At 43.1% G+C, this 288,358-nt stretch overlaps 1 protein-coding gene and 1 long non-coding RNA gene across 7 annotated transcripts in view; one reads left to right on the forward strand and one right to left on the reverse strand.

The window, feature by feature from the left end:
• Positions 1–16,241: 16,241 nt before the first annotated feature.
• FYN (FYN proto-oncogene, Src family tyrosine kinase) lies at positions 16,242–215,721 on the reverse strand. Of its 6 annotated transcripts, XM_072965749.1 has the most exons (15): positions 213,836–215,713; positions 187,835–187,874; positions 163,970–164,155; positions 125,391–125,460; positions 69,263–69,520; positions 65,688–65,784; positions 59,107–59,205; positions 56,322–56,425; positions 55,231–55,380; positions 52,452–52,616; positions 48,889–49,068; positions 47,278–47,354; positions 47,034–47,187; positions 28,798–28,929; positions 16,242–16,908 (listed from the first exon to the last, which is right to left on the reverse strand). In XM_072965749.1, the coding sequence occupies exons 5-15, from the start codon at positions 69,507–69,509 to the stop codon at positions 16,700–16,702; spliced, it is 1,614 nt and encodes a 537-aa protein (XP_072821850.1). In that variant the 5' UTR covers positions 69,510–69,520; positions 125,391–125,460; positions 163,970–164,155; positions 187,835–187,874; positions 213,836–215,713; the 3' UTR covers positions 16,242–16,699. The 6 variants fall into 6 exon arrangements, with proteins under 6 accessions (XP_072821850.1, XP_072821852.1, XP_072821849.1 ...); XM_072965751.1 differs by lacking the exons at positions 52,452–52,616; positions 163,970–164,155 and adding an exon at positions 51,918–52,073 and having other exon boundaries at positions 213,836–215,721; XM_072965748.1 differs by lacking the exon at positions 163,970–164,155.
• Positions 215,722–274,652: 58,931 nt separating this feature from the next.
• Positions 274,653–288,358, forward strand: part of LOC116281554 (uncharacterized) — a 17,027-nt gene continuing 3,321 nt past the window's right edge. Inside the window, exon 1 of the long non-coding RNA XR_004191024.2 lies at positions 274,653–274,838. This is a non-coding gene — a long non-coding RNA (uncharacterized lncRNA). The remainder of the gene's footprint in view (positions 274,839–288,358) is intronic.

Below are 288,358 nucleotides of genomic sequence, written 5' to 3' on the forward strand. Positions count from 1 at the left end.
GCTAAGGGGCTTGGGGTTTCTTTCGGGGTAATGAAAATGTTCTAAAATTGAATGTGGTGAGGGTTGCACAACTCTGAAAAAAGCGATTAAATTGTATGAATCATATGGTATGTGAATTATATAAATGAGTAAATCATATGGCATATAAATTATATCTCAATAAAACTGTTTAACATTTTTTTAAAGTTATACTGTCCATAATCTAACATCGGCTGAATTGTGTCCCTCCAGAATTCATATGTTGAAGCCCTTACCCTCAGCGCCATTCTGATGTGGTTGTTTGGAGATAAGGCCTTTAAGAGGTGATTAAGTTAAAATGAGGCCATTAAGGTGGGACCTAATCCATCGACTGTTGTCCTTATAAGAAGAGGAGGTAAGGGCACGCAGAGACATGAGGGATCATGCACACAGAGGAAAGGCCATGTGAAGACACAGTGAGAAGGTGGCCATCTGCATGCCAAAGAGAAAGGCCCTGAAGAAGAAATCAAACCTGCAGACACCTTGATCTTGATTGGACTTGTAGCCTTCAGAACAGTGAGAAATAGATTTCTAGTGTTTAAGCCACCCAGGCCGTGACATTTTGTTATAGCAACCTTAGCACACTCACACATCTATATTGATGTTTATATTCTTCAGTGACCAATTTAGTCTAAAATGTATCAGCATGTAAACTTCCCAAGTCTAAAGCAAAGTCAAACTGTACCATGTTTTCCACATCTGTAGAGCTTCTTGTGTGTGAAAACATTTTGATTGTAAGCAGTACTTAGAAATTCCTGAGTTTTTTTTCATTTTTAAAATTTTAGACAATTGAGACTAAATTTGGGGGGAGAAGATAATTATTGAGAAATAGAATTTTGAAATACTGTGTGTATTAATGCTTTGTAGTTCAATAAAAAGTTCAAAAATAACATGGACATAGATTAAATTATTGGAAAAACACACTTAATTTTGGGGGGTTGTTCATTTTTTAAATTTAAATTTTTTGAGGAGTTTACTTTTTCCTTTGAAAAAAAAAAACAAATTGAGAAATAAGTTACTATCTCGAAACCCCACCTGAATGAACACAGAGGAAGCTGTGATAGCACAGGAACAGGAGGGTACAAGTGAGCAAGGACTCTAAAGTAATGTGTGTTTCACGGGGAAACTGAACAATCAAGCCACTGCAAAAGCAGTTTTGAAACCTAATTAAAAAATTAAATATTAAAAGCAGACATTTGTCTAAAGCAAATATTAAAGTTGACCAAAACATGTTTTTGGTGAGGATCATCTCAAGGCAACAATGGGGGAGTAGCAACCCTATACAGTTGACCCTTGAACAGCAGAAGTTTGAACTGCCTGGGTCCACTCATACACGGATTTCTATCAATAACTGTGTGTTACAGAACTACATGATCCCAGGTTGAATCTGTGAATGTGGAACAGTGGATACTTAGGGTTGACTGTAAAGTTAAAAGTGAATTTTTTACTATGCAGGGGTGGGTGCCACGAACCTCTGAGTTGTCAAGAGTCAACTGTATTTGGTAATTTCCTCAAGGTCACACAGACAGGGATTCAAAACCAGGTGGTTCTGGAGCCAAAGCCTGTGCCCTTAACAACTAGGGTAGATTGGAGTGAAAGAACTGGTCCTGACTCTTCACTTTCTGTGCTGTAACTTTGTAGATCTAGCCCCCAGGACAGGTGCACTCTGCTGCCCCACTGATGTGCGTTTGACCACGTGACTTGTGGTTGGTGATCACAATGCAAGCAGAGGTCTTAAAAGAGTATGAGTATGGTCTTAGATATACAGTCAGCCCTCTTTATCCACAGGCTCCACATCCAAGGATTTAACTAACCAAGAATGGAAAACACTACAAATTTTTTTTGAAAAAGTCCAGAAAGTTCTAAAAAGCAAAACTTTGATCTGTGTGAGCTGGCTACTATTTACATAGTATTTACATGGTATTTACCACTATTTACATAGTGTTTGCCTTGTATTAGGTATTATAAGAAATCTAGAGGTGATTTAAAATGTACAGGAGGAAGTGTGTAGGTTGCATGCAAATACCATTCCATTTTATATAAAGAACTTGAACATCCGTGGACTTTGGTGTCTGTAGAGGGGGTCCTAGAAACCAATACCCCCTGCTTGCCAAGAAACCACTGTACTTAAGTGGGTAGGTGAGGTTTGCCTTGGCTGGGGTGTAATAGCTGCGAGATAAGAATTTCCCAGGAAACCACTGACCCCTTCAACCTAGGTCCCAGCACAAACACTTGTGGAACAGACCTGAACTTGACCTGAAGCCTGGAGGCAAGTCCTGCAGTGGACAACTTGGATATCTGAGCCTGGAGTCCAGCCAAGCCTAGCAGGGTTGTAGTCCAACTGTGGATCACACGGAGAAAAAAACAAACAAACAAATTAACAAACAACACAAACTTCTTATTTTAAGTCACTAGGTTTGGAAATAACTTCTGTAAATGTAGGGTTACTGCAACCAGTGCAGCCACTATGTTCTCTAAGTATGGTCCTTAGACACCTGCATCCAGATCACCTCAGTGCTTCTTAAAACAGTGAAGATTCCAGGAAAACGACCATTTATGTACACTGATGAAGTGGTTTGATGGGACAGTTCAGCAGTAAATGTTAAACTTAGGAATATATTAAAATTAATAGCGGAGCAATTCCACCTCCAGATATTTCTCCAAGAGAAGTCCTTGCTGATGTCCACCAAAAACGTGTAAGGGTGATGGCTGTGACACTGAAAATCTGGAAATAACTATCCACCCACAAAAAAACAGGCAGATGAATGATGTTATTTTCATTCTGTAGAATCCTATTAAATACTATTTGTTAAAAAGAAGAAAGTAAATCTAAATGGAGAGTTCTCTCAGACGGAATGAATACTCAGTGAAAAGTCAAGGTGCCAAATGGTCTGTGCAGACTGATTTCATTCATGCAAAGAAAAGGCCCCGTCTGTGTAAACGTGCTCCAGGAGGATTATAGGGATACAAACCAAGATGGCAAGTGATGACCTGTAGGAAGGTATGGTGTTGGGAAGAGGTGGGGGGCTTTGCTTTACGTGAATGTTTATTGTTTTTATGCTGAGAGAAGAAGGTACACATGTATTACTTGTGTCATCAAAAAGAAAACTTTTATGTATTTTAAAAAATGTACATTTCTGGGTCTTGCCTCCAGATCAGAAGAGTCTAGGAATCTGCATTTAATTGAATCTTGTTCTCTCTGCTGCCCGAGTCAGCAGCGAGCTCGCAAGGAAGCAGCCAGCCAGGGTCAGAGCTGCTAACCTGACTCAGCAGAGCCAAAGACAGACTGTTAGCTGAGGTGGAGGACAATCTTACCTGAGGGATTCTCAGTTTTAAGAGAGCCAAATGCAGCACAAAGCTCTAGAATCATTCAGCTTCTGGAGAAGGTCCCGGTTAGTTGCTAGAATCCCCTCTGCTCATCATTCTCCATCCCACCTGGTCCCAGCCCACCTCTGGAGGAGCCTATTTGAATCTCTGAAGAGTACGGGAAGATGCTTAAGACAGTTACATTTATCAAAAGAGGGCCTAAGGAGTGAGGCAGGGCATCCTTCACAGCCCAGGGACAGGACCCTGTAGGCCATCCTACTTGGAGACACTCTCGTTATGGAAAGGACAAGGCTGGGGCAGGGTAAAGCCCATAGGAGTTTTCAGTTTTTTTTTTTTTTTTCCAGTTTCATCTATAAAATCAGGGGTTCGCTCAGAGAAACAGTCCCTCGTGCCTTGTAAGTCTGTGATCATCTGAGACTCTCTGCTGGAAATCAGGTTCATCAAATCCAATAAGGATGGGTCCTCCTTGAAGAGCTGGTGTTGAGGTCCAGGCTGAGGCTCTGCTCTGCGGCCGCAGATCACTGGGAGAAGAGGTGTAAGCCGGGCATCTCACCTGATGTGACAGGAGTCAGGCTATCCTCCCCAAATCCCAGTCCAACTTACAGCTGCCCCCACAGGTCACTGTCCCTGTCGTAGCAGGACCTCCTTTCTCAGGGGCCGAGTCGGCCAAGCCCGCCTGGCCTGGTTGGCTTCTCCAAAAGCAGGAGGCCCGTGGCTGAGACCTCCCTGCAGCCCTGCTGGGAGTGGCACCCTCCACTGTGCCTTGGGGGCTCTGGTCACCAGCCCCTTTGGGGCTCTCTTTGCCAGCAGGGGCAGACTGTGACACAGTCACCAGGGCTGCCCAGACCAGAGTTGAGGGAGGGAGCCTCCCCTGGTTGAGCCTGTGGGGCTGAGGCAAGTGGGACTTAAGCAACCCAAAGCAGTGTGTCCTGCGATTGTTCTGTGGCCCCATGTTCCTAGTGGGAGGAAAGTGAGAGAGAAAAGGGTTCACGTGCTCCACGACACATTTCTGGGCCTCCTGCCCAAGAAAGCCTGATTCAGCAGGTCTCAGGAGAGGGGCCCAGAAACCTGTGTTTTAAGATTCTCTTAGGCCAAGTTCAGGCAGATTTGGGAACTGTGGTCTTAGGCGACCCTGGTTGAGGTTTGTTCAGAATGTTTGGGAAGGATCAGAGGTTGGTGTGAGAAACTGGATTTTGATTCAGGTATTGGGAGCCTCCCTACCTCCCTGGACTCAGAGGCTAGGGCTTGGCTTGTCCTGTGACCTTAGAACCCCAAACCCCACCCCTGGTCTAGACAGAGCTGGGCAGCAGGGCTTCAAGTGTGGTGGGGAGAGCAAGGCCCAGGCCGAGCCCCAGGCTGAGGGCCCTGGAGGAGCTGCCAGGCCCACAGCTGCAGGCAAGAGTCTGGTGGGGAAATTCTCACATGTTTGCAAAACGCAGCCATGGTTTCAAGTGCTGTCTGCACGAGTAGCTGCTTTCTATTCTTGATCTGGGTCTGTAGGATCTTGAACCTGAGCAGACACGTGTCTGCATGCAACACAGACACACCTCTCCTGAGACACAGGAAGCTGGGTGTGCCTGTAACTCCAGCTCAGGGCAGGGCTCTGCAGGTTTCCCATCAACAATGGAAGCTTCTTCTAAGTTGGGCCTTCTGGATTTACCAGTCAGTTTCAGCAAGAGACGTGAGCACTAACAAAAACAGCCACTTACGGTAAAGAGGCGACAGACTTTCCACCAGGCTAAAAGTTTCAGAAAGTTTTATATTCCAGCACCAAATGCAGTGTTATGGTTCTAATCAGTTCAGGAAATAAAATGTCAACAATTTATTTGGGTCTGTGAGACTCAGAACTCCTGGCCAAAAATGTGCCCTTTGATCTGAAGCATTCTCTAAACGCATTTCCACTTTAACGAACAATGCTTTATACTGGCATAATACTCTTCACTGAAGAAACTCGGATCGTATTTTAGGTTTCGCAACCCTTGGAGTAAGTTCAGTGTAGTATCCGAGTCCCTAACGTGTGCCAAGTTCCTACTGGCAGTGAGCACAGAGGCGAGGAGAAGTCAGGGAGAAGGGTGCAGGGTGCCCTGGGGAGACCAGAGCTGAGTGCGGGGAGTCCTTAGGAGGAGCTATCCCATGTGACTGAGGGATCAGAGAGGGCTTCGGGAGGGAGGAGAGGTTGGAGTAGGGCCTCAAAGGATGGATAGGCTGTTAAGTAGAGCAGAGAGGGCAAGAGAACATGCCAGGCAAAGGGGAAAGACTGGAGAAGCACAGAGCGTGCTGGAGGCACTGGGGGCAGTTCACTGTAGCCAGGACCCCAGGTGGGGGTGATGGTAGAGGGGACAGGAGAGATAAGGCTGGCAAAACAGTGGAGCTAGACCGCATGGTGTCCTGCCAAGTTTTGAGGAATCTCACAGAAATGGTGCTCATGAGGCAGAGCTGGACCTGCAGATACAGGAGCTGGTCAGCAGCACTTCCCAGTCACTGTCTGGTGGCTCATCGTCTCCAGCCACTGCTTCTCTCTGCAGACTGCATCCTCCGCTACCCCGGGGGCTGTCTCTGGTCCTGACTCAACCTAACCTGTAGGCCAAATGTCCATCACTACCGCCTCTTGATTCTTGGTCCCAACTCAAGGGAGACAATTCCATGAGCTAGAGGCCAGGCCAGTCAGTGGACTGGTTCCTCCCCGACCCCCCTCACCCCCAGGCATCTATCCCTGCTATCACCAACTGTTCTGGTGCAGGGGTATAGTGCGTAGGGGTGGGGTGGAGTCTTAAAAAAGGGGTGTGGGCTGGGCAGCCTCTCCAAACGTGTCTTCTTCCACTGGTGGGGGTCAGCGGGAGCCGTCACATTGCTCAAGGAGGAGGACACAGAGTCATAGCTGAGATGCTAGGTTACTCTCCACCACGTGGAGGGCAGACTGGAGTTGAAAGGGAGGTTGACCACACCGATCAGACGTCTTCCACGTACCAAGCCCTGTGCTAGCTGCCGCACGCGTGTTCTGTTATTTCATTTTCTCAAGAGCCCATTTCACTTCTGAGAACACGAGAGCTAAGGGGCTTGGAGATGTGAAATAACCTGCCCAAAGCCACACAACTACTAATGGAAGAACTGTGACTTGAATGCAAAATTGGTTCTGACTTGACTTCTATGCTTTTCTGCCACATAAAGCGGGAATCAGTTAGGACGGCCTCTCACCGATGCCTCACCTGCCTGAGTCCGCACTCAATCCGTCACTCTTACTGACTTTCTCTTCCTCCTCCTGGGTCTTTCGTCTCTGTTGATGCCATCACCATCTACAGCCCAAATCTATCTAAATCTCAGTTTCCTTCTCTGTGGGACAGAGATGATAACTGTATGTTTCAAAGGCTGTCAGGAACACTAAATGAGGTGGTTCTCATGGAGCACTTGGGGCTGTGCTTGGAGCCTGGCACATGTGTGTGCAGAACTGATAGAGCAACTGATTGGCTGTGGGACAGTAGGAGCCTGACTTGGAATTTTATTTGTCTAAATGTAGGACTTGGCAAACTTTTCTGTGAAAGGCCAGGTAGTAAATATTTTCAGCTCAGGGTGGTAAATATTTACAGTCTCTGTTTCAACTGCTCAGCTTTGCTGTTGTAGGGAAACACCAGCCACAGCCACGGCATAAGTGAACGGGCTGTGTCCCAAGAAAACGTTTTTACAAAATTTCTGTATCCCAAGAAAATGTTTGTACAAAAACGAGCAGGGGGCTGATTTGGACTGAGGATTGTAGTTTGCCGTCTTCTGATCTTTGTCTTGGCTCCTTCCATGAAGGTGGAGCCATGTCTGTTTAGTTCATAGATTCTTCTCCAAGGTCCAGCACAGTGCCTGCCATGTGGTATACAGTCCAGAAACGTTTGTCAACGGAGCAAGCAAGAACAACAGTGGCTGAGATAGGGCAGCACTTTGAGGATCCTCTGGGTATCAGTTGCAGGGTTCAGTGTAGGAAATAGGAACCACCAGAGTTTTTAAGCAAAAGGGGGAATTACAAACTTGCTGGAAGGGCTGCAAGAGAAGGCTCCATCCTGGGTCTTCAGGGATGACTCCCAGAATGTGACAGAACTGATCTGTCAGGAGAGCTGTCACCTCTGCCACATTTGGGAAGGAGGAGACTCAGGAAGCTGCCACTGGAAGCATTGACCTCAAGAACACTGTAGCCACACCACAGTGGTCAGAATGTGGTCAGAAAGCTGGGAACATCGGCCTGCAGGTGGGGATGTGGCACTTAGCCATGGCCACCTCCACAATAGACTCTTGTCACCCCTGAAGCTGGAGATTGGACATGAGGGGCTCCATAATCTTGCTTTCCAGCTGAATACGGACAAAAGGCACAGAAAATTGGCTTCTGCCTCACTTCTGCCTCCCAAACTTCGTGCTAATACGTCTAACTGGTATAGCCAGATTGACATTCATGAGCCTTGTGGTAAGGGAGTCTGGGAAATGTGGTTTTCTTAGCTTCCTTGATTCTGAAGCACAGGAGGCATCCCAGAAAGATGTGGGAATGGATTCGCACTATGTGTAGCCCAACCTATACATTCTGGTGAACTATTGCTGCAAAACAAACCATCCCAAACCATAGTGGCTTAAAACCAGTCATTTATTTTGCTCCGAAATTTAACATTTGGGCAGGACTTGGTGGGGGCAGCTTGTCTCTGCTCCATGAGGAGTCAGCTGGAGCGGTTCAACTGGTGGCTTAGCATGGTCTCCACGGTGTGAATGAGCCCCCACAGCCACCTGGGAGACCAGGTGGAGAAGAACCAAAGCCGTTGGCAAGAGGCCCAGCCGAGCTCCTGGCAGCAGCCAGCATCAGCTCACCAGCCATTGGGAAGACGGGTCCCCCAGCCATGTGGGGCTGCCCCAGCTGATGTCGTGTGAAGCAGAGATGTTCCTGCGGAGCTCTGCCCAAATCGCAGACTTGTGAGCAAAATAAACAACTGTTTCTATTTCTGCCACTAAGTTTTGGGATAGTTTGTTCTGCGGTAAAAGATCACCAGGATGGGCACGTTGTGCTGAATGTGAAGGAGGAAGGGAAACAGATGGGGTGATCAAACAGAAATGAAGCAGCCAGTGCCAGGGAGGGGTAATGGTTGATCCAAATATAAGCCAAGTTCACCTCCCTCCTGCACCCCCAGCAGTGAGACTTACCAGCTTTCTAACTCTGATTCATCCTGAAAATCAGCCCAGTGTGGTTTGGGCTGTATCAGCTCAGCCTAAATGTTGGGCTGAATCAAAAGCCCTTTATTCTTACAACTGCTGCTGCTTGGGGGCTTTGTCTCTTCCAAAAACTGCCTGTTAGCAATTTGTGATCAGGGCTGAAAGATTTAGATTTAGAAACTGCCAACTGTCATAAAAAGGCAAGACTGACTTGCTGTGTTCTGATTTTTACAACTGGCTTCCAGGATAGCTCAGGTGATTTCCAAGTACAGGGGAGTCACTTACAGTTGTTCCAGTTGTATACTGCACAATTCTGGGAGGGGAGAGGGGAACCATTTCCATTCTAGTCATCACCTCTTGGCATGTTTATTGTGAGAGTTTTCTGGTAGATGGCAGCAAAGTGTCTTGTGCTACAGTAGCTTCTTCTAGTTTGCAAAAAGGCAATTTGAAGCTAGTGGCAAGAGGTATAGGGACAAAACTAGTGTCTAATAAATCTTGGGTCAGTGGCAGGGCTTAGGAGGAGAAAAGGAAGGAGTAGGGAGGAGTATTAGGATCAGGGGAGGTCCCTTTACTCAACCTAAAAGGGCACCCAAGAGATAAGAAGTGTTGAGATTTGTGGGTTTCAAGAATCAACCTCTTGAGGCCAGCAGGGTTTTAGAGGAGGCAGGATTAGACCAACAAAAGAACAGTACTCAGGAGAAGTAGAGAGAACTGGCCACACATTTGCCTTGAAAAGTCGAGATCTAAGGGCTGACTTTAGTAAGCAAATAATGACCCTTTGTGGAGAGATGGGGATGAAGAGAATGAATGACTATCTAAATAAAAATTCTATGGTTCTGGTGGAGGTGGGGGTGGGCTGAGGGTGGGTGGAGAAAAATGGACAGTGATTGCCATGGGAACACACTGTTGAAGTGGAAGGTCCCTGGGGCACGGCTGGAATTCTGCCTCACCTCTGACCACTCTGGTTCTGGAAACCGACATCAGTCAGGAACCAGCACCATAACTCAGCAATAGTGCTGCTTCTGAATGTCGAGGTGGATTACATGATGCTTTTCCATTTCAGACGTTGTAGATTGCAAAATCTTTACAGTTGGAACAAGGTTCTCCATTTTGCACTTGATTCTGAAAGAGAATCCCAGCCAAGCACAGCTTTTTGTTTTATCTATGTATCTTCCAAGGTCTCCTTTGGCTGTGCACGTTGCTTTTGTTCTCGGCTGGCTGTTTTAAGTACAGCTTTGCTGCATTTCCATTTTCCCTCGTTCTCAAAAACAAGTACTTATTTGAATTAGAGCAGAAAAATACTGAATAGAATGAAGCATTGCTTTCTTCCTCTCAAACATGTTGAGGTCACGGTTTAGTGACAGCAGTGACAATGATGAATGCCACGCACTTTCACTTAGAAACCTTCAGCAACCTATAAACAAATATTTCCTGAAACTCACAGGTGAGGGGGGAGGTGACGTGGCTCACACAGGATTGCACTGATTACAGTCTGATTCCTCTTTCCATTCCCAATTATCTCACAAATTACGCTTTGGTGAATAGTACTGGAGCTGTTCATATTTTAAATCAAACTAAAGTCCACTGAAGTAGGAAAATTATGCATTTTACGGAAACGATGTGGGCAAATTATTATTCAGTTTTTAACAGGGTTTTTCCATCACTTTGCTGTGCACAATGTAATATGGTTAATTTACCAGAAAGCATTGTTATTCAGTCCCTAATTCTCTAGGCAGCTGCTGCCATTTGCTTACCATTTCCTCGTTGCTCTCGGGGAATTGACAGACCTTCCGGCTCCATTTAGGGTGGTTTGGGTTCCAGGGCAATCTCTAGGGGCCCCGCTTCCCTCTCGGTATCTTCCAGCATGCATCCCCTGGGAGGAGTCTAAACATGAAAGGATTCACATACCTGGATTTAGTTTCTGAGTGGCTTTAAATGAATCCTTTTGTAAACACACACACACACACACACACACACACACACACGATACAATATCTTGCTATTTAGTAAGATTTCCCCACAGTATTACACACGTTATGCTTTTCATTAAAAACACCGTCTGAATAATACCCATTTCATTCTCTCTTACTTCCAATTAGCTACTCATTGATTATTACCTAGCAAGCCCTTGATAACTAACCAAAGGGAAAAAATTCCAAAACAAACCTATACCTGCTTTCATGAGTTCACAAACTGCCTGATGAGTCAAGCAAAAGAGCCTCATAAATGGAAGGAGAAGAAAGAATGACCATGGAGTCACTGAAGGGAGAAAACCCCCTCCTAACTGTAATTAAGAGAGGAAGTGCAATTCTTTTCCCTGCAATTCTTTTCTCCTCATACTCGATAAATATAGTTCAAACTGCATTCCAGCTGGGATGTCGGAGCCAAAACCTGCCTGAAACCTTGCTCTCTGTCCTTTTACGGTATTATCTCCCATCCCTCCAGTTAGCAGCGCACTAATCAGAATAAATGATGTACCTACATAGCTTTTAATGTCTGTGTGTGGGGAGAGAAGGGAGGGAGAAAAAGAGATTTAGATTTTTCTTTGCTTGGTTTTGGTTTCTCTCCATTTAGACGCATTTGCTGAGCACCTTCTATATTTAAAGCATGAGCTGGCCCCTAATGGGGGTTGGGGATCAGAAGGAAACCTAACCAAAGGTGAAAAAAAAAAAGACCCCACTGAATCTACCATTAAGCAGTACATAATCAGTCTCTACTTGTCCTCTAGGCATCACCTCCTCCAGGAAGCCTCCCTTGAACTCCCCATTCTGGGCCATCTGGCACTCTTTGCTGCCACCTGTGTTTCTACCCAGGAGAGATCTTATTACATTTATCTTTTATGGGTCTCCAACCTCACTGGACTGCAAATACTACTTGTCTCTTGATTTTCTAGTGCTAAGCACAGAGTCTAACCCATAACAAGTACTCAACAAATGTTTGCAGAAGTAAATGGGTAATTCCTTACACATATCCAAAGGCATCTCTGTCATCATCCCATGGCCTTGAACAGCCTTGGCGAAGGACTCTTTTCATCCCAGTTCTGATTTCCTCCTCCTTGTCCAATGTCTCTGTCCTGTCTGCCCCTATTCGCTGTCATCTGGGACCCACAAGCTGGCCCGACCAGACCTTCACTTCTAGGCAGTTCTGGAGTGTTTTCCTCTTTCCATCATCAAACCCTCCCATTTCCATCCCATTCTCAGTCAGGGGACTGTTCTCCGCTGGGTGAAAAGGGGAATCAAATAAAGAGAGTCTGCATTAATGGGGGTTTATATGACCCTTCCCAACTGCAGCATTTTCACGTCAGCAGTAATACTTTGTGGACAACATCTTCATGCTGTGGTTCTCATGCAGGGCACAGGGACTCCCTGGGTCACGCAGAGATTTGCCATGGTACAACAAGACCATGGGCTGCTTAACAATGCACGACCCAAAGGATGGGAAAATAATCTCAAATGAAGGCAAAAAATGGCATCTTACAAAAACTATCACGTTTTCATAAAATGACAAAGTTAGAATGAGACTTTGGAGGCCCCAGATTCCAGGGGGTACAGGTTTATTCCCATTGGTGCTGGGACAAGTTCTGGGGAAAGTTCAGGAAGTACTCATAGTGTTCACTTCAGGCTACAGACTGGGCCTTCAATGTATGGACACCGGTGATACACCAGCGAGTGTGAGCACACACTCACGAGAGCCGGGGCTCGTGCCTCCAGCTGCTCACAGCCATCCCAGTGTGCTCAGCAGGGTCTAAGGTAGTGTGTTATTCTCAGGTCTACCTCTCACCCCGCTGCACGGCATCAGCCATCCAGCCATCCACCCAGTCACCCAACGTCTACCATCAGCTCATCACTGCTTTTGGTGCAGAACAGTGGTGAACAAGTTAGGCAGTTTCTGTTCTCAAGGAGCTCATAATCTGGCAGGGAAAATGCATTAAGAGAAGAGCCATGTTATTAAACACATTAGAAGAGTAGTAAGTATTCTGAAAAGGAGCATAATGTTATGGCTGCTGATGGTGGGGCAGTCATTTGTCACTGATCACCTTAGAATAGTCCCTGTCACATTGGAAAACCACTTATTTTTATTTCCAGTCCTCAGAATTAATTTAAAAATTAATGTATATCTCTACCCACCCTCCATGGGATTCTGAATATTTTGCATGTTCAAAAAGAATGAGGTAGGATTTAGGAATTTATTATGAAAAATTTCTGAGTATGAAGATATACATAAATTATGAAGTTTCATTTGGTATTGCAAAGATATTAAAGACACTGATTTTTTTCTTGTTTTCTTCTCTAGTTATAATCCGTTTTTGAGAAATAAAATAAACATATTACTGGTACCTGCCTTAGTAAATCTGTACCCCACAATATCATTTTTAAAGTAAGAATTTGTTTGAGTTTCCTTTCTCCCCACCGAATTATTTCTTCCCTCCTTCCCTCCCTTCCTTCCGTCCTCCCCTCTTCTTCCCTCCCAGCAAGGATTTTGGACAACCTAACTGAATTCTAACAATACAATATAGAGCGGTAAGAAAGCCAACAAAACTTACCCAAACCTATTAAAATATCTTTCAGCAACAAATTGATCAAAGACCATTTTATCTCAATATAACTTGCTAGGAAATGCCTATTCTGTCAAGTGTGGCTCTCTGGTCCAGATCCAGGACTCAAGGACCGATGATATCCCTCATGTAGGGGGCCTAGGGGCCACTCTCCTCTGCATACTGCCGAAAACCTTACCTTCTTCCGGGACTCATGAAAGCACCATTCCAATTAATATGATATACATTCCTAAGGTCCCTTTGGAAAATTCAGATACAATTTTGCAGTTCCAGTGCTACTGGAAAAATCCTCTGGTGCAAAGGTTTAGTCACAGAAGGATTCCTGTCTCTCTCCTGGCGCTTGTCAGGAAATCTTTGGCTATGTGGCTGTATTTGAGGGATTATGATCCCCTTACCCTTAACTTATCTCATGTAAATGGCTGGTTCCTCATACCCCTTTCTTTGCCATGACTGAGGCAGAGCCAAATGCATCACGGGCTTCAGCCTGCACTGCGATGCCCTGACATGTGGGATACCCTGCATCTTCTGCAGCTCTCTGGTCCTCCCGGCCCATCAGTGTGCCTTGAACGAACTGGACTCAGAGGAGAGTAAGTGAGGTGAACAGAAACATTGTGTCACATTTACAATGTCTGGGCTTTGTCAAGTTGTTTTCTCCAGTGGGTTTATTATTTGATTTTAAGAAAGAAAAAAGATGCAGCCCAGCAATGTCAGATGCCAGCTCTCCTCAGCAAACAGAGCAAGTACTTACTCACCGTCAGGTTACGAAAGACAAAAATTAACATTTCACCATCTCTTGCTGCTAAGGTACCTTTCAAGACACAAGAGAACTTTTCGGTCAGTACATTCCTTTTCCTCACCCCGAACTTATTAAACCTGCGAGGAAGAGAGGCTTCCTGGGAGGTACTGGGACTCCCTGGAGGTAATGTTTCATTGCCTGAACTGGTTGGTCTGCCTCGGCAGTGTCTTTTGACAGCACGTAAGTTTCTTGAAAAGGAAAAACCTGGAATGTCTCTGATACCGTCTTTTACCTTTCTTCTGCACCCCTACTCTGTTTCAGAGCAGTCCCAGTAAGCTGCATTTCATTAGAGGGTCCTCGAGTTAATACGGGTCTTGAGTTTTATTTCATGTGAGAGAATCCACAAGGACCTCAAAGATGAATTCAAGGCTGTATTTTGAAGAGACCGTATTTTTTCTTTAAAAAATCTGTTTAAAACAGATTTGTTATAGCTTTTTCAGATCTTTTGGAAAGACCGAGTCAAAAACAGTCACAAAAATCCCCCGAGACTACTTGAAAGTTATCCATCCTAGTGGGATGTGAAGATGAAAAACAAAGTACTATCTTTAAAAACATCTGGCATCTAGAACGTGTTAATAAATTGCCCAGAATTGTGATAATAATTGTATGTAATAAGATCTTTGAAGTTTTATCAGTTTAGCAATTGTATTAATACCAAAACCAATACCATAAAAACTTGGTTAGCCAGAAAAATCCCTGCTTCACTTAAAACATGTTGGAAACTTTCTAAATATAAAGGCTATTTCAGCAAGAAAACCACCCTCCTTGTATGCTTTCACATGACATCAGTTATCTCTGAATCCCAGGATCTTAGACGTAGGAAACTATAGCCAATCTCATCCAACCCCCTCATTTACACAGACAGGACCTGGAAGTGAGAGATTCCAGGTGGCTGTCAAGGACCAGCAGCTGAATGAGCGCAGAGTCAGGCCTGGCCTGTTAGCCCGCAGACCCACTGCCCCGTCTACCACAACAGGGTGTTCCCCTGCTTAGTAACTTCATTACAGAGATGCAGGGACACTGGGAAATGTATATATTAACTCCACGACAAGAAAGATTCTTCTTGTAATTGTCTCTTTCTCATATAAGTGGGACAGAAAATTCCAGTTAGAGAAAATGCCTGATAAATTTAAATGTTAAGGTATGCCTCATCCTACTTTAACAATCCTCTGAATTAGCTAGACAACAGCTCAGCCTCTCTGGTGGTGGTGGTGGTGGTGGTGGTGGTGGTGGTGGTGGTGGTGGTGGTGGTGGTGGTGGTAGGGGGGGTTGGGAGGGGGACCCTACTCCAGGTGTTCTAAATGTTCCTGTCATTTGGAAATCAACTGCAAAATGGTTAAATTCTCCAGGTGACTCCTTACCACCTGGAGTGGGACAGATATATCCCTCAGAGAGTATCTTCCATGATTTAAACAAATGAACAAAAAAAAAATTCAAATGTAAAATGCTCTCTTTTTAATTACTAAATTAAGAAAGTTAAACAATTTAAAAATGTAAACTCACAAAGGAATCATAACAAAAAAGGAATTCAGACTTCAGAGTTGCTACTCAGTATTAAAAACTCAATAGAAATAGGCTTTTTGATTTGTTGTTGTCAAACATATGTAAGGTTGGTACAAACAGCAAACTAAAAATGTAATACTTTTTTTTTTGTGCATCCCCATGAAATGCAACGTAGTGCATAGTTATTTCACTGGAGAACTCTCGGACATAGAGAAAGTCATTTCATTAGCAGTTCAGGACATTAAAACACTTATTTTACAATGAAAAATGTACAACCCCTACCCATACCTTCCTGTAAGTTTTAATTGCAAGAGAAAGTTTAGCAGGTTGCCATGACTACAATGCTATGGGTTTTAGACCATTTAAATGTGGTTACAAGGTTTATTAAATAAAAAAAGTTGGGAACATTTCAGCATTCATGGTTTTATACGGGAAGTTTGTGTGGTATCCATCTTCTAGTTGCCCTGGTAGAATTGGCCGCTTGCTTGCTTAAACAGGCTCACTTCTAAGTTTCAAGAACAAACTGTGGTAGTAAGTCGAAGCAAATACTGGAAACGGAACTGGTGGATGGAGCTGCTGGAAGAGTCTAAGTATCAGCCACCTACAGGTACAATCACGAACCAAAACAGTGCAATCCCGATCAAAAAAGAAAAAATGCAGAATCATGCTTTGCAAAAGCCGAAAATAAGTTTTCAGAATAACACCAGCGCTTTTATGTCGATTTTGTAGTCAAATCCTCACTCTGGGTCCTGAAGCTTTGCGGCCCGTGGTCTCCACGTTAGCACCCACATGGTGTATGTACATGGATGTATATATTATATATATATTCATATTTATAAAAAAAGAAAAAAACAAACACCTGTCCTGATCAGTTTTTGTTAAAACATGAAAAAAAATTTTATTGTTTTAGACAAAGAGGCCACTTTTGGAAAATAATACTTTTTTTTTTAGTTGAATCAGGTGAAGACAGAGTTAAAATCACATAGGATTTGCATTTTAAAAAAAGGAAAGCACTAGGACCGTTGGCACTGGAGTAACTATTTACACTGAACAGAGGTTTGGCCTTTTACATTAACATCGATACAATGCATTTTCCAAAGTCTGAGAAATAACAAGGTTCTGTCTCGTATGCTTCACAGAGGAGGTTCGGATCTGGGGACAGGTGTCATTAATGAGGGCCATGGAAGTTCGTCAGCTTCAGAGTCACATGCAATCTGATCCCGGACGGTTCTGGCTGCCCTGCTCGGAGCAGCAGGCTACGGAATTGAAAGCTAATGGGGAGGGGGCGGGGAAGCCTCTGGGACAGGCCTCTCTCTGCAGACCAGGTCTTACAGGTTTTCACCAGGCTGATACTGGGGCTCTGTCGCGGTGAAGTAGTCTTCCAGGAAGCCCTGCAGGTACTCGAAAGTGGGCCGCTCTTCGGGGTCCTTTTTCCAGCAGTGGATCATGAGCTCGTGGAGAGAGATGGGGCAGTCCTGCGGGCAGGGCATCCTGTAGCCGCGCTCCACCTGCTCCAGCACCTCCCGGTTGTTCATGCCTGCAAAGACAAGCGCGGTGAGAGCAGGCAGCCCGCGCCCTGGCCACTGCCCCTCAGTCACCTCTCTCTTCTGCTTGGAGCCTACGCGTGGTTACAGCATGTTGAGGGCCCCCACCTCACCCAGAGTCAAACCCTGTCTTCAATGGGATATCACGCCACTCAGACATAAAAAAGGACCCCACCACTGACACACACAAAACCCTGGAGGATGAATCTCAAAGGCATTATAAGTGAAAGAAGCCAGACACAAAAGGCAATGTGCTGTATGATTTCATTTATATGAAATTCTAGAAAAGGCGAAACTACAGTGATAGAAAGCAGATCAGTGGTTGCCAGGGGTGAGGGGGAGGGGAACCCTGCAAAAGGGCCGCAGGGAACACTGAGGGGTCATGGAAACGTTCTGCATCAGCAAACCATCCCTGTAAAGGCCAGACAGTAAAGATTTTAGGTTTTGTGGGTTGCATATGATGTCTGTCACATATTCTTCATTTTATTTATTTTTACAACTCTAAAAATGTACAAAACAAAAACAGGGTGGGAGCCAGATTTGGCCTGCGGGCTGCCAACCTGTGTCCTACATCCTGGATGTGGTGGTGTGACTGTTCGTGTTTGTCGGAACTCACTGAATTCTTAAAATTGTTGGATTCTATTGAATGTAAGTTACACTTCAATTAGGCTGACAAAAAATATGAATGAAGTAGATACAAACAAATGGATAGAATGAAAAATAAAGTGTCCTTTGTTTATGCGACTCCTAAGCTCCGTTATGAACTTCATACATTAGCTGTCCTCGTGCCTGGGCAGGCTCTTGGTGCCCCAGGGTCCGAGATCTGACTTCACGCCACCACGCCGGGTACCGTCCAGACCAGAGACCCCCAGGTGCCCTAAGGTTTGATGACTTTGCGGGGGAGACGGCATCTGTGTTTACTAATGACCTAGGACAGGCCATCTATCACCCGAGACCTCTGTGACCCTCTGGGGGAGCTGCCCAATGTTGAATCATCAGGTTGCATGGAACTAATAGGAGTTGCTCTGGGCGTCTGCTACCCCTTTAGAGAATGCAGTCTTCCTGCGTGTTGGCCATCTAGACAGAACAGGAAACACCACACTTGGGATGAGGCAAATGCCCAGACCCCTTTGCCAATGACTGCCAGGCTGCTCTCTTCTCTAGTTTTCCTTCTCTTTTTTGTCATATCATGTTCTGCCATTGCCTGCCAAGCCCTTGTATGTTTTGGCTGCTCCTTGGCCCTGAGCTTATAGTCTGGAGTCCTCTCCAACTTCCGACCTCGTTAATTTATAAAAGCAAGAACCTGATTTCCAGCCATTCAGAAGCCCAGGCTTCCCCCTAGCTCTCAGGGAGATAGCCAGCAGGCACAGCATGTCCATGGAACGGCTCCCCTTAATTCTGGAGAAGGTGGCAACCCGCTGGCTAGAAGCCCGTAAACCTGGCCAGAGCAGCTGGGCCCAGATCACAACCCTGCCCCCTGGGGAGGGGACGCTCAGACTTTGGGATTTGTTGCCAATTCTCTTCGTTTTGCTGTTGCTTTTGGGGCGGGGTCTGTCCCGGCTCCTGCGGCTGTCAGCCATAGCCCTGTCAGTCACATGCTTACCCGGACCCTCTCAGGATGCTTTCTTATTCCCTGCCACTATAGTTCCTTGAGGTGATAAAATCCATGTATTATTCCCGCTGTGCTGAAGCAAGCCTTCAATTTAATTATTCTAACATCACCTCAGGGGTGACCCTTATTCCAGTGAGAGCAGTTTGGTGCACGAGTCTTCGTTCCCCGCCTCCACGCCACGCCAGACTTTACAGGTGTCCTCTTCAGGAGGATGTTCGGTCAGCTCTGTGGCTAAATACCTTAAATCCTCCTCCAACTACTGAAAACTCATTCTGACAACTCAGGATGGGGTGGGGGTGTTGGAAGGGAGGGCAGAGGCTCGGGTTTCCAGGAGAGTGTCCTGCAGGCTCTGGACAAACAGGGCAAGAGACAGGGACCAACATTTCCTTATTTACAATTCCCAGATTCAACAAGCTCTGCAACCCAAAAGCTCTGGTAACGCACTTGGCAATGCGGCTGGTCTGAACTCACCTCATGGGCTATAAAATGACTTGGTGTGAGGCTGCTGAGTGTTTTTACTTTTCATAGGCATTGCTGCAGAGGTAGGAAGGTGTCTGAATACAGAGTGCAGCCCCAGACTCTCCTAGGGTGTTATATAAATGATGTTCTAAGCACTGTGTGGACTTTCTCAAAAAAAAAAAAAAAAAAAAGAGAGTCTGACTCTGAAGCACATCCAGTCCCAAGAGTTTTGGCTGGGAAGCCCTGCCTGGCACAAGTGACAGCCGCCACCACATTCCAGCCAGCCCGGAAAGGTGAACAGAAAGTGTAAGCACGAATCAGGACTGGCATCCTCCGAAACGTCTGCTCTGTATGTCAGTACAGTCCTTGGTTTCATAACATCTCAGAAACCACATGGCCCAAACCTGCAGAAATCCCTTGTCCCTGGCCCTGCCAGAGGCCTGTGGGAACTAGAGGAGAGACAGGCAGAAGGTCTGAACCTCAGAGCAGGTCCTTCTGGAGGTGGTTACAACCCCACCCCTGAATGCCTCCTAATGCTTTATTCTGAGACCATCCGAAACAACGCTGCAGAGCTGAGTTAATCATCCTCCTATTGCTCTGCGGCACATATGTAAGTACACGTTTCATGTTATTGAAAAACAGACTATGCATGGAAAGATTTCAAGTATTTTTTTTTTAAACTCTTGCTTCAATCTCCACCAATGGATAGTTTAATTGGCCACTTGGGTCAAGCCTGTTTCTCTGGTGCTCTGTCTGAGCCTTGACACAGCGGACGCAGCAACTTGACCCACGGCATAGAGCATCTCCCGAGGCCGCCTGCATCCTGGGCACTTGTGACCGGGGTGGAGCTGTACGTCGGCCCACGTGGCACTGGATGCCAGCAGGCCTCCCTGTCAGCTCTTCCTCGCCCCTCCTCTCTCTCCTCTTATGCCTCTTTTGCTCCCTAGGCCTCTTCAACGTGGGGCGCACACAACTGATTGCTTGTACCGGGCCAAACAGAAACAGCAATGTCAGCTTTGCCAGAAAAGCAGGATATAAGACAACGCACTTGGCTGACAATGATAATCCGAATGGGACGAGCTCTCTTCCAACCATCCGTACACCAGAGGCGGACCCGGCACCCTCAGGCTGGGCCTCTGCAGGGGTAATTGCACAACCAAGAGATCGCCGCTGCTCAGCAAGGCTGGGGGCAGTTTTCACTTGACAAACAATAGCCAGAGTAATCGATTTGTGTTCATATCTTTCTAAAAAAATAGTATTTTCAGCTATAAGAGCTTTGAAAAATTGTATTTTGTTTCAAGAATTTCCTTTTAGCAAAAATGGATTTTACTCTTTGCGCTACCTACCGTTTCATGTTTTCTTTTTAGATGGCTTCATATTTTTGTTACAAGGACTGTTACTCCTCCTCTTTTAGCCACTTTTCCTCAAGACACTGGTTTTATCTAACACCTGGGAGGTGAGGGCCGGGACCGGGAAGGGAAAACCCAGCAGCTTGAGTGTCTGGCGGTCAGCAGAGAGTCTCAAAGGGCATGGGGACACTAGGAGAGAGGCGTCTTTGTATCTTACTTCCAGCTGAGGAAGCGGACGGGGAGGGAGGAGGGTGCCCGGGGATGTTTTTCCTTTTTTGGTGGAGAGATTGTTAGGAGAGAAACAGAAAAGATAGAAACTTTAAAATATGGTGTATGGACATGTTTTAGGGAAATGCTCTCACCAACAGTTCGGGCCTCCAGTTTCTTGGTGGGAGGCTAAGAAACTGACGGTTTTTCAACAGGAGGGTGGGCTCCACCAGTCAGTGGTGTCTGACCCTGCGAAGCATTGTTCATCATCACAAAGCTTCCCAGGGCACGTTGCCTGGCTCCCTACCTCCACATCACAGAAGGGGCACAGGGCTTGGTGGCCAGTGAGCAGGCACACTCGCCATTTTCACTCTAGCCCTGTCCTCCCCTGGCCCCACCGCAGTGGCTTGGGACCCTCCTGCTCTCTTGCTGGAGTCAGGAAAATGGGCCAGTTCCATGGGTCCCTCTCACAGGCCCAACCCAGTGGTACTCAGCTCACAGAAGACCTGTGTAGACTGCTGTGCTGGGATGTGCTTTCAGACTCCTCTGCCCTGATCTTCCACGGGGGCCTCCTGTCACCCTGTGTTTCAGGCTTTCACACATGCTCACTGGTAGCATCATTTCCAGTTGGTCTGCCCTACTCCACAGCGGAGATTCTTTGGTCGAGTGGACTGTATTCACTTCCTGGCATTACGACCATATTATCTGTTAGAAATCATGTGGCTGGCTTCCTCTTGGTTTCCAAATTAAGGTCAAGTTTCCAACTCTCACTTCCCAACCCTTACTACAGATGGTTGCCAACAGAGTCTACTCCCATGTGTGTTGTGTTTTCTCTCCTTTCTCTCCTTTTTCCCTCACTCCTCTTCTTTTAAATGTTCCTATTTCTCTTCTATGAGCTGTACATTAACTCTGAGAGCCTCCCTGCTTTTCTTTTTGATTCTTTAGGGAAGAAAACAATTCATCTGCATTGGCAGAACCACATCACCACTTCCGACTCCATGTCTCTCAGCAGGTGACTTGAATTTCTCCAGCCTCAGTTTCTCTGTCTGTCAGCAAAGTAACTACCTCGATATTCACTGTGCTTTCAGCTGTTCGAAAAGGAATGACTTCTATGAACAGAGAGTGTTTGGCTCTCCAATTGTGCAGCTTCCTAGTGTGGATCTCCGAGGGGCCCCCACTGCACAATCAGGGATTTTCACTGCTGCCTGTTCAGGTTTGCCTCTGGATTGGACTCAGGGTTGCGAGAACCCGGATTTTTGTGCCATGTGAATAATTAAGCACTTCAAGAATGGGAATGATGCTCAGGTTCTCAGATATCCAGCTTCCTCTTGCAAACCAAGCTTTCTGTTGAAAGGAAATTATACTCTATTGTGCATAAAGCTTTCCGTCAGAGGCTCCCCCTGGCTTCTCTGCATAAACCCTGTAAAAAGCCTTTCTGTTTACTTGTCTGCGGAGCAGTGTGGTGCGTGCCGGGAGGAAGGAAGGAAGGAGGGCGAAGTTAATGGCGCTTGCTCAGCATGAGTGTGTGCTATCAGACCATCGTGTGCTCTAGGTATCTAACCGGGCAACAACTGGGACGCTTCAAGTCAGGTTTCGGTTATGAGACCAAAGTACAGATTTCGGGCATATAGATGCTGTTCAAAGAGCAGAGTTGAAAACAAAGGAGTGACCTTGAGAAGGCACAACAATGACTAGTTTTGTTTCTTTTTCCCCATCTTAACCACAGAACCTCAGAACAGCTGTTTTTATTAAGCCCACTGTATTAATAAACACAGAGATGACGGCGACTCGGGTACCGTAACACACAAAGGTTATTTCAAGTTGATAATACACTCCCGTGAAGAGCTCCTTTGTCCCAGAAAAGGTGGCAGAATGAGAGAAAGGGGGAGGCTGCCCATGGAAGGCCATGGACATGCACAGCGAGAAGGAAGAGCAGCAGGAGGCAGGACTCAGGAGCGGCTGCCCTCTTCACCTGCGTCCTCCTCCCGCCGCCCGCTCCCCTCCTCTCACCAGCCACACCGGCCAAGAGAAACCTTGCAGGGGGAGGTGACAACATGACTCCTGAGCATTCCAGGCAGAATTCCCTCTGGAGGGAACACCATGAGCCAAAAGGAAAAGCCTGCAGACTGTGGATGGGGGCAGAGAGGGCAGAGGACAAAGCACCCTTGTCTGAGATGAGAGGCTTCATCCCACTTCCCGTTCTCCTGGCTGGAGAGTCCTAACCTCCTCCTACCCCAAGAAAACCCCGCTCCTGTTGGCATGTCGGGCACAGCAGGGACAGGAGTGCAGGCAACAATGACGGGTTGCTGGACAAAGAGGAATTTATGTCTCTGGTTCAGGCTCTGTCTGAGTGGGGCGGGGAGAGGACAAAAGTGGAGACTCAAATTCTTTAAGGAAAGCGCTATAGATTCACTACTTTACCTTCCTCTTCAAGTCCATATCAAGCCACAAGATGCTTTCACAAAAGTCAGGCAGCTGTCACTGGTTAAAAGATTTGAAAGTGCTTCAAATGCACGAATAAATGTGCTTAAGGGAACGTTCCTGCTTTGTCAGATCCTGCCAAATTCCCAAAGCAGGTGCTCAGCTGAGAGCCAGGGCGTGGAACAGCCAGGACATTCTGCCCAGAACGGAGCTGGGACATGGTGTTTGAATTGACCACTGGGTCAGTTTCCCAGAACAACTTTGAGGACAGAGGCTATTTTGTGGCTGGGAAAAACATGCTATTTTTATGTGTGGAGATGAAGAAACAGAGCTGAAAGGCTTTGCAGGCTATGGGCAAAGTCCTGTTTAAAAAGCCTCATAGGCATAATCTTTTCCTCCCCCTGCCAAACCAGTAATCCATCCACCCATCCATCCACTTAGACTTATTGAAAGTCTACTACTGGGCAGATACTGTGCTGGGCATGGGGAACACATAAAAAGAGCTCCTTTCTCCTTAGAGTTCAGAGCTACTGGGAAATAGAGACACATAGACAAAGGCTTCAACAGAGATGTGCCCAGTGCTGTGGGAACAAGCAGAAGGGCCAACCCAAGAAGAGATGTGGAGAAGGCTACACAAAGGAAGAGATGTTCGAGTTGGGCTTTGAAGGATTCTGAGGCAGAGAGTGGAGCTGAGAAGATAAACTTGATGTCTGAGAGAGACCTCTTGGTGTGAAGGGTCGGGAAGTTGCAAGAGAGAAATCATGTCAGGTCATGTCACCTGCTCAAAGCCCCTCAGTGACTCCTCGTCTCACTGAGAGTAAGAGCGAAAGTCCTGAGTCTATTTCTGCTTTATAAATAAGTTCATTGTATCATTTTTAAAGATTCCATCTATGTGATATCATATGGTATTTGTCTGTCTTTGTCTGACTTATTTCACTTAGAATGATAATCTCTAGGTCCATCCATGTTGCTGCAAATCGCAATATTTCATTCTTTTTAATGGCTGAATAATATTCCTGTGTGTGTGTGTGTGTGTGTGTGTGTGTGTGTGTGTGTACACACCATATCTTCTTCATAGACGTGGAAAGCAAACTTGTTACCAGAAGGAGGCGGGGGAGGGATAGATTAGGAGTTTGGCATTAACATACACACTGCTATATATAAAACAGATAAACAACAAGGACCTACTGTATAACACAGGGAACTATATTCAATATCTTGTAATAACCTATAATGGGAGAGAATCTGAAAAATATATATATATATATAAAATGTGTGTATGTGTATATGTATATGTATGTGTGTGTGTGTGTGTGTGTGTGTGTGTGTGTGTATAAACTCAATCAGTTTGCTGTAAACCTGAAACTAACACAGCATTGTAAATCAACTATATTAAAAAAAAAAAAAGAAAAAGCAAGAGACCTAACCATGGCCTAGGAAGGCCCTACTGATCTGCCTGGGGCCCTGTGGACCTCCTGCTCCCTCTGCTCCGGCCACACCAGAGTCTTGCTGTGGTTCTCAGGGCCCTCGTGCTCTGTTCCCTCTGAGGGGGTTTCTCCCTCTGGAATCAACCCTGAGCCTTGCTTCTTTCAGGCCCTTCCCCAGATGTCACCTTCCCAGTGAGGTTCTCCCTGGCCATCCTCCATCCCCTTCCCATGTTATTTTTCTCCATACCCATTACCGCCCGCCATCACTGACTGTATTCTGCTTATTTATTTTCACTTATTGTCTGTCTCCTCTAAGAATGAAAAGTTCAGGAGGGTGGGAGTCTTTGCTGGCTCACTGCTACACCCCTGGTGCCCACCCAGCACCTGGCCTAGAGTCAGTACTCAGTAAATATTTATGGAATGACTGAAGGAAAGAGTTACAAAGGACTACACCAAACTAAGGCTACTGGAGTTGATCTGGAAGGAAGGGGAAGCTGTGGACATTTTAACCAGTAGAGTCAGATAACGAATCTGTGTGTTCTAGGATAGTCCTGGTGGTGACAATGACAGGATGGTGGTGGTGGGGGCCGTGGGGAGAGACTGGAAGCAGGGAGACCCATGACGGGGTCACTGCACGAGAGGGTGACAGCCTGCCATGGAGCAGCAGCAGTGGAGGCAAAGAGGAAACAACGGATTTGAAGGTGAAATGACAGGTTAAAATGCATAACTCTTGAGTTTATGCATCAATCCTCAACCCTAGAAAACTGCTTTAAGTGTTTTCATTTCTCATCTATAACAATGCACCAGTACAAAATCAGCTCTAACCTCGAGGCAAACAATGGCTCTGAACCTTGATGGTAAAGCAAGCTGGACAGCTGTGCTGAGGATGCACTCAGGCCAGGCTGAGCTGGGAACCTGGAAAACGAAGCTGCTCTTTGGAACTGCATCCGTCTTTGTCACACACCTTGGGGGCAACCTTCTTTGTCTGGCAGGGTGATGGGACTCCTCTCCACCACCTCCCTGTAATCTCAGTGTCACCTTTCAGTATTTTTAAGTTGGCTTCAAGGCTCTCGCTCAATTTAAGACTGTTCTTCCCTTCTTTCATTCCACTCCTTTCACAAAACTTGCTAACTAACCACTGATCTGATGTTCTATCATCGCCTCATCCCTTTAACCCTTTACTCGGTCCCCTCTTACATACACCATTCAAAGTTTCTTCTCCGATTCTTTTTCTGGACCTTCTTTCACACTGGGCAAAAATGCCTGGAAAGCTTTCATAAAACCCATTTACAAGTCACTTTCCTTTCTCCCTTGACCTCCATCCTCATCTGTCAGCCAAAGTGACTTTCCTGTGCATAAAGGTGCCACAAGACCATTCTCAGGTACAAAAGAGCTCATAAAAATGTACCTCCACCTACTGCTCTTGAAAAAAGAATAACTTGAAAATGCACTCGCACCAACTGAGAAAGACCTGCATCAAGCTGTCAGAACAGAAGTCACAGTGGACAGGGACTGGGAGTCTGTCCTGGGTGCCGCCCGTGGGTACGAGGACTCGGGGAGGAGCAGCAGCCCTCTGCGCACACTGCTGCCGTGGCCACGCTGATGGATGGCGGGGACAGAGGGGCAGGCCTTCCCTTCACGGTGACGTCAGATGTAGTTTCATGAAACCGCCTGTTCCTTAGGAGTTGCTATCCTTCATTGGCTAGTCATTCTATCATTGGAGTCCCTCTTTAAAAGCCTCTCCCTCAAGAAGAGTTTACCTTGAGGTTCAGAAGTCCGATCAAACACTATTATAGTTCTGCTAAAGAACAAAAACAAGAAGCACGCATGGCTAGGATCAGGTGTGGGAACAACTTCCTGTGGCTCCTGTCATTCCCCCGCCGACACAGCTCCCAGGCCACCGCTGCAGACCAGCCAGCCTCCCTCCGGCAGCATCAGGCCCCTCGCCGGGCTCTTACCAGGCTTTCCGGCGGCTCCTCCAGGCGCTCTGCCGCACAGCTTCCTTCTCCCCAGACTCCTCATCCCGCAGCTCCTTGTGCTGGCGCCGTCCTGTCCTCCCAGGCCTTGGTGACTTCCCACGTGCCCGTCCCCATCTGGGACCCTCCTCCCTCTTCCTCAGCCTGAGGGGGACCCTCTGTGCCTTCTTCTGCACGAAGCTTCCCAGACACACCCCTTCTCTCTGCCACCTCACAGGATTCGGGCGGCTCTGCACATGGGCAGCGGTTCCTAGTGTGTGATTACGCATAATAACGTGGACTTAGTTCTCATTTCAAACTCCTTTGCCATCCTCACAGGATGCTGAGTGAAAGGCCCTTCTCAGGACCTGTGGTATGGAGATGCCTGTGCCCAGGTAACCAGGTGCTCCTGACCCTGGGATCAGAATTACGATCCAGGGCCCACAGTGGGTGAATCCAAGTATTCCACCCCTCGAGGATGATCTCCTCTAACAATAAAGATGGAACAAAGAGGCCCATTTCTCCCTGGATTTGTTGCATATTTTGTCTCTCTGACTATGAGCTCCGTGAGTACAGGGACTGAGTTTACCTCTTTGCTCACCGTTCTCTCCCCAGCAACTGCAACAGCACCGTGCTCGAGGACCGTCCTCACCAGTGTTTGCTGAGAGCATGAATGTCTTATTTGTACTTATTTCCCAGACAGAGCAAAATGCCAGGCACAGGCCACACTTACTGATGCTCAGCTGAATGAATGAAACAGCCTAGTTGTAAAACCAGCAGCTTTCTTTATGCTAAAGCCAAATTTGACGAAAGACTCTCCCTCAGAAACACACACCCGCCTTCCTTCTCTGACGCCCCCGCCCCTGCCCCGGCCCCTTTGTCTTGGCTTCTGTGTGTGACCCTGAGAAACGAAAAGCAGCTTTGTCTCCCTGGGAGGAAAGGCTTCACAAAAACGCAAAGTCTGACCTCCCGCACAACCACACTGAACACACCGGGTGACCACAGACCTGTGGGGCTCAGGAAGCACTGCACTCAAAAGTCAGACAATAAAGAAGAGGTGCCTTCACATCCTCAGAATCCTGAGACCTGCAAGCTCCCCGACCTGTAAGAAGCAATTCAAAGATGCCTGTGCTGTGCTCCAGGCCCCTCCAGGGCAGCCCTCTCTTGCGGGCTGGTTGGCTCTTCCCGGAGTGTCTGCCCACGTGTGCATGCAGGGAGCAGCGCCACCTCATTCATGACAGCGACTCCATCCGCATCCCTGAACGCCTAGTGCTGGCGCTTCAGGGACCGGGAATTTGTCAGTTTTGCCTCTGTGCCAACCCGGCTCTCCTAGGAGTCTTGTGGCTACGACCAACCCAGAAAGAGATCTTCTTTACTTCTCTGCATTCTCTGAAGATGACCAGAAGCAGTCACAAAAGAGGAACAAAGGGATTACAAATTGATCTGCCCTCCTTGGCTCTTCCGACTGCAAAGATACGATTACAAACCCAGGATTGGCAAGAGACCCCAATTCCTCATTAATCTCCACTATTGTTTCTATCACTTCTTTTTCCCTTTTTTTCTTTTTAAGCTCCTTTCTTAGGCAGGGAATGACGGGGAGCTATGTTCTCTCTTCAGCAGTAACTGAAAAATATGTCCTTAACATTCAGAAAGCAGATCGTCCCTGCGCTATAACCACTAAGGTGTGGAGGTGAAATGGCATGAGTGTCCTTTACGTCACCATCTGTCTAAATTAATGAGTGTAAGAGTGGATAACCTAAGCTCGTGGTCTCTTTGGGAGAGCATGATTCTGATAATGCAGAAAAAATTCCAGGGCTTAAGAATCTCCAATTTCAGAAACTAACACAACACTGCGAGTCAACTGTACTTCAATTAAAAAGAAAGGACCTCCCATTTCTTTACACGAGACTTGCTTTTGCAGAGCATTCTCTGTTCAGAAACGTGCAGTGAGTGGCTTCTACACTGTTTCCCTTGTGCCTGTGCTCCCCGGGGCCATCTGGAGTGCAGCCTGCAGTGTGGGTCCTGGTGCCTCCCTGCCAGGTTCACCCCAAGGGTCAGCGCTACAGACTGATCAAAACGCAGTGGGGACTCTTCCCCTCTTTTCCAGAAGTGTCTGCAAACTCCCACTGGGCAGAGGTTCTGCCAGCGACATTTCTGCTCTGGGAGCCACACGCACACTCCTACCGAGAGGAGAGAGATTCCATGAATTGAGGTGGCCTGAAGTGTTTACCAGCTGCCAACTGCATCTGTCCTGGCACACAGTTCATGGTGGCTCCCAGCCTATGTACCACGGTGGCTCCCACTCTGCTTTTCTCAAGCTGAGTATCTGTCCACGTTCTCACGTGCGGCAGAAAGCTGAGGATGGGGCTTAAAAGGCAAACAGGTGAGGTTTCCCCAAATGGTCCTGGAAGAACACCCACTCAGGCCCATTTTGGCTGCGTCCTGCCCTTACCTGGGTATGGAACTCTTCCTTTGGTGACCAGCTCTGTGAGTAAGATTCCAAAAGACCACACGTCGGATTTGATTGTGAACCTCCCGTACAGGGCTGCTTCAGGGGCTGTCCACTTAATGGGGAACTTGGCACCTGCAGGAAGAACACCTGGTTACTTGTCAGGCAGAGAGCACTGCACTGGGTGTGGGGCTGGCGAAGGAAGAGCACCTGGAAGTGCTTTCATGTGATCAAATTCAGAGATGATGGGAAGGAGGTGAAACAAGACATGGTCTAGGACTGAGAAGCCATGGGGTCTGGTCCTAGCTCTGCAACCTTAAGCAAGTCCCATAAAAGGGCTGGACTTCAACCCCACTTAAAGTTCTGCCTTCTTGACCCTAAAGCTCAAAACCGATTGAATGTCATAGGCAGGGTCTGGAGGTAGGGATAATGTGAGAGTTAGGAAACTAATTTATGTATTTTTTCTTCTGTTTTCAAATAATGTTATATTTTAATAAATACATACAGTATTAAATCATAATGCTACTCTCAAGAATCCTTTTGTGTATAAGACCACAGTCTGTTCTTAGTGAGGTACATAAAAACCAGATCAAACCACCACACTGCTCCCAGGGTGGAGACAGTTTGCTGCAGCCTGTGTGTTATGCTGAACTGGGCTGTATTTCCCCAATGCCTCCTGCACCCAGAGCAGAGAAATGATTTTGCCTCTGGCTACTCCCCTGACTCCCACGACTCTCTTTCTTCTTTCCACCCTTCCTCCTAACAGTGGCCATCTTTAATTCTGGGATAGCTTTTTCTTCTGCACTGCAGGAACCCTTGCCTACCTCACCTCCTTGCCTTTCTCCTACCAGCCAGAGAGGGTCCCATCTAACGTTTGTTTTTAAAGAGCCGTGTTGTCTCAGTGACTGTCCTATGAGTTTGATTTCTCAAGATCAAGAAGCAAATTTAGTGCCAAGGTCAGTAGAATCTTTTCTTTCAAATTTCTCCAATTAAAAGAATCCTTTCTCCAATCAAAAAGAAAGGGTGGGGTCCACACTGCTCTTTATGGAGCTAGATGTGTGTACAGGGAATTAAAATTGATTCAGCAGGCTGTGCTCTCACACGTTAGGCTCAGCAGTTATAAAGCAATTCCAGATATTTCATTGAACAAACTAAAAGGAAAAACACAAGGAATTTTTATTACTGATGTAAACACAATTATATGTTAAAAGCATGTTAATTTTACTTAGGAACTCCTAAAAAAAATCATACCAAGGCTGACAAAATCAGAAATTTTCATAATATCTTCCGTGAAAAACCATTATGTGTAAAACTGGCAAGTGATTAAAATCTTTAAATTAGCATGGTTTTAATAACCAGAGGTATGATAAATTACAGCAATTAGATTTTTGTTTTAAACACAGTACATGATAACATCTTCAGCAAATCTACCCTGGCATTTTCTGGCAACATAATTTCCCTCTCCATCTCTTCTATGCCCATGTGAAATGAAATAAGAAAAAAAAAAAAACCCTACTATTTCATTCTGTGGCATCTCACATTAACACTGGAGCAGAGAAGTTATTCTATGGTTTTCTTTTCCTTTTATGCATCGAGATATTTTTAATTAGTTCTGTTTCTCCAGCATAATTACTTATATCTTTGCTTAAGTGCTGCAGGATTCCACACAAGGTCTGGTGTTCTCTGAACAGTCATTTTGTTTTTAAAGTTTCTTTCAAAGCATTCTTCTCACACTTCGTATCCTCCAGTATTCTGTTCACGCGGCTTTGGACTCTCAGCCGCCGGGATTAATGTGACAGATTTTCTTCAACGTTGAGAGCTGACTTTGCCCTAGACCAAACCTCAGCTGGAGTTCTCTTATTTCAGAGAATTTAAGGTATATTAAATCCATTCCTATTTAAACCATCTCTCGAGCCAAATGGCTTGGAAATCCATGTCCATCTCTGAAGCAAACAGAACATTTTTCTCCACTGTGCAGACACAAATCCTGTAAATAAAATGACAGGCAAAACAAGCCTCTCTTATCTTCTTGGAATTGTTCCACGTTGCTCAAGATGTGTGTGTTGCTGAACATCAAGTATTTAAAATTGGGATAAAGTCAATTTGGATTTTCCGAGAGAAGATTTCATAATTTCAGATTAAAAAAAGCAAAAGTCAATATATAGGCCAGTTGCACTGGTCTGCTTTTTATCACCTACAACAAGAATTATAATACATAAACCTTCAAAAAATAAGTTGAAACAAAGGCTATAACGGATCTCTGATAAAAAATCATTTGTAGATATGTGCTTTGACATATTAGCAGGAATTTACTTAAATAAATTTATTTGGTACTGGTTTTCTTTCTAAGAGAAGCAGTATTTTTACACCTAATACACTTTGGAGAGGAAAAAGGAAGACTGCCTTTGTCTGATTTCTCCTACTTTGTTTTGGTATTAAAATAGCAGCCTCTGTTGACAAAAGAAGTTTCTCTAAAGATAACTCACATTTTCAAGGAAGACAAAAGACAAAATTAAAGTGGCGATAATTAATGATTAACTGAGGTTTCAACTGAAAAGAACTCATCAATGAGTTCTTACTTCCTCAACTCCGCCACCCCCCCCCCCCGCCCACCGCCTTCCCAGCTGCCCACCTCTGGGGGGCACATCAGGGAGCGTTCACCTGGGTTTGGGCAGGACTCTCTGCAAACCCCAGTCTAGGAGAATGGCGCCCCGAAGCCGCCCAGGACACAACCTATACGGTCCCACAGGTGGCCCTCCGGGAGGTGGGTGGGCTCTCTCCATGGAGAAAGTTAGGAAAGCTCAGAAACCTGGAACGCAGGACCTCCTGGGTGTAAACACTGCCTCTCCCTTGAAGATAAAGTTCTGCTCCCTCCGACTTTTTTTCATAAAGAGCATGGCAGGCACAAAGCCAGGATCAAAGCTGTCTTCTAATTGGTATGGATTTGTAGAAAAAAGGGGACAATGTCAGGAGACCCACACTACAATACACTTGTAGTGCTCTCCTTGAAATTCTCCTGTCTGGGAGCAGGATGCACGTGCTGCCGCAATTTCCATCCCCTGTACTTTATGGGGGACGTAGCAGCCAGTGCAAGTATGATGCTCTGTGTCACTGATACCATGGGCTTTGGAGGACCCGGAAGCCCTCAGAGTACTTGTTCATTTAGATGAACTAAAAAAAAAATGAAGAAATTATCATCACTCTAGTTTTTATTTGTTACTGGATTACTTACTGGATTCTTTTAAACTAATAGACAAAGGCTATACACTATATACATACACACATACACACACACACACACACACACACACACACACATGTATTTATATATAGTCTTGAAAGATCTTTTTCACTGAATGTTTTCCAGGCAGTGTCTGCAGATTTTACCAACTTCCCAAGGCTGACTCACAGCTGAAAGCCTGACTTGGTGCTGTCATTGAGGCCCAGGTCCTGGAACCACCAGACAGGCAGAGTATCTTTGTACTTTGTTCATTTAGCTCTGAGAATAGCACAGAGGACCAGTCAGCTGAATGGCTGAACCATTTCCTGTGGCGAGTAAACACAGCAGTGTTTTACATCATCATTCTCAGCCACATCTCACCCTGGCTTCTCTAACTTCTGTGGAAATGTGAAATGAGTGGGCATGAGCTTCGCGTAACATCAGGGCAATCTTACTTCCATGGCTTCCACAACCGTCCTGACTCCAGTGACGCCTGCGTTTGTGTCAGTCCATGGGACCTCCCTCCTGAGTTCCTGACCCGTATGACCAATTCCCTCCTCAGAGCCTCCCCTGGGAGGCCTCCAAGGACCTCTCAAATACAACACCTAAAATGTCTTCCCACGAGTCTGCTTTTTCAGCGTTTGCCGCCGTGTGAGATGCAGAGTTGACGACACCAGAGTGCAGAGAATCCTCCTGCCCGGGTACCGCGTCTATGGGCTCTTCGCTGTGCTCAGACAGCAGCACGGAGCCTGCCTAGAGAAGCTGCTCCATCCACCTTTGGCCTCTGCTGCTTTCTTGTTGTCCATACTGAGTCCACCTCACACCCTTGAATGTGTCCGTCCCTCTTCATCTTTCTTATCTGCACTCCAGGACTCACTTGCTCCCGGCCACCTGCCTCCCCTCCTGCAATGCCCTTCCAACTGGGCCTACGTGCACAATCCGGCCCCTCCTCCCCCGCTTCCCAAGCCCCCTCCTGTTATCTTGGGCCTCCCCTACTCTGCTCCCCTCAGCTCTTGTCCCACTGACCTTCTCTGACTGTCCTGACCTGCTGCTGGGCCATGGGTCAGGCTGCTGCCTTTGCTGAAAGTCCCACCCGTTCTGTCCCCACGGCTGACTCCTGCTCCTCCTTTGTTCTTGCCCTTGCTTAGGGTCCTGTGAACCCCGGCCTGAGCACAAGGACTGGGCAGGCTCTTCAGCTTCGTGCTGCCAGAGTGTCTGGTTCTTTGCAGCTGCTCCCATTCAAGGGCAACGAATACACGAGTTGTCAGAAGTGTGTTTCTCCCCACCAGTAGACTGTCTCTGGGGGCAGACACACGTCTTTCTGGATGGCTGCCATGTCTCCAGTACCCAGTCCAGTGCCTGTTGCACAGGAGACACTAGGTAAGGATGTGCTGGATGAGTGAGTCACTGGACAACTGATCAGCCCTTCCAGCCTTCCCTCCTGGGCTGGACAACCGTGGTGCCTTATGGTGCTTCTTATCAGGGCCCTGCTCCCTGACGGGGCCTCTCCTTGTCCTCGGTGATCAGGGTCACTGTCTATCACCATCTGGATGCCCTTTTAAGGGTTTAACAACTGTCAACTACAGTAGAAAAGCATCTGTCACACACTAATGAAACTTAGAAACACCTGAAAAACCGTGACTTCAGTGCCAAATGAAGTGTGTTCCGAACTCCTTTGGGTCTGAGTGAACCCATCTGAGGTGGAGGGAATCCTGGACTTGGCTTTGTGAGGGGCCTGGGGCTGCAGCTGGGGTCGGGGTTAGACCTACAGAAAGACAAGTTGGCCGGAGGCCTTGGAGTGTTCACAGCAAAAGAAAGTGGAAAATCCTTTTTTTCAGTAGACTGGAATGGAAGCAGGGGACTGGATATCAATCCTTCATCCTCACTGGTCTGATTCAGAATAAGGTTAATCACCATCCACGCTTTCAGTAAGAGAAAGGAGAGAGCTGTGGGTCTATTCAGTTACCAAAGGCTGTCCACATAACAACAAAGGCCCCACCCGTGCTGGACTGGTTTTGCTCTCTCTCTCTTCCTGCCGGAAGTGTTTCCGGAGTCTCCCCCTGCCTGGCATGGTACTTGGTACTGGGGAAACCACGGTGGACTCAATCTCCTGCTCTTAGGGGGCCCGTAGCCTAGTTTAGGAAAGATCTCAAATAAACAAGTGGCCATTACACGTGTCACACAGCAACAGGCACTCCAGGGAAGAGCTCAGCTGGCTGCAAGGACAGATTCTGTGGGGCTCTGCAGCCACACTAGGGTCTCTGGACCCCACCTGAGGGCGGGGGAAGCCACAGGGGCTTGTGAGCAACGGGGCAATGACACCCCCCCCTCGTGTTTAAGGCACGGAAGTAACGCACCATTACCTTGAGAACCATCGGTGTGTGATAAGGCAGAACATGAAGAGCATTCTGACTTTTCTAAACTCTTGAAGAGCATCATGACATTTCAAGGCCCATGGGTGTCTATTAGCAATTAGCAGTCGGGTAGATTACATGCCTACTGTTGCTCCTGTCATCGTGTTTATTTAACTTGTGGCTCTAGTCACATTGGTGCTATTTTAGCACACTTTTCACATTTGAATAATACGAATCATCTCGGGAACAAAGGAGTAAAACTCAGCATACCCCAGCACTTGTTCAAGCTCAAACATCTCTATGAGAAACGTTTGATCTTTTCTGAGCTGACTCTTCCTGATGCTCGTCCTTTCTTCCCAAGCATGTCCCTCGTCTCTGCTGTAGCCTCTTCCTCACATCCCGCTCTCTACTTACAAGTGTCTTGGAGGCCTCAGTGTTCCTTTCTGCTGCTCCCCTGGGGGAACACGCCCTCCCTCTCTCAGGATTAACCTTGCCCCACATCTCTGCAGGAACTGGGCCAGAAACACTGGACAGACTCCATCTCTCATCTGAAGTCCTGGTTCCTAATTTGCAAATGTCTAAGTAACAAAGCCCCTAGGATGTCCCACCTTTATCACAAATGTGGCAACCATGAGTCTAAATTTATTTTTCATTAAATCAGTTTACCACAAATAAGACAGTTTGTTATACAGGAAATTCTTGTAGGTAGAAAATTTGACTAGATGACTGACCAAGTTTATTCTCACTCTAATATTCTAGGGTGCCAATGGAGTCCCCTTCCCACTACCCCTTTTCTGGGTGTCAGATTCCCACTCTGCCAGGTTTCAAGGTGAGAAACCTGAAAGCTGGCTGGGACTTCTCCTTCCCCTTAAGCCCAGTATCTCATCCATCCCCAAGGCCTCTTGTTTCTCTCTTGGCCCAGCTCTCAGACTCGCCCTTTCCTGTTCAAGTTCTGACTGGGCCCTCATCCTTCTGTTTACTCCTCCAGCCACGGGGCTCTGCCTAAGGCTCATCGTCTTTCCAATTAATCACGTTAAACCTCTGCTTCGTAATATCGACACCTGCCTCCCCGCCAACCACACAGCAGGTTCCTTACTGCATTAAGTCATAATCCCCCACCCAGTTTTCAAGGACCCATGTATCTATCCAACTTTGGTTCCTGCTGCCCTGAACACACAGTTCATCTAGTCTAGCTTGCTTTGCGTAAACTGTACCCCGCACTTGGCATAATCATGCATTTGCCTCTTCTACATGAACGTATTCTAAATATCTTCTCTCCTTCCACCGGCTTAGCGAAAGCCTGCTCAGCTCAGATCCCAACTCCTTCATCAAGCCACCCGTGATGACTCCAGCCTTCATGGGTCTTGCCAGCACTCTTGGAGCCAATGCTGTAAACAACAGTTTGATGCTTGACAACAGAAGCTCTCACAGTAGCTAAACATATACTGGGTGCTTGCTGAGTATCAAGCATTGTGCTAAGTGCTCTACACACGCGAGGCAGCTACCAGTAACAGTCTTGTTGTTCAGGTGAGAGAGGACAGCAGAGCTAAGACAATACGCCAAAGGACACATGTAAATGGTGGAACCAGGAGTTGAACCAAGGAGGTCTGGCTCCAGAGCCCAATCACTTAACCACTACCCCGCCATGGCAATGTCTCCAACATGTCTCTCTACTAGTTCTACAGGGGTTATTTTGCGTTTCCTTAAGTAGAATGCAATCCTTTGAGGTTGGAGATCATGCTTTTTACTCATCTTCCTCCACAGTACCTCGCCCAAGGCTGGTTAAATAGCAACTGCTCAATAAATGCTTTAATTGGCTAAAGGACCAACCTAGCAATGTATCCAACATAATGTCTAAACCTTCCCCAGACATTCTCTTCCTTTACACAGATTTAATCAAACCAAACAAAGAAATGAGTGACAATACAGCACTGTAACAAATCATTATTTTCACTCTTAGAGTTATAGGAATAAAATCCTCCTCTACACCCTAGGACAGTCTGACCGAATGCTCTTGGTTTTTAAATGAAAACAGGATGACCAGCTAAATTCATTAGGTCAGATGGCTCATCCCAACCCTCAGGCCCCAATCCAGTAAATGAAGGTCCTTTATCCCCAGGGGCCAGGCAATCTGCTCTCTTCTGTCTTAAACAGAAACAGTTCTTACTTGATGCACTTACTTACTGTACTTTGTGCATCCTCATGCGTTAAGACAACGGCAGTGGCGTTTCAAAAGCTAATATGAAGACTACAGAGACCTTTACTCCCCAGTCTACCTCCAGCACTAAGCATGGAGAAGTCGGCCAGAAAACAGGGAGCAAATGTTCTTTGTGACAATGCAAAGAGGCCCAACTGTGGGCTAGGATGGGGTGGCCATCTGAGGAGGGCCCCAGGCAGTCATCTAGGAAAGGTGCTTCAGAGTCAGGTGGACTGGCTTTGCTGGGTGAGCATTTAAAAGCTCTCTCAGTCTGTCTCCCTGTCTGTAAACCAGGGGTGATGATAACATCTTACAAGGTTGTGATGAGAACTGTAAATAATGTAAAGGGCTCAGCAGCCTATCTGGCACCTCGTAAGAGCCAAATAAATGCCAGCTATTATTTCATTTGGATCTTAATGTAAAGGCAGTGAGCTGCATCAGGCCAGCCAAAGTCCCCCAAACTTTAAGAGAGGAAAAGAGGAAAACCCAATACACTCAGCAATCAATCACTGAGAACTCACCGAGTGCCCAGCGAGTCCCTAACACAGTGGGAGACACTCTTGAGAAAACCGAGCACCAGTCACCTCCTGCCCTAGGACATTCCAGGAGACAGAGCTCACAGGCAAAGCCAACAGAGAGCTGAATGGTGGTGCTGGCTTTAGGGGGAAAGGCTCGGGGGGAGGGGCAAGAGGAAGTGCACAGGGAAGGGGGGCCTGGGCAGAGGCGGCCACACAAGGATGCTGCTATGTGCCCCACGGTCCTCCCTGGGTGAGTCTCTGGTGGGGGCCAGGACAGGCCCGGCTGGGGCCCAGCTCACATTACCTGGGTTTCAGTGGAGAGCGGGACTGTCGAGGCTTTTTTCCCTTCCTGGTGACCAGGCCAATTCCATAGCCCTGACTCAGAAAATATTCTCTCTGGCTAAAAAACTAGGCCACGGTGGAGAAGGCAAAGCTAGTGGAGAAGAAAAGCAGTCAAGTCCTCCCCACAGAGAACACAAGTGGTTCCCTAACAGCATCAGCAAGAGGAAAGGCATTAGTGTCCACAACAGACACTTTTTCTGAACCAAAGATCCATCCAGAACCCTCTTTAGTTATGAAGCTGCAAACTCTGCAAATTATTACGCCCAACGTTAAATCATGGGCAGTGCTTCAACTTTAAAGTTACTCTGGGGAATGAGAGAAAAGAAATCATGAATTGTGCCAATAACAGGAAGCTGATTACAGGGTCGTGGAGGGAGGGGGAAGGAGGGGACAAGGCAGGGCAGAGGCAGGATATCCTGTGAAGGAGGTAAAATCAAAGCTGACCTGACCTAGAACTTTGTGGTTATTCAAACAAAACAATGATTTCAAACCCAATAAAATCTGGCAAAGCAAAACTTAGAATTTTCACACTAGCCAAAGTAATGACTTTGGAATTTCTTAAAAGTGTCTGGAGTAAGATGACTGTGTGTTTTCCAGTTATTCCTGGTGACACATTCTGTTGAAATCTCTCTCTGCTTTAGGTTCACAAGGCTTTAGCACCATGTTTTAAAAAAAAAACAAATAACAAATGAAAAGTAAATGGCACAACGGATTGAGATGATATTCCATCTGGAATGCATAATGGTGAGTTTGAGCAGGGAGTTTGAGAAGAAAGGAGGTGGGGAGGAGGGGGGAGTGCTGTCCCCTGGGGATGTGGGTGGAGAAGGACCAAGTTGGGCCAAGGAAGACAAGAACCCAGGACCAGAGGCAGGGTCTGAACAGACTGCAGACGTGAGGGTTGATTAGCCAGGCAGGGATCCAAAGTCTAGTGTGGCTGAATCCATGGAAGGAATATTCAGGCTGAGGGGGTGAGCAAAGTTCCAAGGGGAACCCCAAATTGAGGACCAGAGAGGGAGGGGTAGACAGTCCATCAGTGGGTATTAATCAGGACAACTAGAAGTCAGAGGGGACCAAACCCAGCCACAAGAAGACTGCGGGACGGGGCTGGAGTCAAGGCACTGGCCCTGGTGTCTTGCAGTTGAGGAAGGACAGGCAGGCAGGGGACCTGTGGAGGAGCAGGAGAGTCTTACATGGAGGATAACAGAAAGCAGGCTGGGACGTTTCTTCTACAAATCTATGGGGGAACCAGTGAGGGGAGGACACCTGGGTTGCTTGCCTTTCCCATCACCCTCCTCTGGATGGTGACCACTGACAACTTAGGACAGGATAACTCACTGGCATCCTAGAAGTAAGGGGCGAAATTAATTAGCATCTTCTGAAACCCTGGCTGTTTGCTACCTGTGTTCTTGGGAAGGCGATCTAAGATTCAGCAAGAGAACTTTGCCTAAAATGCAGACTGTGTTGGGGTAGGTGGGGCTTGTGTAAGTGGTTCTCGTGGGTGGAACTGAGGAAAGGCGGACCCCTGCTTGCTGTTCGGCAACACCGAAATGCGGAATAATTTCAATGGTCCTTCCGGCTTTCCCAGAGAGCACCACGAGGAAAGCAACAGCAGAATAAAAACTCTGATAAAAAGCCTGAGTACGATGGACACCACACTTGCAGTCTTTTATCCAGAACAGCAGGCAAGAAAGCTGTGTGCAGAGCTCTGGAACCATCTGTATGCTGCTGTTCAGGGTGGTGAGAATTCAGACCTAAGTAAAAACGGATATCTGGGAGGGAACACAGAACTTGTCCCAGGAATCCAGTTGCCCCTGAGGAGGGGCAGTGGGCCTGGGTCCGTCTGACATCATGCCACAAAGTCTGAGAGGCACAGGACAAGCACTGGGGCTGGGGATACCGCTTGGGAACAGCTGGTCATCCAGAGGGTTTGGTTGGGAGTTAGGAAGAAACTGAAGGAAGACAGGATATACAGAAGACAATAACCACTTTCAGTTGCTTTTTCAAACCGCTCCTCCTCCACCTTGCACCTCCTCCTCCCAGCCTTTGGGGAGACCAGCATGATGCTGTGTACCCTCCTTCACGCGCACTGTCTGTCCTTGATTATCCAGATGATGCAAATGCAGGAGTTCCTTCTGCCAGCAAAGCAAGACAAGGAAGCCAAGTGACATTTGTGATGTTTGATGGCAGTCTGCAGTTCCTATTTACACACTCTAAAATCACAGAGGGTGACCATCTGCTTCCTTCCTGATGATTACTAAGAAACGTGGGTGCATAGACCAAGGACTTGCTCTACACCATTCAGAAACAACCGCCAAATTGCTCTGCCCAAGAGAGTACAAAGGAGAGAGACACCCATACGGAATACGAAATGTGACTGCCCAGTGCAGAGAAAGAGGAAAGATATTCAGACAAGCGGGCTCCCGGTGACCAGGGCTTACAGCACGCCCATCTGTCCTCCACCCCTCCGCCCCCAGGGGCAGAGTCAGGGAGCAGCCGGACTATGGGAGCGAAAGGAACAAGTCCACCTCCTCTCTGCAAACAGTTTTAATCTTAAAAGAGTGGGGGAGGCAAGGGTGAGTTAAAGTCCCTTTTTTTCCCCCTTTTAGTCTATGGCTTTCCGCACATCCTTTCTTTGAGGATAACACGGACTGCACCACCCATCTGCTTCTCCCGGACAGCCTGACCCGCTACCCCTGTGCTTAACCCGGCCCCGGGGCTCCGCGGTGGCTCGGCAGATAAACAAAGCATCCCTCTCTGAAAAGCCGGTGGAAGCCGGCCGCGCGGCAGAATACAAATGAAGGCGCTTTCTGCCTGAGACGGAAGTGTACCAAACTCGGGATCTGGGAGGCTTGATTGGAACCAGGCTCGGCTCAGGCATGCAGCCCTCAGCTCAGCAGGAAGGATGGCTGAGACCTGGCCGAGGGCAGGACGTTCTGCGGGGGAGCCCCCAGCTCTCACCAGACTCTCCACCCCGCAACCCCCTCAACCATCAACCCTGGGCACGGGCGGGGAGGTCAGTACAAACAAATCGAGCTTCCTGCTCAGTGCTTAAAACAATGGCTACACTGGAAAGGGTTTGCTTTTCATCAAAGGATGATTTGCTTCCCCAGCACGGGAAGAATTAGATTAAATTCAATAATTAAAAGGGTTTTTTTTTCCCCCTCCTCCCCTGACATTTGCTGTGCAGGTCACAGCACACTGTGTGGGAATTGCAATGCTGTTGTTGACAGAGAACAAGAAACGCATGTGCCGACGGGGGCAGAGGGAGGGCATCTCATGGCGAGATCAGCCTTGATCTGCCACCGGATTACAGGGGCCTCAGAAGAGGCTGATTAATAATTCTGCAGGAGCCCTTGAGCTGGAAAGCTGGCATTCTGAGTCTCATAATCCCCAGTCGTTGCAATACAAAGGAAGGACAGGAATTGAATTCACCGTTCTGAATAGTGAAACTCAAAATTTGAAAGAAACAGGGATCCGCTTCTTCCTGACTGTGTTTGTCAACGTAGCTGCCTGCTTGTTTGTGTTAAATGGCTACTGTGCTTTTTGAATCCAAAATCTGATTATATTTAATTAGTACAGGCATCTGGGATTTCTAATACACAAAGAGTTATTAAAGTAACAAATCTTTCTAAAATATGTTCTCCGTGAAAGAATGTGTTAATTTATGCAGTAACAATTTTTTTTAACATGAAATAATTAACATGAAAACTGCAACAATTAAGAATTCTTTGCAGTCTAATTTATATGTGATTTTCCTCCAGATAATAACCTCTTCAACATAAACCTTCAATACTGGGAGCCTTTGAACAGACACATTTTTCTTCATCTATTTAATACATAAACCTAAACCTACAGCAGGTTTTAGACAAAGTTCTAAACGCCCTGTTTCTACATACATTCCAAAGACTGCCTTGACATTTGCTTTCTCAACAATGATCCTCAGCTTAGAACTTCAAAAAAAAACAAAAAAACCCCAAATAAACCCAAAACACAGAGAAACTCCAAGTTCCTGTCTTTGTGATGATTCAAATCAGGGGAGGAAAGGGTTAAATAGGTGCAAATCTTTCATGTGGGAGATGCTGCTGGAGGGGGTCAGAAAAGACCACAAGGGGTGTGTGTGTGTGTGTGTGTGTGTGTGTAAGAGTGAAAGAGAGAGAGATAGACAGAGCCAGAGCCAGCTGTTGTCACCCCACTGGATCAACAGTAGTGATGTTATTATTGCCACCACTACTAACTAAAATTATACAACTGTCAGCTGAGCATCTGCTTTGTGCTAAGTGCTTTATGTATGTTCTCAGGGAAGCCATACAACAATTTTATGATGTAGATAACTACTATTATCCCTGTTTTCAGAGGACGAAATAAAGACTCAGAGAGGTTAAGTATTTTGTCCAAAGCCTCAGAACTAATTAGCAGTAATGCTAAGGTTCAGATCAAGATAATTTTATTTCATAGGTCATGCTCTTAAACAATCCAGTCCCTGCCATCTTTGGGAGAGGGTGGTATGTTTGCATGCATGTGTCAGTGACACTGCTGAGAATGGCCATCGAATGTTCAGAGTTGACTGGATTAAAAACAATGGAGGTGTGGAGGCAGGGACAGTTCTCAACAGAGAAGGCAAATCTGAGAAAAGAGGAAAATCTGCTGGAGAAGACCATAAGTAGACCACTGGCTCCCAACTGTGTTCAGAGGGCCCTTGGGCATGTAGGTCATATGAAATGGTGACTGCCCAGATCAACAGAAATGGCTGCAAAATAATAATTTATTTTTTTCTCTTACAAGATTGATTTTTCTTTACAGATTACTAATAGTTTTTTCTTAAAATTTTTTTTTTTGGTAAGAAAATAAAGACTCTCTTCATGGAAAATCTACATCAAACACAAAAGGTTCAGGTTCTAAGAATGATTTATATTTCACAAGCCTCAAAGAGCTTTTATAGAGAACCCATTTAATTGTCACACTAATTATATAAAGTAATTATTTTTATTATCTCCATTTGACAGATGCTAAAAATGAGGCACAAGAAGGTTAAATGATTTGCCTGGGGACACACTAGACAGAGATAGTTCAAACTCCTGGCTTCCTGACCGCCAGCCACAGCTTCCTCAGTCTCACCAGGCTGCCTGAGCAGCCGGAGGGAAGCACCACCCTGGGAAGTAACACAGTACCCGTGTGCTCTGCCTATACAGATACGACCACAGAACCTGGTGAGCAGCATCTACAAACGCTAACCATAGCCTTGCCCCCAGGCTGACAAGCCCATTCCCAAGAATATACCTAAGAGATGGGAGGACATGTCCTCCTAGCCACCACCTCAGTGGCTTAATTCATAAAGACCCCAAGTTAGAAATAGCAGTAGAATGGATAAATTGATCTATGTGGACAGTGGAATACTACTCAGCAATGAAAATGGAAGAACTGCCTGTCTTATGCAGCAACCTGGATGACTCTCACCTACGCGATGGGAAGGAAGGCAGACACAGAAGAGCAATACTGTATGATTTGTTTATATGAAGTTTAGTTACAGGAAAAACAAATCTCTGGTGATAGAAGTAAATCAGTGGCCACCTCTGGGAGTGGTTACTGGCTGGAAGGGGATGAGGAGGTCTTTTAGGGGCTGGCAGTGTTTGTATCTTGGCCTGTGGGTGGTTTCAGGGGCATATGCATATGTAAAAATTCAGTGAGATTTATTCATTTTACTGTATGTGAATTATGGCTGAATTAAAAAAGAGTAAGTGTCAGCAAAAGCAAGTCATTCTGATACATAAGCCAGGTCTATCTAAGCTTGTTAAATTTAAATCAACATTAGTCAGCACTGAGCTTCCTGAAAGCTCATGAAGAAAAAAACAAGAGTGTGCTAGGAATTAGCTTTAATCCCTCCCTCTCTCTCTTTCCCAAATGGTGTTTGTGCCTTTCTGCGTGTCTACAGCCCATTCTCGCATTTTTTCATTCCTCTAGAGCTTAGTCTTGTACAGGAACAGGACATGATAACCAGAGTCCTTTTTATTTACCACTTGCTACGTGTCGGCCACTGTGCTGAACACTTTACATGTACCGTTCCACTTAATCTTCGCAAAAATTAAATGACAAAGCAGGTAAAATATATTTCCCACTTTACAGATAAGTAGACTGAGGTGAGAAAAGTTAAGTGCCTTGCCCCAGGCCCCAGAGTTGGCAGGTGGGAGGGTTGGGTTTCAGGTCCGGTTCTCTCTGACTTTCAGTGCTTGCTGGCTGCCCTGTGCAGTCTCAGGCGTCTATCAGTAGCTCCTAGCAAAGCCCTTTCACTTTGCTCATATAATTCACTGAACTCAAATGATTCTTGTTGTCATTACTTAGAGATCCTGATTGGACAGAATGTGACAAAGATTTTATGACTACAGAAGACCTCACTGCTGTCACTGAGGGACGTGCGGAGGGAACAGAGAACGAGCCATACCGAATGATTTCTAGTTGCCTCCAGCGTGCTGCTGGCAGAGGCCCACCCTCCAGCTCGGGGCCTGTCCTGACCTTGTCCCTTCTCCTGCTTATGGTCCAGTGGGGCAGGCGCAGGAGAGGAAAGGGACGCAGGCGGGACTGTTTAACCGAGGCCTGCTTGTGCCCAGGGAAGTGCCAGCTTGTCCACCCAGGGAGGCAGCAGACATTTCAGAGTGCCCTTAGATGGGGGAACTCACAACTGTGATGAGAAACCATTGTCACTCCCAGTCCTAAAATACCTGTGCTTGGCAAACATTTCTGCAGACGGCCCACACTTCCACAATCAGGATGCGGCCTGGCTGTGGCCTGTGGGGAACATAAAACCCCACTTGCAAATCTTATCAGGCACACGGAGCAGCTGTCTGGAGGAGCTGACGAATCCCCCACAGAAACTTCAGCACGGAGCACGCATGCCATCTGCAGAGCACATCGCAGGCACAGGCCCGGCCCTTCCTGCTTCGTAAAGCGGCCGGGGCAGGGCAGACCCTCGGGAGGAGCTCTGTGAACAGCCGGGCTGTCCCAGAGCTGGAAAGTGAAGGTCTTCCAACTCCCTCACACACGCATGTCAGAAGGTACCCCTTAAAAGCTTTTCCATAAAATAAAGGGGAAAAAGAATTTAGGACTAATCTCAATTTTTCTTTTCTGTTCTTTTAATCACTGTCTTGATGAGAGGCAGTCAGCAGAGCTTAAGAGGGTGGATGCCAGCCACACCTGGATTCAAACCCTGCTTCTAACCTTTTACTAGCTGTGTTACTTTGGACACATTAGTGAACCATTCTGAACCCATCTCTGTTTTCCTGCTCAGGCCTGGGCGCTGGGTAGGGATCCTATTAAACAGCCCTGCTCCTTCCTTTACCTCTGTTGCAGCATTTCTTTTATTCTGCCTGCAAATCCTAGGGCCCCAGTCTTTGTTTCTTTTCTCCAGTTCAGTCCTCCAGTTCATTTACTTTTCCTTACTTATCTCCTTGCAGGGTTTGGCACACATCTGAAGATACTCGTAAAAGGGAAGAGAGAAGAAAAAAGAATTTTAAGAGGGAAGGATGGAATATTCTGCTTGGAAATCAAGTTAAGGAAACATGGTACAAAGCTGATCCATTGCGTAATGTCAGGACAGCATCTGGGGAAGCGATGGAGGTGAGGCGGCCACCAGAAAGGCAATCAGAACAGCGCGCTGGGGAGGAAGGCAGGACTGGATGGCCAGGGCTGAGGGGGCTGCTTCACCCTGCTCCACAGCAGAGTGTGCTGTGAGGGGACAGCAGCAAGGGGGTCCCAATACTCTCATCAGCCAGGGCTGCAGCAACGGGTACCTCACTCCATGAACTCAATATCCAGCCCTGTCACTAGCACCCCTGCCAGCATGCTTGGGCTTCTGGTCTTGCAACCTTCTCATTTACTGATGGTTCAAGGTTGTTAACCACAAATTCTATTGCATCCAGAGTCCCAGAGAAGCGGGGAACAAATCCTGAACTGCTCTCTCCAGCACCAGGACTCCACTCACACGTGGAAGGATGCTAATACAACCGACTCCATTCCAAACCCTTCCTAAATCAAATATTCATGTCTTACAACCTTCACCTGCTCTCCTCTCCTCCCGGGTCTGTGAGTGGGGATCTGACAGATTTGCCTCAGGGTAAACTCTCATTCTGGGGCAGGTCGAAGACCCAGGGCGCTTCAGACCCTCTCAGCTCACCTTGACTCAAAATCACGTCCACATTCCTCTCTGGACTGCCAGTGCCAATCAAAGCTGCCTGTGTGCCTTTGATTAGTGATGTGGCACGCCATCTGGCCCGGTACTGGTGTGTGCATGTGTGTGTGTGTGAAATGTACAGGCATACTCGCTGTGTGGACATTTGGCTCCAGGACAAGACCTGCCACGTGTCGGGGAAATTCAAATAGCTCAGCTGTCTGACCAACATGTAATTTAGCATTTGGACAGTATCTGTGCGAGGCTGGGTCTTAGTTTAGCATTTTTCCTCATCACTTGAGACTGCTGAGAAGGATAAGAGGAGGGAAGAATTGGCATGAAATGAAGAATTAAAAAAGAAGGAAAGAAAGAAAGAAGAAGAATCAGAGTTGGCCGTCACAACCTCCAGTAGAAAGCACTGCCCTGTAATCTGTTCCAGGCACTGCTCAGCCTAGCTTGGAATGACCAGCATTGGTTAAAAACAACAACGAAGAAGGTGACCCCCTTCCTTCAGACACGAGTGTATGTTCTCCACGAGGAGCCTACGTTCAATCACAAACTGCACACTTAATTCCATACATTTACCCATTGACCGCTGTGTGAAGTTCCAGGAAGAAAGGAGATAGCTTTGGGAATCCCCTCCTCGGTATCTGGTGCTCCAGAAGCACCTGAAAAGCTGTCGCACTGCTGGTTTGGGATGTATCTTATCTAGAGGCTCATTTCTACAAGCCTTTGGAGGGGGCGGGACGGAGGGCGTGATGAAAGGAGGTGGAGCTTTCTGAGTGGCTCTGCTGTTACCTCCTGTCGTCACTCTAGATCCCCTTACAACTCGTCTTCTCCCTCCTCTGGACCCAGCTGGACCCCTCTGATCACTGGCTCTAGTGGGTTTGGCGGGAGATCTGGAGGAGGGCCGAAGAGCAAGCTTGGGTACGAGTCCCCAGGACCTGCCCGGCTGCCTGTTTCCACCAAAGGTAGCCTCTCTGCGCAGCTGCTGGTGCTTAGCTCCAGTGCTGTTACCAGCTCTGGGGGTGCCGCATCATGCCTTGTTGGTTTTCCTAAACCCTGCCTGAGCCATGGTAAACAACTCCTTTATTAAATTCTCCATGAATGTGCCTTCTGTTTCTGGCTGAGACTTTGATGGAGTGACAAGCTATTACTTTCGGCCTTTCACAACCCTCTTCTCCAAAGGCAAAGTGTCCTGGGCCTGGAAAGTGAGGAGGGCGGCTTGAGCCCGGAGGACCACATCAGTGGACACTCACTCACCAAAAAGCAACGTCTCATCCACCTACTGAGCCCACTACAGTCTCCCACGTGCAGAGCTGTCAGATTCTTGCCAGATTGAGAAGGAAAAACCCAGCCAAAGAATGACATTTCTGGAGGAAGGGAAGGGAAGGAGGGAGGAAGGGCCATGCAGGATGTGGTCAAGAGCCTTCCTCAAGCAAGTGCCCACCTTGTCTGGCTGTGTACTCATTGTCCTCGATCAACCTGGCCAATCCAAAGTCGGCAATCTTGCAAATGAGTCCGTTCCCCACAAGGATGTTTGCCGATCGCAGGTCCCTGTGGATGTAATTCATGCGCTCGATGTACGCCATTCCCGCGGCGACCTGTGGCACCGAGGAAACACACGTTACACATGCTCCACGCACCCCCATGTTGGTGAGTCTGAGGAGGAACTGAGGGACCACGGGGCCCACCTGTGCTGCCATGTCCACAAGGTTTGGTAACTTCAGTGCTCTTCCTTCTCCATCTTTTAAGAAATCGAGTAAACTTCCTGTGAACAAAACACAAAGCCATTTTGATCTCCTTTGACAGATAAAAACTCCCAGTGAAGGGCTATATTTGGTTTTCTTATTAGAAGTAATGAGGTAATTGAATGAAATAATGCTATCAATGGAAAAAAAAAAGGTTTACACACAAAAACAGGCCAGGAAAAAACCATGCATTGAAAGGTAAAATTATTACCTTTCAAAAATGAACAATGGTGACTCCATTTCTAAGGACAACAAAAATGGGATGAAATGAGTCTCAATTCCCTTTGTCATAAGGAAGAACATGTGAAAGGCTGCACCACTTCAGTCTCATTCCCCCATCAGTCCTGCACAAAGAGTGATGTGGGGGAAACAGGGCCCAGCTGAGTGAGTCTCAAAATGTGGTCCTGGGACCAGCAAGAAAGGCACCCGCCCAGGGAACTAGTTAGAAATGCAAACTCTTGGGCCCCACCCTGATTCTACTGAATCAGAAACTCAGGAGATCTGGCTCAGAAATCTGTCTTTTAAGAAGCCCTTTAGGTGATTCTGATACAGAGTAAAGTTTGTGAATCCCTGGCCTAGCTTATTGACAGATCTTAATCAAGAAAAGAATTATCTGAGGAATACAGGGTGGAGCAGGCAGCTCCTCATATTAGATCGTGGCCAATCATGTCTTAAAAGATATCTGAAACAAAACAGCTGGAGCTTCAGAGCCACTGTGGTAACAGCCCAAGGAGCTCAGAATGGACATCGGGGCTGAAACAATCACAGGCAGAAGCTGCATGATCATCGGTGATTTTTTTCATGCTTTAATCACAAAGTTATTTACCAAATAACCCTGGATACAAAGGACAAACAATCCGCCAGAAAACACTTCCAAATAGATTTTAAAAGAAAGTATGTGGAAAGGAAAAATTATACTCGTGTCCTCTGATGTACAAGGCATTGCCTTTTGAGGCTGTTTCTTGTTTGGTTCATCTGTTTTTCCAAAACAAAGCAATCTTTGGCCTTATCCCCAACAATATTGCTTTGATTAGAAAGACAAAGAGAGAGAAAAAGAATGAGAATAAAATGTGCTCTTGAAAAGCATGTTTTTCTACAACTGATGTTTAAGAAGAGAGCTGAAAAGAAAAAAAGATATTGAAAAGATGGAGACTAAACGTAGCTTGGAGATCAGTGTCTGACGTCAATTGTTCAGCCCTACAAAATGGAAATTTAACCCAAGCTCTGGCATCCCAAGTAACAGCAAACTATTATCGCCCTCTGTATCCCCTGAGATTAAAAATGAATTTCTTTAATTACGGAGAGGAGCTGGAACTCCTGACATGTGCACCGCGCAAAAGGTACTGTGTTTCATAAGGATCTGGGGGCACAAACTCAAGGTCACAGTCTGTTCTAAAAACACTTTCATTAGTGAGCGCATAATTTGTGCTTTCTGATAAGAATGCGTAATTTAGGCAGAAAGGAGGAAAAAAGCAAGGAGGCAGTTCTGTTTCCCTCCCAGAAACATCCCTGCATGCCACTGTGAGGGGGGGAGCCTGAGAGGCCACGCCCAACCTTTATTCATGTACTCAGTGACGATGTAGATGGGTTCCTCCGACACCACTGCGTAGAGCTGGACCAGTTTGTCATGCTTCAACTTCTTCATGATCTGTGCCTCCTCCAGGAATGATTCAGGGGACATTGTGCCTGGTTTAAGAGTCTTTATGGCTACTTTTGTGTTTCCATTCCAGGTACCTGCAGACATCCCACAATATTAAGTCAAACTAAAGATCCTCTTTTAATGGGGAAAAAAATTTTTTTTAACTCAATAGCTATTTGTATAAAGTTAGATTTTAAGTTAAAAAAACTTAATATAGTTTTTGTTGAACCAAAAATGTAAGGACTCTATCAAGTACTGTCAACAGGAAAAATGTGTTTACTTATGGCTAGATCATAGTTTATAATTCTTTAAATTTTTTCTTATTTTAATATATTATCACTTTCCTTTTCTGGCTCAGTTGTGTGATGACAAATTTATGCCAAAAGCTCTGGACATTTCTTTTTTTCCTTCCAGTTTTATTGAGATATAATTGACGTACAGTGCTGTGTGAGTTTGAAGTGTAAAGCATAATGATTTGATTTACATACATCATGAAATGTTTATCACAGTAGGTTTAGTGAACATTCATCATCTCATATGGATACAAAATCAGAGAAATAGAAAAAAATGTTTCTTGTGATGAGAACCCTTAGGGTCTGATCTCTTAACAAGTTTCATTATATGATAAGTATAAATAACATACAGCAGTGTTAATTATATTTATCATGTTGTACATTAGACCCCTAGTAATTTCTGGACACTTCTTTATAAAGATCAAGGTCCAGGGGTTAGAATAGGGCTGGGCATCCAATAGCCATCTTGCAGGCAGCAGAGTGAGCATGGAAGAAATTAGATGAAGTTCCTTTTATGGGGTGTGCCATTTAAAAATATATGGCAACACACCGAGGATGTTTGGAAATTACCTCAATACTTTCAGTTGTCAGCAGTGGATGAGCTACTTGACAGAGTCCTTGAAAAGTTGAGCTAAGAGTGCTGAAAAGCATTGGCAAGAAGCTCACAGTCTACTTGCCAATACTTCAACCAGGAAAGGAAAATTCCTCAAGTTTACTGATGGCCAGCCACAAGCACAATGACTGCTACCAGCTAGACTGGAGAGATTCAACAGCAGCTGCAAGGGAGCAGAAATACTTAAACTTAACATGTTTAAAGAGATCTAGGAGGTTCAGAGGCAGGCCTGGTTCATGATCACCATCATTTCCCTCATCTGTAAAATACAGGAACCAGATTATCTTTACAGTCTCTTTCAGCCCCCAAATTAAAAAAAAACAAAAACAAAAAACTAGATTCTATGTGTATCTATTATTAGTCTCATGACTTTGAATTAAAACTATTAATAAGAGAAACAGAAAAATCTGCTAAGTTAGATTATGTTTTCTATTTGGAAAAGTAAGCTGGTTTAAATTAACTTTTATATTTAATATCATTGATTTTAGAACTAAAAAATTCCATAAATTGGAGCAACTCTCGTTACTCTGTTAAAAACGTGGTTCATATCATTGTAACATGCAACCTACAAAAATATAAATCACCAAAGAATAAGTGGCTTAAAAAAGAGTTCATTCAAATCTTATAGAAAACTGACCGCTAAATCTGAATGGGAAATCTGACAATTTGTAAATGGTCTTTTTTGTGAGTGTTTTAGCACCCCTCCCCCCAAATTTAAATAGAGTGAGATCTTTCTCTCTAATAACAACCTGGTTACTTACATAGGCCTTCCATCCTGATCCAGAACCACCACAACATGGTGTTTTATGTTCATTGGGAAACAAAATCTTAATAGCACATGTAATGATTTAACGTTGGTAATTATAAAGTTTGAAAATAAATTTTCACATAGGGTTTAATTTTTCCTGACTTTATTAGTGACTGCATTAAAATCCTTAGGACCCACAATTTCAATTAGAAATTGGGTGGATGAGAAAGAGAAAGGCCATATAAACATACTCTACAATATAAGAGTTAAGGTCCAGATAGAAACTGATACAATAATGTGGACTCTGAAAACAATGACAGTGGAAACACTTATTGTAACAGCTTATGCACACACACATACATGTGCATGTCTGAGTGAGTGTCTTTCTCTCCCTCTTTATCTATGTAGTATTTACTAGTTGCCAGGTTTTGCTCTAAGTGCATTAACTGTATTAAATCTTTTAATGCAGATCACACGTAAACACCTGCACCCACAGAAATCAATTGATACCTATCTACATTGTTTTTCTTTTAAATATCTTTCTGTGGGGGTAAGTAACTAGGTTTATTTATTTTTAGAGAAGGTACTGGGGATTGAACCCAGGACCTCGTGCATGCTAAGCATGCACTCTACCACTTGGGTTATACCCTCCCCTCTACATTGTTTTTAATTGACTCTAAGAAAGGAAGAAGGAGGATTCTATAAGCACCAACATTACTTTACTAACAGATGTTTCGGGGCCTCATAAAAGCAGTGGGGAGAGCTAGTGCACTTGGCCTTAGCAATGACAGGATAACCAAATTAAGAGAAGTGCATGTGTCTACTGAGCACCTACTCTATGCAGGGGACTCTAAACATACTGTCCCATGTAATCCTCAAGACAATCCTATGAATTGGTATTATTTCAGTTTTACAGATGAGGGAACTGAGGTTCAAAGAGATTAAATAAGCCCCTTGCCCATGGTTAATCAGCTAGTAAGGATTCAAGCTCAGGCCACTGAGCGAAAAAGCCCACGGTCTTTCTCTACAGCAGCCCATCTGTAGTATCTTACCTTCCCGTGTCTTAGGAAGAGGAAACACCAGATTCTTATTGTACTAGTTTCCTGTTCTATGGGTGTCTTAATTAACCACGTGAAGTAGGACAGAAGAGTACGATCTGGATGGCCTGTGCCCTTCTAGCTATCCAGGTTAAGTGTTTTGGTCCCATGGGCTGTGTACATGTTTTTGTTCAAAACCATCCTTTGAACTGGCTTTGAGATGCAGCCAAACACAATGTGCCCTCTGCCTTACCAAGCCACACTTCAGCGAAACACCCCTGACCCAGCTTCTTCTCCAGAAACAACGAATCACGTGCAACTTCCCAAGCATCTTTAGCCAATCCAGAAGTTTGTGGGGTACAACTTGATGCAATCACAGTTAAGTTAAAACACAAACCATCAGCTTTCTCTACAGGAAAGGGAATTAATAAGAAAACACAGTCCTTATAATCCATAATCAGGCATGCACTAGGAGAGATGGAAGGTGATGGGCCCTTGAGGGCGACACTGAGTTCATTCTAGAAACATTTGCATTTGGAAATGAAGGTATTTGGCACAGGCTAGAATATTCCTTTGTACCATTGACTGGTTTATGAATCGAGGCTATAGAATAGTATCATTTGAGCCATTTGCCAATTGTGACCAGAATTCTGAAATCAAAATCAAAATTATGAGTAATTCATATTTTCTTCCTGGCCATCAAGTCTTTATCTTCACCTTCCATCTTTGCTGTTTGGGACTTCCCAAACGAGAAAGCTAGTAATAGAGTAAGTGAGTCTCGGCATACCCATCCATACTTCCCCAAACTGCCCATTTCCCAGTCTCTTGATCAACTGCAGGGATTCTCGAGGAATTTCCCAGACATCTTTGGTTTTGACAGACAGATCGGTAAGCCTTGGCATCCCTTTGTGACAGGGAACTACTAGGCGGCAGCAGAGACCTGCGGCTCTCTCTGATGGGGCGGGGACAGCGGCAGGAGAGGAAAAGAAAAGCAGAACACATGAAACAACAACACTCAGAGGTGCACAAACCCAGCCAGCGCACAGCGTTACTCAAAACAGTGCTACGTCAGCAGAGAACTACACATGTCGTGGAAGGTTAGATGCCACACACTGAAACGTGTTCACTGGAGGTAGGACAGAGGACGTTTTAGATTTGGACTACTGCCTACCCCCGGGTCTAATGTAGTCTGTACATATGTACAGATATAGACGGTTTTGGTATCTGTGCTCACTAAATAGGAAAAAGGTTTGCAGCCCAATGTGCTAATAACATCTTCTGAAATGTTGACGATATGTCCACTGATTTCATAAAGTACATTTGGACTACAACAGTCTTTTCCACCTTCTGTCTAATAGCAAAGGGTTTGGAGACTCTTTGCTATGAATATACTTAAAATTGTAACTTCGGTACAGGAGTCTTCTATGAAACATTAGACTGTTATAAACTAGCAAAGCTGGAGATTATATCTGGTAAAGAAAAAAGAGGTCATATTTCTCCAGTGATTTCTCTGGCAATTTTAACTGACTCTATCCTACCAGTCAGATACTCTTGCTTCTTTGATATTTTCCAGTAAAAAATCTTTATAATAGTCTCTGATGTATAATTTTGGAGTCTGGTCTGAAAGGACAAAGAATGGAGACTAAAATGTGCAGAAACTCAAGGATGTGAAAGAACTCTTTCCTAAGAAAAAGAGGAAGGAAAAAGTCCTTATCACTTATAGGTCATTTGGAGTTTTTTCCCTTTTCTTCTCTTTCTTCAAAGAATAAGCCTTCCAGAATCTAGCACTGCTAAGGGGAAATTGTCTAAACGCCAAGTTAAACATCAGTCATGTCAGGAAGGTGACAATGGACAAGGAATCAGGGCAGTGACAAAAGCTGCAGAGCGCCTGGCTGGTGAGGTGGACAGAGCCCCACCAGCCACACCCACTAGAGGCCTCTCAGATGCAGGGAAATAAAATGTAGTGCTGGTGCCTTTTCTCCAGGAACCAGCTGCAAGTTCCTTTCTATTCCTTTCTTTTTGATAGAATCAGGTTCTGAGATGTTTAGGCAGGAAATTATTTATGTGTCAATATTTCAAAGACATTTTATTGTGTGAAGGAGAGAAAGAGGGACGAGGAAAAGCCAACATAAAAACAAATCCAACTTGAGATGGATTTTTTTTGAGATTAAAAAATGTCTATTGCTCTTCATATCCCTTCTCTCCTTCCAGCTTTATGATGTTATTAAGGTGCCCTTTCCAACACAATATTTTCAAATGATCAAAACCCTGGGGACCCCGCTGATGTTTGGCTGTAATGAAATATATTTCGGCATTTGAAAAATCCTTACAACACTCAGGCATTTTGAGTATGTCATTTAAGCTCAGGGAGTTATTCTGCTCCATTTCTCCCAAGTATTGCATTAGAATCCACATAAAGGAAAGTTACCCAATGTCCTTAACAACAAGTACTCCAAGTGGTGTTAATTTTTTCATTTGCTCATAGTGTCCAGGATCAATAGGTACACATTTTTTTACTGCCATTTTCAAAAGACTGCTTTTTCGATGCTAAAAAATTACAGACAGATATTTTTAAATGAATGAGCACAGAGCAATAGTTGAGGCCAAGTCATGTATGATTTTAGGGTCATTTCATTGTCCTGAAGAACAATATAAAAGGTATATATGGGTCACACAAAAAACTACTGGGCTTAATGGGATTTAGATCCCTATCTACACATGTATATCTGTATTTGTCTGTGTGTACATATTATATAGTGGGATATACTTGCTAATCTAGGAAAGAAAGCATTCATTTTAACAATTGCACATACAACTACCATCTTTAATAAAATGTACAAATCACACATCTAAACACCTCATAATTATGTGTTTCTAGGAACAACAGCCTAGTGGTGACATCTTGCTGCTAGGGCAGAGATTGATCTACTATTTAAAAGTTTAATTTAACACAACAGCCATAACAGATCTAAGAGCTGTAGGTCACACACAGCTAAGTCTAGTTAGGAAAACGGAAGTATTGGTGGGGAAGTGAAACATGATAAATGGATTGCAAAAGTCATCTAGGCATGAGAATGAAATGTATGTTCAGCCTTTCCGGCACCAGTGCTGAGGGTAAAGTGAGGGAAGGAACACGGCATCCCCTGCAGAGGCCCCCTGTAAGTGTCCCCCCAGAGACCACACCCTCTTCCTGCCAGGGTTTCTGAATGACGTACCGTACCGCAGGGGAACAGGCAAGGATAACTTGCATTGACTTCCAGATGAGGATGAAAAAACAAACGGCTTTTAAAATTTAACCTATTGCTTTCTACCTGGGGGAGTAGAATGTGGTACCATCTTTTGACAAACATATGGAACTAATAATAACTATGGTGGGGAAAACAGTGATAGAACCTATCTGGCCAAGCCCCACCTGAGGCTAGACTAGCAAAGGAGACTGTTTCCCTAGTGCCTCGGTACATACTGGTTGTACCTCTCTCCCTTTCCCGCTCTGGGCCCACCCACTCCGGGCCCAGCCACTCCCTCCAGTGTCCATATGCTTAGTAGCCAGTTAGAATTTGGGTTACCTGAATAATGTTGAACAAGCTGCTGAAGTGTTTCAAACTGGGCCCGGGTGGTAATATAGTACCCACCGTTGTCAAGTTTGCGAATTTTATAATGTTTGACATGGTCTCCTTTCATATCATCCCAATCGCGGATAGAAAGTGAATAGGCACCTGGAAAATACACAAAGCACGAGCAGCTCCAATCACCGTGCGTACCGGTTTGCCTTTTAGGTCTCAGTTACTGGAGTATTCTGTTTAATAATTATCAAAAGGAGACACACACAGACACACACAGACACTTCCATCCAGTAACACAGGAAGAAAATACCTTTTTCCTGCAAATGTCAGAAGATGAAATGACTTTATCCTTGAGAATGAAATCTCTGTAGATTTCTTCCTGTGATACTCTACTCAGTACACTTGTGCTGGTGAACACAGCATAGCCCCAGCTCCCGCGGGCAGGATGAAGGAGAGCAGAGATGCTCCCGGCTGAGACTGCTGCCCTAGGCCTGGTTACCTATGGAGCATAACGGAGGCAGGAGCACTGCCTACTGAGAAATCTAAGGACTATTTCTCTAGAACTGAGCTTCCAATTTTTGCCCACAAGCCTTTCACACGAGCAGATAACCAGCGCCTGGTAGGTCAAGCTAGAAGGCCACTGCTCTTTTTCCTTGGACTAGCTCCTCTTGTGGGCTCTCATGGGTTGTTAAATAACAACCAGCAGAGGGAATAAGAGATGTCCTCACGTTGTGGAAAAAAACAAAAGAAATGCAAAACAACCTGTGTGATTGGCGCCTGAGGAACTAAGAGTTTCGGAAAATCCTAATTCTAAAGGACTTCTGAGAATTCTATGATCTCGTGTGCCTGGAGCAGAGAAGTGACCCCAGCCCCTGTTTTGGGAGGAAGGTCTTGATTCTGAGCCTCTGTCATCCTTTTGGAACTGTCTGCAGTTCTAGGGCCTGGAGGGAAAACTGAAAATAGGACTCTGCTCACAAGGCGGGGAGGAGATGTGCCATTTAAAAATCCTTGTACATTAGAGATAAGCCTTTCATCCCCTCTGACTAATCCGCAGATTTGAATGACAAGCCAACTTCTTCAACTCGTTATCTTACCTTTGGTGGTTTCACTCTCACGAATAAGAAAGGTACCTCTTGGGTTTCCAAAGGACAAAAGCTGTCGCTCAGCATCTTTTCGGCCGAGTTTTCCAAAGTACCACCTTTAAATGAGATCAAGGGAAGGAAACATTTTACAAAATCATTTACAAAAATGGGACAGCATCGGCTCTTCTGCCTGTGAGTCCTCCTCACCTCTGATTCCATCCTCAGCCTCTCCTTGTATATTTTTTCCTAGCCTCATCTAGTCCCCCTTGCAATCTATGCCTGATTGCAACCCTAATCCATCTCTTTCACTCTTGAAAAACAATCAGATTTGAATTGTGGGTTATTTTTCTTCCTTCCAGAGATGACAGGAGCCGGTGGGTTTGTGTGAAAACTGCCACTTGCACGCACAAAAGAAGAAGCCCAAAACCTTGTTTTGCAATGGCAACTGCAGGAGACCCTTCCCACGTGCCTCTACAAGACCCTGGATTTTTGAGCATAATTACAACCCCTGGGAAATAACAAAACACAGTCTTAGTGTAGATAAAGATCATTAATCAAGCATTTAAAAAAAAGTCCATCAGAATGGATAAAGAACAAAGACACAATGTTTTCAGTAACTTCCTACCTGCAGGAACTCTGAAAAAAAGGTCAGGGCTACCTCTAATTTGAGATGACTGCTGCCCTTGGACACTTGTTTCTGATTTCTTCCTGGTGAGCAGGTGTGAGGACCTGCATAGGCAAAAGGTATTTGCAGGACGTCTGACCTGTGCACATGTGTCCTGGCACAGTTGCAGGGCCACAGTACCATGCACAGTCAACCAGCATGTCCTTAAGAATGACTTTGTGTCATGGGTGTGTTCATATTCTCCCTGCGATGACACTCTTGTGCCACTTAAGGAGGCATGATGTCAAGTCATCTCCCACCTTTGCTATTCGTCTTTCACCTCCCCCTGCACTCTCCAGCCCTAACCGCCTGGCAATTGGTTAACGTTTCCACACTTGGTGCCGAGTCAGCAGCAGGTGCTTCAAGAGCCCCAGGGAGAACTTGGTAGCATTCCACTGGAGTCTGTGCACAGGAACAATTTTTAGAATATGTGACTGCGAAAGGTTCCAGTTTCTAAAATGAAATTTCAATTCATTATACTTGAACATAGCTATTATGTGTTCACTGTCAAATCCTTTTGTGAATGAAACAGCTTCCCTGCAGATAAAAAAAGACACACTGCATGCTGGCTCCTCTGTGACTTTTAAAGGCACAAGACTACAACAATTCTAACCTAGCACTAGACAGTACAAAGAGAACTGCACCGATCATTTGTGAGAAATGACTTTCTGGGTTTGTATCAATAACCCAATTTAAGTGCAGTGTAAACACAAACCATGGTGAAAAGGGAACTGTCAGAACAATGGAGCATACTGAAACAATCGTTATTTCTAAAACGATGGTAATTAATTGCATAGGTAAAATCATGGGTATTATTTTCTAAAGGCTATTTTATTGTTTAAAACCAAAATATTTAAACAATTGACCGTTATAAATATAACAAATACTTTGTGGGTAGGCTCCCAGTTAAGTCAAAGTAATTCTACATTTTGGTGGTACCCTTTATTCTAAAAGAACATTTGTGTTCTTTGGATGTTTGCAAATCTGCCCTAAAATAAAGATCCAGTACAGATGCCTTTGTTCACTGATGGTGAAACGCACTCACTGGGAATAAAAAGGAACTCAGAACCACCGAATCTGTGAGAGCGGGAAACAAAACAGATCTTCTTAGAGGAAATGCAGGAGAATTAAAGAAAAGAGAGTGATCAGCTGGGGATATGGCTGGGATGTGCAGTGCTTCAACAAACCCAGGGCATATTAAACATCAGAGCCAAAGGATGGGCTCGGTGGCTGACTTTTCCCAACTCCCTTTCTGTAAGTCAGGACTGCCTCCACTGAGATGGAGGGGCAGGCCCCCAGGGTGTCAGAGGGTGCTCCTCCCTTTCCCTCACTTCAGAAGTCGGGGCTTCTACACGAGCCATTCTGACAGTTCTCCCCTTAGGCAGTGCCCACCCACCCCACAGGTCAGGAGGAGCCCCAGCTGTCCCTTTGAGAATCCTCTCAGCCTAGTGACCACCTTCTGAAACTGCTGTCAGTGACTTCCATGATTTGCTATCAAAGCAACCACCTGAGGTCCCATATCACAGGAAAGGACCACTTGAAATGCATCACCACAGGATTCCCCGAGTTGCAGGACACACTGCAGCTGAATCACTTCTACCTGGGGCCAGATGGTATGTCTTCTCAGTACCCCTTTAACATTTCCGATTACGTCGAGGAGACAAATCTCAAACTGATCTTTAACAATTATTTACACACCCTCTCTTCTCTCTCTCTCCCACCCTCCTCCCCTCCCCTCTGCTTCAGCAGACTGCAGGCTTAGATCCTTGGGTTTGCAATATATGCTCTAGCTAGAATTTCGTCATATTTTTATGGTTACTTTCTGTCTATGACAAGTAATATTGGGTTTTCATTGAAGGTGCTGATCTAAAGTTTCCTTTCAAAATAAATTGTTTTAAAAAAGCGAGCAGGCTTTAAGGAAAATACGAAGTTAACAGGCATAGAAGTATTATCTAGAAACAGCAAAAATCACGGCATCCAGCCTGGGAAACACCGTATTACCACAGCCTCTCGGCCCTTTGCTGCTCTAGTGAGCTACTACTTCTCCCTCCCGCACAATGTTAATGGCATTTTATTGGGGCAACTAATGTGTAAAAGCAAGCAGTTAAGTGAAAACGACAAAACAAAACATACTCTTCTGCCTGGATGGAGTCAACTGGAGCCACATAATTGCTGGGGATGTAACCCGTCTCTCCAGTCGTCAGGGAGCGTGCTTCCCACCAATCTCCTTCCCTGCAGGGAGAAAAGAGAACACGTGACTTCGAGCGCTTCAGCGTTCTGCAGTTACAGACTCCACGAGGCCAGAGCCTGCGACTACCGCACAGTCACCTGACTCCCGGATTTCCCCAAACTCCAACACAGCCTTCTGTGAGGGTCAGACGGGTATAATCCGAGTCAGCAGTGAGAGGCATCCAGCATTGTGTCTCCTCTCTTGCCTTATTTACGAAGTGAGAGTGTAGGGTTCTGCTGGGGAAGAGGGCATTTTGCTTGGCAAGCATCTCCAACTTGGACAGAGGGCAAGAAACTCAGCCCCAGACTTCTTAAGAAAAACCCAGTAACAACAATGAAGTGGTAATTATGAGCGGTGAGGGATGTGTTACCTAACCTCACTGTAGTAAACATTTCACAATAGATACACGCATCTATTGTGTATGTATCACATACACATCATCACATTGCATACCTTAAAATTACATGTTATATCGCCAACGTATCTCAATAAAGCTGGAAAAAAAATCAAGCATGCACTAATTATGCTAATTTAGCTAACAGTCTCTACTTCATCCCCCATCCTGAGGCAACCAGTTTTCTGGGACTGCTGGAGAGATGCAAGCCGTTGGTTTTAGCATTATTTCATAAGCCATTAAACAATTCATCAGAAAAGAAAGACAAACATTATAGCTGCAGATCATCTGAGAAAGGGAACCTAATAGGAGGCCCAATAAGGGATGAAGGTGCTCTGTTTGCTCTCAAGAAAATGGCTAGAAGAATAAAGCCTATGGTAGGGTAAGCCTTGCTTGGACATTTTTCAACTTGAGGTTATTCCGTTAAATTTTGAGAGCGCACTGTCCTGAATCTGGGAAGGAGGAGGGTGGGTGTTGCTGGGCGTGTGCAAGTGTGGGGAGAACAACAGCTGGCGAAGGGGATGGGAGTCAGTCACACCACTTGGTGTCCCGGTGGCAGCATGGTCTCTTCCGCCGCACTCTCAGTGCTGTGGGCAGAAGGATGTGGAAGGGGGGCTTACAACACCACTCTTAGCTTAGAACAAATGAGTAGATGAAATGGTTGGAGTTCATGTTCGCAAACTCATATAGCTGCATGTGACAGAGAGCAGGGAGGGACTACATGCCCGTCCCTACCACCAGTGGTTAGCGGACGCGTGTGGGCTGCAGCTCTGACACTGACGCTGTCCACAGAGCCCTCCTGTGGCCAGGAGTGCGAGGGGCAGTGGAGGACGCAACCGCCCCTGAGCAGAGGGACACCTCTCAGACTTCTGATCACCAGAGGCCCAGCACCTTCTTTCCTCCCTTTTTTGGTCCTTGGAGGCAGCAAGAGAAATCCCAGGTTGTCATTGTTGTTGGTTTTTTTTGTTTTTAATCACTTTCGCTGGGCTGTGTGCCAAAGCCCTCAGACAGAAAAGAGGAATGTTGGCTTTTGGCCCTAGTCATGATCTTTTCTAGACTGATGCAATTAGGCAGAGGAAATCAGCCTCCATATTAAATGCAAGCCTTACTCCAGTGTTCCATCCTCTAAAGATGGGCTGAATGAGGTAAAGATGAAGATAGGATTTAAAACAGTCACAAATGGTGACAAGCCAACATGTGCCCAGGTACAGCTGTGGGGAAGGGTCTGGTGGCACAAGCCACACAGAATAGCCCACAAGAAAACAGGGTGCTGGCAAAGGTTTAAAAAACTTATGTTTTCACTAGTTTTTCAGTCTTTTGTTTTTCATCCTATTAAACAAATTCAAATAGATAAATCAATAATGGAGGGAGATAATTTTTTTCCCCAGAAAGTCCTTAAATTTAGTTCATGTCCAGATTTTTATTATGAAATAATGTATACATACCAAAGACTATATGTACACATGAGCACCTGTGAGCCCACCGCCCAGCTGAGGAACTAGATAGTCACCAGCTGTGTGGAATCTGCCCAATGCTGCTCTCCTATCTTGTCCACCTGCCTTTTGGGTTCAAATCATGAAATTAAGAATGTTAACATTTTAACCTTAAGTCTGTATTAGTTTCAGTTATATGTCCTCCAAAAGAAACACATGCAGCTGTAAGTATATCATCTAAGAACATATGTGGAAGTTTATTTTTTAATTTAAACATTGCATATGTTTAAGGAAATTGCTTTGGAGCCATTATCTTCATTTTAATATGGTGATGTTTACTGCTCTGAAATTCCACTAGATGGAGACATTTCATCATAAAAAATAACAATACCTATCATCTCCAGCCTTTCTCCTCTCTCTCTCCCTCCACCCCACCCCACATACACTCCCTGCCCCTCTACCCTCATACATACCCCTTCCCACTCAACATCTGGGAAACCTCCAAAACAGTGAGGAAAACATTAAGTGCTTGCAGCAGAGGCTTATTTTTTATTGCCTAACTTTCATCGCGTTAGTTGTTCGAATTGATTCAAAGTAAGAACAAAAACGTCTACTATTAATTTTGGGGTACATGGAACTGTCATCTGGGGCAAGAAGCCAATACATTTTGCTGCGGGTTGGGCAAGTCCAGTCTTATTCAGGTGCTTGATATGAATCAAATTATTTCCATTTCAAACCCAGTATTAACTATCTCATTTTGGTCTCGGCACCTAAATAGTTTAGCACAGATTAGAATCCAACTATCAGATCATTCTAAAGTCATGTATCAGGAATTCATGATTTTTTCTTAAGTGACTCTATTAATCTCACAAGGGGTTTCAGTTACTCATGAGAAAGATATAATCCTTTTCTCTTTTTCCAAGCCATCTAGGGTCACTTTCTCCATCAAAGGAGATAGGAGGTGACAAGGACACATATATTATATAGTAAAACTCACGTGTTGTGCCCAGACAGGCTGAACAGACTCAAGACATCAAAAAAGCCTTTTGAGCAAATGAATAAATCATCTTTTTAATACACCAGGAGCCCAACTCACCTCCAAATAAATAATACACTATACAAATCATTTACCTTGATATAGAAAAATAGGATCTTTCCTATTATGTTAGTTTTCCTTTCTTTGCTTGAGTAATTGTGGGTAATTAGTATTATTAAATCTGCATTTCTTTAAACAGGTCTTATGGTTCAGCTATTTCATTAATTCAGAGTTGGTGAAATTTTCTTTAACTGTTATCTTGCTCTGATTCAAATATATGATTTAAGCCCTGGCTCAGGTTTAGAGTAGCTTTTAAGTTTCCATAATGACGTCCTCTGTTGCTCTAATTTAAAGACTTAATGAAAGAGTCTCTGCCCAAAGTTGCTCAGAGGGTTTGTGGTCCCAAAAGCTGGGAGTAGGGAGCCCCGGAGGATCCAGGAAGTTGTATTTGCAAACAGAAGTCAGCCTTGATCTATGGAGCTGTGAAGCATTATTATTATAAATGCTGGATTCTTTCCAAATTCAGTCACTGTCCATCTTACTCTTAGAGAGCATATCTGTAACAATTTTGTCAAATTCTTAGATGGGCTCTAAACCGGATGCCTTCCTATCACGATGAAAAGAACTGTAAAGGAGTCATTACGCTAGGCAATGAGCACTCTCTTCCACTCTGTGTAAAATGCTCACTGTATTTTAGAGTCGCTGTTTCTAGGTGGTACCTCACCAGTCACGAAATGTTCAAGTAGGGAATAAAATGGATGAATTCAAGTATTTTGCAAAATGGGTCAAGTTTTAATAATGTCCAGATATCCTACTCGGAGCACCTGCAACAGGTCAGTGAAGGCCCCCTCCCACCTCCACGGCAGGAAGCAGTCTCACTGGCTCTGGGCGCAGGCACACACGCGTATCACGTGGTTTCTGCTGCACAGTGAAACACAAAAGCCAGCCCTGTGGCCTCCAGTTTATGCCTCTTGACAGGGAAAGGAGTGGGAGGACACACATACTAGGAGGTGTGGCAGCTGCCCCAGAGAGAACAGAGCTGCATCCTCCCTCTCTTTCAAAGGATGGGAGCCAGGGGCTGGAGAGGCTGGGGGAGGGGAAGGAGCCGCATGCCATCTGGTTCTGTACTATTGCTTTGTTTTTCCTTCATGGTTTTCTCTTCCCTGTTATTACCCTTGACTTCAGGGTATTGTATTTGTTACAAAAACCTTATTCCCTCCATCCCCACCCCATAACCTTGAAAAGGGCATTTAAATGGCACATAGGATGAGAAATTCCATTGGCAAGAAGGAAGAACACTAAAGGGAAAAAAAACCCTTTGTAATGTTTTCTTCTAAGAGAAGAGGTTCAGAGGCTCAAAAGCCTTCTGTACACATTAAAGGCCATGCATGCAAATCATTAAAATGGAGATTGGGATGGACTGGATCATCCTTGAACATTTTTCCAAAATTTCAATTGGAAGCCATTCTAGAGCTTATCCAGATTAACAAAGGAGGAAGTCACGAATTTGACTTCGCCAAGGACTGGCTTTCCAGATGCCCTACAACCTGACACACAGATCCACTTGCAGTGTGGAGAAAATCTACAGAAAAGGAGCTATGTATGGTACTTCCTACTATTCCTTAGTTCTTACCTTTCAGAAGTTACAAATGGTTAGAAAAGTTCTAACCGACCTTGACATTTAGGAAATACTGCATAAAATGGGGAGGGAACGGGAGGGTGAATTTCAGAATTCAAAGGTAGTAGACTCTGACAAGAAGCATTCATCTGAGTATCAAACTAACATAAGGAATCATAAATCAGAAGAGATCAAAGCCAAATTCCCTCCTCCCCCACCTCCCTTCCAAACCTCCATGTGACTCGAACGGTTCAGCCCCCTCTGCTGGGGGGCTTTCCAACACGGAACTGACGCTGCACTTGGGATGCCATCCCCACCCATCACCCTTGACTCTGCCGCCTGCGAGCTCCCTGCACCTTGGCTGCTCCCTAACCAGAGCCTCTGGCTCCTTGTATGTCCAAAGATGACTAGGAGACACACCTAAGACAGTTGCTGTGAAGAACACATGAGAACATTTGCAACTGACCACATGGGGCCTGGCACACAAGGGGCCTTCACTAAATGGCACTAAATGGCAGCTGTTTACTATTAAAAAAAATTCCTATGGCTACAGGAGGAGGGGGCCTCATGGGGAAAAGGTAATGTTCTTCCTGATCTGGGCATGGGTTACACAGGCATCTTTCATTTGTGAGAATTCTGCAAACGGTATACTTTTTAAAAATTGTAGTAAGATATGCATAGCATGAAATTTACCACTTTAACCATCTTTCAGTTGAGGGACATTAATATTGTGCCAGCACCACACCACCACGCACACTTTCGAGCTATACGCTTGTCCACACATATTTAAATAAAAAGTTTATGCCGCCGCCCCCGTTAATGATGACGATAATAATTTAAAAAATAACCCTGTAACTACGGAGACAGTGCCGTCTGATGTCCAGAAGAGTCACTGGTCTCTTATGGGAGGAACTCCATTCTTGCCCTTGAAAGGTTGTCCTGAGAGTTGGGAACATTCCAGAGAAAGGGTGGGTTTTCCAAGAAGACAGTTTTCAGGGCCTGGGGGAGTCCCCTGTTCCAATGACCATGCCTCTTTCCTGGGACGGAAGGGGTGAGAAGGGCTGCTTCTCACCTGCCCTCAGGAGAGCTGGAGAGCCAGGCTTTGGGCCCTCCCATCACCATGAAATCCAGAGCAGAGGGCAGCACAGGAGAGCATCCTGGTGGGCCCTCAGTCCCCAAGTGACATCTCTCCCAGCCATGGGGGAGTGCTCACAGGAAAACCTGAGGTGCAGGGGAGAGGGTCCATCTTGCAGATGTGGGACACCACTGTTTTCTTTGGAGCCTGGATTTTTTGGAGGGTCCCCATCCATGTACACTGCCTTAACTTAATAGACACAATATTCAAAAACTAGGGAAATCTGACCCATACTTACTCTTCCTAAAGGAAGTATTAAATGGAGGATTTGAAAAGTGAGTGATTCTCACCCTCAGCATCTCCCCATTGCCCACTTAACTGCTGTTCCTACTGGCCACACTGCAGTCATTCAGGAGTGGGCAAAAGTGCTTCTCCTTCTGACTTACAAAGATTTCAGTCACTTGCAAATTTTCCTCATGGTGAAATGCCTCCGCAGGCTTCCCCAATGGGAACAGCTAGCAGTTTTGAAAACAGAAAGAACTTGTTGCCAGCCTTATGTGAGACTAGTGCCACATATGAAATTTGAAGAAAATCTCCAGGCAGAGAGAGGGTAACGTGGATTGGCAAGCCCTGTGCTAGTCATCAGAAACTGATTTGCAGAGGCCGAAGCTGGTGCTTTTACAACCTTTAAACCAAAATCATCGACTCTGCTCCTGATATCTTCCCAGAAGCTCCCTGGACATAGAGCCATAGAATACTGCACTGCTTCCTCAACCCTTCTTTTCTCACTAAACTGCTACAAATTAACAAATCGATTAGCAAGTGTTCTCTGAGCATTTCAGAGATCTGAAAAGGCGCAGACTTGTCACACAAGAACTGTTTCCCCATCTGAAAGGCACACACACTTCCTTTCCCTCTCCAAACTTACGAGCTGTTCAATATTTGAAATTTTTCTCCTTTGTGGAAACTCAGGTCATCTTCTGTCCGTGCTTCGTAATCATAAAGGGCCACAAAGAGGGTCACTCCTGACAAAAACAAAATCAAAAGGAGAGAGATTATTATACCAGAGGAAATTAATTCCAAGAAATTAAATCTTCACTAAAACCTCATTCTCAAAATTTACATCTAATCAGCACTGATAACACGATGCAGTGTTGTAATTAGTGTGTGAAACCAGAGTGGCAGGGCTGAACTTATGCCGAGGTCTTTCTAGGGGAAGCATTATTTGATCTGACTAAAACCCGGAGCTGAAGGACTTTTCTGCCTACTTTGAATGAGTCCTCAGGAAGAGACAGATATTAATATTAAGTCTACAAGCAAGGGGCAGCGGCAATGTTCTAACGCAGATTTGCAGAGCTCGGCACCAGTTACACAGTTACAGATGCCCTCTGTCCTACACACACTCTTCTCTGTTCAGGCCATGTGAGGCCCGAGTAAAATGGATCACTCTTCCTCTCGGCGTAACAGGATGTAGAACGGAACAGGAAACTCCTTTTGCAGCCTGGGGACTGAGAAGATCCTCCCCGTGAACGTTCAGCCCCATCAGAGGATGTCCTGCCCTGGGCACCTGCAGCTGCCTTCAGGACTCCCTCTCCCTTGCTCTCCTTCTACAGTGAACTCACCCAACCTCGCACTGACTGTGGTCCTCACTCTTCCTCACACCCACCCTGTGTCTCCTTATCTGGCTGACGCCCCATAGAGGCCTTCCCTGTTTCACAGAAGTATGCCATCAACAGTGAAGGATGCCTAGCATCCCATTTGCCTAGGACTTCCTCCATATAGTAGCAGAGTTCTAAGACAGCCCTCAGTGACTCCCAGCTCCTGGTGTTCACGCCCTTGTGCCATCCCCTGCCCTTGAGTGTGGGCCGAACCCAGTGACTTGCTTCTAACCAATAGAATGTGGCAGAGGTGACGGGATGTCCCATAAGTGATTAGGCGTCAACTTCAAAAGACAGTGGCCTCTGTCTTCCGAGCAGACTCTCTGGATTGCCACTTTGCCCCGATCACTCTGATGAAGCAAACCGCCATGCTGGTGAGGACCACGTGACAAAGAGCTGAGGGTGGCCTCTGGCCAAGAGCCAACTGAGTCCTGCTAACACCCTGTGAACTTGGCAGCAGATCCCTCTCGGTTGGACCATGAGAGGACTGCAGCCTCAGAGAGCTTCGGAAATAGAGGACCCAGCTGAGTCATTCCTGAACTTCTGACCCACAGTAACTATGGATAAAAAAAGGTGCAATCTTTTAAAGCTGCTAAGTTTTGTGGTAATTTGTTACACAGCAATTGACAATGCATACATCCCATTTCTCTGCTCTCTGGCTTCTCATTTTGATCTCTACACACCCCAAAGTGTCCAGTGCAGCCTGAAGAACACACACCATGGGTTCTGCTCTTCACCAAGCTGCCGTTTTGCTGTGTGGGTAGTTTCAAGGGAACAGATGTGCCTGGGGAATATTCAAGAACCAGAGGGGGAGGTGGGGCTTGTCTGTCCACCCATCCCAAGTGGGACTTCCTGCGGGAGGGCTGGCATGCAGAAGGCCTGACCAAGATATCTTTCAAAGATTAGAAAAGGATGGCTTAAAACAGAGTGGGAGTTGCAAGGCCACACCTACCCTCACCTGACACTCTATTAACAGATTCCCTTCAGTTCATAATTTAAGAACAATCCTAAGCTCCATTGTGGGGAAGACAAGGCGGACCAGAACGGACACTTCCACTCGCCACTGTCTCCCTCCATCCACCAGCAAGTTCTCACTGGATGCTTTTATCTTCCAGAGATGGAGGAGAGAGTCAAAGGTCACAGGGACACACAGACACTGTCTCTGGCCTTAAAGCACTGAAAAAGCATTGAGGAAAAATGACATGCATATAAAATAAAGCCAAATAATCCAGGCAGAGAAATGCACCAACATTCGTTTTGACTTTCATATCTTATCAGGGAGCAGATGCCCTTTTATATAACACTGTCCCTGACTGCGATACAGATCCACATGTGCAAGGCAAGGAGCCCTCTCTAGTGACTTTATGAGTGACACCTGCAGGCAGGATTCATATCCAGCATTCATGAGTGAGTACACCAGGTCAGTCTCCATGTCAGCAGAATGCAGAGCCTGGCTGGCAATGCACGTGTCTTCTCGCAGCAGGCACAAGGAGGGCGAGCTGGGTGCCTTTCTGTTTCTTTTCCCCTCCCGTGTCCTCCAGAGACAGATGTCCCTAGACTGCCTGACTGCCTGACTGCCTGTTTCCTTCTGCCCTCCGCTCCAGGTGCCTTCCAGGAAGGCCGGAAGGATGGTACGGGTGTCCAGCCTTCAGTTACCCATCCTAAGCCTGCTTTAAAGTGAAAGTGAGATCCACCACAACACAAGGATGAAGACAAATATTTTTTCTACTGAGCAAGGTGTGAAGTGTTGGCAGAAGAGAAGTGGCTAATTGCCCAAAGCTCTGGGTCAGGTTCCCTTGATGTAACTACACTGCCCTGCTGGGTGGAGAGGGAATAAAACCCCTGTGCCAACTCCCTGGGTAAAGGCATAATGGGTGGTTTTATAGGACATCTGCTCCCAGATGAGCTGAGAGCATAAGGGTTGATGTATATTTTTAAAAACTTTGTAACACACAAAACGATTTTGGAACAAATAACATCAAATATCTAGTTACCATGGTTCACATACTGGGAGAGGATTTGGAAGATGAAGGATGCATGAGATAACTTACAAATATTTCAGAAAACATATGTCTGAGAACGCATGCCAGATATTTTACAAAGTATTAGCTAAGTCAGCAAATGCACATGGCAGTGAAATACAGCCTTGGGAAAGAGAAGAAAACCTAAAAAAAAAAAAAAAAAACGAAGAAGATCCCTTAAGGATACACAAGATTCAATTTTAAATTTAAAATATAAAAGGTACTTGAAAATACTTGAAGGCTGATAAACTCAGTCACACAGAAGATGGTGGGAAGAAAAGAGAGAATCAATGAAGACAAATGGCCAAAAAATAATGGAACCAAATGGCCCCACCAGCTAGGAAGTGCCAGGCAGGATGGAGATTAGGAAGACAGGAAGGAAGGTCCTATCCTGGAGTGCTCTTAACCAGGCGATGCGGGGCAGGAGTGCTTTCTTATCTGGAGAACTCAAAACATCCATCCTCAGATCTAGTACCTGAACCACTGATTCAAAAGACCAGGATGGCGCTCAGGCATCTGTATTTTGAAAAGGCTGCCTAGTTATTCTGGGCCAGCCAGCCAAGGCTGAGAGCCCCAGGCCTCAAGTGACTCGGCAGAAGGTTGGATCTCATAACCCCTGCAGATTCTCACAGAGCAGCAACTTGGGGTCCCCAGCACCACTGTTGCCAGCATCTAGACTTGCACATCAAGCTCTGGCTATTTTAATGGCCCAGTATCTGGTAGAGGATAGGTGGAGAGTGATAAAAAACTTAAATGTTGAATCTGGAGTCAAAGGGGCACCAACGTTCAACTGCCAAAAGATTTAAGAGCAGCTCGATTCTGACCTGTTCCTCCTCTTGTACGCAAGGTCCCAGTATGAGACGAAGAGTTCACTCCCCCAAAGACAGTGAGTCCTTGGCCCCCGGCTGCGTGGAAGTTGTTGTAGTTCGGGATGGAGGTCACGCCGAAGCTGGGGTAGTGCTGAGGAGTGGGGTCCGTGCCATAGCGGTACCCGGAGCTCTGGTTCAGGCTGCCATCCCTCTCCTCCGTCAGTTTTGTTGCTTCTTTGTCCTTACATTGCACACAGCCCATTATCTAAATTCCTGCCAAAAACAAACAAGCAAAAAAGGCATGTGAACTTGGATGCTCTCTAGTGGCTGGGCAGCTTGACTATTAAAGAAGAATCATTTACAAAGCTCGCCATTGGATATTTCAGGTCTAGCGGGGTATGAACAGCTGTGGCCAGAGTTGATGGCTGGAAGCAATCTCAGAGCCCGTAACTTGACAATTGCATTTGTTCTCCATACACTCTGGGTTACAGGATCAACACAGAGTACAATGTTCACCATGTGGCAGCTTCCCTCAGCTTCCCTCTGCACTCCTTACAATTTTGTGATCTCACACACCTGCCTAAAGACAGTCCAATAATACTAACTTCTTATGCTTTTCTCCAGTCATCTCAAAAAAAGAAGTGTGCTCTCAAAAATGAGTCTATGCTTAAACGTAAGACAGGATACCATAAACCTCCTAGAAGAGAACATAGGCAAAACACTCTGACATAAATAGTAGCGATGTTTTCCTAGGTCAGCCTATCCAGGCAACAGAAATAAAAGCAAAAATAAACAAATGGGACCTCATTAAGCTTACAAGCTTTTGCACAGCAAAGGAAACCATCAACAAAATGAAAAGACAACTATGGACTGGGAGAAAATATTTGCAAATAATGTGACCAACAAAGGCTTAACTTCCAGAATATATAAACAGCTCATACAACTCAATAACAAAAAAACAAACAACCCAATCAAAAAATGGGAAAAAGACCTAAACAGACATTTCTCCAATGAAGACATATAGATGGCCAATAGGCACATGAAAGATGCTCAATATTGCTAATTATCAGAGAAATGCAAATCAAAACTACAATGAGGTATCACCTCACACCAGTCAGAATGGCCATCATTAAAAAAAAGTCCACAAGTGATAAATCCTGGAGAGGATGTGGAGAAAAGGGAACCCTCCTACACTGTTGGTGAGAATGTAATTTGGTGCAGCCACTATAGAAAATGGTATGGAGATTCCTTACAAAACTAAAAATAGACTTACCATATGATCCAGCAATCTCACTTCTGGGTATATATCTGGAGAAAACTCCAATTAGAAAAGAAACATGCATCCCAATGTTCATAGCAGCAATATTTACAATAGCCAAGACATGGAAACAAACTAAACGTCCATCAACAGGTGACTGATAACGAAGATATGTATACATACACACACATAGTGGAATACTACTCAGCCATAAAAAAGAATGAAACAATGCCATTTGCAATAACATGGATGGATCTAGAGATTATCATACTAAGTGAAGGAAGTCAGAGAAAGACAAATACTATATGATATCACACATGAGGATTAAAAAAAATGACACAAATGAACTTATTTACAAAACAGAAAGAGACTCACAACCCAATAAACAAACTTATGGTTACCAAAGGGGAAAAAGGAGTAGAGATAAATTGGGAGTTTGGGATTAGCCTATCCTAACTACTATATATAAAAGAGATAAAGGAGAAGGTCATACTGTATAACACAGGGAAATATATTCAATAACTTGTAATATCCTATAATGAAAAAGAATATGAAAAAGAATATATATATATAACTAAATCACTATACTGTACACCAGAAACTAACAGAACATTGTAAATAAACTATACTTCAATTAAAAAAATGAGCCTATGCAGTATTAGAATAAAAACCTCCATCATGGCAAAGGAAATCTAAAGAAAAGGGTACAGGAGTGCCAGAAAAGCCAGATTACATCCTCTCAACACCATACTACTTCATTCATGGGTACCCATTCTTTAGGCACACATTTGGTAGATTTTAAGCAATAAGATGATGATAAGTATCAAAATTAAGAAATAATTGCTGGATGAAAAAAACACGATTGGCAGTTGCTAAGAGGTCTGAGTATATTTGCAGGATGTCATGATAGCCTACAGTAACAAAATCATTTAAACCTGCTAATTAACTTTTCAGATTTCCATTAGCTTTTGACATCTTTCAGAAACATTTAAAAAAATCATTCCCATGTTCTAGAATTAGTGATGAATTAAAACTTGATTCTCTGTCACCCCCGTCCTCCTTCAAACCAAACCTATTTCTTCTGCGCTGATCTCAGTAAACGGCACCACCAACGACCTCCACAATCAAGTCAGAATCCTGAGGTGCATCCTTTCTGGCTCCTCTCTGTTTACTTCTCACTTTTCCTGTCTCACTCTCTACTATCCAAACATGCCAAACATCTCAGTTCCTCAAAGGTTCCATTTTCCCCACTCACCTGTAGTTCTTGGGGCATGGCATTGGACACCTTCCCCCTCCTCTCTGATGTGCAATATATCCTTCATGTCTCAGCCAAGACACCGCTTCCCCTGCTAAGCCACCTCTGATTCCCCTGCCGTCTCCCAGGCTGGGGCGTTGCTCTTTCCAAGTGTTCCCACGGCATCTTAATTTTCCTCATTAAGGCATCTACTGCGCCATATTAAAACATGGCCCATCCTCTTGTCTCACTGCCCAGTGGACTGCAAGTTCCAGGAAAGCAGGGCATTTTTGTCACAGCTATATTGCTGGTGCCTGGCACATAGTAGGTGCAACTGAGTGAGTGAAGAGTCTCTAGCCCACTGTTTCTCTCTCACCCTTTCTTTCTCTCTGCAGCAAAGCCAACCCTTCTTTCAGTGACTCTGATCAGTGCTGTGCCCTGTGTTTGCAAGTCTACTGGTATGTGTGAGAAGTGAAGACGATTCAAAAATAGACGGTAGGCTGGTTAAATGACCCCACTCTGGACTGCAATACCCTGTCAAGCTGATGGGGGGGGAGGTAGAACATGCAATGGATGTTCCGGCCAAAGCTCTCAAATAAACACATGACATCATGTGTAATTACACGTATTCACTGGGGAGGGCACAGCTGGCACAGGACGGGAGGGGACTTGAGGCGGGGAAGGGGAATGAAAGAGCTAGTTTCAACAGTATTTTGGACACCAAAATGGAGGGGCCACATCAGATATGGAGACTCCTGGGGGGCATGGTTCTGAGCACTGCTTTTCTGCGGGCCGGGGTCACGGAAGCAATATCAGACTGTTTAAAGCCCTCTCACATTACATGTTTCAATAAATACCTATTGAATTGAATGTCAGTTCCTGAGAATGGAAGTGTTTGGAAACGAGCCGCCTGCTGCTTGAGCTGAGCTCACCAAATCTGGAACCCATTTATGCATAAATCATTCCAGATTAATTCACAGTGTTTTTGTGTCCAACATGCTCTCTAACTCCAGTAAACGAATACAAGTTTAACAAGTTTCCAACAGGAAATGCAAACTATCTCCAGGCATGACTGACTGAAGGACTTTCATCATTTGCTGGTGGCATTGCTTCAGAGCACTGGTAAATATCCTGCTCACTTCATAGCAACTCCTTCATGGCAGAAAGTTGCCCCTAGCTTCTACAAAGGCCAGCAGACTGCTTGTCCCAGGTGCTTTTCCAGGGACTTCTCTGATCTGCTGTAATTAGAGGATGTGGGACCTGAATTATAGAATCGTATCACTTATGCCAGTGCTCTCAGCTGGGAGTGACTGTGCTGCACCCCCGCCCCCAACCAAAGGACACATTTGGTTGTCACAACTTGAGGGCGAGGAGCACTACTGACACCAAGTGGGAAGAGGTCAGGGATGTGCTACACGTCCTGAGATGAACAGGACCCTCTCTAACAGCGAAGGATGACCTGGGTCCAAATGTGAATGTGTAAAGGCCGAGAAGTTTTGATTTATGGAGAGGAAAGTATTAATATCTATAAGTTGGAACATTATAACAGCTGTTTCCTTCATATGCATGTGATTATCATGCAGTCCAGAATGTCTTCCTTAGGAGAACAGGCAGGCTAGGTAGAAAAAGGCAATTAAAAAATTAACATAAAATGCTGGGTTTTTTTTTTTTTCTGTAGAAGCTTGCTCCTTGTGATAGAGAAAAGAATCTAAAACCAATGAGAACTCTCATTACAAACTGTTCTTCCAACTCCATCAAAATAAAACCTTATATCAGAAACGTACTGAAAACAGGATCCTACATCTAACCAAACTAAGAAAAAGATAACCTTTCAAAATCTACTCAAAAAAGTATTACCACCATAATAAATGCCTAACAGCTTTTATCTAATTCTATGAAATAATGGAAGGAAACAAATAGTAAGCTCTTTGGAGGTAGGGATTATTTTTTGGTTTTTGTTCATTATTGCATCTCCAGTGTCCAGAACGGTGCCTGCCACACAGTGAGAGCTCAATAAATATTTGTTAAATGATTAAATCCAAAACCCCCAAGACTCAATCAGAATCATTTTGGAGAAAACAATTCTCTTTTGTAGACGGGACAGCTCCATTACCACTTCACGTGTTTGCAATTTTGAGTAGGGACTATTTTTGCACAGATATTTCTTACTCTCTTCCCTTCATGGACAAACATGAAGAAAACGAAATTAATCAGTAAATGCAGGCTCAAGTCATTAAAAGTTAACTAATATTTGTATAAGAACTTGTGGTCTTCTTCCTCCCACTTGAGGTGGTCAGACTAATCATTTCCTGATGAAAGAGTCAGAAGGCACTATATGAATTGTACTCAATGTGACTCAAGGTGCCTTGCCATGAGCCTAAGTTCTGAGCATTCAAGTTACAATAAAACCATCCTTTATTACGTACAGTTCTGTGATGTAGTTTCTATGGCCAATGCTAGAGGTCCATTATGAACATATAATGCACTAATATACTTGGCTCAAGATCTGTGGGGCATTGGGAAACACCCAATAATGCCATTTAGTTACTCTGATCAGTAAATCATACATCGAACTCATGATCATCATTCTCTGCACGTTGCTGTGCCCAGAAAAACTGATGGACAACACTTTGACCAACAGGACCCTGTGCCTGTGGTCAGGATGTATGAAGCCCCCTATCCCTATTCTCCAATCCTTCTGCAAACAATGGGGCTGTGTTTCTACTATGTAAGTAAAACCTGATTAACTTAAAATTTCCTGAGTCCTGTGGATTTTCTCTTATGTGCCACAACAGCATTAAGTAACTCCGGCAAGAGTTGCAAAGAGAGACTCCAAGGATTGCCATGACCTGCTCCCATGAGCATGAGAGATGTCATCAATCCATCACAGCACTTTCTGGTACGACACCATGTGGCCTCAGAATCCTTCCTCACAGAGCCCTCCAGTGGTTGACTGAGCTGACATAAAGGATAGAATCCATTTGTCACTCTGGGCATAGGCTACTTTGATCCAGAATGAGTCTGGTTGAACGTACATTCCTCCACTGATGCCACAGACCATGGTTTGGTTTGCTAGATGCATATTAAACACAGATACATGTACATTTTCCTCATATGCCAATATATAAGGCAACACCTGTACACCCAGGTTATAACATTGCAGGACTTGTGAGATCTTAGGTGTGTGCAAGAGCTCAGTACCAGAAAGGGAAAAAGGCCACTGGCAGTCTTCTGTAAAAGCAAATGACTTTCTCTGAGACAGGTAAATGGGATGGCAGGAGGAGAAAGGTGAACCTGACAACAGATAACTTTCATTTCAGCAGCGTAAGCACTTCTGCCTCAGAAACCAACCCAGGTGGGTGTGAAGAAGTGAAGAGCCCTGAGGCTTAAGTGGCATCCTTGCTCCTGACAGCCGGACTCTGGAGAGTGACGGGGAAGCCACACCGGCCTGTGCGCTGATGTGACACGTTTTCCGGGGCTCTCATCCATTGTCCCTTCAGCTAGTCTCTACTTTACCTGGGCAGGTATCATCATGAAAGTAAAAGAATGAGAAAGGGAACTGAACTAAGAACTCGACACCAAGCACCACAAGTAACCGAAATGGGCAAAGTTGAAAAAGTACTGAAAGCTAAACTTAGATCAACTGCACAGTTTCATACATTTCTCTGGGAAAAAAGGGAAAACTGGCAGCTTAATGAGCAAACACCTTTTTTCAGTCAACAGTAACAGCACGAGGCCAAAGGATAAGATGTGGCAGAGAGAAATCCACAGGACAGAAGATTCATGGCAGGGGACTCCTCAACCCTGTAAAACAAAAATCAACCTGAGGTATTTTGCTGTATTCTCAAGGGAGAACACTAATCTCTTGAAAGTCTAGGGAAGGCTTTCCTTAGTTTTCCCCCTGTAACAGTCAGAAGCAGGACATTTAGAGACAGGGGCGCTGCCTTGTTGGTAGCAATGGTATATGGGCCACAGCACCTGTCACTCCAATTTCCCAGCATTTTCAATTCTTTATGATGTGGCTTTCCTCTTTGTGGGACTCTGGGTCCTGACACCCTACAAGGGGGTGCAGGCAGTGCTGTCTTCTGGGGACAGCCTGGGCAGAGAGGCCACAGATGACTGGGGAGGCTGGAGAGAAAGCAGCACCGTGCTGGACCCATTTTGAAGCACAAATTCTCCTCAAGGTTCTGAAGCAGGGAAAAGGTCACAGTAGGGATGGCACTTTGAAGATGTAAACACTTCATGCCTGAGCCACACACAGCATATAAGCTGGGTCCAGCCAGTGGCCCCAGCCCAGCTCTGAAAAAGGAGCACACAGGACTCTGCCAGTGAAGGAAAATCCTCTGTTTGCTGCCAAGTGGAAGGAAGGCGTGAAAATATATGCCTTACTCAAAAGGTGGTGGCAGTAGGCAGGTGTATAAGTCCTGGAACGTGTGCATGTTGGGATCACTGCTCCTGTGAGTAGGTTATTTGGCACAGTTGACTGTAACAAAAGAGGGATTTTCCCAGATGAACCTGATCTCATCAAGTGAGCCCTTGAAAGGGACTGGCTCTTTCTGGAGAAATAGATTCAAAGTGTGAGAGGCATTCCGTGGGAAGAATATTCTCTGCTGCTGGCTTTGAAGACAGAAGGGGCTATGTGGCCCAGAACGTGGGTGGTCTGTAGAACCTGAGGACAGACCCACAGCTGGCAGATCATGAAGAAATTGGGACCTCAGTCCTATAACCGCAAGGAACTGAATTTGGTCAAGAATCTGAAGGAGCCTAGAAGTGAAGTCTTCACTGGTCAAGCTTCCAGATAAGAATACTGTCAGCTAACACTCTGATTGCAGCCTTGGGAGAAGACAGCTCAGTCACACTGTGCCCAGACTTGTGACCCAAAACTGTAAGTTAATAAATGGGTGTTGTGTAAGCTGCTGAGTTTGTCATAATTTGTTTCACAGCAATAGAAAACGAACACACACTTTGGTGGGATGGGGCACCATGGAAATGAGGGCTCCAACCTTGGCAGTGATGACCAATATCAAATGAAGGCTCACTGCAAGCCAGGTGCTGGGCTTTGTGCCGAAACATGCTGCCTCACTAAGTCCTCATGACAATCCTAAAAGGTGGGATTGCTATTTCCCCTCACTTTACAATGGAGCAGCAGAGGGATTTAGGAATTTGTCCACAGCTCAGTGAGGGGTGGAGATGGGATCTGAAGCCAGACAGACTGATTCCACAGCCAGCATGTGGAGCCTCTACACTAGCCACCTCCTGCCTCAGGGGAATCCCGGCTGGTCCCCTCAAGGCTGTGGGCGCCAGGGTGGGAGGAGCAGAGGGAGGGACCTCAGGGGGAGGCCCCCAGTTCCACAGAACCCAACCTCATGTACATGACTAGTGAAGGCCCTGATTTCAGGGATGGGGCCTCACTCCCCCACACTCACACCCACCCGCTGAGATAGTGGGCTCTGCAGGGGTGCTGGGACCACGCCAGGTGCAGTGAGTCACCAGCTGCCTTGATGTGGTTTGGCATCTTAATGAACATTTGAGCCAATGACTTGAAAGCAGCCCTTAGTTTCCTGATATTTCCTAGATGTGACAGGGCATTTATAGACACAATGAAGGAGTCAGTATCAAGTTCCTTGGTGTAAAAGCGAGCTTTCCGATTGTGTTCAAAGCATGATGTACTTTACACCATGTAGACTTTCTGGAGCATACTTACTGCATACACTGAACTATACATATAATGCTTTCTCCAAACACAAAATAACAGATTTCTATTCTTGGTGGAGCCCTGAGAGGGAGAGCCTCCCACCAAACACAAGTGATAAAATACTACACCTCTGGGATGAGAAGACTGATGTAAAAGCAGGAATATTTACAATGCAGACACTGGCCACGTGCAACAATGGGAGAAGAGAGTCTATTTAAAAATCAAATGAAAGCTTTGCTTCAGGAATTAAGAAGAGGAGTTGGACCCATTCGAACCTATGCATAGATTTGCAAAGGCCCCTGGAGGGTGAGGGGGATGGACCCTGCTCCATACCGTACAGCAAGGGAAGCAAACTCATACAAACCACTCCTAAAACGTCACATTTCTTTAAGAAAGAGCCACATTCCTGATACTTGGAATACCTGTTGGCTCCTCCTCTCTGGCCTGTCCAGTTCAAATGACCCCCAGGCTGGGAGGCAGCAGTTCATGGCCCGGCAGCATGGTCTCCTTTCCCTCTGCACAACCTTTTGTTCCCCAATGCCCAGAGAGCCACCAGCACTTAATAAAAAAGAAATGGAAGCATTAGACCCCAGTGGTGAGATTTAACACTGCAGTCAACTGACTGCTGGAGCCAGTCCTGGACCCAAATGGACAAATGAGGTTTTACTAACACACTTTGGAAAAGTTCCAAAAGGAGAGAACATTTTCTTCTTGCATTCACTTCACTTTGGATGTCAGGGTTAAGACAAGAGTGAAATGCTCATAAAAATAAAGATATATTTTAACTGTCTATGCCAAAGGGTTCAGAAAGAATTAGAGCACAGATGGCAAAGTTTTTCCAGCCTCTTCCTTTGGGACCATAGAAAAGTTCCTTGTGGTTAGTACTTTAGAATGTTATCTTGTTTTATTTTTATTGAGATAGAATTCACATACCATAAAATACACATACACCCTCTTAAAGTGTACAGTTTAGTGGTTTTTTAATACATTTGTAAAGGAAACCATTACCACCATCTAATCCCAGAACATGTTCATCACCCCAAAAAGAAACCTGTGCCCATTAAGCAGTTACTTCCCATTCCATTCTCAGCCTAGCCCCTGGCAACCACTAATCTACTTTATGTCTTTACAGATTTGCCTCTTCTGAGTACTTCATATAAAAGGAATCATACACTACACGGTCTTTTTTGACTGGCTTCTTTCACTAACATTTTCAAGGTTCATTCATTTTGTAGTGTGAATTAGTACTTCATTCCTTTTTATGGCTGAAAAATATTCCATTGCATGGCTATCTCACTTACTGTTTACCAGTCTTCAGTTGACAGACATGTGGGTTGTCTCTGCTTTTTGGCTATTATGAGTAAAGCTGCTGTAAACACTCATGTACAAGCTTTCGTGTGGACATACGCTTTCAATTCTCTTGGGTTGATATTTTACTATATAAGGAATTTATATAGATTAAAAAAACCTCTAAGATGAGGTAAATGGGAAAGCATGTGAACTGACAATCCAAAGAGAGTGAAAAACAACTTGTGAAATATATTTCCCTTCAGTGGCAGTCAAAGAAACACAACTTAGATTAGCGAGATACTTTCACTTCTAAACTAACAGAATTTCAAAAAGGACATTTGCCCAATAGTGATGAAGGTCCCTTGAAATGAATATTCTCATATACTGCTGATAGAAGACCAGGAATCAGTGTATAACCTTTCTGTAAACTAATTTGGCAACATAATTTTTAAAAAAAAACCTTAAAAATGGGTCTACTCTTTGACCTATGAACCTGTGCTAAAGGGATAATTAAAAAAATTTTTTTATTACTCTTTTTAGCTTTTTTTTTGTTAATGGAGGTACTGGGGATTGAACCCAAGACCTTGTGCACACTAAGCATGTGCTCTTAACCACTGAGCTATTCCCCCACCCACCTTACAGATACTTTTTAAAAAAATGACATATGAAGAGGTCCTATGAAAGGTTATTTATAGTTTGAAAAATTACAAAATGTGCTATTTAACAAGAAGACAATGGCTAAGTATAAGGCCATAATGCAAAGTTAAACAGAAGTTAAAACTTAAGCTTACATAAAATTATTAGCAATATGGAAAAAATGCTCGTGTTACATTAAGAAGGATCATATGATCACGAGTTTATAACAAACACCTAGAGAACTCTTTGGAAGGAAAAACATCAAGATGCTTGCTGGTGGTGTGTAGGGGATAATGCTATCGGCGATGCTCTTTCTCCTGTTTCTTTATTCTTCAGATTTTTTATACTGAGAATACACCATTTTTACAATGAGAATAAATCATCTTTACTTGTTAATAAGAAAGGTCCTTTTAATCTTATCAATGACTGACTTAATCTGCATGTAAATTGCTAACAACTACACATTGATAAAGTATGCATTGTACCAGAAAAATTAAGAGAGGGAGAGAGACTGATTACAAACCCTGTTGAGTGGCAACCTCTCCTTCCAGAAGGTATGAAAGGTACCAGAAGACATACTTCTGAGTGTGTTTTCATCCCATCTGTGCTGGGACGTGGGCAGTGAGGGAGCAGTGCTGACAGTGGGTGGTGAACGCACCTAGAACCCCCAGAGAAATCTAACTGGGGGCAGAGATTAAGCAAAGCTGTAATATACAGCCAATTCAGAGGATCACATAGATGGAAAGTGGCAGCATCTGGGAAACAGAACCAGGAATTGGGGAGGGGGTTGCTGGCTTTAGAGTTCCTGAGAACCTCTGGGCCTCAAGTTCCTAGGTACCTGGGGAAACCCAGCAAACAAAGGATGATGGTACTTGTTCAAGTCACCCTTGAAACCAAGTGAAGGAGTTCTGGTTACTAAGGCTCTGCAGGACCTCTCCGTGAGCACGCCCGGCTCTAAGAAGCAGGGGAGGATGAAGAAAGCACTGTTGTTCTTTGGATGCCTGTTACAGGCTAAGTGACTTGCTCAGGGCACCAGGCAGAAAAATTCTTGATTCTGCTCTCACTTCTCCTCTTGTTGCCTTCACCCTTTCCTGTTGGGACATTCAGCCTGGCCTTTTGATGCTTTGACTTTTGAGCCAGTGATCCTTAGAATCTGGGGCAATCCAAGCAGGGCATGGAATAGTAACCAACACTGGTTTATGTGACCTGAAGTTTTTCAGAAACACAAAGGATCTAACAGATGTTTCTTCCTAATGTTAATATTCAGGGCCAAGCCTCTTTCCACGCTCCTTGGCCTGGTTCTGTAAAAACCACCACAGGAAAACAAAAATAAAAACAAAAATGTGGGCTTCTATTCATGAACCAGCAAAGAGAAACAGGAAAGTCAGTGTCACATCTGGGCCACAATGGCAGAGACTGGCTTTCTGGGCTGAACTGGCCGGGGGCCGAGGGTCAGGCTGTCATGGGTGGGTGGAGCCGCAGGAAAACACAGGAGCACAAAGCGGCTGTTTGAACAGGCGTCATCAACACCCCCTCCCGCCAACGCGGAGAATGAAAGCCAAGGGGGTTCGCTCTCCAGGGCCGAACAAAAACCCGCTCTGCCAATCTTCCCAGTCTCTATAGAGGTTCCTGGCCAGATGATTCTGCAAATGTGGTCTTCTCCTTTCAAAAAACAGTGAATTCTTTCTCCCTTTAGTTCACCAGTTCCAGCCAAGAAAATCCATGCCTTTAAAAAAACAGAATGGACTCTGAATAAAGATATTTTACTTTCTTCCTTTTGCCCTTGAGCTCAGGTCTCCCCTTTCCACCCATTACTTATCTGGTTATGAAGTCAGAGCCCATCAGCACCTACTGCCCTGAGACTTTGGTGCTGGGGCCATTTGCACTGTTTTATGGAACTGAGGTGGACGTCTCTTCTTTGAAGAATGACACGAAGCGTGGTCCCCCCTCCTCCAGAGCTTCACGTTGGCACATTCTAAAGTCGCAAGGAATCAGCAACACCAGCAGCTATAACTTTTGCATTCCTTGTAGAGGTTTAGAATTTCAAAGCTTCTCGGCAGCTGTTTTAGTGTGAATGATGATAGAGTAGCTGTCAGAAAAACAGACCCATCTCCAATTCCATGGCGTCTGCTGGGACGAGGAACAACAGTGCCGGTGATGACTGGAACAAAGGGAGCGGAGAGGCCGCCTGGCTCCAGACTGCCTCCTCCTACCACTGCCTCACCTAAGAAACAAGGACAGTCTTTGGCTTCCCTTCCCTTGGGTTTGCTTCCCTCAGCCCTGGTGAGCCCTGCTTCAGTAAAGCTTTTGCAAGAGGTCTCACTCATGAAAGCGAGCTGAGTGCTAACACAGACACAGGGAGGTGAAAGAGGGAGATGAGATGATAAGCAGGAGAACACGGAACCCACTGCAGGTAGTCAGTGATGCTTCCCCCAGCAGCTACACAAACAGTATTTGGGATGACAAATTGTGGCTCCTGTGTGTGGGAGGAACACACGTTACGATGCCCAGACCACTCGCTGATGACCTTACTTGGCAGATGAAGTCAAGTCAGACATCTGTTAACCAATCCAAAAGGGGAAGACTTGGTTTATATACCAGCATACATTTTATAAACAGTATTATAAAATTTATGGTAAAGCAATTCAATAGTGACCTATTACTTGGCATATACATGAGGCAGGGTATGATTATTTTTTTCCCAGAATGTTGTCTTGCAGAGTAATTGAACTTGAGGTTATCTCCTTAATGATGACAGCACAGCACTGTCCCTTTTTCCAAGAGCTTGCAGGATTCTGGTAGCAGACAGGGTTGCCCTGGTCCTGAAGGGACAAAGGCCCAAATCCACATCCCTGAAAATAAGTGGGCAGTGGGAGGATGCAGGCTGACAAGGGGTGGCAGACTGCTTGTATCCTGCCAGAGCCACTCCCCTTCTTCCACAGCAATGGGCTTTTAGCAGGTTTACGGCTACAGAACTGGAGACTGCATTTTTCAGACTCCCTTGCAGCTAGGTGTGGCCATGTCACTTAATTCTGGCCACGTGGTTGTGAGTGGGTGTGATAGACTCAACTCTCCCATTCCTTAGGAGAGAGTGGATTGCCTTCCATTCTCTTTCCCACTTCCTGTGGGCTGGAAAGTGGATGTGGTGCTGGTAAACTGGCATCAACCAGGCAAAGGACAGCAATCCTGCAGTAGGACAGAAGGAGCCTGGGCCCTGGATGGGCCTGGAGAGCACAGCTTCAGATGCCCTAAAGCTCTGGTCTCTGATGTAACACGAGAGAGGCACGAACATCTATCCTGCGTGAGCCACTATTTTGGGGGGTGGGTGGAGGAGTGAGATAGGGTCTTTTTGTGATAACAGGTGGCCTGTACCCAATCACCAGGAGGAAGTAAATCTAACACAGAGGTCAAAGGTGGCTCTGCTGGCTGTTTGTTTGTTTTTGCCCCCTCCTCTAGAACCAGTAAGAGCTTCTAACCTACTTTGCTTCTGACAGTTCAACTTAAATTAAGGCAGGTTAGTAGGATAACAACCATAATGAGCTGTAACAATAGCTACCATTTATGGAGAGCTTATTTTCTGCTTGGGACTTCACATAGGGTATTTGATCCTTAGAAAAACTTGATAATGGTATTTCAGAATCAAGGAAAGTTGGGCTTACAGAATTTAAGTAACTTGCCCAGGGTTACGCAGTCAGTGGGACCTAGATCAGACTACTGCAGACTGTCTTTTGAAAAGCATTCTCTGCTCCTCATTAAATGACAGATTTAATGATGTGAGAGTTTTAATGATGTGCTAGGAGCTGGGTATTGCTATGTCCTATGGTTTTTTTTTTCTTTTTTAATTTTTTGCACAATGGCTTGAAGTGCACTTTAAGTGTTCTTTTCTTAAAGTGATGTAGCTTAGGACTGGTTCCCAAGCCTCCAGGACATCTTGGTCCCAGAGCACCAGGCACCTGATTTAGGGAAGGTCTGGAAGCAGTGGCACAGCCTGGGACAAGGCTGCTGCATAGGCATGGAGTCTGGGGGTGTCACTCCAACACGGAGGAACCCAGTTTCCTCATCATACTAGCAATGGGCTTTGACGAGGAGCTGTCAGGGTACATACCAAGCCTAACATTCCAGAAGGGGCCGAGAGCCCTCCTGCACACATTCAGGCACAACTGAGCCCCTAGACAGGCACAGCATGGATCTCCACTCTCCACAGTCCTAGGCTGAATCTTCTCAATGATGGGGACTCACAGAGTGAACACACCAAGTGGTCAGGTTCGGCTATGAATGCTCAGATGCCCGTGGGCCATGGCCAGAGCTGGCAGCGTGTACACTATGAGAGTTCTAATAACGTGACAGGAGCTGGGCATTGCTAGGTTCCTACAGTTTTTATTTTTTGCGCTATGGCTTAAAGTACTCTTACTGTGGTTTTCGGAAGACCCGACTAAGTTCTCCACTTCCCTTTGTGGTTAAAGTGAAGAATAGCTTATGATCAGGCTCAACCAGCTCAGGTGTTCATGACATGAGCTGGTCCTCACCCGCCTGCTCGCTCACCACACAGCGGCTGCGTGTCTCTCTGGCCCAACCCTAGGGCTGCTGGGTACAGCTGTTCACTCAAGCTGCTGGAGATGAGGAAGTTAAGAAGAAAACAAAAATAAGAACAAGACTTCTCCTATCTCCTCAAACAAAAGTTACTCAGAAGTCACCACAGTAACAGATCACCAGCTTTCAACTGTTTAATTTCCTTTGCATTCTTATCTCTCTGCTATTTACACACAGCCCTACCTCCAGCCTTTGTTCAGCAAACACATTTTGATCCTCTCTCTGTGACAGGCACTGTGCAAAGGGCTGTGGATATAAAGTCAAGTAAACAAGACTTCAAGGAGTTTATAGGTACTTAGGAGGAAGGTAAGTAAGCGAATTGATGGACTCAGGTTGGGGAGAGTAGGCAGAGGGGAGCCTGAAATCATCCAGGTTGACGTGTGTGACGCTGACCCAGGTGAGAAGGGGCAGGCAGCACAGAGGCGTGGTGCGCATGGCTCCAGGTGGCTTACTTGATTTGGTCCCGCATTTCCGGAGCACTGACGCATGTGCCAGGCCTGCTGGAAAGTAGCTTGCAGTGGAAGGTGTATGTGCAGCTCAGAAAGTGGCTGGACGTGAAGCCAGATCGCAAATAGCTACAAGTCTGTTCTATGGGCTGCTCACTGTGGTGCCTGAGGCTTTGCTACATGCAATAAGCAAATTATCTCCTTCCATCCATCGACAGCCTGTGACCTGAGTATTATTATAATTGAAACGATTTAATAGATAGGGGAATGAGTATAGGGAAGTCAAGTTATTTGCCTAAGGACTCACAACTAAGGCGAGCTGGATTTTAATACAGACCTGGCTGAATCGAAGACATACACTCTCAACCCTGTGCTAGCAGGCTGAAGCATTTCTACACTGTCCAGCTGATACTTAGCCAGTATTAAGTGGGAGTGAAACTGGGTCTTGACAGACATATACTGAAAAGAGAAGCACAGGGGAGCCCAGCAGCCAGTCAGGACTGGGAGGATCTGCATGCCGGTGGATGGAGAGATATCTGAGTAACATGTGCTTTCCTCAGCTGGACAAGTAACTCTAGCCCTTCTAGCTACCTATCCATGCATAATTCATGCCTCATAAATCATCCCAACTGCAGCAAAGCTGTAGCCTTTGCTGCATGTGAGAATAAAGATCTGAAACCATATTGCTGCAGAGGTGATTTATATGAGACTATGTAAGTTACATTTCTGAGAGCCTTGTCACAAAAAGAACCCCAAGATCTCTTGGAGCTGGTAGGAGTGGGAGAGGGATGCTTGTAGTGCAGTACGTGGATGGTTGTCTAAAAATGACAAAACAGACAGCAGAGATGGACAGACATCTGCAATGCAGGGCATCTGGAGAAAGACAACTGCCCACTAAAAAGGGCATGAAACAGCTAATATCCAACAATGGATGGACATCCTCCGATACCCACAAGAAGAGCCTGAAGAGGGGACATGGGTTAGAGGTGTAGGGGAGTGTAAGGTAAACAGGGGCCCACCAAACACTCCAGCTTGTGGAGAGTTTATTCCATTAAGTCAAAAAAGAATGTCTTTATCATGGTGTAGAATTGGCAGTTACACCTCACTTTTGCATGAAATTTGAAATAAAAACAAATTCTTTGGGCTAATGTCAGAAGATGGCTCATATTTTAGCCAAGACAGCTCTGCTTACACCTACAGGCTCACCGCAGTCAGAGGATGGAAACTCCTGCTCACCCACCAGCAACCGTCATCAGTCGGCAGCTCTGAGTAGCAGCAATCTGTCCCAGGGTGAAACAGAACTTGGCTGTCCCCAGCATTCACGCTGAGCTCCTGGGGAGCTGCTTACACACTCCAGCTAGCAATGACCCGAGTGTGGCTTCATGTTGGCCCTGGTTCTGGTTCCATACGACTCAAATGGACTCAGAGAGTCACAATGGTACACGCTTAGAATGAGTCCAGGCAACATCCCTGTAATTCTTTCTGACAAAGGCTGACCTGACATGCTGGTTGTCAGCCCAGGTGAGAAAAGAATGGTCCTGTGTATAACCAGCCTGTACAGCCTTGGTGTTCACTGTTCCACCAGGTTTCACCTTTAGTCTGGACACACGCTGCCTGAATGCACTCCCCTCTAGACCCCTCTTCATCCCCTAACCATCCTGCTCCTCTTTTAAGATTTGCATTTTCTACGTAGGTTCCATTGCTGAAACTAAAATGTGGCTAAAAAATTAGTGGATCTATGTTCTCTTTTATAGAACAGACTGGTTATTTATACCAGTTCAGTTCCTGCATTTCAAACCTACTAACCTGTTTACTAACTTTGTTTTTCTTAACCATACCTCAACTGTTTTAAATCTGCTTCTATTCTAACATGTTTGCTGGTTAATCCTCCCTGCTGCTCTTCTAATCATTTCTTTTGTGCCTCAAACATTTGACTCTTCTTCTGCCTAAGATAACAATTCAAATAAATGTCTCTCTTTTGTACTTGTGACTCTCTTTCTCCATGGCAAAACAAACAATTTTACTATTTTTTTTTTTTTTTTGGTACCAGAGCATTGTTGCTTTCTTACTCAGTCTGGGTGAGCATCATTCATTTCCAAATGAAATGAAACGAAACCAAACCCTACCTCCAGCTCTGCTCCTTCATTTCTATATTATAATTCCAACATAAAGGAGCAAAGCTATTGGCAGAATTTTCAGGCCACCGATAGATACCAAGTCCTAGCAAAGATGAGGAACAACAGATTTCACCTATACTGCTGGTGGAATGTAAATTGGTACAACTACTGCGGAAAAACAATTTTACATCATGTAGTGGAGATGAAAATGGATTTAGCCCATAAGCAGCAATTCCACTCCTAGGCACATACCCTAAAGAAACGTGTCTACATGAACTAGGGACTGTGGGCACCTTGCAGGTCTGGGAGGTCCAGGAAGCTGCATTTTTATAGCTCCACAGGTGATGGGGTGGGGACCTCACCCCACTGCAAGGGTGTGGGACTGAAGGTTTAGAATTTCAACTCGAATCTGTCTTTGGACCTGGGTCCCCCAAGACCTGCGATTGCTGCCACAGGCAAGCTCCCTGGGGAGGGGCACATCAAGCTGGACGGCTGTGTGACTGTCCTCGGGGTGCTGATCTGAGGATCTGGTCAAGTTCACTGTTGTTTCCTCCTCTTCCTTCTCCATCACACTTGCTTGACTGGGTGAGCTTTGGCTTGGGAGGTGCTTGGAACCAGCATCAGCATCAGCATCATCCTCATCCTCAACAGAAAGTCCTCAAGTGCCCACCCCGACAGGAGGCCATCCTGAATGTGCACTCCCTGCCAGACACCAGGAGACATCCAGGTGATGCAGGAGATAAGGCGAAAGCATGAGCCCTGGTTAAGAGCCACAGTGTTCTTTCACACGCAGCTGGCACATCCTCTCCATGCACATCTTCCCACAGGCATTGTGTTTGTGACTCTTGGTGTACTGAGTACAACGCAAGTCCAACACCTGATGCAACCTGGCCTTTAACAGACACTTTCAAATGGTGATGAGTAGGAAGAGAGATTATGAACCTCTTCTAAAGAAGTGGAAGGAACTTTCTGCCTTCCTGTATGAAGCTGCCTCCACCTTCCTCCGGGCACTGTTTCCTCCCTGAAAGGTTGTGGAATGGTGGCTGTCACCCTCACCACCATTCATTTCTCCTCCTGCTGCCAAGAATGGCTTCCACCGTTCCTGCCTCCCCATCTCTAAAGAACAAATGGGGAGAGCATACAGATCGACTAGAAGGCCTCCCTCTGTTTGTCCCTTCCCAGAATCTTCCTATTTTGAGACTGAAATGTCCCCAGGCCAAAGTACCGATTATCACGTAGCTATTGTTCTTTTAGGTTTAAAAATATCGTCAAGGTGTCAAAAGCCCTACAGATTCCATTGGGCACCTGAAACCTGCCCTGTTATTCAGCACCAGTTACGTAGTGAAGGTGGAGGCAATTTGTTTAAATTATGAACTCATAATAATATGGGGCTGGGGCAAGATGCATGTATGTGGGAGACGTTAAGCTATGCTGGGAGGAAATCAGGAGGCTGATGTGATGTAAATATAGATGGAGTCTGGACTGGGTGTCAGGGCGGCCTCACAGAGCCCAGCACCACAGGACTCAGCCCTACGCCCACAGCCCTGCCCGGGCTCACCTTGGGCGGCTGTGGCCCCCGGGCTGCTAGAGTGGCCTGCCGCCCACCCATCCCACAGCGAAAGGGAGGCCCTGGCCCAACAGCTCATTATTTGGGCATGTGGGAGAGACAGAGGAGCGATTTCTCTTTGAATGGTTTCAATGCCCCTCCTCCAGTTCTGAGATGAGTTTCCTTCATTCCTCTCCTTCCTCCTCCTTGCTTTTCATTACCCCAGGGTGTCAGGAGGGTAGAAAGCCATGAGTGAGGGGAAGAGTTTATACTTTAAGTAGGTGACTAAAATTATTCTGTCTTCTGCCCTGAAAAATGTAGATTATGCCAATTCTTATAGGGATAGACATGTTCTTCTGTTAATTACTACACTGGTACTTGACCATCTTTGATCTAAAGGAAGGAAATATCAGTTTCATATGGTTCAAATGAACAGACAGCACCTAGACCATTATCTGGCCGCACGGTAGGGGCCCAAAACCCCACAGACTTAACAGGCATATGCCTGTGAGGACAGGAGGCAGGCCGGAGCCTGGGGTTCTCTCGGGGTCATTACTGGCCTTTGTGTCCCAGGTACAAGTGACATCTAGTGACTTCCTGGCAGCTCAGGAGACAGCCAGTCTGCCATTGCTGGTGACCAGTCACACGGCCAAACTAATCACCGTGGGTCAGGGATAACATTTGAGTTTAACTGAGTCAGCAACAAAATGAGTTACTCCAATAAAAATGAAAAGAAAATGAAAACGAAAACGAAGAGAGAAAGCTGAATTTCTGCCTCACCTTCCTTTGGTTTCAATTCAAGAAAGAATCTGCTGCTTAGCGTTTTCACAAGGAATGACGACAGGCATACACGACGCTTTTTAAAATGTTAGCTGGAAAGTTGGGGTGGAGGGCTGTGCATCTTTTAGAGAAAAAAGGGAGCTTTCAGGGTAACTCTTGGGTCAAAAATCTCAGTCTGAATTACACCGTCAGAGGGCCAATCTCAGGGGCCACTAGAATGAAGGCACTTCAGTTGAACAGTTTTTGCATGTAATAAGCTAATTTTCACCTAAATATAACGTTCAAGCACAGACTTTTCAGAAGCCCTACTCTGATGACAGTTAACACAGAGACGCGTACATGGATCTCAGGACAGAAGGGGCTATCTATTTAGCTCCACAACTTCTTTAAAGCCATGAAGGGCCAGTTCTGAAAGCCCTGCCATTTTTGGCAGTCGTCTTGGCCTGGACTGCTCTGAAATCCAAATGCCTAGAGGGAATGAGGGTTTGGGGCAGGAACGTTTGACTCCTCATGGATCACTTCTACAGCTCGGTGAAGTGTCCTCAGCATCTCCCATGACACTGTTGGGTCACAGGGCCTGAGTTGCCCAATCCTAGGACCTCTTCTTACACACAGGGACTTTCGCAGACCAGTGGGGCTACTGGATCCAATCAGACACTAGCTGCTGGGATGGCCACCATCTCAGTCACCTGAGCATGGTCACCTGGCCTCCTTTACCTAAGCTGAGGTAAGAGCAGGGGGCTCTGCTAGCCAGATTAGACACTGACCCTCTGACCTAAACTGGATGATCTGGAGGGATGTGGCTTTGTAACAGTCTGGGTTCACAGTTTTTGGACTTGTGGCTTTTGCTGATGGTAATCGTTCTTGCTAACCACCTACCTACTGACCTATATTCCCAACACTAACTTGTTTGCTGAAAATAAAATCACTGGATTCCGTAATAAAAAGAAGGAAATAACAGAAGAAAAAGACACTTTGCTTGGCAGTGCCTGGAGACTCTCTGGAGTGCTGATGGTGGCCCTGGCTCTGTATTGTGATGGGCTGCCTGGCCCAGGAACCGTGGGAGGCTGACACCAGCCATGGGATAGAGTCTGTGTATCCAAGGTCAAGGTCCTGCAAGCACACAGCCCTGTGGTTGAGAGGTGGGGGAGCAGCAGCTCCTCCAACACACAGAGATTCCCTCTTACCTTCAACTATTCGCTAAAGGAAGTCTAAAATGCTCCTGACTTCTGGGTGGCGACCGGGCTGGGGCTGGGAGTGGCAGTGCAGACAAGGAAACCCAAATATGGAACTGAAAACTTAGTCACTTGAAGAGTTTTTGCTTTTGAACTCTGGCCAATTGCTCTTTTCTGTTACATTAAAAAACAAACAAACAAACCAAAAGCCCCCTCAAAACCACTGCAACATTAGCTTTCCGTTCTTCAATTCTCCTGAGAAGGTAGAGAGAGTGAGAGTCTGAACAGAATGGAGAGATAACTGGCCACTGCTGGGACCATAGGGTCAGACCACTGGGACATGCAGCAGGCCCTGGGGGGTCCCACGTTGGAGCCACACAGACCTCCTGGTTACAACTGGGCAGGACCAGGAAGCACATACCCGGTCATAGCCATTCATTCAGGCGCAGGGAAAAGTGGGCACTTATGACAACTGCCTCCCAGGCTCCGTAAGTGAAGAGCATGGATCTCAGACCCATGGCTTGTCACATATCTGCGTTTCCTAATTTACTTGAGAAAACAGTGGACACACGCAGTGTCACTATGTAGCTAACAATTAAGCTACTGATGTCACTCTGTAATAGAATAAGTAAAAATAGACTCGAACCCAGAGACCAATCTTTCCTTTTTTATATTTTTCCTGTAAGAAAGTGCTAGGGTCAGGTCTAAGACGGAGTGAGGCACTTGTCCCAGGAGCAAAATTTAAAGAGATGCCCAAAAGCTCCTGAGTCAGGGTAAAAATGATTGCATCAAGATATTACTTATCTTGATGACTGAGTTTTTTTGGGTGTCCTTAAATTATGCACCCCAGGAGACTGCTTCATTTACCCGCCTCTGGTCCCAGGCTGGTGAAAGTCAGCTAAAGGTGTTAAGTGACTGGAGGATGCCTGTTACAAAATTACAGAGAAAACTAACAGATCTAAGAAAGGCTCTTCAAATGTAGCCTCCTGTCGGCCAAGGACTTGTACTTCTAGGAGTTACCTTAAGAAAACAACAAAGATGTTCACAAAGATTTAACAAAACAGTGTTATTCATGATAATAAGACGTTGGAAATAATCTAGGTACTCACCACAGGGGATTAACAAAATATGGTATCACACCAGACTCTTCTGCAGCCATTAAAAATGATAATGGGGCAGAATATCAGTAATCTTGGGAAATGTCCATGATTCAAAGTCAAGGGAAATATGAAACTTACAAAACACTAGACAGAAACATGCTCCTACTTCTGCTTCCATCTTGGCCCTCCATAACCCATCCTCTGCAAGGTAGTCACAGTCTTTTTATTTTTTAAGTTGCTCCTTGTCTTAAAATGAATTCCTACTATAATTAGAATGGATTTAAGCTACCCACCATCCCTGCTCTGGCCCCTGCCTCACTGTCTGGCCTCTTCTTCCATAGCTCTCCCTTTCTTGCCTCTTCCCTAGCCAGACAGCTGCCTTTAGGGCTTCCACACAAGCTTTTCCCTTTGCCTTAGATATTCTTCTCTGAAACCCTGACACAGCTGGCTCGTTCCCAGGAGTCAGGTCTCAGCTCAAGCGTCACCTTCTCAGGAAGCTTTTTCCTGGCATCAGCTCTCAGCTGGCCACTGCCCTGTCACTCTACCATATCATTCTTTTATTTCCTTCAGAGCACTTAACACTCTCAGAAATGATCTTATTTAATTACTTATTTTCTTGTTTCCTTTCTTCCCCCTGAGAATGCAACCTCCAGGGGGGCTTTTCCTGACTGTTCACTGTGTACCCACAGGACCCCGAACTGTGCCAACAATGAGCAGATACCCAGGAGATAGATGCTGAGTGACCTACCACGGGGAGATGTTTATACACATACATTATATACATACACACGTGCATTCAGTTTAAAAAAAGAAGGACTAGAAGAGCACAGCATAAAAGAACATCTCTGGATAGCAAGGTTCTGGAAGGTTCTAAGTTTCTTCATGTTGCTTATTTTCATTTTGCAATTTCACACAGCAATAATGTGCTACTTTGGAAATAATGAAAACAAAGTTGTTTTTCCTGTTTATTTTTTAGAGTATGGTCGCTAAGAAAATGCTGCCTGGAAATGGCTGGCTGGAGACCAGTACCAAGATGCCAGGACTGGAAGAGAACATCAAGGATGTTTGGTTCAATCCCATCTCTCATTCCAGAGATAAGGCGGGGAGGCTCAGGACAGAGAAGGGCTGCTGAACATGTAAGAAGCTGATCTGGGGCTCTTCTCACTACACAAGTGGCCTCTAACTTCATGTGGGAATTGTCTAGAACTCTTGTGCATACACGGACTGAGGGGTCTCACCACTCAAGTTTCTGCATCAGTCTGGGGTGGGGCCTGAGAACGTGCATTTCTGACAAGGGTCTGGATGAACTGCTGGTCCAGGGCTGTACTTTGAGAAGCACGAGGCTGTGCCACATTGCTTCTTGTGACTTCCTTAGAAATGTCTCATTCTTTTCGTAGGAATGGTAGTGACTAAAACAATACCTCCAACCAAAGAATTCATAGGAAATCCTATCTTTCAGGCTTCCTCCCAGAAGTTTCTACTGAAAAGAAGGAAAGGGAATGGGGATAAATGATTTTGAGAGCCTATTCTACCCCAGGCATTGTGCTAGGTACCTACATTTTGTCTGTTTAATCCATTTTACTGTAGAAAGCCTAATCTCAGGGAGACTAAGGAATTTGCCTAAGAGCACACATCTAGGAAGTGATGGAGTTAGATTTCAAATGCAGATCTCTTTGACTATAAAGTCCACACTCATTCTCTAGCCTCCAGAACAGAATGAAAAGCTGTCACTTGTGGCATTCAGAGAGGCAAATCAATGTCTCTCAACATAGAAACAAAAACCCTCAAGAAGTATTAACATGATGTCATTGTCCCAATGATACGGAAAGCATATACATCAGTGTTAACAGACAACCTTTCCTCAGGGCCCGAAGCCAGTGTTTATTCACTTACATGATATTTGGGAACTTCCAACCCCAGAACCCCAGAGTAAAGATGATTTGAGTCGATGCCTGGCTCATTGCAAGTCATCTGTGAAATAAGTGGGAGAGGGAGTATCTATCACCAGTCTCAGATTCCAACAATGAGAGGAATTCACACATGCTCTGTGCGGCAAGAACCTAACAGACTTTGTGGTTGAACAGAACTGTCCCACTATGTGAGGAACCAGATTTGAAATCAAAGGCCAACCGCCCAATACAAATATGGGAATGTATCATTTACCATTTTAGGTAAAAAATAAACTGGAAACTAGTGATTGCTCCCTTTCTATTTATTGATGAGGAAATTAAAGAGAGACAAGAAAGTCTGGGTGACAAGGGCACATTTACGAACACCCACACGATCAACAAGTTACAATTTGTCCTATATTGTGGTCACACTTGATCCAAGTTTGAGAAAACTCTGTAAATATTATAATTGCAAAGGGGTTTGATGACATTCTTTAACATCAGTTTTAACCAAAATTCCAAATTAAGAACAAGGTTAAATATTAGTGAGTTATTTCAGGATCAACAACAAAAAATGTGGTTTTATCTGTCTCTCTGTATTTCTTATTTCACTTTATGATTTTACCCCCATATGTTTTATTCCAGATCCCTGAAGCAGCTGCATAAATAGGTTCTACATGAAAATAAAAGGAAATACTTTCTGTGTAATTCCAGCCATAGGATCAGAGGAATGAGGGCTTCAACCAAGACAGCTCATAAGACCAGTCCCTTCCTATGCCCTATGGTGTCTTTTTTTCAGAAGTTCATTTTTCTAATTGTGACAGTGAAATGTCGGTACATTTTGGCTAACAAAGCTGGCCAGTGGAGGCCTTGAAAGAAAGACAACTGGGAAAGAGGAAAAAGAGTAGAATGGATGCTTAGAAAAAAAAAAAAAAAGGACAAGAGGATCCTAAGAGCAGTTAAAATTTGATATCAAAGACAACTTTGCTTCAATACAATTCTGAATGTTTCAGATTTGGAGTGACTGTGGTCTCCTCTGTGCAGCAAATCGGTAAGGCAGACAAAAATCACAGCCACTCTCTTGTTAATGTCTGAAAAGACCTGACTCTTTCGCTCCCAATACAATGCACAGATTTTCTCTTTACTATGGAAGAAAGGTCTGAAAGATATTGTGGAATGAAAATCTGGGTCCCCAAGCTGTCCTTACAGTCAGCTTCCGAGTTAGGGCTCTCACGCGGGACACGAGCTCAGACGGTGTGGTATTAAATCTGAGCAAGTTCTCTTTCTGCTGCGGACTCTCGCCCCTGTGAACAGTTGGAGAACAGCCACCCTGCCTTCCCCTGAGGAACGATGCAGCCGCAGCTGCAAGTGCAGGTCCAGCAGCCATTATTCTACTGTCAACTGTCTGCTTTCACATGTGATACTGGCCGGGCAGAAATAGCTGTCTCGTCACACACACACACACAGGCAGGGGTGACGAAGCTTTGTATTTAGCATAGTTTCTATACCTGTGTCCTGGTAAGAATTTAAGAAAAGACATCCTCTAATTTCTGCCCACATGGACAGTTACCAATTCTCTAAGTGTCAAACGTATTTTGGCAGTGTGCGGCCGGCTGGGTTCTCCCAGAGTTCACAGCGGTCTCAGCCCTGGGTCGTTCAGGCAGGAGACAAAAGAAGAGCTACTTGGCAGATAATACCCGGCAGGCCTTAGGGAGGGCACTCAGCTGGAAAGATCTGTTTTCGCTGGAGATCGGAAGTGCTTTTCCAGCAATTATTTGATCTTCCTGGGAACTTGTACTTCTGAACAATCTCCCAGCCTGGTGGGAACACATGGACTTCTATTCTGGTCTCTGCATTATCACTAACCAGACGTGTGACTCTGGGCAAATCATCTGGCCTTCACTTCATCTCAGTTTTCTCATTTGCCTGCTGGGACAATTACCCCATCCCTGCTTCATTCATGGAATTTTGTGAAGATAAAACTAAATGTGAAGGCATCTAGAAACTGTAAAAAGCAAACTCATTGTTAGGTGGTATCTGTATTATGTTTTTCTTTTTCTTTTTTTTCCAGCTCCAGTTTATATTATTAGAGGTATATTCTTAAGTTCAGAACTGGGTAGAAAATCCCTCACGCAGAGGAGAGGTAGAAAGTGCGACCCAGGCAGAAAGCATCGTCAGGGTCTCATTACCACTTGGAAAAAGCAAGCAAAAAGAGCAGGACCAGACTGCTGTAACACTGCCTCAGAAAGACTTTCACTAGGGCCACAGAACGTTCTGGTCCTTGTTTGTCTCTTTTTCCAAGGTCTCACAAAGAAGGCAACTGCTGCAGTGCTGAATGAGTGAATGAATGCATGAATGACTCAATCCACCCATCCATCATTTCTGGATCAATACTATGTACCCAGCAGTGTGCACAGAACACAAAGATGCAAAATGCACTCCCATTGCAGAAAAGCATCCAACCAATGGGAGAAGGTGGGCATGGAAAGAACTTGTTCTCCAATGTGGCATGTGTGCTCTCCTGGAGAAACAGACAAGATGCCTTGTGAGCTTGGGCGTGTGGGCCACTCCTACCCCAAGGAAGTCAGAACAGGTTCTCAGAGGATGGGTTTCCGAACCGGGCCTGTAGGAAGGTCTGATAGAGGAGTGGGGTGGGTTCAATGCTTCCCAGGTGGAGGAACAGCTCTTCCAAGGCACAGATCCAGGAAGGAGCATTCCAGGGAGCAGTTTTGTTTGGAGACAAAAGCCAAGAGTGTAGTTGGGCAACCAGAAAGTTAGTCAGGGGCCTTAGTGTGAAAGAGGGAGCAGGCCATCAGAGCTTCTGAGCAAGAGTTGCACAACAGACTTGTATTTCAGAAAGATTACTTAAGAGAGAGGGAGGATGGACCGGAGGGAGAGGGTGAGGGGTGAGTAGCAGATTTAAAATTTAATGTAAATGCCTTTATTTCGCAACACAGGAAATTTTACAAAGAGTTCTGGTTCAAGAGCAGTCTTCCAATTCCCAGTTAACACAAACCAGTCATAAATTAGGAAGCGAACATATGCCTTCCAAAAATATTCTTCACATAATAAATTTCCCTTGCACAACTTATAAAACACTTCCCACATAATCTAGGACAATCCTTGTGAAAAGGAAGAATCTGTGCTTCTGAGGTGTGGCTGACCATTTGTGTGTGTCGCACTAAGAAGAGTCCAAAAGAAAGAGGAAACAGCTAGCCCACTATGCACCTGCTACAAAAATGGGGTGGTGAACAGCTACCTGGTAGCCAGCTTGGAAAAGAATGTCTCAGAAATGAAGAGACTTTTTAATAGTTGGAGGAGGTTCAGCAAGTATGATGAATTTTTTAGTTCCCTCCCTCTTTCTTTGTAGTTTCTTTTGAAGTTTTGGTATAATTCACACACAGCAGGATGTCTGGCTCTCAGGTGCTTGATGAGTTCTAACAAATGTGTATACCTGTGTAACCTAAACGCCCATTGAGAGAGAACATTTCATCACCCCACAAAGCGCTGTCAGTGCCCTTGGGCAGTCCATCCCACCCTAGGTGACGTCACCACCATAGATGAGTTTTGTCTGACCCAGGACTTCATAGAAATATAATCCCACAGAATGTATTCTTTGCATCTACTTATTTTTGACATTCATCCATGATAACATATATTTCAGTAGTTCATGACTACTGAGCGGTATAGCAGTTTTTATTGCTTTATTCATTGCTGAGCAGTAGTCTGAGGTATGGAGATACCACTCACTGGCATGTGTTTAACAGCCCCTTCTTGTGCTAAATAGAGATGCAACAGCCTACCTCAGGCAAAGCCTAAAGGAGAGGCGTGGGTGTGCAGGTCCGGCGAAGTGGCTGCTGCTCTCTGTGCTGTCAGGCGCTGACTGTGAGTCAGCTTCATCTTCAGAATCCTCTATCAGCAACAGGGGTTAAAACTTCAGGCAAATCAGGAGGAACAAGAGAGGCCACCCCTTATAAACTGCCTGAGAGCTCTTTGCTCAGATCACAGGAGCAGAAGAAAAATGGCCCCCCAATGAGAGATGCTAACTCACTGAGGATTCAGGTCAGGATGAATGGTTAGACAAATAATTTAGATACTAAAATATTCTTAAGAAAATTAAAAGAGACCTGCACACAGCCCAAGTGTCTATATCATTTCCCCTCCTCATTGTCAACACTTCCCCATGTTGCAAGCAGCACTTCAGTAAGTAGAGGGAGGGGGCTCAGCAGAGAAAGGAAGTGATTCAAAAGTATTGTGAGAATTCACCGGTTTTCAGTGAGAGCCGCACCCATGTGTGCCGAGTGACGACGTGACATGATTTCAGTTGTGTTCAACCCAGAGGTGATGACCTGGATGCTTCAAGGAAAGCTGAGGAGCTCCAGCGAATGGGTTTACTGGGCAGCAGAGGTAAAAGGCAAGGAAAGAAGGGAGTTATGTTGAAAGCCCCTATATTCTAAAAACTCTACTGCCTTACTCTGTGGAACTGGTTAAAGAAGCATCACAAAAGATCCCAAGTGACATCCAAAACGTGCCTTCTGTCTTCCGTACAGCTGTCACAATGCCCTATAGAACGCTGTTCTGGGGACTAGAACACACTCTTTGGGGTCAGCTCCTCCCTCCGGCACTGCACACTGCCTGTCTCTGTACTGCTCACGTTGGCTCCAACACTTCCACTATCGCTGGAAGTGATGTCGGTTCGCACAGCCATGCTGTAGACACAGTGGAAACAGAAAGCTCTCAGCTCTGGCTGGAGCCTGGTTTGGTTCCAAGAATCAGGTGGATAATGCCCTAAAAAAGCTGGCAGGCTTCCTTTCCATTTTTCAGACTAGATCTACCTCCTTGCTCTCTGTGTCGTCCATCCTATTTTTGTGAAGTAGGCTGCAGAGTAAAAACAATGGCTATCGTTTCTGCTGGGCACGACCCATGTGCCTGAGCCCATGTTTTCTGCTTCATTCTCATCAGTGTTTGAAGTAGGCGCTATTATTATCACTTCTTCAACGGTGAGCAAACAGAACACATCGTCAGCTTTTGCAGCCATTCATTACTATTCCATGTGTTGCCTTTGCCTGGCTGGTTGGAGGTGGGGGTTGGGAGATGTGAATGATGATGTGTGAACAAACAGAAAACAAAATGATCCTCTTCTTTGATCTACCTCCTTATGTGTTTTAACATTTTAACACTAAATTTTGTAATTAGGTCAAAGTGAGAGATATCACTGCAGAGAGCTACAGCTAGAATTTAACAATTATTTCTTAGAAGACAGTTAATTAGACTGACTCAGGATATGGGCTTTGGAATACATACTCATTCTGATAGCAGTTACAGTACAAGACATCTCATAAATAAAAGCCACTCAGAACATTATCCACAGGAAGCAGCTGCAGCTGGTAAGGAAACTTCTGACATTAAGGAAATGGAGAACTTCATGGGATTCGAGGAAGGCAGGAGTAATATATCACACAGTAACAAAAGCTTACCAAGAGCTGGACGGTGTTTTCAATAGATACACTCACTTCACAGCAGTTCATGCTTCCTTACCTCTCTCTGGGTCTTCAGGAGATAAACACGGTACATCAAGGGTAAAAATGAAAAGAAATGTGAACCAGACTCAGAGACACTCACAATTTCAAGGGTTAGGGGTCTGTGGTTTGGTGCAAAGCTTGGGCCTGTGCAGCCTTATAGACCTGTGCTGTCCAATATGGTATGTGCGGCTGGTGCATGCTGAGAGGTGATGTAAGTGTAAAGCCAATAGCCGGATTTCAAAGACTTAGTATGAAGAGAAGGATGTAAAATACCTTGCTAACAAATGTTATAAATATCAATTGCAAGTTGAAATGATAACGTTGGATATGTTGTCTTAAATAAAATACATTATTAAAATTACTTTCATCTGTTTCGTTTTGCTTTTTTAACGTGGCCACTAGAAAATTTACCATTACCCACGTTGCCTGGAGCAACAGCTAAAATTTAATGGCAATAATATCATGTTTATGATATGCAGACTGGGCTACTCTAAAGAAAGGATGATGTCATTTGCCTGTGTATTAATTAGTTGGTTTTAGATGCTAAGGTTATACTTCTAACATGGAAAAACTTAAGAACTCCTTAACAATCCAACAAATACTTATTCAGAGGTAAACCCTGAATGTTCTAAAATATCCTAAGAGAGGGCAAACAGAACAAGTTATTCTTTCTTTTTGTTCAGGTTCTACCCTGTTTCTTTTTATTTTCAAATCATCTAATCATCTTTTGGAAGTTACCCTGAATTTCCCAGGCAAATTATACACTTTTTACATGATTCCAGAGTTTTTCCTTAAATGGTAAAAAAAATTTCAATTTAGATACTCAATTATAACTAACAGGGTAAAATTTCAGCACAAGATAAATAGCATTCATGGCCGCATAAGTATTTTAAATAAATGTATGCTCAAAATCTATGTGTAGAAATCACTTTGGAACTAAGAAAGAATAGGGGTAAATGCCTACGCTATAGGGATGGAAATCCTGATCATGATGAAAACCTCCAGAAATACTGCATGATCTCCCCTGGAAAGAATCCCCAATTTACATCCTCATTTCTGCAGAATTTCCCTGTTATATCTAATTTAAATCTGATATCTTTAATGCCTGACTGTGTAGTGACACTGTGTTCAACTTCTAATGCACTTGATCATTTAGAAGCAGTTCTTGCCTTTATGTACATCGTTCCAGATTCCTTTGTTGTGACTTTCTGTACCAGGACCAGTGTATCACGATACTGACAACCCTTGCCTATCCTAGAGGTGAGCCAAGAAACATCTGGTGAGAAAGGAGTGTTAGATACGCAGGCTCCTCCCCTCTTACTCTCCTCTTCTCCCCTCTCCTTTCTTTCCTTCCTTCTTTTCTTTCTTGGTTAGTCTATTCCGACCATGCCATTACAATTCATGTCTTTAAAAAAAAAAAAACCTAACATTGAAGGCAAGTTGGAAAGTTTGACTGAATTGCTGAAATAAACAGTTTGTCCTTCAGCTAGTCCAACTTTTGGGAAACTTATTTTAAAAAGCAAGGAAGGGGCTCCAACGTCACAGAACAACAAAAGGACGGACTGGCCGTGCTCACTTTTGAAACCGGTGGAGTGCCAGTTGGTCAGACCATGAATGAGAGCAAATCTCGGAGAGTCTATTGTGCAAGATAATAATTTTACTTGAAAATGGAAAAAATGACCCTGCATTTCTTTCCTTTGCTACTATATACAGAATCACATTTGAAGAAAAACACTAAGAGGAGCAAGTTAAAAGAACAGCTGCTAGCTGGCTTTTTCTCAGTATTTTATACTTTCTTTCCTTTGTTCTTTTCTTGTTCAATCTCATTCCCAATTATTGTACTGTTTGGGGGGTGGGTACTGGGGACAGGACGTCTGGGGAAAATCACACATATTAGTCCACCTGTCTTCTCTGTGAATTTTTTTCAGCATCTCTGCGTGGCAGCAGGAAGGATGTGGGCTCCCCTTCAGATTCAAATGAGGCTAATCAGCCTCAGCTCAGGTTGACAACATTGTGCTTTTGTTACACTCACCTAACAAAGCCAGAACCACCTTCTCTTGGTGGGGGGGAGTAATCATTTTATCCTGGGGCTTAAGCTCTGTTTGTAACATTAGATCTGTAGCCCACTCCTCACTCAAAACAAAAAACCAACCAACCAACAAAAAAATCTGCTGACACAGTACAACTCAAGTGCACTCTTCTATTGAGAGAATTCTGATTTTTAGACTTGGAAAGACCAGTGTTTCTAATGTATTCACATTTTAAATTGTGGAGGACAAAGGTTCCAAATTAGCAGTGTCTCGTTTCAAGTTATTTCTGAAATTTGAAGAATGTAGTACAAAGAGCCTACCATGCATTTTTCCCAAATACATATTCCTAAGTACGTAAAACTAAGGGGTAAAATATTTATAATGTAGCAAACAATCAAATATGAAATTTTTGGCCTAATTCTCAAAACTGGATGCTTATTACTAATACTTCCACAAAAAGATCAAAGCAAAACCATGGAATAGAATGTGGTGCAGTGTTAAACAAATGCCTTATTAGTGAATTTGGGAACTGACTCTATTATTAATGTTATTAGGCAAAATTTGGGATCGAGGCAAGTTATTTATTCTTTCTTCGGTCTCAATGCTATCCACCCATCTGTCCATCCATCCATCATCCATCCGTAGAACAAATTTGTTCCTACTATCAACTAGGTGCTTGGATCTTGGTGAACTAGAAAGGTAAATGAACTGTTGTTCCAGCACTGGAGCAGCTTTTCATAAAACAAGTACCCAAACAGTTCTACACAAGACAACGTCACTGGGAAGTTACATAGTGCTAACAGGAGCTTAGTGAAGAAAGAAATCACTTTCAATGGAGGAATCAGTCAAGGCTTCACTGGGAAAAGCATTTAGTTTATCACTCGAGAGAGAAAGATTTCTAAATCTAGAAGTGGATTGGGACATTCCTGGCCTCAGGAACTTTCAGAGCAAAAATGGGTGTCAGGGAGTCAGGGGGGCATGGGAGCCATTTAGGAAAGTGACGAGTCCACTAGGTGGCACAGGGTCTGAAGGACAGGGAGGTGGCTGCTCAGAGCTGATTGCCAGCCAAGGAAGAAGGAGTGGACTTAATTTGGAGTGTGGAAGGAAGGCCCTGAAGAGTTCTGAGCTAGAGTGACTTGGCCTGGTAGATCTACAAAAGATAGCTCAGCCCAGGGAGCTCCTGGAAGAGACACACTGCCAGGAAGAGATTCTGCAGTCCAGGACAATGTTGATAAATCTTGATTTAGGGAGGTGGTGGTGAGTGTGGGATGGAGAGACAGAGCTGTTGATTGGCAGAATGGAACTGGGGGACTTAGTTTATCTCTAACATTCTAGTTGATATGTTCTAATATTTGATAGTTCGGCATAAGTGAATGAAATTGTTTAACTGAATGCCTACAAAAAACAGGGGTAAAAATAGCTGTGGGTGAAATTCAACTGCATTCCATATTTAAAATCTCAATATTCATTGATCTTATGAAAAAACTGGTCTTATAGAAAAAGGGTCAAGTGTAAGATGAAAAAAAGCCAAATTTTGGTAATCCTACTGAAGTGTTTCAGCACTCAGTCTGATCCCTCATACTGGAAACTTTCATAGGAAGGGTAGTTAGCCCACTCTATTTTGACAGGGATCAGAGAAATGTAGTTCTTTATGAACTTCAGCAATCCATCATCCAAAAAGACCCCTCATAATCCTTTGAGGATAATACAGAAAAATGTGGGCTAGAAGGTGACCTCCTGGGGCATAAAACAGGGCAGGAGCTCTTCAATAATCTTGCTAACGTGTTAGATGAGCACAGGGAAAATTTGCTCGACAATGTGTTCTGATGAAACAAAATGTTGGAGGGCTAGGACCTGTTGCAGGTGATAAACTCAAGACACAAAAATATCTTGATAGGCTAAAGTGATAGGCCAGAACTGAGATGATAAAATTAGTGAAGGAAAATGTGGGGGCCTGAATGAAAAAAAGGTTGCCTAAGTGCAGAATGGGGGACGTGGTTTAGCAGCAGCACATGTGAAAAAGATTCGGTGGGGGGTGTTAGCTGAAAGTAATCTCAATTTGAGTCAACTGTTTGACACGGTAGCTTAAAAGCCAGTGGGACCTAATGAGGTATTTACTGAAATATTGAAATATGTCTGGTCTCACTTAAGTTGGGGCTCCAGGAATACTTAGAAATGTGGGTGCTTTTGATAAAACATGTTGGATAAAGTTGCTTAACAAACCTAGTTTGACTTACGCAAGGAGAGAACTTTTGCTGGTTAGCATGGGGGTCCTCCCTTAGCTGCCAAAACAGGGGCTGCCCTTACTCATTCTTAGCAAGTCTGAAGCTGGAGTCTTTCCATTGCAACGATAATAAAATATTAGGCATTGAGACAGAGACCAGTTAAAAGGGAATATTGTCTCTCTATTCCTTATTAAACACAACGCTAAGCAATGTTAAGATAATATTTGCACTCTCTGTCTGGAGGTGGGACTCTTCAACTGTCTGAACAGTTCTGGGCCCCAAATTGGAGTTGGCTTTCTTGATGGTTGGAGAGGCTCAAGAGGGCAAGGGGGTGGACTGCCCATGATTTACAGCCAACTGGCTGCAAGCACGATAGGGTGTGTTACCACAGGGGAGGGGATCTTCTGACACCTCTTCCTACCTTCCCTTGGTGTAGAAACTGCGGACTCTGGAATTTCCAAACATAACACTTACTTTATGTCAGCAAATAAAGGGCAAGTTTCTCCTTATTCTCTTTTAGAAACATAGAAAGCAAGCTGGCAGAAGTTCTAAACAAAGTTTGAATTTGTTTTAAACAAGAAATTTGTTGCTCTGCACTATTCTCCTTCCTTGCGTCTCCTTGATCTTCAGAAAAGGACCACATGGGCCTTGGTGCACACGCTTAAGAACAGTAAGCAAGAGTCATGGTCTCTCATTCTCAACTGCTTCCCTTGAGAAAGAGAAATCATTACACGCTGAGGTCAGTGGGTTTTAGCCTCAATATAAGATATTTTCCCAAGGGGCTTCCTTAACAATTATCCAATGAAATATTCCTTAAAAACATACACATACAAATATAAACACATACATATCCATCTGTAAGTGTGTATGTGTGTGTGTATAATTTGAAAATCTCTTAAGCCATGACTATATAAAATCTAGAACTTGTTTATAAAACAGTGATTAGGATATTGAAAGGACCTGGAATTATGTCGGGAAAAACTAATGCAAAATCTGAAAATTGTTTTGCTTAGAGAATATGACATTCTAAGCAGTCTTTTAAAAACTGATGGGTGGTTATCAGAAGGAATATTTTCTTATGACTCATTTTAATAATGAGAACTTCCCAAAAGTGGTAGAGAGTATTTTGACACAAGAGATGTTTTAGAAGAATTTATGTAAACAGATACTGGTTGGACTAGATGAGCTTTAAGTCTCCTTTGAGCATAGTAGCTCTCTCCCCTAACAGTCCATAGTATTGAAGCTTAGAAAGTAATCTGAAGATGAATGCCTGGAGGCCAAGGCTTCTGAGAAACTGGATTCATTGTTACTTAGAAGCTTAAGGAAGGAATCCACTTTCTGAGAGAAAGAGGACAATGCCAGTGAAAAGTTTCTTCAATACTCTTCCTGGGAAATGGATATAATTGTGTACAAAGCAAATCATCAGAATTATAAGGATGAAGAGATAAACACAGTGAGAGATTTTAACAACACATCTTTTAGTGATTGATGGATTAATAAGTATATAAAAATTTGAACACAATTAAAAGGCATAATCTAATGGGAACATTTAGAACTCAATCTCCCCTGTTCCCATCAGTTAATACACATTAAAAAAAAAAAACACTTCACGGAATGTTTTAAAAATTGATCACACACTAGGCCATGAACCAAATTTCAATAAATTTTGTGGAACTAGTATCATACAAACAACATTCTTTGACAATAGATTTTTTTAAGTTAGATGCCAAAACAAAATGATTATGGAAAAATACTTATTTGTTTGGGGGTTTAAAGTGACACTGCTAATAACTCAAAAATCAAAGAAGAAACAATTATAGTAATTAAAACATTCTTAGAACTGAGTAATGATGAAAATATTCCATATTAAAAGTTGTCAGATTCTTACTTTGCTGTACACCAGAAACTAACACAACATTATAAATCGACTATACTTTAATAAAAACAAAACTTGTCAGATTCCGCTAAAGTTGTACTTCGAGGAAAATACTTAAATCTAGTCCTAGAAAGGAAAAAACATTGACGGTTAAGCAGTATCCAACTCAAGAGGTAAGAAAATGAACAAGAGTAAATTCAAGGAAAGTGGATGAAGGGAATAATATAGGATAGGAATTAATAAAATAAGAAAACAAAGATACACAGAGAGGATTAACAAAGGAAATGCTGTTTATTTTGGAAGATTAATAAAATAGACAAATCACCAAAACTGGTCAAGAAAAACACAGAAAGGGTACGCATAACAGTATTAGGAATGAAAGAAAGACTATAACTACAGATTCAGCAGAGATTAAAAATAAGAGCATGCTATGAACAGTTGTATGTCATTATGTTTGAAAATTCCAGTGAAATGAATTTTATAGAAATTCTTTGACTCACCAGTTAAAAATCTACTCGTCTCTCTGCCAAAGAAAACAAAATCAATAAACACTAGGTTCAGATGGTTTTAGAGAAAAAAAGAGGCAAGTTTCAAAGTTGGAAACAGAAAAGCATTAGTATAATCTTAGTATTGAAATCAGACAAGGACAGTAGAAAAAAAGGAAAACCATAGGCCAATCTCAGATACAGATACAAATATATAAATCCTAAAAAAAAATTTAGCAAACTGAACCCAACAGTGCATACAATATACCATGGCTAACTTGGATTTTTACCAACAATGCAAGGCCGGTTTAACTTTAGAAAATTGCTGACAGTAATTTCCCTATTATCAGATTAAAAGAGAAAACCCCTATGATCTTATCAATAGACACAGAAAAAGTATTGAATAAAATCCAACACTTACTTGTGATTTTAAAAAAATGGAAACTCTTAGCAAACTAGGATCAGAAGGGAACTTTCTTAACCTAATAAGATTAACCAAATCCCAACAGTAAGTGTCATACTCAATGGTGAAATAGTAGCAGCCTTCCCTTTAAAATCAGAAATAAACTAAGGGCGTGTGCTTGCCCTACTTCTTTTTAACACTGTACTGCAGGTCCTAGCCAGAGTAGTAAGATAAGAAAAAATAAATAAATAAAAGATAGAAGGTTGAAAAGGAAAAACTAAAACTTAAAATTATATATGGATGTAACTGGTTACATAGAAAATCTAAGAGAAATACACATAAATTATTAGGCTTGATAAAAGACTTTAGCAAATGGCCAAGTATTAGTCCAACAAGAAAAACGCTCTTCCTATGCACCCGCAACAGTGAGAAAAAAGTAATGTTTTCAAAAATAGAACACTGCTTATTTTTCTTGACCTTCATCTCCTGCTCTTCAGCACACACCTCACTCAGATTAAGCAAAGGATGATAAAAAATAGTTAAGAAAAACAAGTAACCTAATTATATTGCAAAACTCTAAGAGGTAAGGAGTGTGATTTCATGAAAGACTTACAGGATTCCGTGCTATTCTGTAGTTCCCACAGAAAAATCCCACTTGAAAAAAAAATGAGGCATTACAGGTGGGGTTACCTTGAACTGTGGTGAACCCCACGTGTTACTGGAAAAGAAACACAAGCAGGAAGTTCCAGGCCTCTGCAAATCAAACTCTGCCTCAAGGGAAAAATACAGTTGGCACCTTCTCTTCTACGCAGCTTAAAATAAAGTCAGCAGGAACTAGCCCTCCAAACGGTGTCCCACATCGGGAAGGAGACAGGTGTCTTAAAGGGAGACATTGGTCAAGAGATAGATAGAGAGGGGGGCTTAAATTCTTTAATGCTTGGTTCTTCATCCATATGAAGATAACATTGAGGGTTACTTAAAATTTTTGTTGTTGAAATTTTGCTAAGACTAAGCACAGGATCACATTTAAATTTTAAGAACTATCTGATCCAACTGAGACCCCTAAACTCTTACTCTATATTTGGGTCTATCAGCATGGGGCTTGCTATGCTCCTGTTCTTAACAGTCTTAGAAAAGCATGCTGTGGCACGTACAAGTCTTTTCTACTCAGGGGTTGACTAATTATTTTTGATGAAGTGACACTAAACAAAAGATAAAACTTCATAAAGAACTTTCTATATTCATCTGGATTTGAGCAATTCACTCAGTGAAAACAAGGTTATCTGAAAACACGATGTTATGTTGTCTTTTAAACATATGTAAAATCCTAATATACTGGGAATAACCAAAATGAGCAAAAATAGGTTTCCAATTTGATTGATTAAATTATGGTACATCCCTACAATGGAATAGGATACAGCACTAAAATCATATTGTAAAATAAATTTATGGACATAGAAACATATTCATGGCTATTTGAAAAATAAGATATAAAACATTAAGGGCAACTTGAAATCATTTTTAATAAGTTCCAAATTTGTATTGGGAAAGGATATTGAACAAAATACTGACAACGTGTATGACTATCTCCTTGTGATGGAATGCAAGGTGACTTTTGTCCTTTGTGATTTCTATACTTCCTAAGCACTCTACACAGAGGCTGTGTATTATTGGGTACTATTTTAAAAAACTCATCATAATGAGAATACCTAGAGTTCATAAAGGTCTAAAACACTCACAAACTAAGTACAGTTTCATGGCAGCCAAAACAACTACCCAGAACAGTGTCCTACTGACAGTCTTGCTAGAGAATATTCTTCTTTACTCTGGTTCTACAACTGGAGAGGTAGGGTCTGGCCTGGAGTCTATCAGGAGACACTGAAAAGGTTTGGTGCCCATCCTAAGGAGGGATTTCCTTGCCGTAGCTTACTCTCACACCAACAGCAGGGGACAGTCAGAACCCGGCGTAGCATCTGGGGCAGCAGGACATTAACGAGAATTCTGAGCATGAACAAAAATTCCACTTACTGCCTTCACGATGTCACTTCCTTGCTCAGCAACTTTCTCTGGCCTGGCTTCCAAGCCTTCCATGCCAGGGCCCTTGCACCTCTCCCATCACCCCCACTGGCCCGATACCATCTCCACCCACGGTGGGACACATCTCTACACAACTGCCCACGCAGTGCCCACATCTCCTCCATGTGCCAGGCCCTAACCAGTCTTACCCCCCCCAAGGAGCCCCCTCCACGTCTACACTGGTCTCCACATCTCTCAATTTCTTGGCTAGTCCCCAGCACTTGATCATTTGGGGGCAGGGCATCCACATGATTTCACTATTTCCTGTGCACGGCAGGGTCTCTAAGGGATAAGGCCAAGTCCAGTATCTCTCTGATTCTCCCCATGGCCTCCTCCCAGCTCCTGAACAGGGCTGCAATAGAGTAGGTTCTTAAATCCAGGAGACAGACTTTTACGGTGGAGTGACTTCAGTGGCACTTCTCCTGACAACTCTATGAGTAACCTCTCTCTTCCAGTCTGTCCGTTTCTGGCCTCCTTCCCTCTTTCCCTCTCCCTTCCCGCATCCTGAGCAGAGAATGACATTTTCCTTGCTCACTCTTGCAGCCTCTATCTACATGGTTTCCTCTAATACCTTCAGCTTTCATTTAACTGCACTGAGGGATGGCAATTCACGAATGCAGATGATCCATGTCCCCTTGCACCAGGCACCCAGGTATCCCTGGGCTGGGCACCCTCAGTGCCAGCTCCCCTCGAGGACCGTTCACTCTGCAGTTCCTCCTTAGCTCTTCTTGCTTTTCTGGACTTTGGTGGGTTACGTTATCCATTCATTTATTCACCCATGCATCCAACACCTAGTTATCCAGTGCTCTCTGTGTGCTGGGCACTGTTACATAAACTCACAGCTGTGGGGCTCGTTTTCCCAACTAGATCAGGAACTCCCTGATGGCAAGGGCTGTCTGCTACAATTATAAATGTCACCAGAGAATCCAGCAGTGAGCTCACAAAGTGTTGGAAAAATATTAAACTGATTGACTGAAACTAGAAAGAGAAAAGGACCCATGCAGAAGACTACAGTTTTTATTCCACTACTCTCCCCTTTGTGGTCTGACGACAGAGATGGTGTAAAGACAAGGAAAAACTCTGATTCTTGCAGAGTGAGCACAGCCGTCATTTTTTGAGCCTCTGCCCAGACCAAATGAAATGCTGATGGACGTGAAAGCACTCGTTAAACTGCAGAATATTTTACAAATATGAAGTGGCATCACCACCATCATGATATGTGTTATCCATACCTTGGTGCGGATAATAAGTTTGATAAGCAACCAGATCACCCTGTCTTGCACACGCCTGCAACCAGCAGCAAAATACACAGTGTGAGGGGAAGAGCCGGCAGCCTTACAAAACCCAAATGGAAAATAAAAATGAGCAAGAACAGCCACACCAAAGAGAGCAAGCCCGCACTGCTTGGAGGAAGAAATCCTCTAATTGCCTCCACACTCCCGCTTGCTTCCATCTGCTTGCATTTAAGGAAGCCCAACTCCTGGGCCCCTCACAGCTGTGGAGAAGAAAGGAAATGTGTCCCCAGTGCCTGGATGGCTGCAGCAGGCAGGAACCAACAAGGACAGAAGGTCTACAAGCAGGGCTAAACTGCAAATTGAACAACAGATTTAATGTTTGTTATGCAAAACTGAGCAAACACTCTCTCCCAGTTGCAGACCACATGAAATAATAACGGAAGTCATTCTCAGGATGAAGGCGGCAGTAGCGGGTGTGGGCAGGAATGCTGCACTGGTCTACCCATCCCTAGCATCCAGGAGCCTCCCCAGGGCGGGAGTCATCAGGCTGCAATTAGGTTTCCTGTGGGGAAGTGACCAGAAGTGCAGGCTCCCACCTCCTCAATGTGGTGTATCTAAGCCTGCCTTGGGGGCCCGCCCTTGGCAAAACTCCCAGGTGGTAATCTTAGTTTTTAGAAATGCCAATCTTTTTTTTTTTTGGTGGTGGTGAGGGGGTGGATTAGGTTTATTTATTTTAACAGAGGTACTGGAGACTGAATCCAGGACCTCGTGCATGCTAAGCGTACACTACCCCAGAGCTATACCTTCCCCCAGCACAGAAATGCCATTTTGATTCCAGACTCATTTTGATCATTTCTCCCCTGTCCTCTCTAACTGATTAAGCAATCCCGCAGCCTTCAGTTTACCCCTAGCCCTCACCCTTTCTGGGCTGCATGCCCTGAACCTTCTTGTGCCCCATGGTCTGAGGGAGCACCCTAGGGACAACTAGACAGTATACTTAAAAAACAGTCCAGCATTTTGGAGAACAGGCAGTCCAGTTTTAGATTTCGAAGGCACTGATGCAAAGAGACAAGTTGTGTTCGTACCACCAGCGAGTGGCAAGGATGTGAGCCCTCATCTCACACCCACTGTGTACACACACACACACACACACACACACACACACACACGAGAGAGAGAGAGAGAGAGAGAGAGAGAGAGAGAGAGAGAGAGAGAGAGAGAAGGGAAACCAGTGCTTAGTGGCACTTGCTGTGGGCCCAAGACCATACTAGGTGACTTCGCGTACTCATACCTGAGTTCAAACCTTACAATGATCCCATGAGCTGAGCTCAAAGATGTTAAGCAACTTTCCCAAAGTCTCGCAGCCAGTAATGGTGGAAACTGGGATTCACACCCAGGTTTAATGATAAGCCTGCTTTTCCTGTAGACTCTACTGCCTGGGCCCTTCAGGATGAAGGAAGCTGATGGAGGACTTAACTCAGGAGACAGGTACCTCTTGAGGGCTTTAAATTCTGCTCAAGATAGAGTGAAAGGAGAATTGATTATACAATTATAGGTATGAACAAGTGTGAGACACATGGCCCCAAGATTCAGTTGGAATTTTGTAAATCAATGGGAAAGGTTGTTAGTGGAAACGTCCCAGTTTCCTGGTGTGACCCTAGTTTTGCAGTAAGTGAGGGGCCTGGAAGATTCTGGAGAGGTGGCTTCTGTATCCCCCAGCAGCTCCCTCCCCAAGAGCAGGCTAAAACTAGAAGTGCTGAGCTTTCCCTGGGCCAGGAGCACTTAGCTTCAGGCCCTGAACAGGTCGGGTAATGTCAGTGAGAGAGAGGGCTCCCTGCACACCCAGGGTCTCCTTGCACCTTCAGCAACGAAATGCCTTCAAGAATCCCTTGAACAGAGTATCTTTGCCTCCAACCATTGCTCCCAACAGAGCAGAGATGGCTCAGCAGTTCCTGGCCAGGCCAGCTCGCCATCACAGCGGGGCCTGTGTCACACAGTGGAGTGGTGTGGGGGGCTGTGTTTTTGACACAGTGTAAAAAAACTGATAATGTCCTTCTGCACAGAGGAACAGCTTCAGCATGCAGGACGTATGTTTGCAAACTGTTCTTTTGGGTAGACAATGGAATCCCACCTAAATGGCCAGAACTGGAAAAGAGAATTGTCCATCAGCATGTCTGGCTCTGGCCTTTCATGAGCAGCAACAGTGAGGAGGTTCTTGAGCTGAGGGTTCACAGGTGAGGGGCCAGCCCAGCAGTCTTTGCTTTTGCATCTAGTTTTCCCAGTTCTCTAAGACCTCACCAGGGAGTGTTGATTAGGTACATCTCCAGGTAATTTCTATCCCTGGTTTGCTATTTTTAAGCTTAAAATGCAACCAAGTCTCTCTGGAACAGACATCGTATCGTAGGATATGTATCTGAAAATAGCTTGTGTGTTTTGTCCACTGCTTGGTGGGTTAAGACAAAGTTTGCTTCTGTTGGAATTTCTCCCCTAACATTTTATTGTGAAAAACTTCAAACACAATGTTTTAATAATTTAACACTGAACATCCACATACTTAACACCTAGCTTCTGACATTCACATGGCACTGTATTCGCTTTTTGTATAGCCATCCATCTATTCATCCTGTAAAACCTTGATCTATACATTTTATTATGGTCCTAATTCTTCTAAGGTGCAGCTTAGGGGGCAAAGTCTACGTCTCAGACACCTCTGGGAGCGAATCCCTATTTGAACACTTACTAGCTGAGAGATTGGGCAGCTGTGTGATTTCTTAGAGCTTCAATGTTATAAAATGTGGGTAACAATATCTGGGTGTGCTGTGAGGATTAAATGCAAAAAGGTGGGTTGCAAATACTTGTCAGGATGGGTAACTGACTTCTAGTTCACAGACTTTGCTCTTTCTCTTATCTGTGATGAAACAAGAATAGCAGAATGTGGCTACCTGTTGGAGCTGGGTGATTATGGGGGTCTGTTATGCGGCACTGTTTTTACTTCCTATAAATTTGAAGGTTTCCATCATAAAATAATAAAATGGTAAAAAAAAAATACACTGGTCACAAGATTTTGTCAAAAAAAGGGAATTCTATATTTGAAAAATTTAGTAGGGACCTTCTGAGGAAGAAATAAGAAGTGATGACACTGGGGTTAACAGTGCAGGGTTAGGGAGGCCCAGGGCCTCTCTCTCACACTCTCACGGGGTGGGGTGGGGATGGGAAGGAGGAAGGACAGGCCTTGGTACTTTGTAAACGCTCCCCAGGTGACTCAGTTCACTACTGGGTGAGAACCTTTGTACTGGCAGAAAAGTGCGAAACCACACTTTCCAGCATATTAATTGCGAGAATAAATACTTTGCATAATGCGAAGTTTGTGCCTCCAGCTAATTTGCAGGCAGATGGGAGCACGAGGAGCCTCTGATTTAGCAGAATAACAACTATTTGTAACCAAACAGCCTCCCTCTGTAAGTCAGGGGTGGGTTAACGAAGGGCCCAATTAGACTGCATTCTCCCACATCACTTATCAACTGTCTAAACTTTGAGAGCTAAGGGGTTCCTTAGTGGCTTTCAAAATTGGAGCCCTGAAGAAATGCGGAGGGGGAAAAAAAAACTCCATGGACAATGTTTAACAGAGAAGTAAAAGGAAAGGTCTCATTTCTTTCTTTTAAAACAAAAAAGTCACCCTTCTGTTTCAGATCCCTAATTCCTTCCCTTCCCTGCTGCGGCTCATTCTCCCTTGTTCCCCTTCGCTGGCAGCTGGAAGCAAGGAGGGGGCTGTGATGGAACTGCTGGGTGAGACAGTGTGTGTCTCTGGGAGCCCTCAGTGGGGGCGGAAGCTGGTCTTTGAGGGGTGGGATCACGTGGGAAGCCAAGCCAGGTAACCGAGGGGAGCAACACGGCGTCTGCTGCTCTGTGGTGTTCTGCATGAGGGCAGGGAAGGAGAAGAAAGCTAGTGCCACAGGGGACGTGCACACTGGCATGTGTGCACATGTGCATCATATGCATATACACACATGCACGCACACACACTCCCTCAGAGGATCTGGCCAGATTTTTTATATCCATGTGTCACTGAATACTGTCCCTCCAAAATTCATATGTTGAAGTCTTAACTCTCAATATGACTGTATTTGGAGACAGAGCTTTTACAGAGGTAATTAAGGTTAAACAAGTGCATAAAGGTGGGGCCCTAGTCCAATAGAACTGGTGTCTTTATAAGAGGGAGATACGAGGGATGCATGTGCACAGAGAAAAGGCCAAGTGAGGACACAGTGAGATGGTGGCTGTCTGCAGGCGTCCTTGCAAAAAAGGAGAGGGGCCTCTCTGAGCACCCGTGATGGGAAAGATGATGTTGGACAAAGAGATGTATTTTCCAGCCTGAGGGTCAAGGAAGAAGTGAGACTTGCAGCAGATTGGATTGAGACCTCAGAGATGGGAGGAAGGCGTCCAGAGAGGATGAGAGTGAGTGCCTGAGGCCCCCGAGGGCACAGAGATGATTTGGTTTTGTTCTGGGAAGAACATGTGTAGGAGTTGGATGTGGTAGAAGCGTGGGCCAGATAGGTCATAAAATGCCTTGAATGCCAGATTAAAATGCTTAAGCCTTTCTCAGGGGGTAAGGGGAGCCTTGAAAAGGTTTTAAACAAGACACTGACAAGACTGGTACACATGTTCCCACATACAAAATATAGAGACCTGACATGGAGTTAAGTGAGCATTAGTGCCAGGCATTGTGTTAGCGCCACGCGTTCTATCTCCTTTAACCCTCAATCACTCTTTTGGAAATGAGAACGATGAAGGGCACAGAAGTACAGTGATTCGCTCAAGACTCACAGCTGGTCAGCAGTGGAGCTCCAATTTAATCACATGGCTGGCACCAAAGCCAGTGCCCTGTCCATCCTATCATTTAAAACCCCGGGCCCAGCTCCCATGACATCATCTACTTTCCTTCCAACCAGAATGGTTATTTAATGGAACAGGGCCTGGAATCCACATTGCTTTCAGGCTTCAGAAGCAGGCAAACTAACAGCCAAGATTTCCAATACACAGGGCTCCTTGAGAAATACCATTCAGCCTTCCAAACAAAGCCGTGTGTGAGCCGATCTTGTCCTTCCATGTTACACCACAGGCAAAGGGTCAAGTCGCAAATTTCCCTGTTATGCTCTGCAGCATCAAAGTAATCAGTGATGGTAACTGGCATATAAGCTGCAAAAACATGTAGGGAGAGTAGCTGCCTTGGGTGAGTGGGCACCCCAGCACTGGCTATATTCTTTTCAATGCAGTGTCAACAGCTACTTTCAAATATTCTCTGTCCCCCGAATCCTGAAAGAGCTTTCAATATCCAGGAAAACACAATGCTGTTTCCTGTGTCTACACAAATGACAGACTTAGTAAGGAATGCCATGATCATTTGATCTTTTGGCCTAGTTGCTCTTCTAAAACCTCAGATATATTTAAGAATGAGAAAGAGTAAAAATTGGGTTAGAAAAGAAGAGTTAATGTTTCTAAAATATAAAAATCAAATCATACCATGCAGGAACCACTCATATATTCTTAAACGTGCTCTTCCTCTAGGGCAAAGTTTTAGTATCTTGGAAGCAATATTTACAGAGGTAACTTGGGTGCTATTCTGAAAATTACATGTGGTATTATTATCCTCCCTAGAATACAACTGTGTCTTGACAGTCTGTCAGGGGAAAGGCAAAACTACTGAAAGTGTCAGTTCCACTCAGCACACTTACTGTTCTGCATACCGCTGTGTGTCAGGCATTGTGATTTGGGCTGGGACTAGACAGAACAGGATAAACAGACTGAACCATATCACAGGCTGTTGTAATCACCTTAAAAAGCAAATGATGCCATAAAGACCTCGTTTTACTTTAGAATTAAATTTTGAGAGCCACTCCTTTGAAATACAGACAGAATATTTTGACTTCCTTGCTTACTCATGCCTCAGGACCATGCTCTATGGCCTCTCTATGAAATCTTCCCAACACGGCCTACCCTCTTCCGCCTTTAAGAAGGCAGTGGGTTAAGGCTGGAAATGTGTGCGGGTGCAGGTGTGTGTTTGTGTGCACGTGCACGTGTGTATATGTGTTTGCTGGGGGTCTCCTCCCCACTTGCTCTGTGAACACACTCATTACACTTTTCACGCTGCATAGTAACTGTTGGATATCAGTCTCACCCATAAAACAAAACCCCCAGGGGCACCTATTGGGTCTCAATGTACCTTTGTTTTCAAGGGCAGGAACAATGCCTAGCACTGCTCTTTACATGTTTACTGAATGAATGAATCATTGTTTCAACTGTGAACTTTATCTTCAGACTCCAGAACATTTGACAGTCAAAATGTTCTCCATGGTGGGTGTAAAAAACTTGAATGCATGCATATAAATATATTTTAGGATACTAAGTTTATTAAAGTATAATTTACATATAGTAAAGTTCTCTCTACGTTTTCACATAATTGAGTGAGAGTAGGTGATTCTTACACACTTGCCTGGGTCCTCTTCTCAGAGCTTCTGACAATGTGGCCTGGGTGCCAGGATTTTTAACATCTCCTAGGGTGATTCAGATAAAAACTTCAGGTCAAGAATCCCCACAGTAGATGATGGTCTGCCACTGTATTCTAGATTTCCTTTCTTCTCCTCATACCCAGCCCCATCCATCACTTTCAGTCAACTATTAATGTTGAACACGAAACCAAAACATTTCCTTTCCGCACCATACTTGGAAGGTACTCGGCCACTTGGCTGGAGTCAACTATAATTTCTGGTTATTTAACAGAAATACGGCCACTAAATGACATTCTGAAATGAACATGAGATAGCCACCAAAGAAATAAAGATGCCTTTAAATCAGAATGAGTAAGAGGACTGTGATTTAGGGGTCTAAGTAGCATTACCATAGGAAGGTGGTAGGAGGTCTGGTCTCTGACTGAGAATATGGAACAACCTTTTCCCTACTCAGATTTCAATTCTTACGAATCAAGGTTTCTATTTGGGTGAAGTCCATCATAACAAACAGGAGCCTGTCACCACACATCTGTCATTTTTTCCCTGAGATTGTATTACAGTCTAATACTTCAAGTAATGGGGTCAATGGCCGGAGTCTTGACATTTAGTGGAAATGTATTGACCTTTACTAATGTTTCATTGTGAATAATGCTCTCAGTTTCATAAATAATGCTGAAAATGGGACTGATATATTGGGGATTATATTTGACTAATTTAAAAAAGAACCATCATGAATTAAAATAGAGGTATATTGGGTATAAAAACTGTAATGGCTACTTGTTCTGCCGAGGTCCTGGGAAGACTACTAGCTAGCACATATTTGAAGAATCCATTAAATAGAAGGGGTCTTTAAGAAAGGATGAATTTTAAAAATCACTCTGGTTTTGCAGAATGCCACTGAGTTTTTCTGAGAGGAAGGAAATCATGGAAAGTGCTGTGGAGAAATTTGGAAGGACGCTTCACACTATCATTTTCAAGGCAGAGTGTGTTGGTCTTGCCAGCTGCCAGGACTGGTAGGAAACTGCTGAGCTAGTGGTTATGGCCAAACCAATCATTTCCCTGTAATTAGAGTTAGCTGGGGGAAAAGCAGCACAAAGAGGACCAAAATATGTGGCCTCAGATTGGGGGGAGGACAAGAAAGCAGATTGAGTTTTTCTCAAGAGACTTCAGTTAAAGAATTTAGCTGCATTCAGCCATGGACTACCCAGCACTGGGAGCCGCCAGCCACACAGGGTTCCCGAATGTGGCTTATCTAAACTGAGATGTGCTGTTCAGTATCAAGTACACACTGAGATTTCAAAAATTTGGTACAAATTTCCAATAATTTTTACTAGTCACTGCATGGCTATATGATAATATGTTTTGGATGTATATTAGATTAAAGTATATTACCAAAATTAATTCCACCTGTTTCTTTTTGTGTTACCATGGTTACAAGAAAATAATATTTATACTCCCTTCTTGCCTTCTATTTCTATTCAAGAGCACTGATTTGGACCTTCATTTCTTCACTTGCTAAATATTACTGGGTAGGACCTTGGGTCATGGAGGGTTTGGATGGAAATAAACACTGCGGACACAGAGATGACATGCCAAGGTGAAGCATTATGGTTACTACTTGTTGACTGAAAGCTTTAGCTTTGGGAAACGTGAGGTGCAACCACAAGAGACCCAGGCTAATTAAGTCTCTTGATCTGGGCACAACTCAGCCTCTCTGTGCCTCAGGTCGTTAATCTGTAAAGCAGGAGGGCAGAGCTAAATTCCTGCATGACAAAGTGAGACCAGAGAAGGTCTTTTTACCTGCAATCATTCCGCACCACTCCAAACTCAAGAATAATTCTGTTAAAAACAATTAGCATTGACCTAGTAGTCTTTATCCTCAGCCAGAACTTTGACAACTGAGGCCCATCCTGAGAAGTGCTGCTATTTATCTGTCATTCCTGCTTCAGTTCTTCTCCTGGGAACAAGCTCACAAGTTCTGAGACTTGTTAACACAGTTAAATATACACAGAGAACACTGAGTGCAAGATGGGTGAAACTGACAGACTTCATCGCCCCGGTAAGGACTCAGAGAACAATTTGAAAAGGAAAATTCCTACAGATATTCAGAGGGAAATGTATTTGCTTTTCTTCGAACCTGTAGATGAAGCATCTACTCTTGTGCTGTCGAAATACTAATTAAATTCCAGGTTTTATAATAATGTATCAGTTAAAGAACACTTCCATGAAACCCCACTTTCCCCCTTCAAAAATCAAACACCTGCCCCCCAAATCAAAACAGTATCACATCTCAAGAATATTAATTTCTGTTTAAGAGAGGATGTTAAAAACAAACAAACAATGAATTCCATTTCTAAACAAAGCCATGACTGATTCAAGGCATCCTCGGCCAGCTGCAATGCTGGTGCTAAAAATTGGCGACTTAGCTGAAAAGTATCAGGATGTATAAACTAGCTGCCAACATTAAAAAGTTGGAATGGTCAACACACAGAGCTCTCAAGTAGAGCTGGGCCCATATCTGCCAGAGACCCAGTAGCACCTGCCCATTTTAGGTGCGGGCAGCTTGTGTTTCTCTAGCTGTACACCCGTCCTTGCAGACTTTCTTTGTTTATGGACCCCAAAGTCAGATAGGAACTCATCTAAGGCAAGAATTGTAGGAGAGGAGACACAGCCAGAGTTGGGGATCAGAGGAAACATGAATGAGTCCTGGCCTGAAGCCTGACAGATCTGGATTGATCTTGGCTCCACCGCCGGAGCTGGGTGACCTTGAGCAAGTCACTTCGCTTGCTAGTCTGAGCTGTCATGAGGGAAGAAAGTGAAAGAAGTTCTTCAGGTAAGAAGTCTGTATGGTACCTGGCATGTAGTAAATTATGCTCAAGTTACTCCTTCTTATTCCAAAAGCAAGAAAGAAAAATGTTTAGCATTATGTACTGTCACAGCAAAATCTGACTACTAAGAAGTGGCTTTAAAATCATCATTGTGAAAATGTAAAGACCTAGGTCATTCACTATAAAGAACTGAGGAAGTGAAAGCAAAGGGTAAAAAAATATCAGACTCTATCCCAGTGTAATAACTGACCTGGGCGAGGATTATCCATAAATTCTTAGAGCAGTGGATGAAACGGAGGTGGGGGACAGGATGTTGACAAAGGACCCAGGCACCAGCTCGCAGATGCCTTACTGATGCAAATGTATCTGGACATTGGTGAGGTCTGGTTATCACCTTATCCAGGAGATCAAACTCAGCACTGTGGGTGGTGGGAGAAGTTGACATCATCCGTCTGCTGATGTGATGTAATATCAAGCACGCAATCCCACTTATGAAGCATTCTTGCCCAAGGAGGCTTAACCCACATCTAATAACAAAGCTGTAGATCTAACAATTTTCAGGAAGCAAGGGGCAAGTTAACATGGTGAGGAAACAGACAGGCCCAGAGAGCAGGACATTCTATACGACAACCAGCCTGGGACAACTAGGTAAGTTTGAATATGGACTGGAAACCAGAAAATATTATGGAATTACTGTTAAGTTTCTTACTAGATAAGAGCATTGTGGTTATGTAGAAGAATATCTTTATACTTAGGAGATACATGATGAAATATTTAGAGGTAAAGTGTCAACATGTTTGGAACTTTCAAATAATGCAGCAAACATTTATATAATATATACTATATACACGTAATATATAACATATATTACATGTTAAATATATATAATGTATTTTACATGTATAGATATCATATATATATAATTGGAAGAGGGAATAAGGAATGCAAATATAGCAAGTTTAGAACGATTGGTAAATCTAAGTAAAGGACCTATAGGTATTTGTTTTATCATTTTCCCAAAACAGCAGGTTTGAAAATTTTCAAAATAAACTGAGAAAGAAACTGGAAGTGAAAGAAGGGGATAAAAAGCCAGGAGAGAAAAAAATAAAGATCAGATACTACCACTACCTCCCCTTTTCATAATTCCCTGAATATTTATATTCAGCTCAGCTTAACCATATGCCTTTTCATTCAAGATGGTTTTATTTTTACCACTTTAATAAATTTCACATGTGCTTATTCAAACTGATGGAGCTGCTGTTTTGGCTTCTTTGTTGGTTGACATCAAAACCAAACTTGAAACAAAGCTCCAAGAGGCTGTACAAGTGTACCAGGTAGGTATGAAGCCTAAGATAGTGTATCAAAAACTTCTGAAACGGATATCCAATTCCTTCTATGGATGGTTTTTAAGCCAGTTAAGACTGGATCAAAGGCTGTGGGTGGAGCATCCTCTTTGATCTCTTCCAAAGATAGCTCTCTCTCTCCACCTGCATTCAGCGTTGATAGAGGAAGGACAGGTACAGGGTGCAGATCAGCTGGGCCACTGAGATTTCACAGAGGCTGTTTCCCTCTGGGAGTGTGCTGTGCCTGAGCTCTGGTGCCAAAGCAGCAACAGCATAAAATGCGAAACAGCCTCTCTGAGTTCAATTTTACTACAGTGAGAACTCCCAAAGAAGTGGGAATCAATTCTGTGATGCTTCTAATGTGGAGAGGGCCAGAAAGGTCCTGGATTCCAATAGAGTGGGTATGAGCCCGACTCTGCTGCGTATCAGCTGCTCTGCCACCTCAGAGCAGTGCTTCTTAGTAGTGAGGACAACGAATGCTGTACTGGGGACAATTCTTTACCGGGCAGGGCTGTCCCAGACACTGTAGGACATTGACCATCCCTGCCCCACCCCTATCTCTCCACTTGCCTTACTCTTTGAGAGCAGGACCACAAACACGCCCACACTCCCAAACATATCCTGCCTGAGACATAGGCTAAAGTCTCTGAGCCGCAGGTTATATCCACCACCTAAAAAGTAGTTTGGGAGAAGCAAATGTGCCACAGCTCCTTATGAACTTAAATTGGCTCTACAAATGGTATCATAACACGCATTTGCATGGCAGCCTGCCAGTGCATGGCGGGGCTGGCAGGTGGGTCCCACCACCTGGACCCCAAGTGGGGTGCATCACATAGCTCTCCAGTCATGTACCAGAATACATGATCACTACTTATTCTGAAAATATTTCCCCTCTGCAAGTGGGAAATGCTGATTTACAGGTAAAAACCACACCATGGTGTGAATTTTAGAGTGAATTCTAAGTACATGGGCTATGAGAGCAGACAAGCAGGAGGGCAGCCTCCAAGTGGCTTCAAAGAACCTAGTTTCAAACAGCAACAAAACTAACCTGGAAAGAGAAGAACATTTCTCTTAGGGAGCAAGGGATAACATAATTGTGGGAGTTACTTAAGGGTCAAGAATACAAGGGAACAGAACATGGTGCTTCTGCCCCTAGCACACCAGAGCAGGGACAGCACGCACAGGGCGGACTTTCCACATGCCCTACTGCTCTGTTCTTTAGAGCTTTCGGTGATGCTCACAGAAGGGAATCTCAGGGGCTGGGCAGGGCTACTGCATGCAACCTGTATACTCTGGCCAAGGGGAGGATGGAGGCTCAGTTCACATAGGTTAGTATGCAGGAGCCACCTGGAGTTGGGCACGAGGACACGCCCAGCACAGGGCTTCAGTTTCCATGTGTCCAGAGCGGCCCAGGGACCTGCACTTTTAAACAAGCTCTCTGGGTGATTCGGATCAGGGAGCCCAGACTGGCTCTGGGAGAACACGGACACCTCTGCAGAGATTCTGTGCTCTGGGGCTTTGCCATCAATGCCCCGTTATGGGACATTCTTGCTCTCACTTACTTGCCTGCATGTCTTAGAATTTCAGTGAAAGCACTTCTCCCGCCCTGACGTCTGGTTAGTTTTTTGAGTTACAAAATTGGCTTATTCTTACTCTTTAACTCTGTCATTCGTTCCCTGTACCCTGCTCCTCCACTGTGTAAATGAGAAGCTGATTTTATTTTGCTGATCAAATTTTTCCTCTATCACTCAGTTTTAGATGAGGACTAGGAAATGCTGACTGGGCAGTAAGGTCTGACCCCTCCTTCAAGGCCAAAGGCCTCAGGAATTAACAGAAGAGTGAGGGGTCTGCCGGAGGCAGAGCAGGGAAAAGGCACAAGTCTTGAAGAACAAAAGTGAAAGGAGATACCCTCTCAATGTCATTAGTCGTGAGGCCCTTGAGAATTACCCATGGGTTGGAGAGGCGGTGCTGGAAGCAAGTAGCTATAAATGCGTAGTTTTTCTACAGATACTTACATTAAAATATTTTACCCCAACTGGTGTTTTTACAGTCTCACTCGACTCTGCTTACTATTAGCTTTGGTACATTCCTCTAAATTCTATTCATCTTAGAAACAGCAGACTGATAATGTAAAGTCCCTAAATCTCTGGGCTCGGCCATCTAAATGAGATCTTTCATCCTTCTCTTCTCCAGCTTTCCAGAACGCATTCTCATAGCATTCTTGCAAAGGAAAAGATTATCAGGAAAAGAAAAATGAAGGGGAGTAAAGTCAAAAGAATATACCAAATACCAAAGCTTTTGCTAAGAAAATATTTATGTCCACAAGCACACAACCACACCCTTTCTGGGAAGATATTACTGGCCTTGAAGCTGGGTTAGTGGATCCCAAAATACACCTCGCCAAAAGCACAGTTACCCTCCCGAAATAGGCCCTATAATTAAAGCCCTTTCAAGTGGCTTGTCCTATATCACAACTTGACATATGTTGCTTTAATCTTCTGCTTCAGCAAATGTAGCCATACTGGGCTGCACAAACTCTCAACGACTCACGGTTAAACCAGACTGCAGTGTCACTAGGAGACTGATGCAAATAAACAGCCCTGTGCACCAAAATACCCAATCTCAATCATCTGTAATGAGATCTCTCTCCTCCCTAGGCATATTTTCATCACACCAGAATCACACACCCTTGATTCAAAAGGAAGGACTAGCCCAGATTGAAATATTGTTTCATCTCAGAGGTCATCTGAAGACAAACACATCTGAAGAAGCCGGGGCTGAAATTTAAAATATGAAACAACCTCTTTTGTGCGAATGCTGGGATCAAGTTGTATGAGTCTCGCTTTTAGCTTTAGTGGACAGTTCTTGGTACAAGCCTTCAGACACCCATCTGTCTGAATTCACAGATCACTTCTTGCTTGGAGTCAGGGGTAATGTAGCCTCATAGGAGCCCTTTCAGCTCTGTGATTCTGTGAGCAAACCTCTTTATGTTTTCTAGTTATATATTTACACTTAATTAAATGTCAAAATATTTACAATTTTAAACTTTCAAAATAATGAGTATTTTAGACACTAAAATAAAAAAATTATTTCTGTATCTGTTTTACAGCTTCAGCACTATTGACATCTTGGGCTGGATCATCCTGCGTGCACGTGTGTGTGTCGTGTTCTGTGCCTTTCAGGGTCTTTAGCAGTGTCCCTAGCCTCCACCCACTAGATGCCAGCAGCACACACCCTCCCTGTCATTTTTGGCTGACAACCAAAAATGTCTTCAGACATTGCTAAATGTCCTCTGGGAGGACAAAATCGAGCCAGGTTGAGAACTACTGCTCTCTGTATATTTATGTATTCATATACCTCCCCCTGGCATGGCCAGGGTGGGGGAAATTAGATTTTTCAAGCACCTACAAGTTTAACTTAAAGAATTTCTGACTATCTTTGACCCATAATGAAGAATCAGGATCTGTAGTTCAGTACTACCCCAAAGATTTATAAACAGCACGACTGCTGTCTCAAGCTAGGGGTGGCAGGGCCTGGCCTCATTTCAGTCAAGACACTTAAGAGGATGAATCTGCTGCCACCCGATCTCTTGGACTGCTAACCTCCCTACTTTTAGGAGCTCCATTCTTAGAAGACTATGATTAAGAAATTCTCCACGATCCATTACCAGGCACTCAGGAGGAAGATGAGGGCTGGTGTCTGTTAACATCAGCTATAGAAGTGAGGACCCACTGTACTCCTCCCGGGCCAGACCACCTTGGGGCGGCATTTTAAGCACCGCTCCATTTTTGTAGGGGACTTTGTAAGAGTCAGTGGGTGGGGAGGGGTAGGAAAATAACACTAGCAGACAATGAGTCAAAGAATGGGAGGTGGTAAGTTCAGCCCAGAGAAGATGAATGAGGAAGGAGAGGGTCTTCAGATATCTGGTGCGCTGGTGTGTGGGAAAGTGAGTGCAGTTGTCTCTGCTTAGAAAGTGACTAAGGGCAGTGGTGACTCAATAAATACTTATCCCAGGACTTCTCTGTGCTGGGCACTGTCCAGACACCGAAACGGCAGGAAGGAAGAAGACCAAGTGTCTGTCCTTCTGAGCACATATTTAGCTCAATAAAAGGACCAGACTGCTTTTCTTCCCTCTTTCCTTCTCTTTTTCTTTCTCTTTAACAATTTGAGCTAATGTCCAGGTATTTGTCTAATTGCTCATTTTTTCCCCATTAAAAAAAATAAAGGTTTAATTAACTACAGTGAAATTCATCCTTTTTTTGTCTATTTCTGTAAATTTTTACAAAAGCCTACAGGTGTATGAATACCACTACAATCAAGATCTAGGACAATTTTCTCACCCTCTATAATTTCCCTAGGCCCCTAAATCACCTTTTAATTAGAGTAAGCTCCCCTGTGCAGCAGCAAGTCCCTCATCTCTGAGAGAATTTGGGTTCCCCTCTGTCATGGATTCTGTAGAAGAGACTTTCACTGGCTGGTGAGAGATGGGGCCAGTCAGCCCCCGAGGCCACGTTCATCTCTCTGATACCCTGAAACTGGAGGGCTGTCACCTCCAGACACCTCAGCCCATCTGCAGTGACACGGCTGATTCTCCCTGATCACAGGTAAATGCCCCACTCAAAGCCAAGTCCTTAAGTCAAACCTCAAAAATTTCTGTCCAATAACTGGATCTCTATGAAGGCTGCATGATAAGCAAAGACAAAAAAGTCCAAAGAGAGTTTGGAAAAGAAAACCTCAACATGGTAATTGAGGCCCAGGGCAAGGGTACCATCTCCTCCCCACCCGTCTTTTTCTTCTTGTCATTTTGGTTCAGAACAACATTAACTCCCAAACGGAACAAAGCCCCAAGAACGTGACTGCACCTGACTGCAAAAGTGGCAGGAAGGGAATTAAATCAGCTAAGCTGGACTAAGAACAGGTTGGCAGGGTTAGAGAGGATAGCAAATATCTCGGGCTTCCACGATTGTTATGGAGGGGATGCTGGAGGAGGGACCGTGGTGACCAGCTGTGATGTCCCTTCTGCTAGCAAATGGGAAAGCACGTGGAAGATCCTCACACCTCTTGCTGGCCTGACCTCAATGGCAAATGTCCAGTTTCCAAACCAGGCTGTTCTGTTATGAAGAATCAGTGCTTTACTGAGCAGCCACACTGCCCAGCACTACCTAGCTCACTTTATCCACTCAACAAACCCACGAGATAGGGAACACTAGAAGCCTCTTTTTACAGATGAGGAAACAGGCTCAGAGAGGTTACGGAACAATCAATAAGTGCAGAACTTGAGTTTTAATCCCAGTCTCCTGACCCTAAAGACTGTCCTTTTGACTACTGCCAGCAAGGTCTTCTGGGTGATTGCTGAATTTAATGTTCCTGGTCTCTCTGGCCGCTGTTAGGCTAGTTGGTGGGCTGGGCCCCAGGCATGCTGGGTCCTTCACGCCCTCTCATGTCCCAGTCCCCAAGCAGCCTGTCTGTTTCTCTCTCATTTCCACATACAGACCAGAAGGATCTCTCTGCTTTGGACTTTAAAACATGTTTTTATTCTTTTGGTCTGTGAGTTTATTTTGGTCTCATATTCCACGGGTGGCTTAGGACATAAGCTAAATAGTTCAGGGTATTTTTTTTTCCTGCATCTGGAAGCTTTCCTAAAAGCTTATTAAATCTTAGAAAACCCCATATCGCTTAATAACATCAGCAATGACAAGAAAAAAGGTCATACTGTCAGAAAACACCAACTGGATGTCACATTTAATTACAAAACCCATTTTGCCAAGTGCAGCACAGATTTAAAAGATGCATGTGGCTTCCCTTTGTGAGCACCATTGACATCACAAGGTATCTGAAATAAATGCAGTGACACTCACCAAAATTTCCCCCAATGATCACAAACTTTATATACACCACATGTCTTCTAATACAGCTGCTGGACTGGTCCTGAAAAATACCACAACAAAAGGAAAAAAATGCATCATTAGACAAACATAATTTAATACGTACTGTATTTCCTTTCTGGAAACCACAACGTCTTCCTTGTTTTGGGTACCCGTCAAAGTCCCAAAATCTTACTGCCACATTTCTCTTTGTTTTTCACAGGAAAGATGAAACCAATTTACAAATTAACTCAGTGCTCATTAATAACAAATAAATAACAATCCGAACAAGGAAATAAACCAGCAACTGTGCTTATACTTTATTTGAATTTTTAAGTCCTTTAAAATAAGTGAAGACAAGAGAACAACACAAAGGTATCTAAAACTGAACTCATGAACTTTTTCTCCCCCAAACTAATTCCTCTTCCCTATTTCTTTCAGTAACACACTTCCTTCTCCCCTGCTGGCTGTGAGACCCTTGCCTTTCTTTTTAACACTTTATTATCTGAAAAATAGGGATTATCATACCAACCTCACAGGGTTGTTATGAGCATTAAATGATATAAATTTATTGACATATAAATGACATGGAAAGGCTTAGAACAGCATCTGGCCCGCGGGAAGCCCTCAGGGAGGGTGAGGAGCTATCATCATTCTCCCAGTTACACGGCCCTGCAGCCTAAGCCAGGATTGCTCACCTCCGCTGGAAACCCTGGCCCAACTGCCCTTTTAGTCCCACGGCCGCCCTGGAACTCACTGCCTTCTCTCCACTCTCGTCACCACACTCTATCTAGTCAGCACCACCCTCTGCAGAAACCCATCTCCCGGTCTCCAGTTTCTTCCCTTTCAATCCCACGCTCGTGGCTCTGCAAAGCATCCTTCCTAACACAACTTACCGCCTAGGCGGAAACACCTCTACTGCTTCCCATCACCTGTACAAGTTCACCTGTGAAAGTACGTCAGCCCAGGACTCCCGCGCACTGCAGCTCTGTCTCCACATCTTCCCATCAGATGCTGCAGCGCCCAGCTACCTGTCCTGCCTCAGCCTTCAGGCACGCCAGACCCTTCTCTGAGTGTCTCCTGTCCCACAGGCACCGGTAGGACGTCTTGCCATTTTCTAAGGGTGGGATTTTACCTTTTCTGTGCCAAAACAGTCTAGAGACACGTTTCTCAAAATAATGCTTCTAAGTGCTTGAAATTAACACATAAAATGCTTAGGATTCAAACGAAGTATACTGATATTTAGGTAGCAAAATACAGAACAAAATTATGAAGGGCTTCTTTCAATATTTAGATACATTCTCGCAAAAGCCTAATAACTACATAATTTTGAAGTACTGTTGGGCATAAATGATATTTCAGGATACCTGTAACTAATGTACTGTGAAATTATCCAAAATTTCTACTGGTGACAAATGACTAATATTACTTCCATAATAGAAATATTAGGTTGCAGTTAAGGATTAGTGAAAATAGATTATTTTTTTCCCTATCCACGTTCACAGATCGCCCCCTCCAAATTCCAATGATGGACCCCAGGTCACAAGTCCCCATGTTTCTCATTCTTTTCTTGAGCCCTTTCAACCCTGACTTTCCCAATTTGGTATTATATTATCTTACCCTTCTTTGTTTTTCTCTTCTTAGAAATTATATTTCATTTACTATAGATACTTTCAATGCACTTAGAGTATCCTATTTTTTAAGTTGTTAAATCTTTAAAGTTGTAAGTGGAGGATCTATTTTTTTCCCCATTTGTTTATTCCTCTCATGGCTGCACAGCACACACAGCGGGTAGATACTCAGTCAGCACTGCCTCCTGAACCAGCTGATGAATAATAGTGCAGTCTTGCTTGTCCTACACGGGCTCAGCTAGTAGTAATATCATTTCATCTCTCTTTGGCAGCCCATGAGCTCATAAATACGTAGATGGGACAGCCAAGCATTGTATATTTAGATCATACATTACTGAAGTCAGGCAACAAGATGTTCCCTTTTTTCAATTTTCCTTGGTCAGCACCGCTGACACATCTCCTGGGAACAGACTGGCTGTTCAACCAGTCCATCCACACGGAGGGCACCAGTGTGACAGGAGCACAACTCCTGCCTTGGTGGAGCTTCGAGTCTAGAAGCTTTCCCAGCTAGTCCAGAGGAGCTGAGAGTCCCTCAAACTGTCAGGGCCTTTGCGCAGTCAGGGAATAGCCAGTGGTTCCCTGGGGACAGGCGCTCTGGTGACCCATGCAGGTGAGGCCCCCTAGTAAGAGCTGCTCTGCTTTCCCCCAGGTCTCACAGATGTGAGGCTGTGGATCCAAGAGCAGGAGGTCAAGACATCCTCAGTGATGTCTTTGCACATGAGGTCAGAGATGGTCACGCAACCCCAACAAAGGGACCATCCTGGGATGGTTTACTCAACACCTGGCTGCATATTCCACTCTGGGCCCCACTGAGTGCGTGACGGAGCAGCCTCAGGATGGACGCTGGTCCTTTGGTCTTATCAGCCTTGTTTTTTCCAAAATAGCTGCAGCTCAGGACTCAGTGTCTTTTCCCAAGAAAAACACACACAAAAATAACAGAATAGTTCTTCCTTTTCAAATGAAGAGAGCATAATGATTTTCTCCACTGAAAACCACACATAAGGGCACTGTGACCATTTACTTTGGCAGAAATTCACCACTGGCAGGCGGCACTTTTCATGCCCAATGTCATGTCAAGCGACTCTTAGGACGAGTGGGGGTGTACCCCTCCTCCCTCCCAGTAACTAAGACTGATGAGATAGCCACTCAGAGAACAAAGGCTGGACTTGGCACACTTTTTTTATACTTAAGAACACTCATATCCATTTCATTTGAATCTACTCCTTTAAGAACACTAAATACATGGTATTTCATAAAAATAGCTGAATGATAATGAAGAGGGCAGTGTGACTATTTAAACTTTTGTTTCAAGAACTGCAATGTATACATCCTCATGAATAAATAATAAGATGCTTACAGGTGTTCCCACTCAACGACCCTGGCACTGCATGTACTTTTTGCTTCTAATACATATCATAGACTCTGTGTGGCTCCTGGTTTAAAGGCAACATTCTCATTATGCACTGGACACAAGCATCTCTAATGTAGCTCTCGTCTGTGTGGGGCCATTCCTTCTTCCTAATAGGTCCCCCTTGTTTCTTCAGCCACAGTGCCTCACAGGCAGGCGACAGCACCCCCAGCTGGAGGGTGGGGCCTGAATGGTCTACGGCTTTGCAGTGTGCCCAGTGGCAACATCAGCGCCACTTGGGAGTTTCTGAGAAATGTCAGCTCTGAGGCCTCGCCCCAAACCTATTGAACCAGAGGCTATTTTACGGGATCCCCAGGTGATCTGTGCACACACTGAAGTTTGAGATGCACTGATCTAAGGGAAATCCACTCCTCTTGCCTGTGATTGGTTCAAGAATAGGCATGTGACCCTATCGGTCAATGAGATGAACGTATTGCTGGGAGCTTCTCATTCTTCTGGGAGAAATTCCCCCCTTCTGAATGCTGTGTGGGATGAGATGCCAAGGACTTCCAAGCTATCTTGCTCCAAGTGAAGGACAAAGCTGGCCCACAGAAGAAGGCAAAGACAGAAAAAGCACAAGGAAGCAGAATGGGGGTGACTGCATCTGGTCAACCCTGAAGTCTGCTGACCACTGGACTTCTAATAGATTTCTTATTGTTCAGTCCTCCTTCAGTTGGGCTGTCAGTTATCTGCAGCTAGAAAGCATGCTGACTAATCAGTCCCCATAAATCATTATAAAAGGAACAGAATGCCAAGGCACAATGCTTAGCCACACAGTGCATCAAAAGACCAGAGCAAGAGTGCAGAGGCCTGTTTTGTTCTGGGTGCTGATCCAGTAGTACTTCCGGTTCTGAAAACCATGATTCATATTGCACATTTCCAAAAGCTTTCTAAATCAGTGAGTCTAAATGATCAACCAGAGGAAGTGCTGAATGCTTTCCAAATTCTTTTAACCAGAGTGGTCAATGGTTGCCTTCCACAGAAGTCACATGGATGTCATTTCCTGCAAAGACCATGGGGGACTAATTGCTCAGCCTCAGACTCTAACAGGGAAAACAACCTGTGATATGTAATTACTGATGGGTAAATAAGAAAAAGGCTTGAGGCTCTCAGAATCTGCTTCTGGATCCACTCCAGTAACTTGAGGAAAAGGGAAATAGAGAGAATGTGAATAAATGAATGGGAGAGAGACAGCTGGTCTTGGAAAAGATTTGAGGGGCTAGCAGCTTAGGCAGCAGCCCATACCATTTTCCCATATCATTGGTACTTTTTAAAGACCCTCCTGAGGAAATTAAATAGACCTACTATGATACAAAACCATATATGGCTTTGGTGTAATTTTGCTTCATATACAGGAGTGACGTGGTCAAGGAGAACTGGGTGTGTAAATGGACATTATTGGTGGGGGTGGGGGTTACAGCTCAGTGAAGGTTATAGTATGCATGAAGTCCTGGATTCAATCCCCAGTACCACCACAAATAAATAAACTATATGTATAAATAATTACCCCCCCCAAACCCCTACAAACAAAAAACAAAAGAAAACAAAAATAAATAGACATTATCTCTTTAGGGTGTCACAGCTTCTCAGCCATAACAGGATATTCTAGGGGATAGGTTTGTTGCATTGGTTTGATGAAGAAAGTGTTTTCTATCATGGAGTGAACACTAGTTGGTTTTCCACAGAATGTTCCTTAGGTTCCATCACCTCAGGTCTCTCTCTCCCTCCAAATCTTTTGGCCTTCTCTTCCTGGGTACCTCATATACATCCACAGTTCCAACTGTCAGCCCTTGTCATGAGCTTCAGACTACATCTCTTGATCTATCACCCTTGTTCCCAGTCCCACTGCTTCCCTCTAGATAGAAAGCGCCTTGAGGGCAGGGACTTTGTTTAGGTTGCTGCCATATTCCCAATGCTCAGCACAGTGGCTGGCACTGAGTATTCCGTTTGTTGAATGAATACCTGAAAGGCCTCACTCAGACTCTTAAGATGCCTCACAGAAGTTCCTGCTGTCACCACCTAACTGGCTCCTCTGCCTCTGGTCTCTCCTTTTCCCACTCTGTTGACACACAGGAAAGCTCTGGATTACAGCACTGATCATGTTGGTCCTAGAATGTCTCAGCTACGAGCAACTTACCAGCCCAACCCTGCACTTCACAGGGGAGAAACTGGTCTGGCATGGCCAGGTATGTGCGTAAGGATTTATGATTTGTGGGTGGCAGAGACAATATTATAACTCAGGGGCTCTTGGTACCATGTCACTGACTGGTTCAAAACCTTCCATGGTCTTTCAGTAGAACCTAGCACAGAGCTAGGTGTGTAGGAGGTGCTCAAGTGAGTACCTGAGACTGATCAATTAGGTAAGTGAATGGTATACTAGCGGGAACACTCTTAAGATGGAGGGGAAAGGAGCTGCTCTGGACCTTTGCCCTGCAGTGCCTCTAAGCCACCCCCTAGGAATCTCAGGGTGGTGACACTGCTAGAAAAACCAATGACTTACACAAACTCACACTCCTCAGCTTTGCACTCAAAGCCACCCACCATCATTCCCAACCCACCTCGGCCTTATCTTCCATTTCTTCTTCCTCCCTCATGCCCAGGCTTACCAAGCACCTGCCCTGTTTCTTCCCTCTTACACGCCCTTTTCTCCACCTGCAAGAACGGTAACTCCACCTACTCCTCAAGTCCAACTCTGTACAAATCCCTCCCCAAAGTTCCTGCCCAATTTCCTCCACTGGAATTCATCTCTGTTTATACCTCTACTGGAGAACTTACCATACCACCTGCTTCAAAGGAAAGAAACAGCTTCTTGAGGCCAGGAACTTACTCTAAATTTCTCTTTGAACCATTGACCCCTTGCCTGGCCACCTGCCTAGCACAGAGGCTCACCTAGTCATGCTGGTGCATTCAGACGGCTTTATCCTTTTGTGTTCACCTTGGTGACCAAATTACCGAAGTTTTGTAATGGGGATTCACGTCCTCCTCTAGAGGGTGCAGGCTGATGAGAAGGCCGGCACACTTGTAGAGCCTGCCTGTGAAGGAATGGCTCTGCTGTCCTATTTTCAAAAACAAAGATGAGGAGCCAGGGAGGGTGACTTCCCCTCCCCTCCCAGCTCTCCTGTGGCTACGGCTGTCCTGTGCCACCGGGCAGGCTGCAGTGTTCTCTGCAAGTCCAAAGTCAATTGTCCGAAAAACTAAAGTTCCAAATGGCGGGAAATGGCGGGATAATACATTAAACAGGCAAGTGCACAAACAAAGCCAGTTGCAAGGGAGGGAGATGGGAAGCAGCAAACACAAAGTTCCCTAGGAAACTGGGCCTGTGTTAGGACTGCCTGTGGCCTTCGTTCCTGCTCTTCAGGCGGGAGGGAGAGGGGTGCACTGAGAAGGAATCACTGACCTATCTGCTTTCTCTGCCTGCAGGGGCCCTAGTTCTTCTAGCTTCACCGCTGCAAGCTGGGGAGACTTGAGCAAGGCTATGGTTGTTGTTTTATTACTTGCTGGGGCAGGAGTAAAGAGCAGAAGGAAAGGGGAGGAAGAGCAATAAGGAGACAAAGAGATGAGGCTGGGGGGTACCCCGCCGCACGAGGGAGTTACTGCACACAGGATGAGGGCAGGAAGGTCGGACTACGAAGGGCCACTGCTCCTGTCCCACAAGCCATTGCTAGGACCAGGGGGCTCGGGCTCACGGTGGAGCAAGGCACCCTCAGACAAGTAAATGAGCTTATCCTCAGTTGCCCCAGAGGTGGCTCTGAGGTATATTTTTTGGGCCCATTGGCACAAATTGGGTGGAGTCACACAAAGGGGTGGTGGGAGGGGTTGGACAGGGCAGGGCTTTAGGGCTCCCCGAAATCTCCATCAACCCCCGAGCAGTAAGAAAGTAGTGATATATTTATCCTCTTCCTCCATCACATAGTAATAATTATTTATTATGTAGCATATATAATATATAAATATAATATTTATGCATATATAAGATACATACATATTATTAGTAGTGATGATGATTGTTATGTTTAAATCTCTAGGCTGAGGGTTTATTTGGGAAAGAAATAAATGAAGTAAATGCCACTGGAATAATTAGTTGACTATCAGGAGGAAAAAATATTCTGCTTCTATAAGGCTTAGGGGAATGAAGTATATATCTATAATAATCATGTTTATCTTTCTCTCTGGCATGAGTTTCTGTAAGGTGACCATATCACTTAGGTATCAGGTAAAAATAAAGCAGAGACTCTTGTTTGTAGTATACTTGAATTAATTCTGATTTCCCTTATAAATGAAGCTATTTCGAGCAATCTGTAATCCACAGTCTGAACGGAAATGGTGTTTTGCTATGATGCATGTGCAGCTGCTGGACAAGTCCCTGAGCTCACATGCAACCTGATTACCACTCTCAAGGCCCTTCAAGTAGACATTCTGCAGTGGCTCCTGGGAGGCCCGTGATAAACATACAGTACTGCAGTGCTGCCAAGATCAGGGTTAACAATGATGTGTGCAGAGCCCCTGGAATGCAGGCTGGCTATGATATTAAAATCCCACAATCCTGGGGCTGAATGGAATGTTAAAGAATATCTGGTCTAGTAGTCTTTAAGCTATTTTTCTTCAGTACAGGAACCTTGTGTATTCACACCCAGACACAAGTACACGTGTATTTCCAACGCTTCCGCTACACTCCCATGTATTAGATAAAAGTGGAATAGAACAGCTCTGGTTCACTACCTCTGCCGTCCTTCTGGCTCACTTGACATTTCTGGGGAACCCTAATGTCCTAAGAACATCAAAAACCCCAGACCTAGACCCCCTACCCCCATCCAGTATCTGCAACTTGTTCTCAACATCTCTGCCAGCCTGTCTTCAGGTTCTCCATGTGGTAACATGGGTGACTCAACACCTCCACCTTTCCTCTGTTGAGGACCTGTTTTACCAACATCCAAGAACCCCACATTTTCAATCATTTCGCCTCTTGTAAAAAAGGCATTTTTGAAGAGATAACTAATTTATCTACCCAGCTCTTATTTGGAGCCAGTGAGACCTCGACATAAATCTTAGCCTTTTGCTAAGCTTGGCAAACGAGGGAAAATCCTTAATGATGTGAACTAGTAAACTCAGTAGAAGCTTTTCTTCTCTTCCTCTGCTTTTTATTTCATCAAAACAAATCTCCATCAAGAAATATCCATTTTTGGGGAACAATATTTGTTCCTATTTTATAGGAATAGGTCCATTAAAAGATGTAAAAGATCTTAATACTAAAAATTATTTAAAAAAACATTATTGAGAGAAATTAAAGACCTAAATAAGAGTATTTTGCCATGCACATGGACTGAAAGCCTCAATATTTTAAAGTTGTTAGCTCGCCCCAAATTCTTCAATGCAATGCCATTTTTTTTTAAAAAAAAGCAGGTGTTTCTTTTTTTTCTGGCAGAAATTGACATGCAGATTCTAAAATTTGTATGGAAATGCTAAGTGCCACAAACCAAGATAATCTTGAAGAACAACAAAGCTAGAAGACTTACTCTATCAGAATGCCAAGGTTCATCATAAAATAATAGTAATTAAGGCAGTGTAGAATTTGTATCATAGGCAATAAGATCAATAGAACAAAAAAGAATGCCCCAAAATAGACCTAGATAGATAGTCACCTAATTTACAACCAAGATGACACTCAAGTTCAATAAATGGTGCTGGGTTCACTGGCTGTTGTGGGTTGTGTCCCCTCAAAGGATATACTGTAGTCCTAACCCCCAGTACCTCAGAATGTGACCTTATTTGGAAATAGGGTCATTGAAGATGTAATTAGTTACAACGAGGTTATAGTGGATTAGGGTGGGCCCTGAATCCAATATGACTGGTGCCCTATAAGAAGATTTAGACAGAGAGACACAAGGGGAAGTCATCCATGTGACAATGGAGGCAGAGATGGGAGCAATGCAGCTGCAAGCCAAGGATTACTGGGCGCCACCAGAAGCTGGACAAGGCAAGAAAAGATTCTTCCCTGGAGCCTTCAGAGGGAACACGACCTTGCCCACATCTTGATTGCAGACTTCTAGCCTCCAGAATTATGAGAGGATAAATTTCTGTTGTTTTAAGCCACCCAGTTTGTGGTACTGTGTGACAGCAACTCTAGGGAATGAACACACTGGGTATCCATATGAAAAAAATGCATCTTAATCTCTACCCTACATGTAAAACACAATTTCAGGTGGATGGAGGAAATAAACGTGAAAGGTAAAATAAAATTCTTAGAAGAACACAAAGAATACCTTTTAACTTTGTGATAGGTAAAGATTTTCAAAAAATAGAATACAAGAAAGTGTTAACCATGAAGGAAAAATATAATTTGGACACCATTAAGAATGTCTTTATCAAAAGACATCAAAAGGATCAAAAGGTAGGCCACATAGGGGAGAAGATTATTGCAATACATATATCCAGCAAAGAACTCCTACAAATCCCTCAGGAAAAGATAACCCAATATAAAAATGGGCAAATACTTCAGAAATTTCACAGAAAAGGAAATCCAAATGGCCAATAAACATATAAGAAGATGCTCTAGTTTAGTGATCAAACAAAAATAAGTTAGGACCACAACACCTTGCCAATACACACCTACAAGACAGGCCAAGATGACAGACAAAAACCGCACGGTCTTGGGTATGACATGGAGCCACTGGAACTCTCATACAGTGCTGGTGAGAGTGTAAACTGATAAAGACACTTTGGAAACCTGGCAGTATCTATTAAAACTGAACATACTTACATCCTATGATCCAGGATCTCACCATCAAGGACTCTCTCCTACAGCGATATTAACGATACTCATCCACTGACGTGTACGGGAGTGTTCCTAGCAGTACTGTCTGCAATAGCCTGAAACTGGAACCAGCCCAAAAGCCCACGCAGAATAGAAAGGTTAAATAAATTTTGGTATAGGTATACAATATACTACATGGCAATGAGAATGAACAAACTACAACCCATGGCAATATGGATTAATATTCCAAATGTAATGTTGGGACAGACACCAGAATACATCCCTAACATTTTGTTTATATAAAGCTCAAAACAGACACAATCAACCTATGTTAGAAATCATGCCATATCAGTCACCTTTGGTGGGACTAGGGGTGTTTAGGGACAGGAGAGAGGTCTAAGGGGCTTTCGAGTCTGGGTGACATTCCTTCTCCATCTGGTTCCTGGTTACAGAGGAGTGTTCACTTTGTGAAAATTCATTATCAGTACACTTGGCAATTTGTATACTTTTCTATACAAATGTTATCCTTCAATTAAAAAAAATTCTCAGTGGTTAATGCAGTGAAACCAGAGACAAAACAGAGCTCTTAAAAGTACTGAAAGCAAGAGAGCACAGCAATTTAATTTCAGCAAGATAATTCAAAAATTTGCTTTGCTAAAAGACTAAAAGTGCCATTTCATTTCATTGGGTTTTTTAAATTCACTCAAGATGACTGTCATGTCAAAGCTATTTTATTATTACACGTTAGAATGGCACAAAATAAAACAGTTTCAAAATAAAGCAACACAAATCATTTTAATTTTATCTGACTGACTTTTTAAAGTGAAAATTTGGATATTCAAGCCCAATTTTTTCACATCAATTTTAAAAACCTCTTGGGGCCTCAGTTTATAGTCTGCAGCATCTCTGATGGGAAAGACTTGGGATAAAGGTGGTTTCTCTATGTGGCACACAGTAGGTGCTCCACACTCCCCCTTCAGAGTCACCCCGAGAAATCAGCTCGGTCCTCACTACAGAGCAACAGCAGTTCAGCTTGTCTCTGCAGCCCTGCTGTGGATAAATGTGTTGTTTTCACCCGACAGTCTGAAATACTGAAAATTACTCCCAGGACACCACTCCTGCCTTTGTCCATTTCCGGGCTCTGCAGATTCCCACTGTGGAAAACACATGGTTACAGGACAGAGTCCTGACCTCCTCAGAGTAGCCAGCATCGCACGAATGGAGAGGAGATTCTGTCCCCCAGTCCTGAGGGCAGCCTGACCTCCACCTTCTGGTCAGTCTGTGCAGGGGCGACCCATCATCACTGGACATGAGCTCTGCACCACTGCTCCGGCTACCACTGAAACAAACCCCATGGGATGCAGAAACCATATGGCCAGACTCTGGCTTCCTCAGATGGCTCTGGTCTCTTGGGCCTCTGGGAGGCAGAGTTACGTGGCCACTGACACGGCATCCTGGACTGCGGGTAGCCTTCACAGGAAGTGAGAGACTGCCTCACCGTGGCCTGCGTTCTGAGTTGGGAGAGGATCCGTGTATGAGGGGGCTATGGAGATGTGGGATTCTTCCAGGCAGCAGGCAGACACTCGGGGCTAAGGCAGTCAAAGAATGGCAATTCCATTTCCTGGAAAAACTAGCTTCCCAAAGGAGACAGGTTAGATTAAACTTTGTTGTTTCTGTGCAGACTTTCTGATGCTAACTCTACTTTTAACTTCACCATCTGACAAAGACAATTTTATGGGTCATTTAAGAAGTTTTTCCACATCCCCAGTTAAAGCTCTCTCTGGTGAGAAAATAACATTGGCTTTCGAAATAACTTTTTATTTTGAGTGGTCACAGAGATTGTCCACTCGAAAATATAGATAAATCAGAAGAGTCAAATATGAGAATCAGTGAAGTATGTACCTGAACTGAGGAAAGGCATCCAGGCCAATTCCTTGAGGGTCTTTTAGCTAGACGACTCAGCCCCTACCAGAAAGGCGGGTCAGATTCGACTGCTTTTGCCCACCCAGCAACTGAGAATGGTTTTTACATTTTTAAATGACTGTAAGAAAAAAAAATCTAAAGAATATCTTATGACATATGAAAATTCTAAGAAATTCAGATTCTGGAGTCTATAAATGAAGTTGTGCTGGATCACAGCCACGTTCATCAGTCTCTGTATTGTCTCTGGCTGCTGCCATGATACAAAAGCAGAGTTGTCTCAACCGAGACCACAGGGCCCACAAAGCCAAAAACACTTACTGTCTGGCCATTTACAGAAAAAGTGTGCCGACCCCTGAGCTAAGGTAACTGCTAAATGTTTGCAGAAGGCTGCCTGCTCTGATCTTACTCTCCCTTTTGTGTTTTGAGCTTCTGGGGGTGTCTCTGCAATTTAAAGGCAAGTCCCAACGCTAGTGCCAACTTCACACTAACCTGGTAAACCAACACAGCCCACCACAGGAGTGCCTTTTAGTCTGTGGTCCGTAATCAATTTAGTAGATCACAAAATTCAACTCAGTTGGTTGTGCCCAGCATCTTCTTTAATGAAAGAAAAGAAAAATATCAAACACATTCATTGTTATGGACTGAAACGTGCCCTCCCCCCTCTTCACACGTCAATGTCCTAACTCCCAGTACAACCTCAGAACGGGACTGTATGTGGAGATAGGACTCTTGAAGACGTAATTAAGTTGAAATGAGGTCCTAGGATATGATCCTAATCCAGTATGACTAGGGTCCTCATAAGAGGAGGAGACCAGGACCTGCACAGAGGAGAGACCGTGTGAGGACAAAGGGAAGACGGCCACCTGCAAGCCAAGGAGAGAAGCCTCAGAAGAAATCAACACTACTGATACCTCGATCTCAGTCCAGACTTCAGAACCGTGGGAAATAAAGCTCTGTTGTTTCAGCCACTCAGACTGCTGTTCCTTGTTATGGCAGCCCTAGCAAACTCACACAGGCATCACACATAGCAGAATTCGGTGAAAAAAATTTTTTCAATCACACAGGCCTGTGATACGGTTATGATGTAAAAATGTATGAAATTCTGTGTGTCACATCAAAGTAAACTGAAGAACACTGGATTGGAGAGACGTACAGGCTTGGCAGAAAAATCAGAGGGGTGGTCTAATTGAATAAAGACAAAAGAGGGGAGAAGAGCACTTACTGCATATACTACAGGCACTTTGTGTACATTATCTTGTTTCATCCCCATAGTAACCCTGTGCAATGGGTCATGTTATATATCTTCAACTGATAATGAAACTAAAGTGCAGAGGAGTTAAGAAACATACATCTGGCAGGGCCAGGTCTGTCTCCAAAGCTTGTATGTGGTTCTTCATCATGAATCGGTTTCGGTTTCTGTATCCTTGAGAACAGGCTGTAGTTTGACAGTACTAAGGGATGGAAGGGAAGGGGAAAATATTTGTAAATAGTAAGTTTACTGAACACTTGCTATGTGCCGGGTACTATGTTGAGCTTTACATAAACGACCCCACTTCATCCTTATCAACAACCCAACAGAGTAGGTTGTTATCCACGGTTTTCTGCTGAAGATTCTCAGTCTCAAAGAAACTAATTAACGTGCCCAAGGTTACAAAGCTGGAAAACTGCAGACAAAGGATTTGAACCTCTGCTGGTCTGACGTTTGAACTAAAGCCCCTGCCCGTGATAATCTCCACTGTGAACTGATTACACTTATCATCTACCCAGTATAACTGCTGGCAGTCTCCACTTGAAGGAAAAGATGCATACATTTTGTTCATACATCCAGTGAATACCAGCTGAACACGTATTATGAGCTGGGCTCTATTGGGAGGGCTAAGGATACAATGGTGAACAAAAAAGAGAGAAATCTTGCCACCATGGTGACCATTTGGGTAAAACCTTCGGGGAATGACACAATCATACCATATTAACTGAAATCACTGACGTGCAAGGGTAATGGGTGACTGAGGTGTGTTGAATGTACAGGTCAATGAAGTTGCACAAATTATGGAAAACAGAGAGGAAAGTGGGTAAGAGTTACTCAATAGAAATGACCAGTTTCTAACACTTATCTTGGGGCATGTCGTGTCTCCACGTTCAGTGGAGGTTTTTCAATGACAGGGCTACATCACACTGTGAAATAGTCCCTTCAGGGCTTGGCATGTGCACAGTATTTGAATTATTTACTTTTAAGTTGTTTCCAAGAGAAATATATGTACAGAGGTTATTCAGGGACTTTCAAGTCAGATGTAATGGCAAGAGTTAGTTGATCTTTGGAAAGTCGCAGGAGAGGAGGACAGATACCACCACATGGTATCAAGCACGTGGGCAAAGAACTATTACGTTTATCTGGGAGAATTTCAGTGGAAATCAAATGAGATAACAGATGAGTTACTAGTATGATGGTTAAGAAATTCGAGTGAGTGCCTGGTCATGAAAATGTGAAAAAAAATTATGCTGAAAGAAAGGAAACCAGGTCATGGGGTGTTAAGAATTTTAATGTATTTGTGGCAAATATTTTTCTTAAGATTTCTTCACCTTGAATTTTACTTAGGGTTTTTCCATGTAAAGAAACTTCACAGTTTCACTTAGTCAAATCTATTAATTCTTTTATCAAGAAATAATCAGGGAAGTAAGCAAATATTTATATACCATAATGTTTACTTCATGCTATTTAAAAAATATGAGAAAATTTATTTATACAGTAATAGGATGGTGAATGGTTAAATAAATTACATCTATTCATACAATGGACAACTCTGGAGTCATTATTTAATTATATTAGAAATGATCACAATTTAATATGAAATGAAAGAAGCAGGATCAAAACCATGTATATATACATATGACCTGTATCCCCTACACAAAGAGGGGAAATAGACACATCTTAACATTTATATCCCAATATGGTGTGATTAAGAGAAATTTTAATTTTCTTCTTTACAGCTCACTAGATTTTCTACAATGAATGCATTTTTTAAAGTCAGGAAAAAAAATAACCGTTTGAAATAAGCTGAAATCAAAGAGAAAGTACACATGTAGTATCTCCATGTGCATCTTTGGTTTTCTGAAGTCTTGGCCACCAGAGGCCTTTGACCATGCTGGCACAGGTGGTAAATTCTAGCAACATTATTTTAAAAGTATATACATACAGATTTCTAAACTCACTTGCAAAAGGGTTTCAAAATAGATTTGGCAGTGGTCAGGGTAGTTATTAGGATGAGGGACTGAATTACAATGAATACTTTGACTCTAGAATATACTCATTCAACAAACATTCATTGAGTGCCTGTCATGCTCCAAGCACTCCGTTAGGTACTGGAGAGTCATGTTGGGTCTCTGGGAACAAATGACCTATGCGGCCAACATACCCCCACCTCTAATAAGATCCAGAGGCAGGCAGGGCTGGGTGGTACTGTGCAGCCCCTGCCCTCAATCCTTCCACCTTGTCTGGACTCTGACCCTCCCTGGATCTGCGACCCTGAGAAAAGGCCAGCTTCACCTCTCAGGCTCCAGGCACTTCATTTGTAAAACAAGGGTACTCCTGACCCAGTTTGCATCACTGTGGTGAAGGGTAAATGAACAGAACTGGGGGCTTGTTTTTTATCTAGATGGTGCCAGATGGATTCTATCTGTTTATAACCAGCATTGCTTCCTTCCTTTGAAAACTCTCTATTCTTTAAGAAAAAATTAAGGGTTGGAAATGAGGGTCAGTGATTAAAGGGATATTGAATATTCTTATTCCTCAGAATACCTAGATTAACAATTTCAGAAATGAATACCTATTTTTCAACCTCAGACAAAAGTAGAGGGAACTCAAAGTTCTTACAAGGTTCCATCACATTCCAAGAAAAAAACTAGGTGAGGTGCTGTCAGCCTTGAGGGAAATAATTCAATTATAACTAGCACTTCAAAACCCTAATAAAGTGAATTTACAGTTTTCCATCTCTCTCTTTAAGGAAACATGATTTTTTTTTAAAAAGCAACATTTAAAAACAAACAAGTGTTAATCTAAGTGTTATAAAATTTAACATTTCTAAGAAAGACTAGAGGGCACTGAAAGGACACTATCCATCTCATCCAAATCAGACATAACTGAAAATATCTCTTCTCTGTCCTTCAAACTGAACTCATTTTCCAAACATTAGGAACATCAGTACAAGTTAATGCTGTATTATAGACAGAAGGAGAGGTAGAGGAGGAGCTGGGAAGAGGTGGGGGTGGGGGAACACAGACCCAAAAATGGGGCATGTTAGAAATCTCCTTTTATTAGCTATGAACTGAATAAATAAGCACCATACAAATTCAATCACTGTGAGAGACAGTGCAGCTCTAACTGCTAGTGTTTGCATTTTACGTGAAAGATTTAGGGTATTTTCTGATTGTTTCTACAACATCTTCAGATTCTTTGGGGTCCTTGGAGTGTTCAAAAGCTTTACAAATATCTGAACTACACCCCCACCAACCCCTCAACTGTTCATTTCAACCATGTTGTCAATAACCACACAGGTAGAGCAGGGTACATATGGCTCAGGTGAAGCAAACACCTCTATTTCCTTTTCCCTGTCTTGCGGGTGCCAGCGGGTATGGTCCCCCTCCCCATGGCTTCTGTGCCTTCTCCAGCTTTGTCATGCTGAGTCCAAACGCTCCAGCAGCTCTCCCAGAGAAGTGCGCAGGCGCTGCGGCCACAGATGAAATCTCCCACCCAGATCCCTCCTAAGTCCATTCAGACAAGGCTTGCAGCTTCCAACCTGGGTGGGGCAGTCCCACACCAACAGCTACCATCCTTCCCACTGAAGGACGTGACTGTGCTGTGATGATATATTCAGTAATTGCTCTCCTTTTTAAAAAGGAGTTGTAAAAATTATATTTAAAATGCTTGTTGATGCCCTGTGGGTGTGAGTCACTTTGTAAAGCAGGATCAAAATGTATCCTCTGTTATGGGTTCCTGCTGGTTCTTTGATTCTAAACAACTTCATTAATGTTATTAGGAGTTACGCACACATCAATGGGAGAATAAATTCCTTGGGTTTCATGGCGCTTCAATTAATGATCTGTAATAAGCCACGTAAAATGCTTTCTAATTTTCTTTCAAGTAATGACACACTACCACAGAAGAGCTGAAAATTAGGCACGGGTCTCACCACAGGGTGGGAAAGACAGGGGGATGGGAGAAAGATGGCTCTCCAGCTGGTTGGAGGCTCTGCAGGAGAGCTCCTCTGTGTAGTGCGAGGGAGTGTAGCAGGAGGGACAGACACAACTTGCCCAAGGGATAATGAATGTGATGAAGGGAGGAAAAGAAAACTCACAATAAGCGAGCCTGACGCAGAAGGAGTTTACTGTCATCTGAAAGGGAAACGGCTGACTGCAACCGTGCTTCTTAAACCTGTCACAGGATCGGTCCATTTTTCCAGAGCATAAGTTAATACCATTCACCGACTTCCAAAAATACCCTCCAAGATGAAAATAGGAATTTAAGTTCCAAGGATGATGCAGCAGAATTGCTAATGAATAGGTTATTTTGCAGTGACACAAAGCTCTACCTCGATTTCTGGAAATCCAGTCTCAGATTTAACTCTCTCATACCCAGACCTGCAGTACTCTCCTCCACACTTCTCGTGGGAAACCAGATAGCAGATTGTTGGTACCTTCCGAGGACAGGTTGAGATGGCATGAGGGCTGCAGCAGAGACAAGTGCCTCAATTCCATGATTTGGAAAGAGACAAGATCAAAATTTTAACCTAAAAAATCTCAGTGTTTGCTGTTTCATCCTTAATCATCCTTTACTTCCTTGTGCTTTATCTTAATGTTTCTCAGGTAGTAAGTAGACCTCTGCCAGCCAGCAAATAACAAGACCCCACTTTATAAGAGACTAGATGCACAGTGACAGGTGTGGGGGTATCTGCTCTTCAGGGTCAGGGGACTTCTCGGGGGGGTTCCCCCTTTTTTCTGTAATACCTGCCTAGACTCCCTGAAGCTGAATGCATGGAAGGCCTTATGACATGCAGTTTAACTGAACAAGTATTTATATAGAGAGAAATTTGTTGACTGGGGAAATGAATACCAAAATTCAGCAGAGTTTCCGTACCAGCCACTTAAGATGTATCTGGGTTTGTATCATTCACTCTGTGAATTTTCGACTGAAAATTGAAGTGGTCCAGATCATACTGGAAAACATGAGCCAATTACAAAAAATAGAAAGTGCATCCAAGGCTGTGACAAACAAAAAACAGTGCCTGGTTGTGCACCATTGTGGTCTACTCCTTCCTCTGACTTCCCTGGTGTTAAACATACATCTGAGTGTTCTGCAGGCAGCCTACACGTGAGTGTAGCCTTTGAGAAAAAAGGCTTTGCCCCGTTTTAGTCCCCCACAGTGACTGATGAAGTGGTTGGGCACCAAAGGAAGATCTCTGTGTAACAGGTAATTGAGCAGGGTGCAATATGCTAGCTGGATGCTAGTGAAGAGAACAGAGAAGTATCAGACACCATCTTGGTCTTTAAGACATTTGCAACCACTTGGCAGATAAGCTACATACACAGGCCAAGTTAACTAACAACACAATACTTAACACCACTATTTACCAAGATGAGTGTACAGTGGGTCTTAAGAACCAGCTAAAACTCCTGAATTTCCCAACCATACATGCTTTTCTTGCTAGGAAATTGTAAAATGTGAGGCCAGAAGATGACCAGACTCCAGCTGAAGTTCTTCTAAGTGACAACAAAAGGAAACCAAATAGCCGAGCTGTCTGCCTACTTTTCCCTGGAAAAAGGGCTCATCCCCTTATAGAACTGTTCCCAGGATCCTCCAGTCTGCCTAGAACAGCAGCTCCCCACTGACCCTGGGAGGCCATTTGGAGTTCCAAGGGCAAGCAACTTCATCCTCTAAGCACTGTTCTTGTCTAATTGGTAGGGTATTTTTTTTCCCCCTAAATCAGGTACCTTTCAGGGGTCCTTATTTATCTGATTCTTTTCAAAATATTAATTCAATCACCTCAAATATTTGGGCTTCATTAATTTTTTTTTCAAACTATGCCACTTTTATGGCTTGAGTCTGGAAGGGAAGTTTCACCCTAATGACCATTTTCTTTTAAGTCAATAGACAACATTAATAAACGTACAAAAGGTTTTCTTATTCTCAAGTTAAGGACCACAAATGACAAAGCTGATCAGATCCCAGATAGTTTCATTCATAATACATCTTCAGTCTTTTAGTTTCACACTCGTCAACTTGCAAAGAGTCAAGTATAATTATTGTCAATATTAGGGAAGGAAGGAACCACTTCATAGTGTTTTCAGCCAGTGACTTCTGGGGTAAATAATACAGGGTAACCCAAAGGAGGTAATATAAGAACCCAAGTAACAGCTGTCTTTGTCTATGGCTTTGGCTGGCTATTGTTTAATATTATCACCCCTGAGGTAAAAGAAACAATTTGCCTAGGATGATTTCATTTCTGAAGCGACAGTGCCCATGTAGAATTACCCGAAGAAATCATCTGGGGAAGAGCTCGTGGAGTTTCAGCTTTCCCAGAGAAGCCATGCTACGTTAATGTGGGATATTTTGCTTTCCAAGAAAACATCACACATATCCATCATGTCCAGAATGGAGCAAACCACATGAAGAGAGAAGAAGAAAAGTGTCTTCTTTCCCATAAATGACCTTTTCCCCTCTAAATAGTTTCCCATGTGCTAATTCACAGGGGGGATAAGACAGTGTAGACACAGCCACCGGTTCACTGAAATATTTTTAGCCTCAAATCCACAGCATACATCAAAAGCTGCTAAAGTAAACCAAATCAACTTAAAAAGAACATTTCATTCCCACATGTTGAAAAGCTAGGAAGAGGCATCATGCTCTTGAAAATATAGGAGGATCATGCTTCACGAAAAAAACAGGGCAGAGTCAGGCTTTAGGGAACATCCACACCTCCTGTTACCATAAAACTCAGTCCCTGAAGGAATGAGGGGCAATGGTTTTCTCCACCTCAGAAGGGTGCCTCCCTCCTCACTCTGCCCTAAGCATTCCTTTCTGGGGACCATAGAGGGCTCTGGGAACTCTATGAAGACAGCTGCTGACTGCTGTCCCACCATGCTTCTGCCTTAAACAGGAATGGAACACTACATTGCAAAACCACCCATAAATATTCTGAAGCCACAAGGAAGCACAACTTTACATTTTTCTTTCATTATACTAAGTAGCCAAATTTTGGAAACATCCATAACTGCCCCAAATAACACCTAAAGAAACGAACAGCAAAACCTGGATCTCTTGGTCCCTGGTATTTTTAAACTGGGATAAAAAATATAACCTAGTATCTTGGTCATAAGGGGCTACCAAAATGGCTCTCACCCCAACAGAAAAGAAAAGGAGGGTGGTGAATCAGAAGCAGAGCACAGTCTTTCCCACAAGGTCGGCTGAGGTGGGGACTGCATACACAGTAGTGCTGTGTGGACACCTGGAGGCGTGACTAAGAATCTGCTCTGTCAGCACCACGTAGTGGAAAGAACTCTGTGGGGACTTAAGAAACCTGATTTTTGTCTCAGGCTTCACTGATTTTATGTGACTCAAGTAGTCACTTTATCTTGTCAGCCCTCAGTGTCTGCATAAAATAAAGAAGGTAGACCAGATGACTCTTCTGTCCCTCTCAGGTTTCTGCTATCACTTTATCCTGGGCTTTACCTCCTGGGGTCTCTGTCAGCCTGCTTCAGCCTCACAACCCTCTGAGCATTTTTTTTTTTTTTTTTTTGGAAGGGCCTCTTAGCATCGGGCTGTCTGCTGGCCTCACCTCCCTCTAGGGCCCTTTCTGCCACCCTGAGATAACATCATATAACCCAAAGTGGGTCTGTAAGCCTGCCATGGACGGTTCAGGGCTTAGGAGCACCAGCTTTGGAGCCTTTCCCACTACCCAAGAGGCTGTAAACCACAACCCCTCTTAGCCTCAGCTTCCCCCTCACAGCATCCTTCTCACAGAACTGCTGAATGACTGGCCCTCAGACATTCTAAAGATGACAGATAAAATTCAGGACACCTAGTTAAATTTAAATTTTGAATAAACAATTTGGGACATACTTATACTAAAAAATTATTTATTGTTTATCTGAAACTCAAATTTAATTGAGTATCGTGTATTTTTTTATTTGCTACATCTAGCAAACCCTCCACAGGACAGATGCTGCTACTGGCGGTGTTAGGCACCAAGCTGCCCCCCAAACCAGCCTGATGTAGAAGAAAACCACTGCTGCCTGACTTCTGGGTCTTAGAAGCAAGAGTCCATGTGGTTCAAGTATTTTTCTCCAGAATCCTCTCCCCATTCCTATGACTGCTCCCTTTCTAGTCCTCCTATTGGCTTCCTATAACCCTGTCTCATGTGGGCCCCCTTCTCAAGGTGCCCCAACTGTCTACTGGCCGTCTTTCCAATCACAGCCCCCTGCTCCCTGGTTGAACAATCTGATCGAATTAATTCACACATATGTGTCACTGATCGTTTAATGAGTCACCAACCTCCTCTGAAACAACTGCCTTTTATTAAAAGGTCATTTATAACCTCCCATTAAAATGATCGAATGGTAGGCCACCAAAAAAACCTAAGTGAAAAAAAAATGTAGGCTTTGTGAAAGAAAGGCATTGTGAGGGGTGGGGCAGGGTGGGCGCCACCTCGGAGCTGGCTCTTGTAACAGTTGCTCTAAAGTGACTCTCCCTTTCTCGGCCTTCCTAGCCTCTTGTCTTCTTCTGAGCCCTCGACGGCTCTCAGGGTAGCTGACGAGCCCGTGGATCAGGGTGAAAGGAAGGGCAAAGTGGAACGGGAGGAGTGGGAGGTGGAGGTCTACCTGTAAGCCGGTCACCACACAATGCCCCTTGCCTGCTGCTTACCAGCACAGTTCCTATGGTCCCAGCATCTAGTTTGGTTAGACTGTCAAAAACACAAAGCCTGACCGAACTTTCACCTCTTGGAGCATTTTGTGTTCAGGGGTGGAGCACAACTGCACAAGCTTGTGACTTCTGGCTCCTCAATGCTGGTCAAAGGAACCCCAGGGGCCATGAAGAACCACCTCTTTCCAGGCCAATCAGCCTAGATGGCTCTGACAGCTGACCTGGAGGAGGTGAGGGGTTGAGAAGGTAGGATGCACTTCACTAGTTTCCGCCTGGGTCAGCTGGATTCCTCCCCAGGCCCAGCTCTGCCCTCCTGGAAAGGATCTCTGTTCCTAGGTTATTCTCTGTAAGATGACCCTTTATCTTAATGTCCACAACCCATCAGCTAAAAGTACTTCACCAAACCATTAGAAGGAAAAGGATTAAAATGAATGAAATGGCAAAATGTTATATAACAGTCAGTGTACTATCCTTTTCAACAATTAGCCATGAGCAGAGTGACCCTCCCTGGCCTTTTGGGAAGACAGAACTGCTCCGTGTCCTGGGTCACTGTTGAGGTGAGATGAATTTACTACTAACTTGGGAGTGAGAAATCTTCTGTCATAATTTTGCAATACCCATTGCAGGGGAGCTGGAGGTTCCTGGGTCTGCCCCACTGACTCAGCAAAATACACTTCCCAATTAACTTTATGTAACTCTGCCCTGAGATTAGGGATGTGAATTTTTTAGACGATAACAGAGTTCTGGTGTGCACAAGGAGCAGAGAGTAACACTCTCTGAGAATCTCACATGCCCCACATTTTGACCATGAGAACTGGAACCAACCCCTTGGCCCAAGCAGGACTTGAACCTGTGTCTTTCGGACACATTACCCAGTTTCATTTAAGGTCTTGGATCCCAGTCTCAGTTTTCCCTCAGGAGAGTGAATGCTGATGCTTTTTCAGAGCATGGTCACTGACAGGGAAGAACTAAGCATTCTACAAGCCTATGACGAAGGCTCCACTGAAGGGATATATTTTAACACAGGACTTCTTAAAATTTTTTTGCAGGAAAACAGTGTCCAGTATTTTGGTAATTACATTTCATACCTTGAGTTACACTTTAGCTATCAACAAGATTTTTTTTCTTAACAGATCATGGTGAGGAACTCTATGGCAAAACAGACATTGGACTTTCCCCCTGCTTAACAGGAAGCGGTCTCATCTTTTCCAAATCTGCATAGATCTGACCACTCCTGCCAAAGCATCAGCTCACTGCTGTTAACAGGAGTTGAAAAAGCAGCTATTCCTCTCTCAGATTGTTTTCTTTCCTCATTAAATTGTCTTTCTAGGAGAATTCTTATTTACAGCTCTCAAGTGTTTCGCTCGCTCACTCACCCACTGTTAGGTAACAGCTAAAGGGGTCTAGTGCCCTTTAACCAGTTATCTGTTCAGAAGGCCGCCTGGGTTTGGGGTACTATAAATTGTCACATTCTGGGTCCAGTGAACTATAAAAGGTCAACCATCACAAGAGCCTTAGAGAGTTCCTCAGCACCCCTAAGTCAGGAGGTGGGAGGGGGTGGGACCCAGGAACCTGAATTGTCACAACCTCCACAGGCAATCCTCAAGCACCCCCATGTTTGGGAACCACAGTATTAAGGCTCAGGTCAGAGGTCAGTCCCTCTGGAACCAGTCAGCTTTGCTGTGTGTTGCAAAGAAATCGGCATATGCACCCTATATCCATCAAGGTACCAGCAGGAAACAGGTGCACCCTCAAAATACAAGTTTGAAGAGAATTTAATAAAGGGACACTTTACAAAGAAGTGGGCAGGGTGTGGGAAAGCCACAAGGCCTAGTGCAGTCTCCTGGATGAGGAATGAGGGAGAATCGGGTAGGACAGGCTCTTCCCCACCCTGAGCCCAAAGGGGCAAGATGAGAGGGTGGGCTCCTGCCCTGGGACAGAAATGCTGGTGGAGAGCTCTGCCTGACAGGAGCTGCGACCATCCTTGCAGGGCCACTGCCAGTATGAGAAACGCTGCAGGAAAGAAGCATCCTGACCTCACTCCCCTACTCCCTCCCGTCTCCAGGCCTCCCTTTGCTGAACCCAAATAGAAACCAGAGGCAAAGGCAGTGCACAGAAGTCCACTGGGACTTTTAGGCACAGAGCAGAGTGGCGAAAGGAGGATAGCGTTTGGACCGAGAGGAGCAAAGGGAAGATGCCTGGTACTGAACCTCCACAGAAACTGTCTCAGGGAGCATCAAACCTTCACCATCACCCCAGACAGATGCCTTCCACATGCAAATTGCTCTGGCGCTTCTGCCACACCCACCAGTGAAAGCACCTGATAGTGCTGGTAAGTGCAGAAAGGACATGACTTTGTCCAGGGAAGTACTTCAAAAAAAAAATCACAAGTGTACTTATCAGTATTTACTGAGCCCCAATCCCATGAAAGACAGAATATTTCACTTCAGCTTTTGTAGTAAAGGTCTGGGTAACTTTTATGGTAAACTTGACAGGGCTACTGCTGAGAGATGCATTCACAGGGTTTACTGAAGCCCCTGTTGCTATATTTTTTCCTAAAAGAAGTCAAAATAAACATATTACAGAAAAGAAAACTATCTCAGATTTTTAAAGTGGAAACTAGTTTAGCTTAAATTGCATGTACTCATAGCCTATAGCAAAAGTGACTTTTTTTTTTGTAACTTGTATGATTTCCCTGATAGGTTTTACCTCTATATTAGTAGACAATTAAATGCATAATGTGCTGTCAGGTGGCCTGAAACAAATAGGTTGAGGGATGGATTTATCCTACCTTTCAACTTTCACCCAACTAACGTTAGTTCCACAAAACTTAAAGCATCACGTCTAATCACCATTCTCTACTCTACGGTCACCTTCAGTGGGTGCCCAATAAACGACTTTTAAGTTTCCCTGTCTCCATGCATCCCTGTTTCACTGGCATCACTCTGGGTTAGCGTGTGGTGCAGCATGTGCGCTACCAGGGCTGTCCCAGGTGATTCCAGAGACACATTGCAGATTATAAAACATGAACCTTATTCCTTTTTCAATACTTTTCAAGTCTTCTCAAACACCAAAGTCTCATCTGCCTGCAACAGCTCTCGCTATAACTCCTGCTAATGCTCGTCCTCAGGAGAGAGGTGTGGCCTTAGGCCTGGGTCTTCCATACGCAAGGGCATCTACGAGACTATGGTAGCGATCTGATTTTCTTAATGGTTATCATCTATTCATATCAAATGATACTGGTTTTTGGTTTGAGGAGGTCACATAAAGTTTCTTTTAAAAATAAATTTGGTTTAGTATAAAAACTTAATTTAGGGAAATTATCTAAGTAATACAGGTGGTATTGGATATGGTACATGGATATGGAGAAAAATCATACAGGTGTATACAAATGTCTGAAGTTTGGGTGGTGCAGCCATTATGGAAAAGAGTATGGAGATTCCTTAAAAAACTGAAAATAGACTTATCCTATGATACAGCAATCCTACTCCTGGGTATGTATGCGAAGGAAACTCTAATTCAAAAAGATACATGCACCCCAATGTTCATAACAGCACTATTCACAATTGCCAAGATGTAGAAGCAACTTAAATGTCCATTGACAGATGACTGGATAAGGAAGATGTGATGTATGTATGTATGTGTGTATGTGTGTGTGTGTGTATACATATACACACATATACATATAATGGAATACTACTCAGCCATAAAAAGAATAAAATAATGCCGTTTGCAGCAACATGGATGGACCTGGAGATCGTCATACTAAGTGAAGTAAGCCAGAAAGAGAAAGAAAAATATCATATGACATAATTTATATGTAGGGGAAAAAGGGCACAAATGAACTTATTTATAAAACAGAGACAGACTCACAGACATAGAAAACAAATTTACGGCTACCAGGAAGGAAAGGGTGTGGGGAGGGATAAATTAGAAGTTTGGGATTTACAGATACCACTATACGTAAAATAGATAAACAACAAGGTCCTACTGTATAATTCTTGTGCTATATAATAGCCTATAATAAAAAGAACATGGAAAGGAATATATATATATATATTATATGTATAACTGAATTACTATGCTGTATACCAGAAATTAACACAACATTGTAAATTGGCAATACTTCAATAAAAAAATAATACAGTTTGGGAAACAGTGATCTTATGCTAAGTATACCTCCTGAATCAGAGGAGACCTAGGTTTTAGTTCTAACTGCCATCAAATAGGCAATAATGACTAATTTTATTGCTTATAAATAAATAATCCTTTTATATTCTGATGAGAGGGTTGCAGCTCAAAGAGAATCATAAAAAATTAGTAAACTGCTTTGTAATTTGAATTCTATGTTGTTCTTAAGAGAGATGTCTGTGATAAATGATTCAACATTGAGGTTTAAAGATTTATATGCAATCTACTATTGTAGGATGAAAATATGGGAGTATGAATTATGAAGCAAGAGAAAGATAGCTAAATACTGCTCTCCTCATCAGCTCTGACAAGTGAGCCTTGGCAGCCACTGTAAGGTAAAGAGCAAAACCTTCTCTGATTCACACAAGACCTTCGTTGAGAGTACTCTAGGCCCAGCCAAGCAGAATAAATTAGAAAAGCAATCTGTCACGGTACGTGACTCCTTTTGATGTCAGTCTGGTAAAAATACTGCACATTCCGTGGTACTGATCAGGGAAACACTGTCAACAGCCACCTCCTACATGAACTGCAAATCTCTTAGACATTCTAGTTCGGCTCTCAAGTCACCCAAAACCCCACATTCTAACCTCTTGAGGAATTTACATTTATGTCCATGTCCCTTTCAAGTAATACCTCAAGAAACACTAAATCAATCCATGTTTGGGGTCTTCTTTTCTTTGTACAAACCTCAGTGTGGGGAAGCCAACTGGGTACATGCACACCCACTTCCATACACACCTCACATCCTTGCTCCCGACACCCCTACCCTCAAACCCACCCTGTGGGCAGAGCTGGAAATGAATGCTGCCAGGCCCACTCCACAAAGAGGGGTTTGAGACAAAGTGCTCTGTCCGCCTGAGCCCTTATTTGCGCTTTGCTAAATGCCACACGGCAGCGGGTCCTCTGGAGCTGGGGCCCTCTTCCTATGCACTGTCTGCTGTTGACTTGTTTTAAAAATACTTCTACAATGCATCTATTGTTCTCCATTCACTATATAATTGCTTGATATGTCAGCAAACAACTGCTCCTCAATGAATAAAAGTGTGTTTACCAAACAATAATTGGAGTTGTTGGCACAGGGAACAGACCCTGCCCAGCACCAGCTGATGCATGCTGCAAACACAGAGTCCTTTGCCCTCGCTGGATATGTAAGCAGTCAGTACTTGTTAATTCTGGGACCTCAGTTGTAGCCATGTAAGACAGAGGAATGCTACTGTATGCTGGAGGATTTCATCTGTGATTTTTTGTTTTTACTTAGTTGCTAGAGTTACAAGAAAGAAATAGACTTTAATTTTACTTAAGTCCTAAAGTTGAGATTCAAATGGAATAGTTTGAAACAAGTCATAATAGATAGTTGATTCTGGAGGGGAAGGTCCTATAAAATAGAGGTGGACTTATAAACACAAATATAGCAACACTGGCAATATGGGTCAAGATGCTTCTGTTTCTAACTCCTTATTCTAACAGAATCCAGTTTCACAGAGAGACTTATTTGAGGACAAAGGGCAAAATACAGTTTTATGTTTCAGGGACTCTCAAATCATATCTGTCCTCTGTATGTTTTTGGGTGTCTGCTCCATCCTTGTCCCCTTCTCTGGGAACTTGTCCCAACAGTTCAGCAACAAGCCATGTGACCACAGGTAGTCCAGAAACTTATGATTGGACAGAAGTGAACAACTGACCGGAAGGAGGCCCTGCCTACACGCTGGCTGGGAACCTACAAGTTCTGTGGCTTGGCTTTAAAAGACAAGCTATGCCAATCAGATCGCTCTGCCAGGAATTTGGAATTAGAAAATGGAGTGGCTGTTATTAGTTCTGGCTGGCGGTTGCTAGGTTGACAGGACATTTTAATCGAAATGCCTTTTAAAAAATATTTTGGGGAGGGGAGTAACAAGCAGAAACGGCTAGACTCGGTACCCACAGTCTTTCACCTCCCCAAAATATCATGGGTAGAAAACATTTCTGAATCACTGCTTTTTAAATATAACAGTTATTCACCCAGGGAGAACATTCGCCCAGGAAGACAAACAGGTACATAATTCCTTGGTGAGTGGAATAGAAAGAAGGGCCTAGTGTCTGATCCATCCGATGCAGGAAGTCTTACAGCCCAACAGCTGCTGGCTCTCTGGGCATCACAGGTGATGAGAAAAGCTGGAGCCTTGAGACTGGAGCACAAAGGAGGAAACATTAGATCCCAGGGCACATGTCTGAGGACACTTTGCACCCCAGCCCCCAGCCTGGTTGTGAGAGGTGCTCAGGCAGGCCTGCGGAATTGTACGGGACTGAACTTAGTCCGAGGGAAGCCTTGGGGGAAGTCGGATAGGTTTAGGGTTAAACTGGTTTGAGTGAGAAATAGAGAGCCGCGGCTGTCAGCGCTGTATCCAAGTGAATGGAGGTTGCTCTGAAGAACAGGCCTGCTGCTGGCTGGGCAGGAGGAGGGGTCCCAGGGCCTCTGAGAGGAGGCAGGGCAGATGGTGATGCTTCAAGGGAGAGAAAAGAAATGCCCAGAGCAAAACCCCGAGACTCTCTCGTCTAAATGGATGTGTTAACGGCTCCCATGGAGCGGGTGTAAGAGGGCTTAGCATGTATGCCTTCGTCTACTGTACTGGCTGTAAATAAACCATGGGCTCGTCTGCGCCATCTGCTTAGTGTGCGTTTTGTGGAACTGTGTGAAGAGAAAAAAGTGTTTGGGGCCAAATGGCTAGAAATATTTTAGTTGTGTACTTAGAAACCAAATATGCTTACATAGCTAAATTATTACATTTCCTTTAAAGTGGGTAATTAAATTAAAAATGCTTTTTTTTTTTTTTTAAATAAGGGGGAGTGCTGGATGGTAGGAGGCCACACAGCTTCAGCAAGGCCAGAGAGCAGGTCACGGGCACAGAATGAGGCTGGAGACAAGTCTCCTAGGACGGAAGTTAATCAATCTCGAGTTAGTCACACTTAACCAGTCTTAACCTCAAATTCTTCATCTATAAATGAAGAATGTGTCACTCATCTTCCTCAGAGCAGTGTTCTGAGAATTAACTAATGTCTAAAACATGAAGCTCTTTAGATGAAAGATATTATGAACACACAGAATGTTTTTATGGAGACGGTCATGCCCTCTGTAAAGTTCAGGGTGTACATTACATATACTCATTATTGCCCTCATATACACACTGAGATTGTTCACAATTTTTTTTTTAGTTCCTCAAAGTTACAAAAATAATGTAACTAATTCATTCATGAGACAACTATTTACTGAGCATTTACTATGCTTTAGCCCCTGTAATAATTTTAATCGGGGATTAGATACTTACAATCATGTTCTAAAATCACAAACTTAGGATGTTGCAAGTAATTTCCAAAATACATAGTTGGATTTGTGCTTTCAAAATTAAACAGGTTACAAAATTAAACAGTGGGAGTCTTCCCCGCTTCTAGATTTGTGATTATCTAAAGTTTAGTAATTTGGAAGCATTCAAAGAGCTCCCTCATCTAACCTGGACGAATTCTTCCCAAGGCCTAACACAGCACAGTTTTAGGTAGACTCTATTCACACCCCTGGTGAACAATACAACTTAAGGAAAACTCTATGAAACAGCATGAGCAGATGAGCCCAGTTTATGAAAAATAACCTTGAGAGAATAATCATACTGTGTGAGCTTAATTTACAAACTGTATCTCATCTTGACAGATTCCCCAGAGATAATGTAGGACAAATCCTGGTGAAACAAATTTCCAGGGTTACTCAGATACCTTTTATAGCACTGAACTTTGACTCTATCAGAATTCGCTTGGAAGAAGGAAGAGGTTATGAGTGTGATGGTCAGAGGCAGTGCTCTGCACTCGGCCAAAGCCCCACACCACAACGCAACAGCTGCGGTCTTCCATGGGCTAACCCACCTCTCCAGGCCTCAGTTCTATCACCCACAGAATGGAGACACTAACACGACCTATCTCAGGATTTCCAAGAAGTGCCAGGGAAACAGTGAAAAGGTCTGAGCATATGGTAAGGACCCAATGAATGCTAGCTGTGACAGAGCTCTCCACTGTGCAGAAACAGAATTTGCATGGAAGCCAGAGGGTCATAAAGAGGTGTCACTGAAACCGGAAAGTGGTTTGAGTGTGGGAAGGGAGACCTTGCTACCTCTGAGTTCCCACGGCAGCTGTGCCGCCCTTGCTGGGCAGAAAGCACAGAAGTGCTGAGAAACTTGAGGATCATCCTTCCCATCATCCCAGCAAGACACGGGCTGAAGGAGAGAGTGCAGACCACCCTGGGGGCAACACTAGTGAGCCTTAATTTCTTATCACGTCCCACATGGGAGCGCCTCAGTGGTGTCTGGATGTGTGTGAACTCTGAAGAGAAAGCACGATGTTTGCTCCAGAGGAGTTTAAAAACTAAAAAGGAAAATCCCATGCCCACAATGCATTTCAGCACTATTCTTAGTAAAAACTGGCCAAAATGGAGGGGAGAAAACAACTCCCAACTTGGCTATGCTTTCAGGAGTGGCTTTTGTTTTATCAATTAAGTTTTGGTTCTAAAGACAAAAATGCAGAAAAGAATGATAAAGTCACATTCCATTGATGAAGCCCCAAGTTCTCACTCAAAATAAGACAAAGTGAAAGCCTGAAACAAGTAAAGATTTTTTTCACTGCAAGCTTTTGGAATTTCCAAAAATTTTGGAAATTTGGAAGGACAAAGGTCTAACTAGAGCTGTGAATTTAACATAGGTAAATCTTGATCTTCCCTTTTAACAAAAGGTTGAAAACAATTCAGAATCTGAAATGGAAAAAAGTTTATGTAAAAGTTTGTATATATATAGCATAGAAAAAGTTAATGCAAAATTTTTATATGCATAGTACATAAAATTTATACCAAGTAGAGAATTAAATTAAGAAAATATAAATGTAAGTTATGAATTCTGCCCAGTGATGAGAATACCTTCAAGGACTAATGCAAAACAAAATAAACATTTAAAAAAAATCTCTGAAACAACCCCATTCTTGTTTTAGCACCAAAAAAGGAAAAAAAGAAAGAAAAAGGAAATGAAAATAAAATTCAATTTTTCAACCAAAATGAACTCACATGAAAGTACTAGGGGCAGAAATACGAGCCAGGATTTGACTGCTGAGCACATAAGCATGAGTACAGAGAATATCTGAGTTTCCTACTTTCAGAAAATTTATGGAATATAGTTCCTAGATAATCTCAACATGCAAGGCAGGTAGTCTGGTGAATTTGCAGTTTTGAATGTGTGTTTATGTATGTGTGTGTGCTTTAAAAAGATTCACCACGAGGCTTCTCTGAAGAGTTGGCCTCCCTTAAAAGGAATCTGATAAATAAAAATTTAATTTTGACACTATTTAGTAACACACCTGTCTCATGAAATCCAGCTCAGCCACATGGGATGAGACATGGAAAGCTGAGAAAGTTTCAGCCCACAGTCAGTCAGTGCAAGCCAGCTACAAATCAAAGAAATACAAGTTAGGACAGTGGAGCACCATTTTTCACCTAGCACATTGACAAAGATGACAACTAATGAAATGTATCACCCGAGGAGTATTGAAAAACTGGCACCGTTGTTAACTTTTAATTGAAAGTAGTTGGACAACAAATACGGACCAAGCTCCCAAATGTGCAAACCCACTGATCAGTCAATTCTCCTCCTGGGGATTTATTCCAAAGAGAAAACCAAGTATGCAAAGATGTGCTTTGCAATATCGATTGTTCAAGGCAGTATTGCTTTTAACCCAGAAAAACCAGTAATAACCTGAATATCCACTGATAGGGGAGTTTGCTGCAGTATCCACAGGACTTGGCATAGTTTCTACTAAATGGAAGACTAAAAATAACTATCTGGTGAATGAATGACACAATGAAAAACTAATGAGATGCAGCCATACAATTGAATTTTATGCAGGCCTCGACATTTCTGATGTAAAGCTACATTTAACAACATAGAAAGGAGTCTGTAGCATTTTAAGTGATCAAAACAGACTACAGGCTAGTCTATAAGGTCCAATCCTATGTGTATGTGTATTTACCTGTGTACTATATACGTACAGATATCTGGAAGGATGGTACAGGTGGGATTTGGAAATTTTTCACTTTTTTCTTTATACTTTTATGTATTAATTAGGCCTATTTAAAAATATTAGCTACATATTTTCTTTTTGGTTGAGGAGAGTCCTATTCTTTAAACTTTTACACCAACCACTCAAGCTATGGAGGAGGACAGTACCACTAAGTTACAGATAACATTCAGAGGATAAAATTTAAAACTATTTCTTTTCCCTTGATTTCTCACATACTGCTATGCTAGAAATTCTCTTTTCTACTCCCGAAACAAGGCTGCAAAAGAATGAACACAAGGCACATCTGTTTTAAAAGAGTTGAAATCGGTGCCCTGGTAACCATTACACTGGAGAGAGAATCTCAGTGCAAGATATTTCACTACTTTGATTTCCTCTGTCCCGTCTGAACCCAGCCTTGTTAACTTTCTGGACAACCCTCAGAGCCCAAGGATGCGCCTCTGGGCCCAGCGTGCATCCAAGTGCATTCACCATCAACCGACTCCATCTGTCAGCTCTGCACACAAAGACCTCAAGTTATTTGGCAAACAAACATTGCTTTTCTTGAATGCTGGATTGAGATTAAAAGTGGACGGCTTCTATTTACTAACTAATGGCTTCTGGTCATTTTTGTTTCCAATCAAGGAGAAAATACAAGCATCCCTGATAAACGAACGACAAAGTCTCTCTCTTTGGATTCAAACAAGAGCAGCGCGATTCCTCCACTGAGGCACTGTCTGGTTACAACAGTGCTCAGCTGCAATTCTGGCCGGCCTCCTAAAACAGGAGTCAGGGCCAACAAATGCTGCATCGACACACATGTGCCCTGAAGAATCAGCCAACTGTGAGATGGTGGAGAGGACACACATGAGCTGATGACTGATAAGCCTCCTCCTCTGGACGCCATTCATCGGAATCACAAAAATGTGCCAAAATGTATCTCATGCCAGGCCAATGCATGGGTTCACCAAGTCAAGAATAGGCTACATATTTTGGCCTGGTAGTGCTTTCCCCCAGATAATCATGCACAGAGTGAGAGCAGGATGGAGGCTCAGAGAACAGATACCACTGGAAGAAAACACACACCTACTGCTTTCCTCCTTGCAATTCCTGGGTACAACATTAACCCAGGTGGGTGCTGCGGACGGCAACAGCAGGTGCCCAACACACAAAGCACCCTAAATGCCTCAGGCATGAGGGTGGCCGGCTTGATTTAATCAAGTTGGTTATTTAGTGTTTCATAACCTCTTTAAAAAAAACCAGCATTGTCTACGAAGACGAAACCACTGGCTTGAGCTTTGAGTTACATGTCCAGTGGTGGTGACAGTCCATAATCACACTTGTTTGATGCTGGTTCCACTCATTTTGAGATGTGCCGATGCCCACAGGCCTCCCAAGAAAGCAGTCCAGTCCACGGTCCGTGTCAGGAGCCTGGCTTCATCGTGGGAAGGGGCACTGGATTTTCTGTCTGGCTTCTGCCACTGCTGACCAGTTTTCTCTAATGCTGCTGTCATGTGCCTTGTCTATCCAGAGCTGTCTGCATCTGAGTCACAGCTATTTCCTGAGGGATGTAAAACTCAACAAACTGCAAATAAACAATACAAAACACGATCTCATGCTGTCAGGCTGCTGTTTCTCTAAACTGTAGCATCCTGGCAGCGCCCTGGTTTACAAGTATCATTTGACACTCAGTTTTCCCTTTCAGTGACTTCTCTCCCCTGCTTTGACCTGTAGTCCATCAGCTCCCTCCATGGCCCAATGTATTGTCTTGAACGGCCACCACCCCCACGCTGGGACTCTGGCTCTCAAGCTCACCAGGCTACACGTGTTCCCACAAAGTTCACAGCAAGCTAACCTCCCTTGTTCTCGAGAGCTGAATGCTGTCAGTGGCTCTCCCTGCCAGTCTTGGCTGTCTGATGGTGTCTTGCCCAACCTGCCCCTCCACATGCCTATTTTGGTCAGAGGCACAGACAACCTCCCAGGTCCAGAAACTCTGGGTGTCTTGTCTTCTCTCTCATCTCTCAACCCCTACATCCAGACAGGCTGCCGCCATCAACCCTGGAGATTCAGTCTTCAAAAAGGCTTGTAGTTCATCAAGACTTAATATAGATCAAATAAAAAAGCACCCCCCAAAGGAATCTATAAACTATAGTACAACACACAAATACAAGTTGTCAGCGTGGGCACAATCATTTTACTTCATTTCTGTCCCCTGTCAAAGATATTCACACTCTTATTCCAGTATTTAAATCCTGTAATTCAGACTCACTGTAAGTCTTCAATTAGAGCTTACTTAGATTGTTGTTTTATGACAGTCCCTGAAATTCAATGTTCTTTCCTCTCTGAACGTTTCTTTAAAAACAGCACTTGAACCACCTTCCCAAAGACCTTGACCCAGATTAGGCTGAGTTTTAGCCACTTCAGTAACCCCTTGGGCAGAATTTTAATTAGTTGAGCAGACATTCGCATTGCAGAGGTCTTTATGTAGTTTCCGTTTTCTTGCTTCTTTATTTTCTAATTTTGATTTGTTCATTCAAATAATTCGAATTTGCACGAGTAGGGATCATGTCTTGATCTGGACGGTTAGTGGCCAACTGATTTCACCTCATGATTGATGGTCAGTTAGTCCCACCTCCCCCACTATTTTTCATACACAAATGAAATTTTAAAATATTGTTCACACACACTCACCCTTGGTGTCTCCTCCAGAGGGTCTGGCGATGAGAGAGTTATTAACAGTATTTAAAAGTCTCATTTCAACTCAGGAGCAAGAAACACATCCACCCCTGACAAAAGCAGCTTAAGGATGAATTCCAAACATCCAAGTGTTATTTTCTTCACCCCACAAACCCAGGAACATTACATGACCATGACACAAGCTTGGATGACATCCCACAGCCATCAGATGATAGATGTTTTCATTGGTTTCTCCTTAAATCAGGGCTATTAACAGCAGCGTGGTACTGAATGGGAACCCTCAGCAATAGAGCTCAAATTGTGTCTGACAAGGCTCACTTCATAAACCTCAACTACTCTTCTACTGAGGAGATACTGTATTAAGTCAATTCTGTTTATACAACCATTATGCATTTATATTTTCTTTAAAGATAAACGATACTTTTATGAAGGATGAATTACACCCAAAATACTATCTGCCTCGGAAAGATGCCAGAACACACATTCATTTAAAATACACACAACAAAGACAACTAGTCACAAATACTTCTCCTTATAACAAAAATGTAGTATACAGAATTCTCTTTTGCATAGTAGGGTGACCTTAAGGAGGTAAGCAAAATTAATAACTGTTAGGAAATAACCTGAGAAATAGGTTAACTATAACTTACAATAATTACACTAATATATTTACTATAGAACTTAGGATATTTTAGTTTGATTTTAAATTTCAACATAATTTAATATTATATCTCATACAATATTAATGATCAAACTGAAGGGGCAAAAATACCAAAGTTCATTCATTCATTCTCTCACTGAATTTGTTCTGATAAGTGCTTTGATAGATACTGTCCCTGGCAGCTGAGAGACTTAGGGAAAACAGACACAGAACCATAAAAACAACATGTTAGGTACTGTAATTATCCAGTAGGTTATGTTGGGAACCATCAAGATTTAAGAAGCTGGCAGATCATAAAATGGGTACAGCAGAGATCTATCTACACTGACCAGGGTCATCTCCAAATTAAAAAAATTATCCATTAAATAATACGCTTTATGTTAAACAACAACACACACCAGACAACGTGTAAAGAGGTCAGGAAAAGAGGCCCATTCAGAGGTTAATCACAGTTATCTCTGGAAAGGGGAGTGGAAAGGAACATGGTTAAAGAAAAAGACTATCTTCTTCCTTTACATACCTCTGCTATTGCCTGAATTTTTAAAACAATCTATATATTCATGTAATACTTGAGTAATGGAGAAGTAATAGGAAATGAAGCAGATAATAAGGGAGGAGCCAGCAAAGCCGGCAGAGAGATGAGCTAGAAGCAGAAGGAAATACTGAAGAGGGTGGAGTCCACGGGAAGACAGTGTGACAGGGAGGGCTGGCCAATCAAACCATCAGAGCTTGGAACAGAGGTAGAAGAAGATGAGGACCCAAAAAAGGACATGGCACAGAAGAGGAGGAAGAGGAATCTCTAATTTGGGCTAGGGCTGTTTCTGTGGAACAGCAGCAGTGGAAATAAGAATGCAGCAGGTGGAACTCCAATGCCATAGGACCGGTAACAGGCATGAGCAAGGTGAGCTGGGAGCAGGCAAACTTGTGCTGCCCCCACCCCCCCGTCTCTCCCATGATGCCCAATGTGTACAGAAAAATACCTGTCCATTTGGTAAAAATCAACAGTAGAAATGTGATCAGCAATGGCAGACCAACACTCAAGGCCACAGACTTCAGGTGTGGGACCCACAAAGAACCAGACAGGGGGCCGAGGAGCTACAGATGGGGGAGGCGAGGGGTGGCCGCCATGCAGCTCCAGCCCCAGCACTGGCTGCTAAGCGGTGATGTGCATCCAGATCATGCTATTTTTAGAGAAGCAATACATTTGGATTTTTTAAAGCGTGAAATATCCTGACTTTTAAATGCTGGCTTAAATTTTCACAAAACATTGAACAAGTGAACATATGTGTGTAGGCCACCTCTATTGCATGGTGACTCTTTACAAGCCCAGAGTTGAGGAGAAAATCTCAAGTAAAAAATTCCTCTCCCCACCCCCCCTTTTTTTTAAAAGAATGAGAGCCTTTCACATGTTGCTACGCTAAGGGCAGAGACCTGGAGGATAACAATCATGTTCTGTTTTACAATTTTTAAAATATCCAATATTCCAACTGAAAAGGGCTTACTTTGCTTTCCTTTTAGAGTTTACACACTCACATATTATGCTGGTAAACATTTAATCCAAATTTTAGTATCATGTTAACAGACCTCAGCTAACTGCTACAAGTGTTAAAATATGTGTTTGGGTGGGAAGCACAGATTAACTCACAATTTTTAAAAGGGAAAAAATGAGGAGGAACCCAAAATTCTCATGGAAAATATATAAACACTCAAGTCGACTTTCAGTTTATCAATTTCCTCAGGAAAGAACTTCCCATTTGCAGCTGACTTATATTATAATAACACACCCAACAATTTCATTAGAATGCTATTTTTAATCAGTTCATCATATCACTATGCTTCAGGAACTGAAAGCAAGAAGTACTTAAAGCCATCAACTATGGATACAGAACATTCAGAAGTCAAGTAGCATTTTCAAGTGGGAAAATAGGTGGAAACGCGTAGCACAACCACAAAGAAAACGTATCAATGGTTGGTCCTCTCATGTGAGTGCATAAACTTAAAAAAATAAAAAACCTTCATGGCACACTTCTGAAAACTGAAAAACATCTATTGCAAGATGTGAAGAATCTATTTGGCAATGACTCATATGATAACATCATTGGGTGGATCACTGTCGTAGAATCTGGTCCAAGCTCATTTCACTTGTTCTGGTTCTTACCGTTTATTAAAGGGCAATCTGGATGATGATAAATAATAGTGACTCTACTTTCTAATGATTTTCCTCCTGATCCAATGAATATAATCGCAGGTACGTGGAAAGAGCACTCATGTGCAAGCCTTTCTATTGAAACCTAGGAGAAAGCTTTGACACTGTCATGGTTAAAACAGAATCCTGTATGGCATCTTGTTAACAGTGGGTGATGTTTGTGCCTATGGCTCCCTGTGTCTTTGTCTTTCTATCTTTCCTGTGTCCAGAGTCTGCAGCTCATATATTGTTCTGTACTTGCTTGTCTGTCCCTGTTCACTCTGCCTCATCTGTTTTGCCCACCTGCTCTCATTCGTTACTCTGGATTTCTCTGTGTATTTGCTTGAATGTAGCTGTTCTGCTTCCCTGGTCTCTTGTCCCTTCTTGCATTTGGACCCTCTTCCCTTCCTGCCGAATGAACACTAGCTTTCAACCAAGGTGTAGACTGAGAGCTAGTGTCAGGAAGCCACGAAATGCATTCTTGTATATCTTACCTTTAAGTTCTCATTTGTATCAAGGTCACAAATTCAAATACTAAACCAGCAAGTTTCTCAAAAAGTATCTCTAATACTTGGAGCAAAAGAACTGCTTGAAGTTTTTGAAAGCTCCTCCCAGCTTCATCTGTGCATTTCCTCAGACTGACAGGCCAAACATTAGCACTCCCTTGGTGGTAAAGCCTGCTTGCTTCAAGACTGAAAGAGACAGAAAGCCACGGCCTCTGACATGTTGGAACAGTTCTCTAAAGAACTTACTGGGATCTCTCTGGGCTGTGGGCAAAGAGGCCCAGACTGTCCTCTGCGTTTCCAAACAAGACAAAGATTCTGCTTCACAAGGCTCTGGGAGAACTTACCCTTTCCTTTAACTACTGTGCTTTCAAGATCTTTGCTGAAAACAGATGCAACTGCCTCAAACACCAAAGAGTTTTAGAGTTTTATAATTGTGTTTCCCACCTAAACAAACTTGGCAACTGAAAAAACATGGGGCCCCTGGGACTTCTATGACTTAGAGGCAGCAACTTACAAGAAATAGAGCACAGTTTTTAATAACTAGACAGACCTGGGCTCAAATCCTAGCATTCTGGATAGCGTGATACCAGGCAAGCTACTCAATTTCTCTGTGGTTTTTTCATCAGTGAAACGAAGACATCAATACCTACCACACAGGATTTCTGTGGGGATTAGATTACAGGAGGTAACAGGAGAATGGCTAGCACAGCACACCAGCAAACAGCGGTGTGGGGGCCAGAGGTGAAGAACGCACGTGTCCAGGCTCTCTCTTGCCCCAGCTGCTCAAGCGGACCTTGGCTTCCGAGGCTTTGCCTTGCCCACCTCCTGGGAAAGTGCTATGATCAGAATCAGGAGGACAGGTGAAAGAATAGTGGGTCATGGTTAGGAAACATGCATAAATTTGTCAGGAGTATAAGCCGTAGGTACCTCCCAGTTTGTTTTCTTTAAGGCACTCCTCGAATCGTTCAGGCCCATATGCCAACTTTGGGGAGGGAGGTAATTAGGTTTATTTATTCATTTAATTTTTAAATGGAGGTACTGGGGACTGACTCCTGGGGACCCAGGATCTCGTGCACGTTAAGCACGCGCTCTACCACTGAGCTCTACCCTCCCGCCACACGCCAATTTTTAAGTCAACGTTTAGAGAAACCACCCTGGGCATTCAGCTTGTAGGAAAGGAGGGACCTGAGGTGCTGCTGTGGATTCTGTGTTCCCACTGCTGCACTGAGAAACACAAGTAAAGTATTTGCTATTTTGAAATTATTGTCACAGGACTGTAACTTTTTTGTTTTAATTGAAGTATAGTCAGTTTACAATGTTGTGTCAATTTCTGGTGTACAGCCTAGTTCAGTCATGCATATATACATACATATATTCGTTTTCATATTCTTTTTCAGTATAAGTTACTATAAGATACTGAATATAGTTCTCTGTGCTACACAGTATAAACTTGGCTATCTCCGTTATATTTAGTAGTTAGTATCTGCACATCTTGAGGACTGTATCTGTTGGGCTCTAACATGATTCTGAAACTGGACTGTGTGGGTCTGGAGACATAAGGGTTAGAGGAAGGATTACATTGGTTTTATTATTATTTAATTACACAAACTTGGGAGTGGAGGTGGTCCCTGAGCAAGAGGGAAGGGGAAGTAAGAACAACTGAGCTGCCTGTCTCACGGGCAGAGGAACGCAGGGAGGCACTGGGAGGTGGGTGACCAAGGGGCAGAGGCTGACACCGGGGCCCACTACACATCCCTGACTCATTCTGGTTCTGGTGAGTCATCAGCATTTCTGTGTTTCAGTTCTTCCCTCGTAAAACGGCAGGATGGGAGGGCGGAAGCATTATGCACACCAGTTGGCCTTTAAAAGTGAGCTGGGAGGTATGCCGGCAGTGGGGTCCTCCCAACTCTGGCCTGCACTGCTCCTTAAGCAGTAGATACATGTGTGTACGTATGCACACATGTATCTATATGTGTGCACATGTGTTTGTGTATATACGATTACACACATGCTAACACAAATTCCAGAGCTCCTGCACAAACCACTACACCATTTAAAAGAGAGTCTTCAAAAGGATCACCTGGTTAATCCCTCTCCATCCAAGTAAAAATATCCCTGAATCTAAAAAGATGAGTAGACTTTTCCTAAAAATCTCCACACGAGAGGTTTACAGCCTCCCATGAATAATATACTTGATTTTCTAACAACTCTCATAATGGAGAAGTTCCTCTTTGCTACATTTTTATAAATTGCATGCCTGCCTGCATTCCCAATTCCTCTTACCTATTTTTGCTTTTGCCTAGAAAATATCTTCTATCAGCAACTATATAATTTACTTACATATTAATATTTACAGCCTATTGTCTCACTGTCTTCTTTCTCCCAACTAGAATAAGCCACCTTGTTCACCAGTTTATTCCAAGTACCAAAAAGAGTGCCCAACTCAGACCTGGCACTCAAATAAATATTTGTAATTTGAAGCTGAATTTTTTTTGTTTGTTTAATATTTGATAAAAATCACAAATCTACAGAGCCAGAAGGAACCTTAGAAAGGAACCTTAAAGATAGAAAAACTGGGAGAGTGTGTAGCCCAGTGGTTAGAGGGCATGCTTAGCATACATGAGGTCCTGGGGTCAATCCCTAGTACCTCCGTTAAAAATAATAAATAAATAAATAAACCTAATTACCTCCCCCTCAAAAAAAAAAAAAAAGGTGGAAACTGAGGCCTCATGAGGGTAGATGGCCCACCCGAGCTACAGAGTTTTCCAAGCCCTTTTACACTTCACTTCTGAGCCTCCACAGAGACCTATGTTCCTGGAGAAACAGTCTGGGTGGGAGGCAGCTAATGAGAGAAGCCAAATCTGAATTCATTTAGAGCAAGAGAGACAGAGAGAGTGATGGCATTTATTTACAGAACAGCAAAATCTCATATAATAATAATTTGTGCATCAGTAGCCATGTTCATCTAAGGAGCTCAGAGAGCTTATGAAATACTCTCCCCACAATGTGTGGCATCATTATCATTATCTACTCTCAGACAAGGGAGCTAAGAAGCTCGGTGTCTATGGCTGTACTGCAGGCTGGACCACATATCCCCCCAGAGTTTTACATCCTCAACCTTGTCAACATCAAAAACAGCTGGATAAAGCTACAACCGCTGTAGTAACCTCCCGGTTTGTTTTCTTTTAGGCACTCCTAAAACCATTCAGGCCCATGCCAATTTTTAAGCCAGTGTTTGGAGAAACATCCTTGGACATTCAGGTGTTCAATCATGTAATGCCTCCTTTCAGGTCACCAATGGCTGGTGCTTGACCACAAGGACATCTGGGGCACACAGCAGCTTTTGAGGGTGGGGAATTTGTTTCTTTCCTCAGTTTACTGCCCTGGCCCCACAAACCCTTTCCACCTGTGCAAGTTAAATCAACTCTGTTGGAATCTTTATCTCCCCACAAATTACAGTATTTACAATCACCCCTCAATTATTTAGGAACCACATTAAAGGCCAAAGAGATTAAGTCAACACAGCAAGCCCTGCAGAGAAGCACATTTAGACTTCGACCAGGTAGCACACGCTCCTCTTTGGTAAGACGAGGGAAACAGTGGTTTCTGAATTCTACTTCTCACTGGAAAGCTTTCTCCTTATTGCACGTACGCAGGAGGGCTCACTCTCCTTTACTCTCTTGTTGACTGAAGACGCCAATCTAAGCAGTGAAGATTAAATGACATTCGTGCCATGGTGGCCTCTCCACCTGGGCCAAGTTTATAGTCAGCCCCAGTGGAGGAACCCGGTGCTGGTTTGCTGTGTACCCTGTGAGCTCCCTCCCCTACTGCAGCTCCTGGGACCACCCTGCTGACCTTGTCCTTGGGCTGGGAGTTTTGTGGCCAAACTGCCAGGCAGCATCCTGAGGTTTGCCAGTCCCCTGGAAAAAACGGAAATCCTTACTGAGCTCAGGATTTCCCACAAGTGTTTCCTGAGAGGTCCGTGTTCTGTGAGATATTAAAGGTGTAACTTGGAAACAGAATTCTGTGATCAAGTAAGTTGTGAAACTTGGGTAGAAAAATACGTGAAACAATAGTGGCTCCTCAAAAAAGTAAAAATGAAATTCCCATATGATCCAGCAATTCCACTTTGGGTATTTTCACCCAGAAGCACTGAAAGCAGGGCCTCAAACAGATGCTTGTACACCCAAGATCATAGCAGCACTATTGACAAGACTCAGAAGGTAGATGCAACTCAGATGTCAACTTCTGTTGAGTGGATAAACAAAATGTGGTCTATACATACAATGGAATATTATTCAGGAAGCAAATTCTGACATGTGCTACAACAGGGACGAGCCTTGAAGACACTATACTAAGTGAAATTAGCCTGTGAAAAAGAGAAATATTGTATGATTCCACTTGTCTGAGGCACCTAGAACAGTCAGATTCATAGAGACAGAAAGTAAAAGGGTGGTTGCCAGAGGCTGGGAGCGGGGAGAATGGGAAATTGTTGTTCAGTGGGCACAGAGTTTCTGTTTCCCAACATGAGAAGAGTTCTGGAGATTGAGCAACAATGTGAATATACTTACCACTGCTGAACTTAAACACTTCCGAATGATTAAGTGGGTAGATTTTACATCTTGTGTATTTTTACCACAATTAAAAATAAAATTCAACAGTTTTGCAGAGGAACTTCTCAGAGCCTTTAAATGCCAAGATGCACTGGGAATCCCCAAGAAGGGGAGACAGCAAGCAGCTTTCCCCAACTTATCTGGCCACAAAATCCATTTCTTTTACAGAGCATCTCATGGGATCAGAGTGCTTTAGAACATACTTGAGGAAACACTGAAAACTCTTAGAAAATAGGAAATTCTGGTTTTTTCTCTATTTGCATAAAGGGAGGCAAGATTCCAGAGCCTGAAGCTAGGTTTTCAAAAGAGTTTTAACTCACCACATCCTCTGACAGAGGAGAACCAAGTTCTAGCAACTGTGACACTGAGCAGCCACAACTGAGCCACTGAGCAGCAGGTCACAAACCAGTCTCTACTTTTCTCCTCAGACATAAGCTCAACCTATCTCACAGGCTTGTGGTGAAATCTAATCAGGAAACATATATGAAAGATCCTAAAAAGTACTACGTGCTATTGAAAAAGTAAGAGAATTATTAGGTTCTTATGCTTAAGAGGTGCAGCAGACAACTTCAGGCAGCCTGAAGAGCTCAGAATATGTACTAGGCACCAAACAGGCACTAACAACAGAGATGAAAGAGATGGCAAAAGAAGAACCAGAGGCTGAGTGGTACTTGTCGTGCAGCAAACAAAGGAGACCAGGAGTCAGAAAACATAGATTCCAAAGCAGATTTTACTGCTGTCTGACCTTAGACTAGTCATTTAACCTTCCTGACTCTCAGCTTGCTCAACTGTCAGATGAAGTAGTCAGAGATCATCTCAAAGACCACCTCCAGCTAGGCGAGTCTATGAAACACTGTGCCAGCTACCTGCACAGCTCCTCCGCCAGACACTTGAGGGCCTGCCCTGGCCTTGCTCCATGCTAAGATGCAGAGATGGGCAGATCGCTGCCTTGGTGCCCCTGCTGAGCTACGAGGGAGACACCAGCCTCCAGACCAGCATCAGAAGATGAGGCAGCGCACACGGGGGTGTTATGTCCTTGTTAATTATTACTATAAATAATAATTAGTTTTATTCTCCTAGACCCTTGTCCCCACCCCTACACTTTTAAAAAAAGTATTTCCAAAGTATGTTTATTGAACTACTGATTCAACTGAGCCAGGTAAGTGGCAGTCGGGGGTTGAGGGTGCAGAACTGCTGAATGAACAGAGAGGTACAGAATTCCAGAGAAATACGGCTGCCCAGTTCTGGGGCCCTATCTTCCTGCAGGTTCAGTGATCATGAACAGAAAATACAAGGTGCCCCACCACTGCCTGTCAGCAGATGGGCAATCTGTCCCAGACGCTCTCTTGGAGGGGCAGAGTGTCCGTGGTACAAGACGATGGCAGAGGAGTGGCTGGAAGGGAACATGCAAGAAACCTGGGGGAGGAAACACAGTCTCTGGGGGAATCATGAGTAGGAGAGCTGGCCCCAGAGTGAAGGGGCTGGCAGTTTTGAATTTGCTGTGTGTGGTGACACAAAACCTCCAAAGGCAGCTGAGTGGCAGCGGACAAGGGGAAAGGGAGCCTGCGTGAGGCAGGCCACATACATGGAAGACTCTGAGTCCCAGATGAGTGGCTGGATGGCGTGGGAAGCAAGAGCGTTAGGGGGGCGGGGGGGCTTAAAGGACAGCTGTTGAAGGCTTGCACTAGGTGATGTTGATACACAACAGAAGGGACGAAAGTGGTGGCTGTGTGGAAAGAACACATGAATAAAGCTATCAACGCATTGGATGCGTGGAGAGAGAGAGCAGGCTTGTTCTCAGCTTTCAGGGAGATGGGGCAGAGGGAAAAGTAATGACTGAGGAAATAATGAGAAGTGCCAGAAATTCACGGTGGTGGAAAAGGCACTTTTGTTTCTGTCACATTTAAACTGAGTTGGCACTGAAGATATTGAGTCAAAATGTCCTATGGAGAAAAGGTGTCCATAAAAATAGATCTGCAGACATATAGACACAGGAGAGACTAGGCATGGGTATATGTGCAAAACAAAGGGGCTATTCGTACAATTTGCATTTCTATCAAGGATGCATATCTTTGGGTCCATGAATAGGCATTCAGGGGGTCCAAAGGCCTCCTGAGTAGCATACGGTCCCCAGGTTTGTGTGTATATGCTTTTCTGCACGGAGGGTTCCTAGCTTTCATCTGGTGCTCAAAAAGGCCCCCAAATAGCAGTTTAGTTGGTATTAAGATCAATATTTCATGGAAAACTTCTATTTATCTGCTCGACAAATCTGCCATGTCAGAGCATGTCAAGAACAGGGTGCTAAAATTGTATTTATTACCAAATTTAAGAATCAAGGAATAGTTACTCTCCTATCATCTTGTCCAAATGAAGGTACATTATAACACTCCAAAGACTATTGACATTGGCAAACATATTTAACTCAAATCTTTTAAATTAAAAATGTTAAAAGCACATTTCAGAGCTTTGCCAGTAGAGGTTCCTTGCATAAAGTTTATTATGTATGGTACTTTAATATAAGGGTATCTCGATCTGTTAATACTCACAGCTAGATTCAAAGACCTGCCGAAAACACTTATTGGAGCTCCTTTTAACAGTCATGACTTTTTTTTTCCAAAAGGATGTTATCAAGGAGACTGTGCAGTAATGACTAAAAATACGTGACACGCCTGCGTTACTATAAATAAATATTGCACATTCTCCCAACCCATTTAATTACTGTTCACCTAAAGCAGTGCAATTAAGAAACTGTGCTGAATTCTGAAAATGGGAAAAGCCCTCCTGTCTCTCTTAGGTAGTTTTACAATCCTAACAATAGACTTAATGAAGCCTTTTAAAAGAAGGACAATTACACTAAAATGACCGGGGCATGTAAAAATTCATTACACACATCCTCCTGCTGTCTGTTGGGTTAAATGCCTCATCACACCCTGGAGAGAAGTAGGAACAAAGAATAAAGAAAAATCACAACTTTCTGAGTGTACATCTTATGCCTGAGAACTAACATGGCTCCGAAAAATCACTCAGGACTACACTCTACCTGCCAAGTGCAAAGAAGATATGCCTGGTATTAGCTAAGCGATGGCATGGCCCTAGGAGTGCTGCTGGCTTGTTGAATGTAAACTGACATTACAATCCATGTCGTGATGATGCTGAACAACAATTACATAACTTTATACAGCTTTTCCTTTGAGAAACAAGGGCTACAAAACAAAGTCCACTCTCCTGGGACTGCTAGCACCCATTACTCTCGGGTCCACCCCGGAGACAGCACCAACTGATTGATTTTTTGTTTAAATTTATTCCTAAGAGTTTTACGTTCTTCTGTTATTATTATACATAAAATTGTTTCTTTATCTTCATTTCATACCTATTAGCTGAAAATCTACAGAAATACAATAGATTTTTGTAAACTTGACCTTGAATCCTGTGACTTTACTAAGTTCAATGTTCAAGTATTAGTTCTTTCTAGTAGTGGTTTTATATATTTCTTAGGATTTCTCTATATAAACTGCCATGTCACCTGCAAATAAAGACAATTTACCTCTTCCCATCCAGTCTTTATGCCTTTTATTCTTAAAGAGCTACAAGAGCCTGTAGGAAGTTCCCGCCAAGGCACTCTGGTTTGCCTGATGCCACTTTTTGCCCTTGTAGGGCCATGAGGATGGGGCCATGGGGGAACTGTGGCCTTAAGCAGAGAGACCCTGATCCTACCAAGCCATCTGCTGAAGACCAGGGGCCTGATTCAGAGACTCAAACTTTAAGGAACAAGAATTTACAGTTGATTTTCTATGGTTTAATTACTTGTACTTCTCAAGACTCTGACATATTAAAAAAAATATATATGCAAAGGAATTATTGAATCTTTGGGATTTTGAGCTAGTAGGACCCTTGGAGATTAAACCTCTCTTCTTACAACAAAAATGAGGCTCAGTTTGTCCAATGACTTGTACCAGGGCAGCTAGAGGCAGAGGGCGAGTCTGCTATTCTGGACAGGAAGTGAACAGAGAGTTCAGAGAGCTGGATGCTCATCTTGAGTAGGTCAGGAATGTACTCTGCCCTAACAGACTGTCAGTCTAAGAGTCTAGGGGAGATCTCAGATACCCCGAGTCTCAGTCCAAGTAGACGGGATGACTTGGGACCATGTGAATACGGACATCTTTTTTTGAACCTTTGCTAAGGGTGTTCCCTTAACCCTGGGCAGGATTACATTTTCCAGTGCCTAGCCAATCTGTAGCTAGCTATTATTATTAAGAATTGGATTTTCCTCTCCCTGCCCACAGTAAACTTACCCTGAAATAAGTCAGAAACTAGAAGCAACTCTGGCCCTATTTACATCAACTGCTGAACATGATCAGTTCCTATCATCACAGTCTAAAAAGCTCCATTTAACATCTTAGAGCTCATACACAGTCCCCAGGGATCCTGGCTGAATTCTTCTCTTACATATTATTTGTACCTGTCTCTTGGAAAAACCTGGCAAAGCTAAGAAAATCACCAGCCTGTTTAGCAAGCAGCTAACATGTTTCTGCCATACTAGCCAAGGGATGTTAACAAGGATGTCCTCAAATAAGTTAGCATATTTCTGTCAATCTAATACATGTATTTGAACAGCTGAAATTCTAGGACTTGAGGAAGTCCAGGGCTTCAAATATCCCCTCTCGTCACAAAAAGACCAAACGTTCTTACTCATCAATCATTACTCTAAAATAACCATCAGTTGTCACTGCTAAAAAAGAAGTTCCAAGAGGTCAAAAGTGTTTAACTGAGATCAGAGCAAGGCCACAACTGAACCAAATAGAAACCAGACAATAAAAGAGCATCACTCATGGCTGTTGGTTATGTGTTGGGTGAAGCCTGTTTCACCAGAAAAGGGGAAGCTGGGGAGGAGGCTAGGAAACTGTACTAGCTGCTTACCCAGGGGGCCTTAGGAATAGCACCTCATTTGACTGGCTATAGCCCTGTCGGGGTAAACATGACATCCTTAACTCCTGAGGAAGTCAGTTAAGTGGCTTAACCAAGGTCAAACAGTTGGTTAATGGTAGAATGGCAATTTGAATCCAGATTGATCTCACTTTCCATCCTTTTAGTTGATTTTATATAAAAGCAATATAACCACATTAGGAAGAAAATCCCTGTAATCTCACTACCCAAACACAACAACTAGCATTTTGGTATAATTTTTGTAGGCTTTTCCCACCCATGCATTTTCTGCCAAAATTAGGATCATATTCCACAGACAGTTTGGTATTCTGCTTTTCTTCTACTTAACAAACTAAACATTTGTCCAACTTACTTTACAATTTTTACATCATCATTTTAACTAATACAAAATGTTCCATTGAGTAGACCTGTCATAGTTTACATAATGAGACCTCAGTTATGGAAAACTGGTTTGTTTGTTGTTTTTTTTTTTTTTTGGCACAGCACAAGTCTTATTTCCAGTATACCATGCTGCTCTCCCAAATATGTAATGTCACCATCGAAAGATAATACCAATCAACAAGTGATGAAAAACTATGATGAAATTATTTTGGAAATGCCACCCTCACTGATCTCTCTGGCCTGGAATCAAATAAATCTGATGAATGCTATTAATGAAGGGTGACCCAAAAATAACAAGTTAAAAAAAGCTGCACTTCTGAGACTCCAGAGAACACATGCTTCCAATGGTTTAATGCTCTACTTTCAGTTTCACAGGGATGCCAACAAAAGACGTTATCCTCACTCAAAGCTAGATTTGGAAGAATGGAAATTATTTGAAAAGAAAACAAATTCCATCAGCTTAATGTATCAGAATGGTCAGAATTTACAAATCAGGCCAAAATGCTCACCCAGGACCGTGTCATATTTCATAGCTAATTTGCTATTCAAAACGCCACAGACCCATTTTTCTCAGGTCAAATGAATGAGCGATCACAGAGCTGCTCTGGGTTCTCATCAACTAACCCTCTGAGGTCACAGAAATAGTACTGTCAAACCCTGTGCCAGTTTACTGAATTTATAAAATACAAAGCATAGCTGTCAGAAAAATCTCCTATGTTTGGAGGAAAGTAATCTCCAAAATATCTGAGTGCCTCTGTGTGGATATCTGTTTTGAAAGCTTTACCAGAAATCTATACCACCATCAGTTTGATGTGGAAACAGATGCTTACATGCCTGGCAGCATCTATCTGTTCCCCAGACAGAACTAAAGGTTCTTGCTGACTGGGGAAAACTGAGTGAAAATGGAGAGAACTGGGTGTTTTATTCCTCCTGAGACGGAATCTGCTCCCTCATCACAATGTGACTACAGTCCATGAAAAACAACCTTTCACCCTTCCCACTGTGGTCGTTTAGAACCTACACCTCTCCCTTCATGGCCCCAGCTGTCTCTACCCTACACTTTGACGGGGAGTTGTACTTCATCAGACCCCAGTGACATCCTTTTCCTCTCCAATATTTAGTTAATACTGCATTTCATCTTTTCTTCCAACTTTCCCTTCTCTTAAAAGTTCATCTGTTTACTCAAGGGAATGCCAAATGGAATGTCCAAATATAACCACTTTGCAAAACAATTTGGTATGACCCAGTAAAGCTGAAGATGCACATCCTCCAAGACCCAGAAATTCTTCTCTTTGGTACCTATCCTAGAGAAACCGTTTGCAGCAGGATGCACATGTAAGAATGTTCATAGAGGCACTGTTTAAGACAGTACAAAATTGGAAATGACCCACATGTCCATTGAGAGGAGACTGGATAAATAAATTGAGGTGTATTCATACAAGGCAAGACCACACAGCAGGGAAGATAAATGAATTTCATGCATGCCACTTCATGCATCAATAAGGATGAATCTGAAAAAAAAATCAATTGAAAAAAGCAAATGGTACAAGAATACCATTCATATATAGCTCCGAGGCAAACAAAACTTGATTAACAGATTGCTTAGGGAAATGTACGTACACAGAAAAGCCAGGAAGTGACAAACACTGAATTCAGAACTGTGGTTCCTTTGAAAGACAGGGGTATGGCCAGGAAGGAACACACAGGGGCTTCCAGATTACCGGAAGATTACCAGATACTCTAGTTCTTAAGCTGCAAGGCGGGTACAGGAGTTGTATTTCTCTCTCTCTTCCCCTCCAGTCCCCTCTCTGTGTAGGTATGTACGTATGTATCTGACACACACTCCTTTGATGATTATATGTTCTTTTGCATACATCAGCCTCATCATTGTTTCATGTTACCCTGAGCCCTGGACTCAGCTCCCTCAGTGTCTCCTTCCTGGTGCTCTGACCCTCTGCAGAGCCCTCACCCCTGATCCTCTGTCTGAGACTGAGTGCTTGCTCTGTCGGACCCCTTCTCCAATCAAACATGAAAACCACTGAGGACCCAACATGACGGTCTTTGTTCCCTACATGGACCAACGGGAGCATTTATTCAGGCCACTGCTGATGGGAAGGTAAACGCTAGGGTGACTTCTCACTCAGAAGGTGGTGCTAACTGCGTTGCAAGGAGACCTGAAATGCCACTCAGAGTGTGACGGTCTTTTGCTAAGTCACACCAAGGAGCTGTAGGCAGCAATGCTGGCCTGGATCATCCGCGCCCGACCCCACTGCAGTGTCTCCTGCTGCTCCTGGGAGGCTTGTCATGTGTACTGCATCCCATTACTCCTGCCCAGCCTGGCCTCCCCAAACCATCCTTTCCTACTTCCTGTAAAATAGTTTCAGTTCCACACTTGTCTCAGACACTCAGGCTCCCAACATCGGCACAATTCTTCATCCTTCTTTCTCCTCTTTTAAGAGTAAACTCTGAGATTACTTTTCAGCTCTAACCTCAGTTAGACTCCCTCAGGAATCCTGATCTTGGCACCTTGGCCTTAACTGAGACAAAATAAGAGTTCTTATTGGATTTACTGTATTTCAGGAATGTTTATTTTAAAAGCTTCTATTTCCTACTCAGAAAATAAAACTGATAAAGAAACTCCTTCAAAAGCAAATGGATTTGTTAAATAATTTTTTTTTAACTTCAGTTGTCTCCCAAATTTAGTAGACTTCTTGTGGAAAAATTACATAAATTGTAGCCACTGTCCTGGAGATCTGAGTCTGGGTAATTTGATTTTCTTCAAAAATGTTTCATACCATCTGCATCATAATATGAAAACAGAACAGAACATCCCCATTTTAACTTTAATGGGCCTATTTTCATTTGATCATAGAAGACATACTAAAGTAAAGAATGATTATGAAAAAGAAAGGACAAGAAAATTAAGGAAAGGTTTATGCAGAGGTGGTAGATACTGTGCAGAATGCTACACTCAGCCCTGCGAGGAGCAGGATGCGTGTCACAGGTGGGGGGCCAGGATAAGTGTTTGGCTTCAACAGAGAAGTCTGAGTTCAGCCATGAACAGAGAAGCTGAAAGACACATTTGAAACACAAGGCCAGGGAAGGTGACTCCAAAGTGAGAGGTGACAAGAACCTGATGCAGGAACATGGTTGTGGGAAAGAAAGAAAGAAAGAAAGAAAAAAAAAAAAAAAAAAAAAGAGGGCCTTTGGAGAAAAGCACCCAAGTTGTTCAATTCCTTCAATTTGAGTGAAGAAAGCTCTCAGTGATCACAGGACCAAGGGATACGGTGATAGACAAGAAAACGCAAAAATCTATTGTTCACCACCTCAAATTTGAGCCGAGACACAGCAATGGATGTTCATGGGCAAAGCATCAGTGAGATGACAGCTGCCTAAACATTTACATGCAGACAGGCCTATGGCATGTGCTGACTTGGGCTCTACCCTTCCCCTCTGAAAGAAAATAAACAATTTCTATATTTCCAACAAAAAGGAAGTGGTTTTAATCGTGCTCCTTGGTATTTGCCCAAAGGAGAAGAAACTTAGTCCACACAAAAGCCTGCACGTGAATGTTCATAGTAGCTTTCTTCATAATTGCCAAAACTTGGAAGCAACCAAGGTATACTTCAGAAGGTGAATGAATAAATAAACTGTGGTACATCCAGACAATGGAAATAATATTCAGTGCTAAGAAGAAATGAACTATCAAGCCATGAAAAGATATGGAGGAAACATAAATGTATATTACTAACTCAAAGAAGCCAATCTGATAGGGCTACATAGTATATGATACCCACTACACGATATTCTGGAAAAGGCAAAACTATAAAGACAGCAGAAAGATCACTGGTTGCTAAAGTTTAGGGATGAGACAAGCATGAATAGGCAGAGCACTGAAGATTTTTAAGGCGGTGAAAGCACTCTGTATAATACTTACATGGTGGACGTATGTCATTATACACTTGTCCAAACCTATAGAATGGACAACACCAAGAGTGAATCCTAATGTTAACGGTGGACTTTGGACGATAATGATGTGCACAGGTAGGTTCATTGGTTGTAACAAATGTACCACTCTGGTCAGAGATGTTAATAACAGGGGAGGCCATACACGTGTGGGGGCAGAAGGTTCGTGAGAGATTTCTGTACCTTCCCCTCAATTTTGCTGTGAACCTAAAACTGCTCTAAAAGATAAAGTCTATTCAAAACAAGACAAAACAAAACAAAACAAAACCTTGAAAACAAAAAACAAACGCTTTTTCCTGCCTTGACACATCTTACTCTGTTGGCTCTGAAATGATTTTTTTCTGAAGCTTTTTACTTTTTCCTTCAAAAAACATTATAGCTGACCCTTGAACAGCACGGGGAAGGGAGGTTGGGGTGCTGACCCTCTGTGCAGCCAAAAATCTCCACGTACCTTTACGGCTGGCCCTCCCTATCCTTGGTTCTGCATCTGCGGATTCAACCAACTGCAGATCGTGTACCACCACAGTATTTACTGAAAAAAATGGCATATGAGTGGACCTCCCCATTCAAACCCATGTTGTTCAATGGTCAACTGCAGACAGTGTCTTAGTGCTGTTTTATTAACCGTCCAGAAAACACAGAAGCCTAATTATATTTTCCTCTGGGCCATTATAAAAATAGAATGAAGAAAAAGTTATTTAGTTGGCTAGGAGCCAATATTTATTAATACCAAATACGAGAAAATAGAGTAAACATGATGGTAGCCGTCAGAATTGTCTAGTTCTACCAGTTCATGGGCCAAGGGAAAAAAAGGACTCCTGACACTACACTGAAGAGGCCTCCTCTACACCTAAAACTTCACTCAGGATGACTGTAATGCCCAAACTTCAAAACTAGGTTTTATAAGTTACTTCACTTTCTTTTTTCAATAATTTCACATTTTTATTTATTTTGGGGGTGGAGGTAATTAGCTTTTTTATTTATTTATTTTTTAATGGCAGTACTGGGGATTGAACCCAGGACCTTGTGTATGCTAAGCACACTCTCTGCCACTGAGTTACATCCTCCCCTACTTCACCTTCAGCACCTAAGGGCTGTTCAAACTTTCCCCCAACTTAAAATACACTTTTTCTGCTATAAGCATCTTGCATGTGACCTAAGCATTGTGCTCTGTAACTTTGCATGCATCCTGATGCACGGGTCAAGCTCTCTGGTAAAGGTAAAAATAGTTTTCCCCCACCTGACAACAGCCTAGTAGGCAAAGGTTGAACTTTGTTTTTTAAACTACTGTTTCCACCACCTCCAGTCTCAGAGGACTACTTTTCAGAACATTCTTCTAAAGATGGACAAAATCTCCACTGTGCCCCCAACACAGAAGTTTACTTTTTCTGTTTCAAATTACTGTAGCATTAAATCTTAGGGAGCAAGAGAAAAAATAATGTGGTGGGAAGGAGACTTCCCCTGGCCCATTCTGTTACTCTGGGTATGAATCAACTCCACATCACACTTGGGGGTCATTCAATCCTTGGCCAGTATTCCCCAAAGAAAGAGGGAATAACAAATAGAGACTGGTCAATGATTACGAAGCCCTCCCTTCTTCAGCCTCTCTTCATTTGACTCCCAGTCAGGACCCTCTTGTCTCTGTGTCAATTTCACAATACCCTGTACCTCCCCTTCAGACACTCACCAGTTTCAAGCCACAGTTACACACGATGACTATCTGCTTCTCTCACAGTCAACATCCCGCAGCTCTTCAGACACACAGTGGGGACTTACTGAGGCCCCGGGGGCCACACACTCCTTCCACCACTCCACACTGCCTCAGCCTCCACCCTGGAACCATCTCACTTTTTCTTGGTATCTTACTTGGAAGGATGAGGCAAAGAGGTGCACTGTTTCATCCCTCCTTCTGTTAAAAGAAATGATCCCCACAGCATCCCACTTCCTTTCCCTCACTTTACACTCTGGCTCTATGCAGCAGTGGCATATTTCACAACTTTCTGAACACCCCTATATCTTCCGAGAAGCAGCCATGTTCCCCCGACAGTGGGGGCTGCCCTCCACAGACCACATGTAACCCACAAAGGAGGATCAGTCTTCAGTAGAGGTGAGCCCCTAACACAGAGATTAGGGCTGCACATCTGAATACGGGGTTCTAGTCCTGAGTTCAAAATCACCCACGGGCTCAGGCCCACAAGTGTGCTACAGGAAGTGCAGCTCAGGACTGAAACTCACCGACATCAGTGGAAACAGACGGGTACCTCTCCTCTCAAAGCAGCGAATAACCAAGTACTCTACCAACTTTCCCTCCCCGTCTGGCTGAGCAAGCCGAGGGGCCGTCTCACAGCGCTTCCACAGGACTGTCGGAGTGAGTGATTACAGACACAGAGTACCCTGATGTCAGCAAAGCTCTGGACACTCCAAATATAGCTGAACAAGACAGGAAACCTTGGGCCAAGGGACAATCGGGTTTGGTGAACTCAGAGTTGACTGACTGGCCACACCTGAGGGCACGAACATCACAGGGCAGCCACACTGACTTGGAGAGACGTCCACACACAGCAGGGCTTGGGAGGTTCATCATCCTTGGTTAAGGATGTTTTCATCAAGACGTGCTTATGGAAATCACAAATAACTCACAGCTGAAAGGGAATAGTAATTAATGTAAAGAAAGAATGGACATTTGAATGGAATTCAATAGGCTGGAATGACCACTAGAACTGATCAAAACAACAACCCTCCAAAATTAACAGATAAAATCCTATTTTCAATTGTAAAAACATCTACTGCATAAATGTAGGATGATGCCAGCCCCTGCCCTGTACCCTCCAGTCTGCTCAGCTGGGACAACTCACCCCTGTTCACAAGTTCTGCCAATGACCCTGACCAGGTTCTGGGTGGGAGAGGCTCCAGGCCATTGACACAGACTCATCAATGTTATGACGCTGCCTTCAGATCAGGGTTTTCCTTTCACTCTCTGGGCTCAGGCTCCCGTCCTGGGCCCCACCCTCTTTCTGCGGTTGATCCTGTAACTGATTCCTCTGCACCCAGCTCTTCTACATCTGGCCCTTGACCTGCTCAGCCAGACAGTTCTGCTGCCAAACATCTGTCCACCTAGACTGACCCCTACGGAAGGATTTCCCCAGCGCAATGCCTTCCTTACCAGTTGTCCTCACTGTCTCCGGTTACAGCCTGCTGCTCGTGTGTCCCCATGCACGTGCCCCAGCCCACGGATCTGTCTGTTCTCTGGATTCCTGCCTGGACTGTATTCTGGATCCCAGGCTGATCCCATCCTGCTACTGACAAGAAACTCAGCTCTTCTATGTGACAGGGGCAAAGGGGATGGGTTTAAAGCAACTCCTATCTTAAAGTCTTAAGGATTTTTATTGAATACAAGCCCAGTGCAACCTGCAGGTGAGAGAGCAGCTGAATCAGAGATGCACTGGTATAAACATTTAATGATACAGAAAACACATGCCTTTCACAAGACCTAATCGTCTTAGGTGTAGAGTCCTTACTCGACACTGGCAGAGCCATCTCTGAAGTATTGCTCATGTCTGACTGCCATGCTCTTAAAGAGACAATGGCATCAAGGGAATGCCTCCAGGAGGAAGTAACCAGAAAGCCAGAATTCCTGACATCAGGTAACAAGAGAATATTTCTAAGAACCAGGGCTGTTGGTCTAGGAAAGGAGGATTTGCAGGGATGGGGTGTCAGGTGCTGAAGAGCTCTCACATGAAGAAAAGCCTAGAGACTTATACACTACAAGAAACAGCTTGGGGGTCTGCAGAGGAGGGGCTGGGGCACAAGTCTCCCTTCCTGACTCGCTGACCCTGCCTCTCTAGCCTATTTCCCCCTCACACGGGAGGATCTGCTTTCACAGGCCCCTCCCCACGCCTAGAGCCCAGAATTCTTCATCCTTACTTCACCCCAGTCTGAAACGGCCTTGCCTATTGGGAGGCCTAGAAGACAAGGTTGGTTCCTAGGTGGTCCAAGTGGCATCATCTAGGAAAATTAAATTCACTAAAGTAACCTATGAGATAAATGGGCACAGGCTTTATGTTTCAGGAAATGAAAAATACAGAAATTCCCAGAGAGAAGATGTGGGAGGCAGAAAATTGTCCACACCTTCCTAAAACAGTCCCTTCCTAATCCCTGCAATCGGTGAAGATTACTTTACAAGGCATGCTGTGATGTCATCAAGTTAAGGACCTCTAGAGGAGGAGCTAATCCTAGATGACCTGGGGGTTCTAAGAGCCATCACAGGTATCCTTCGAAGAGCAGTGCAGAGGGAGACTGGATAGAGACACAGGGAGAAGGTAACACGAAAGTGGTGGCAGGGATTGGAGTGATGCGGCCACAAGTCAAGGAACACCTGTGGTCACCAAAACCTGAAAGAGATGATGCAAGCAACAGATTTCCCCCAAGGCCTCTGCAGGGAATGCATTCCTGGTGACATCTTGACATTGGATCCTGACTCTAAAACCATGAGAGAATAAATCTCTGTTGTTTTAAGACACCAAGTTTGTGGTCATCTGTTAACGACAGCCACAGCAACCTATTACAGAAGGTTTTCTGTTTAAATAGAATTTTGTTGTTGGCCAAAAATGGGCAGTAATAACCTTCTTTAAGGGAAAAGCTTGAATGTTTGTGTGTTTGTATGGACTATTCCATACCAGCCTCAGAACAAGTGCAGCTCTGCTTTTAAAAGTGTTTGGGGCTGGGGGCTATAACTCAGTGGTAGAGTGTGTGCTTAGCATGCACGAGGTCCTGGGTTCAAACCCCAGTACCTCCATTTAAAAAAAAAAGTGTTTGGGGCAGTGACATAAGCATCTTTTAAACCATTTGTCACACATATTTTACTAATAATCTCTCCTTCACACACAAAGTCAGCGGACAGTAAGTCTATGCAAGGCAGACAACCAAATGATTCCCACCTCCGCCCAGCAGGCCTGTTTGCCATCAGGATGATGCAGCACTCAGGGCCACAGGAGGGAGCCTCAGGAGGAGGTGGGAGCTCATCCTGACTCTATTGTAATGTGAGCAGCGTTTCTCCCCACCTCGCCTGGTGACATCCAGCTTGGGGAGACTGATGAATGCCACTGAGATGAGGAATACAATAAAATGATCCCCGAGCCGAGGAACTGGCCATGGAAAGAGAATGAGGGTCCCAAAGGCCTCCCCAGACTCCACGCAGAACCCCATTTCTGAAAGTCTTTCCCAGGCTGTCACTGAGGGGACCACCTAGTGGGGCCAGGTCAGGTTTCAAGAGACGGCTCCCCTTTGAGGTTTCTGATGTCTCCTTGATAAAAACATCATTACTATTTGAAAACCTACATCAGGAAGAAAGTCCTTCTCAGTTCAGTGAACAGAAAATGAAAGGTGTGTATAAAATCCTCAGTTCAGTGCCATAAGGCTGCTCATGACCCACTGTCATCTGCTCCGCTAAGCTTCAGTACAAGAGTGCATCCACCCTGCAGTGAAGAGGGAAGGGCGTGCCAGGTCTGAGACCTGTTTTAGATCTTGCTACTTCCTAGATTCTAGTCCTTGGGTAAATCATTTCACTTCTGTTGAGCTTCATTCTCCTCATGTGTAAAATGGGACAACAGAATAAGATGACATGTGGCCTAACAGTGGCTGCCCACCCCTCTGCCAGAGTTCATTAATGTTCAAGGAAAGAATGAATTAACTGTTCTGTGTCCAGGACTAAACAATCTATCCTCAATTTTTCAACTCTTTCCTTGAATCACGACGTTACAGTGTTATCTGTAGTTCTTCCAACTGCCACGGAGACCTGCCTGAGTTTATAGTAGCTAGAACGAGGCTATTTTACTCTCTTGGAAGTTTGAATTGGCAGAGGGCATGTTTTTTCCTTCTCGGACAACAGTAGCATGTAGTTTTACAATCCAGAGATTGATGTGAAAGAAAGTTGGTCCATTATTATGGGTGATGTATAACAACTGTTTTTGGTCTGGGACTAAAAACGTTTTTGCTCTTCCATCAAACACAACTCTGCGCAAGCTCCTTGCTCCTAAACACATACAACCCTCTCCTAACCCAACCCAAAGCCATTCCCTGTTTTTGATCCCCAGTCACCAGGAAAGCAGGCTGTGTGAAGCCTGGTCTTTTCCTTTACTCAGTGAAGCAGAGGCTGGTCCGTCCCAATGCCCGGTCACCAGTAGAATGGGGCAGTCTACATGTGGGGTTGGGGCAAGGGGCAGGGAGAATGGAAGCTAACTGGGCATCCTACTGATCCTGGGGCTGGCAGCTCTAGGTGCGCGTATCAGAGAGGGCCTAAAGGGCCCACAAGCACTTGGTGAGCCCTCCCCTCCATTCAGGAGGCAGTGGCTTCCACAGACGGCAGTGAGTCCTGCTCACGCTGTTCTTCCCTCCCTGCCTTTCTCTCTTCTCATAGCAACCAGCGTAGGCAGCGAAGCAGTGCACCCCAACACCAACGCCCCCCCATGCTCCCACTGGAGACACATCCTCATGCCTTCCCAGTGACCAGCATTCACAAGCCTTCGCACATCCCAGATAAGCCTTGCTGATCTCCTGACCCCTGGAAATCCTATTCCCTCCACTAAAGAAAAATCTTACAAGCATTAATTTTTCCTTCTCTCAACCAGCTGCGCGGGAATCACGTGCACACAGATTTAAAGCTTGGTTCCTAACGCAGTCTTGAATTTTGAACCCTTCACCGTTTAGAACCAGACTGTTTCACAAGACCATCTGCCCCACAATAAGAATCTAGGATATTTTTTATTACTTCTCTTGGGACTTATTAAAACAAAAGAAAGACTGAAAAATGGAGTAGCTTCTAAGTACATTCCACATTTACAGACTAACACAGTTCAAGGAATTCACTGAGAAAAAGGAAACAACTTTAAAGCAGGTGGTAATTTTTAAATTTACTTTTCTTTCTGAATGACAATTTTCTTTGAGGTGGCTCTGTGTCTATCAAATAGACAGTAGTATTTTGGCCACATGTGTGGCCAGAAGGCAGCCATCTAAACCCTGCAAACAGTTGTAGTAGCAATACAGGAATTCCTGGTCTCACTGAAACTACAGATATGACAGGGGCCTCTCTCAAGGCAGGCGCTAAAATCCCTTCATCATGCTAGACAAAGGCCACGCAGGGTACATGAAAATCAGACCTTCCTTCTCAGGCCTTTGAGAGTACTTATGACCAAAGCAGATGTTATTTTAATCAAGTCCATTTAAACCATGATTTAAATTACTAAATAAGATGACAATTTTATCAGCTTTTTATTTTAAAAAGTGCATTTTTGCTTTTCCAACATAAAAACAAAATTATATATTCCTTAAAATTCAGTTGAGGGTGGATTTCCCTTTTAGAAGATACACCCTTATTTAAATAAATCAGTGATTTATGGAAACCAACCTCTGAAGTATATCCTTCAACAATTCTAGAAGATTCTGTGAAAAAAATGTTTAATGTTTCTCTTGTGTTCTTACCGCTTGTCCCTCGTTTATCTTCAGACTCCCTCTGCTTGCCCAGATTACTTCGTTCTTAAGAATTATCTCTTCATTGGTCTGCTTGAAACTTTACTTTTGGCAAGAAAGCCAAGGAATGCTTGCCTTATCTCCATATAATGCTATTAACAAGCATGGTTTCCACAGATAAAACCCGCAGATGGAGAAGAGAAATATTTCTGGGGTAAACAGTAAGGTTTTCTACTTTTCTACCTACTAAGGTGGCTTTCATTGGTTCGCACTACCCCCCAGTTTGATCATGCGGCATTCAACATTTTAAGAGGGCACACTAGGGGCAGGCTCCAGGCCTAGCACACGAAGGATTCAGACCTGACAAAGCTTACATTTCAATGTTAGACATCTAACACAGATGTTAGACGGCCATTGTACAAATAACTCTACAAGAGCAATGGAAGTTTTGAAGAAGTGCTTGGTAGTAGGGCAACCCCACCCGGGTTGGGAGGGAAAGTGTCAAGGAAGACCTCTCTAGAAAGCAGCATTGCTTTTTCTTATTATTAACTCAAAAAATTTCTTTAAAAGGCAACAAATATACTGTCTCAAATATTGTATCAATTCCATGGTAGGATGGGGTATGGGAAAGACAAGGCTCTGGACCAGACAGATATGATTAGAATCCTTGCTGTCACTACTGTGGTGCCTTGAGCAACTCATGGTCAGGGACACGGTCTCCTCACAAGGCTGTTGTAACAAGTGTGACACATATAAAAGCACTCAGTATATATGGAAGTCCAACAAACTATAGACAATAATTAATAATTACAGAAGGTATGCTGATTTATCTTTGAGCTTTGACATGTCAAAATTAAGCTAATTTTCCTTTCATAGTTCTGTCTTTACAAAAATGTTCAACTGAAAGAGAAAACTCAAAAATCCATTAGCAAAAAAAAACACACCATGACATCAGTGGTTTTTCTTCACTCGGGTTGGCTAACAGGCATCGTTTACTTAAACAATGGAGGCGTACCCTGGACTCGATTCTTTTTGGCAGATACATAAACAGGCAAAGAGAACAGTTGGTACATCTGTACTCAACAGCCTTCTCTGAGCATTAGAAAGAGATTCTGGAACAGGAGCTTTTGAATTAGAGCTTTTAACATAGTGAACTCCCCTGGGGCAGTTAAGTGTGTTTCAGGTCATTAACTACTTGACAGAGAGGGTGCAGGCAGAGCCCTTGAGGGGCAGCGCCAACTCACGCAGCCCAAGAAGCATTCTTACCCAACATTTAGCTTCGTTTATTCTGACCTCCCTTAGCACTGACAAACACCCAACCCACACGACAGGGTGGGTCACATGGTTCACTGCCCAGTCAGACACTCACTGCGCCAGCGCTGAACCTGGAGGTAGAACCGACGAGGCCCCACCTGCCAGGCGCTCACAGCCCCCACCGGGCCTCCTCAGTAAGTTTTCTTGAGACTGTGGCCAACAGCCCTTTTTCCTTTCTGATACAAGGCTCAAGTCGCAAAGTGAAAAAAAAGCAGTTGTTTCGTGTTTTTAAGTGGAAAAATGAAGAATTTTACTCGGTCCTGGAAAAGAGACCACTTTACTGATGAGAAAAATGAGGCCCAGAGAGGAGACAAGATCTGCCTAAGGTCTTACGGCAAGTTAACAGCAGAGCTGAAGGGAGAATTTAATTCATTCCACTCAGGGCTCCCCAGCCCTTTGCCCTCTGCTCCGCCTGGCATTGGGTTGTGTTCAGAACACAAAGATGTCCCCGCTAGGCTGGACCTCCCTGTCCTGTGGTTGCAGGATTCACCTTGGCCTGGGCTGCACAAGGCCTTCCCCAGACCTCACCGACAGGTGTTCTGTTGTCCTGGGCTACACCGCCCTGGGGTAGCTCCAGCTGCTGTGTGCCGGGCCTGGCCCAGGAGGGCTGACACTGCTCTCCTCCAAAGGCACTGCCTCTGCTGACTCCTGGCTTCCACAGCCAAGACTAAGTGCAGGGGGGTTCTACAAAGGCTCCCTTCTGCCTGGCCCTGCCTAGAGCCCTTTTACTGCCCTGAGTCCCCTTGGCTTGTCGGAGCTGAAAAGGCCATGACTGAAAGGAGATCACAGACCATTCTGCAGAAGCTGGGGGGGGGGGGGCTGTATGGGGTCAAAGGTCAGGGGTTGCCCATAATTGTTCTCAAACGACGTTTCAGATAGTATACTTCCCCAATTTAAAACAAAGATGCATTGTCTGCAGACGGAATGGCTCTAGTTCAGGAGAATAACCTCTCTCACACATAAATTCAATGTGAGAAATAACACCCAAGTCATTTTAGGATGATAAGGTGGAACCAATGAAAAATTACACCCAAGGCAACGTGACTGGGCAGCATAGTCGGGCAGGAAGGGGTCCTATGGGTGACTGGTGAGACCTGACTAAGACCAGCCTTTCACAGAAACCCAAGGCTGCTTAAGGAGTCAAGAGAAACACAGGCGGAAAAGACTTGGCAAACGTTTGAAGAAAGAATGAAAATATGGTTCCTCCACATCCCTCCCCATCCATCCATCCACTGACCCCTCCACCCTCAGCCCCTCCTGCACAGCTCTAACATATTGTGTAATAATTACCTGTGTACTCAGCTGTCACATTCATTTTTGTTTCAACAGAGTCCAGCAAGGTTTGTAACACCCAGGGGGCACCAAAAAAATGTTACACAGTAACTGCAATTCAAAGGTACAACTAGGGCAGCGGAAAGCAGCAGCCATCTGAGAGCGGGGAAGACCAACAACAAATGAACAAGGCACCTCCCTAAACCCATCTGAAGACGGAGGGCTGCCCATCCCTCATCAGCCCCCAAAGGTGCAGCAGCCACGGGACAGCTGCTCTGTTCTATTCCTGGGCGGGGGAGACCAGAGCTCAAGTGTATGTTCCCATAATTATCAAAACCGAGTGTTACAAATAAGGGAAGGGAGAAAACAGCAGGTTCCCCTAAGTAAGCTAAGACTTTTTATTTCATATACCAGCTCCATTTGCAACTCAGCCTCTCTCTTAGAAACCTATGGGCTCAGAGTCACAACCCCAAATTCAAAATGGACCAAGTCCTAGGTCCCATGGGAAACCCTTTCTAATTTACAAGTCACGTGCTCTCAGTACAAAACTTGCCAACTTACTTTTTCCACGTCTAGATCAGCATCCTGCTTCTTCAAAAAACTGTAAAAGAAAAAAAAAAAGACATCAGAAGAGAACTGAGCACTCTTTGCCTGTAAACCACCCACAGAACACCACCGTAGAATTTTCATTTGCTGCAATCAATTTGCCCACAATTTTTTTTCTCATTCACACAATTGTTGTGAAGTCACAGTTGCCACAAACACCTGACTGCAACTGCAAAGAAAGACCTGGCCCTGTACCACCACAGGAAGCCAGCATGAGATCTGAACTTTCCAGAGCCAGGAAAAATAGGGGTGGAAGTCTTGAGTGCATGCGCGCGCGCACACACACACACACACCCCTTCTGCAGGTGCCTACAAGGCATCCATAGTTGGGACACGTGAAAAATGAGTCTCCAAGGTCTTGTTCAACTTACCTCTCGGCTTAAATCCTCCCTTAGTTCCCAGCCCCTATCTGCCCCACTTCTTGTCTGACTGTGGGTGAGCCTCACTGTCAAAACAGCCTTCCTGGGATGGCCTTGCTTTCCCATCAGCTGGGGTTCCCCTCTCCGGGAGGCTTGCCAGTTCACCAGCCTGCACAACTTGTCCATGGAAGTCTGGCCCCAGGATCACCTTAGACCCTGTGTTAAGCCCCTGGCACAGCTGATGCTGACTCGGATGGCACCCATGCCCACTTCAACATGAATTTTTAAAGTGCCAGGAGCAGGCAGATCTCCAATTTGCTCATGCACTCTGCCTACAACCTGCCAATATTATGGTACCTCATTTATTATTTGTAATTTTAATTGCTTTAACAAAGCTTCAGTTTTAATAAGGTGTCTAAAAGAGAACAATAAAAATGGTTACATGAAATTATGTTGACAATATGTTAGGGAAGAAAGTGAAAAGTTTGAGAAATCTGAAGGAAAAAAAAGGAGAAACGATTTTTCCTATCTTAGCAGAGACTCAAACTAAGATGACTCTTAGCATCTTTCTTCCTGGTCCATGGTTTAAAATACCGCCCATCATAAATTACCATCCCCATCAAAACCGCCCCTCCCCCACATACACAAAAGAGAATTTTTGTGCTGTTTGAAAGACTGCATAATTAACAGTCATATCTTTGTTTTGTTTAATCAAAGATGACTCAGAATGAAGGGAATTAAAAATGACCATGGGGAAGAGAATTAGAAACTCCTATATTGTCTTCTGCAGATGGGCATTCAAATCATGAACTCACTGCAGACATGCATGAGGAGCAGCACAGAGGCTGGAGGGGGGAGCGCTAAAGAGCATGCTGCTACAGCCTGTGCCTCGGCAACTCACATCCCCCCACCTCTCTCTTGCTTCTGAGACATGCTGTCCTGTCCCACCATATGCCACCAGGCATTAAATGCCTCTCCTTCTGGTTCACCCACTGGGGATCTAGACACCACTGAGCTGTAAAAAGGAGAAAATGGGAATTCTCCCTGTCCAGAAATTTCAAGTGGCCTCTCTATAATCAGCAGAGAGTAATTCAGTACCACAAGCACTTTTCACCAAAGGGAACATCTATACAGCAGAAGTCTGGCTTCCATTCTTGAACACTTCCAAAGAGGTTTGGGGAGACTGTCATTCTGAATTACAGAATGGATGTTCTAATTTGCAAGGTGAAAGATTCCTTCATCTGCTACAGAAAGAACACTTGGAGAACCATTACCCTTTCCCAAAGCAGTGAGGAAACCTCACCTCTCTCATGCATACAGCACAACTGCAACTGCACAGGATACCCAGTTCAGCAACAGGCTCTAAAAGAATGAGCCTTGACTCCAAGCTCTTTAGCAACTGGTACCAACAGGATAATCGAAACCCTGAATGCAGTGGCTGGCTCACTACTACACAAGGAGTCTTATCCATGTGTACATGTATGAAGCATCATCCAATCTCTTTGTCAAGCTTACTAGACAGATGGAGTTAATTAACAAAGACAATGCATATATGCATCATCCTGCAGCCAGAAACCAGAAGGATGTCACAGCGTTAACTTCAAAGACTCCCAGCAAGCACACACAGCCTGAGATATTTTTAGGTACCAGCTCCATTGTCTCAAAGAGGATATAGACGGATGAAATAGAATTGCCTAAAAGTAAAATTCACATGGCAACCCCATTTAGAATGAACAATAGCAATTTGTTTTTAAAACCAGGTCTGTGTTTATTAAATAAAAGCTGTTTCTGAAAAGTTGAGAATAAATAAGTTTTGGTAATCCAATGCTTAGGTGAACTAGAGGTAACATTGTATTGAAATGACTCCTGTATCTTAAAAAGATAATTTTTAAAAAACTGACCAATTATTCTGTTACTTTATTCTAAATCTGGATTATTGGAATATCCAAGTTTTAAGTTTCCAACACTTAAGGCAAGATAGACACCTCCCTCCCCAGATGTATGTGCATGTGTGTGTATTTACAGATACAGATCTGCACAGGTAGTTACACAGACATTTTAAATAGCTATTTCAAAATACATGTATTCAACCATGGGCTCGTGGGCAGTAGAGCACATTCCACGCTTTTACTCTTCCTGCCAAAGTACTGCTGATGCTTTGTTTGAGAACGTGACTGAAGTGACCCAGATTCCCCACTGGGAAAGGCGGACCCATAAATGCTACCGACCTGTGATCAGCTGCAGGAATGGAAGCCAAAGCATGAGGCCCAGGCCAAAAATGGATGACTCCCCACTACTAATATCCCCTCAAATCCATCTTTGGGGGGATACACAAAGATTTTACTTTTAGAGAAAGCTCTAGAAACACAACACTGAGAAGCCCTCAACATCAAGCCTCCTCTTGATACAGCAATTCCTCCCACCCCCACTGCTCTCGTATTTCCAAATGCCCGGGGGCATCTTCTACTCCCACAGGCACCTACCACACACCTTGTGACAGGACAGGACCATCAGAGGAACAAGCAGACATGACAAAGAGGCACTGGCCACATTCGGAGAACAGCAAGAGGCTTGGCCATGCTCCAGGAGGAGGCTGGTGGGAGAAGGGTGGGAACCTACGGCAGAGGCCAGATGGGGAGAGACAGGCACACCAGTTAAGACATCAGCCAGAGAGGAACACACTTCTGCACTTTCCAGTGTGTTTTCAACCTGCCTCTGACCCAGGAAAGGGCAGAAAAACAGATACAGCTCCCAGCATATTCCTGGCACTGGACTGGCATTGTCAGTCCACTCTCCTCCACTCTGCTGCTGGGTAAGTATAATTTTCTCATTGGCCTACAGGGCCTAGGACAAAATCACCTTTTCGCTCTTGTTCCCCTTTGGCCCCACTTCTATGAAGAACTGGTTTCCTCTCCTCCATGTTCCCACATCACTGGGTGCAGTACCTGTTTCCCTGTCTCCCCTGCTCAAATGCCAGCTCGCCTATGGCCAGGACGGCACTGAGGACAGTGCCTGCAACACAACAGGGACATGTGCCATTTCTGCGGGCGGAGAGGTGAAGGGTGAAGGGGCGGTAGCAAGGTGACTAATGAAGAAAAGTCCAAAGGAAATGAAGGAAATGAAACTGCTCTGAATCAGGCGGACCTGCTGTCTCCTGCACGTATGAGCTGGGGGGTAGGGGGTGCTGGGGAAGGTGGGTGTATCAACCCGGGTACACCCACACCCGCCCAACACACACACATAACACCAGAAGATGACCTCTCCTTTCAGTTTAGTCCTGTGTCTTTCGATATAAATAGATGACAAAGAGCCAATCTGGAGATTCTGCTGTTATTTTTAACATTACCTGGTGCTTCCTTTTTATTTAAAAAATGTGACTGAAAAACCAAGATTCAATACATTAGAATCATAATCACATCTTGCACAGATTAAAGGAAAGGCCACAATGAACCCAAGATTTGGGTTTTTGTTTGATTATTTTAAGAATTGGAAGATTGAGAGAGAAATGAGGCATACTTTTCTCTTCCACAGAACCTCCTCTATTCCCAATTCAAACCTTTTTACTACTTGCGAAAGATTTAAAATATTCATTGACCTTCCAAAAAACATCTGCACGTTACTAGACATGTCTTCACATATTCACGTCTGAATGGCTTCTTTCTGCTCCAACGATCACAGCTCTATTCAAACAAAACTAAAGTGAGAACTCAGAGCTGTATGTGGTGTGATGTCAGTGGCAACTGAGGATAAAATAGCCATTTGATAGCAGCTCCCGTATCAGGCGTGTCAACAGGGGCAGTGTTCCTTCGATTATTCTTAACTTAGGACCCAGGGCACAAAAAAGACCAGGCAGGGCCAGACTCTGCCACAATTCCAGAGAAAGCTGAGACACATACAGAGCACACACAGAAGCTCCTCAATGCTCCCTGGAGAAGGGGGGCCCCTGGCTCCCTGCCTGAAGCCCGGGAACAGGCCCACTCTCACAGAGGGTGCCCCGAGGCCCCCACAGCTGTTTCCAGACACACCATGCAGAGTGTGGGACTGTCCACGCTCGGGGTCACCATGATCTCCCGTGGGTCCCACAACTGGAGCAGCCCCAAGGGGACAGGACCCCGCTCAGACAAGGCCATTTGTTGTTGGGTAGTCCTCACTGCCCCATTTCCCCAGGGGAAAAAACCGCTTTTTCCTCTGGCTATTTATTCTGGCCCCAGATGAGCTCATTCCCCTGTGTCTCCCTGCAGAGGTGAACCTGCTGACAAGGTCCGGGATGGCAGCACCTGCAACCCTCTCGTCCATCTCACCCCACCCCTAGCACAGGTGCTGTGATCGTGCACGTTCAAAACAGGGAGGGGCTCCGGGCAGTGCACTGCGCGGGAACAAGTCAATGTCACCCCCAAGGGCACCTTCAGCACACTGACATCAAGGGGACCCCTGAACGAATTCAGAGGGAAGGCGCTAGTCTGGGAGAGGACAGCAAAGGTAGCTGGGGAACACCTTTGAGTCTCCCACACTGGGAGGACCTCACGGGGCTCAGCCCATGGCGATACACTTTGTTCTGCTACTTCATTCTTATTTCTTTTATATACATATTCATTCACCTCCTGGAAAATCTGGAAACTCTGGAACCCCTGTTATGATGATGGAGCTTCACCATTCTGGCCAGTGTCTCTATGCACACAGAAATATTAACACCAGTGTAGCACCTCCATCCTGCCCGTCACAACTGACGGCACATGCTGTCGGTTCTGAGAGAGGCAGAGAAGAGGGGAGGCACCCCAAATACGAACGATGTACCTGGTACAATGAACTACAGGGTCTATTGCAAGCAGTAAGGTGCAAAGCATAGGCTCTACCGCCTAATGATGCCTCTCACCACTATGAATTACTCTCTAAAGCACAGAATTTTGGTCCACAGCCAGGGAGGAAGCAGTTGGCTTGGAAATCAAGTTCTGTTCCTAGTCCTGCTAGTCATTTTCTCTGTGATTGGTAAGAGGAGAGGGTGCAGCAGAGTGCCATATTAAACCACCCACAGGGGCCAGGCAGGTAAAACCAATGAATGAAGGAGGTGAGATGGGGCTAGATGAGCTGAAGAGCCCGGCCCCAGCCCAAGAGGACAGCTGCAACACTGCCTGGGCAGGCTGCTGTCAGGAGAGAAGGCAGGCTTGGTTTTGCCAGACCTTCCAATTTTTTTTCCCCAAGGGAAGCTGGAAATCTCAGTTTTTATACAAAACTACCCAAATTTTTAAATGTTGGTTTAAATTTTTAAAATGCACCATGTGGCTCAACAAGACATAAATGAAGGTTATCATCCAGCCCACAGACTGGTTTGCTATTTTCCTAAGTCATAAGATTCATCCCTTCGTTTCTCTTTCTATTAAACAGGAAATTGACTGCTATCTGCTCACCACTTGGGGTTTATTTGAGAGTGTAAAGGGAGTTTTTATTACCATACAACAACAACAAAAATCCAAGTACACTCAAATGCATAAAGCAGGGTAAACCCGACCCCGTATTTTAAACCAGGGTTTACATAAACGCTCACACATGGGGCTTGATGTTTTGTAGAATGATTTGAAATAAATACTTCTACATTTTAGCTTCTAAAAACACAAGAGGTCAATTATAATAGCCTTAGAGGACGAGGGTGTGAGCAATGGAAGTGAATGGTGGGTGAGAGCTTGTCTGGAATGGCTTTGATTTTTTTAAGAAACGCACTATAGAGACAGGTAGTGTAGACAGCCCTTTCAAGAGGCAATGCATGCAACCAAGGGCAGCAGAGAAGGGAGGGGGCTTCCCCAGGAGAACTCGAGGTGAGGACAGCGTACTTCACAAGTGGATGAACTTACAAATGTTTGTACGTTGATGGGATGAACAACATGTTAAAGCAAACAAATGAAAAATCCAAGTACCAACTAAAGGAACTCTGTCAGCAAAATACTAAAGAGTGTTGGGTGCAGTAAAAAATTTATTAGTAAGAGTTAAGAAGCCAAGATCTAGTTATACGGGTTTTCCTAACAAGAAGTCAGGAAAAAAAAAAAAAAACCACCTTTACTACCACACACATTGCCCCACATTTTACACTGTGCCATTTCTGTATTTGTCCTTTTTAGCCTACTTCTAGCAGAGTCTCTCTCTTTGCTAAAATACATTAGTTGCCATGGAAACGATGTCATAGTGTGTAAAACCATTTACTGTCCTTGGAAAGGCATTCATGATAAAATTGAAAGGTAGCATGTTTTTAAAAGAGAGCCAACAGAGAGCAGTTGTGTAAGAACACAAGATCTCCCAAAATTGTGGCTTCAAAGGATTCCTCCACCACCACCATCACAGGTCCCAGTTTCCCCCATATCAACCAGACAAGCACCTTTCCCTGTCACGGATGCCAAGTGTACATAAAACAAAATCTCTGACCTAATGTTGGAGGAAACAATAGACACACCAGAATTCACACTTCTGTGGGTGGGAGGGGTGGGGAGACTGCAGCATCAGAATGTTCTGTAGGCATCACAGCACCTTTGCTAATGGGGAGGATTTAGTCCCGTGATAAATTCTGCTGTCCAACTTCGTTATCAGAGATAGAAATAATATTTAGGACATAGAGATTTAGACTTGATTTCCTTATCCCCATGGATTAGCAAGACACTCCCTCATTTTTCCTTTCATTGACTCAAAGTAAATCAGATTCACTCCTTTGAGGAAATATATTGAGTGGCTCTCACGAACCACACTGGCGAAGACGACAGACAAGCAAGGCACGTGGCACCTGGAAGCTTAAAATCTAGCGGGGCCAGCTAGGTGGGTGGGAGCTTAAAAGGCTTCCTAAGCCATGGTGAAGAGCTCAACTTTATTCTAACTGCTAGAGGACGATCCTGAGGGGTGTTACCCAGCAATGTAATCTCTCGGGGATTTTAAAAATCTCGCTCAGCTGTCGTGGGAAGTCGGACTGGAAGTCAACAGAGGAGGGCAGAGAGGTAATGTTATCAGAACAGTCCAGACAAGAGCGGACAGTACAAAGCGGATGGACAAATGCGATCTCTAACTAGGGTGACCTCACGCTTTGGCTTGTCTGTGCAAGTGCTAGATTACACTTTTGGTCCCAGCAGCCCCTCAGACGAAGCTTTTGTCCAGATGTTTCATTTTTTAAACCAGGTACTGTTCTTAACAGTTGCATTAAAATGCACCAAGATTGGCTTTGGTGACCTCTACTTTGCCCTTCCAGCTTCAGCCATGGTCTTGCCGACCAGTGAGTAAGACAACTGGCGAGTGAAGAGAATTTTCATCTTAAAGTGGAAGTCTGAATGGTCACCAATGATGATCCACCTCTTTGCCGGTCCTGTTCCAACCTTGGCTGAAGTGAACACCTCTCTTTCAAGGAAAACAGGCAGGATGCTCACCAGTAAAATAAAGAGCACTTGGACATGAGTTGCTGGGGCAACCAACTCCTCCCAGCCTCGACTGGTAACACCCCTTCCAGGTACCGGATGCACTGACCAGCTGCACTGACCCATGTTGCGGCTGAGATGCACAAACACTGGTCAGAAGGATTCATGGGAAACAGAAAATCACAGGTTGGGTGTAAGTGAAATATCTGCAGGAAACAGCACTTCTCTAGAATGCTACGAATCTCTCATAGTGTCATTTATTGATGGTTATTTTATTCTACTTTGCACTTTCCCTTTCAGCAGCAATGGGCTAAAAAAGAAAAAAATGCAGATTAAATTAAAAATTACTGAATTTTTGTTATTTAAGAAAGCTGATGATGAATGTTAGCTCACACAAAATGTTCGTTGGTATTTATTATCCACCATGAGAGCCTTAGTGATATCATTCACTACTTAATACCAGTCTGCTACAGAAGCATCAGTACTACTTCAAATGTTAACAGTCACTGTAATAAGATTGTGCCCAAGGATGACAATTTAACACAGGCAGCTATGGAAGGTTCACTGACGTAACACTCCAGGAAGCATGACTTTTCTTTTAGATCAAATGACTGATATTCTGTGTTGGTTTCGCTTATTTTCAAGTTCAGATTTTTTGTTGCACATACAGAAAGTGAAGTGATGGCTTTAATGTGTTGGTTTCATTAGCAGAAGGAAAAAAATTGCACAAATGATTCAGTTGCACGTTAGTATTAATAGATGTTTTAAACAGAAAACTCAATTAATTCCAATTATGGTTTGATTTTTTTCCCATCTGTTTCCTGGGATCAAATAAAGCTTGTGGAAGTTCATTCCGTCACAGGTGAAACATCTCATGCTAGTATGAATGCTACTGTAATCTGTCAAAAGTTTAATACAAGAGATGAAATTATTTGTTTCTGCAGAATGCAAGTACAAATTTTGTGATGCTACAAATAATTTTCCTTATTAAATCAAGAAACCTGTGGAGCAGAAAGTTATTTGAGGTGACTATGGCATATGCATAATTTATAATTGCATTCAAGCAAGTGGTTATATCCTACCAAATACAGAAGGAACTATAGATGTAAAAGTTGACAAGTAGGTAGAAAAACTAAACTACAAAATTTATGGGATAAAGCGTTGTTTTGTGAACACACACACACACACAAAAACCACTTCAGCATGGTAGTACATGTCTTCTATTCTGCTACCTGTCACCATCAACTAGGTTTTAGAACCGTTTGAGAAACCACTCTAAATCAGCCAAGGTGTGCCGTAATGGGACGTGAATGAATCCTGTCAAGTCTGGGTATGTTCTGTTCCAAAACAGTTGGAAATCTTTGATCAAAGTAGTGAATGGAGCACCACAATACTGCAGGTTTTTTGGGGGTTTTTTGTTTTTTTTTTTAAAAAAAAGCTTTTAACCAACTGCAGTTACTGAAAACAAGGCTTGCAAACAGAAGATGTTAAAATTTGTCCCAACAAAAGCAAAGGCAGGCACTAAACACATTATATTAGACAACTCAGGTGTCCAAGATTTAATTCTGAAACTGCATTACGGATGTTTTGGGGTATCTCAACTTGTGGCAACATTTTAATGGTGGTTTTAATTGGACACATTTATATTCTGTACCACAGTGGAGTGAAATGATGAATAATCTATGATCCTGTGTCTGCTAAATGTGATGAAACATTCAAAAGGGCCATAGAGAAACTTATTTTCATGAGTTTTGTCTTATAAAAATATTTATTGGGGATAAGAATCTTGAATGGGGACCTGTGAAAATATTTAGGCTAAAATATTTATACATTCCAGTATGAAAAAAAATTAGACTAAGAAAAGCCTCCTTTTAGCAGAATTTGCTTTGTGCTTATGTGTGTCTGTAGAGTGAGCTATTTTCAGTTAAAAATTTTATGATGTATACATAAATGCCAACTGAAGATAGTAATGGTTTCAAATATTAATTATAAAACACAGCTTTGAAGGAGACTGCAGGCAACTCTATGAGAAAATTAAAAATAAATCATTCTTCATAAAAATAATAGTGACATGAGTATTAGAAACATATGGCTAAAAAACTGACAAAAATAAATCAATATGCATCAAGAATAATTATTGTCTTATGTTCTTTTTATTGTTTAGATAATCAGCATGAAAAGTTTTTTTTGTTGTTCTAATGTATAGGGACATGTTTTTAATTATTTGAAATTTTATATTTGAGGAGATTTTGAATAGAACTATTTCAAAGGTTTTAAAATATTATGAAAATAGTATCAGTTAACAAATCAACTTTTTTTAAGTTCTATAATTTAAATTATTTTAATAAATAAATGTTGTGGTCCCCCATCTCTAGCTCTCTTGGCTCCCCCTGAGGGAAAATATGAGATGTATTTATGTTTTGAGAAGATGTGTTCAAAGCGCCATAGTAATTTTCTAGTAGGAAAATACATAAGCAGTATCCCAACAGGCAACTTCCCACCTCGCTCCACGCCACCAAAACGCACGCTTTTAAAAGCAAGATTCAAGATTCCCCTTCCAAATTACTAGGAATTTCAAGAAACAGAGGTTTTAAAACATCTTCTTAAATGCAGCATCATCCTTGTATGAATGTCAAAGAGAGATAAAATGTATTTATAAAGAGCTAACTGGTTCCCCCCCCCTTCATTTGCGTGCTCTGGTAACTACTTATGAATTATACTTGGAAATGAATCCCTTCATAAATTCATGCTTTATTTAGTACATGAGGATGGAATATAAATGAAGAGCTTCTCTCCTATAGTGTCAGTCAGAGACTGTAATTTCTAGTATTCACTCTGGTATCTTTAAAATATGGAACTGAAGAATCATACCCAGTACAAATTCTCCTCTAGTCTCCAGCATCACAGTTAAGTTCATTAGAGAAAGGCCTGAAATTCTAATATTTACCACTGACCTGAGACCTCCACAGCAACTGAGGTCCTTCCCTCCAGGGAACTAGGAGGAACAATGGGGAAGATAAAATCTATGCTAACCTTTGGGATATCCGGTGGACAGCTCTGCTCCTTGAGAGGACAGATCTTCCCACTTCTTGCCCAAAATGAACCTAGTACAGGTATGCCAAACCACAATTTGCCCAAAGGGAAAAGTATTCTTTACGAATACAAGTAAGCAAGTTTGCCACCACCACCACCACCACCACCACCATCATTATATTAAAATACAGCTCCCATGCAATGCGGAAGGTCTGAAATTTACACTTAGTACTCAGCTGTATGCAAAAGATGCTACTTCATTTCCCCATAGTTGAGTTCAACTTGATCATGACCACTGCATTTCTGCTTATGGTACAAAACACAATCCTGCTCCTTCAGGATAACCTAATCTCTTCAGATTGAAAATTTTCATTGCTTCAAGGCAATTAGTCAAATTGAGCCCCTCTCAGAGCTGTGTTCCTCTCCCTCTCCTTCCTTCCCACTGTGGGGAGATTACAGACCACCACATGATGGTGAAAGGATCTGGACCAGGCACTGCCCTCCAAGCCCTCACTGGTCTCCCCCGGATGTCTCATCCCTTGGCTTTGGGATGTTGGCCTGGTTCGGCTGAGGTGACTGGTGGATATCTGCAGCCACAAGCCCAGTCAGCCCTCAGCCGTGAGACTGGCACAGTTCATTTTATGTTCTCTTCATTCTGACCCTCTCCCACCATGCTCCCTCAGCCCCTCCACCCCTAGGGCTATCCTAGGGGGCCTGCAGGACTTGGAATTTCTCCTACGTCATGTGAAAGCTTTGGAGACTTGGGGGAGGAAGCATCATCTCAAGGCAGTATCTGCCTAAACATGCCCCACTGCAGGGCCCACTCCCACGCAGCTTTCTTCCCAAGTTCCAGACCAGGGGCAGGGTACCAGGGCTTTCTCCGTGCAGGTTCTCCTCCACCCACCTGGAGTGGGGGATCTCAGTGACCCGTTCATTTCTTATCTCTAGTCTCCTCCACATCCCTGCAAGCTGCATCCGCCAACCCAGGAAGGTATTTCCTCCTTCCTGGTGCCTCGCCACCCTGCATGGCTGACTGTACAATATATGCCACGTCTTCTGAGATCTGGCTCTTTGGAATCCACAAATCATTTTTCTTCTAACAAAGCCTGCCTCTTTTAAATGAAGGCCTGGGCTAGCTCCGGTCTCTGAAACATGCTTCAAGGTCCTGTTTTGGAAGTCAGAAGCTGAACAACGTCTTCTTTGTCTTAGACCATACTCTGTTCTCCCCCATGAAGTAATGGAATCCTTAGCCTCAATGGGGGAGACTCCCAGGGCAACAAGAATTGGAAGGAGGGGAAAGTAAATTGAATACCAGTTCAAAATATTATCTCCATTAAACCAGCTGGTCATAATGCAAGGTCTCAGAGGTCCCAGAACACTCATTCAGGATTTTTTAAAAGTGCAGCGTACTGACATGTCATTTTTCTAGAAGACACTATTTATACATAATTTGAACCAAGGGCAAAAAGGGGGCTGTGGCTTTCATTTTGTTGAATTCTTTGTTCCAGGAGTAATGTCCATAATTTCTATTCTACTGCTGAATGGACCTATTCAACAGGAAGTTGCCCTTGTTCAACATCATTTGTAACTCTCCACTTCCCAGGGCTGCCTCTTTCCAGGGCCTTCTGCCCTTTGCCTCTCCTCCTCCATATCTGCTGTGTTCACCCATCAAATTCCTCAAACCTGGATCCTTCCTGCTTTAACCATCATCCCAATTCCAGCTCACTCCCTAATCCAGCTTGAACCCTACTTTCAGCTGATTCAATTGTTTTCTTCAGTCTCTTAGAACATCTTCCTCATTTAACTCTTCAAATCAGCTCTCAACTCTAGGTCACCAGAAGGTCAAATATTCCATTCCAAAGTGACAAGTAGTACTAAGTCAAGTCACAAAACTGAGCTAAAGCAACGTATTAAAAATACTTACAAATTCCAAAGGGGCCTCACTGTTTCTCTGTAACACGCTTTAATCCATCTATTAACACATTATCCTATATTTTCATAGCTGTTTAGATTTTTTTCTAGATTCTCCAAGTCCCCCTCCCATCTCCAAATCTTCCATCTTCCTAAGGGCTCAGCCTCCAATTTTACTGAAAAGTTTACTGAAAAGTTTCAGGATACTCCATGCCTTTGAACTTCTCTTCACATAAAAATTTCACTGTTAATCTTTACCTATCTTGCAGCGATAGTTAAAAATCACGCATGTAAAGCCCTGTGCCCGCCCTTTAGTAGGCATTCAGACTTGCAAATATCTCTCTTCTTTTCCTTCTCCCTTGAGTTACTGCTAATTTTTATCCTTTTGAGGGCTACAGTGGGCTGAATGGTGGCTGCACTCCCTAACCCTGGCCATATGTCCATCTGGAACCCATGACTGTGACCTTATAAGGAAAAGGGGTCTTTGTAGATATAATTAAGTTTAAGTGATCTCTCCCTTAAAGATGAGATCATCTTGGATTAGGGTGAGCTCTAAATCCAGTAACCAGTGTCCCTATAAGAGAAGGCCACATAAAGACACACAGAGGAGAATACCATGTGAAGATGGAGGCAGAAATTGTGCAGATACGTCTACAAGCCAAAGATTGCTGGCAGCCACCAGAAGTTAGGAAAGAGGCCTGAAACAGTGTCTTCCTCACAGCCTCCAGAAGGAACCAACCCTACCTTAATTTCAAGAATCAACCTTAATTTCAAGGTTTCTGGATTCCAGAGCTGTGAGAGAAAATGTCCTGTTGTTCTAAGCCATTCAGTACATGGAGATTCATCACGGCAGCCACAGGAAACTAATTCAAAGGCTCCTTCCACACGTAACATGATCTTGCCCCCCACCAGCTCTCTGCTGATCCCCTTCCATCCATTACCCCACCTCAGCCTCACCAACATCACCCTCTTTAGTGGATCCTTCCTATGCTCAAGCTCATCCAGGAGGTGCTCAGAGCCCAGCTGAGTGTCCTTGTGGGGAGCACAGAGCCAAGCTCCTCCCACAGTGACAATTCTGTATCTCAAGTGCGTGGGTGCACTGTTGTGGGGGTGGAAGCTGGTCCCCTGGAAACAGAACCACTGTTACAAGCCAGGGATGTGAGCTCAGGGAAGCACGGGGCTTGCCTTGGGTCCCCCAGATTGGGGGCTCTTAACACTTTCCGACACTGGACTCTTCCCCATATAGCAGAGCTGGGCTGAGGTACAATCAGAGAATGTTTGGGGATACAGTTTTCCAAGCACCAGTTCTCCTTGTATCACACTTAGGCATAAACTAACCAGAGCTTCCCAGGAGCTCCTGGCACCTGCAGGGGCATGTGGTTCTGCTCATTACACTGCAGTCCTGAGAGGTTCTTCCCAGCCACACCTCACTGGCCTGCCCTGAGCAATTCTCACCCCTGTAGAGAGCTACTTCCAACTCTGAGCTCTCTGAAATCAGGAATCTGCTGAACAATAACCGTAAGACACCAGGAATTAAATAGTCGAACACACTTATACGAAAAGAAGGATGTGCTATAGCACATTATCAGTGCTTTGGCCCAAACTCACTGACGGAATTAGAAACTGGGATCGTTGCATTTGCACCCAAGGGGGTAAAACATAAGGCGGAACCTAAAACATTATGTGCAAAGGCTGGATTCTAACCCATGACTCTGCGGGTCTATTGGTGCAGAGGATTTGATGTATAATCTCCAAGATGAAAATTTACTCCAGATGCATCTCATTCCAGAAGTACTGAAAACACTTGTAAGACCTCCCAACTTGGCAGCTTAGAATCATAGTCAACAAGCATTTAATAAATGCATGGTTTAGAGTAGTGTTACATGGCACAAAGCAAATTAAGCGAGGTGCACTTCAGCCTTCTGGAAGCTAGCTGCTGAAAATGGACAATACTGACACTGACATGTACAAAACTGACTGAATGTGAACAAACTGGACAAATACATGAAGTGGTGACATTATATGCCGGCCAAGGGGAAAGTGCATTTTTGTCAGTGGCGTATGATCGCCACATTTCAGGTGGTGGTTGTGGTAGTGGGGAGGTGGGCAGGAAAAGCACAGACAGCGTGTGGCTAAGGAAGGAAACAAGTTCACAACCACTTTCCAAAGACCACAAGGGCATTTCAAACAACAGTGAAGCATTAGGTCTGCCCCTTCCCCTCATGGCTTCAGCAGTTGGTCTACATCCACAGAAGGTGTTTTTAAAGCTCTCCATCCCTCAGATACATTAAACGTGGCAACCAGGTGAGGGTGAGGCAGGGGAACCCATTAATGAGGAATCACAGAGAGCTTTTCACAGGGAGCCAAGAAGACTCGTAACGAGGGCTGACAAACATGGCCTGTTGTGTCTTTTGTTACAGAAATGACTCAAGTAGTCCCTCCCTCCAAACATGGAAAACATTTTGTAAGGCTTATTTTCAGTCATCCTTTTGAAAGATATACGAACAGAGGCTGTGGTTGGGACACAGTGTTAATTTGTAGAACCTTACTTTGTAGAACCTTAAGTCTAGGATGGAACCGTCCTTCCCTGCTAAGGAGATTCTTCAGATGGTGAAACACCAAGTGAACAAAATGAATGCATGGAGAAGAAGGTACTCCCACAGCCAAATCTGGGTTTCATGTGGCTGTGGGACTCAGTTAAATGCTACTCTGAGAGGTCCAGAAATGGGTAGGTGCGTGGCAGGTGAGCACCTGCCTTCTCCAGTTCTCCCAGGCCTCATGGACTTTCAGGCACAACACTGTTGGTCTAATCTGCTACTCTTCCCTCTTCTATTACTTGTATTCCAATTTCCTCCAGATTTTGAAACATTCTGCATTCCCCCGACCTGGGATGTCATTGTGTACTATTGGTAACTTACTATTGTTTTTAGTGAAAATCTTGTTGGTGAAAACCTGATGGCAGAGAGCAAAGAAATAACTATTTCCCTGGCCACCCTAAACTTTTAACAGAATGCTCAAGATTATGGACAAAAGATCTTTGAACACATACCATTCTCAGAATACAGTGATTTTCCTACAACCGTCTAGGACAGTCTGCAAACCTAAACTTTAAAGGTCTGGAGAAAGTGAATCTGGTGCCATTAGAAGTGACAGAAGCTCAGTGTCCAAGAAGATGCCAGCCTAGCCCCACAGATGGCCAGGACACTAGCTGCATGTCCCGGTGCCCTGCCCCAGGGCCCAGTTGAGTAAACACCTGCTGAGTCGCTGTACCATGAGTGACAGCACGCTACATGCCATAGGGGGACAAAAAGGGGGAGGCAGCAGACAACATTTTTGCACATATGAGAACAATGATCTCTGAGAAGACAGGACCCAAATATATAGATTTCTAGGAGACCTGGATTCTAGTCTAAACTAAATGAGCAACAGGATGTATGACCTCAGGCTAGTCACAAAAATTCACTGCGCCTTGGATTCCTCATATTAGAATTTAACTAACAACATAAAGCATCACTTATTAGAAGGTAATAAAAATGTTGAATGCAAGAGAATGAGGAGGCGAGGGGAAGTTTCCTGGAGCTGGGATTCCAGCGGTGCCTTGAGAAAAGGATAGAGTCCCCAGGGAAAGGAAGTACTTGGGAGTCCAGGAAAGGAGAACAGAAGTCGGACTGTTCATACTAACAAGATAGCAGGGTGACATCTGGCGATTCAAGTGTCAGTGTGATGGTGAAGGAAGAGAGCCAGGTAGAACTCAGAAGGTGGAGATGGGGGTGGGGAGGGAGGCCCTGAATGCCAGGCTAAGGACGTTGGCCTTTCTCCCATTCATTAGGTTGTTAGTAAAGGGACAAGGCAAAAGAGCCAGTGTCTACATCAGCCAGCACATCCATTATGACATGGATCAACACCTCCTCAATTCAAGCTGGAACGCATAGGAGTGAAACAAATGGAATCATTATTTGCAAACCACGGGAGAGCCTGGAGGACATAACATATCAAAAGAATATCGATCGGGCAAAGGTGCACACAAAGTACAGCCATAGAACTGGCGTCTTCAAGCAGGAGATGCTGATGAGAGAGAGAGAGAATGACAGAGTGTGAGAGTTCGCTGATGTCTCAACTCCTGTATCTGAAAACCATGAGGGGCTGTTTGTATTTCTAGGTCAGACAATGAACTAGACAATAAAAGGGTGAACCTCTGCAAACTCTGAAAGCAGACAAGAAACCTTCCATGGAAATCAGTGCTTTTCAAATACCTTTGTGCCCGTGTGCCCAGCTACAGGCAACATATCATACAATTTCTGGAATAAAGTTAAAATTGAAATAAAAATCAAATTTCACAAGTGACAACATCTGAAATTGTTTTTGCTTCCAAACAGATACTACAATGTGTAGAAATGAAGGAACTCGTTGGTGTTTATTTGCCTTCTCGGTAGAATTCAAATTGGACAGGATTTCACAGAAATACAGATTCAGTAACTTTTTCTGGGGATTAAAAGAAGAAAGGATTGGGAAAAGTGCCCCGGGCTTTGTCGTGGGAAAGGCGATCTGGCTCATTTTTAATTTTCCATTAAAGCCCTACTTTTCGGTATAAAGCAGATGGAATCCTTATACAACTCCATGAAAAGCCTACTATTTTTGGGTACCTCAAAGATGGGAGCTCTGAAGAAAATGAAAGTGTTTGAATTCATCAGATAAAATCCCACCAGCACATTCAAAAGGAGCAGGTACTTACAAATCTTAAAAATACAAGGTGAGAGGTCTTTCTGTGATGGGTTTCTGATCCCAGCCTCCCATGGGCTCCTTCTGGGTCTGGCTGATGGATGACCTGCTGCCACTGCATCGCCCACTCCCACCACTGTGGCTGACACGCACCATGGTACTTCATTCCTTGTCTTTCAGAAGCTGCCTCCCTGGTGGCTCCATCCTCACAGCCATTCTCTTAGACAGAAAAGATTTCAGTGTTCAACCCTGCCCACCCCGTAACCCCCGAATCAGAACAGGGAATATGCATTCTGTAAGATCCTCAGAGCCTATTTCTGCAACCGTGGCTCTGAAGCTCTTTCCTTCTCATGAGACGAGGCCTGGTTCAATATATCCCGTCTGTCATTCTGCCAGGGTGGGTGGGAGGAACAAGAGGGCTGATCCCCACTGTGACTGGACTGAGGTACCGGGCTAGGAGGTGGTGGGCACCATGTCCACCCACACAGTTTATAATTTCATCTGAGAGATGGAACAAATTTAGTGTTACAAGCACTGATCCTGGATTCAGACTCCAGCTCTGCTGCGTACCAGCTGCATGACCCCAACTAAAGCACTTAACGTCTAGGCCTCAGTTTCCCCATCTGTTACATGGGAATAATGACGACAGTGTCTCATTGAATAGCACTGGGTGTTGAGCTGGCAAATCATGAGTAAGACGCAGTCCCTGACTTCCAAAGAGCTCACAAGTCAGAGAAAAAGACCAGTATCTGCCCACTGTCAGACCCAACCGACCCCACTTTGCTTTCTAAGTTGCAATGAGGGTGATGATGAGGTGGTAACCACGTGCCGTGGAGCCCAGAGAAGGACCTGAGTGGTGCTTCCCAGAAGGTAAGTCTGGAGAAGAGAGGTTTCCCTGGGGGTAAAGGTGCCTTTGTATCTCTCGAACCTAACACAGAAGTAACTGCAAGGCAAAGGCAAGGAGGTTGAAAGTAGGCAGGGAACGAGGAGCCACAGCTTTGGAACAAAAACAGACACAAATTCAGGAACCAGACAGACCCGGCTTCTCTAGTAATTAGCTGTGTGACAATGGGCAAGTTACTTTACCTGTCTCAGCCTCAACTTTCCCATTTGACCAATAGGGATGATAATGCCCGCCTCAAGGAGTTGTTATGATTAAGTAAATTAGTGTATGTAAAGCACCTCACAAGGCCTCCTGGGGGCTGAATAACTATGGCAGGCAGGCCGTACTTTGCTGGAGTATCTGGGGAGGGGTGGGTGGGGGTGAGGTGCTATGTGCTTTTTCATACCATCACAGAGGGAAATACAGGCCAGAAATAAGGAGCCCTCAGAAAAGGCCTTCTGAATTGAAATATGTCATGGGGGAGGGGGAGACTTTCCCATACCTGATTTTTTTGCTCCCCAGAACTTACAGTTAACAGGTGCTCAATACACATTTGCCCAAACCAGCTGGCGCTGCCTGAGGTCCCGGGTCTACAGGGGCGGAACAGGTGATGATCTCTGCACCCAAAGACCACCCAGTAACAGGTCCCAAGCCTGCTTCACGCCCTGCATGAGCATGACGCAAGTCACTCTGGAAGCTGTTTGAGATTAATGGGGAAACATTCTTACCCAAATATTACAACAACTCCAAATCTTGCAAACGTTGTTAAAGTTTCATGAATCAGTAAGCACTATCTTTTCTTCCCACGTTTTTATTAGACCATAAATCCAGTTCAATTTATATCCTTCTAGGATTAGTGTGTTCTAATCAAGTGCAGAGTGCCACTTATTCCCAAGTTGTCTGTACTAAGGGGTCACCCAACTCCATTTGCATAATACTGTTCAGGCTTCTCATGTGTTTTAGTAGGTAAAAATTAGATTTTCTCAACTAGAAACACTGAAAAAAAAATATATTTCTCTAAATAATCCAAATCACCCTTTTCTTCATAGGAACCAAGTGCATTAAAGTCCTAACTTGTGGGGTTTTTTTTCCTATTCTGTAGTTTATTCTACTTTCAGAAAGTCATGATGACATTCTGAAGTCAAACTCCAGGGATTTACATTATAAACAGGTTAAAATTCTGGTTATCCGACTAAAACAAAGAAATTCCTTCTATAGGGCTAACTTCAAAGTGCTTTTATGTTTTCTACTTTCAAGAATAAAAAAGGCTCTGCATTTCTTAAGAAGACTTGCTAAAAATGCTGTTTTCAGTCACACTACTTCAATTAATTTCCTATCTTTTCCAGTAATTCTTGATTCAGAACTGACAATCACCCAAATCTCTTTCCAAAATATTCAAAATGTCCTTCTATGTACACAATGCATCTTCATCCTCCCTTCCCTAAGGGATATATGTGTTAGATGTAATATGTATATACAGATATACACACATTATCAACAGCAGCAAACACATAGCTTTTCTGTATAGGGGTTACTATTCCAAGTGCTTTACATTTATTAACTCGCTGACTCCTCACAGCAAACCTTCAAGGTAGGAACTATTAACACCATTTTAATGGTGAAGAGGGGGAGGGTACAGCTCAGGGGTAGAGTACATGCCTAGCATGCCGCAGGTCCTGGGTTCAACCCCCAGTATCGCCATCAAAAACAAACAAACCTAAGCACACCCTCCCCCAACAACAACAGCAACAAAAGATAAAAGTTTAAAAATAAATAAATAAAGATGAAGAAAGGGAGGCACAGAGAGACTGAATAACTTGGCCCAGCTCACACAGCTGGAAGAGGGTGGGCCAAGATCATACCCTGAGTCCATGCTATTGACCACATCCCTCACCTGGGCTGAAAGGCTTGAAACTTGGCTCTCAGTGGTGACTCTGCCACCTTGGACAAGTCATCTAGCCACTCTGGGCCTCATTTTTCCTCATAAGTAAAATGGACCTGCTGGGCCACACGATCTCTAAGTCCCCTATGGTTGTATGTCCTGTGGGTTTTGCTACATGTTTTTACCTTGGTCTGGAGAGCAGCTGAGTGTTAGATTCCTACTCTCATGCTCCTCTGGTGGGGTGCTAAATCCAACTGCACTTTTCATTCTTAATCTTGCTTAACATCTGGGGCATAGCCCTCCCCTCCTGGGGATCAGGGTCCCCTCTCTCCCAGGGCCCACCCAATACTCTGGGTGTACCTCTCCCACTCAGGGCCTGGGGTTCCCTTCCTCCTCTGCTCCCTGGCTCTTCCTCAGCCTTGTCTGCTCTCTCTACTCTCCACTTTTCCTGAGTGATATTGCCAGTATCCATGGCTCTGAGTATTTTGCAATGTGCTGCTAACAGATGTATATTTGAGTCCTACTGTTCACTCCAGATCCATCTGTTCAACTGCCTACAAGATACCTGGACCACTGTGGTATGTATACAGAATGGAATACTACTTGGCCACAAAAAAGAATAAAATAATGTATTTGCAGCAACATGGATGGACCTAGAGACCGTCATACTAAGTGAAGCAAGCCAGAGCAAAATACCATATGATATCACTTATATGTGGAACCTTAAAAAAATGACACAAATGAACTTGTTTACAAAACTGACTCACAGACATAGAAAACAAACTTACAGTTACCAGGGGGGAAAAGGAGAGGAGGTGAAGGCATAAATTGGGAATTTGAGATTTGTAGATACTAATTGCTATACATAAAACAAACAACAAGGTCCTACTATATAGCACAGGGAACTATATTCAATACCTTGTAAGAGCTGGTAATGAAAAATATGAAAAGGAATACACACACACACACACACATATACAACTGAATCACTATGCTGTAAACCAGGAATTAACACAACGTTGTAAATTGACTTCTTCAACTAAAAAAAAAAGTTACCATGACTGGAAAGTTCAAAGTGTCTGTGATAAAGTCATCACTTAAACACTGCCTCTCTGACTGTATAGTATTGCTTGTCTGCATGCCTCTCTCCACCCACTGCTCAAGGACCCCTCCTGTCCCCATCCCCCAATATACTGCTTCACCCTCTCTTGTTCTGTCTCTTTTGCTCCATCCCCACTTCCATGCAGCCCCTCATCAATTACTCATCTGAGTTTCCATAACTACCTTCCCTGAATTGGTCTTGACCATCTCTGGTCAACAGCCCACACTTTACAAAACACAAATCAGATCAAAGCAGTTATGACAGTGGTCAGAGATTTCCTTGTGCGGTTCCTTGGGGCAGGATTACACCTCTTCATTCCTGAAGCATCTAGTTCATAGTCTGGCAAGTGGTAGATACAGCGAATGAATGCAGCTGGATGCGTGAGTGTGCAGGACAATTCACAAACTCTTACAGGGACCTATCTGTGGACCACAGCAGGACCCACTTAAAACAAAGGCTCACACAGAGTAAAAGTATTTCCAGTATCAACATACTTTTGATTTCCTATGTTTTAATTTTTTATTTCTTAAGTGAGCAATAAATGAGAGTCTAAATGTAGGATGGAGATAGGAATGGACATTTATTTTTTATTTAAATATAAAGTTATATTTCCCAATAACCAAAAGTATCAACTTCCAATGCATTTCTGTCACCCTCCCTTACAGCATGTAACACATTTTACTTAATGTCATCATTATTTCCATATGAGGTATTTTGCATATTGCTTCAAGGCGAAGAGCAAGGGCTTTGAAATCAAACTAACTGGGCCTGAATCCTGACTCTACCACTTACCAGCTACGTATGATCTTCAGTTAGTTACTTAACTTCCCTTGCTTCATCTTCCCATCTGTAAAACGGGGATTATAAGTGAAACCACCTCAGATCATTATTGTTTTTCAACTGAACTAAAGTTGATTTACAATATTATATTAGTTGCAGGTGCCAATATCATTAATATTAGAACTTAAAACACTGCTTGACACATAAATGCTCAATCAAAAGTAGCTGTTATGTACTATTTTTATCTCTCCTAGTAGACTGAGCTCTTAAACAGTGAGGACAGCAGAAGTATTCATTTTTCTGATTCTATCTTCCTGTGCCTTGCACACAATAACATACTGGGCTAATGTTTGCAGAACAGATGAATATAATGAACTGTTTATAGCAAAAATATGTGCATTACTAAGTATGATGACTAGTACGGATAGAACTGCTCCAACAACTTGGAGGCGTGTGGAGGACAGGGACCATCCAGAGCACTAGCAGTTCACCCTGTTCCTGGGGGTCTGGGAGCTCACTCAACTCCATGGAAGATTCAGGGCTCAGTCATCAACTCAGGACAGCTGTGGGATGGAGGGCACCCAGGCGGGACTGAAGAGCTGGGAAGGCGGGGACTCCTTTCCCATGAGCCTGGCCTGGGGCAGTAAGTTTCTTCTCTGGAGTCTGCTTAATTTCCTCTCCCAATTAGAGAAGGTAGGACTGTGATTTCTGAAGACCCTCCTAGCCCTTGGGGAGTCTATGAAATCAGCAGATAAAAATCTAGGCCAACAAATGTGCTACTGGAGAGCCATTATCAAAGTCAGCACAGGAGCCAGGAGATCACTGTATTACAGGGGATTACTGGGTGGAAACTGGCCACTGCACCCAACAGAAAGCAACAGTTTGGGAAAAGTGTTTAAAATGAAAAGACTCTGAATTTATAAAATCAAAAGAATGAAAGCAACAATGGTTATAGGCTCTAGGTTTCCATTTAATTCTCAACAGCCTATAAACTCCTTGAGGGCAATGACTATGCCTTGGGTGGCAGCATATGACAAAGCTGCAGGCCAAAAATACATTTCTTCTTGACCTTTTTTCTGGTCACATGGCTAAACTATATTTCCCAGACTTTTTTGCATGTACTCTTTTGTGGCCATATAACTAGCCCTCAAGTAAAGGATGTAAGTGCAGAGATGGGTGTCATTTCCCAGCCAAGGCATTTAAAAAGGGGGTGCTTCCCCTCCACTCCCCCTTTTGTCCTTCTGCCAGCTGAAAGCAGGTTACAGTGGAGCCCTATGGGATGGTGGAGCTTGGGGTCCAGAGTCACTGAATGAAGGAAAGCCACCCACTGACCAGAAATACCCATTTTGGACTATTACATGTGGAATAATAAACATCTATTGCTTTTGAGCCATTGTTTTTGCAGGGCTATTTGTTACAGCTGCTAACATTAGCCTAATTGATCCAGGTGCCTAGCACATACCAAAGACATAATTCACATTTGTTGAAACAAGCTAAATAAGACCAGGTTCCTTCTTTCAACGTGCTGATCAACTAATGATGGAAACAGACATGTGCCAAACATAATGCCAGCTGCTGAAGTGTGAAAACAAAATTGGAGGCATGGTGATTTGTTTGAAGGGAGAAGGATGGAAAAAGCATCCCAGAGTAAAAGACTTGAGTTGGGCCCTCAAGGTTTAACAGGAACCAAGCAAATCAGATGGAGTTGGAGATTCCAGACCCAGGAGAAAGTATGGAGTAAAGGTATAGAAAGAGTATGTGTTTGTTCACATTCAACCTTATCATTCTCTTGAACTCAGTCAACAGAGTGTGAGTTTATTGTGCACTGACTTTCCTTCCTGGGTCTGGCATCAAACAACGCTTTATTTTTTACAGTACACTCATTAACCCTATTGCTTTTTTTTTAAATATAGAAAGTTCCAAGATGAATGTCCTTCGAAAGTGGAGAAGTAAATGTTTAATGAACCATAACAACCCTTCTAATAAAATCCTTGAAGAACAAACTTGAGACAGTTCTATTACTTATAATAGTCAAAGAGCCATGCTCTTAGGAATCAGTGGGTTCACCCTAAGTTTTGACACTACTGATTAAGCATGTAATAGTCACTAGCTTACAAAATGGAACATTAAGCCCCCAGATTTACATTAACATTTCCTCCTTAAGAGGATCATCAAGCAGATGGTTTAAGAGTTCAGTTTAAAGACTCTCTACATCCTTTGCTCATAGCGAAGTGCCTCCAAAACCTGAGAGAGTTAACAAAACCACTTCCTCCAAAAATCTGAGTCCCTTCATCTGAAAGTACAGTACCCATGGGACAGGGACTTGGGAAAGAGAGTACAAAGGGTGGAAAGTACTGCAGTCACTTGGTGGTGAGAGGAAGGATGTGGGCGTCTGAAGGCTACCCTGAAGCAGGGAAGAGAGTCTCCAGTGGTCTTCCAAATACCATTTTAATGCTGTGTCAGCAATGTCCCCAGGAACTTTTTAAAATATAAGGGTAAAACAACAATCACTGGACAGACAAGACTTCATTTCAAAAGACTTCAGTACTCCTTAAACTTGAAAAAAGAAGCAAGTCAGGCTGCCTCACCCCATCAAACACCAATTTAACTCTCTTTCAGTAACAAAATTCTTCTCCCCCCTCACCAATGTATCCTACCCCCTGAAGTGAAAGGGGGTTAAAAGTGGGCGGAGGGGGCGTGCTACCTTGAAAGTAAAGCAACTCTTAACACGGCTGAAGTCATTTCCCCCTTACATCTAAGAAATACTGCAGCTGCCAGTCAACACTACCGGTCCATGAATACAGCAAAATGCCAGCACCTGCCACCCTGCATCTGGGGCCTTTTATTTTTTGGTAAATGTGGCAGGAAAGACTTTCAGAGAGAAGATCAACTGCTTTATCTGAGAGAAAGGGAAGCCCCAGGGAAGAGAAAGAAGAAGCATCGCACCCATCCTTGGGTACTTTGTGTGTCTCCTCTCTGTGCACTGAAAGGGCTCTTTGTGTCACACACACACACACACACACACACACAAACACACACACCCGGCGAGTCTGTGTGATTTACTCGGGGGAGGAGGGGCAAGAAGGGTGATTTTATTATCCCTTTTCTCACTCAGTCCCAGCAAATCTCCGCCTGGGCCCTAGCTCGGTGGCCTCTTTCTGGCTCAGTCCCCTCCGCCTGTGGCCGCAGAGATAAGAGAGGGGAGGCGACCAAACAAAAACAGTCATCGATCTAGAGAAGTAGAGGGGAAATCCAGCGAGCAGGGAAGGGAGGGGAAAGGAGCCTGCGGGAGCACAAGGGGTGGGGGGTCAGAGGAAGAGAAGCGAAGGCCCCAGCACAGGGGACTGAGGAAGGGTGGGTGGTGGCACAGGAAGAGTGGAGGGGAGGATGGGGGAAGTGCAAGGGAGGTGCCAGAAATAGGCAGGAGGATGCGGCGGGGAACGCGACGGCCGCAGGAGGAGGAGGCCTAGAGGTGGAGGAGTGGGGCAAGCGTGGGGTGGGGTGGGGTGGGGAGGGAAGCAGCACGGGGCATCAATTATTAAGTGATTACATCATCCCCGACATTAAAACAACACACACAGCCCGGGTCCCCGCGGGGGGCCCCGAAAGGAGGGCGGGGGCGGAGTCTGGGCCAGCCTCTCCCCCAAGCCAATTTGTCTTCACACCCCGCGCCCGCTCGCGGGCGAGGAAATGGGCCCCCCATCCCTGCGCTACCTCTGGGCCGCACCCCGTAGAGGTGTCCTCCGGCACGACCACGGGAAGACTCCGAGCGGGGCCAATTCCCCGGTAGCGGCCAAGAGACTGCAGCGCCGGGCCCCGCGGCGGGGGCGGCGCTTCGCGGGGGCGCCGGCGACCGGCATCTCCGCAGCATCCCCGCGGCCCCACGTCGCATCCCTGCCGCTTACCTGCGCTGCGCTCAGGCTCCGGAGCCCATTCACATGGTCCTCTCCCCGCCCTCCTCCGGCGCGGCCGAAGTGGCTCCGGTGGCTCCTCAGCGGGCCCGGGAGCCGGTGGGCCTCCAGAGAGTGCCCAGGGGGCGGCGCCGGGTGTCGCCGGCCCGGCGGCCGGATCCCTCCCAGGCGCGGGCGGCGGCCGCCGGGCGGTGCGGAGCGGGCGGCGGCTTTGTGTGCGCCCGGGGAGCCCTCGGTGCGTCGGATGAAGCCCCGCGCGCCCGAACCGCGGTGGACGCGCGGCTCCGAGGGCAGCCTCGCCTCTGGTCTCGCGGCCGGCCGGCGGGCGGGTCTCGGCGGCCTTCAGCTCGCGGCGACCCCTCCTCCTCTCCCGCGGCAGCCCCCTCCCCACAGGCTCCGCTCCTGACAGATGGCGCAACTGCTACGACGCGCCGCCGCTGCCGCGGCTGCTCACAGCTACTCGCGCTGATGCTCCAGCCCCTTCAGCCCCAGCAGGGAGTGAGGAGGGGGCGGGACGCACCGCAAGAGTGGCAGGCGCTCCTGCCCTATCAACGGGCCCCTCGGGAGCTGTGGGCGACGACCATTGGTGACTGGGGCGGGGCGGGGCGGCGATGGGTGGGGTCACCGAGTGGGTTGAGCTTTACTGAGGCATCGGGCATCCTGGCGTGCATGCAGTGTAGGCTGTGAGAGGGGATGCGAGGTTGGAGGAGTTGTGTATGTGCGTTTTAATGGTTTATGTGGACTTGTGAGATTGTGGGTTAAGTCGGAGGAAGATGGGAGAGTGTGAGATGCATTTTCTGCTTTGCGGAAGGTTGCAGCTGTCACTGCAGGAGGGCATCTGCCATTCCCTCAAAACCATAGGAACCTGCCTCTGGAAAGGGCTATTTTGCCTTTCTAGTGTCTTTTCATTTGAAGGTGGGAGGATAAATTGGAAAAGTGCTAGGGTGATGAAAGAGTTTTCTCTAATCAAACCGAAGAGTACGGAGCAAGTAGAATCCCCTCACAGAAACCTGGAAAAGCTAAGAGAACCCTGGAAATGCACATTTAATATTATTAATAATTATAAGGAGGAGGAGGAAAAGACAAGGAAGGGGAGGAGATGGGGAAAATTAAGGTTAATTTTTTCTTCGTTGTGCATATACATATTCAAGCAAAAGTCTTGCGGAATTATTACTGAAATGCGGGTGGAGAGAGCAGGCGGCGACTAAGGAATCTGCAATCACAGAGTACAGATTTGTTTGTATAGTTTTTTCCAAAATCATGTTCAATTGTAGCCGTTGGTTGTCTTTGGTTTCTTGTGACATTCAGCCTTCTTATGTTTTCTTTTCCCTTCATTGAGTCTGAGCTTTTGCTCAGACTTTCCTTGGTGAAATGATAGCTGGTTTAGTATACAGTTGGGAGTGCATCAGTCTTTATTTCCTATCCAACTTTTGTACGGCAGGATGTAACTTCATTAACACACACACACACACACACACACACACACACACACACACTTTGGTTTCCTGATTTTCTTTATAGGTAATTCCTGTTTACTGAAAGTTCTGCTTTAAGGCATGCTCAGATTCATTCTCCTTAATGATTTTGGCAAGAATCCTACCCTGCCCCCTCAGCAAATCTAATGTTCTGAAAAATATAAGTGAATTGTCTTCTACTTCTATGCCCCGAATCTATAAAATTACCTTTCCTGCCCACTAATTTTTTAACTGTAGTTTTAAAATATCAATTTGCTGACTTTTTTCTTTTTGGTGCACAGTACATTTTAAAGTTGCTAGCATTTATTAAACAATCCCTATTTTATGGATGAGGAAACTGAGGACAAGAAAAGTTAATAAATAAACACAAAGTGATAGTATAGGGTGGTTACTGTTTTTTTTTTCTTCCTTAAATAAAATGTTAAGTGAAATAATGTTTAAATTTTGTGTTGGTAATTCATTCCATAGTCCCCAGAAATGGAACCATGAGTAGGACTAGAAGATTTCCATTACAAGACAACGCTAATTTCATCTAGCCAGGAATTGTTTATCTTGTGAGAAGGGGTCCTCTTCTTCAGTACTAGCCTACCATGGCTGCTCTAGGTTTATTTGAATTGGAATGGAGAGGCAAGCTTAAGGTATATCAAAATTATTAGAAGGGACTTGTTAGAATACAGATTGGTGGCCCCCACCCCCCAGAGGGTCTGATTCAGTAAACTTGGAATGGAGTCCAAGAATTCACAATTCTAACAGTTGCAGATGATGCTGATGCTCCTGTTCTGGGTAACAGACCTTGAAAACCACTGGTCTAGAACCAGTCTGTCCAATGTGGTAGCCACTAGCCACACATGGCTATTAAGTACTGGAAATGTACTTGAGTACTTGAAATGTAGCTAGTGCCAATTGAGATGTGCTGTAAATGTAAAAGACATATTGGATTTCAAAGATTTAGCATGAAAAAAAGGAAATGTAAAAACATCGAATTGATTTTTATATTAATTAGCATGTTAAGATGATACTAGTCTGAATATATTGTGCTAAATAAAATATAATATTAAAATTAATTTCACCTATTTCTTTTAACTTTGTAATATAGCTACTGGAGAATTTAAAATAGCATATGTGACTCACATTATATTTCTATTGGACAGACTGATCTAGGGTTGTTTCTGATTCCAGCTCCATGGTGCACACTGTTGAGAGCAACTTGGTAAGGCAAATAACTTATTTCTTCTGGTCCTTAGTGTTCTCATATGTAAACCGGGGACATCATAAAACTGATCTCAGTAAAAACTAAGTGGACATGGAATCAGTTTTTGTGTATCTTCCTCCTTTTTAAAGATAAACTGTCATGTACTCTCAGAAAAACCACTCAAGATAGAGACTTCCTTGGAATTCCATGTGAGATTCAATTTATCTTATATGAAATCTGGAGTAGGTGGGGTAAGTCACCTCATTGTGTATGGTTTCTTCAAGAGGAGTCACTTTTTAGCGTCTGTAACTCTAATAGCTTCTTGATCTAATTAGTGGGAAAAAAGAATAGATAATGCAATTAAAATGACAGATTAACCTGCTCCCATCAAGACTTCATCTTGCTTTTGTAACTCTTTCCTTGCCTACATTTTTATCTGCTGCCCTTCCTAAATGAGGATTTAAATGGATTTGGCCTCCTAGGAGGATTTGCTAATGGTCTGAAGAAGTATATAGAGTCCTGTAAAGATCTGGATGCCAGTCCCCATTTTCATCTGCTGTGCAAATCTCTACATAGACCACAGGTTTCCTCATAGCCCCTAGCTGCCCCTAGCTTCCCCTAGGCTGCCTGAGATAAGTCATATTGTCCTCTATGACCCCAATTTTATTTTCTTATGGACAGCTTATAATATACCAACTAGAATGTGGGCATTGTTCCAGAATTCTCTTCGATTTGACTGCTATAGTTTTTATTTTTCTCTTTCTTTCACTTTGAAGTTTCCTATTTCTATCTGGGCTTTCTTTATTTTGTCTCAACTGAATTTCTTATTCTCTTGCTTTTAAAGTAACATTTTCCTTATTTTCAATTTTATTAAAATAGTTTCCTGCTTTACTATTACATTTCAGTTTTAATCTTTTCTTAAATGTCAATTCAACAGCAACACATATAACAAAGGTAAGAATCCTTAAGATCGAGTGCTTACAAATCAGCAAGAAAATAAACATGAACACTCCAATTGAAAAACACATGCAAAGGAAACACATCCCAAAATGGCCAGTAAATGAGATTTTAAATTTACTTATAACCAAAGCAATGCAAAGACATAGTTTTGTCAACTACCTAGTTAGCCAAAGACATACAAGGATGTAGAGAAGTGGATACCCCTACTCTGCTAGTGGGAGTGTTAATTGGTTTATCACTTCCGGAGGACAACTTAGTAGTAACATATATGAAACACCCTTTAAAAAGTATACACCTTTGACCCAGCAAGTCTACTTCTGGGAGAAAATGGAACAAGTTTGCAAAAATATACACATGACATGAGTAATTGGGACATTGCTTGTTATAGTGAAAAATTGAGAAAAGTCTGTTAATAAGGGATTTGGTGTGTAAATTCTGCTGTATCTATAATAGAATAGTACATAGCCATAAAAATGATGATGATGCTATTTATTTATTTATGTGGAAAGATTTTCTCAATAAAATGTTAAGGGAAAAAAGTGAGCAACAAATTGGTATGTATGTGTATATATGTATGCATGCCTATACATGTATATTCCATTATTTTAAAATGTAGTTGTATACGAAAATTTTCATAGAAAAGAGAGCAAAAATGTTAACAGTGATTTCCCCCAAGTTATCAGATTATAGGTCATTTTAATTATTTTTCTTTTCTTAATTTTCTGAACTTTTTCCATTGGGCACTTATTATTTGTTAACAGAAGAAACAATAAAACTTTTAAAACTTTGTTCTTTCTTTTCTACTTTAATTTTCCCTTTTCTCTTCCTCCTCTTCTCTGCTCTTTTTCCTCTCTTTTGAAGAATCCTTGTCACAGGAATGGTGTCCAAAAGAGCCTTCCTACCAGGGCTGGGAGGGTTGGAGGCCTTCTGCTCCCATCCTCCCACCACTATTCTTCTAGCTTCTGGTGGACCTCTCAGGAGTTATAAGAATGGTTCTCAAAAAACTTTACTCTGAAAGCGGGAGACTTCTGGGAAACTGGTCCCAGGGCTAACCTCTCTGTACCCGGCACACCTGGTTTATTGTGAAACTCTTGCTTCTGACATCTCATGGCAAGTCCTAATGGAAAGAGCTACATATTTTAAAATCCACAATGTTCAGAACATACCCAGTAGATTTAGGCTCTATTGGGTCCACAGCATGCCATGAGCCAGCAGGAGATGGTCCTGGGAAAATCTCATGTGCAAAGGTACCTCCAGATAATACCCCAGCCTGAGCTCAGGAGGGGCTGGCAGCAGGTGGTGTTAAGTCTGCCTCTGGAAGACGCCCAGCTCAACTTCTGAAGCTGGGATTCTGGCACTACTTTTATAGCAGCTCTCTCTTGTTAAATTTTGTCCAAACTGGACAATTGCTCCTCCTGGCAGGGCCACAGCAGAGGCTTCTTGTGTCTCTTGAGCCCCCTTCCCTCTTAAAAAGGTGGAGACGGGGCTGAATAAATAGGCATTATTATGAGGAAAGCCTTAGAGCCCAGATCCATGGACCTCTGGCTGGGTGCTCTTAGCATATCAGGGTCATTACTGGGAGAGCTGGGCCTGTTGGAAAGGATTGGATCTATAGAGGAAAAGAGGCCATAACCCAACCAGGCCAAAAGGAGGGTGGGAAGGGTGGTGGTAATTGAAGATGGTCTTCTTTGATTCTTTGCCTCCCTCCCCGGAGGAAGCCTAGATTATCATCTGGTATGGTTGAAGCATCTGGGAATGGGACTTAGTAACCTTGAAGGTCTAGATGGAAACACATCCAATTCCACATAGTTATCTTCCAAAAGATCTCCTACAGGAACCTTGGTAGGAGTTTAACAAGGGAGGCGCTCTTGTCGTAAGATGGCCTGTTCCTTTCTGTTACATCCTAACTCACTGTAACTCCCACCCTGCCCCTTTATTTACTACTCACTCTTAATCTATTTCCTAGCTCTATTCTGTGAAGTGTTGGTGTTTGAGGCTCCTCTTGTGTGGCTGAGCCAAGAAAGCCCCACCCTGATGTAGATAATTGGATCAGAAGCCCTCAGACTTCCCTGTTTGCAGGCATAGGTTGGTTAGGCCTGATCTTTAGTTGAGCTGAGCCTGACTTGCCATCCCTGGGAAGACACTCAAGAGCTACATACTGAGGCCCACAGGTTCTCTGTGTGTGTGTGTGTGTTTGACTGGTAGAGCTCCTAGAGTGTGCCCTTGAGATTCAGATATTTTTTTCTGGTCACAGCCTGTTGTCATTTCAAAGAAAAGAAGATAATATCTCAGCTTTCTAATTACTCTAGTAATCTACATCTGTATGAGAAATGGATTTTATAACATTTATCTTGCCACTTTCAAGAATTCAAATATTCTATCTGTCAGGTTGTCAAGGGAAAAAATGAACAGAAGAGAAAGAAAATTATTATATCAGTCAAGGTTCTTGGTTGCAAGCATTAGAAACTATGTCTAATTTAAGCAGAGAAAGAATTTATTAGAAGGATATTGGATTGCTTGTCGAATCAATTAGAATATTTGAGAACTAGGCTCAGAAAACAAGCAGGAATCAGACATCACCACCCAGGGGCACATCTAAGGACTGGTTAGGATGATTTGGTGGGGCCCTCACACTACCAGATACTTCTGCCACTACTGGAGATGGATTCTAAGCTGTCTCTTCATTCCCCTCTCAGTTGCTGAAGATTTAAATTCCTGGCTGGCAGCATTAAGTAGGCTGGCCATACAGTAGCTGCCAGGGGGGCATGGGGACATATGGCAGAGGAAGGGGTGGGGTATCTGGCTTTCTTTAGCTTCTGTGGAAAATGGTGAGATCTTGCCCCCAACCAATTTATATAATAGGACTCTTCCCAAAATAAGAAGGAGGTGGAATGCTGGACCAGAATTTTAAAAATGACAAATGCCCCTGCAGTTGATCATCCATACCTCAAGTTTCCATGATTGAGTGTTGCTTTGCATTTAACAGGAATTTCTTCCTTTCCAGTCAAGAGTCTGCTCTCTGGCAAGAGGATGACAGGGTAGGTCCCTCCAGCAAGGTACACAGTATCTTCTAGAACCAAATGTCTCACATGAATAGTCTTTTAATTTTCATTTTTCCCACATTTGCCATGGGAGAGTTTTGCCTCTGAGAGTGACAGATTTGTGACAGGTATTATAAGGATGTGAAGCATCTGAGGAATGAGAAGATTGATAAAATTTTTACCCTGGTTCTGATCCTGAGAGCCAGCATTAGAGGCTCTGTCAGCCTTAGCTCTTTCCTGTTTATTATCATCCTTCATGTAGAAGACATTCTTGTAGTGGTTCCCCAGATCACAATGACTCCCACTTTCTGGGAATAGCTCCCCAAATCCAGAGGTGGGCTTCTGGAGACCATGTCTACATGAAGAGACACTGCAACACCCCAGCCTAGCCATAGGCAAATGATCAGGGGTAGACATTTATCTAATAACGAGCCAAGTGTTACTTACTGAGGGTTTGAAAATTGGATCAGAGATATAGACCTGGGTGTATTAGTCAGGGAAAAATAACTGCTATAACAAACAGTCCCTGAATCTGTGGCATTACATAACAAAAATTTACTTCTCTCTCAGGTCACAGTTCAGTTGGGCTTTTGTTGGGCAACTTTTCACCAAGGAATTCAGGGACCCAGGCTCCTCTCAACCATGATTTCACTAGATTCTCTTCATATCACTGGGAAACAAGGGAAGAGAGAGAATTCCATGGCAGGTTTTAGGAGTCAGACCTAAAATTGACATGTATTATTTCTGCTCACATTCTATTGGCCAGAAATAATCACATGGCCACACCTATACGTAAAGGAGCTGGGAAATGTAGTCCTGGCAAAAGAGGAAATGGTTTTGTGAGTCTCTAGCCAGCGTGCTGTGTTGGGAGATGGTAAAACTGGCAGTGCTCTGGGGAGATGAGCTACAAAGTCTCGCTGCTGAGGCTCCTTCAGTATTTGGCTTCTTCTCTTCATCTAACTTGGTTAGTCAACTTCTTCCTGAACTCACAAGATATTTCAGTATCTGTCCAATACATAACTTCTTAAGTTCAAGCCAGATATATTCACATGTGTCCAAAATGGTGTATGGATAAGGACAACAATTTCAGCATTTTTGTCATCATGAAAGATTGGAAACATCTTAAATGTCTGTCAATAGGTAACCAAGTTGAATAAATTAAGGTACTTGCAATAGACTCAATTCTTTCGAACCTGGTAGAAAGTGTTTATTTCCCCCGTCATTTTCCACTTTAGCAAACCTGACCCAGAATCTGCCTTCATTAATCTGGGGAAAATAGGAAGTAGGAGAAGAATAAGGCGGACTGAAGAATTTTCAACATATATCCATGCAGAATAAAACTTGAAGTTTTCTGGAAAATGAAAAATTGCATCGAGGATACCTCAAGGAAGAAGTCTTGCCCTTAACATCCTATCAACAGATATGGATGCTAGCTTAAAATTGATGCCATCTGACACGTGCCCTGGCAAAACCATCTCTTGTCCTCCTCGTATCTGGCTTGATGAAGACTGCTAGGTTATAAAACTACCAAAATAAAAAGCTGGCCAAGTTAGTAAAGCAACCTCCAAAATGAATTTTAGAGGAAGACAGCTGCTCTTACTTCCAAATTTTAAAATCACCTTAAATTTTTGTATTTTGTGTCTATGTGAAAACACCTGGGTCTGTCAGAACCAATAATAAGAAATAGTTTCGTAGGGTGTGTGAATTTTGCAAGCATGAGTATGGGAACCCAGATCCCTGTTACATTTTACAGGTTTAATTTTTCTAGCTTATAAATCAAGGCAACTGCCCCCCAGATTTTGGAGGTCCCATCCCAATGTGAAGGAAAAATGCTTCTTCATATAACATAGAATCAAAGTCCAATGAATATAAAGTAGCCTGAGGAGATCTTAAATAGGCTTAAATTATTAATGAGTTTATAAAAATTACTATTTTAAACCAAGAGAATCAAGTTTACTAGGAATGGTTTATTGAAAAATCAGATAATATTTCATACTGAGGTAAAACTGAAATTTTTTTCCATCCTGCATTCAATTTATCATTTATTTTAATTCACTTTATTATTTACTTTACTGAATTGCCTTTGGATAAACTGTATGCATTCCCCCCAAACAATCCCTCTCATATACTCTCTCAACAGAAAGAGAAACATTCTATTTCTACTCAAATATGAAATTAGACATTCCTTTCACCACTAATATTTAGCACTGTTCCAAAAATTCTAGTAAATGCAATCAAACAACATGAAGAATTTCGATGTATGAATAATGAAAAGGAGCAAAATTCTTATTATTTCCTGTTGATGTGATTGTCTACCTGGAAAAATGAAGAGAATAAATTGAAACAATATTAAAACTAATAAATGAATTCAGTAAGGAAGTCAGTTGCTAAAGATCATCAAATTAGATTCTAAAAACAGTGAATGAGGTGAAAGTTGTGCACATCCAGAATCACCCTTAAAAATTCTCCAAATTGCCCCTAAAATACTGTATGTGTGGGGGTTGTGTATACAACTCTATACACTGTTTCTGCATAGATGTATTATATATTTTTAATTTGCAGCACATTAGAGTGTATATGTAAAGCAATTTAACAATACTAATGTTTTCATGGCAAAACTTGTGTTTGTATCATTATATGCATATATGATACATCTCTGCCATAGACAAAAAAATCAATAACTTTCTTATATTGCTGGTTAGAAATTATAATTTTTATAAGTCTCCTTTATCATAGCAACCAAAAATAAGCAGGGGTTATGTCTTGGTTTGGGTTCCCTTCAAAGCTGACCTTGACACAAGGATGAATATTAGAGTTATTTTTTCAAGAGTGATCGCAGGAACCCAGTCTTGGAATGATGATGGGAGATGGGGAAGGGAAAGATGTCAGTCAAGGTTCCTCAAGTCAGTTTTCCCTTGGGGCAAATAGAGCATCACCCCCCCCATGCCTCTGTGGGAGACAATATGAGCACACAACAGAGTTATTACAACAGAAAGCAGAGGAAGCTGGTGTTTACTTACCAACTCTCCATCATCATTAGTGAAAGGCTGTTTCTAGGGACATAACTCTGGATTTCTAGCTGGCCCTGCCAACAGTTCCAGTGGGCTCCTGTGGCCAGAAAAGACACCTCATAGACAAATAGTGATGTCCAGTAAACAGCCTCTGGGAAGTAGATGGGAACACCAAAGGTATTTGGTGGGAATGGCCCTGGCAGTATCGACCACATATTAACCTATAAAGGAGGGGGACCTATGTATAAAAAGTGCACATTCCTATGGAGAGTTATAAATAAAGAAGTTTAAATGGAGAAATGGACCATGTTCCTGGGAGGAAAGATTTAATAATGTTAAGATTTTAATTTCCCTAAAATTAAACTATAAATCAAATACAATTCCAATTAAAAATCTGCTGGGGCTTTTGTTTTTTTTTTTTCCTTTTAAGTTTATCTTGAAGGGAAAAAAATGAGTGAGAATAGTTTAAAAATTTTGAAACCTTTCATGTAGTCAATATTACCCTTGAAAATCCTTTAAATAATGAGACGGTACTGGCCTACCCAGATAACAAAATAGAGTGGTACTGGTGCACAGAAAGACAGACAGACAAAAGGAATATTCTCAAGATTGCAGGAACACACTCAAATATTTATAAGTATGTAATTGTATATTACATGCAACATTTAAAATCAGCCAAAAATGAAAGGAATAGTGAATGAATATTATTGGTACAAGTTAAATCTTGAATCAATCACACAGTAGAACAAATTCCACGTGGATTTAAAGTTAAAATGTAAGTTAAGATGTTAAAGTACCAGACAGAAGAAGATAAAGGTGCACATTTTGGGGAAAGTCCATAATACAATTGGTAAGCCCAGTCTAAGCTTGACACCTGAGAGAGAATCTTAGAGGAAAGAAATGATACAATTGAATATGTTCAAGTGAAAAAAACATCGGTTAACCAAAATCACCACAAACAAGACAGAGCAAAAGACAAAAGAGAAAGCATTGATACACTAGATACATAAAAAGTGCCTGAAGGTCTTGAAAATCAGCAAGAAAATACTAAAACACGAATAAAAATTAAACTGGCAAAGTAGCCATTCATCCATAATTCAACAATGCTTTCTTGAGAGCCTGTTACATGGGAGGCGGGTGCTATGAAGAGAAGAGAGGATACAGAGTGGGAGTACTTGGATGGAGTGACCAGGCAGGCTCTCTCTGAGAAGTGGCATATAAACCAATACCTTCAGGATAGAAAGGAGCCTTCTAGGTGAAGAGGGGTGGGAGGAAGTGGGAAGACCCTTTAAGTTGGAGGGAACAGCATTTGCAAAGGCCCTTAGAGATACAAGAAATGGAAAGGAGGGCAGTGTGGTGAGGGAGAGGTGGGGAAAGTGGTGAGGAGTGAACTGGAAGAAGGAGATAAGGATCAAGTCACATAGAGCCTTCTAGATCATAACTACTTTGGAATCTATTTGAAAAACTATGGGAATCCAAAGAAGGGCTTTGAGCAGGGATATAACATGGTCAGATTTTCCACTTAAAAAACATGTCCTGTGACGGCCTTATGGACAACAGATTGGAGGGATACAAGAGAATAAATAAACAGGGTGACAAGATGGGACGTTACTGTGGTGGTGCAGGCTGGGCTCTATGATGCCGACCTGGATTGAGGTTTAGAGAGGAGAGGGACGGGGATAGAGGGGGATAAGATACATTCTGGGAAAAGAAACAATAGGAAGGGAGGGCCCCAGTGGGAAAGGAGAAAGCAGGGAAGAATGACCTTCAAGTTTCTAACAAAGTAGCTCTGAAAATGGTAGTAACATTTAAGTCGAGGAAGATTGAGGAAATAGCAAGGGGATCAATGTTTCTTTGAGAACATGTTAAGTTTGAGGGTCCTCTGATACATCCACAGAGAGATGCTACTATGGGTTGACTGCCTCGGTCTGAAGCTCAGGAGGGAAGTTTTGGTTAGGGATATAAATGTGGTAATTCACATATGTGCTAATTAAACAGGGAGTGAATGCGTTCACGTAGAGAGAGGTCCCAGGACTCAGACACGAGGGGCCAGGCAGAGGACGAGACTGAGAATGAGCAGCTGAAATAACAGGAAGATGTGGGATCTCAGAAGGCAAGAGAGGCAAGTGTTTTAAGGAGGAAGTGGTCAATGGCATCTGATACTACCAAAAGGTCTACAAAAATGAGATCGGAAAAATGATTCCTGGATTTGGTGAAGCAGAGGTCACTGGTAACGGGTGGAGAGTGAGCTGGGAAGTTAGTGAACCTCTAGAGTGTGTGCACCTTTTTAAGCAATTTGGCCTGCGGGGAGTGCAGGAACAGGCACGTCTTAAGGACAAAATATAAATGTCCATACACAAGTGAAAACACATTTCACCTCAGTAGTAACCCATGGAAAGAAATTAAAATGGAAAAGGCAAATCTTTTTTAAACCATCAAATTGGTAAAATACTGAATATTTTTCAAAGTGATGGTTGGGGGTGGGGTATACGCTTACAAATACTACTAAAGAAATTGTAGATTCCTGTAACATTTCTGGAAACTTAGCTTTGTGTTAACCATTTTGACTCAGCAATTTCATTCCTATGACTACATCTGAAGGAAATAGTCAGGGGTGTGTGCAAAGATTTGACTATAAGGATTTTATTTTTGTCACAGTGTAAGTTGCATAAAGTTGTGAAATCCTGGTAAAAATACTAAAAGGGTCAACAATAAGAGACTGGTTGAACATATAACCATGATATAACATAACATGACAATTCTTTGCAGCCACTAAAAACTATGTTGTAGGAGATTATGGAATAACTTGAAAGAGACAATAGGGTAGGTAACAAAACATTACATGACAATGGCTCATATTTATTTAGTGCTTCATACTACTATTATTAATGCTTTATGTAAAATAACATTTAATTGTCACTAAAAAAACTATGAAGTCGGTATTATTATTATTCCCACTTTATAGGTAAGGAAATCAAAGCTGAGATAGGTTAAAGCAACTCGCTCAAGGTCATGCAGCTGAAATGCAGTGGAAGCAGCACTCTGCTGCCGTCTCACCAATATTACACTTTTACTAACAGCAACACTCTATGTATTCATTCAGAGAATAAACCATACTAAAATGTTATATCTTGTGGTGGACTATGGGTGATCTTTACTGTTTTTTTTCTTGTCTTTATTTTTAAGATTTTCCACCCCCCCAAATTATCTTAGTAATAAATTACTTTCAGAGAATAAATGAGTGTTTTCTATATTCATAGGATAAGGTTGTACTATCACGAATTGTGATATGTCTTAATAGACAAATGGATCCGTGGCCTAATTTCTGCCAGAAAAGTTAATCATAATTACAAAGCCAAAGTCATCTTTTGGGTCAGCGTCTCCTCCCTTCTCACCAATTAGTTAGTGGCCCCTTTCGTGACATTATCTACAGTGAATTATGCAGTTTATTTGAGCTGTGTACCAGGAAAGACCATTAATGACAGACCATTCTATGTTTAGATGCTCCCTGGAGATTTCTTTATATGATACAGGTGGTCTTTGGTTACTCCAGCTTTCAAAGTTCTTCCAATTCAAAATTGTTATAGACACACTTCGTGATATGGAACTTCAGTGTCTCAATTAGCTGTCAGTGTGTGTATTGGAATACATTCAAAATTATTTCCTCAGGAGAATCTTGTTCTCCTGTGGGCAGTTCCAGTCCATCTCTGAAGATGGTGATGGTGGTGTGATGGGGTAACTTACATGGTTTTAGTTTGTATCATAAGTCAAGTCCCATTTCCTAAATGTAAAACATCAAACATCACGAAAGTGTCTATAGGGTATTAGGCCTCACTCACAGTGACAGTAACTCACAGTGTTAAGACAAATTTCTCCTGTATTCTCTAGGTGTCGAATGGCTTCAGATGCAGAAAAGAGACCTGCCGTGAATCCTGGCTTTGTCACTCAGTAGCTGTGTGACCTTGGGCATGTTACTCAGCCTCCCTCAATCACAGTTTTCTCATTGATGTAATGGGGTTAAGAGCACTCACTTTAAAGGATTGTTGAAAGGTTAAAGTGAGGTAAAAAAGGCTAAACCCTTAGCACAGGGCCAGGAAAGACAATAGCTTAGGTAGGGCCTCAAAATATGTGTTTTTAAGTATTTCAAAATGATAGACTGCTTTGCTTCTCTTGAAAAGTGATTGTTTTGGTTCTTATCCCTCAGATTATAAGTAAGGAAACTGAGGATTTGAGATGTCATTTGTTTCATTTGATTTTTTCTTTCTTCCTTCCTTTCTTTTTTTTTTTTAGTTGTTGTTGTTGTCAGTGTCATGCAGTAGTTTGATCATAGAACCAAAACTATAATTCCCTTAGTAACGAGGGATGCTTTCAGCTGCAAATAACAGAAAAGTTGATGAACAGTGGCTAAAACAAATGGACTTACTGTTCTCATATCAGGAAGTCTGGAGACAGCCAGTTGCTGGAATTGTTTCATCTTCTCAATGGGGTCATCAAAATTCCAGGCTCTTTCTGTCCTGTTTTACCATCCATGGCATGCTGCTTTTTTTTTTTTTAATTGAAGTATAGTCCATTACAATGTGGCAATTTCTGGTGTACAGTGCAACATCCTAGTCAGCATGTCGACTTTTCATCTGGGGACTCATCCTCTCCTGATTGCAATATGGCTGCCACAGCCAAAAGCTTCAGGACATTCAAAGGCCAGAAATGGCAGATGGTGAATGGGTTGGGTTGGCTTAGGGACAGTCAAGCAGAAAGAGACCCTCTCCTCATACACCTTTAGCTTTTTATTGGGAGCAGAATTCCTCAAGCAGACTTTCCTTCCATATCATTGGAAAGAGTGGGATCATATGTTCATCTCTCCCCAGACCAGAGGCCGCAACTATGTTTCTTGATATCAAATGCTCTCTGCCCAGTGTCTGAGCAAAATGGGGGCTCTGTTGGGTAAGCAGCTGTGGTCTTGCAGTCTCCATCTCATGACATGAGTCATTGAACGTTCCTCCCTCCCATGGTGACTCTGCGCCCTGATACCAGTCTGTTTCCCAGTACATCTGTCTTTGTTATCCTGCCTATTTTCCATAGCATTTCTGACAAGGACCCTACAGACAGGACTGCTGAGTCTCTATTTTAGACAAATCTATTTACCAATTAGTTAAAAAAAAACAGTTATGTATTCTTTATTGCCCCCAGAGTTCCAAACATCAAAAAAGCCAGTAAACCCTGAATGTTTGATGAGTGTTTTTGGTTTAAAGCCAAGCTATTAAAATTTCAATATAACTTGAAGTTTATTGAAACTTGTGTATTGGTCATACACATCCGTGAAATGAATCTATCTTTGCAACCTTTGAAGAAAAAGCCAATAAATCCAGATTATATATTAAAAGCCCTCATATGTTGCCAGAGACCACACTGAAAAGAAGGAAAAATATACTTCCGATTGCAATTTATTTTTCTTGAGGTAGCTTTAGGGAGATTCTTGTTATAGTTCAATTTCTCGTGCTTTCTTGGCTATGAATATATACCTCAAGAGTTTATAAGACAGAGAATAATTACTGAGGACACAGCTGTGGTCCAGTCAAGCTATAGATTTCAGTATTCCTGGGAAAGCATAGTCAAAACCTCAGATAAACCAGGCAATATATCTGTGGGAAATATTTGATTTTTTAAAAATCACTGGAAAACTCTTATTTTGCACAGGATTTGGCTACCTGATAGGACTGGAGTACACAAAGTTATTTTAGAAACAAGATGATACAAATTACTTTAGCAAAGATTATATCATATTTATTTCAACTAACAGAGTAACAAGGTTGGATCTTAGGGTTCTTGGAAGGGCCTTGTTAACAAGAAGCCATACATGAATTTAATTATTAATTAATTTTCAATTTCTCTTCTCCTCATCTCCTATCTTACAATGTGTAATATTATAATTTTTTCCAGAATGTGTGCTCTTGGAGTTCTGCCTACATATCTGGTAAATATTTTAAGATTCAGGATTGCTCCAGGATTTATTCTCTTGAAATCTATTATGAGGGTTTCCTCTCTGCTAACCCCATGGTATGTGTTCTTTCTTTCTTTGTGTTCCCATAGCTATTTCCACTGTGTCTTTCAAGTAGCACAATGAGAATGATGAGGAGAGGGAAACTGGCTGAGAATGTTGAAGATTGGAAAACTGGGTCGATGCCAAAAATTATGAACAGGCCTGTTTTCCCCCCTTTTTACTCATGTACTCACTCAGGTTCCCCGAAGACGGGAAAGTCTGAGTCTGAAAATGATATGAGGGCTCTCTGTTGTCAACGGAAGCAAGCAAAAGGTACAGGTTTGTACATTTTAAGCAGTGTTATAACTATTCAGTATGATGAAGGATTTCTCCCTCAGGCACATCCAAGAAAAATGACATGTGTGGAAACAGCAAATCATCCTAAGAATTTTTTAAAGGTTAATAATAATAACAATAATATGATGATGATGATGACCAGTAGTAATCATCATTCAGGTTCTCTTTCAGTTACTTCCTAGTTCATGGTATCTGCCACCTCAGGTCTACCCACTCTTGTCTTCAGAAAAGAGGATTTGGGCTGACTATTTAACTGGATACTCATTAAAGCTAAGCCAGCAGCAGGATGCTTTTGCCAGCCGAGGAGCCGGGGCTCCAGCCCGGTAAAGGACAATTTCCTGAGAGCAGCCCCAGAGGGAGGGAGAGAGGGACCTCTGGGGGTAGGGGGTTAACTTTTCAAAGCTGTCCTTCCCTTTTGGAGGAGAAACAGGCGGATCAGAGGGCTGAAGTCTCCTCACAGCACTTCTAAAACCTACTTAGGGCTTTCTCACTTCCGAGCCAAGACTCCAGTTTACATACAGTTAGTGTGCCTATTTCAGTTAACTCAGTTGGAAAGGAGAAAACAGGATGACCCCCTTGCAGATTTAGAAACAAGAACCCAGGATTGTGGCTTAGAAGGGCCCAGGTGATTATCACCACCATCATCTTTTCAAATGAAATGGAATTGTATTTTTGCTCCCACCTCCTTTAGGAAATCTCTGGTGGGATACCCAATAGCTACTACCAATGGTTACCTCTGGGGAAAGGTCATAGAGTAACAATGAGCTGGAGGGACTTTACCTTCTGCTTAATATCATCTGTTCTGTTGAAGCTTTTTATAAAGTCTATACATTATTTTTATTTTAGAAAACTAGTGATTTGACTTTTAAGCTATCGAGTAGATAAGATGTTTTAAATGAGCTACTTTACTACTTAACATAAAAAGAGATTAAAGAGAAAGAATTAAGTAGACCCTTTTCCTAGAGTCCCCCTCCCCGACCACCACCAAGACTGAAATACCAGACCTGTCCATTCAGCCATAAAGACGGACAATATGATGATAGCCAATTAGAAGCAGGGGAAGTTGAAATTTAATACACTTCTACAAACACGAATGCACCATATTGGATTTCTTCTTTTTTTGAAATCTGTTCAGAGGTTTCCTCGTTTGGTTTTGATTGGTGGTATAACCTTCCCACAGCTAGGAGGAGCTTTGGGCCTTGCTTTCCAGAATTCCATTGTTCCACCAGGTTCCTGAAGCCTTCCTCCCACAGGATTGCATGTATGGATCCAGTGGGATTTCTTTTTTCTGTTTCAGTTTCTGTATGTAAATTGAAAACTAAAAAGCTTGTGGGTTGGAGTGAACAAAGGCTGGGAATGGATGTATCTTCTCCCATTGAGAGCTCTGAATACAAAGCATTGTTTAGGGCTGAGCAGAGGGAGACGGATGAGGGAGAGATGGAAGGAGGTGGGGGGGCGGGAGGGAGGGAGGAAAATAGATAGGATTAATGGGCATAGCCCCATTTTATAATTAAAAATAGGAAACTTTGATAGATAATAGGGATGTTGCTCATAGATAGTGGAGAAACACCACAAGCATTTCTTGATTTCTACAACTGAAGTACTTCCTAAAAGAAATATAAATCTGTTTTGCAAGTCACATAGCTATTTATGGGCTGGTGAGGAGCTTCCTGTTTAAAGGACTCTAATCAGGAATATTTTTGTAAAACTCATTTCATTAATTAACTCTTCTCTTTTATATGCCTCAGCCTTTTTTATTCTACTAGTTTTTTCTTCTCATCAAATAGACTTATTTATGACATTTTTGTCTCAGAACAAAGAATGCCCCCTTGCAGAATGTCTCCTGTAGCTACTTCCATCTCTCCTCCCCTTCACAGCTAAGAGCCTTCAAAAGGATGGTTCCCCCTTCACTGAGCCAGCACTGTTTCCCCAGGTCACCCACCTCCTTGATATGAAATCCAATAGACATGCTTCTGACATTTTATCAGAGCCTTCAGTACTCTTTGATCCTGCTGGAGTGCTCCCCTTGAATATTTACTCCCTGGACTTCATGACTGTATTCTCCCCCAGCTGTCTTCCTATTTCTCCTCTTGTTTCTGTGTGTCTGTCTTTTGAAGTATACTTGATTTATAATATTATATTAGTTTCAGGTGTAAACATAGTGAGTCACTATTTTTATAGATTATACTCCATTTAAAGTTATTATAAAGTAATGGCTGAATTTCCCTGTGTTGTACACCATATCCTTGTTGCTTATTTATTTTATACATAGTAGTTTGCATCTCTTAATACCCTACCTCTACCTTGCCCTTCCCCATCCCCTCTTTGTTTTTCTGTTTTGTTATATTCCTTTGTTTTATTTTTTAGAGTCCATGTATAAGTGATAACAGATATTTGCCTTTCCCTGTCTGACTTATTTCACTAAGCATAATACCCTCTAGGTCCATCCGTGTTACTGCAAATGGCAGAATTTCTTTTTTATGGTTGAGTAATAATAATTATATGTTATTATTATATAATTATTATATTCATATATATATATATATATATACACACACACACACACACCCTGCATTTTCTTTATTCATTCATCTGTTGATGGACACATGTTGCTTCCATATCTTGGCCATTGTAAATAATGGTGCTATGAACATTGGGGTGATGGTATCTTTCCAAATTAGTGTTTTCATTTTCTCTCCTCTTGTTTCTTCTCATCTTCCTTTATGTGCTCTTCTACTGATACTCAAATGTTAGCAACCCTAGGTTTAACTTCCGTTTTCTCACTCCCTTTGGAATCACATTCATTCATTCAAATACTTCTTGAATTTCTACTATAAGTGAGGCAGAGTCCCTGCCCACTGAACTTATAGTATAGCAGTAGTGACTTTTACATATGTGCTAATGACCGCTAGGTCTAGAAGTCCAGCCTGGATCTTTCTTTTAAGTCCTAGACACATAGAACCAATACCTGCTGGACATTTCTACTTGCACGTCTCTTTGCCACTTCAAACTAAACATGTTAAGGACAGAATTGTTTCTCTTTCCATCTCTACCCACTTTCCTTCTTGGAAGTTGGTGTTCCATCTACTTAGTCACCCAAGAGCAACTTGGGAGAATCTCTTGACTCCTTCCTCTTCTTTCGTCTGTGCATCCAATTTGTCACCCAGGTTAGTTGTATCTTTTTGAATATGATTTGATCTGTCCACAATATTTTCCATTCTCAATGTCTCCACCTTAATTCAGATCCTTATCATTTTTGCCTCCAAATTGTTTTCCTACCTCTATACCTGCCCTCTTATTTTTTTCCCTATGTTTCCCAAATATGTCTAAAATGCAAATATAATTATGTCACTTATCCAATTAAACAGCTCCTGGACAACGTCCAAACTCTGTAGCATGACACACTAAGCAACATACCAGGCACACATAGCAGATTATGCTCTGTCTTTCTCACACTTCCTTACCAGCCAGATTGTACTGTGCATTTGGAAATACATACTAGTGTGTTCCCTGAACATGGTGGCTGCTGTCAGGTCTTTGTGCCTGGGGCAGCTCCTCCTCTGCCTGGAATGCTCTTCCTACTCTCAAATGTCTAAATCCATTTCTTTCTTTAAGACCTAGTTCAATGTCATGTTGACTAGGAAGCCAGTCTGGGTGAGGTTCCCTCTGTGAGGTTTCCTTTCACAGAGTACTCACCACACATGTTACACTCCAGTATGTTACAGGCAGTCAATAGTGGTTACTAAATGAATTAATTAATGAATGGTGAACATTATCTCCTGATATGTTAGAACCACACAGTTGTAATGCTAAAAGGGATCTTACTGAATGTCTAGTTTATAGAGGAAGAAACTAAAAGTAGTATGTAGGTCTTATAAGTCCTATTTCTTTTCTCCTTTTCATTATTTCTGAAATCTGTATTTTCATATTTCTCACTTGATTAAAGGGAGGTATCTTATTATGAAGTTTTGACTAGAAAGTGACCAGAGTTATCCAAAGGCATCAATGCAGTGACTGTAAAGAAGATACATCAGATCCTTACTATGCCTTTAGGCTGAGTTCATTGATACTGATTTATAAGTGCACCATGTATCTTGCCACTACTCAGCATCCCAATGTGTTTCTTGTGACGTTACTATTTAAAAACCATTCTTCCTTAAAAGAGAGCAGATGATAAATATTTCCCAGGCAGAATTTTCATTCTTCTTTTCTCTTTATGTTGTAGTCTTTTTTTTTCAATTGAAGTATAGTCAGTTTACAATGCAGTGTCAATTTGTCATATATGTATTTGTTTTTATATTCTTTCCATTATAGGTTACTACAAGATATTGAATATAGTTCCCTGTGCTATACAGTATGAACTTATTGTTTATCTATTTTATATTATAGTCTTTTTCTTATCATCATCATCATCCAGATAACTGAACAATGAGCAAAGAGGTTGCTGACACATTGGAAGCCAGCCCAAACACTACAATCTGGGTTATAGGGCATATGTTTAACAAGCACCACATATAATTTGGCATGCACAACCTAGAATACTGGCAGGATAACAGGGATGCAGTGATTTATGAATAACTAAGAGCCACTAAAAAGAAAGGGAGGAATTCTGTATTACATATGGTCAAAGAGATCAAGACAAGAGAATGAAATAGGAAAAAAAGTACAATGTCTGAAAACTATGTTGGTAAGTCAGTTTGGCAAGAAAAATGAGAAATTAACCTATAAATATTGAATGTTAAAAAGTGTCGGGCACTATTTTAAGAGTTTTACATATATTAGCTCATTAGATTCTCATAACAACCCAGCAAGGAATGTCTTTTATTATCTCAGAGGAGAAAACAGTCCTAGAAGTTTCAATAACTGAAGATCTCACAGGTTTCACACCCAAGTGGTCTGTTACTGTTTACAGTTAAATAATAATTTACCTTTATAAAATGTTTACACTTTTCAAAAGAACATCCATACATGATTTCATTAATCCTCCCAAGAGTCTTGTTAGTATTGCTATTTTTAGATAAGGAAAGGGAGCCTTTGGGAGGTTAGGACTCTTCTGTGGTTGCTTAATCAGTAAATGGTACAAAGAGGCTTTAAACCCAGTTAGCTTGCTTCCACTTTGGCGTGCAAATCACTAAGAAGACAAATCATAACTAAAAATGGATAGCAGTCAAAAAGACAGAACTGAACCTTTCTTTCTGTTAATCTTTTTTTCCACAAAGATATGTATTTTTTGACAGCTTTATGAGATGTAATTCACATGCCATAATGTTTACACATTTAAAGTACACCATTCAGTGGTTTCTAGTATATTTAGAGTTGTGTATCCATCGCCAAATTATAGTTTTGGACCATTTTCAGCACCTCCACCTGAAGAAACCTCATTACTATTAGCTGACATTTCATGTTCTTCCCTGTCCCCAGTCCTTAACAAACACTACTCTACTTTCTGTCTGTATGAATTTGCATTTTATATAATTGGAATCATAGAATATATAACCTTTGGGGTTTGGCTTCTTTCCAGTTACCATGTTTTTAAGGTTCATTCATGTTGTAGCAGTATTCTATTCCTTTTTATGGCTGAATAATATTCCATTGTATGGACATTCTACATTTTATTTACCCATTCATCAGCTGATAGACATTTGGGTTGTTTCCGCTTGTGGACTATTATGAATAAGATGCTACAAATGGTCATGTACAAGTTTTTGTGTAAAGGACATTTCTTTTAAATAAATTACTATTTTCATGAGTGTTCTAAAGGCTAATCCCATAGAGGACTGGCCCCATGAAATGCTCTGCAAAACAGACCAACAATTTCTATGGTCAAATAAGTTTGGTTAGTGCTTCAAAATATACCTCCTTGCTCTTTTAGAGTCACATTACACAGCAAAGGTACCAGCAAAATCTGCTCTAAGGAACATGTTTAACTTTTTTGCCTAGTAATCTTCCAATTTCTATAATGCTGGAACCTTCTTCACAGAACACTAGTAACATTCTGAGGAACAGGTGCACTGTGGAACACATTTTGGGAAATGCTGCCCCAAATGTTTAGCAAAGAGAGTCTTTCAGGGAGTGAAGCAGAATGCTTGGCACTCACCCTGGGATGCTCCCTTCCCTTAACATGATCCAGCATCTTTGCGTACGACATGCACAGTGTAATAATAGATGCTGCATTATGGCTCCGTTTCTATTTGGGGTTGTGGAAAATAGGTTAAAATTTTCTCTTAAAAATGGCCTTTTTTTTTGGTAAAAATATAATGTAGTTTGCTCGGGCAGTACTGCCACTGTCTCAGCAGAGCCCAGTGTCAGTCACTGACTGGCGATGCCAGGATGAAGATCCCTTGACTGTGTGGTTCACACCTTTGCCATCTCTGTGATTTTCCCAGCACCAGGCAGAGGGCTTGGCAAAGAGCAGGCACCCAAACTGTTGACGAATGAGTGGGTATTGATTCTAGAATGTGTTGGGACCCACCGTTTTACAGATGAAAACAGGAGCCCCCCAAGGACACATTGATCTGCTGAAGGTAACACAGCTGCCAGCTGGAGCATCAGGACAGGTTCCAGTTCCTTGGACTTAGAGTTCTGGATTCTTTCTGATATGTACATCTTTGGATTAAAAACTTATTTTTAATCTAAATTTCAAATGAAACTTTAAAAATGTTTTTACACTTAATTTTTTTTTTTTTTTTTTTTGTGAATTGAGCTTGAGCGAAGCTAAAGGGAATTGTGCCAAGAAATCAAGGTCTGAGATATTCCTTGGAAAGATGCATTCTGGGAGAGAAAGCAAGCACGGTCCCAGCTGGAGGCTGGAACTGCCAGGGCATGAGCAATGAACAGCGAAGAGAAACACTCAGATGAGGGCTAAACGGCAAACATCAAGAGGAGTTTGTTGTGCTGCCATGCATTTTCAGCCCTACTTTTTTATACACCAGTTTCCAGAGTGACAAAACTATTATGAAAAAGAAATGTATCTAAGTACAGTTTGTGCTACACACCTTGCAAAGATGAACAGGTTGCTTCCCCATCATGCTTTTCCTGGGTCACTAAGCCTTTGCTATGGTACGTGAATCTAGCGTGCAATGATGGAGAAAAACATCATTTAGGTAGTACAGGAATTTATATTCAAAACAACTTAGACACCCAAAGAGGAAAACATCAGCTTAAATTATTCACTGGTACTCATAGGACAACTCTCAAAAACTACTTATTATCAAATTCTATAGGAAGATGCTGCTGTCACATTGGAAACGAAATGTAAACCCAGGAATCCATTCTGTCTCTCAGAAAGATTGACTTTGATTCCCTTTGCCATTTTAGATATAATTTTAATATCCCTAGATGTGAAGAAGTTTTAGTCAGTTGGCTTTGTAAAGCGTCCTTTGAGTCATTTTGTTCATTTTCACTAGAAGTTACAAAGGTGCTGAACAATTCTTCTGGGTTCTTTTCTGGGTCCCCAAATTTGCCCTCTACTTATTTTCCTAAATTACAATGTAAACCTCTAGGTTATTCCCTCTTCTCACCCAGGTAAGCACAGTGTACTTGCCTAATATTTAATTTGATACTAACACACTGTACTCTTATAATATTTCATTTGGATAATAATAATAGCAAATCTAATGCTAGCACCATGCTGACCTCAGTGTTCAATGTAAGTACTTACTGAATATAACTGAATACTTAAAATAGAAGTTCCTTTTCTGGAAATGAGGATCAAGTGTGAAAAGTGATTTTTCCACTATTTGTTGCAGAAAACTGCCAGCATAGAGGCTGTGCCGATTATAAACCAGAGGTCCATGCATTTCTTGGAGCAGAGAACTATTATTCCCCCCTCACTCCCACCCCACCCTCCAACTCTGGCCCTCCAGCCAGCAGAGGAAATAGATTTGGTCCTCAACAGCAGAATTAGCTGAATGTGGCCCTGGATGGCTGGCTCTGGGAACTGGGCTGCTTAAACCCAGCATGTGGCTTCTTGTTCTGAATTTCCTGTGCATTTTCTCAGCCATGTGGGGTAATTCCTATCCTTTTTTGGCTTGCTATTGCTAGGTAACCCTCTTTATTATTCTGATACCTGATGAAAAAGATTTAGGTAAAACACCTCTGATAGGTGCTACAGCCCCTCATTAGAGACGTCAGCACCCTTAAGGCTGAAATGAAGACTGGGGAAATGTGCAGAGGTGGAGGGATGGCTGGGTTTGGAGCAGAGCAGTTTTGCTTTGGGCCTGTTCATCAGCTGAGTCTCTTGTGCCTGTCACTTAACTTCTGGGAGCCTCAGTTTTCCTATAAGATCAAGTGGGATTAACTCCACCAGCCCTGAACCAACCCATAGAATTGTTGGGAGAATAATAATAATCATCTTGTAGGTGTGAAGACCTTTAAGAGCATTGAAAAGAATTATACAAATGTAACAGATATTATTGGTTACCATGTAAAAGTCTTTCAACTATGCTCTTACAATTTTAACAAAGAGATTCGCAGAAAGTAACAGTTTCCCTGCTGTATAAGGTGGAACTTCAGAGAATCAACCAAGTACATTGATGATTAAGAGGGAACAGGGACGGTTAGGGACTTTGGAAGAACACAGACCTGGGTTTGAGTCCAATCTGTGTTACCATTGGGCAGATTACTTAACTTCAGTTTCCTCAAATGTAAATTGGGGAAATATATGCCTACGTTACATCACTTTTGTGAGGATTAAATGAAATCATGTATATACAGCACCAGCAAAGTTAGCCAGAGTTCCCAGGAGCCCTTGGGCCCTGGAGATGTATATGTAGACATCACCTTGCAGAGGAGGACTTGGAACCTAGTAAATGTTAATTCCTTTCCCATTTTTCAGGTCTTATGAAGAGTCAACACTCTCATAAATTAAACCCTGGCTCTGCCTGCAGGAACCCATATTATCCACTCTCAGGTTGATGTGGGCTGACTTTGGGTTTGACTGAGAATATAATATAGTTTGTCCTTCCCATATCTGACATCTAAGTGATTTGTTTCTCACTTTATCAACAAGAAAATTTTTGTACTACAGATCCCTGTTGGAGAGTTGACTGTGAATTAACTCTTTGAGCACATACCAAGAGCTCAACTGATTCACTTAATATTTGAAAGAAAAGACTTTAAGGATACATTCACCATATTATCTAGTGAATATATAGTTCCAGCCTCCCTTTCTAATATAATCACAAATGAGTGCATCTAAGTGGCAGAGATGAAATGTATCTGTTCAGTCTGGTCTTTCTGTGGATGAAGGAGCTTCAGCGACTTGCTGATACAGAGCCCAGGCTGGACTCCCAGTCACATCACCCAAGGTGAGTTTTACACTCGCTAAGTCTCTAAGCACTACCAGTCCCTAAGGAGCCATTTACTTAGCTTCTTCTTTCCTTTTCTCCTTCCAGGAATTTGTTCTGTGGGGAAGGGTAGATGCATGCAGTAAAACCTCTTCAAGTTTTATTTCATGAAAAAAGCCAGTCCCTCTGATAAAAAGGTGTGCTATTTTGAGAGTCTAAACCTAAAAACCAAACAGCCCACAATGTCCTCTGGAGAACTCAGAGCCTACATCGGGGCCAGTTATAGAGAGACCATCTCATCTCAGGGCCTGGAAGCATCTCTTTCTTTCAGACCTTTTGGCAGTCTCTTTTTGGTTTCCTAATTGTGTCCTTTGGCTTACTCTGATAAGCTGCCTCAAATCCTTTTGAAAGGAAGCAGATTGTAAATCCTAAATAAATAAGACTACCGCAAGCCTGGCTTTGGGCTCCTGTCAAGGACAGTGATCTGCCACCTACTCTGCACCCCCCATCCTGTGGGCCCACAGCGACTGCCTGTGGCCCCTGAAGTGTGGGTTGCATCCCCTGGGCAGCCGTGAAGGCACTGGGAGAAACAGTGTTCCAACATTTTTGCTTTTCCCTGAAGGTGGAACACATGGGGACAGGCAGTATGATCATTAGAAATACACTTTATTATCAATTTAATCAGAACTCCCAACTCTGTCTTTTCTGCCAAGGAGGTTGGATGAAAAGTTGCTTGAGACAGTGTGAGTTATTTCCTAAACAAGTTCCTGAGACTGAAGCTCCGCTCAACCAATCAGCCAAACCAGAAACTTGGTGGTAGTTCTAAGTGCCTTCTCTTCTTTGGGACCCTCTGACAATCACGTGATCGGCCCTATGACTTCCATCATCTAAATCAGTGGTTTTCAAGTCTGGATACGTATTAGAATCACCTGGAGGCTTTAAAACCACCGATGTCTGAGCCCCACCTAGAGACATTCTGATCTGGTGGTCTGGGTGTAGGACCTGGGCAATCAATATTTTACAATCCTCCCCAGGGGATTATGGTGTTCAGCCAGAGGATGAGAACTGTTTGTCTCAACCTAGCTTTAATCCATCCTATGCTTTCAACAAAGGTGCCCACCTTTTTACTTCATAGTCTGATTATGTCTCTTGGACTATTGCAAGAGCCTCATAACTGACTTCCTGCCTCCTGTTTTCCTGAACATAAGTAATGATACAGTTTACCTCTTTATAGCATTACTTTTTTTTAAAGCCTCATGTCCCAAAGTTTTCCTTTCTATCATGTGAAAATCCTTTCTAACTAACTAACTAACATCTAAACTAACATTTATTAAGAAGTTGCTGATTGCCAGGCACTGTGCTGAACATAAATAATTTATTTGGTCCTCACAGCAACCCAATGAGGTAGGTAGCAGCATTATCCCCATTTTAAACACTTTTTTTAAAGCTATTTTTTAATTTTCAATTTTTTTTCTTTGGGGGTGATTAGGTTTATTGATTGATTGAATGGAGGTACTGGGGATTGAACCCAGGACCTTGTGCATGCTAAGCAGGTATTCTACCACTGAGCTATACCTTCCCTCCCAGCATTATCCCCATTTTAAAGAGAGGAGATAGGGGTTTCAAGAGATTAAGTCCATCATCCACTCTTAGAGACAGTATGTGATGAAGGCAGAATTTAAATGCAGGTCTATCTGTACTCTTAGCCATTGAAATGTTTTACCTTTTGTTCAGGTTAAAGATAGAAGCATAAACATGCAAGTTTATAGCCTCTCCTTTGGAAGACCCTACTGAAATATTTGAAAGGATAAAAGAGGCTTAAATTTGCAAGTACAAAGAGAGTAAGAGAGAAGATATTAGTTGATGAAATATTTCAATTGTATTTCAAAAGCCAGAAAAGGACAGAGGAGAGGTGTCTGATATAGCTGGTCTGGGGATGCCATATCTGAAAGGACAAGTTGAGGGGAGTGTTCCAACAAAGAGAGAGTAGAATAGTCCTGTAGAACCTTGCAGAAGATCAGGAATTGAGGAATCCAATGCAGGAGAGGGTCTGGGAAGAAGTTTAAGAACATGTGCGGAACAATGACATGGAAGCAACCTAAATGTCCATTAGCAGATGACTGGATAAAGAAGTTGTGGGATGTGTGTGTGTGTGTGTGTGTGTGTGTGTGTATACATTACTCAGCCATAAAAAAGAATGAAATAATGCCATTTGAAGCAACATGGATAGACTTAGAGATTATCATACTAAGTGAAGCAAGTCAGAGAAAGACAAATATCATATAATATCACTTATCTGTAGAAACTAAAAAAAAAGACACAAATGAACTTATTTACAAAACAGAAACAGACTCACAGACATAGAAAACAAGCTTATGGTTACCAAAGGGGAAAGGGTGGGAGGGGGGATAAATTAGGAGTTTGGGATTAGCAAATACACACTACTATATGTAAAATAGAGAAACAACAAGTTTCTACTGTATTGCACAGGGAACTATATTCAACAGCTTGTAATAAACTATAATGAAAAAGAATATATGTATGTATATATATATGTATATATAGCTGAATCACTGTGCTGTACACCAGAAACTAACACAACATTGTAAATCAACTAGACTTCAGTTTTAAAAAAAAGAATACATGAGGGACAATCTATCCACTTTGCTTACAGTCCGGGTGTAAAAAGATTACACAGTCCTTGCCCTGAGTAATCATGACTCCCTAGGCAGAGGCAGATTCATTCTTTGGAAAGAGAGAAGAAAAAGAGTATGCACAGACTGGCCAGGAGTTAGGTGTAGGGCTGTGATTGGGGGAATTAATTGAGAATCTGCATGTAGAGTGGGCAGACTTCTTAGAGTCTTTCCTCCTGGAAAGTTCCTCAGAACGCAGGTGGTCTTTTGGACAAGACACGGGAGGGTTCTTTGCTGAAGAAACTGAGCAGTTCCCAGCAAAACATAGCCACATACCAGCATTTCAGAGTTTCCAACAGAAGGATGATTTACGAACTGATCACCCCAAAGTAAATTCTACAGGGAATGGCCTAGGTGAGGGAAACCTTGTATTAAATCCCTGTTGCTGCTGTGATAGATTAGTCAGCCCTTTGTATCTGCGGGGTCTGCATCCACAGATTCAACAACAGCAGAGGGAAAATAGTTGAAAAAAAAATCCAGAAATTCCAAAAAGCAAAACTTGAATTTGCTGTGCACTGGCACCTATTTACCTAGCATTTACATTGTATTTACAACTAGTGACATATCATTTACATTGTCTTAGGTATTATAAGGCACCTAGAGATGATTTAAAGTATATGGCAGGATATGTGCAGCTTATATGCAAATACTATACCATTTTATGTAAAGAACTTGTGCATCCACAGATTTTGATGTCTGAGTGGGGTTCTGGGACCCATCCCCCCTGGATACTGAGGAAAACTGTACTACAAATTTAGAACTATTTTCGAGTAAAAAGGTTATTAGAAAAAAATAATAAAGTTTGTCCCTGGGGGTAGAGTAGGAATGAAGTTGTGGGGGAGAGACTTCTTGAAAATTGTATTTTCAAATCATGTATACATATTATTCTGATAAAAACATAAATATATGTTTCCTATCCTCTTTGCTTGTGTTGTCTCCTCCTTCTGGAAAGTCTTCTCATCTCTGCCCACTGAAATCTTTCCCAAACCTTTAAGACCCAGGTCAAATGCCAAAGGCTCTGTGAAGTTTGTGCCAGTCCCCCCGAGCAAAATGCACCACTCCCCCAGTGCAGGTGACCCTCGCACTTTGCACATGCTGTACTATAATTATAGATATGTCACACTGCTTCATTATTACTTGTTTAGTGTCTACCTCCCCTACTGGAATGTGGGTTCCTTGAGGGCTCAAACGTCTTATTCATCTTTATAGCCCCCAAAATAACACAGTACCTATCTCATAATAGATACTAAAGAAACATATATTGAATTAATGACTAGAAAAACTGAATCAACAAGGGAATAAATTAATGGGAGGAGCAAGTTACTAGAGTCAGGGTTTACTCTCAGCGTAAGATCTAAGAAAGGAGAGGGAATTGTACTTAATGTTCCTGATAACCAGAAATGTTATCAAGTCAGTCTGAATATGAGGTCAGAGCAAGTAAATTACTGTCTTGGCACACTCAGAGGGAAGATAAGCATGCCTAAACATTGGGGTTGTCTGCATAGAAAAGCATATATGAGTTTAATATAAGCTAAAAATAAAATATTCACAAAATATCTCTAATAAAGTGAGATAATGTACTCACCACAATCGGGAAGAAAAAATACTATTTTGTCTATTAAAGTAATAGAATAAATTACCTGTAACAAAGTGGACTTTATGAGGTAAATATATGTTTAACATGGATTTTTTAGCAGCTTTATTCATAATGACCAGAACTTGGAGGCAACCAAGATATCCTTCAGTGGGTGAATGGACAAATAAATTGTGGTAATCCAGACAATGAAATATTATTCAGTGATAAAAAGAAATGAACTATCAAGCCATGAAAAGACATGGAGGAAACTTAAGTACGTATTACTAAGTGAAAGAAGCCAATTTGAAAAGACTACCTACTGTTTGAATCCAACTATAAGACACTGCATTCTTGAAAAGGCAAAACTATGGAGACAGTAAAAACATCCCTGATTATCAGAGATTGGAAGAAGGGTTAAATAAGTAGAACATGGAGGATGTTTGGGCAGTGAAAATGCTCTACATGACACTATAATGGTGGATACATGTTAGTATAACTTTGTTTAAGCCCATAAAATGTACAACACCAAGAGTGAATCCTGATGTAAACTATGGCCACTGGGTGGTTAAGATGTGTCAGTGTAGGGTCATCAGTTATTACATAGGCACCACTCTCATGGGGAATGTTGACTATGGGGGAGGCTCTGCATGTGTAGAAGCAGGGGGTATGTGGGAAATCTCTGTACCTTCCCTTCAAGCTTGCTGTGAATCTAAAACTGCCCTGCAATGAAATATTAAATACATATATATGTTAATTATACACACAATTAAATACAATTGAGTATAGAAAAATCCAGAGAATACCCTTGTTTAAACACCATTTAAAAGCCTGTTTTGCCAAGTCATATACTTCTATAGTGTCTGACTTCTCACTTCTTATAGAATAAAATTCTGTCTTCACCATGGTCTCTAACACTTTCCAAGATGTGGCCCCTGCTTGCCTCCCTCTGCCCTCTCTTTGTCCCTCCCTGCTCTCCTGACTCTCTCTTCCTTGACCACCTTCTGCTCTTTCCTCTCTTAGGAGCCCAGGGCTCACCCTCTTCCCTACTCTTTGCATGTCTACCATCTTTCAAGTCTCAGCTCAAATGTTCCCTCCCCAAGGACACCCTCCCTGGCCGTCTTATCTCAGATGGCACCATCTCAGGTTGCTCTTTCTTACATCATTCTGTCTCCTTTACAGCATGGATCACAGCTGGTAATTATCATGTCTATTTACTTGCTTGGTTTTAAGATTTTAGCCTTTGTTTGTTTGTGTTTTGCCTATCTCCATGCTAAAATAGAAATACCACCTCTACCCGAGATAACTAGTGTGTCCTAGAGCTCAAGTTTAAAGACTAAGGGCTTCATGATCCTCTGCTGGGGTCCCTGTAAAGGAATTAGTGCAGGTGTGTAAGAAAGGGGAGAGACTTGACTCGATATTCTCTCTTTAGTCCATTGCGTGGCCCAGGCCTGAAAGACACACTGCCTCAGGGATCAATTACTAGGGATTCACAATTTTTTTCCTCTTTGGGTGCAAATCAGTCTTCCCCCAATGCATAGCATGTGCCCTAATGTGTGATTTTCAGACATTCGAATTCAAATGACTTCTCAGGAATGCTTTATGGGCTAAACTAGGAGACTACCTATAATGGGGGACAAAATGTCTGCAACTTGGCACTTAGCACAGCTGGGAATGGATTCTTGCTTTCTTTGCTGGTGTTTCATCTTGGGTCCCCGTTCTGCTGCTCCTGGATTCTGAGTCCTGCGTTTTCTATGAGCAGCAGAGAAAGCATCTGGGCCAGCTCCTTCTAATAGGAAAGCACACCTTCCTGACTTGGGCCCCAAAAGACAAGGCGTTCCCAGTAGAGCAGAAACACCTGCATCGTTATGCTTTCTAACAAATATCGTTTTTTAACCCTTTCACTGTCATTTGAGCTGTCCTAAGAGAAAAGAAAAACAACAGAAGAGAAAAATCATCTGCCATAAAAATGATAGAAACATGAAGAAGATTTGGAAGTTAAGAAGAACTAGTGTAAACTTACAACACTTGTTTCCAATTATTCAAATATTTGTCTATGTTCTTCAGTTAAATTTTTAAAATTGTGCTAAAGTACATATAACATAAAACCTGCCATCTTAATCATTTTAAAGCATTTAGTTCAGTGGCATCTAGTACATTCATACTGTTGTGAGACCATTACTACCATCCACTTCAAGGAGTTTTTCATCATTACAAACAAACTCTGCACCCATTAAATAATAACTCCCCATTCCCTCTTCCCCCAACCCTTCGCAACCACCATTCTATTTTCTGTCTCTATAAGTTTGACTACTCCAGGTATCTCATATAAGTGGACTCATACAGTATTTATATATTTTTGTCACCGGCTTATTTCACTTGGCATAATGTCCTCAAGATTCTTCCACATTGTAGCATGTGTCTGAATTTTCTTCCTTTTTAAAGCTAAATTAATATTCCATCATATGTGTATACTGCGTGTTTATCCATTCATCCATTGATGGGCTCTTGGGTTGCTTTCACCTTTTGGCTATTGCAAATAAGGCTACTATGAACACAGGTGAACACATATCTGTTGAAGTCCCTGTTTTCAATTCTTTGGGGTATATATGCAGAAGTGGAATTGCTGGATCATACAGTAGTTCTATTTTTAAATTTTGAGGAACAATTCGTACTGTTTTCCACTAGCAGTTGCACCATTTTGCATTTTCATCAACATCTCACAAGGGTTCCAATTTCTCCACATCCTCACCAAAAGTTGTGATTTTCTTTCTCTCTCTTCCTTCCCTCCCTCTCCTCCTTTCTTCCATCCATCCTTTCTTTCTTTCTTTCTTGAGTGTGAAGTGGCATTTCACTGTAGTTTTTGTTTGCATTTTTCTAATGATTAGTGATGTTGAGCATTTTCTCATTTACTTGTTGGTCATATATATATATATATATATGTGTGTGTGTGTGTGTGTGTGTAGGAGAAATGTCTATTTAAGACCCTTGTCCATTTTTTAATTCAGGTTTTTGTATTGTTATTTAGTTATAGGAATTCTTTTTTGTTTGTTTTTTACAGGAATTCTTTGTACATTCTGGATATTAATCCTTTGTTAAACATATGATTTGTAACTATTTCCTCATTCCATGGGTTGACTTTTCACTCTTGGTAGTGTCCTTTGATGCAGAAAAATTTTTAATTTTGATGAAGTCCAATTTATCTATTTTTTCCTTTTGTTGCTTGTGCTTAAAGTGTCATATCCAAAAAAATCATTGTCAATTCTAACATCATGAAGTTTTCCCCTAAGTTTTCTTTTAAGAGTTATATAGTTTTAACATTTAAGTTTAGGTTTTGACCTATTTTGAGTTAATTTTTGTATATGGTATAAGGTAAGGGTCCAACTTCATTCTTTTGCATGTGGATACAGTTAAATTCTAGTTTTACTTTGTTCATGTAGTCCCTGCATAGTTTTAGCTAAGCAAACCCTTAGGTACATTGTGGGTTTTTTTTTTTATTGTTTTTTTGGTTTTTGGTTTTTTTTATATTGTGAGTGAAACTTCTCTCTTCCACCCCATACCATTATTTTCTAACTGCTTCTTACTAACTTAGAGAAAATATATTTTTTTTCCATGGATGGCTATATAACTGAGTCCTCTTATTAATCATGAATTTTTCTGTTGAATGTCCTAGAATTTTTAGGTAGCCAGAAATATTATTTGCAAGTACCTCGTGAGATTTGGGAAACACGTTTTTTCATCCAGGTCTTACTGAGAAGATGGAGTTTCCTACTTTCAATAAACAGAGACTGTGATAAAAGTCAAAGACATATCTGCTTTAATTGTGTAACAGTTACCCTGGCACATCACAGCTCCTCTTTCTCCACATACTTCTAGCACCTGCCCTACTCAAAATGTGGTCTCCAGACCAGCAGCTGCAGCATCACCCAGGAGATTGTTAGAAATGCAAATCCTTGGGCTCCACATGAGATCTCCTGAAACAGAGTATGCACTTTAACATCCCCAGGTAATTTGTATGCATGCAAAAATTTTAGAAGTATTGTTTTAGAGGTTAATGAAATAGCATCTCTTCCTTTCCTTTTAGGCTTTTCCTCCATTCTCAACCACAAGCCATTAGATACTATAAAACACTAGAAAAAGATCTTTCAAGGAGGTCAATCTGTCAACAAATTTTTGACAAGAGCACCAAGAATACATAATAGGGAAAGGATAATCTCTTCAATAAATGGTGCTGGAAAAATTAGATATCCACATGCAAAAGAATGAAAGTGGACCCCTATCTTATACCATACGCAAACATTAACTTGAGGTGGATTAAAGACTTAAATGTAAGACCTGAAACCATAACACTCCCAGAAGAAAAATTGGAAAAAAGCTCCTTGACATTGGCCTTGGCAATGATTTTCTTGGATCTGACACCAAAAGCACAGGCAACAAAAGCAAAAATAAATAAATGGGACTACATCAAACTAAAATGTTTCTGTACAGCAAAGGAAATAGTCAACAAAATGAGAAGGCAACCTACAGAATGGGAGGAAACATTCGCAAACCATGTATCTGATAAAGGGTTAGTATCCAAAATACATTGAGAACTCATAAAACTCAATAGCAAAAAACAAAACAAAAAAAAAACCCAAACAAGTTTTTAAATAGGCAAAGGACCTGAATAGATATTGCTCCAAAGAAGATATACAAATGGCCAACAGATACAGAAAAAAGTGCTCACTATCACTAATCATCAGGAAAATACAAATCAAAATTACAATGCAATATCTCCTCACACCCATCAGAATAGCTACTATACAAAAGATAAGAGATAATAAGCATTGGTGAGGATGTGGAGAAAAGGGGACCCTATACTGTTGGTGGGAATGTAAATTAATATAGTCACTATGGAGAACAGTAGGAGGTTTCTTCAAAAAGTTAAAAATAGAATTGCCATATGACCCAGCAATCCCACTTCTGGGTATATATCTTAAGGAAATGAAAACACTACCCTGAAGAGATATCTGCACCCTCATGTTCACTGCAGCATTACTCACAATAGCCAAGGCATGGAAACAACCTAAGTGTCCACCAATGGATGAATGGATAAAGAAAATGTGATGTATATCTCATATATACCATATATATGCAACAGAATATTATTCAGCCATAAAAAAGAAGGAAATCCTGCCATTTGGGACAACAGGGATACATCTTGAAGACCTTATGCTAAGGGAAATAAGCCAGACACAGAAAGACAAATACTGTATGATCTTATTTACATGTGCAATCTAAAAAGATCCAACTCATATAACCAGAGTAGAACAGTGGTGGCCAGAGGCTGGGGAGGTTGAGTAAATGGGGTCAAAGGTACAAAAGTTCAGTTATGAGGAAGTTTTCGGGATCCAATATACAGCATGGTGATTATAGTTAATGATATTGTATTGTATATTTGAAATTTGCTAAGAGAGTAGATCTTAAGTGTTCTCTCACCACACACACCAAAAAAAAGGATAACTGTGATGTGATGGGAAGTGTTAATTAACTTGGTTGTGGTAATCACTTCACAGTAAATACATATTAAATCAACATATTGTACACCAAAAAATTACATTGTACAAGCTAAATACATATAATTTTTACTAGTCAATCATACCTCAATAAAGCTGGGGAAAAAAGGGCAATATGTAGACTGTGAAATAATAGGATGCTATAAAGAAGAGTAGGCTTACAAAACGATCAGTTTGAGTTTCTGAAATTCAGTCTTTGTAGCACTTCCATGAGTTTGAACTTAGTGGCATATCCCTTGTACAATTATTTACCTGATAATTTTCTTTACATGGACTTACCTCTTTTATTAACTGAAATAGTTTTATTTAAATGAAACTTTATATAATTTTCACAAATGAAAACCTGTATTACTTGCCAAAAATAGAGCATTACTGTAAAAATAAGTTAATGGAGACAAAATAATACTATTAAAACATAACTAGTAACAATGAATTATAAGTAACAATATATCTATTTATAAAAATACATATTTGAACAGCTTCATCCTTGAAAGCAATGAGGCTATTTATGATCGGTAAATTGATGTTGCTAAAGGTAAGGCAGCAATGAAAACATTCCAGAGTTACTTAAAAGCTGTCAAGCATGGAGGGTTACCATGTAGCAGGCGCAGATCTAAGAGCTTTAACCCACCTCGGATCTTCACAAGGACCTCACAAAGTTCTAGCAGCATCCCTCCATGTTTCACAGATGAAGAAACCCAGGCATGAAGAGGTGAAGCAACTTGTCCAAGGTCACAAGGCTGGCTAGTCAGAGGCACAGGGAGGCTCTGATCCCAGGCGCCTCCGCCTCCAGGGTCCAGCACCTGCAGCCGCTTAACCAGCACCACGAAACCCAAGTCAGGCATGTATTTAGTTGGACAGGACAAAGGTAAATGATCTATATTCTCTAATTATAGTGTTCATTGTTCCAGACTTTTACACTAAGTGACTGTCAACTTTCAAAGGTGATAGCTTGACATATTGCTGACAGAATTCGGTGATGTGGCTAGGAATTCAGGGAATAAGAATCCAAGTCATTGATGAGCAGTCCCTGCTGTCTCCCTGCTTCTGAGCGCTTATGGCCAAGGATCAGCCTCCTGGGTCTTTTGCCCATTATGGACACAAGCTATTCTATAATTCAAGTCCTCTCACAATTTTCATTACCAATGTCCAGCAGAGCCCCACCCTAAGCAATAATATATGGGTGTCATCACAGGTGTCATGAGCTAGGTATAAGTATTTCTAATACATATTAAAATATATACATAATTATGGTCATTGTATTGCCTAAAATCCATGTTTTTGGAGCTACTAATCAAGTTTCATCTCACGTTTTAAAGACAGGAAAACCTATGTTTATGGCTATACAGAAGTTTTGGGACTAGAACATTGGTCTCTAATCCCCAGGCCAATGCCCCCCACTAATAATCGGAATAAATTCTTGTGTTCTTTACAACCAACACAGCTGGTTATTCCTCATAATGAATCACAGCATGATTTCCTGGTAACATGACTGTACCTGTAATGTAGGTAGTGCATATGGTGGAGATGAACTGCAATTCTCAAATTTAGGTGTGTTAGATATGGAATTTCATTGATCTCTGAGCTTGCATCCCATCAGGCGGGCAGGGAATCTAACTGTAGTCATTCTTAGAGCTCCCCTTCTAACCCCAGATGTGCAGGTTCAGGAGCCGCATGCAGAAAAGGACCCTAGCCACATACCACGCAGTTAAGGCCCTCCCAGCCTGCAGGTCCCTTCTTGCTGGGCTCTGCTGCTTCTGGACTGGCCAGGGGTTCGGGACTCTTTGGTCAACTGGGAGACCTCTGCCTGAGCTGTAATCACTCTCTGGCCCCCAAGGGTCATTCTCTTAGAAAGTTGTCCCTCTTTGATGCAGACTGCATGCATCTTCTTTTACTTTTATTAGGGGCATGGCTGTTAAGAAAGACAGTCTTGGACACCAGGCTGCTTCTGCTTTCTGTGAAGCCATGCTACCCAAAGCAAGAAGTCACAAAATCCAGCTGCCTGCTTAAAGTGGGGCAAGGTGAGAATATTGTTAAGTTACCCTGGCACACACTAAATAATTTAATTTTAACCAAAGAACTGCATGATAATTGAAAACTGTAAATGCTTCAGAGCTGGCCATCAATGATGTGTCATTAGCAATTATGAGTACATTCCACCAGTTGTTTCACAAGACAAGCTTGCCTTTGACACCTCTCTTCCTCAAAATCAGCTGGTAACACAATCCTCTGTGAAAAAGTATCCTACGTTTTTAAGGGGTAAATTCTTCAGGCATAAGGTCAATGCTTTGTGCACAGAACTTGCTAGGCCATGACTGAAATCTAGTATTTGGCAATACCCTTTTAAACTGGGATGCCCACCACCGTTGAGGCTGCTATGGACACTTGGGCCCCACATACCTGGCCCCGCCAGCCACCACTCTGAGGGCTGGTGAGGGCTGCTGGGGTGCCTTTGCTGAGCGTTCTCTGCTCACTGAGAGCTGGTTCTGGAGATGAGTGCCCACGGCCCCACCCCTGTCAGGTGCAAGCCAGGTTTGCTGGGGCCCATTTTCTGACATGGGGAGGGTGCACGTGCTGAGCAGAACCTGGCCTTGAATGTGGAGGGGGCCACATCCTTCCTCCCACACCATTGCTCTCACCTCCTAGACCCAAGCCCCTATCAGGCAGAGAATTGTTGTCAGCCACCCAGCCTGTCAGATTCCATCAACAGGACCCTGAACCTCCCTCCGCTCCAGAGCCCCAAGCCCCACAGGGGTCAGACGGCTGTCCTGCATGTATTTCCTCTGGCTCTGCCCCTGACTTTCAGAGCAAAGCTACCTTCAGTCATTCTTGAGAATCTCCTCCCCACCCCCCACTTCCCAGAAGGGAAGCTACTTTTAGCGAGTCCAAGATGATTTTCTGTCACTTTTCTTCCTGAAAAAGTGGGAAAACCACATACATTTGGTCTCTGTGGGCACACTATTAAACTCTTAAAAAACCAGCCACACAAACAGATCACTGTTCATGCACAGCCCAGAGTGATTAACCACCATGTGGACTGTCGGCAGGGACGCTGCTGCTGCTGCTGGCGGAGTGAGGACCGTCACGGAGCCTCTCTGGGCCTTAGTCTTCTCTTCTGCTGAGCGGTGTGTGTCGGGGGTGTGCGGTGTGAGGCGGGACACTACCCGCCTCACAGCTCGGCGGGTAGGGTTAAATGACGTTGTGAACCTGCAGAGTCCTCTGTAAACAGTACCGCTCTCTCCTGCTGTACAGCGTTACTATTACATGGGGTCTCCCTGCTGGAGTATTGTCAACATTTATTTCAGAAAACAGTGAATTTTGAATTATAGAAATACACAAACCAAAATGAGCGAACGTCTGTGCATTTCTGACAACTGAAGGCAGATTCCAGAATCCATCCTATACCATGGGAGGGAAGGCAGTCCCCATAGAGAATCTGAAAGTGTAGAAGATGGCTGTTTCCTCAGGTTTAAGCCACACGTTCCAATTTATCATGAATCTGCTTGGTGGTCTCAAGGTCTACGGAGGTTAACTCTCCCCCTTTTCAAGTCCTGGCTCTTATTCCCCAGCCCCAACCCCATGCATCTGTCCTTTTGTCCAGGGTTACTCCTGTCCCCAGAGTCCAGTGGCTCCATCTGTCCTCTCCTGGACAGCCCACAGGTGTCAGATGCCAGGAGAAGACAGAAGAGTCCTGAACTATGATGTCTTCTCAGGGAGTAGAATCTGCAAAATAATTAGCTTTTCCCCGGCCTGGATGAACAACCTTGTATCTTTCTCCCCTGCACTCTTACTTCAAAGCAACTACCTGACCCAGGTGAGGACGGTGGAAGGAGAAAAAGTGCATCCCGTGGTATAAACATTCAATTGGTGGCTGCAGCTGTGTGTGTAGGGGGGTTGCGGTTACACTTGGGGGAGGAGCAGCTGGCAAGGGGGTGGTAGAGGATCAGCTTAGAAAAGGGTCACTTTCAATGTTTTGTCATTAGAGTCAGACTTGCAAGTAAGTTTAGAAAATATCCATCACCTACCAAGTAGGGAACCTCTAAAATGCCTTTACTCCCCAGGTCAGTGATCTCTGAGCCTTACCTGATCGTTCATTCATTCTTTCAGCATACAAGTGCCTACCAGCACCAGATCTCCGTCCAGAACTGTATCTTTTGGCTCAGCTCCTAAATCTGTGGGCTCAGGCAGATGTTGGGTTTCTGCTGCTGCTGTTGGTCACCAACTTTCTTCAAAATCCTGGTTCAAACAGCCCCATTTCCCAAGCTTTCCTGATCCGAGGTAATTAAGTGCCTATCACCTGATAAGAATCAAAATCTCCTTCATTTTGAGTTGATAATACTTGTTTTGTTGTACAAGTGCTTTTTAATTTTGCATTTAAATTCTGAGAGTCCCTTAGGTGCTATCATTTGGCAGCACGACTCTAAAAATACCAAATTATAAAGAAATTACAACACAATAAGTATTTTAATCACTTTTTATGGGTTGCAATCAAGTTGACAAATAAAAAAATTACTTGACTATTATTTATTTTGAAAAACATCCTGTAATGAGCCCTCTTGTTTTCCAGCTTCTTGGAACAGGATGAGCATTGCTGTGTGTGTTGCTTAACTATCAAGGAACACGTGAGAAGTGTGGTATCTTCTAGCCAAACAACATTTAATTCCCTTTTTTAAAAAAATCCTCATGATAGACTAGTACCTTCTAGAAATAACTTCCAGCATTTTTTTAAAAAAAACTTTTTCTTTTTTCCTTTTTTTATTGAGGCATGGTCAGGTTACAATGTTGTGTCAATTTCTGATGGACAGCACAATGCTTCAGTCATATATGAACATACATATATTCATTTTCATATTCTTTTTCACCATAAGCTACTACAAGATTTTGAATATATTTCCCTGTGATATACAGTAAAAATTTGTTTATCTATTTTATATATACCAGTCAGTACCTGCAAATCTCTAACTCCCAATTTATCCCTTCCCACCCTCAGTTTTCTTTTTATGAAACTTACTTTCTTAGCCACAATATAATCAAATAGACTCCTTAAAAGTGCGTCCACAGCCCTCCCCTGTTCATCTCTGACTGTCATCACAAGAAATGCATTGTGGGATGTGGGAGGGCTCCATCATCTCCCTAATGGTACGGACCCCAACTCACCCTCTTTTCCCTTAACTCCCCATTATGTCTCTTCCTTCCATCAATTTATTTTCTCTAAATCTTAATAAAAACAGATTTAGATAATCAACAAGAATGATTAATATTCTTGGAGGGCATCTAGTCACCATAATTTCCAAGGTTGTAAAAAAACACTTTATTTTTAGTTTATTAGGTAAACATTCACAGAGCAGTGAAATTGTCTGCCATCAATGACATCAGACTTTCGGGAGGTCTATGGTCACAGTCTAATTTGACAGTTACAGTTAGAATCTGATGAAATCACAGTGGGTGTTGCAAGAGACACCCTTACAGAAATTTGAAGATTATTTCGAAACTGCTTAGTACATTCTTTTAAATAAATATTCCTATGCACTGCTTGTGAATTATAATTAACACGGATGTTTTGTCATACCATAGGAATTGTCAATGGCTTTTGTAAACACATATTTGCTTCACAATTGCTCCATGTAGCTGAATGCCAGCCATGTACATGGTCACCTTTAATCACCTTACAACTCTGCCAAAGATTTAATTACAAAGGAAAAAGTGGAATTCTTTTCAATCAGCTCTGTAATCCCTCATAAGGTACATTGTATTGTGGGATATTTAGAATTCCAAGTTGTTCATCTCAATCCCTGTTTGATCTATGTATGTTGTATTCATTTATTCTTAATCTTTCCCCCTTCCTTTCTGCCTCCCTTCCTCTCTCTTTTCTTCCTTCCTTCTTTCCTTTCCTTTCTTTCTTTCCTGATATCTATATGTCACATACTGTTCTAGGTTCTAAGAACATGCAGAAATGTCAGAAAACAGTCTATCAAAAGTCATCAGTTCAAATCCAATTAACCAGTGTCCTCAATTTGGAACAACTCAAAATGAGCCATATATTATAGAGGGGAAGCTGGCAACCAATCTTGTGAATAAGTTTATTGCTCTAAAACTCCTATGTAGCACAGTAACTTTATATAATTAGCCAGTAACTCCATATAATTGTGGGTGATCACTATTGGAAATTTATTTAAAGAGGAAAAATATTTTTTCCTTCTTTTGTCTGAGGAGACAATAATGCGTAATGCTGTGCAAATTCTGACATGCCACAGAAATGTATGCAGTTTTTTCTTGTTGTTGTTATTCATCCACATTGAGAGGCTCTGATTTTTGCTATTGCTTCTGACTCTTGATTTGATTTTATTCAAAGATCAATAAAGGGGCCATACAGCTTTGGAAAGTAACATAAGGATGAAAGTAATCTTCACCAGCAGAACCTGGCCATGGTGAGACCTGACCTTTTCCCTTTCCTTCCTTCCTTGGACAATGGTAGTCTCATCCCCATATGCTTCCCTCAGAGATGCTGTTTAAAGGGAAACTGTATCTACTTGGCTCAAACCAGCCCTGTGAAATAGACATTGGCAATTCTATAGTATTTGGTTTCAATTAGACAAAAATAAACCCAAATTATATCCATTTAACTTTTTTTTTAAATCATCTGCTGAGATGCTAGTCTTCTGGGAACTTAATTGTGTATCAGATAACAGTCCAAGTTAGGAAGATTATAGGTATAATGTAGGGCAGGGCAATAAAATGAATGAGGAACATTTTCTATAATTGTAAACGGAAATGAAATCTTTAGAAACAGCTAAATGACTTTGGCAGAGTTAAACCATGGCCAAACCAGCTGGAGTTGGTTGGTGATCTATTTGTGTAACTAGCTCTTCTGATCAAGTGTCTGGTACATACTGGGTTCTGACTATTTAATGACAGTCTCCTTCAATTATCTATCTGTTTAGCTACCCTAGCGATCTACCTATCCACCTTATTTCCTGGCGGTCTAAGATATTTTTTGGTATATTTGGCTGCAAGTGACAGAGACCCAAATATACAGTGGCTTAAATAAAGATAGGAGTTTATTTTTCTTTCATATAAAAGTCCAAAGTGGTTAAAGACTGTGTTCCACTAGTGGTCCCTTCTCCTTCTGCATAGTCCGAGATGACTTCCCTTCGTGTCTGTATTCTAGCCAGCCTGGAGGAGGAAGGTGAAGGGGCTGCCACATCCCTTTAGGACACAACCTGGAAGCTGCAAGCATCACCACTGCTTGTATCCCCTCCTCGCTAACTAGATGGCATGCTCTACAAGTGACTGCCCAGATGCAAGGGACCTAGAAAATGTTGTCTCTATTTTGGTTGGCTACGTGCTCAGCTAAATAGTCAGGTTCTATTGATGTAGAAGAAGGGGAGAATAGATATTAGGAAGGAACTAGTGGCTTTTGACCAAATATTGTATTAAGTACTCACCCATTCTCAAGATCAGTGCAGTATACCAGTAGTTCTGAAAGTGTGGTACTCAGACAAGCAGCATCAGCACCCCCTGGGAACTTGGTAAAAATTCATATTCTTGCACTCTACCTTCCCAAAGCTCTTAAATCAGAGTCCAGCAATCTGGGTTTTAACAAGCCCTCCAGGTGATTCTGATGCCTCTGAAGTTTGGGGATCTAAAGCCAGGATATGATTTTCCTAAAAGCCAGATGGAAGGCCAGGCATTAGAGGAGGAGATGAGTCAGGAAGAAGAGGCTCAGAAATGGTCAACTCCTGATGCTTGACTTCTCTAGTCCTTATGAAGTCATACCTTGTAAATCCCTCATCTTGAGGCTCAGATGAGTGACCCGCAGCCAGGGCCATGCCACATGCTGGGAAGATCGTGGGACGACGGGTGACCTTTCCCGGCAGCACACTTCACCTTTTGTGACTTGCTTTTGTCCTGTATAAAATGAGCTGAGGGGGAGAAGAGGGAGAGCGGAGGACCGTGAGGATCTCCTCCAGTCCCACCACCACACGGGTCTGTGCACTGTGCTGCTGGCTGGCTGGAGTCATCGTTTTGTCCTTTTCCACCAACAGCTGAGATGGTGCAGTCTGAGGTTTTAAAACAAGAACCCCAGAGTCAGATGGGTTTGGGTTTGAACCAAGGCACTCCTACTTGCTAGCTGTGTGATTCTTAACAAGTTGTTTAACCTCTCTGGCTCTCAATTGCCTCACCTGTAAAGTAAGGATAATAAAGTTAATTCACTGGGCTGCTTTGGGGATTTAATGAGTTGTGTGTATATGTGTAAAACCCATGACATAGTACCTGGCACGAAGTAAATGCTAAGTAAAAGGCAGCCACTGCCATGGTTGTATTTTGAACTTCACTGGGACACATATCAATTGAACAACTGTTTCTTCCCAGGTATTTCTCTTTCCGTGGGGAATCTCTGTCATATAATTATTTTCTCTTTGGTGGTCTTAAACACTTCAGAAAAGAGAGACCAAGGTGATGCATAATTTTCTGGAAATCTGAAGACCTCCTTACATAGAAAAAGATGCAACCCCATTGGTAAAGCTAACTTACACATGGGGCATCTACAGACTTCTCATAGATAGACTCCCATAAAAGGGAAAAGCAGCTTTATTCCTGTTTTACAGGTAAGGAAATGAAATCTCCAGAAGACCAGGTAGCTGAAACAAGGTCACCTGGCAATTTGACAGGGAGCCGAGATCCAAATACTCATGTCTGAATTAAATGGCTTCACAGAAACCAGGGTTTAGCTATATTGTAAAAAATCTGTTTCTGTTTCTCCCCATAGCCTATAAAGTCCTTGCACCTCCCAGTCCTCATGTTATCTTTGGATCCCCCGCACCTAATCTGGCACCTGTCATGGAGCAGGTGCTGAACAAAGGTTGGCTGAACAACAAAATGAATGAAAGAAGGAAGCTGTTGGACTCCCACACTCAGCACTCCATGCAGGACTTCTCTTTTGCAAGTGTTTGGAATCATGGCACAGGTTTTACGGATAGAAAGGCTTCCTCTGCTGCCCTGGAAACACGGCTCAGGTTGCCCACTGCTGGTCCCTCACTTGCCGACCTGGAAGGGTAGCTGTGGTCAGGTGGATATCTAATTCTCCACCTGTCCTGCCTCCTTCTCCCTTCCTCTGGGACTCGCCAGCCTCAGCCTTTCCCTATTGGTCCCAGAGTTATTTTTGTAGGAGCTCTGCAGAGCAGATGCTCCTGAGCCAGCATCTGAATTCTCTTATTGTAATATCTTTTACCCAAACAGCCAATTACATTGCTGACATCCCTCGACGCCAAAGAAGAGGAAAGGGAAAAAGATGAATCAAAGTAATGGGAGAATTCTGCCTCTCCGACATCACACACTCCCCCTCCCCCTCACACCCTCTCAGATTCCCCCTCCCTACCATCAACATTGGCGTCTGTCAGCTGGTGGCCAGACTCTTGAACAGACTTTGCCAATTAGAGAAGTCACACCTCCTGGTTGGCAGGCGCACTATTGTGCCTGGGCCCCCAGTGACGAGCCATATGGCTTTCGGGTGAAGGATTTTCCAGAAAGGAACAAGGGAGGACCCCTGAGGGCAACTCGTGTCACTGTCACGAAAGGCCACACTGAATGCTTCTCTCAGGTAAAGATGCAAGATGAGCTGTTGTCTTTGAGGGTCTAATTTGGAGCTATCGTTGCTCTGTTCCCAGTCATCTTTCATTGTGGGGAGGTTATACTGGATTTGTCTTGGCAGCATTAAAACCATTCTGTGGTTCTGTTGTTCTTTATTGCTCTCCCCCATCCCGCACCCCCTCCACCCTCCTCTTCTTCCATGACTGAGTTTTGCTGGTCAATACTGGGTATATTTAACTGGGGGAATACAGTAATGACATCCTATGTTGTGAAGAGTTTTATAAAGCCCTCTCACCTCCCCAGGGTAACTGCATGAATTAGGTAGAATGAGTATGGTGTTTTCATTTTAGGGATAAAGACACAGGGTTCCAGAAGGATTCAGTAATTGGTCTGACACATGATGGAGAAGAAAGAAAGCTGGACTGAGAATCTGGATTTTATTCCTGCTCATCCACAGGCTGGCTGTACATCCTGGATCACTCACTGACCTTTTTGGCATCAACTTTCTCATCTGCAATTCAAGGGAAAAAGAATAATCCCTGAGGCCTTGTTGAGCTCTAATAGTCCTTATTTCTGAGGTCACTTAGTTTGTAAGTGACCCAAATGTGATTAAACCACCATATAGCCATGCCCTGCCATTGATCCTAAAGGGAGTTCATTTTTTCCCCTTCATTCTAATAATGGAAAATTTCTAACACACAAAATTAGAGCGAATAGTATAATGAGTCCTCGTATGCCACAAACCACCTTCAACACCAAATGACGTTTGGCCCATCTTATTTCCTATAGCCTTCTTTAAAAAAAAAAAAAAGACCAAAAACCTGCTGTATTTTAAAAGTGAAACCCAGATATCACATTATTTCACCAGCATAAATTTTAGTATGCATCTCTAAACCATAGAGATGTTTTAAAGAAACAAAGCCACTGTGCCATTATCACACCTAACAAAATTCACCACTGCTCCTCAATACGAAAATGAATTAATAAAACAAAAATCACCACCCCTACACTATTCAAATTTGCTTATTGCCTCAAAGATGTCTTTTTATAGTTGGTTCATTTGAATCCATTTGCAAAAAAGTTCCACACATTGTATTTGGTTGTTAAGTCTCCTTCAAGTGTCTGTTATCTCATCCCTCCCTTTTTTTCTTCCTTCTTCTTCTCATGCTGTTGGTTTGTGGGAGAAAACTAGTCATCTGTCGTGATGAAGAACATCCTATATTCTGGATTTAGCTAATTGCTTCCCTGTGGCATCATTGATACTTGTACCTCTGTCCTCTGTGTTTCCTGTAAGTGGGTGGGTAGGTCAATCCAGAGCCTTGATCACATCCACGTTCGATTTTTTTAACTGCTAGGTGGTGTTAGGTACTTTCTCTTGCATATTCTGTGGCACATAAGTTCTCACTGGCTCTTTTCTGCGATTTCGAGACAGGAATTACTTAGAAGATTCAGATATCAAAGACATGCCTCCGTTATACATGAATTCATTTTAAACTTGCATTTATCTTTAGCGTATGTATGAACAGATCCATCAAACTTAGAAAAATGTATCTGCCTTTATACTGTTCTTTTTCAGCCTTTACAGCCTTCTCTGATCTCTCAAGGTAGATATTCATTTTCTTCTTCCCCTACCAATAAAATACTAAAGAAAACTAAACAGACGTATACTAAAAACAAAACAAAACAAAACAAAAAAACACACAAAAAACCCCTCAAACGTATACCCAGACATTTGCTCTGGTGTAAGGACAACTGGTTGCTCATTACAACAGTTATTGATGTAAATGAAATTTACATTGCTGTTTTGGAAGGCTCAAGGGGAAATTTCTTAAAAGTAATTGAATATTTCTATGTACGTAAATTATGTAAATGCAGGTCCCCCCCAAAATGATAAATAGCGCTCTCAGGAATGCAGCTAAGGATTTTTTTCCCCTTGGTTAAGGGTTTTTAAAATGTTGCTCAGCAAGCATGTCTGCTTTTGTTTCCTCTCCACTCCAGGACAGGAGTGCTTGGCGGGTGGCAGGCAGGCGGCTGCAGGGACCCTCCCCCAACCCCGGGGAGCCTGGTTGGGGTTCCCTGCAGTGGAGTCAATGGTTACAAATGGCACAAAATGGCGCCAGAGTGGTGTCCATCACTTGGGCATTGGCATTATAGGACTTTAGATCAGGGCCACCGATAAACATCACAAGGCACATGCCATTATAAAGAAAGCAGCAGGAACCTGTCAGTTATTTTGAGTCCTCTGTGATTATAGTGGGTCTTACACGCATTCCCATACTTTCACACCCCTATAGAAAAGCAACATGCTTTTTAAAGAAAGTCTATTACAATAAGATAGTTGAAATTGGCTTTTAAAATATAATCCCATCCTTTGTGCTGTCCTGCCAAACTGGTTCCCTGCCGGTCTGCCCTTTCTTTCCTCCCTTCCTTTTTCATTTTTTCTCCTTTGCTTTTGTGCCCTAGCTCTGCCCCTTACAAGAGGCACAAGACTCTTGGAGCCTCGATTGCCTCTTCCTTACAAAGCATTAATAATAGTCCCGGGGGGGGGACTATTATTAATAGTCCGGGATTAATTGGTAGGATTAAGGAGATGGAGTGTCTCTGAAGGCCCGGTAAACTGGGGAGCAATATACATTCAAATAGTGCTGCTCTTGCCTCTTATTTGCCCAAACCTTGGAGTCTAAAACCCTTTGGTGGCTCCCCCTCGCTCTTGACGTAGCACAGACTCTTTAAAGGGCTTTCAAGGTCTGCAGATTTCAGAGTCTCTTTCCTCTCCACCCTTCTCTTTCCCCATCCTGGACTCTCTCTGTCCAAACCCCTAGACATCCTGAACTTTATTTCAGACACTTTCTTCTTCCTGCCTTTGCACATACTGTTCTCTCAGCTTAGAGCATTGCCCCTCGCCTCCTCCTCTTTGCTTGGTTAAGGTAACCCCAAAGTTCATTTCTGTTTAGATATTGCTTCATCTAAGAAGCTTTCTCAAATCTCCAAAAATTGTAGGGTCTTATCAAGGAACACTTTTCACCCACGTTGTATTTCTTTGTTTGCTTATTCCTCTCTCCCATTAACCTGTGAGTTTTTTGAGAGCAGGATTCATTGCTAAGACATTTATCTTTGTAGCTTAATTTACTAGCTCAGTGTATGGCACGTAGTTGGTGCTCCATTTATTTTCTGTGTGGATGAATAAAGCACTAACTTCCAACCCTATTTTCCTTCTGGAAAATTGATGCCTTCCTTCTCCAGCTTGCTTTTTGTACTTTAGAATCAGCACCTCATTGAGCGCAGTCCTGTTTCCTTCAGTATACCATTTAGCACCTTATTGTATATGGTCTTGTTCTCAAATTTGTGTGTGTATGTTATTATTCTGAGTCGCAGTGTGGTAGACCAGGAACCCCACCCCTATTTATTAGTTATCTATTGCTATGTAATGAATTATCCCCAGAATTTAGCACCTTAAAACAACATAGTTTTCATAAGTCAGGAATCCAGGAGCAGCTTAGCTAGTTAGTTCTGGCAGTCAAAGTGTAGGCCAGGACAGCGGTTAGCTGAAGGCTTGACTGGGGCTGGAGGATCCCCCAAGACGGCTCATTCACATGACTGTTAGCTGGAGGCCTCAGTTCCTTAACGTGTTTACCTCTTCACAAGGATTCTCAGGTGCCCTCACAACATGGCATCCAGTTTCCCCTAGAAAGAGTGATCCAGAAAGAAAGGATACAGGGAGCTACAGTGCCTTGTGACCTAGTCTTCAAAGTCTCACACCATTTCTTTCTTCCTTCCTTTCTTCTCTTCTCTTCTCTTCTCTTCTCTTCCCTTCCCTTCTCTTCTCTTCTCTTCTCTTCTCTTCTCTTCTCTTCTCTTCTCTTCTCTTCTCTTCTCTTCTCTTCTCTTTTCTTTCTTTTCTTTCTTCTCTGTTAGAAATGAATCACTAAGTCTAGCCCATACTCAAGGGGAAGAGAACTGTGGTCAGAGAATATAGTCTGCATGGTTTCAGTCCTTTAAAAGTTCTTGAGACTTCTTTAATGGCCCATTATGTGATCAATTTGCAACTCTTCCTGTGTGCTCAAAAAGACATCTTTTGGGTTTGGTGTTCTATACTTGAGTTTCCCAATTGCTTGTTTAAATCTTCTGTATGCTTAATGATTTTTTTTTTTTTTGGTCTGCTTCATCAATTGATTACTTCGAGCATTATGTTGAAATCTCCTACCGTAACTATAAATTTGTCTATTTTTCAGTGTTAATTCTGTCAACTTTTTGGGGTATATGGTTTTAAGATAATATTATTAGGTGCATAAACATTTAGAATTGTTATATTTTCCAAGTAACTTTAACCTTTTTACCATACAGTATTCTTTTCATATCTAGTTAGGAGTTTTGCCTTTAAGTCTATTTTGGTGACATTAATAGCACAGCTTTCTTTTGATCAGTATTTGACTAGCATGCATCTTTCATTCCTTTACTTTCAACTTTCTTATATTCTTGTATTTTAGAGATGTCTCTTGTTAGAAATATATAACTGGATTTTTAAAAATTCAGCCTGACTACCTTTATCTTTTTATCAAAACATTTAGTCTAATATTTTAATTATTGATGTATTTGGACTTATTATAAATCTTATTTTGTACTTTATGGTGTCTCATTTTTCTTATATTTTTCTCCCCTTCTTGCTTTCTTTTGGATTGATCATTTTTTCTCATTACATGTTTTCCTCTATGAATTTGGAAGCTGAACACTGCATTTCTATTATTTTAGCACTTACTCTGGAAATGTTAACATGTATAGTTAACTAATCACATTTAGTGTTCTGCAGCTTCAGTGTTAGTTTCTAGGTACTTGTTTCTTTTACTTATTCTGCTTGGGTTTCACTTAGTCTTGAATAAGTAGTGTGTTTCACTAGTTCTGAAAATCCTCAGCCATTGGCTCATCAAATGTTGCCTCTATCCAATGAATCTGTCTGTCTGTCTGTCTCTCTCTCTCTGATTAGATGCATGTTAGGCATTGTCCTCACTGTATTCCTATGACCCAGTTTCTTTTCTATATTTGTTTCCATATCTTTGCATCTCTGTGCTTCATTCTATATAACTTCTTCAGCTTCCAGTTCTCTAATTCTCTCTTCAGCTGTATCTTTTCTACTGTTAAACCTATCCATTGAGTTAATACTTCTAGTTATAAATTTTTCATTTCTAGAAATTCTATTTATTCTTCTAAAAATCTGCTTTTTATTTTAATAGCCTCTTACTTCAGTTTCAGCTTAAGGATTTTCAGGCTACATGGGTAGTGTGAATTGGGGTTAAAAAATCTAGGTGAGAACAGATTTTAGTATGAATTTGCAGGGGCTATTCCCACATTTCACTTGGTGCGAAGTTTGAGGCAGGTAATTTTCCTCTCAGTGTCCTGTATCAAGGATGAGTATATTTCTGGTTTAGCCTGACTGACACTGAAGATACTATCTATTCCTTAAAGCCTTCTAGGCCATGAAAACTGAAGAGCAGGTTGACTGGTTTAGCAGATAAAAAAAGAGAAGAAAGATTAACTTTCAAAATACTTTAAAAACAGGAGCAATACACCAAGTAGTTTAAGCTAATAACAAGGTATTTATTTAAATGAAATAAAGTGATACAGGCAAAACACCACACAAAACAAAAAATGCAATGCAGCAAATGTAGACAGCCAAGAGTAATTATCAGGAAGATTTTTTTTTTTTAAAGGAAAGCTTCCAGCAGCTATTACAGCAACCAAGATTCTCTTAAAAGAGAAAGAATAACATGATGAGGCTTGTTTTAGATGAAGGGCTCAACAAATGAGAAATCATAAAGTGGATGATCCTGACACCTCAGGCTTTTTATAATGTGGCTGCCCCTAGGGAAGAGACTATTTCTGTTTGGATGAATTCTTTTGGATTTGCAAGCCTGAGCACCTCACGCCATTTGAGTGGAGCTAAACACTCACAGGGCACAGGGGTCATCATGTTGAGCTCTCTGGAGAACTTCAGGAAGCACTGCACAGAGGAAGGGGGCCCAATCTCACCCTGAGCTGCAGCACCTGCGTGAGGGGCCCAGGTACGGTGGGGGGCACCAGGCATGTGTCAGCAAGCTCTTTACTAGCAATTCTTGCCTGGGTATTTTCCATGGTTGTAGCAGTTTTTTGTTTTCTCAGCCCTGGCAGAACAGCTCATTGAGATGATTTCTCCAGCCAGTCCTTTCCTTTGTGAGCAAACAAGGGCCTGTGAAACACCATTTAGCCCTGGAAGGACCATTGGCAATAATAACAAAAAAAATGGTCAACCCTTCCTGAGTGTTCACCATGTCTAAAGCACTCTTCTAAGTGCTTTGCTTCTTTTCACTCACTTGATCCTCATAACACTTTGGGATATCACCTCATATCTAGATGATGAGCTATATCCCAAAGCTAGGTGTACCTCAAATCTCCCAAAAGGGGCCTGTAACCCAAACCCTAATGTTTTCATTGCTTTCAGATTTATTACTCTTTCCATGCTAAGTGAACTGCACTCTTCAGAGAGAAGATTACACACGTGGAGAATTTGGTCCATATGTGTGCATGTCTATTTACATACACACACATATAAATATTTGACAGCTGTAATAGATGAAGACCATAGGCCAAATACTCCTTAACATTTGTAAAAATTAAAATTAAAAAAAAGTAAATCCCCTGTCAGATTTACTTGGGAACCTGCTTAAACCAAATGAAAATTACCTTTGTCTTTTCCATTTCATTTAGGCAACTCTTCATTCACCAGAGGTTTGAGTTAGAGGATTGCTAGATCCTATTCTTTGCCCTTTCATTGAAATATTTATTAAACACATATCATACTCCTCCTGTATTAGGTGCTGTTCTCCCTTTATTAACTTTATTAGCTATTTTAATCCTCATAACAGTCCAATGAGGAGGCACTATCGCTCATTTTATTAATGAGGAACTAAGTTGCAGAGAAGTTAAGCAACTTGCCAAGGTTGCTCCAAGTGAAGGACAGAACCCAGGCAGCCTCACTGCTTAACCTCCTCCCCATGTCACCTCTTCCATCCATTAAGGTCAGGAAGTCAAAGTGTGTCACTCTGCAAGTATGGTGGAATTCAGGATAAAATGAGCCACGATGTCTCATTGGTTTGGACTGGGGCACAAGGGAACCTTCTCTCTCTTCACATTGGTAAGCCCTCAGCCCCTTCCATTGACATGTGTGCCAGTTCCCAGCACACACTCAGCATTGCTGAATGAACATGTTTTGTTCTGGACAGTGGAAGGCTTTTCGGAGCTGCTGGGCTTCGCGTGGCTGCACGTCCCTGATTTAGACACCAGTCCCTTCACTCAGGCCCTGTCTGCCGGCCAGCCAGGGGCGTCTTACACTTCTCAGTAGTGACTATTATGTCACATCCTTAGAGGAGCTTGCAGAAGTCACTTTCCATAGTGATAATGATAATCTTCCCCTCCCCTTTCATCTCCTTGCTCCTCGATTATTTTGTATTAAAATAACATTTACACTTAAAGAAGACCTATGACCTTCTGTGTCTGTCTCTGCTTACTGGCTCCCCCAAGGTGCACACCATGGTTAACATTCCCAGAGTTTAGTCCACAGGCATGTTTGTCATTTAACAAAGATGCTTCCATTCACCAGTGAAGAGGGTCCTATCAAGCAGGTTTAGCACCAAATATGCCTCAGGTGGTGGGAAGGAATGCCTCTTGGTAGATAGTAGAAGGGAATCTCCCCTAATTCTTAACAGAAGCCTAGTTTGACTCTTCTAGATGACTCTTCTTCATAGAGTGCTGATCCTGGGAGATGCCTTAATGATGACCAGGATGAGATCTTCCCGTGAAGAGCAAAAAGACTGATGTCCATCAGGGCCAAAGGACTCGGTCAAGGAACACAACTTAGCAGCATAACCAGAAGTGCTGGATGTCTCTGTTCACCTGTCCAGATTCACTGTTCACCACCCTCCACCCTGCTCTGCGTCCAGGAAGCTGACCCACTAAGACTGTATCAATAGACACTCTTGCTCCTTGGCTCCACCCATGAGAGATCCGGCAGGAGATCAGAGGAGGTGGCTGGATGAGGTTAGGTTTTTACTTCCTTCTCTCTCTCCCTGCAAGCGTGCCCAAGGCTTCCCTCAAGGTGGCCTGCAATAGTCTCAGGTTGTAATCTCTTCTTCCTCAATTCCTCATTCTCAACAAGTTACTTTCACCTTCTCCCGAGAGTTTCTTTGAACTACATGTGTTTTCTGTATTTTTGTTCTCACTTCAGCATTTTCATGCACACTTCCAATTCCTTAAACATAACTTTCACTTCTATTTCTTAAGCTACATGCTTTGCTTGCAAATGCTCCCATTTATCCCATGACTGCAAACTCCTTGAGAGCGGGCAAGGCCCCTGCATCGTAAGGACTGGGACTGAGTCTGTCTTATTCCTGGTAACTGGTACAGCCTGGCTTGCAGAATGGATTGTACATAAGTGACTTAGTCTTGATTCCTTGCACAGAAGACTGATACAAAGTGGGGCAGCAAAATATGTCTATTAAATTAAAGAATTGTTCTCACAATGCCTTCAAGTCCATATATGGAGAGATGTTCAGATGACACTGATAGTTGTGTGATTTTGAGGAAATCACATCTCTATAGCTTCATCAACTCTACAGAGAGATAAGGAATATCCAGTCCTGTGTTTTCCTCTTAGTGATGGTGAGAGAATTTAAACGGAATACTTGTTGTCAGTGGAGTGCCTTACAGTTCTTGGAAGAGAAAGAATCTATTTTTCAGAAAAGATAGAATCTAGTAAGAATTCTGTGTCAGAAAATGGAAATTTTGTTTTGTCAAACTGTGTATTTTACATTAAAGGAAGTAAGGGACTCTGCAGAGTCTGGCACAGATCAAGCACTTAGTAAATGCTTTAATCTTTAGTGACTATTTTGCAAAACTCTAACATTAGGCAATGAATTCAAGAATGTTTTGTCATTATATTATTAAAATGGAGTGCTATGTGCCTTTTCATAGTGTTATGTGCTAATTACATCATTGTTATATTAATAAAAATTACACAAAACTAATTCATGTGGATATGTAGGTATGTAGTGGGTATGGGGTGATGAGGATGGGATTTGTTGTAGAAGAGAAGCAATGGGATATAAAAGAAGGAAACAGGTTGCAAAGTGGCTTATTCAGGAAACTTGGCAACTTACTTGCATTCTGAGGTTTCTGAAGTTACAAAAAAAGTTTTTCTTGTTGCAAAAGTGATACCTGTCTATTACAGAAAAATTTTAAACTATGGATGGACAGAGAATACAAAGGGAAGTAATGTACCTAAAATCCCATTATAGTGAACATCTGTTGATTTCACCTTTCCCCTGGCATCTTCTTTTGGAGCACTCACGTTCCCACTGTATGCAGTATTTATTGCTGCAACTGCCAAGTGTGATAGTGCCCTGTGACCTAGTCTGGTTAATCAGACTGTTTCTCCTGGAGATCTGGATCTGAGTGAGATGAAAACAGAAGGATACACACACACACACACTGACAGACTGAGTTGAACTTCGGTTTCCTGTCCTACCCAAAGTCTGGTTATTTAGCATTCTCTTCCTTTTCTGAGTTACTTCAGCTTCTTCTAATAAATTCTTCTCCTCCCACCAAGTTTGCCAGAGTTGGTTTCTGTCAATTCCCAGCTGGCGTATTCACCCAGAGACAGTTCCCAGTAACACCTTGGCTTAAATACCACTCCATTCTTGTTTCCTATGGATTAACATATGTTATTGGCAAAAGGTAGTCACATCATGATACGAAATTTCATCTCATGTCAATAAACAGAATTTCTCTGTATCAACTTGATGTTTGCATGACATCTCATCACATGAGCTGTATCATAATTTAACTTCCTGTAGGACACTCAGGTTGTTCTCATCTTTTCGGTACGAAAAATAGCTAAAGCCTTGCACATGTTTGTGGCTATTTTTTTTAGGATTAAATTCCCAGATGTGTGATTGTTGAACCAAAGAGTAGGGGCATCTTAGAGACTTTAGAAACTGTCAAATTAAACCTTTCTGGATGTCTATTTCCTATCAAGGTATATTCAGATGACTCTAATACTGTGACGGTGATGACCGTGTCAATTTTACCATCATTCTTTGAGCATCCACCACAGTGGCTGGCATAGTAAGCACTTGTATTTGTTTAATGAATAATAAACATTTATTGAGTGCCTGCTATGTGCCAGAAACTGATATGTGTATCAATTAACTATAACAATTATTATTTACAAAGAGGTTAAATAACTCACCTAAAGTCCTCCAGCTATGTGTCAGAGCTGGGTTTGAATAGGGAAGTCTAGCTCCAGGGGGTCCACGCTCTGAAACATGAAACTCTTCAATGGCTCTTCAATGACTGACCAAATGACTGATCCTTTGTATACCAGTTGAAATGTGACTTCCTCAGTGATGGTTTCCCTGGTTCCTCAACCAGACTAGATCTTTCTCTTCTGTGCTACTTAACACTCCATACCTCTCTTTTGTAGAACTTACCTTATTTGCAATTATTTATTTAACATCTCCCTTCTCCACTGTAAAATCCATGAAGGTAGGAGCTCTGTATATGCTTACAGCTGCATTTCTAGTACTTAGCACAAGATCTGGATGTGTTCACGTATTTATTGATTGACAGATTGACAACTTAGCAAGTGAAGGTGGGGAGCAGTAAGAGGATGGATGCAGGTTACTTCTGGCTTCTACTTTGCAGAATCCAGGTAGCAGGCTGATATGGAGTTAGGGGCGCTAATGGTTCAATTGCAGTCAGCCTATTTTTCTGATTTCACAGGGTTCAGATGGTATGTAACAGCCTTTTGAGAGTGGAGTGCTAATTCATTCTCTGTCCTATGGGGTCAGAGAATGAATGAAAGACAATGGGAGGAGCCACAAGCCCCAGAGACTGATCAAGGCGGTGAACCTCTATCTTCAGTCTCTGCTGGGATTTAAGAAGCAATTTGCCAAGCAATAAGGGTTATTTGCCAGGCAAAAAGATACAAAGAACAATGAATACGTAATAGTTATTAACTTTTATGCACAAAATACACACTATGAAGTATGTAAAGCACAATTATTTACTAGACTACAAGAATGAAACCACAATTGTAGTGGGAATTACAAAGGTCTTTGACAAATCATTACAATAAGATACCACCTCATACCCATTAGGATGATTACTATCAAAAAAAAAAAAAACAGTAAGTGTTGGTGAGGATGTGGAGAAATTGAGACCCTTGTGCACTATTGTTGGTAATGTAAAATGGTGCAGCTACTATGAAAAATGATATGATACTTCCTCAGAAATTAAACATAGAATTACCATATGATCTAGCTATTCCATTTCTGGATATATACCCAAAAGAACTGAAAACAGGAACTCAAATAGTATTTGTACCCCAATGTTCACAACAGCATTATTCCCAATAGCTAAAAGGTGGATGTGACCCAAGTGTCTATTGATGGATGAATGGATAAACCAAGTGTGGTACACACATACAATGGCATATTATGTTGCCTTTAAAAGGGAGGAAATCCTGGCACATTCTACATAAATGAAACTTGAGGACATTATGCTAAATGAAATAAGCCCTTCACAAAAGGACAAGTACTGTGTGATTTCCTTTATGTGAGGTAGCTAGAGTAGTTAAATTCATAGAGACAGAAAGCAGAATGGTGGTTGCCAGGGTCTGGTGGGAGGGGAGAGTGGAGAATTATTGTTTGATGGATACAGCATTGCAATTTTTCAAGGTGAAGAATCCTGTGGATGGATGGTGGTGATGATAGCACAACAGTGTGAATGTAGAAAATGCCACTGGACTCTACACTTAAAAATGGATAAGATGATAAAAGTAAATTTTGTTAGGTGTATTTCACTGCAATTACAATTTTTTAAAAGGTCTTTCTTTGGCAGATTAAGTTAGACTTTTTAGAAAGTTTAGAGGATTTGAATAAATCAGTAAACACATTAACTAGCCATATAGAAAACTTTGTATAGAAATTGGTAATGCCCATACTTTCCCAGTGTTCATGGAATGCTTAACAAATTTGATCATGTGGTAGACCACAAGCAACAATAAGTTGCCCTAAATATAAGTTATTCAGGCTGCATTTTTAACCATGTAGAATCACTAGGAACAAATAATATATGAAATGATGGTTTTTTTGTCTCCTAAATTGGCAAAAAACAAACCAAAACAGAATGACCAGCCAGTATCAGTGAGGGTATTTTCAAAATCCCTCTGGTCACCTAACAGAATGGGACCAAGCCCTGGGCTGGGTGGAGCTGTCCTGTGTCTGTCTCACCTAAGATAAGATGGCACATGGCTTTTCTTGCTGGGTAACCTATGGCTGGCAATCAGGTGGTAACCAGGGAGCTAAGGATAATAAAGATTAGGTAGGCAGAGGGAAGCGGTGTAAGGAGTAAATCATTTCAGAAGAATTTTGAAGAAGGGAAAGAGTTTAAGGGAACAGTGGGGATAATTTCTAGGTAGGAAGAACAACTAATGTAAGGAACGGATTAGTGGTGAGAGCCAAGGTAAGTGAAACAGAGAAGTGTTTTCATTCCCACAAACCTGGATCTGGGATTCCGTTTGAGCTTATCCTAACCACTGGAATCACTATCACACATAAACTTTTTCAATGAATGTAAATTAATTTCATTTTGACTTGATGGTTTTAAAGAGTTTTGTAATACTTCTTCTGGAGAAGCTCTCTTTCATTTTAAGTAAAACACTGTTCCAGGCATAATTTGTTTGGGTTCTGTTTCCTCCCCTGTATTCCAAGGTCTTTTTGCTTCTTTCCTATCTCTCTGATTTCCCCAGAGAACTCTGCACAAAATGGGCACCTGATAAATGTGGCCAACTGTACATTTTTCCTCAAATGAGTCTAACAAGACATATCATTCAATGATGTTTTCTTTGAAAAGTATGAGGTGCTACTGAACAAAAGTGCAGCATTCATCTGTCACCATTACCGTAAGAAAAAATACCTATCAGATATATGTAAGGGTTTTTCCTTAAGAGCCTGGGAGAACCTCACCTCAAAGAGAACCATTGCTTTTGGCTGGGGCTTCACTTTTCTAGTCATTAACATCAGAATGATGTCCCTCAAAATCCTGGTTTTCTTGGGGGGTGGCCAAAAGGGTATGAAAATATCCTAATAATCCACACGGTTTTTGCTTGCTTCTGGACTGTTTCCTGCTCACCCGCTTCGTGCAGTGCGGATACACACCCTCTCCCTTGGAGGGAGCTGTGGGGGAGCTCCAACTCCCCAGCTCTTCAGAGGGAAAACACACAGCTCTCAGAAATGCACTTGCTGACTGAAACCAGTCCCAGTTCTATTTGGCAGAACATGGACACCACAGACTTTTAACCCAGGTGGAAAACCCAAGGACAAATGTGAGCCCGTCAGCCAGGCGCCTGCTCTTCCCAGGCTCTTTGCTTGATTTCATTGCTGGTCTTGCAGATACACTGCGTGGGACTCTCCTCCCCCTTCACTTCCCCGGGTGCCTCTTCTGGCAGTATATCTCTTGTGACCTCTGCCCATCTCCCGACTATCTTCCCCTCTCTCAGAACAGTCGCTGATGTCAAGGGGCTGACCCTCCTTCTCTGTGAGCCTGTCCCCTGGTCGTAGCTGACTGATGGGCATGGACACCTGACCCAAACTGGCCAGAGTTTCCCTCCTGAGAATGTGAAGAGTGACATGTGAGGACAGACAGGTACTAAAAATTGGAGCTGAGTCACAGTGTGGCAGGTAGAATTTCACATTCCCTACCTCCAACCTGTAATATGATGGGATGACCAGCTACCACTCCCACAATTGTTAGTTGGTTCTGCTACCTGGAAGTGTGCTCATGTGAAGACTCAGGAGAGATTAAATGAACTTTGGAAAGTCTCAGAATGTTACACAAATTGAAAGTTTTGAAAAACATCTACTATTTTTGTTGAATATTTATAATTGCATTTTTTTGTTTGTTTTTGGCTATTGCCTTGTTTTTTTCTTTCCCCATTTTTAAAAATTGAAGTACAGGTGATTTACAATGTTGTATTAGTTTCTGGTGTACAGCATAGTGGTTCAGTTATATATATATATTCTTTTTCAAATTCTTTTTCATTATAGTTTACTACAAGCCGTTGAAAATAGTTCCAGATAGGATGACAATATCAACTTTGGTTTACAGATATGTGCCCCCACATACACCCAAACTACATTGTGCATTAATAGAAATACTTTGCAGTAGGCCTGTTCATTTGGTTAGAGCACACACTCGAAAGCTCCCCGGAAGCCTGAAGATTTGTGTATACTGGGTAAAAAGGTAGGTGAAGCCAGAGCACGGTCAGCTGCTTTGGGCATTGGTGGGGCCAGAGTTCTCCCCACCCCAACCCAGTTCCAGCTGGCTGCCCACAGCAGTGCATAGACCCCAGCAGGGACTATGCCAACCTGGCTTCTGGCCAGGCAGAGTGAGGGAGCAGAGTGACAGAGATGTCCAGGTGCAGGCAGCTGGCTTGGCGGAGGAGAAGGGGCTGTGACTGACACAGAGGAAGAGGAGGGACTGGCCATGGACACAATTCAGAGCCTGGGAATCTGCTCTTGCCTGGACTCCCAGTCTGTAGTGACCTGTCACTCTCTGCCCTTGAAGGTAGGTCACAGGGGAGGAGGGCATGGACAGCAAGCTCCCTTTTCACTCTGCTGCTCCAGGGTGGGGCTGGGTGTGAAACAGAAGTAGGGAAGAGAAACCAGCAGTCGGGGCGGGGTGGGGAAATGCATCCCTTTAGAATGTACCCCATAATAAAGAAAATCCCTCTCAGCTTTACTTGCTTGGAGAGGAGAGCAAGACTGAGGTCCACAAGATTTCTTTTCAGTATTGTAACCCACCAAGTATTGTAAGCTTGTATTTTATTTTTTTCTAAAATATCCTTGATGCAGAAAGCATGACTGAGTTAGTTACAGACAATGAAATACAGCCCTTTCTGGGTGGGGTCAGTAGGAAAAGGAAGCGGATAAGGCCAAGGGCAGGGAGCAAGGACTGTGTTAAGCTGCGTGTAAGCAGGCCTAACAAAGAGTAACTGGGTCTTGGACATGCTTCTGCAGGAGCAATTCCAAAAAGAAGAGTACAATTCAATTTTTGGAGGGATCTCCTTTGGGCACAAGAACAGAAAACCCAGGTTGCATATAGAAGGTTTATTTGGTGCTCTGGTACCCACTCGGTGCAGACTGGAGGTTGCAGGCTTAGCCTGGACGCCTGGGGACAGCCTAGCTGATATTGAACTGCCAGCCGAGCCTCATGCGTAATTAGGTGGATCTGGATAGAAACCCAGCAAACTGATCCTACTTGTCTGCCTTTATGCACTGGGGCTTTGCTTTCTCTTTCCCCTCTAACCAGTTTCTTCAGGGCTTAGTGTGTCCCTATATAGTATTTCTTAACAATAGGGAAGAAGGAATAAATGGCTGGGTTCCCAGCTGAAAGTCAATCTTGGTATTCTATTGATAGGAAAATCTCTTATCTCCCCTACTCTTTTCCCAAGAGAGCGTATAAATCAGGGATTTTGCCATTTTTCACATCTTTCTTCAGGCTGAAAGTAACTAGATAATCATCATTTTATGATAAAAAGAAATGTTCTTTGATGGACAACCAGGGGAATAAAATATTTGGGATTTTTTTTTCTTTTTTGCTTCTGTTCTTCTACTTAACAGTGTTTCAGCAATTTACTTCTCAAACATTAGTTCCTTTCGCAGTGAAGTAGAGACTGTAATTCCAATCATTTTCCTCATAGTTCCAGAGACAGTTAATGAATGTTTATGGACCCTATGAACTAGTTTTTGACTATGCTCCTCCCTGACTCCCATATCCATAGACATGTTTCCCGCGCTATTTGATGTAGCCTGAATATACTCATTCTGGCTTTAGCCTTAGCATGTTCTGCTCCTTAAGGAAGAAAACAAGTTATAATTCACGGCTGACTTGGGTTGTCTTTGTCTCCATGGTGCCTTTGATCTTCCACCTTCACTCTGCTGATCACAGTCTTCCCTTAACCATTGAAAAGGCTCACTGTGTCTTCTGACACCAGGTTCAACTCCGATTTCTCTGTGCTTTTAGATGATGTCTCTGGGGCCGTGTTCCTCTGACCCACTGAGTCAACACTTTCATCAGCCCCAGGGCTCTGCCAGGGAGCACGGTTCCTCTCGCCTGCTCCAGCTCTTACTCATTTAATTGTGAACAACAAAAGCATGGACTTAGGGAGAGGAGATCTCTGAGGATTTATACAATGGTGAGTACAAAATCGGTATTTTGGTATAGGGTATTATAGAAAGATTTTTAGTTATAAGGGAAATTAGCTTTGAGATTGCTTTACAGATGGGGAAGTAAAAAAGTCAGGGATGGATTTTTTTCTGTTCTTTCTTGCTGAAAGAGGGGGCTAAGGCAGGAATGTGTGAGATTCTGCATCCACGGCTAAGCCTGGAGAGGGTGTCTCCTCTCCCTGCTTACCGCCTCTGCCTAAAATAAGGGAGTGTGCTCTCCTGGTACACGTGTGAGGACCAGTGAGCGTGTGGCATCACAACCCCCATGTTCCCAAGGTGGTGGATGGGTGGGGGAGGGGAAGCAGGGAGGAAAGGATTCACCCCCAGCACCGGCACAATGTCTGAGCCATTTCAGGCACTGAATACATATTGATTGGATTAATTTGATTTGGAGCCAGAAAATCTGTCCTGACTCTCTGGTTTAGTGAGTCTTAGATTCCTGATCTGTGAAAGGGGGTTATTTCTTGCCCTAGCTACTTCATGGACTCGTCGTGAGGATTAATGTGAAGATGTCTGACTCATGAAACACACCACACATTTCTGGCATTTCTCTTGGATATAGCCCTTGTTGGGAAGGCCAGGACATCCCAGTGGAAGACAGTTTGTAAATTCTCTCCTAAACGGCCTCATCACGTGATTGTAAATCTTGTCTCCACTTCCCCATGCACTCCTGAGGTTGTCCTCTCACTACTGGTTCCCCTGCCGGAGGGGGTACCACAGCTAATGGGATTGGGTGAGAGTCAAATGCAAACCATGTTCTTCCCAAGTTGCCTGCTTTTGTCTTTTTGGATTCCCTGTTTCAAATGTTCTTCCCTTGTCACATTTTTTTCTGCTCTAGACAAAAGTTTGAAGGGCTCTAACATTATTTTTTACAGAATTAAATTTGTCCTTACTTAAGACATTTTCTTAAGGAATTTAACGCATAAAGTAATATGTGTAATCTGATCAAAAGAGTGCCTGGCACATAGCAAGTGCTATGCAAGAGTCAGCTTCTACTAACTGTTATTGGTTTTCAACCTCCTTCAATGTCTCCTCCTCAGAAAGGTCTTCTTGGATGACCCCATGTTAAAAGAGGACCGTCCATCACTCTCTTCTCTTTGACCTGTTTTATTTTTTCTTAATAACACCTATCATTATATATATACTTTGTTAATTATTATCTGACTACTCCCTTAGAATGTAAGCCCAGTGAGGACAGGTTTTTGATCTGTTTTGGTCACTCCTCTTCCTAATGCCTCATACACAGTAGGCCCTCAAGTGTTCATTGCCTGGACAACCATGCCGAATTTTCTTTTTCCATTGGTAAGTGTTGTTTCTGGAGCCGGCTAGTACTGGCTTGTAAGAGCCAATTAGTGCCTTTCTTCCCAACTCTGTGTTTAGTGATGTCACCATTGGTAGCCTGAAATCAGTCACGGTTGGGGGGGGTGCTTTACACTGTGGCAATTGGCAAGTACTATAAATCAATACCTACTGCCCCCTGCCCTCCAGTCAGCTGTTAAACATAAACATTTACCAGCACAGCACTGTTTCTAAAGAACCAAATCAACTTCAGATCAGTTATACCGTTCAAAGGGCTGGTGTAGTGGATTAAAGATGGCCACAAATTCTTGGTCACTGCCCCTCGCTAGGTGGTAGAGTCTATTTATCTGCCCCCTAGAATTTTGGCTGGCCCTGGGACAGACCAACAGAGTACAATGGAAGTGACCCTGTGCCAACTTCAGGCCTACTTTTTAAGAGGACTGGCAACTTTTCTTTCCTTCTTCTTGGAACTCACTCTGCTGTGAGGAACTCCAAGAAGCTTTGGGGAGAAGCCCACTTAGAGGAGATTCAAGGTCACCAGCTAATAATCTCAGCAGAATGGTCAGTGTCAACTTGCCAATGCTGTGAGTGAGATCGTGGTGGAGGCAGACCCTCCAGCCTCAGCTGGCTTCCCAGTGGTTGCCTTTTGGGTCAGAGATGCCCCCCATGAGCTGTCCAGTCTGCCAAGCAGTGAGCCCACAAACAAGTGTTGTATATTAAGCCACGAAGTTCTGGGGTGGTTTGTTAGACAGCAACAGATAACTGAAACAGCTGGGTAATGAACAACTTTGTGGGTGTCTAGAAGTGATCACGACTTAGTGAGTTCCGTTTAGCTGGATTCACTTGTGGTCTGAGCCTCGGTCAGTGGTTCACATTCACAGGAGTAACTTTGACAACAAATAGATGCTTCATGTTTGTATTTCCCTTAGTGAAAAGCAAGTCTGATAGGTTGAGTCAGAAGGATTGCTGTTGGATTGGATGTGAGGATGAAAGAAGGGGATCAGTTCCAGATGACTCTTAGGTTTTTGATCTGAGCACCTGGGTGGATGATGGTGCCATTAAAGCTGATTGGGAAGAGTCTTGGAAGAATGGACTGTGCAGGGCTTGGGGTGCAAGCATCAGGCATTTCCTGCTGGTCATGCTACATTTGAAATGCCTATTAGGCAGCCCCAGAGATGTCAAATAAGTAGTCAGAGATATACATCTGAACCTGGGAGAAGAGTTGGCACTACAGATATAAAACGGAGAGTGATCAACCTATAGGTGACATTTAAAGCCATAGATCTCAGGGTGGATAGAAGAGAAGGGGACTAGAACTAAGCTCAGGAGACTTCAACACTTCGAGGTTGAGTAGAAGAGAAGCAACAAGTAAAGGGACCTAAGAGTGTGTGGCCAGTAAGACAGGAGAAGAAATAGGGTAGTGTAGTATCCTAGAAACAGTGAGAATATGCTTCAAGAAGGAAAGACGTGACGGATTGGGTAAAATGCTCCTGAGAGGTAGAGTAAGATTGAAGGCAGAGAATCGTCCATTGGGTTTAGCCAAATGGAAGTCGTTGGTAAGCTGGCTAAGATTTGTTTCTGTGGTGAGGATGAAATCTTGACAAGATGGATTATAGAGAGAATAAGAGGTGATGAAATGGAGGCATCTTGTGGGGACAATTTTTAAGTTTTGCTGTGAACAGGAGCAGAGAAAGAGAGTAGCAGCTGGAAAAAGGATGCAGCCAAGGGTGTGACATGGTTAAGAGCAAGTGTACAGACTGCTGGGAATGAGAAGAGGAAACAATGATCCATAAGAGGGGGATCATTTGGGGGGAAAAGCTCTAAGCAGGTGAGAAGTGATGGGACTGCACAAGTGGAGGGTTGGTCTGAGTATATGAACAGTTCATCCATTTTATATTAATAAAGATGTAATATGTGTACTGCCTACAGATACATATGGGTTGTTAGATTTAATAGGGGAACAATGAAGTGGTTGTCATCAAATCTGGTCTATTTGATCAATGAACTAAACATTCAGATCATCATCAGAGGGTGAGGAGAAGAGGATGGTGTTGGTGAGTTGAGGAAGGCAGAATATGTGACAGAGTTTGTTTTAGAAAGGGAGAATGAGGTGGGTTGCCTTTCCAGATGTGATTTCACAAAATGCTGTGCAGTTCTTTGAAAGTGCACAAAACAAAGCATGCTGTTCCCCCAATTTAACATGGAAGTTTTATTTCTGCAAAATTCAATGTATTTTTTAAAAAAAAACTTTTAAAATCAATGCTTTTTAGCTTTGTCTTTATTTATTTTTTTAATTTTTGTAGGTTTTTTTTTTTTTTGGAAGGGGGAGTTAATTAGGTTTATTTATCTTAATGGAAGTACTGGGGAATGAACCCAGGACCTCAAGCATGCTAAGCACCCACCTCTGCCACTGAGCTATGCCTTCTCCCATTTATTTTATTTTATTTTTTTGAGGAGGGACGTAATTAGGTTTTTTATTTATTTACTTAATGGAGGTATGGGAGATTGAACCCAGGACCTCGTGCATGTTAAGCATGCAGTCTACCAATGAGCTGCACCCTTTCCCGGAAATTCAATGTATTTTAAAACTGTATGAAAAACACTTTGGGTTTATATGCAGAATAGAGTTCAATTCTAGCTTCAGATGCTTATAAACAGTTTCTCAAGTTACACGACTGGCGGGGTACAGAGCAGTTCTTCATTGTGAGGGACTGTTATGCTCATTGTAGCAAATCCTACCGCCCTGGCAGAAGCAGCGCCCTATCATTTTGATGACTAACATCAAATTTATAAAACACTTTCTAACGACTGAGTTAGAATGACAAGGTAAGACTCAGGGATGAAGTTGGAGATACAGGGGGGTTGCCCATTGCACCTCATGGGTTCCAGAGGGCAGACTGCAGGGCTTTGGGGTGGGGGAAGAAGGCTTAGAGAGATGAGGGGGCTTTCAGAGCTCTGCAGGTAGGAGCCCAGGTGGCGGAGTCTGGACTCCCCATGGTGATGGACGTAACAGGGATGTGAGACCTGACAGGAGCTACATCCGGTGGTCTCTCAGGGGAAGCTGGGAAATCAGGTCAAATTACTGCTTCCTTCTCAGATTGGCCTGGCAGGCAGATTGCTGCAGAGAGGTGGGGCTGTGCTGAGCCTGGGGCAGGGCCCCCTCAAGGGAGCATTTTTTTATTTCCACATTCCTCACAGTCTTCATAGTTGTCAGCTTAATGACTGCATAGTGTTCTGTGGTGCTGGTGTACCATGAATTATTAAACCATTACCCTGAAGTTGGAAATTTAGGTTGTTTCCTTTTTCTTTCTTTTTTTTTTTTTTTTGCTGTTTAGAATTTGTTGCAGAGATTGTTGTCAAGTGTATTTCTTTTTGCTTCAGTTTATTTTTTTGTACTTTTTAAAATGGAAGTATAGTTGAATTACAATATTTTTGCTTCAGTTGAAATACCTCTGAAGGTAAGTAGTCCATGGGCCCAAACACCTTTCTCATTTTTTTCATGCTGCCATTTGCTACCCAGAAAGAGGTTTTTAAAACTAATTTACGATGCCATCAGAATTTGTGAGTATATTGGTTTCACTGCAATCTCGTCAAAATGAAGTGTCATTTAAGCTTTTCCCTCTTACATTAGTGGTTATAAAATGCAATCTCAAGATTGCTTTTAATTCAGGTTTTTTTGATTATCAGCAAAAAAGACATTCCTATGTTTGTTTACTCTTTGTATTTCTCTTTGTGAATTGTTTGTGACCTTTGGCATTTCCCTTATAGTATCTCAATGTTTTTGTTGTAAATTTGAATGAGCTCTTCCTAGAACATGTGTGTTATACACACACACGTTGTCTTCATTACTGATACCACCCTCTATGCTCCACCTCTACCCTCTCCCCCAGTCGGCTTCCCTTTTTGACACTCTGCTTTTGAAGAACAGTATTGAATTTATTATTAATAAATTGTGTTCCTAAAACAGAGGCTCTCAATTTTGGCTGTACACTGGAATCACCAGGAGAGCTTTAAAATCTACTGATGTCTGGGTTTCACTTCTAATTTAATTGGCCTGGGCATTGGGGTTTTTAAAAGCTCCCCAGGTAATTCTAATATGTAGCCAAGGTTGAGAGCCATGATACTAAAATTTGTAAATTGGTTGTTGGGTTAAAAAGAAGTAGGAGGAGGTAGTAGGTGGATTAAGGAGTGAGCATGAGCCTGCAGGGGGCGGTGGAACAAGTCACTGTTGAGGGGGGTGTTGAGGGTGGGAGGCAGGCTTCCTTCTGGCAAAAATAGGCATATTTTTGGCATATTTCTTGGTTCTGGTCAATGCCTGGTTTTTTCTGACTTCATCCAGAACCAGCTGCCTGCTTCTTCTGATTCCTTAACACTATCCCTTCTTATGTGGTCCTCTCCTCTAAGACCCACTGTGGGACAGAGCTTAATCTTGTGACTCCCCCCCCCCACTCAACGGTAAAGCAGTCATGTGACTTTTTAGAAGAGAATTTGAGGGTAAAAGTCTCGTTCCAAGGATTTTCCATGGTCCTCTCCGGTCCCCCTTTAAAAAAAAAATTATTTATTTTTATTGAAGTATAGTCAGTTTACATCCAGTCCCTGTTTTCTCTTTTTGATTTACATTTTCGAGATGGGGAGACAACATGTGTATCCTGAATGTCCCCAGTTCTCACTAGCTTTGGATAACTGTGAGATTGTGTTAACCATAAAAGCTGACCTTTTGCTGGTTTGGTGCTCCCACTGACTGCTAAGACCTTAGCCTCCCAGCTGAAGCTTCTCCCAGTTCTTTTTAGGAATCCCCAGGATGTGTCTCCTAAGTGCTTATAAGCAAATCACTCATATTCTTCTACTGAAGCCTTTTCACTGATAGCAACTCCTGCAAACTCATTTGAGCATGGAACTGCCTCTGTCAGGAGCACCTCTGCTACTTTGGGTGCTGCAAAAGACCACTACGTAAGCAGTCATATAGACCATCACGTAAGCATCCATATTTCAGAATAAAGCCTGACTTAGGCTCTCCTGGGCTCCAATGTGTGGGCTCTGGGATGAGACATAAGAAGGAATTCAAGAGAAGGTGGTGAAGAAATGGGACCAGGCCAGGACCTTGGCTAATAAGGCAGATGCTGGGGTGATGGAGCCTCCCATCTCTCTTGGTACCCCTCAGAACTACATCCTAGGTTACAGTGGGGCAGTGGCATTTGCAAAGCACAACAGAAGATGAAAGGGGGGAAATCAGTGGAGAAGGAAAGCTATTGTCCCCATTGCTACTTCCAAGGGCCTTAGACTGCCTTCGGCAAAGAAGGTGGTGGAGGGCAGACACTGTCTTGTTTACTGTGTATCTACACTCCTTAATGTAGTCTCCAAAGTGCATAGTAAATAATCGTTGAATAAATCCACTGAGTCAGAGGGTTTCCCAAATCCTTCTCCACTGCTTATAGCTTGGATTTTTTTTCATTTGAATTGCCACCTATCCCTTTCAGAGTTTTGAAAATGATTGAATTTTGCTCCAAAGCTGTGTCAGGGAAGATAAAATACAGTTCTGCCACCTAAACATTGAAACATTCTGTTTGCTGGTCTGTGGGAGAGGGCTAATACCTGATAATACTGGACATTTTCACAAAGCTGGGTGAAAAATAAGAATTGTTTGGAAATTAAAAACTGAAATTAACTGAGACACACCTTATTTATTAGCCTGAATTAACTACACACTATTTGCTCTCTCTCACCTTTTGACTTGGATGCCAAATAGACAAATAGCAAGTAAACGTTACATGGGTTTGTATATTAAATGTATAGTTTAAATTTTTTGGGACAATTTTTAGAAGATGCTCTGGAGTAAATAAAGGTTGTAAAATACCTTTGATAGTTTCTAATAATGGAAATATTATAAGGATTGAAATCATTAACCTATATTTTGCATATTTAAGTAATATATTTATACATTTAAGACCATTTTAATAATAAAAAACATCATTTTTTGCTTAACCACTATTACCCCCAAAATGTCACCACCCAAGATACTTTACTCTCTGCTTATCCTAGGAAGTTTAGATTTTATTGTGACAATTACATGCATATAAAGCATTAATGTCTAAAGTCTTAGCTTCCAAGATTTGCCAGAGCACACACCTACTACTGAGATCATTGAATGTACTTTAAATAAGAGGTTTTATAATTGAAAGTAAACGACTTGGAACATTTATGGATTGAAAACATTTAAGCAAGTGACTTTTTTGTGATTTTTAAAAATAGCATGATCATGTGATGTCTGAGAAGTTGCTGCAGTCACTGTGGACTTACAGCTATATTTCTTAGAGTGCAGTGGGCTAGGTATTTGCACACTTATTAAGAGCATTTAGAAAATCTTGATAACATACATATAAAAATATTTTTAAAACTTCCATGTGTTAAAAATATTGTAAAAAATTATCAGGCCAATCTTAACAAAGGCAAAAATCTGAGAAGAAAGTTACTTTTGCCTTAAAGTTATTTGCCAAGCTGCTGACCCCAGTAAACTTGGATTTGTTTAATTGATCCAAGAAATTGAAAGGACATAAAATAAAGGCTAGGGACTGTTTAAGGTAGGGGACACTCTAATGGGAAAATCTGCTCATAAAACTGGGACCCCAAAGAGCTGGATCCTCAGGGTAAGGGTCAACCAGACATGAATGTGTCTTTCCTACCCCCACCAGTGGACTGGAAGGAAACTGGTTTTGCTGCTGAGTAGAGCCTGTGTTGGAAGGGACTGGCCCTGACACATCTTAGCCCACAAAAATCTGCCCTTGTGCATTTTTTAGCACAAATTTCATATCATTTGGGTAGTTAAAAACTTCAAGCCTAAATTTAGATTAAAGTGGTCTGAGAATGGCAGTGGCCTCAGGGAGCTGGGTAGAAGCAACAACAAATTCTCTCTGGATGAAAACATCTTCATAATAGGCCACAAAGGAGTCCCACAAATAAGTTTCCATGAGAAACGAGCTGCTCACAGTAAAAAAATAACTAAGCGCACAAGGAAACTGGCACCATGAAGGAAAACCAAAAGGAAAACAGATAGAAGAAACAGATCTACAAAGGCTTCAAATAATGGACTATTATTTAAGGAATATAAAAACACCATGCTTACTATGTTTAGAGAAATAAAAGACAAGCTTGAAAATATCTACATAAAACTAGAAGTTTTAAAGAATAGCTAATCAATTTTGAAGAAGAACCATGTAGAACTTCTAGAAAAAACATAATTGGAATATAAAGCTCATCATATGGGTTTAAAATAGGTGAAGATCAAAAGAGAATTAGTAAATTGGAAGATAGTTCAGCAAAAATTATCCCGTTTTTGTTTATTTGTTTGTTTTTTACTGTTTATAGCATCAAACACGGTTCTAGGTCTTGTACAGAAAGGATAAATGACAGCATAGCCTTTTTTTCATTAGAAACTGAATGTGGCACTAATGTGTAAGGTGCATCTGTGAATGTGTATAATCCTGGTGAACTTGCAGTGTTAGATTAAAATTTTAAATTTATTTGAGTTTAGATTAGAATAGAGTTTGGTTTTAAATTTTTATCAATTATCTTCCAAGACACCAAATCTCCAGATTTTACTCATTCTCCATTTCTTCCTCCTTTAAATTTTCTCACCACTTTATAACTTTGTAAGATTTAGTCTACTTTGAATTATGTACCTGTTTCTTACTAGACTGAGGTCAGGGGACCTACTGATATGCTGTCTGGCCTAGCAGGTGCTGCCAAACATACCCATCTTCTGAAAGAGAAAAACAGAAAGAGAGGGAGAGAGAGAGAGGAAAGTGAGTGAGAGGGAAGAAAGAAACTTCCTAACTAAATATAAATGAATTTTTTGGAAGAGGATGTTTCTGGAAGAGGATAAGGAGAACATAAACTAAATGCAGGATTATAAATTTTGCAAAGAAATGAAAGAAACACAGTTTAAATGAAGTTTACAGATGCTGCAGTTTGGGAGGGGATGCAAACACCAAGATTAAGTCAGTTGGATGCAAAAGGACCTAAATTAAGAAGATGGGCAGGAAAGAGTAAATGACTTTTCACTTTGGAGAAATACTAAATTATGCATTTGTAGAAAAATGATTTGGGAGATGCAAATTTATCTAAGGGTAGGAAAAAGCTGCAAAGAAATGTAAGCCTGAAAACAATAACATTAATAATACTAGTGATAACCACCGCTCAGGCAAGCACTTCCTATATGCCAGGTACTGAGTTGATCACTTTGTATGCATCATTCCCTAGGTACTCACAACTATACCAGATGTCAGGGATTACCATCTCTGTTTCTTAAGTTGAGGTAACTGAAGATCAGAGAGGTAAGATAACTTGCCCAAGCTTGCACAGCTATTAAGAGGCAAAGCCAGCATTCAGCCCCAGTCCATGTGGCTCCCAGGCCTGTGCTTTCACCTCCATCACATACTTGCCTCCCATGTAACTACAGAGAGCAACAGCGTGGTGACAGCCAAGAACAGGTTCCCAATAAAAGTCAGTCCAGTTCAGGGAACTGACTTAAGATGTTTAAAAAATATGGAAAGCTCAAACTAAATACAGAAACTAAAAATCTCACTTCTATGACCTATTCTGGAGCTGCCTCGGGAGATATAAATTCCCATTTGACAAAGCAAAAGATATGCATCTTAGGAGGAACGTGTACTGGCATTAGAAAGGCAAGAATGACTTGGTAAATTAAAAATATAAAGCCTTTAATGTGGAAACAGTTATATTGAATAATGACAGGAAGGAATTATAACAAATAAAATAAAAGAGAATCCATGAATCCTTACTGACTAAAAATTTTATAAACAGTGGGGAGGTAAGGCACTTTATAGAAAAATGCCAGCTAGTAAATGTGGGAGCAATGACAGAATCAGAAAGACACCCTTTTACATCCACCATAGCTTGAATGGATTAGGGCAAAAATCATCAATGGATGATAAAATAACTGGGTGAAAGCCCATTGGGAAACAGAATACGTACATAGTCTCAAAGGAACCCCTACAGATTTCTTATTAATAACAAGGAGAAAAAGATACCTTTATAATGGGGAAGTCTGGTGGACACCACTTTTAACCACATGACCAAACATCACTAATGACAGGACAGACAAGCCTCACGTGTCCTTGATGTGATGTCATAGCAAGGACACAACAGTCCTTCTGTATTAAGCTGAACCACATTGTCCCTGATATTTGACTGGTTTGGGTCTATAAAAGTGACAATTTCATTTGCTTCAATGTAACAGTATTTCTGTTGTTCAATGTGAATTTAATCGTGAATAAACAACTAAGGAAATCTGAATTGAGGGCATTCTGCAAAATAACTGGCCTGGATTCTTAAAACGATGTCAATATCATGACAGAATTCTTTTTTTTAATCTGAAGGACTCTTCTAGTTTAAAGGAGGCTAAAGAGACATGACAACCAAACATAATGATTATTCTTTGTTAAGATCCTGGGTTGGAGGGAAAATTCAGCTATGATGAATATTTTGGGGGTAAATGGAAAAATTTGACTGTAGATTGTATATTATTAGATAACAGTATTACATAACTGTGAAATTCTGAGTGTGGTCATTGTACCGGATTATGAAAGATGGTGTCTTTGTTAGTCTAAGATACATGCTGAAGTATTTGGAGTGAAAGATTATAACGGATGCAAATAACTCTTTAAAGGCTCAACGTTTCTGCAAACGATGGGTGTGTGCGGGTGTGTATATATATGTATCACACACACACAGAAAAGTCATAAATGTGGGAAAATATTAACAATGGGCCAAACTAGGTGAATGACATATGGATAGTTGTACTTTTCTCACAACCTTCCTGTAGGTTTGACATTTTTCAAAACCAAACGTTGAAGGGGAGAAAAAAGAATTGCCTTTATTTTCATTTGGGGTGTGAACTCTGGGCTTTTGGGTGCTTTCCTGAATGGAATCTTTTGACTCTATGACCAGCTGTGACTGGGACAATATTTTTTTTTTAGCTCGGTTGAAGTAGAGATTATGTCCTCTACCCAAAGGAAAACGATGAGTTTCCACTTTGCTGCTGATGGAACCGCTAAGCGCCGTGTGGAGCCTCCGTGCTCTCGTGAATGGAGCCCTGCTCTGCATCGCGCAGCTGTCTGTCGGCACCCTGGAGTCCACGAATCCATCTTCATCTGTGCATTAGCGTAAAGCGCCCTCAGGGATTTAGAGATTTTTTTTTTTAAAGTACAGAGTTTTGCTCGGAACTTAGAAGTGTTGGAAAATTACGATTCCGTAAAAAACTGAGTATTTGGAGATAACGAAAAAAATTCTCTTTGCTAAAATTAGAAGCAAAGAGCGCTCCAATTTTTTAAAATGTAGGAGTTGGGTTATGGAGGTAGTGCTGGCCCTGCCTTGACCATCCGCTGCCCGGGGCCGCGGACCCAGAGGGGGAAGGAGGGCGTGAAAAGGCCGGCCCTCTTTCTCTCCTTAGAACCGCATCTTTTCCTCAGCACCTCGCTGTCGTTTTAGCTCAGTTTGTGCCTCTCACGCCAGGCTTCCCGCCAAGATCGTCTTTGTTTCCCCCTGGCCTTCAGGCAAGGTTTCAGTTCTTTGCAAGCGTCTCTTCCCGTCTGCTCTCCCATCATTCATTCTTTCCCTTCTGTCTTGTCAGCTTTCCCTTTGTCCCTTTGGCTTTCCTGCTTGCTCTTCCTGCCAGCAGTCTGCACTGTTTCCCTCCCGATCCCGATCTCATTTTCAATGTAATTACATTTCTCTGGGAGATGGAAATAGATGCATGAAGGGGAAAGTCATCCTTTACAACACACACACTCATACACCCCACGATGAGGGAAAGTAAGGGATGGTTAAGATAAGGAAATGTCTCTTGGCTGGAGTTTTGATTTCTGGAAAAGATTTCAGTAGTCCATTTTTAAGAGTCATATTAGCCTTAAACTACAGGCTTGTGGTGGATAGCAAACAGATCTGGATTAAAACCCAGTTTCACCACTCACAGTATGAACTTGGGCACCTTATTTCACTGCTCTATATCTCTGGCATTTTGTTATGTCTTGTTGTTTTTTTTTTATCTGAGAAATGGGTAGATATAATGATCGATCATGCCTTCCTCAAAGGGTTGTGATGCAGATTAAGTGAAGTGATGCATGTAAAGCACCAGGCAGAGGCCCCTGCAGAGAGCAGGCTCTCTGTAAGAGCTGGCATCATCATTAACATCTTCAGGCCATCGCTGTTCAGCAGTCAGACACAAGGTGATCTGGTCCTCCTCCTACTGATCCTGCGGGCCGGCTTTGATTCTGTTTATGTTTATGACTGTCCTTCACTGTCTTTCTGCCTGTCTTCTTCTTTCCCTCCCATCATTCCTTTTCTCTCTTTCTCCTTTTATATTTTCTTTATCTTCCCTTTCTTTCCTGTTTTCCTCCCCGCTTCCACATTCTCCTACAAAGACTTAAAAAATATATCCAACAGAAAAAGTTAAAATTAATAGTTGAAGAGAAAATAGGTGAGGGGAAAATGAGGCTAGAGATGTCATAAAGCCAGACGTAAGAGGAAATGCATGAATGTGTACTATGGTTAGGCATGATTGCCCAACCATAGTTAGTTGGAGCTACCATTTTACTGAGCTTCCTAGCAACCAAAGGAAAATAAGAGTAAAAAAATTAAGAGTAAGGTTCATGAGATTAAGGACATACATAGAAATTATGGTCTTTTTCTGAGCACTTGTGTGGATTCTCTTCAAAGGAACACCACGTGATGTAAGTAAATGATGTCTTGCATAATAATGTGTCTATTTTCATAATAGATACAATAATAAACTTCAGAGAATCATTTCTCATGGTGCCCTTCAATATAGGCTGATGATATACCGCTGAGATTCAATCCTGTAAAAGCATTTTTACAAGGAGTTAAAATAGTGTGCTGTTTGCAGTCCTCCAAGGTCTGGCGTGCAGCAAGGACGCATTTTAGAGCACATGGAGGAAAAAATAGACTCATGTCCTTGAGGCAGTCCTCTATAGATATTATCTCTGTCAACTAGGCTTTTGAAAAGTATATGAAAGAGTTCAAGGCAAGTCCCTGAGTATGAGTACCCTCTGTTGCTGGTGAAGGACAGAGAGATGTGATTGGATAATCAGTCAGTTGGAGAATAAGACTGAGGCCCTTTAAAAAAAAAAAAAAAGAAAATTAAGAGTCAAGCAAA

Source organism: Vicugna pacos, chromosome 8 (assembly GCF_048564905.1).
Source record: "Vicugna pacos chromosome 8, VicPac4, whole genome shotgun sequence".
NCBI classification, from domain to species: Eukaryota; Metazoa; Chordata; class Mammalia; order Artiodactyla; family Camelidae; genus Vicugna; species Vicugna pacos.

Bases quoted from the DNA above. Each gene is read 5' to 3' on its own strand.
- FYN (XM_072965750.1), bottom strand. From the start codon at position 69,509: ATGGGCTGTGTGCAATGTAAGGACAAAGAAGCAACAAAACTGACGGAG. The intron at 65,785-69,262 runs GTCAGAATCGAG...TGTTTTTGTCAG, and splicing joins GCGTACAAGAGGAGGAACAG to GAGTGACCCTCTTTGTGGCC. The intron at 28,930-47,033 runs GTGGGCACTTGC...TTCTTCCTGCAG, and splicing joins TGAGTACACAGCCAGACAAG to GTGCCAAGTTCCCCATTAAG.